The sequence below is a fragment of the Dunckerocampus dactyliophorus genome, chromosome 6 (genome assembly GCF_027744805.1).
Source record: "Dunckerocampus dactyliophorus isolate RoL2022-P2 chromosome 6, RoL_Ddac_1.1, whole genome shotgun sequence".
In the NCBI taxonomy this organism is placed as follows: Eukaryota; Metazoa; Chordata; class Actinopteri; order Syngnathiformes; family Syngnathidae; genus Dunckerocampus; species Dunckerocampus dactyliophorus.
Window position 1 is genome coordinate 19,664,009 of NC_072824.1, and position 227,583 is coordinate 19,891,591.

General features: G+C 41.0%; 4 protein-coding genes and 1 long non-coding RNA gene across 26 annotated transcripts; all 5 read left to right on the plus strand.

Annotated features, from left to right (window-relative positions):
- Positions 1-3,886: 3,886 nt before the first annotated feature.
- Positions 3,887-33,479, plus strand: septin3 (septin 3). Of its 12 annotated transcripts, none has more exons than XR_008570605.1 (14): positions 3,887-8,429; positions 9,136-10,163; positions 16,776-17,165; positions 17,541-17,669; positions 21,936-22,017; positions 22,178-22,315; positions 22,548-22,665; positions 24,032-24,127; positions 24,192-24,288; positions 24,398-24,449; positions 25,793-25,956; positions 26,069-26,148; positions 27,004-27,044; positions 31,086-33,477. XR_008570605.1 is itself a non-coding variant. In XM_054778095.1 (12 exons), exons 1-11 carry the CDS (start codon positions 8,161-8,163, stop codon positions 25,920-25,922), a joined length of 2,529 nt encoding a protein of 842 aa, XP_054634070.1. In that variant the 5' UTR covers positions 3,887-8,160; the 3' UTR covers positions 25,923-25,956; positions 26,069-33,474. The 12 variants fall into 12 exon arrangements, 5 of the variants coding, with proteins under 5 accessions (XP_054634070.1, XP_054634071.1, XP_054634069.1 ...); XR_008570606.1 differs by having other exon boundaries at positions 25,793-25,941; XR_008570602.1 differs by having other exon boundaries at positions 25,793-26,148; positions 31,086-33,476.
- Positions 33,480-39,550: 6,071 nt separating this feature from the next.
- Positions 39,551-77,343, plus strand: atf7ip (activating transcription factor 7 interacting protein). 2 transcript variants are annotated; one of them, XM_054778091.1, is made up of 13 exons: positions 39,551-40,487; positions 61,223-61,726; positions 63,166-63,544; positions 69,056-69,234; positions 69,721-69,858; positions 69,966-70,037; positions 70,147-70,250; positions 71,702-71,772; positions 72,458-73,108; positions 75,043-75,144; positions 75,266-75,340; positions 75,601-75,680; positions 76,431-77,343. In XM_054778091.1, exons 2-13 carry the CDS (start codon positions 61,229-61,231, stop codon positions 76,896-76,898), a joined length of 2,817 nt encoding a protein of 938 aa, XP_054634066.1. In that variant the 5' UTR covers positions 39,551-40,487; positions 61,223-61,228; the 3' UTR covers positions 76,899-77,343. The 2 variants fall into 2 exon arrangements, with proteins under 2 accessions (XP_054634066.1, XP_054634067.1); XM_054778092.1 differs by lacking the exon at positions 39,551-40,487 and adding an exon at positions 57,925-58,175.
- On the plus strand, positions 70,266-71,693 carry LOC129182249 (protein Pat-like). The gene is made up of 2 exons (XM_054778099.1): positions 70,266-70,679; positions 70,807-71,693. Exons 1-2 carry the CDS (start codon positions 70,672-70,674, stop codon positions 71,381-71,383), a joined length of 585 nt encoding a protein of 194 aa, XP_054634074.1. The 5' UTR covers positions 70,266-70,671; the 3' UTR covers positions 71,384-71,693.
- A 1,377-nt stretch (positions 77,344-78,720) lies between the features above and the next one.
- grin2bb (glutamate receptor, ionotropic, N-methyl D-aspartate 2B, genome duplicate b) lies at positions 78,721-218,055 on the plus strand. Of its 10 annotated transcripts, none has more exons than XM_054778232.1 (17): positions 78,721-79,065; positions 79,143-79,223; positions 87,763-88,382; positions 111,589-112,263; positions 158,901-159,044; positions 161,108-161,378; positions 163,516-163,708; positions 180,421-180,535; positions 180,619-180,824; positions 183,426-183,597; positions 184,485-184,638; positions 189,197-189,322; positions 193,016-193,245; positions 196,642-196,802; positions 206,514-206,701; positions 208,598-208,836; positions 211,186-218,055. In XM_054778232.1, exons 3-17 carry the CDS (start codon positions 88,374-88,376, stop codon positions 213,541-213,543), a joined length of 5,241 nt encoding a protein of 1,746 aa, XP_054634207.1. In that variant the 5' UTR covers positions 78,721-79,065; positions 79,143-79,223; positions 87,763-88,373; the 3' UTR covers positions 213,544-218,055. The 10 variants fall into 10 exon arrangements, with proteins under 10 accessions (XP_054634207.1, XP_054634206.1, XP_054634209.1 ...); XM_054778231.1 differs by having other exon boundaries at positions 78,721-79,057; XM_054778233.1 differs by lacking the exons at positions 78,721-79,065; positions 79,143-79,223 and adding exons at positions 81,527-81,816; positions 83,113-83,127.
- Positions 184,650-187,813, plus strand: LOC129182298 (uncharacterized). Its single transcript, XR_008570618.1, has 3 exons — positions 184,650-186,094; positions 186,183-186,229; positions 186,316-187,813. It is a non-coding gene; the product is annotated as an uncharacterized LOC129182298 (long non-coding RNA).
- Positions 218,056-227,583: the final 9,528 nt, after the last annotated feature.

The following is a 227,583-nucleotide window of genomic DNA, read 5'->3' on the forward strand; positions in this document are numbered from 1 at the left end:
ATAGCCATTACCACAGATTGTAGCAAGTATTTTTTTACTATCTGTTAATGATTTATGTAGTTCACAGAGTAAGTTGGTTTCGGATAAGGCCAGGGAGAAAAAGTCAGTGTTGCCAAGTTGGTGACTTTGTCGCTAAATCTGATGACATTCCAAACTATCTTGGCGACATTTTGCCAATTAATCTTGATAAACGAGGGATTACTGTACTCACTTTTGGGTGATAGTATGAAACGTTGCAAGTTCTTATACTAAGAAGTAGCTTCTTTGCCAGTGATGACACAAAACTGGAGCTGTTTTTTCTTTAAGTATACTACTGATCAACAATTTAAGACTAGTTGAAAAATTACAATAATTTATATTTTGTACTGTTGGATCTTAAGGAGGTTCTAAGTAGAGCTTCAAAATGCAAAAGGAGAAAAAACATTTGTGGCTCATTCCCCACAAATGTTTTTTGAGTAAGCAGTTTATTGCAAAAAGGTATTCAAGGTATTCACACTGTCATGATCTCTTAATGGCAAAGGCAAAAAAGCTTTCTGTTTTTGAACGCAGTCGAATTGTTGAGCTGCATAAGGCCTCTCACAGCGCGCCATTGCTGCTGAGGTTGGATGCAGTAAGACAGTCATTTTAAACTTCTTAAAAGATCCTGAGGGTTATGGAACAAAAAAGTCAAGCGGTAGACCCACAACAATGTCACAGGCCCTGAGGAGGAGGAACCGATGAACCTCGGCCCGAATGAAGGTTGTTAATGGCGCTGAGTGCAGTCTAATAACCATCAGATGGGAGAAGGAACAAAAAAACTTCAAAGGCCTCAAAATTGACCGTTTGGAATTTGCACAAGAGCACCAAATATGGCACATTGAAAGGTGGAGGAAAATTTTATTTTCTGATGAGAAAAAAATCTAACCTTGATGGTCCTAATGGCTTCCTACTGGCATGACAAGGAGATCCCACCTGAGATGTTTTCCACACGGCACAGTGGAGGGGGCGCCATCATGATCTGGGGTGTTTTTTCCTTCAATGGAACCGTGGAGCCTCAGCTTGTTCAGGGTATCAAATGGCAGCCGGCTATGTGGAGATGTTGCAGGGGCATCCCTCATGACTGAAGGCCCTCCTCTGTGGGGTAATGATTGGATTTTTCAATAGGACAAGGCTGCAGTTTACAATGCCCACCTGACAAACGACTTCTTCGACAGCAGATGCCCTCTGTGAAGCCATCTTCACCACCTGGAGCATGTGCTTCGGGTAGTGGCCGAAAGGACAAGATCACAGGCACAAGTGGGCAAAAAGTTTCCTCCATAGGGTGGCTGGGCTGTCCCTTCAGAGATGAGGAGAGAAGCGCTGTTATCCGAGAGAAACTCGGAGTAGAACCGCTGCTCTTCTGCATTGAGAGGAGCCAGATAAGTAAAGTTGGGCATCGAGTCGAGAGCATCGGTGGAAACCGGGACTAACATTGCAATTCTCTCGGGATCGTTACATTTTTTAAATTTTGATTCCTAGTTTAGATGCCCAGATCGCCAACCGGAAAAAATAGCCTCAAGCACCAACGAAGAAGAAGCCAACAAGCACCAATGAACAAGAAGTGGATGAAAAGTTTGGCTTAACTTCTTAAAAAAGAGCGGTCGGCTCAGTGCAACATTTGCAACACAATGATACAACCAACATGATTAAACACCTCCGAATTCATGCCCCGTATTTGATGCACTACACCGGACATCCTCTAAGCAGTCAGAGTTAGGGAAGTCAAACAATAAATGACGTCTGTCTCATGCCAATGTAACCGAGGGTTTCAGGATGCTCGCTGATGTCATGGAAGTTCAGTGTAAGTAATGGATGGGAGTTAGAGCTACGGCTAGGCAAGTTTATTCATGTGTACAGTCCGTCTCTATTAGCAACAGTCAAGACACCATATCAACACACATGACACACTTCCAGCCTTCAAAATAAGGGTAAAAGTAAACATCTTCTGTGTCAGAAATACACAGCTAAGTTGATAAAAAGTTCACATCATTAAAAAAAATCATGGAGAAGTTCAGACATTTCATTCAAAAAGAACTCGTTTAAACCATGCAAACTTTTAAACCCTGCCTCTGAAAAGCATTGGCATCGGAAGGTTAGGCATCGGTTAGGAAGCGGAATCGAAACAAAGAATCGGAACCGGAATCGTTCAAATTCAAACCATGCCTATAACCCTACAGACGAGGTGGCTCGGGCATTTGGTCAGGATGCCTCCCTGGGGAGGTGCTCAGGACACGTCCGAGTGGTAGAAGGCCTCGGAGAAGACCCAGGACATGTTGGAGAGACTATGTCTCGCAACTGGCCTGGAAATGCCCCAGGATCCGGGAGGAGCTGGATGAAGTAGCCTGGGAGAGGGAAGTCTGGGATTCTCTGCTTGGGCTGCTGTCTCTGCAACCCGACCTTGGACAAGCGGAAGATGGATGGTTTGTAATAAATTGTTTACTCAAATACATTTTTGTCTCACTCGCATGTCTTCTATTTGCATTTTGAATCTCTACTTAGAACTTAAGACCCAACAGTGCAAAATGTAAATTCTTGCAATTTTTCAACTGGTCTTAAAATTTTGATCAGGAGTGTATATGTGACTGCTTAGCAAATCTCGACCGTTAAGCAAGCAACAGATGAAAAATATCAAACTATGCATGTGGACCAGCCTAGGATGAAAAGGTTTGAACCCCTCTGGTGTAAACATACTCTATAAAGTACTGTATCCCATCATCATTTCCTGCTTGTTGACGAGAGCATGGCTGTCATCCAGCTGCTTTTCATGAATCTGTTACTTGAGCTAAAGATAGCCATCAAACTTCCTCCCCGCATCTTTTGTGCTGAGCTTTTGTTTCCTTAAGAGTGAGACAATAAAATGAATAATAACAATAATAATCCTGCAGACTTTACTCTGGAGAGAGACTCCATAAATCAACACTGATGGCGGCCTTCAGTCAGTGCATGATATGACAACCCCCCCCCCAAAAAAAAAAATACACACACATACACACACAGCCCGCCTCCTCCCTCCTTCTCCATGTCACATAAGCTGTGTGATGGCCCTCGGTGTTAAATGGAGTGGAATTGATTTTACGCAGCAAGCTGAAGAAGCTGAAGACATCTGAAGGGCTTGCACCCTTCTCTTCCCACACACACACACATACACACACACACACGAAGATTATAGTTATATAAGTTTCCCTCCCACTCCCTCCCTCCTCTCTGCCATGAGCAGGGGTGTTGTCATAGCAACCCTACCCCTCCTCTTGAACGTCAGAGCCATGAGCTCGGAGGATGAAGCTGCATGCAGCATCTGTCTCTCGTGCCTCTCAGAGAGCACCTGTCTTTTTTTTTGGCACATTTAATTTTTGCATTACGTACTTGAGAGCTTCAACACAACTCGGTTTGGATTGTTGTCGTGGATTAGACTGTCATTTGGTGAGCGTTGCACACCTTGACGCACAGGTAAGCTCTTGTGTTTGTTCAGTCTTGTTCTGCATGCTTTGTGTCTGTTTTTAAAGTACTTGCAGGTAATGTCATGCGGTATTTGATTGCTGAGTCTGCACACATGCACGCTGATTGTTTGTAAGAAGTACAACAGAGTAATTCTCCTCTTTCCCAACGTCCAGCCTAGTTCTTCTGGTCTACTCATCCTCCACTGCTTCCAAATTCCAGCGAGAGCAGCGATGTCGTGGTTGTTCTTGGACTGGTTCGTCCCTCTCTATCTGCTGGTGTCCATCCTGGTGCTGGTGGGATTCGGAGCATGCCTCTACTTTCTAGAGCCCGGGCAGCAGGACGCCCACATGTGGAGCAACAAAAGCGTCCGGCATCGCCCGCTGGTGGCCAGCGTGAACTGCAGAGACGACGATACGGATGCTCTGATATGATCCATGGGGGCGGGGGTGCTCAACAATTGAAAAAGGAAGGATGAAAGGGATAATCTGTTAAGCCGTATTCCATCACAACAACTTTTCTCTGATCCTGACCATATTGTAGTGTGTTTTCTTTTTTTCAGGAGAACTCAAACAAAAGTGAAGCAGATGGGTTCTTAATGAGACTGTGGAGGACACAATGGCCTTTGGGGAGGTTTGATGGAAAGCATTTTAATGCCATCTTTCACGTGTGCCAATTTTTACATGCATTTTGTATTTGGACAATTACTTTTCCTGTGTATGGTGTTGACTGGTGTAGTTCATTGTTGAAGTGAGAGGCTTACAGTATCACTTCATTGGGTACAACTGCACAATCTAGGTGCAGTGCTTTATCAGATTTGAATCACACTTTAATACTTTTTATTTCTATCACACTGAGAGCTGCTTCTAATATTTTGTCCATCTCATGTAGCTTTATAAGAAGGGAATCTAAATATTAGGAACACCAAACTACTACAGTATGATGCAATCTACCGTGACAGTAATGAACTAATAATAACATTGTTACTATGCTGCTGTGTAAAGCAAAAAACAAGCATAACTAGTTATCCACTGGTTATCCGAATATAAAACAAAGAGAGTGCCGAAAGGACTGGAAGAAGAAGGAAGAAGTTGTGTTCGGTTGTTAATTAAAAAAAAAAAAAAGGGAAACATAAAATATATTTGACATTTAATTGTTATTTTTACATCTAAAGTATCCTGGTAACCTCCTGGTAATCAACTCTAGATTTAAAATACCGGCTATGCCTGCATCACTGAATGTTTTGGACTTGAATCTTTTTTACAATGTAAAAAAGAAAAAGAAAATAACCACCTCAACCCTTGTCATTTTCTTGAGTAATTTTTAGCTACAATATACCAATTCAACAAATAAAAACATCGCTTTAATCATAATTTGGCCATCAGTCATTGAGGCTTATATGAATGTACAGTACCAACACCTGTAGGATGCACCATGACATACATTTTTGACAACCGTGCATTTCTAGTTGTACTTGGTTTTGTGTATCACAGCAGTACGGCATAGCAAAGCAATGGTGTAGAACCGCACTCCATCATACTGAGAGCTGCTTGTAATATTTTGGTTACCTTGTTCAGCGACATGAGAGGGGACAAAATATTAGACACACCTCTCAGTGTGATGTAGTGCAGTAAACTACAACCGCAGGAATAAACATTGTTAAATTGATGTCTATCTGACTGTGTCAGTCATAAATACGCATTATTTTGGAATCTATCTTGTAAGTGTACCTAATGTTGTGCCATGAATTGATGAAGAGTCAGGGGTGTTGGCACAGCAACAGATGCTGTGTGGATTGTCCTTGCCACTGTGCCCAAACATTGTAGTAGTGACGTTAGTAAACAATATATGAATGTTGGAGGAGTATGTATTCATTGCCCTATAGAGAGATGAGTCAAAATTGTATTTGGTCAATCTTTTTTTCCCCATTGTTTCTACTTAGTGACATTGTGTGAGTAACGGTGGGAGTGTCAAAATACTATCATGTGCTTCCTTTGTTCACGCAAAAAATAAAAGTGTAGTTCATTCTTGTGGATTTGTTTTAGGGAGAGAAAGTGGTGATGACTTGAGAATGAGCATGTATGCTGCTGTCAGGAGGCCCATTTAAAGGATGCACAGTGGGAGTGAAACAGTGCAGCCTCAGTGTGCAGGAATCAGGAGAATGGTATTCGTCTGCCCACAACTCCCACCATGCCTTTCCTCGCCTCATTTGTCTTGTTTACTCACTCGGTCTGACAGCAACAACAAGGGAGGAGACACGAGCAAAGCCTCCATGTGCAGGTTAGTCACGTATGTCTTCCGATTTTTTCCTGCAACATTTAGTATAGTAGTAACATTAGTACGAAGTAACGTTTTAGAGTAGTGACTGAAATAATGTCCTCTTGACTTCAGCAGCAGAGTGAAAGAAACACTTCCTAGTGCTGTTGCAATATGAAGCACATCTAAATCATGTGTATGTACAGTGTATACATTTTTGAAAATGTGTGTAGAACTTTTTTCGAAAGTAATTTGCCAACTTTTAGACTTTTATTGTGCATATATATGTTTGTGCTCTGGAGTGCCTGCGACAGTCCAGTGGGATAGATACATTGTGTCCATCTAACAATTTTTGTACAACTTATGTGTTTTTGTTTCGTTAGAAGATTATTATTAAACACTGAACATTTCAAGGTTTATTTTGAGCATTTTAAAATCATTTGCAAGCATAGTGAAAATCCAAAGACAAAAAAAGCAAAGGAAAATATCATTTATGAGGTGGATCAGAATGCACAAAGATGGAACGGATGTTCCTTCAACAAAGCAACAGATTGCCAGCTTCCTACAATCAAAGGAAGCGACTGTAGATATGAACACCATCGCTGTTTGCATCCCACTATATGGCAGAAACAACACCACACCCATCATCATTAAGTTCATCAACAGGGAATTTAAAACTGCACTTCTGAAATAGAAAGAAGATGATAGGTTCCAGCGTCTACAGGAATGAGCCTCTGACTAAACGCAATGTTGACATCGCCACGAAAGCACGAGACTTGAGGAAGCAGGGAAAGATACAAGGCACTTGGAGCACCAACGGCAAAATCTACATCAAGCAAAATGGAGGACCAGTATAAGCAAGAGTGCTTGTTGTCAAAAAATATCACTGATCTGAATACATACTAAAGAACACCGTGACAACAAGGGAAATGGAGGATACAAACCACAAGAAAGAGCCATGCAGCTAGAAGGATTACATACAAAAACCTTTGACTTTGATATCATCGTTGCAAGGGCCTGCTCAACAAGAAGTTCTAGAATTAGGAACCCATGGATCTACATTCAATGACACTCATAGTACAACACGAAAGATGGTAGGAAGTGGATTTGGACATTAACAAGGGAAAAGGAAGAACCTTTTTCTTAGTTTAGTTTGTTTTTTGTTAAAAAAAAATAGTAATGATAATAGTTATGTAATAAGGATGAGGGGGTAAGGTTAAATAAGCTGTGCTTCTTCTTACTCCTTTTCGGACATGTGGAATTGTGAATTGTAACATAAAGCATTCAATGTAAACTACAGGATATGCATGTCCGAAATAAATTAAACCACAACCATAACCACTATTCCTCTGCTTTTCATGCCCAGATTTGTGATCTAATGTGGACATGATCCCACCAGAGACGCCAGCAGCCCATTGAGCCCACCGATAAAAGATTTCACTCTCATTTACAGTATGTACTGTATTCCCAGCTCCAGAATATAGAGGGATGTTGTTTAGTATGGTGGTGGTATTAAGGGCTTGCGTGTTTGCATGTACATCAATGGGGCAGATTGGCACAGCATGTGCGTACAGATTATAGTGTGCTGGTCTGGAAGTCCAGAGCCATATTTGTGTCCCAGTCCACCCCTCATCCCAACAGATATCAACTTTGCACTAACATTTCTCATTCAACGTGTCCGAAAAGAAGTAGGAAGAAGCAGAGCTTGTCTGATCCTACCCCTGTCTCCTCAGTCACTGATACACACTCAACAAAAATATAAATGCAAAACAATTATTAATGCAACACCTTCCCTGAGCTGAACTCAAAGATCTAAAACGTTTCCTACGTACACAAAAGGCCTATTTCTCCCAAAAATTGGTCACAAATATGTGTTACTTACTCTGGATTGGCGTATGTGACAGCGTAGTCCAGTTCCTGCCAATATCCAACAACTTTGCACAGCCGTTGAAGAGAAACGGACCAACACTCCACAGGCCACAATCAACAACAAGATCAACTCAATGCAAAGGACCCCCTTGTGACCTCCCTAACCCAATACCATAAAACCGCAAATCTTGGAGTGGCCTTTTATTGTGGCCAGTCTAGACATGCCACACCTGTGAGGAGGATGGATTATCTCCACTGACATAGATTTAGAGAGATTTGACAGCGGTAGGTCGTTTGTGCACATACAAAAAGTTAAATAAAAGATGGGAGCAAAAAAACAAAAATGTCGTGTTCGTATTTTTGAGTGTGTATTATTCACTGACCGTGTTCAACATGAGTCAAGTTACCAATTTGCAATAATAAGAGAAGGACAAGGATGTGTAGTAGTAACTCAGATATGGTAACACCAGAGAATTTGCTTCCCCCTCCCCATTTTTATTGGTAATATTCCCTTTTTGTGTACATTTTTTTGTATACTGACACTTTTACAGGAGGATCTGAACACATAGAAAATGAACCATCATGCTTCTTTCTTTTCTTTCTTCATCAGGTTTCATTCCATCTCGTTTCTCCAACACAAGAAGAAAAATGAGTGTTTTTGACCGTCTGTCACCTCTAATCTCTCGGGTCTCATCAAACTCTAAACAGCCAAAAGATCCTCCTCATCTTCTGTCCTCTCGTTTGTCTTCCCGCATCGGCCTGTCGTCACCTGTCATGAAAAAGAAAGTGATTCACATCCCTTCATTCACGCTTGATGAGAGAAATCCTGAAAAACTGCCAACTTGTGACAGGTAAACAGCAGTGGCGCTTGAATTCTGGCTCCATTTAGCTCATACAAGATCCTTGGGACATTTGGTGGACATTTTGTTTTTTTTTAATTTATTTTCACAACATTTTGACTGTGTTAAATGAATATAGGTCAAATTTAACAAAGAATATTCTTTTTTTTTTAAATTGTTAGCTACACAAAAACTCAAGATAAATACTGTCCCACAGAAAAAGTCATTTTTTTCTTACCGGTACCTTAAACTATGCAATACTTTATGTTAAGATTTCAAGTTAGACTACTGGCATTCGATTTTTAATTGTCATATTTGGCGACCAGATGGTGTTACTCTTCCCATTCAATGCATGCAGCACCTTTTACTGCTTTCTGCAAGGGTGCCTTGTGTGTGTGTGTGTGTGTGTGTGTGTGTGTGTGTGTGTGTGTGTGTGTGCGTGTCACTCCTGCTGTGTGTGTTAACTTGTTTTTTTTTCTATTAAAGAAATTGCAGCTATTATGCGTGCCGGCCTTTAAAAGTGTAACATCTAAAAATATAATGAATATTGAAACATTTCAAGCTGAAGCAGTTTGAAAAGAGTGACTCATTTAAAGCATAAAAAATATTTCAATCATATTTTGACAGCAGTTTTTGGGGAAGCTGACTTTTTTTTTTTTTTTAAAGGACTTATAAATAAAATAACCTACACATTTTTAACTATCACTCTCCCTTTCAGCTACAGATCCTTTGGACCTGTTTGTTCCGTCCACGTCAAACAAAGTCAGCACCTTCAGAAGAATGAAGGAGAATGCACTGTAAAACATCCTGCAAAGTCCTCCATTATTTTTTCTACTGCTGAGACAAACACATCTCCCTCCGACCATTGTGACTTAAAGCCGAGCCATTCTCCTTTTGCATTTATGGTCAAGACTGCGGCCAAACCAGGCGTGATGTTCCCATCACCCAGACGGAATGCATCTCCAACTTCTCTGGAGGCGAGTTTGCGGCAGCCCGTTTCAGAAGACATTAAAGCCGATAGGCTTGAACAAGAAGCTTTATGTCTATTTAAGACTGCAGATAGTACTGTTATCACCAAAGTAAAGCCAAGTATGCAACAACGAGGGAGGATAGGTTCTTCTTCTGCATATGAGAAAATGCACTCTGAGAACACAACAGCTTGGCGAATGATTCACGAAAATTCTGCAGCGTATCGCTCGCTCCAGCAAACCAGGAGAAGGCGCTTCAGCGATGAAACGAGGGACGATCCCACAATCCTACAAATCAGGAGGCATTCGAGAGAACATGCTCGACGGACGATACCGGAGTTTTCATCAAAAAACCCTCAGTCGAACACAAGTACATCAGTGAATACTGAGCAAATATTCTGTTCAAAGGCTCGGATGGATGTCGAGGATAAAGTGAGCCAGTCTTGCCGTGTTTGGAAGGATCACAGTTGTCAATCAAGAGGCAATGATAGGATCGAGGAGGCCGCTGGGTGGACGTACAGAGGGAACCCATATAAGACCTGTCTGGTGCACCCGGTGCAACACACTGCTTTAAAATCTGCCATCTTGCCTTCAAATGTTATGAGCCTAGATGACCCAGGCCTTCTGGAAACTGCCCCAAAACTGCAAGAATATCCCTTCCGCTTTCCTAAGGAGGTGTTTGACCAGCCTGCTGGACCACCACGCACTACAAAGAGTCTTCCAGAGGAGGATCCCTATTATTACATAACCGCGGACTACCACGATTCAGATTATGAGGGTAAGTAGAGTAAGTGTCAAAAACACATTGGCGAGGCCCTAACAGAAAAGGGGGTGTGGGAAAGAGACGGTGACGCTTATCAGTGGAGGAACAGACACATTGGTGAGACGTGTCCAAGTGATAAGTCTCGAGAAACATACATAAACACTAGAAGCGGCTAGAAGAGAGCGGAGGAAGGAGCCAAGGAGAATGATTCAGAGATGAAGTATGCATACAAGGTGAAGTACACAATTACAGCACTTATGAAAATGATTGTGCATTGAGTGTTGCTAACCATTATTTTAGGCATTATTTTTCAACTTATGACCAAAAGTTGCATCCTAATTTTAAGCATTTGAAAACTCAGATTCAATCATGATTATCTACTGTCTTTTCAAAGTTATTAATGACCCTTTTGACCCAAATATACACATACCTACAGTATATACCCAAATATCATTACCCCTCAACTGGTAGACTGCTATAAAAAAAGGATATCTTTCACTTGTAAAGCGCTTTTCCACCTTCGAGGCCCCCCTCGCATTTCTTAGCCGCTCGACGGTTGTTTGATGAATCTGCTTCATTGATCACCATAATCTTAGAATTAGCATATGCCTCCTCTGTTGTTTGGCAACTTTCCCAAACTTTGAGGCACTTTTTTCCCGTGTGTCTCTGTGTCGCAGCTACAAAGTGAAAGTGTGTGTGTGAAAGGAGAGTGTGGGTGACAGGAAGAAAAGCTCTGACCCAATCTGTAAGAAGTCGTTTTGATATATAAATGTAGACCCTGCATATAAGACAGGGTTTTTTCCTTAGAAAAAGTCTGAAAAAAGTGGGTCATTTTTTTATTCAGAGTCTGGATTTATACGTGCAAACCAAAAGGTGGTGCCAAACAACTTCTCCCCAAGCGAGTCTGAGCTTTTCTTCCTGTCATTCACAAAGCAAGTGGCTCAACTGTATCTCTATTTAAGAAACAGAGAACATAAAAGTTGTAGTGCCTTATATTCAGGTTAATACAGCATCTGAATTGCAATGTTTTATTCAGTTTATTCACAAAATTAAAAATACCGATACATTTCATGTTCTCATGTAATGATAACACTTTTCAAAATGGTGCTCCTCAAAAGCTAGCCATAGCTTGTAGACAGGGGCTCAGAAGATTTATATAAACCAACAATCGTTCCCTAGTAAAACTACCTGCACCATTACTCCTGCGTTATTTTTGAGGTACAAAACAACTGCAGAATTCAAAAGTATGACGTTTAACTTTAAAGTAAAACTGAGCTTTTGGGGGATTTTTACCCATCATCCACAATCCTTATGTGAGACATGAACACAAGTGTCTTTCTCTTTTCTGTACATTGTAAAGATATAAAAACACCTAAAAAGATGCTGCTAAGAATGCACGTTATGGGAAACACTTATTCCGCCTATAAAACCTTCTGAAAAACAGTCCAAAAAGCGCCAACAACGCTCCATTTACATATAATGTGACATGCATATTAACCAAGCTACAGCTACATTGTTATTATTATTATTAACACTGTTAAGCCGATCAAACTAGTTAATGACGTATTGACACCTTGCCACACCACACCGGCTAGCTACTAGCCAGCTAGTGACTAGCTTCACCACGCACTCGCCCGCAATATGTCAGTGCCGCGCTCACAAGCCTCAGACCAAAAAGGTAAGGCTACAAGTTGGAGCTGCCGCCACTGCTGCTGTTTTTGTTTTTGAGTTTGGAAAGGTTAACGCTAGGTAAAATCAATGCGCCCACGAAGGCAGTTCCGATAATGCTTAAAAGGACCAAAATACAACAACATACTGTAAGTATTACATGTTATCATGGATGTACCCGTTACTAAATGGTATAGCATGTATATAAAACCATAAAACCGTGTTGGACGTTTTTGGAGGTGTTTTGAGAGTAGTCTTGGTGTGTCCCATTAGATGTCTCTTTTTATCTGTGTTTAAATCTTTAGAACGCACAGAAAAGATAAAGATGTGTGTTCATGTCTCACATAAAAATTGTGGATGATGGGCAGTTTTCATTTTAATGCATGAATTTAAAACCAGAAGAAAATCTAACAAATAGCACTGCTCTTATCTAATCTGTTATCTTAATATGCAAACTTTCCCTTGGACTTCTGGACTTTGTTCCGCACACAATCATAGTTTAATAGCTTTATTGCAGAGGATGTATTAAAAAAAAAAAAGCAGTATGAGTGCAGAAACAGCTTAGGTTAGTTAATAAGGTTCTTATCGTGTTATGGGATATGGTTCTGTATGTGTGTGTTCCAGTACAAAATATAGGGATTCTTTTAAAGTGTAAATATTTTTTGCGTCACCAATAAACACACAGCTGTGACAATATGGTCGCATGAAAGTACTTTTCAGGCATGGTGTTGATGCGCAGGCGCACTGCATCTTCCCACGCCCTCCTTCCTCTCTTGTTGCCTAGGTAACGGAGGAGAAGAAAGGGAGGAGGGCTCGCAGCTATAGAGAAGGAGAGGTACCCACAACAATCTGCTAATACCGCCACCGCCGTGTTGGATTTACATCTTTATTTTGTGCGACCGTAGCGGCCTAACAGACATCTACAGGTCAGTGGAAAGCGTCTGTTAGCATTAAGCTAGCGGCTTTTGGCGGCTGTTAGCCTGCTAGCCGTCTGTGAAACAATGGGGCCGACACAGATGGACTGCGATGTAGAGAACCTCATGTTCTGCATAGAATCAGATAAAACACAGGCTTATGCTTCCTAACTATTCTACCACAGAATATTGAGATGTTTTTTTTTATATATATATATTTATAAATGAGAAACAGGTCGCAGGGTTTGACTTAACATCATGTGGCGGTAACTTGCTTAAATTTGATTATACTCGTGGATGGCTAAATACTAGCATTGTGCCCACGGACGTGTTTAGAAAATGGGTGACCTCAGCATGTTGTAAATCAAAGTGACAACCAGAGCCAGGATGCCCTGCATCATGTGAACGGGGCTGCACTGAAACTATGGCAGCATGCAGCTCCATGTGGAAGCCTGCAGGCTGGACATTACTCGTCTTTTTTTCAATATTTACCATCTGTTAACACTCGTTGATTCAACATAGCCTCGTACACTTCTTTACACCTTTAGTGGCGTCCTCCTGCCTCTTTAATGGCATATAGCACTGATACTGCCACAGATAGTGACCATTTTAACACAGTGGAACCTCTAAAGCCAAACTCAGCTCGGTTAGTTCTCTCATTATATATATCATCACCATAATGATAGATTAACACTGGAATTGATTATTTGAACTATCATAAAAACTACACTGTTTTAAGTCACATTTAAATTTTTGCCCTACAAGTGTAAAAGTTACCACTGCTATGCTAAGTAAATCATCCAACCATCCATTTTCTATGCCGATTTGTCCACACTCGGGTCATGGGGGTATGCTGGAACCTATACCAGCTGACTTTGGGCGAGAGGGAGGGTACACCATGGAATGGCTAAGTAAAACATTACACTCAATTATTAAGGTCAAAACAAAAGGTGCTATAAGAAGGTGATTTGTGTCACAGATGCTCAGGTGCAGCTCACGCATCAGCAGTCTTGTCATACAAGTGTAGAAACAATTTAAACACTGTCAAATGTAAAAACAATAAGGCACTCAACCTTGCTAACACAAACAAAAGGCACTGAAAATCTATTAAAACACATCATGTGCACTCTTTGCTGACCTGAGGTTTAACCACATTAATAACCACCTCTCCGTCACCTCAGTAGCATTTGACTATAGAGCTTTGCTTGTACTTAAAAATGGAATTATTCCAAAATTCTGCTACCATCCCTTTAAATGTAATACAGTACCTCATTTGAGCATGTAAGATCTTAAAACAATGAAACCTGTATTGTACTGCATATTGTACTTCAGGACTGCTTTGGCTGCACAAACTGGGATGTGTTTAAAACTGCAGCGGGGAGGGAAGATTGTACTGTTGATTTGGATGAATATGCTTCTGCTGTTACTGGCTACATTAGCACATGCATAGAGACTGTTACCACCACCAAGTATTACAGAAAATACCCTAACCAAAAACAGTGGATGAACTGTGATGTAAGGGCTAAGCTACGTGCTCGTTCGACTGCATTTGTCATGGGCACCGCTGATGACTACAAAAAGGCCAGATATGACCTGAGGAGGTCCATACGGGAGGCCAAGAGGCAGTACAGACAGAAGCTGGAGGGCTACTATTCCACCTCAGACCCTCGGCGCATGTGGGCGGGGCTCCAGCACATCACAGACTATCGACAGCAGAGTAGCGTAGCCACGTCCAGCCAAACCACACTTCCTGATGAGTTGAATGAGTTCTATGCCCGCTTTGATACCCAAACTCCTGATGAGCAGAGAGGGTGGCTGAACCTGGGGAGCACACAGGACTCACCTCTCATGGTGACATCAGCTGATGTGCGCAGGGTTCTAAACAAAACAAACCCACGAAAAGCAGCAGGGCCAGACAACATCTCAGGACGTGCACTTCGGGTTTGCTCATCAGAGCTAGCTGATGTGCTTGCTGACATATTTAACCTGTCGCTTGCACAAGCATCTGTACCGACCTGCTTTAAGTCCACCACCATAGTGCCCGTACCCAAGAAGAGCAACGTGACCTGCTTGAATGACTATCGCCCTATAGCACTCACTCCTATTGTTATGAAGTGCTTTGAAAGATTAGTCATGACCCACATCAAAAAGAGCATCCCGGCGGCAACCGTGGACCCTCTACAGTTTGCATATCGCCAGAACCGGTCCACGGATGATGCAGTCAACACTGCCATCCACACAGCCCTTTCTCACCTACAGGGCCAGGACACATACGTCAGAATGCTATTTATAGACTATAGCTCTGCATTCAATACAGTCAGCCCCCACAAACTCACAGATAAGCTCCTCACACTTGGCCTGTCTCCCTCCCTCTGTAACTGGGTGTTTACCTTTCTCACAGGCAGGCCCCAGTCAGTCAGAGTCCACAACCGCACATCCAGCTCAAGAATTGTGAGCACTGGGACCCCACAGGGGTGTGTGCTGAGTCCACTCCTCTACACGCTCTTCACCTACGATTGCGTGGCCTCCCAGAACAACACCAGCATCATTAAATTTGCAGATGACACTACAGTCATCGGACTGATCACTGGTGGTGTTGAAACATCATACAGAAGAGAGGTGGCGGACCTCATAGCTTGGTGTCGTGATAACAATCTCCTTCTCAATACAGATAAGACTAAAGAGATGATCATCGACCCAAGAACAAGGGAAAAGGAGCCGCATAGACCCCTGTTTATTGATGAGACTGAGGTGGAGAGGGTGAAAACCTTCAAGTTCCTTGGCACACACATCAGCGAGGACCTCACCTGGTCTCACAACACCCAACAAATTCTGAAGAAGTCCCAAAGGAGACTGTACTTCCTGAGAAGACTGAGGAAATTTGGCATGTCCACCACAATCCTGAGTTGCTTCTACAGATGCACTATCGAAAGTGTCCTTACCGCCTCCATCACTGTTTGGTACGGTAACTGTACAACACGTGATAGGAAGGCACTCCAGCGGGTGATCAAGACCTCACAGAACATTGTTGGGGCAGCCCTCCCCACACTGCAAGACATTTATAAATCTAGAGTCCTACGAAGAACACACAACCTCATCAAGGACAGCACACATCCACAACACTCACTATTCACACTCCTACCGTCAGGCAGACGCTACAGGAGTTTGAAGTCCAGGACCACAAGGCTGGCAAACAGTTTTTACCCACAGGCCATCAGGCTCCTCAACGAAGCACTCGCACACGCCGCACGCAACACACGCACACACTCATAGCACTTTATTTATTTATTTATTTGTATTCTTTACTTGTATTAATGTCTCGTCTGTTGTTGTTGCTTAATTTATTGGTATATATGTTTATGTGTTTATGTTTCTTATGTTCTTATTCTTTCATTTGTTTTCTTTCTTTTCTTGGGAGAATGAACAGAATAAGATTTTCATTGCATGGTATAACTGCTGTTTTACCATGCACATGACAATAAAACTCTCTTGAATCTTGAATATTTAGATGAGATGCCACCCCTAGAAAACTATATTTGGGGGCTTTAGATAGCAAACTACTTTCCAATTTCCTCCATGATCGTTTTCAAACACCAACATCAAACGTCATTGGGATGAACTAGGATAGAAATGATGAGCCAGAAGGCCCTGTTGTAGGTCCAGTGACCTCTGACTTTAAAAAACAAGAACTCCCACAGACATACTTTGTATAGAGATTCTTCCCAGAAGAGAGGAAGCTGTTATAGCTGCAAATGGTGCAGGGGTAGAAATACTTTAGTTCATGTAGTAGACAGTATAAGGTCAACAGTCGTCTGCCTTTGCAGTAACATTGTGTCTTATTGCAAACAGTTCACTATTGTATCACTAGTTAAGATACTAAATGTGTCATAAATAATAGAATAGAGTAAAAGAACCCTTCAACTATCTTTCAGTAGCATCCTAAGGAAGTAGGTGGCTTCCTGTTTCTGCTCTACTGGCCTATTTCCTACATGTGACTGTATATTTTTGGCCTGAAACTTGATTTTTATCCCTCTGTCCTCTGCAGACATGTCAGATATTGTTCCTCCAGAAGTGAGACCCAAACCGGCTGTCCCTGCCAAGCCCCCCAATGTGGGCGCTCCTTCCCCCTCAAGCCCCTTCCCACCCCAGGTGCCGGGCGTTGGAGGAGGGGGTGTATCAGCTCCGCCTCCCAGTGCCATCCCCGTACCCATTGGGAGTCACGGACCGAGCCACGGAGGAACTCATGGTGTGGGTCACGCCATGGGTCAAGGAGGGGCTCACATAGGAGGACACAGTGGTGGTCAGAGTCACAACACCTCCAACAGCACCAGCGGGGGGTCCACACTGCTGGGGTACATCGGTATTGACACCATCATTGAGCAGATGAGGAAGAAGACCATGAAGACTGGCTTTGACTTCAACGTCATGGTTGTCGGTGAGTGTGTCAAATTGAAATACAGTCCGCCAAAATGTTGACATCATGGGAGCCCATTAAATCTTACAAGTCTTTAGCTCACAGAAAGCTACCAGCAATGGCAAAGAGGACAAATGTGATAACAATAGAAGCAGAAATCCAAGTTAGTGCAACAAAACAGTACAACTGCGCTTCCTCCCACAACTCCAAAACATGCATATTTAGCTAATTGGACACTGTTCAAAGGTGTGAATGTGAGTGTGAAAGGTTGTCTGTGTATGTGTCCTGGGATTGGTTGGCCCAACGTCTGCTGGGATAGTGTCCACCTCACCTGTGACAACTCTTGCAGTATCTCTTTCAAGCTTATTCATCTCTGCATCCCTTATCCACCGTCAGGTCACAGTGGCCTCGGGAAGTCGACTCTGGTGAACACCTTGTTCAAGTCCCAGGTGAGCAGGAGGAATGCAGGGTGGGGCCGCGATGAGAAGATCCCTAAGACGGTGGAGATCAAATCAGTGTCTCACGGTGAGTACACCCAACACCGCAGAGTTGTTTTGTGCACAGAATGCAGGGTACACTTTTATTTCGAACAGGATTTGAGATCTCAACATGGGTGAAACATCTTTTTCATCAATACTGATGAAGTTTATGATAGAATCATTTGGAGTGCAACCATACGTATATCGCGTGATAACTGCAGGATGTCTGGTGGGATACATTGTGGTCATCTACGAGCATTTATTTTGTGGTTTGTGAGCAATGTTGTGCCTCCTGCAGAAAAGTGATGAGGTTACCGTTAAGCATCAGCCTAGTAGGTTTTAGAGATGTGCGGCTTTTTTGTACGTTATCAGACATGTTTCTGATTCAAAGCCATATGTGTATTTACACCATTTCCAGCCAGGCATGATAATGTCCCATGACCAAATGCTTGCTTTTTGGCAAGGGAAGACAACAGCAATAGAGGCAGCAGATGGATAAACATAACACTCGTACAACACAGAGTTGCAAGCAGGCTGAGTCACAGAGGAAACCCCATTCTAAAAGGCAATGACATGGCTGTTGGATAGATTTAATGACTTTTAATTGTGTTCCACCAAGGTTGTTGTAAAATACTGCTCAGAGGTTAATTAGATATTGCAGAATGACATGAATAATGGCAGTAAAGGTCGGATATAGTGAAATGTTTTTCGCAGGACATGGAGGCTCTCAGGCTGCAACTACATCTGCGTTTATGACTAAAGCTTCAACATCACACGTTACTAAGTCTTTGGAGGGCTTTGATTATTCCAGTGTGGACTGGATCCCTTTCCTTGAACCCCCCAAGTAATGTTCTGATCTGGCAGTTTTGACATTTTCTTGAGCAACTGAGCAGCAGGCTACGTAGGTGTGCCACCCGTGGGGAAGCGGCAGAGGACTTCAGGGGAGGTGCATTAGAAAGAAAAAAACCCTACTGAGTTAACTTCATCTCCATGTAAAGGCAAAATCTAGCATTTTTTGTTCCTAAAGATGACAGAATTAGAAAAGTAAATTTGATTTAATACTGTATAATTTGTGTGCAGCCGCATGGTGGTCTAGTGGTTAGCATGTTGGCCACACAGTCACAGTCTGGAGATCGGGAAGACATGGGTTCGAATCTCCCTTCTGTGTGGAGTTTGTATGTTCTCCCCGTGCGTGCGTGCGTGTGTGTGTTTTCTCCGGGTACTCCAGTTTCCTCCCGCATTCCAAAAACATGCATGTTAGGTTAGGTCATGGCCACTTTCCGGCTTTAACGCTAAAAGGAATTCTGAAAAAAATTGTGGTAATCAGTAAGTTACTTTTTTAGACCAAGCAAAGGGAAAAAATGATGGACACAATTCTGAGAAAAAAATTCTGGAATCACCAGTAAATTTTCATTCATTTTCATTCAAAACTATCACCTGCATCAGATTATACGCCCAGCTAGCATTTGCTATCAAACATTACCGATATACAAGAAATGAAAATGATTATGCAAAAGACAATGCAGCCCAAGTCAAGGCAACATATTAAAAAGCTTTCAGCAACAGGCACATTTTCCAGTTCATCATGAAATAATGGTTTAAGAAAGGCAAGAGTAGAAAAACACCAATTTCTATAGTGGAGTTCATGACGAGAAGCAAAGCCATCAAACAATTGACTTTTTTTCTACATAACTAGCCGCTACAAGTGAACAAATAACTTTTGTTATAGCTACAGGCATCTTACCGCTGAGTTAGTTTATTCATAATAGAATTAATAAAGATGAAAGTTGTATCTGTATGTAGTTTGAGGCGTGATGTGATGTGACGTGACCATTGCCGCAAGGCAGCAAAAGTGAATCAAGAGGGGAGCAATTGACCGGTAGCTCGCGATCGACGTAATGGGCACCTTTGTCATAGAGCAAAAAAAAAAAAAGACACAAGGTCAATGTCATGGCCTGCAAATAGTCCGGATCTCGATTCGATTGAAAATCTGTGGTGTAAGTTGAAGGAAACGGTCCATGAGAAGACTCCAACCTGCTAAGCTGATCTGGCAACAGCAATCAAAAAAAAGTTGGAGCCAGATAGATGAATAGTAGTCTGTCACTCATTTAAGTCTGTGCCGCAGATACTGCAAGCTGTTATAGAAGACAAGGGTGGTGCAACAAAGTACTAGTGGTGTGTTCAAGTTTTTTTTTGGTTTTTCATGATTCCATCATTTTTTCTCTCTGCTTGGTCTAAAAATGTAACTTGCTAGCATTTTTTTTCTTAATTTCTTTTACAGTGTTTCTTAAAGCCAGAAAGGTGTCATTTGAAATGACTTTAGCTTTGTGCCATGTCTGTGAAATTAAACAACTGAATGAACATCCGCCGACACTGGTGATTTCATAATTTTTTACACGGGTTGTATATATTGTGCATCCCTTAACATTACATAAAGGTTATAAATTAAATTGTATTTGAGAGAAATAATGCCCAGCAAAACAGTCTTTACTGTCAAACATGGAAGTGGAAACATTCTGCTTTGGGGCTGTTTCTTTGACCAGAATCCCTCCTGAGATGTGTACAACCCTGGTGTCCAACTACAACAACCGTCTGACTTGTCAATAAGAGTTTCTCACTATTTCCCTGCCTCCAAACACATCAAGTTGAGTTGATCATCATATTCTCCCAAGTGTTTTCTGAGTCTTTCAGGCTTTCATTGGCAAACTTCAGACAGGCCTACATGTGCCTTCTTGAGCAGAGGGATTTGCAGGCACTGGAGGATCTCAAGTAATTACAGTCAACCATATGTACGTTAATGTGACAACCAGTGATCCACTGTGCTACTATGTACAGCTTGAAAATGTTTGAATCCCGAACCCAACAGTTTTGCGGAAACAACAGAATTTGTACAATTAAAAAAGGAGGGAGAAAGCGATAAAAGGGTTCCGTAGTAGGCCAAAATGCTTTATGTTGCTGATAGTTGCTATATGTTATGTTACCGATCCGATATTGGATAATCTCTGCTTCTGCCACGAGATCAGGCTGATCCGGTTGCTGTATAACATTCGTAACTCTGGGCCCCCCTCCAATATGGTAGGTGCAGTGATGCGCCTCAAAGCTGGTTGCCGCTCGCCACCTGCAAGAAGAAAAAGCAACACCGACATGCAGACATGTCCGCGGCGTACCATGGTGGAGTTAGTTTGCTTTCATTGTGCCCGGACTGCTGTGTCATTGTGCAGGGAGCTTGCACGCATGGGTGGATCTATGTGGTGGCCAAGGGTGGCCGTGGCCACCTTTGGTCAATCTCCGGCCACCTCACTGGCCATCTAGACATATCAGGTATCAACTTATTGCCACCCATATGTGAGTAATGGTCTCACCTTGGCCACCTCAATGAAAAATTTCTGGCTCCGCCACTGCTCGCACGGGAAGTGCTGCTCTAACAGCTTGTTGTTTATAGGGACCATCAATAAATTACTATTGCGCCGAAGAGTTTGTTTAAAAAAAAAAAAAAAGACCTATATTCTAAATCACACCACAAATTAATGTATAATGATGTCAAATGATTAGTCCTACCCTAAAAGTATTTTGCACGCCCATTCTTTCCAATTTTTATCTTTTTTACAGCTGATCTCGTGAATTTCATTTGGAGATATCTATTTTATTGGATGGACTTTTATTGGATTAGGGACCTGACTCAGAGGTTTGTTACAAAAGCCAAACAATATTGTTGGTCATGCTGTTTAACAAAAAGGTCAATTCAGCAATACTTTCATTGAATTATTTTTAATGCTTTGAAGAGCTATTTTCATAACCATATTCTATTCCACAAATTCATGTTTGTAAGAAAAAATAGGATTGGTACCGGCTCAGATTGTCAAGACTTAAAAAAAAAAAAAAAATCTGATCGAAAGTCAAACAATGTGGATCGCGACATCCCTAGTTGCTGATGTCCAGTACATAACACATCCTGCCTAAAATGGTCATGGTCCCAATCTGTCAAGGATGTAAAGTACGTCTATGTGACTGGTAAAGCTGCTGAATTGGCACTAGGTCATACTCTACAGTATATCCCCCATGATTTAGAGCAACAAGGAGTAAGAGTTGTTAATCAGTATAAGCTGCTGGGGTCACTTTTTTATGCCGCTCATCTGCACCACCAGATACTACATGTTCTATTGTTGTACAAATGTTGTGTATTTCATTTCATTTTTTCTACAAGATGATCAAACACGGCCGCCTTCCAAAATATTGTATTCCAGTGAATGTTTTTCCCAGCCAACAGCTATGATTGAAATATTTTGTTCTTGTTCTGTTTCTTTGTGTGTAGTTATCGAAGAGGGCGGCGTCAAAATGAAGCTGACTGTTGTTGACACTCCAGGCTTTGGAGACCAAATCAATAACGACAATTGGTGAGTGAATATCACATATCCAGCCTCACTTATGATACATCACTTTTCACAGCATTGTTTGTGGCGGAGTTCAGACTACGAGGAGGCTACTTTTTAGGACTGCATCTAAATTACCTCACGTTCCCCATATATGCTGATGCTTTTTTGTTTGTATCTGCAGCTGGGAGCCTATTTCCAAGTACATCAATGAGCAGTATGATAAGTTCCTTAAAGAGGAGGTCAACATCACCAGAAAGAAGCGCATCCCTGACACCAGAGTGCACTGCTGCCTGTACTTCATTTCCCCCACAGGACACTCGTAAGTGCGTCTTTGTCATGGCTAAAAGCCAGTGTATCACATCAAATTGAGAGAGAGTGGATTCAAACAGCATATTTTCCAGCCATACTTGGGCGAGCTAATGAGACATATGACACATGGCAACTTAATTAACTGCTCCTCCTCCTGCCGTCCTGATTATTACCGCATGTGCATTCATGGAGAGTGACAGTCCGCTTTCAACCCCCTTCGTTTTCATGACTGTATGCGACAGACTGCGGCAGCTAGATGTGGAGTTCATGAAGCGACTGAATCACTCTGTCAACATCATTCCTATCATTGCCAAGGCCGACACAATGACCCCTGAGGAGAGACAGGAGTTCAAACAGCGGGTGAGTGTTCACCAAAACATAAACATTCTGTAGTGTGCATATTGTTGCCCTTTGTCGGGCAAGAAATCATAGTTTGTTACCCAACAATGGATTCAATTAACCTGCGGCCATCGGCAGAACTGTGGACTTTTTGATTCAACACAAATTGCTCAGTTAAAAGGTTAGCGAGCTGAAATTCAGCCATGTTCGCTGCACCTATGTACGCTTAATACCATTTTACGCCAAACTGACTCCCATTACAACGCTTGTTTTTCAATATGCAATAATCCTGATATTTTTTCCTGCTATTTCTGTAAATACTGACTGGATCGCTTCACAACGGTCTCTGACAATTGCTCAAAATGGCCGGTCTAGATTTTCTAGTTTTTGCATGACTTTCAGTTCACCACTACATAGAGCTAGAGCTCCATTGGCGCTTTGGTGACCACTGACACGAACTGTCGACCCGGTGAAAGCAGCAGTAACAGCCCTCCTCCAAACACACACCTTTTGAAACATGACGCCCTTCCCCCAGCTCCCTCTCCAAACAGTTTACACACACCCCTGCCCCACACATGCAGGTTAATTTGCAAATCCACTGCACCAAATGTGGAGGACAGTCCTGTAGAAACTATATAAAAATGGTCTGTGACTTATTATGTTTTTTGAAAAAACTGTCATGGCTCCAAAAATAAAAGATGTGTTCTATACCCCTCAGTAATATTCAGGTAACAAAACACCTTTTATTTTTTAATATGATACTGTTGAGGTTCACTTTACCTTTTTTTTTTTTATTGAAATCGAGGGGTATCCTGACAAAAAAAGGCCCAAAGGCCTTAAAACCCAAAGTATTAAAACGGACATTTTCATGGATCAGGAAGCCTAACGATGTAACCAAGAGATGAGAAACAACTTGGATGGTAACTTCATGTTTTTAGTGTATTTTATAGCTGATTTAATACATGGGTCAGAACCGACCCGTTAACATAAGAGATGATGCCAGAAAGCTAATACATGACGAAGGTTAAGCCATGTTTAAGACTCTTGTCAAATCCCTGTTTAGTGAAAAATTCTCCTAAAATAATAGAGTTTGAGGGCGATGCACCAGAGAGGCATGCTAACTTTCCCAACTGAGAAACCACACTCCATTCTCTTTCCTTTTGTCTCTCATTTGGTGGTTGCAAACAAATACTTTTGTCCCTGCCTCTCGTCAGTCAGCTGGGATAGGCTCCAGCATATCCCTGTGACCCAAGGAAGGACAAGCAGCACAGAAAATGAATGAAACATCCCTTTCATGCGTTATCTTAAAACCCCAAATGAAATGCACCCTCTACTGGTGACTGCCAAGTATTGAAATGCTGTTTTTTTTCCCGGTTTTGCGACGCAGGTGAAGAAGGAGCTGGAGATGAACGGAGTTGAGTTTTACCCTCAGAAAGAGTTTGATGAAGACATGGAGGACAAGAGTGACAATGACAAAATTAGAGTAAGTGGGACTTTCCCCCTCACGACTTCTCAGCAGTCCATTAAACGTTTGGAAATGTCCACAGGAGGCCATGCCCTTTGCTGTGGTGGGAAGCGACAAAGAATATCAAGTGAATGGCAAGCGTGTTTTGGGGAGAAAGACAGCATGGGGAGTTGTAGAAGGTGAGTTGTATTTTCTTTCTGCTGACCATTTATAGCTGTTCCCACAGAGAAGCTATTGCTGGCTTTAGGTTTAGTGGAGGTGATTTGGCATTTGACTTTGTTTTTGCAGTTGAAAACATGAACCACTGCGAGTTTGCTCAATTGAGAGACTTCCTAATCAGGTAAAGCTGCTTTATTTTGATACCAGGACAACATTAAAATGCTTAAACTCACTCATTCAATACTTTTTACTGGATGAGACACATCTGCTATTCTACAGTGTACTGTATTTCCTCAAATAGTGGCCTACCCTCAAAAAGATGCCCTGCCTCAGTTAATTGCCAAACTGCGGTAGATGCCTGCCTTTTCACCATCAAAAAACAACCAATATCACCTCTAGGTGGCAGTAATCACTTTTACTTACATATAGTACAATGTGTCACAACATGCGCACCCACAGAGCAGACATGGCATCTATAAAGCTGGAGTTTATAGTGGCGTTTAAAGACAAAAAGCAGAATGCACGCCAACAACGACAAGAAAATAATTGGGGATTAAAAAGAGCTAAGATAATTAAAAAAAAACATGCTATTGTAACCCCTGCGCTGGAGACATAGGTCAAACCTAGACTCTGCACTGGAGAAATAGGTCAAACCTAGACTTTGCTTCTTTTTTTTTAATGAGGGACGAGAGACTTGACTTGTTTGGGGACACCATGAATTCCTAAAGAGGAACAGATTATGTACTAGGCAGTACAGTTTGGCTCATGCCAGCACACTTGGTTATAGAGTTTATGAACTGACCATATTAACAACAAACAATATTCAAATATAATAATGAACATTTACCTAAAGAGGAACAGTGTGTGTACTTGTCAGTACAGTTTGGCTCATATGGCACACTGTAAAGAACAGCCAGTCACATTAGCATTGTGGCGAATTAGCTAACCAGACAATTGCATAGAGCAACGCCTCCGTGATAGGGCTCATGAACTGGCACAGAGGTCAGCAATGCGCTTTAAAATGTTGGTTGCGTTACGGTGAAACTCATGTGTGTTGCAATTGCCACACTTTTAAAAATGTTTATAAATGAACTCATCAGGGATAAATGAACTCATCAGGGGTATTAATGCCGGCAGAGCAGTTTCTTTACTAGTGTTACAACATTGGTTCTTTTGCTGCTGTCTTGTGCAATACGTAAACATTAATAATTGGGCATGTGGTCAAAGATAGCCATGTTCTCCTTTTCATTTTCTCATGCACTTCATACCATTACTAAAGTGGAAAAAGTTGTTATATACAATGTTGTTTTTCTCAGATTTGTTTACGTAAATGATAGCCACCGATAAATGCCTTTCCCCAAAAGACATCTGGCATTCTCTGTAGCTGAGTAAAAGAAATGCTCCTTGGCCACTGTATGAAGAAATATTTGTACATTTGTCACTGTACAACTGTTAAAAAAAAACAAAACAAAAACATGGAGGAAAAACAAAAGCCAAAAGCGCTGACATTTTTTTTGTTAACAGGTCTCACTTACAGGACCTGAAGGAAGTGACTCATAACATTCACTATGAAACTTATCGTGCCAAGAGACTCCACGAGAATGGAGGCCTGCATCCCGTGTCCTCCAATGACACCCAGGAGAGCAACTTGTAATCGACGCTGATATGACACAGTACATCTATCTACAGTATAGTAACATTACTGGCATGGCCGCATGCTCAGAAATCACTTCAGTATGTACATATCTGTGTCATTTACTGTTATTTTTTTATGATCCCACACCCTGTTACTTTTCAAAGGAATAGAATATTTGGGTGTCCCACCCAGAGTCATGGTGCCATGATATTGGAGACTGCCAATGCCTTGTCAGTACTCATAGGTTCGTTAAGTTGTGCAACGTTATCATGATGAATCTCAGAGCTAATGTTAGTCAATGCTAGGGATGCTGCGATCGGTCGACCACCCGTCAGTATCGACCGATTTCATGTGATTGGCATATTCCGATAAAGGCCTTTTAATGCCTATCACAAAATCCAATCACCTCTAGCTCGTACCCTGTGTGCAGCCTAGTGTCTTGCATGTCTTGGGTAGTGTCCCCCCCCCACTTTGCTTTCCACTGCACAGGGGTGCCAAACCCAAAACAAACATGTCTGCCACATGGAACTTACCTGTGATTTGTGAGTTATACAACGCGTGGACACTGCAAAACATACCACGAAAAATATTGTTGAAGTTTCAAAGGTGCTGTATGCTCTCTTGAAAAAGTAATCAAAATATGTTTGTATCTAAAAGGGGATATTATGGGTCCCTTTTTCATATCATATAGCTAATAGCAGGGGTGCAGCCAGGAATTCTGGGACCTATGGGGGGAAAAAAAAAAAATCACGTTGGGTCCCTCTTTTTATTTTGTAATAATGACCTCTATTTTGGTCCTCCTCGCAATCAGGGGACCTTGGAATTATCCTAACTTTCCCCCTTATACAGCACCCCTGGGCAATAGCTCTCATCATAAAATGAAAAATGTATAGTTAATCCATGCGATCGATTTCACTCATGAATGATCGTTATCGGAATCTGCCCTGATCGGAGCATCCCTAGTTATTACTATTCTTTCTTGTGTGTTTTGTGTTTTGTGCAATGACAGATGGACACATTTTGATCAGAATTCATTCAAGGAAAACTCTTTTTTTAAATATTTCCCATGACATGTCTTTCTCCTTTTTGTTTGTTCTAGACAGCCGCCTCGTGCTGGCAGTTTTTCCACTGACAATGCAGGTAATGCAGGATTCACCTATATCACCTATAAAGCCCTAAAAGAAAAAAAAACCAAATCATCCAAAACCCTCCAACAATGCTCCATTTACATGCCGTGACCTGCATATTAACCAAGCTATAGCGTCATTGTAGTAGCTAACACAGAGGAATTACTTTCCTGGCGTGACGCAGCGCCTTGCTCACAGCACCTCAGGCCACTACTGAGAGGTAACGCTATCTACAGGACCTGCTGCTGCTTCTGTATCGCCTTTGAGTTTGGAAAAGTTAATGCTAGGTTATCATTTATGTCTCACACGTGTGGAGTAGCAGTTGTGGCAATAAGCTGAGAAGTCGGTCAACTTTGAATTCCACACACTGCCAACTCAAAATCCGACAACCTGGCTCTCAACTTAGGTTATGTTCACACTGCAGGTTATGATGACCAATTATACATTTAAAAAATCGGATTTGAACTAAAAAATCAAATTTTAAAAAATGTGGTCGTTCACATGACCGAGAAAATGTGACTTGTCAATGAGAACGCAAACCGTCCAGAAAGTGAAGTGCATGCGCAAAAACGCATCACACGCATTTCCGTGTGTTTACAGAAGTAAAGATTGCTGCAGTGTGTGTTCTCCTTAATGCGTTTGTGGGAATTTCAAGGATTTTGAGCAACGGGAGTCAGTATTTTCTTGACCGAATCATTCCGCATAGGAGATCAAGGAGAAGGAGACAATCTGACGTCTGTTCCGAGGCGCGTGGATGGCAGGAGTGGTGGGACGGTGATGCGAGCCGCTTCACTGGCACTTTTTAAATGTAATTTTCGGATGAAAAACTTTTGCCGACATCAGTGAGTACCTTTATCCAAGTCTTGCACAGTAAACCATGCCATTTAATGACGTATATGCGACCTGACCATTCAGATTGCAGTAGATCGTAACATAACGGAACAGACAATAACAGATTTATCTACATACGAAAAAAGCCTGAGTCGCATTTTTAAAAAATTGGAATTGTACTGTTCACACTGACATGAAAAAAATCAGTTACAGGTCACATATGAGAAAAAAAAATGCAGTGTGAACGTAGTGAATGTGACTCGCAAGATGCTCGTTTGCTCTCTGTAGTTTTTACCTGAAGACTTATGCTGAACTTACCAGTTCAATAGGGACGAGTCTTGTGCTGAACGATACGGCCATCCCATCAGTTGGCATCTTAGTGAGAGCGGACATTGTGGTAGTGAAAATGACAGTTTGTCTCACTGTTTTTATTACATCGTCAATGTAAATTTTATTATGTTCTTATTTTGTCAATTAAACATTTAGCATTTTACCATTTGTGGCAAGTGGCACATTCTAAAAAAAAAGGCAAAAATTGAAAAAAATCAGCAGTAATTTTACAAGGATAAATTCAAAATATTCTGATGAAAGAAATGTAATCTAACGAGAAAAAGTCATAATCAAAGGTTAAATATTAAAGAAAAAACTTGGTTTTTTTAAAAATAAAAATAAAAGTTCTCAGAAATAGGTTTGGGGCGTGGTCAGAACTCCAAAATGCAGACACCAATGCAGTTTGATACTCGAGTACATGAATAGAGGTAGGAATCTTCAGAGGGCATTGCAGGGATGGCTGGGCAGCGAACAAAGCAGCAGTTTCAGGCAGGGAAGAAAGGGAATCCCAGTGCAAAAAGTGCACGAAAAGCAGAAGGTCAAAAGGAATGGCAAGAAACAATCTAGCATTGAAGAGAGACAGTGTTTTGAGTTTACAATGCACATGGGCCTTTAAGGGACGCCATCAAAGATGATGCGGTGATAATGCCACATCAGGGCCTTCAAATGAGTTATACAACATGGCGCTGCAATAAAGGAGTGAAAGGTATGCAAGGGATCTTGACAGTAACCCCAACCCCTCTGGGTGGGACCGGGATGCGGCGTTTGTCTGCCAGCATCCTCTGATGTCCTGTTCATGGCTGCGCAGGCTTGTTTCCAGACCCACCTGGTTTGTTTAAGATGGGCCTGCACTGAGGGTACATGAAGTTCGAACTCCTCAAAGGGGGACATACCCGGTGCTGAGTTGGTCATAGAATTGTGTGTGTACTCAATCCAAACTAAGTGTTCAACCCCGGTGGTAGGACTGATTTGAGTGAAGGTTTGACTAATTCCTGGTTGGCTTTCTCACAGGCTTGGGCCGGTTACCGGTTCTAAGGTATAGACTGTCATACCGTCCTTTGTTATTAAAGTGGAGGTCCAGGCAGCCACTATGTGGAAATACTTTTGTCATATGCTGTGGTATTCCTCGCAGTTGGAACTGGGCCTAGATGTGCCAAAACCATGAGCTGTGTTGCCAAAAGTCGGAAATTGAACCGTCGCGACATACCTACCAGTGACATCAGATGCCTCATTAACATCAAGCGGCGCCGGTGTGACAAGATTTAGTGTGTATTTCACATGACTTTGCAGCTATCTAATTAATCTGTAAGCGCATAACCCTATTTAGGCACATTTTTGACAATGTAATGCGAATACAATAACCTAATAGGTCGCAAATGTCGTTTAATCGCTTATAGTGTAAACAAACACGTTTTGACACTCCACATTGCAGCTTAAAACGTATAGTCAATTATTAAATACACTAATATAGCATTAAGTGAAAACATTGTACTCATGTGAAAGATTCCTTCAAAGGGATGCGCATTTAGAAGATTTACTCCGTTTACAGCAGGTTTCCTTGTCATACGCATGTGCAGTAGCGCTAGGTCACAGAACTCGAAGGCACGTGTCGTCATTCCATCAGTATTGCCGCGCTGTTGTCGACATATTACTCACATTGAGGGTCACCAAATGTGGAGCTGGGATGCAGAACGAGACAGAAGCTGAGGATAAGTGGTTTAAACCTTTTACTCTCAGTTGAACAACAACTTAGCAACAGTTGCAAACGACAGTCACATGACCTGGACACGGGAGACCAAATTAATACAAATTCAACAAATATACAATCCAACAATTCCAACACTTGTGGATTCACCACGCTATGAAATAACGTTAACACTACAAGTTATTCCAAGTGGAATAAATTCATTTATTTTAAATACGTATGTTCCACTTTCACCATGTTTGGTTACATTGTTTAAAAATGGCTGGTCAACATTAAAGTTTTTTTCTTTTTTCAATAAAGATATAAAAAAAAACACATTTTAGAGCTGTAATTATAATAACGTGATGTTTTTGCTCAAGGTTATACCGTCAGAATCTCATACCGACCCATGCCTACTCTCTCATAGTCATTATGACTGTGGATACTATCCTGACATGAGACTGGAATTAGCTCTTAGTGTGAGCAAAAGACAAGCGTTTATGGACTACTTGAATAGGGGTGGGGGGGAATCCTCGGTGGGCAGTGCAGGGAGGGCTAGGCAGCAAACGAAGCAGCGGGGTCAGGCCGTAAAGAAGGGGAATCCATGGCAAAAAGTGCATGAAAGCAACGGGAGTGGCAAAAAACATGAAGCAATCTTACTTGAACATTGAAGAGAGCTGGGTTGCCACTAGAGCAGTGGCTGTCAACTGGTTTGGCTGCGGGACATACCATCACCTTTCAATGACAAGCGGCGACCCAAATTGCCAAAATTTTAAAACGTAAACTTCTCAAATATGTTATTTAATACATTATTTATGTAAATTGGAAATGCAAAAAGACTGTTACTACGGCTGTCGCGAGGGCGCTAAGGTTTGAACATGTTGCAAGCATTAAATCCCACACGCTTCCTGCTTTGAGCTGCACCCAAGCTAACAGCCAGTTGCAAACAGGCCCTTTGATGAGACATTAAGTGGGTCAGTTTAATAATAATAGGAGGACCATGTCTCATGTAGACCACCCTCTGCCTAGGCCAGTTGATCGAATTGGGCGTGAAACAGTACCGTCATACTGTCCCAGGTAGTCTTCATTGTGGGCAGAATTTTCCCATTTAACACAAAGTCAGCTTTTGCTTTATGCCGCTTTGTTCTCCAGTAGATATCTAGCTGTGTGTCGGACATAGCGTCCACATTTCATGTTCTTCCTCTCCAGCTCAAGCTTGACCAAGTCGCCCATAAACATGGCACGCACCTCTTCGTGGCGTAGCAAGTGAATAGCATGGACACAAGGTGCGTTCACCGACATCAAGTCATTACACTGTTGTTTGGCAAAGAACCCCCTGCGACCCACCAGTTGACAATTACTGCACTAGCGAGTTGATAGCAATCTGGTGATGTTTCCTCCCCTGGGGGGGCCTATAAGGGATGCCTTCAAAGATGATGCGCCGATGATTCCACATCAGGGCCTTCAAAGGAGTTATACAACAGGGCGCTGCAATAAAGGAATGAATGGTAGGCGAGCGGAGGCGGGGGAGAAGGGATGTGTGTGGGGGGGATCCTGACAAAGTAGTATGAGAATCAAAACAATGAATGAAGTTGTAATTTTTGGAAAATTAGGCCGCGGAAGAAGTTAAGTCATGAGAATGAAGTCAAAATATGGGAATAAAGTCATAATTATGAGAAGAAAATTTACAAGAAGTTTAAATAGTTGAAAAGAAAAGGAAGAAACAGCTGTAATTCTAAGAAAATAAAGGCAAAATATTAAGAGAAAAAAGTCAACTCTAACAGGGAAAAAAGTTGCAATTTTACCAGAATAAACTCGTAATGTGAGGAATGTCATTTCGGTAGCATAGAGTTGAAATATAGAAAAAAATACGTTTTTTAAAAGTTGTAAAAATTAAAAAAGTTGAAATCGAGTCTGACTTGAGTTAAGTCCACACCTCTGGCAAACAGAATCTATGCTGCTGTTGACGGAAGTAACGTTAGTAACGTTAGTTGCTATGTGCTCTGTGACGTCAGTGCACCCAGGAAAGAAGTTTTGGCAATGCTTAAAATGACCAAAACACTCTATTACATGTTATGATGAATGTGCCTATTCCAACATGGTTACAGCATGGATACAAACGGTTGTTGGTTTTTTGAGGGCTTTATCGGCGGAATAGGTGAAAAACTGCCAGCATCAGGCGGCTATCGAGAACGCACAGAAAAGGGAAAGACGTGCGTTCTTGTCTCACATCGGGATTGTGGATGATGCGCAACATTAAAAAAAAAGTGCCGTTTTCCTTTAAAGTGGCGATGATTTCTTCAGTTGTGCATTCTAAATTGTTTTTTGATTTCTGCCTGTAACTGATTCTTTTGAAGAAATGTGTTTGTCCTTTGGTATTTTAGCAGAAATTACCAGTATAGTGACACCCTGGTAATGCTTTTTAAAATGGACATACTCCTCTCCACCACTTGGTGGCGGCACTTTTCCAGATAATGTCTGCGTCCTCTTTCTACAAGATAAGAATCATTGATGCATTTTTATGTTTACTGTTATACAGTGGGCTGTAGTGAACAAATATGCCAAAAACTACATGCAATTTTACTGATCAGGTTATTTTTGTGTGTGTGAGAATTGTGCATTTGTGTGATTTAAATTTATGATGTGATGTCTGACGCCAAGTAGAAAAGTGGTACTTTGTGATTTTTAGTGGAAGTAGAAGAAACAGTGTTACAGCCATTCTTTTTCTGCTCTGTTTACATGTGCACGCTTGAATCCACAAAATTTCATTTGCAGCTTATCAACCTTTTTATTTGAAATCAGTGATATTTATTTCCACATATTTATTACAAAGTAAAACGCTGCTGTCTCAAGATAGACAGAAGACTCGGCCATTTCTTTTTGACTTATTTAGCCACTTTCTCAACGTTGCTGTGAAACATTGAGGTATAGTTTCTTACAGTATGAATTTCAAAAATGACCTGTCTTTATTGCCATGTATTCCTAATTTAATAAATGCACATTGCCATAGACATTTTCTTTTCTTTTATTTTTATTTGTCAGTAAGTGTGAATGTCTCACCAGACCACATTTATTTCCTTGTTGGAAACCCGACCTTAAATGTAACTAACTTGAAATGTCTGTTAGTGGCGGCTACGTGTCAAGGAGGATTGGAAGTGGATTGTAATTCTTCATGTTAATTAAGTCCATCTTTCTTGCAATATTGTGTTGGAGTGTCACAAGATTTTGTGTCAGGAGAGCGCACAAGATTAAAACACGACATTATTTCTTAGAGAAAAGCCGTCTGGTGAGAAGAGAGCAGCCATCTAACATCTATGGCATCACTACTGTGAATGATAATTCACGTGATATGGAAGTGGCAGTGCACGAGGCAGGATTGGAACCATACATTAAGTGCTTTACAAACACTATAAACCTTGCAATCCTACCTGCACTCGTGGTTCCCAGCGTCACTTGTTCGCGGACTTGTGGCTGTTTTTGTCATTCAACAGCTGCCGCCGTGTTGATGTCCAAGCAGAAGCTACGGTAATTCCAAATTTGATCAAATTTGGGACAGTTTGGATTTTTTGACATGAAGTTGTAAGACATCCCCATCAGCAGTGTAGTACATCAACAGTAATGTTGATCCCGCCAGTCCAGTTCTGGTCCGCTTTCCGGGACGAGGACTGTAGTTCCACTTGTGCTGGGGCCATTTAAGTAAAGAGTTTGGCTTCTCAAACCAATATGCATTCAAAAGACTAATACATTTGCATCATAAAAATGCCTCCTCGAAAAACTCAGACCTCACTAATCACTTGTGGTATAACGTATCCTTGCACACTATGCCTCTCCATTCTTGTGAGGTCAAATTTTTTTGAGGAGGCATTTTTGTGATGCAAATACCACCTGTATATTCCTCTTTTGAACGCATACTGTTTTGAGAAGCCAAACTTTTTACTTAAGTGGCCCCAGCAACTAAGTGGAACTATGTTACTCCGACTATGGAAATCCGACTAGAACTGGACTCACAGGACCAAGTGGGGAGGTAAAGTCACTATTGATGTACTACACTGCAGATGGTGTTGGCATAAACCTTCATATCAAAACATCCAAACTATTCCATTAAGATTTGTCAGATCAATATACAATCGCTGTATAAGCCTTCTGCTTGACCCTCCGATATTCAGAGACAGACGCAGCATGCAATTAAAAGTCCTTTTATTAAGCACGATCAGGTGCAGGTACTCATAGTAGTGCAAGATACAGGCAACAGAGGGGAAAGGCTCTGTGAAAAACACAACTGGAAGTCTTGGGCAAGAGCAACAGGTAAGGAAACCGTTGAAGTGACAACACAGTCACCGTCCATGTGATGACGCTGGGCTTATGAACCCGACTAATTGGAATTGCACACAATTCCACTGGGGTAAAGCGGCTGCATCCTACCCACAGCAGGAAGTGCAGCATTCCAAAATAAGAGCGCAGGACTGTCCTGCGGAACATGACGAAACCATGTGATAGTACAGTCTATTTCGGATTCAGTACTTCCTGGTACCATGTGCTAAGCATTATGGGAACTGTAGTTCTTTTAGTGGTTAACATAAAGATAAACTACTGCTATCTAATCTAAATATTTTCGTCCTAATCCAAGCTACTAAAAGTACATATAATCTAATCACAGTGAGAACAATGAGCCAACAATCAAATATCATCATACCAAGACACAAACGCATACATGACAGGATACCAAAAGCAGTACCAGTCAGTCTGTAGTGATCATGTCAAAATGCACCTGCGTTGTTTCGTGACTCAGTTAAATAAACTCAATTAGTTAAACCCAATATCGTGTATCGTCTCGTTGTGTGACTGATTATGGCACAATAGGAAATAAATCAAAACATGTCCCCATACATTTGCAGACAGATGACTAAACTGTGCTTGAATTCAGATTACACCACATTTGTGTTCATATCAATAAGTGAAAGTATAAAGTGGTCTGGACCATCTCTCCATGTGACCACTTCAAAATATTAATTGGCTTCCACTGGTTTGTAGAGTACAGAAAGCACCCCATTTACATTACATCTTCACAAGGGACAACGTTTTTGTTTTTGCTGCCTTTTTTAATGAGCTAAACTTACACAAAAGGCCTATTTCTCTCAAATATTGTTCACAAATCTGTCTAAATCTGTGTTAGTGAGCACTTATCCTTTGCTGTGATAATCCATCCAGCTCACAAGTGTAGCATAAAAAGATGCTGATTAGACAGAATGATCATAGCACAGGTGTGCCTTAGGTTGGCCACAATAAAAGGCCAGATTAGTTGTTTTTTTTACTCTCACCTCTACTGATCATGATTTGTTCAGCTGCTGGTAAGTTTTTGTGCCAAGACCATATTGCGTAAAACGTCATTTGTTGTGAAATGTGTTGTGTATATTTGTGGCCACTAGATGTCAGTCTTGCATTAGCGAGTGAGGGAAACCGAACTAGCTAGGCCCACCTAGGGTGCTTTTCAGTGGATCATCCCTATTACACCAAACGCTGAGACGAGACATTTACATAAAGATAAATCAATAGAGGTCAATTATTGTTGTGATTGAAGAGGCTTTGCTGGGAGCCGTGTTTTTTACATTTTTGTTCGTGTTTTTCCAGTCACAAAAAGCCAAATATTCGGTTAACTTACACCAGGGATGCCCAGGGGCCATCTTTGACCCGCAGCTCGTTTTTTATTATATTGTAAAAAAATAAAATTCATTTATTATTCCGGAGATATATTATCAGATATTACACTAGTTATCTTTGTTACAAAGCTAAGGTGTGGATGTTTGGTTTCGATAGCTTAGCATGCCAGATAATCACTTTCTCTCCTTGCAGCTCCCCAGGGCATTTACGGCTTCTGTTGTAAAGATCTAATGGTGTCCCTGCATGGCACCCATCCTCAGGTGAAAACACTACACTGTCATCTACAGTATGTCAGCTTTGTACACCTAAAGAATAAACTGAGCTTTGATGATATTAAGACTGTCTCCTATTTCAGCTCAAATGTCCTCTGTCTCCTGGCAACTGACAAGCAGTGAGCAGGTTAGTAAAATATATTTGACATGTTAGATCAAAGCAACAATCTTTGCAATTGCAAAACGGTTATTCATGCATTCATTTTCTACGCCTATCCCAGCTGACATTGGGCGAGAGGCGGAACCTGCACTGGTCGCCAGCCAATGGCAGGCCACATATAGACAAACAACACTCACATTCATACCTATGGACAATTTAGAGTCGCCAATTAACATAACATGCATGTTTCTCCGGAGTACCAGGGCAAAACCCACGGGGGGGGGGACATGCAAACTCCACACTGAGGTGCCCGACGGAGATTCGAACCCAGATCTTCCAGATTTCCTGACTGTGTGGCCAAAATGCTAACCACTTGACCACTGTGCGGCAAAGCAGTAAGTCATGTAAATGTATACAGCGCCAATTCACAACAGAAGTTATCTCTACATATTTACCAGGTCTAGACCCACACTCTTCATACCAACTGAGCCCCACATGAGCAAGCACTTTGGCGATGGAGGCAAGGGAAAACTCCCTCTAAGAGGAAACCTTGAATAGAACCCAGACTCGGGTTAGTTGCTACTGCTAAAAAAGTGCTAAAGCGTAGCTGCGTATGGTTCTATGGTTAAAGATAGACCCAGATCAACCAACATTTCTGTTAATTGTACCTAAAATGTCAACAATTTTAGCCCACTATACTTTTTTTTAATAGCAATTCTATAATAATCATATACAACCAGAATGTCACTCAATAGGGCGCAGACCTCCACCAAGGCAAACAAAAGAGAGAAAAAAATAGCTCGAGAGTTATGTTGGTTTTCCTTGGCCTGTAGGATACTTCGTGGTTCAGGGAGGGTAGATTGTTCCATTTATGGTAATGATAATGGTATATTTTATTTCCAACATGTTTAACAAAGTTACATTAAGGAACATCACGTTTGCACATAATTCCACATGTCTGAAAAGGAGTAGGAAGAAGCAGAACATAATTTATATACCATACAGTTACACTGCACATTTAGGAGTGGCCTTTTATTGTGGCCAACCTAAGACACACCTGTGCAATAATCATGCTTTTTAATCAGCATCTTCATATGCCACGTATGTGACACATTTAGACAGATTTGTGAGCAATGTTTGAAAGAGGTTGTTTACATTTTTGTTGAGTGTAGATGGCTTCTTCAGTAATGACAAACAATGTAGTAATACATAATAAAAGGAAATACAGAGTATATCATAAATAAATAAGTAAATGAATTCAAGATAAATGATATCAGACACTATAGTTGTCAGCTTTCTAGTTCCTCTATGTCCCTTGTAAAAACTTGCTTGCTTGCATTGTTTCTTAAACTGGCTCATATGAGTGAGCCTTTACTAAATTTGTTCCATAATTTTACTCCTCATACTCAGTATCAGTAACTGAAATGCTCACACTTTTTAGTGTTGTGCCGCTATGCCATCCATTCATTTTCTATGCCACTTAATCCTCATTTGGGTAGCGGGGCCCAGTTGACTTTTGGCGAGAGGCGGGGTACACACTGGCCTGGTCACCAGCCAATCGCAGAGCACATGTAGACAAACAACCATTCATACTCACATTCAATTTAGAATCTCCAATTAACCTAACATGCATACTTGTGGAAAACCCACACACACACAGGAAGAACGTGCAAACTCCACACAGAGGTACCCAAACGGAGATTTGAACCCACATCTTCCCGATCACCTGATTGTGTGGCCAACATGCTAAGCCACCGTGCCGCCCAGGCTGCCATACCACTGTTTTTAAATTGATTGCCTGAAGTTCTCCTCCCTTCGTTGTACAACATCGTTGTACATTAGGTGTAAATTCATGCCATAAATATACTTCCTATATTTTCACATTTATCCACATTCTCATTTCAATCTCAATCTTCGACTCGTGCTGTTTGGTGGAGTTTTGTCGGCTTAGTATTTTTGGTGTAATTTTGCTAACTGTATCAGCCCCACTTTCCACTAATGGTAGACTGAACTGTGTTTTGAACATCAAACGCTGATTTTCAGGCAGCAGGATTTTGGGTAGTAAGCTTAGATGATGATCTACAATTGTTGTGCCACAGAATAAAATGGAAAGTATCAAAGAACAAAATTTGGAATTTACCTCAACTGCCAGTAGAGGGCACTAAATTAGGGCTGTCTACTTCCTGGTTTATTTTAACAGAATCGCCTATTGACCTTGAACTCCATCCATCCATTCATTTTCTATGCTGCTTGTCCTCACTAGGGTCGCGGGTGTATGCTGGCAGCTGACTTCGGGTGAGAGGCAGGGTACACGCTGGACTGGTCGCCAATCGCAGGGCACATATACACAAACAACCATTCACACTCACATTCATACCTATGGACAATTTAGAGTCTCCAGTTAAACTAATATGCATGTTTTAGGAATGTGGGAGGAACCCGTAATACCCGGAGAAACCCCACGCACGCACAGGGAGAACATGCAGACTCCACAAAGAGATGCCCAAATGGAGATACGAACCAGATCTCCGACCGTGTGGCCAACATGCTATCCACTAGGCCACCGTGTGACCCCAAATATGAACTCAACAAACACATTATAGAGTGCGACCAACTCAAGTCAGCCGTGGTTGATTTTTCAGGCTTCTGATTGGACCAAATGTATATGACAACCCCGGAGTTGTGGAATGATGGTAATCAAAGAGAGAGGGTACGTGTTAATGCAGCTGGAACTAATCGATTTGTACCAACAGCAATTCCGAAATCGGAGGAGGAGGCGTTCACATAGGTTGGCTGACCGCCCTCTGCACGAGTCTTAAAAAGACAGAAAATAATGTACTAAAAGCCGACCAATCATAGCCGTATCAGTCGTCGTCGCAGCTCGAGGATTTCTTTTTAGTAGTGAACGTCATGCTACGAGACTGAACAAGGAAACTGAAACTGGTGAAAAATAACAAAATGCATACTTGAGAGCAGCAAAGAGTACAAAGGTATTTAAGGGTAAAAATCTATGACGTGTACAAAAAATGCGTACATATTGGCAAGGCCTGATATACGGGTTTTGTGGAGCAGCGATATGCTAACTGCAACTGGATTTTAGCTGTGGAAATTTCCACATTCGGGAAATTGAATTGCCCTGTGTCTCCCCACGAGTGTGTCGGTTCTCAATTATTTTCTGTCATACCCCCACTGGGGGACAGAAATGTTTTTGTCCTCCCCCATTTGAAGTACTATTGAGAAACGGATAATATCTATTCATTTATCTGTACCGTACAGACTGAACTTGAACCTAAAACCAGCGAAATGCAACAAAGTGGAGAGCAGTGACACGTACGAGCGTTTTCAAGAGTCAAATTGCATGCTGAGTTTGACAAATTCATACATGTTGACAAGTCTGCATTAATACTCAAAGTCCTCCCTGACTCTCTTCACCGGGCCCGCCCCACTATGTGAGAAGCACTGGGCTAATTGAAGACTCTAAATTGTCCATAGGTGTGAATGGTTGTTGATCTATTTGTGTCCTGTGAGTGACTGGTAATCAGTCTGTGCTGTACCCTGCTTTTCACCTAAAGTCAACTGGGATAGGCTCCACCTCACGCTACCCTAATGAATCTATCCTGTATACAAAATGGATGGCATGACTTACCCCCCTGGTGGCCTCCTGGGGAACTACATGTTTGAGGCAAGTCGACAAAATGGCTGACGGCTGCATGATGTCAGCAGAATGTGAAATAAAGGTGACATGTTTGTAGGGTGGAAGAGAAGAGAGGGAAGTAGGATTGTTTTGTTAGCGGATGCGACTGTTTTAGGTAACCTATTTTTTGGGGGGAACTCACCTGTCTGTGGGAGCCACAGTCAAGTATGGAAAGACACAGGATGACTGAGGACTACACTCCAATGATGAGTGAACAACAAAATGAGTGAAAAATTGTGTCTTAATTTTGTTGCCGTTCAAATAAATTGACTCCTCCCCCTTCGATTTAGTCCCTCCCCTCACGTCCTGGCTAAGTTAAACCCCGCCCATCCCATACTACCGTTCCCGAGCAAGTCTGCCTGTGTGTTCTCATCCATTTTCTTGTTACTGCAGTCAGGAGACCATCTAGCACAGGTTCTTCCTACAGTCCAACAGTAGCCGGTCTCAGCCTGGAGCACTCCATGCCTACCTTCACCTTCTGCTCGTTGTGATCCGTTAAAGAAACTGACGACGTCCAGTACGCGAATTTTTGTTGGTCTCCCCCCCCCCACCCACCCATCACCAACAACACGACCTCTCCAGCCTTCCCGCCTCCGCGCCACAGTGGGTTTTTGTGTTGCAAAAGAGGAGGAGCGATTGAAGGAGACAGGACGACTGACTGAAGAGTAGTCGGCTCGCCAGCGAGAAGCAAACCTCACTGCTGCCGTTGTAGCACCAACAGCTAGCCGGGTTGTTTTTCCTCACTTTCAAGCCAGTGGACTTTAAAAAGAAGTAGCGTTGGTGCAATCTCCACAGTGGGCGAGGAGAAGGCGCGGACAGGATTTTTTTCAATAAAAAAAAACGAAAGAAGAAAAATCGGGGAACAGTGTGTGACAACGCCTCTATAGGTGAGTCCTGGTACTGCAGTTAGCATAAACTACGAGATGTTGTTTTTTGTCATTTAGTTACAACAAATGGGCAATTCTTTCAATTGTTTTTCAATATTTACACATTTTTGTACTTGTTTTTACTTAGGAGTCTTAGAGGTTGTTCTTTTAGGTGACTAGCTGTTAACATTTGCTGTTTGGTGATTTTTTTTTTCTGAAATTACAACAATTCTTCCAATTTGGGCTCCTTTCACCTGTTTTTATATGTCTTACCTTAGATCTTACAGGTTGCACTTTTAGCGGCTAGCTGTTGGCATTTGCTTATGTTAATATATAATTGCTTTAACACTGTACACTTTGCCATTTTAAGCATTCCATCACAAAGGTTTTGTGTAAGTTTCCAAAGTCAAATTCCATGCACATCTCTTTAAAAACAAATAGCATGTGAGTGCTGAGAAATGTCAACGAAAAACTAATTGGGCACGCTGTTGCCCCCTAGAGGCTGGGAGTATGATAGGGCAATGAACTAACGTCTGTCTTTTGAGGGTGTACTCATTAATAATGGCCAACGTGTTTGGCTCGTGCGGGTGTTACTGATATAGGTGATATGGCCTAAAATCCATGTTGCGATACATTGCAGCCTGTTGCGATCATGATATATTCTTTGGCATATCATTCCAAACAGGTAACAGATTACGAAGACTCCTTTTTTGTAGGCGATAACGTCATTTCCGGTTTTCGGACGCATGCACACACAGCGTAGCCGCTCCGTGTAGCTGTGTACTGTTGTCAGTCTAGACTCTTGTTAATTTACTTGCTAATTTCCCGTTCAAAGCTGGTTACTCTCCGCTGTAACGCGGTTCCTGTTGGACTTCTGGTAATATGTGCTGCGTGGTTTTTGTGACTTTACATGCAAGCTAGCTTAGCTATTCCTTGTTCTCTACTTGCAAGAAATTTAATTAATTTACTGCCATATTGGCGAGGATTAGTAACTCAGTGGAGCAGCTCGGTGCATACGTTAGCATCGCTAATTACAGGGCTACGTTACATTGACGACTTGTTGCAGCTTGTCGCTGTTTTGCAGGACACGGCTAGGTTGGGTCATCAAAATGCATTATCGCAATTTGGCGAATTGAATTAAAATGTCTACCGTAAGTAGGGCTGCAGAGATTAGTAGTGATGTGCGGAAAGATACTGAAATATCGATATTTCCGATACCAGATTTTCACGCTCTAGGGATACTTTTAATACTTCAGTCATTTGAGGTAATGTTTGTCTGAAATGACGACCGATCATAAACTGATCCATGTCCGAATTGTGAATATATTTTTCATCCTTATTGTAGTTCTTAATAATTAATCATTTATTTTAATGGTTTTATGAAATCGCTTATTTTCTTTTTGGTTTTAAATTACCATTGTCACATATTTTATTTGTGTTTTTCCAGGTTTTTTCTGCTGTTGTATATTAGCTTGGCTATTCTATAAATCACCCAACTCAAAATACTGTATGGTTTTGAACAAATACATAGCTAAATAACCTAATTGTGAAATTATAAATTTATTTGAATGAATCATTTATTAAAATACATTTATTTAATACATGAGTTAAATGTTTTGTATTCTTCATGCCGTAATATGAAATACACCACAAAAATTTACCAAACGTAAATTTGCACCAAAGATCGGTATCAGATTGGTATTGCTAATACCAGCGTGATTTTTACACCTTATCGGATCGGAAGCGCAATCAGTGGTATCGCACATCACTAAAGATTAGTCCACATAATTGACAGTGTCGATTATAAAAATTTGTTGATTAGTTATTGTCGACGCGCTGCTGAATCAAATTTTAATTGACATACCTCATGAAAGCAAAGAAGCAGAAAGAAAAAATGGCAAGTCAGAAGCGAGAAGCTGAGATACGGGAAATGACAAATAGACCCAAACACAGAAAATAAGCATGCAACGTCGGTGACACGTAAACTTTGCAAAGCCAAACTCGTGTTTGGCGGCAAAACGATGCATGCGCAACTTAAGCGCAAACACCCCACTGACGTGTCGTCATCACCACCACCGCCATGGTAATCTTTGGCTAACACTAAACTAATAAAGCATTGATTGGTTGCTGCAGGTTTCTGTGTTTAGACCATGTTCATGAGCGTGTTTTTTCGCTTCTTAGTTCCAAGTTCCAAGTTCCCATGTGAAAGGGCCGCTAAAATGTGTTTGTGCCTATCAAACACAAGCGGTGTTTGCTTTTGGCAAAACTGCTCTCATAGTGTCAAAGGTTGATTATTTCTCATTATTTCACAAATTCTAACTCAAGTTGATAGAATTTCATCTGATTTATTTATTTTTTGCTATTTTACACTCAGTGTCCTAGGTGAAATAAGCTATACATATGCACACAAGCCAAATTAAACCACCACAAACTTGTTTGCACAATGTATGGTTTCCGTGTATTTCATGATACACATTGTATGTCTCAAGTTATGAATGCTTTCAATCCGTCTGTCGGACTGAATTGTTGGTGCTTGAACGACTCACCAGGCACAGCATACTGCAGAGGTGAGAGGTTGGGGGAGGGGCAAAAACGGGGACAAATTACTCAAGAAGTTGTTGGTCTTGGAGTATACGTAACAGCGTTATTATACAGAAATGATAGATGAACTTTGACCCTTTAAGTACCACCACTGAAAGTATGAATAAAATGTGTTAATAAAAGCACTTTTTTTTTTAAAAAGCACCGTTTTTTAATACTAGGTGTTTGGTTTGGAACGCTATCCTGAAGCCCCTCAGACAGCAAAATTTGTTCTATGTGAATTTTCAGTCAACCACCCCTCTGTATGTCAAGTGGTACAGTCCAGTAATTTTCCATGCGCCACACTGGGCTTGAATGTGGGTGTGGCTTAATTTCAGCGGCACAACAGACACAAGCAGTTTTGTGAGCATGCCCTTAAAATATCGACATTCTACTCTATGTAGATACAGGGATTTACACGTAAGTGACTAGTGGGGTGTCTTCTGTGTCCAAACCACTGGCCGTAAGTCAGCCATACTTACACAGTTCGATGAATTTGGCCCTGTTCAGGACTGTACCTGAATTCATAGTAACAGATTAAATTTTACAGATGTTCAGTGTATATAGCACTGGATAAATACAAGATTTTTCAAAAACAGTCAGTCCCTTTGTGAAATATTTATGTATCTATCATTACACAACCCATTTCAGAAGAGGCTCCTACTTACATACTGGAGAAATCGACTCAATCTTCACAGTTTATGGCTTCAAGAGCTTTTGATCTGATTAAGTAGAAAAAGACTTACAAGGTAACACAGATAGATTTTAAGTGCATATCATAGTAATGACAAGTTGTGGGGAGAATTAATTTAGCTTGTTTATGTTGGACCGACAGACTTGGTTAAGCTTCTGTGCCTGATGGTCATGGCTGCTGTAGCGATTTCATGTTGCACCCCTCAGATTGAGTGCGACAAAATGTCTGCCACATGGACAGCAAAGAATTCACTTGATTTAAAAATGGGCCAGTAATACCACAGCTGGTTTTTGATCGTCCAAAACTTCACTATCCAGCTGGTCATCAATCACAACAAGCGGGAAACAAACAACTTTCCAGGCTAGGAATAGAACATTCTATTATTATTGGGGCCGTGAAATGATTACATTTTGTAATGAGATTAATGACCATCCATGTTCTCCCGCTTATCCGAGGTTGGGTTGCGGTGGCAGCAGCCTAAGCAGGGAAGCCCAGACTCTCCCTAGCTACTTCGTCCAGCTCCTACCCGCAGCTCCCCAGGTGTTCCCAGGTCAACTGAGAGACATAGTCTCTCCCACGTGTCCTGGGTCTTCCCAGAGGCCTCCTACCTATCGGAATATGAAATATGCCCATTTTCACGATTTTAGTAGCATAAAGATACAGTAATTGACGGACAAGGTTATATATATATTATAATAATGCATGTTTATTAACAGCTCTAAATGAACAATAATTTAAATCAATCATACTATGCACCATAATATAATTCTCTCTTTGCAATGCCTGTCTGCAATCCTGCAAAGGAGTTCCGGCATTTAGAACAATAGTGTAATTTCTTTGTTTTTTAATAGAATCTAAGCCTATATTGGGCCATCTTAGACATTGAATGAACTTAAGTAATTGTTGTTCCTCGCTAGGCCTGATCGATTTTTATTGATATTGTGATATATATTGATATTTTTGTCCTAAGAAAGCATTCATCTTTCAGCTTCAAGTATCGATATATTAAGTCCCATTCAAATCCCTGCTAAACTAAGCCTGATCGCTTCCATTCACTCTCTGTAAGAGGTGAGTTTCAAAGTTTTTTCAGCAACTTTGGCCGGTGTTTCAGGTTGCCGTTTGAACATGTTCAGTTCGGGAGGGGGCGGGCTAGTGTTTGTGATGAGATTCTGCCACGTTTGAGCGGTCCCCCGGAGAAATACTTGCCCACACAAACGTTCCTTCTCCTCACGATGACAGCATTTGATTCACCATATGTCGGTTTCCGCAAGATTACGCATTTTTATTGGCCAACTTCGTGATATTGTTAACATGGAAATCATAGGGCCTTACACTTTGATACACTTATGCATGATTCATTGACTCAAATCGTTGATGAGACATTACCTTAACACTGCATGGAGTCACTAAGCCAGCCATGGCATGTCCGACATGTTGGAGTGAAAAGAAGTTCTTCTGCCATTCTGTGTTGAAATGGTAAGTTTTTTACTTTGTTCAAAAGCTTAAGAGCTGAAGCTGGAAATGCTGTTGAAATGTATGAACGTTGTAATGGTTAGAAAAAAAAGCTGAAATTGAACTGAAAGGCTGTGGAAATGTGCTATAATGTAAAATGAATGCATAAATGGTTGAAATTATTATTTTAAGAAAGTGAAAGTAGCAAGAATTGTGGGAATTTAAACAGAATGGTTGAAATGCTAACAGTGAACATGCTAACATCTGACATAACACCAAGTGTCTGTGTAAGGTTATACAACAAAAAATGGTTAAAATATTAACTGTTAGCATTATAACACCTAGCATGAAAACCCTAAGTGTCTATATAATTTGAAACCAAGAAAAATGATTAAAATGCTAACTTGGTAACGTTAGCATACTAGCATGGTTGGCATGTGATATAATATAGCTACAAATAAGGATAAAATGCTAATATTACCATGGTAACTTGCTAACAGCATGCTAACATACATGATAGGGCTTACTGTCGATGTAAGTGTATTGCTGAGAGACTTGCTAAAATGCTAACAAGCTGACAATAGTAGAATGCTAACAATTAACACGGTAACACCTAGCATGATAACAGTATATTGCTATGTATAAACATATGAAAACGATTAAAATGGTAACATCATAACGTTAGTACACTAAAAATGCTAACATGCAAACAAAATGTTAACATGCTAGCACCTAGCATGATAACGCTAAATGTCTATGTAAGTTTCAACCTGTTAAAATGCCAATGCTAATGTTAGAATGTTAGCAATGCCAACATGCTAATAGTTAGAATGCTAACACCAAGCTTGGTAGCACTACATTTCTATTTATGTATGAATTCCACATTTTTCCCATCGAAAATTAATGGGCCATTTTTCAAACTTCCTACATTTTTCGACCCATCCCACCATCAAATTCTAACTTTAACGTAACCCTAATTCCCTTTGGTCTTCAGAATTCTAACTACTTCCACATTATTCAGCCAATTAAAACAATTCAACATCAAATCGTTCATCACATTCCGGACATTGAGGCTGTTATTTTTCACATCAATTTAGAATTTTGCTAAATTTGGACTTTTCTGTAAAACTAACGACCTTCTAAAATTTCTACTACATTTTTCAACCGATTCACCTCATTCCAGCATCAACTCATTCAGCTATGTCAGGACATTTGCGCTATTATCCACATCACAAACCATTTCACTTTTCTTTACTACGTTCCCATTTGTCCTGAATGCTAAATGCCTTTGATCTACGGTAAATAGTTCTGACTCCCAAACCAATTCACACTGTTCCAACATTAAACCATTCAACTAATTCAGGACATTTGTGCTGTCATCCACTTCCCAAGTATTCCCACTTTTACAGAACACTTATTGCTTTTTACCTTAAGAATTCTTACTACTACCATATTTCTCAACCCATTCAAACAATATCAAAGCATTCAGCTAATTCAAGACATTCAGGCTACTTATTTTTCAACATTCCTACAATTCCCACTTTTCCCGACATTCCCACTTTACTGTTAAGCTAATTTTCTTTGATCTTAAGATTTCTCACTACGGTCATATTCAAACCATTCCAAAGTCACAATGCGACACATTCACATTCACATATCATGCTAGGTGTTAGCATGTTAACCATTTTCATATTTTTAAGTATTATGTATTATGTGGTGTATTCCACTGTAATTTGTATGCTTGTCCAGATAAAATTAAACCATTCCCATTACCAAGCATACAGCACATACCAATGTAGCGCTATCATGCTATCATCATTGGTGTTAGCATACTATCATCATAGGTGTTAGCATACTAACCAATAGCATGGTTAGCATGCTAATGCCAGCATGTTTGCAGTTTAGTCATTTTGGAGCTTTAAACTTATATAGACACTTTTCATCATATATAGCTTGCGTTTCAGCCATCTTGTTTACGTATGTGTTCGACAGCGGATGAAGTTGCGAGCGTCGCAGCCATATTCATCACATACACAATAATGGACAGGCGATAGCGCGCATTGATATGAATGGAGGGCAAGTAACATTTTTAATTGATTAATTGGCTACTAATCGACAAATTATTGTAAAGTAAAATAAACTACTATTTCATTGTTGCAGCTCTAACGATACACATTCTTTACTGAGTCTGAAAAAAATATGGAATTTTTATATGTCAAATCCATCGGACCCTGTGGTTGAAGATTCTGAATGTTTCTGAATATTATGTTGTAACATAAATAACAGTTGCAACAAAAAAGGGGAAGAGCTGTATAGAGTGCTTGAGACTTACCCACCGCCGACAGGGGCTGGCTATTTTCTGTTACAGCCTATGATGTTTTGCTGTCCCGTGGGGTTTTCTCACGCTTTGTAAACGTGTCAAACAGCGGTGGATGTTTCAGGAAGACGTGGTGAAATCCTTCGTCAAATGCCCAATGAGTTTGGTCGTATTAAACTTTCCCTGTTATGTGCTTCCACCGGAAACTTATGCATTACAGGTTTTCCACTCGGCTGCGACGTCTTTTTCAGACTTTAGCGAAAAACACCGCCACACGGGTGACATCACTGATGCAGAGTCTGGAATGGACTACTTGTATCAGAGTGCCAATATCGGACATTTTAAATGCAGGCCAATATAATCCAATACTGTTTTTTTTTGTTGGCTGATACCGGACCGATATTCAATATCAATATCCGTTTGGTACTTCCCTAATCTTTATTTTCTTCAACTTGTTTTAAGGAAGGAACTAGTCCGGCCTGAATTTACTTATACTTACCTATACTTATACAAAAATACTTTTGTTTTTTTTGCTAAGTGGGGAAATCCCTTCAGGTGTCTATTGCTTCAAGACCCAATGACTTTGCAGCTTTTTAATACAAACATGACGGATCAACATTTAATAGAAACATGATCGACCAAATTGTAAAGAATATAATTCTTAATCATAAAAACGAACAAATTGATTTTGTTTAATGCCCATCCCCCAATTATCACTGAACCATTAGCACTGAAGTAGTGGAAATGATTTAAATGATTCCTGTCACCACCATCACATCTCAACCCAGGTAAGAACAAAGTCTTTTTAAGCTTTGTGTCCACCTCAGTACAGTTTTTATGGTACGTTTTGGTTTTGTGCAGTAACATTAGTCCATCCATTCGTTTTTGATGCCGCTTATACTCATTATCGCCGCGGGGGTATACTGGAGCCTATCCCAGCTGACTTCAGGCGAGAGGCGGGGTACACATATAGACAAACACACGAGGAGAACATGCAACCTCCACACAGAGATGCCCAAGCGGAGATTCTAACCCAGGTCTTCCTGAATAATGTGTTTATGCGCGAGGGCCAAATTTATTTGTGGCGGTGCGTAGAAAGCCCAAACCAATCGGCCGATTACGGTGTATACAAGAGAGCTCTGATTTCCAGTCGCATGGTCCATGCGTTAATCAAATCCTTCAAAAATCAAACACAATCTAATAAACGTGTTAACATGCATTTTACAAAGCTTCTTTCAACTGAAGTAATTGAAGTAATTTTTTTGGGTGCATGTAAACGTAGTGAGTGATGAGATCGAAATCAAAGCAATATGATTGGATGCTCAAAAATGCTTTGATGCAAAGACATGCTCTCATTGGCACATAATTCCTTTTCTGTCCATGATCTTTCCCTCTAGCAGCAAAAGTATTCACAGACAATTAGTGTTTGGGATAAGAAATGTAAATGCTCACCCAACCTGAACTTTGAGCTGCTACCAAGAGCGATGAAAACAAGCAGATGACTACCCCTCCATCTGTTTATGCTTGACAATCAAATTGGCTTCTTAGTAAGTGCTCTGATCTTTTGGCGATGCTGTTTCATCATTGATGCCCCAACTTCTTCCATGAGCTTGCCTTGATAATTTCACCAAATATTTTTCATAACTGTTTTTGTAAAGTTGGATATTGTGAAACATCCAGGTATAAAATCCTCTTTGCTCCTCCTTTAGGCAGTTCAGAATTGCTCCAAAAGCCAAAAGTTGCGACAAGCTTTAAGCAAGGGAAGTCGCCAAAAGCTACATACCATTATCAAATGTAACCAAATCAGGAATAAAAAAGGGCACTGATTTTCTTTCCTTCCGAATGTCTTCAGTTAGTGACATTGGATGCTTGTCAATGTAGGGTTACAGTGCTGATCAACCGTGTTTAGATACCAACTGATATTTCACGTTCAATTTTTCAGGTACCCACCCTTTCTCAAAGATAGATTTGTTCAACAATCTGGCCTACTAGGTTAGCTTTTTAATGTTTTACCAATGTGGATCTTAACTACTGCCCATTGCCTACGGCTAAAGAGAAAGGCGAGAAATATGGTATGATGAAGAAGTAAGGTAGTTGATTAGTTAGCAGTATTCGGAAAAACTACAAACCGGTTACCAAAAAAACATAGAGGCGTGGTGGACCAGCCAATGAAGAACCCAGTAGCTTTCGTCAGGTTCTGGATAAAGATGCGGACTCAGGAATTCCACCGTTCTAGGAACCATCCACCCACCAGATTAAATAATGAGACTGCCCTGTGTTTGCAGCATCTGTCATCCTCCTAGAAAACCACTATCCCACTATCGAATGAAGAAATTCCAAGGAGTCTCTTTTTTTGGAGAGTTCGTACTTGGCAGCTCTATCGAGTGCTGTGTCCTATACACAGGGACCAATTATTGCTGACATATGTTCATGTACTAAATTCTCTTGCAGTTGTTCTCATGAAGATTGTTTCTACCATGGAGATGCTAATGTCAGACTTCTAAAGTTACATTAAACAGCCAGAAGCCAAAAAGACTGAACTATGGCATCGCTACTATGAATGATACTATATGTAATGTGGACGTAGCAGTGTGCAAGGAATTATTGGAACTGATCATTAAGTACTTTACGCACACTATAAACCTTGCAATCCAATCTACTTCGGCGCGGTGTTCCCAGCGTCAGCATCAGTGAGTGGTGTGTGGCTGTTTTTTCCATCGGAGTTAGGTGTTGATGTTTGATCAAACTTACTTAAGATTTGTCAGATCAAAACACGTAGATGGACTTGTCTGCACCATTAATCACTGACCAGTAACCACTTATGCTCGTCACGTTTGGCTGAGCACCAACTTTACAAGCAACGGCGATCACTGATGTAAGTTAGATACTAATGCTCCAACTTAGTAGCAGAAATGTAAGTCTGGCATATCGGTGCCGATGTAATGGAAGATTAAGTGGATGTCTTGGTTCATTAATAATGGTACTGTGGCGACAGTTTCATCTCCGCTTCATAACACACCTCATACATTGAAGAGATCGGAGTTGGCTATTTAATGACATGGTCTCTATATTTAGCGAGTAGAGAGAAAAAAAACAGATTTGTACATATATAAGCCGCACTGGACTATAAGCCGCACATGTCCACATCATGATGGCTTATTGTCGTGTGCACAAGTCCGTGAGGACTAGATAGCTCTTTATTTGACAGGAGCCAATCACGAGCTATGAAAAAAAAACTCACGACAAGCTCGTATTGGTACTTGTTTTATAGATTTCTTAGCTACCTTTTGAGTGTTAAGTTGCTGTGTGATGAGTTTAGCGTTCTTTGATAACACCGTAAGTCTGACTGTTATATTGAGTGATGACATCCTGCGATATCCAGTGGGTTGACAAGCTTGTTGATTGGCTCCTGCCAAAGAAAGAGCTACCGTTTCCTCATTGACACGCAAGCGGTATTTAAAGGATTAGTAGTAGTTCTGAAGTAAAGGATATGTCATGAGATTAGAACATTAGCCGCACCACTGTATAAGCCACAGGGTTCAAAGTTTAAGAAAAAAGTTGCGCCTTATACACCGGAAACTATGGTAATTATTTTTTGAGACCCCTGGCAGCTAGGGGACCTTGGAATTTTCCTGACTTTTCCCCCCTATACGGCACTCCTGACCAATAGCGCTCATCATAAGTAAATAGAAACATTTATAATTAATCCATGTGATCCGTATCGGCCGATTGCACTCATGGATGATCGGAATCTTCGGAGTCTTGTCATGTATTGTGACACTCCCAGTGCGAACAAATAAGCAATTTGCTGATGTCACATTATGAGACGGTGGAGGTATAAAATAAAAGACTAGCTGGCTGACTATACTTATTTGGGGGCGAGGGCACTTCAATTTGCATGTTTTTTTTAGCCATCTGAATAGTCAAGAGGTGGCATGGTATGCTGCTTCCTTATCTGTAGCTGTCGATAATATGCATCTGAACTGCTGATCATGCGGTAATTGTGCTTATTTTATCGTCTGTAACGACTGCCAATTTGGTTGTAGGACTCCAGGAGACAATCAGTTCATTGCCTAGATGCAATTGCTATTTAGGGAGTGTTTGTGTGAATTGTGTGTCAATTCTGCAATTAAATTTCAAAGGCTGCCAGATGGGTGAGCTTTCACAGAGCATCGTATCATTTCACAATTGAATAATTACCTGTGTAAGGACGTCAGTACTAGCGTCTGGTCTTCATGTATGAACTTATCGTACAGCAACAATTGCTTTCAACTCTCCAGGACAGGCAAAGTGAAAAGGCAAAATGAAAACGTAACACCATTGTAGAAAATACCCCTTCATACAGGCACTGCCCGCCTCTGTTACAACTGTGATACTACCAGCAAAGGTGGATTATTGGCAAGGTTGACTTAAGCTTGGTTTATGCTTTTGCGTAGCCACCACACTGTTGCTTCCGGTGCTAGTAGATTAATGTCAACGGGGACACAAAACCGAAAAATGTCCGATTTTTCACGACGACGACCCATTGCCTGACAAACAAAACTGAAACAAAATTGTTTATGAGGATGTTTTTGCTATAACGCCATACAGCAGCAGAAACTATTCTGGGCCATCATTCACACACAGTAAGCAATTCAAGGGAAAAGGGAGTGGGGGAAGGGTAAGTGTTGAGTGGGCTAACATGTCTCCTAGCAAGTGTACTATGTCCTTAAGATCGTGAGATGTTTGCCCATTGTTGCTTCTTTTTTCACAGAGATCACTCTCGCAGACCATGAACATATAAGGAAGGAAATCCTACCGTATAAAATGTTTACTTTCACGAGAGACAGATTGTATGTGAACAGTGCCTCCTCTCTAGGTCAGCAGACATGAGCACTAGCAATAATAGTCTGAATAGTACAGTCCTTTTACAAATTTGAAAGCAAAGAGACAAGGAAATAAATGTCTTTGAAGGTTTTGAACTAAAAATGCGGGGAGGAAGATCAACATAAACGAGATAGCCTTAGATTTGTCACGGCTTGAGCTTTTGTCTGTTGAAACCCCTTTGTTCTGCAATGGTTTGGTCCAGGCTGGACTGTAAAACCTCCAACTGGAGCAGACCGGCTTCTGCTGTGGGGGAGGGGTATTACCGCTCTGTGTCTTCTTCTTGATTTCAGACCCGTCTGTTTGGTGCTAGCTCTAGTCCAACCGTAAGACTTTCATAGTTAGGTACTTAAAAGCCACTTTGTACCTTTTGTGCATCATAAAGTATCAAAGAACTATACCAATCTACATGGACTGAATAGTTTTTTTACCTCATGGGGGGAGCTTTGATGACATTACTTGATTCTTCTGTTCATTTTGTAGCATTATGGGTCAATATGTTTTTGTTGCTTTGTACCCATAAGAAGAGCTTCCGGAGTATGATAGCGATAAAGAATACCCGACATGCACTGTGGAAAAACTAGCGCTGCTACCATCCCCCACCTTTTCTTCCCCTTTTTTCCTTCTAATCAGCCTGTGCTAGCCTGTGACGAAAGGAAAGCAAACCATGCGCACTCCCCTTTGGCAGGCTAGAAGGCTGTGCTAGTTGACTGAAAATTCTTTGGTTACTGAAACAGAAATGTTTAAGACTGTCACATGTCTATTTTTGCACATTTTCAGAGTCTTTTACTGTGGTTACGATATGAAACCATTGGGTTGCTACTTTGGGAATAATGTGTGAATTCTAAAGCAAAAAGACACAGAAACAAATGTCTTTTATTGTGAACTAAACCAAAATAGGCTACGATGTACATTTCACTGCTTTATTCCTAGTCTGTTGAGCCCCCCCTTTGTGCTCCAATGGTTTAGTCCAGGCTGGACTGTAAAACTTCCAACTGTAGCAGGCAGGTTGCTGCTGCTGTGGGGGAGGGGTGTTGCCGCTCTGCCTCTGCCGCTTGATTTCAGACCCGCTTGTTTGGCTGTAGCCGTAACCCAACAGTGACATTTTCACAGTCATTTTCAAAGCACTATGAAACATCAAAGAACAACACATGCACATTAATTGGATAACATTGTTTTTTAAAACCTCTTGGGAGAACTTTGTTTGCACTCCATTGCGACCTTGACACTTTTGTTTATTATGTAGCATTATGGGGCTTACATGCATTTTTGCTGTTTTTTACACTCATATGAAGCACTTCCGCAGTAGGCTGAACGCTAAAGACGCTAAAGAATACTCGACATGCGCTGAGTGAAACCTAGCGCTGCTACCATCCCCCACCTTTTCTTCCTTTTTTTCCTTCTAATCAGCCTGTGCTAGCCTGTGAAAGAAGGAGGCGGGGCTTTTAGATGGCAAATTCTTTGCTTCTTTATGCTATAAGTGAAAATGTATTTTAATTTTTAAGATTGTCATATGTGTATGGAGGCGGTGCTTTTAAAATTGCAAAATTTTGCTTGCTTGTGCTGTAACTAAAAAATTCATTTTTTTAAACATTTTTTAGATTGTCACACGCCCATTTTAGCACACTTTCACAAAGTCTTGCACGTCCTAGATTAAACAACAGGCTTGCTGCGTTGGGAATAATATCGGAATTTGGAAGCAAGGAGACACACAGACAACTGCCTGTTTATTTTATGAAATATAATACATGAAGGAGATAGACTAAGATGTACATTTCAGTGCTTTAAATGTTGTCTGTCAAAAACCCTTTTGTACTGAAATGGTTTAGTCCGGGCTGGACTGTAAAACTTCCAACTGGAGCAGGCAGGCTGCTGCTGTGGGGGAGGGGTGTTGCCGCTCTGTCTCTGTCGCTTGATTTCAGACCCGTCTGTTTGGTGCTATCTTTACTCCTACTGTAAAACTTTCACAGTGTGCTTTGTCAAAGCTGCTTCGTACATCATAAAACATCAAAGAACAACACCACACGTGTACTGTACATTAACAAACTGGATAGCATTATTTTTGAATCTCTTGGGAGAACTTGGTTGGCACTACTTTGCCATTTTGCCGATTCTGTTTATTCTGTAGCATTATGTGGTCAATGTACATTTTGGTTGTTTTTTTACACCTATAAAAAGCGCTTCTGCAGTAGGGCAGCGCTAAAGAAAACTTGACATGCGCTGAGTGAAAACTAGCGCTGCTACCATCCCCCACATTTTCTTCCCTTTTTTCCTTCTAATCAGCCTGTGCTAGCCTGTGGACTAAGGAAAGGAAATGATGCGCACTCCAGTTTGGCGGCTTAGGAGGCGGTGCTTTTGAATTGCAAATCCTTAGCTTGTTGTATGATAACTGAGAATTCAGTTTATATCTTTTAATAGACTTACATGAAAAACTGTTACAGGAAAGACCAACTATCAGCTCTGATCTGGTTAGTTTTGTATTTATAGACCAGCGTGTATAAAACAGGCTGATCCTGCAGAGAAAGCGAACACAATTATCGTAAGGATAATTAATAATAGATCGTGAAACATTTGCTTTTGTTCCATAAAAGTAGACACACTGATTTTGTGTGTATGATGTATGATTAGATTATTATATATCTAGGTCACAGGCATGCAAACAGTGCGATTGCTATTATTTTTGCTGTTGTAGCACAAGGCACAAGCAGACCTGGTGGCCATTTTGAGTTTCAGTGAATCCAGATGAGCACAGTGAGGACGGATCGGGGGGAGGGGAACCATATGCACCACGCGCATTATTGTTGGAATGCACACTCTGAGCTCTCACTGGATTGCGTTTTTATTTTACTGGACATATTACCTTTTCTATAGTAAATACACTATATTGTTTTTGAAAATTAAGCCAGTGTGTGACAGTCCAAGATACAATGCTATGTCAACCTGCAAAGTTGCAAGGTTCATGAACTTTTCCGTTTACCCATTTGACTTAAGCTCAATAAATTAGAGGAAAAATGATCATAATTGGAGTGAAAATGTTTGTCTTTGTTTTAGTCTTATATATAAATAGTTAAACAGTGAGCACAGAGCATGGCCTCTCAGCAACAACAAAAACAAGTCTAGAAACGTTGTGTCCGTTTTCTAACTACATTCATACATGACAATGCAGATTTCTGTCGATGCGGTTTCGTGTTTCTTTGATTTTTTTTCTTTTCTTCCTGGGTGGTAGGCGGAGTCGGTTCAAGGACTCAGCAGTCGATGTCTCATGCTGCTCACAGGAGAACTGGTGGCCATTTTGTGTTTCTGCACTCTCCCAAGGTGGGGGGATGGGCACAGAACGAACACGCAGCCTGTTTTATTTGACTTCCAACAGGGCTTCCTGATTTCTTAAAGTTAATTTTAATCACAGTTCACACGTCTTTCTTATACATTATACACCAAAAATAAACTAAATAAATAAATAAAGAAAGAAAGAAAGAAAGAAATAAGTGATCAACATAGCCATTTTGAAAAAAACAAAAAACAAACTTATTTTGAATATTTCCAGCAAGTTATACTCAAAGGTTCTCCTTTTTCCTCACCTCTTTTACTGAAGAAACCACCCCTGAGTTGAAATGGTTCAGTCCATTCAATAACAGCCCTGCCCTCTGTGGGAGAGTGCAGATGGAGGCTTTGTCGTGTTTCTGCATGCGCTCCGGTTCCATACCAGGCTCAAGGCTAACGTGCGATCGTTGGCTAACTGCCCCCTTTCCTGTTACTGTTAAGAATACTGGACAAAATGCACATTTTCTGTTGAGATTTGCCAACCACTTCCTATGCTAATGGTCTTTTACCATCAGTAATGTTTGCTGCTTCTTTTTGTACTTAAGTTATATACCCAAAATACACCCAGGATAAAAACCCATTCACCTCATTTAGATGCCATTAATGGTACTTTTTGAGTACTTGAATATTTTACCTTTTTTTTTTTCCTACTCCGCTTTGCCACTGGTACAATGGTTCAGCCTATATGTGAAAAGAAAGGGAGGGGTGTATGTGTTTGACAGGGGAGCGTGCATTATGAGTTGGAGCTGTTGTAGCATTGTCATTGTTCATTTTTATGGCACATTTTAGAGCTATTGTTTTCACCAATTTTCTGCATTCGGTATAAAGAGAGACTGGCTATAATAGCTATCAAAATTACTTAAAGAGGAAAAAAATGGCACCGTTGAAAGTAGGCTCCTCCCCTTATGCTTTTATCTTTTTCATTAGGCAGGTCTTTATGTACAGTATGTTGTGTGTTGTAATTATTTTTGTAAATGTTTGGCTCATTCATGATTTGTTATGAAAGAGGCATTTTGTATTCAGACTAAGTAAAGTTCCGATTACTTAAAAATGTTATTTTGTGCAAATGAACAGAGAGTAGAAATAACCCACCCCTCTAGAAACATAACGGACAAACTCCACTATAGCCATGCCCAGCGTCGTTACCCACGTCTCAGGTTACCACTGGGAACGAGAAAACAGCTTCTCTAGTGTTGTCAGTTTTTTAAACCCACAGAAACAACTCAACCTGTTATATTATCTTTGACCTTTATGTCCTTGGTCCATATTGGAAAAGGACATTTCTCTCTCTCTCCCCCCTGCCCTCTTTGAGAATGGTTTAGTCCATCTTGGTGGTAGATTTCCATATAGTGTACTAGTCCGTGCTAGAGTTGGGGGAGGGGTGTTGCTACGCAACTGCGGGTGCAATTTACTCCCCTTCTGTCTGTGCGCTGCTAGCTACAGTTGATCTTGATTATCACTGCGCTACACCGCAGCACGCTACAGACATCAGATTTTGTATCTATAACATCCATACAGGATTGACTGTGCATAAACCCAAAAATATATATTTTCATATCAAATGTAATTTCTTCTTTTGTGTTATAGAATGCAGATTGTTACATCTAGATTTATGAACATGAGTTTTTAGCCCATACTACAAGATAACCACACATTCTATCCCAGGATGCACCTCTACTTGGAACAAGATGGACTAGTCCTCAAAGCTCCTCCTCCTTTCTTTTATGTTTTCCAGCAGGCATTCACAGCCTCTCCCTTCCCCCACTATGATTAAACGTCAAAGGCCTCAATCTCGCAAATCTCCCTGCTAAACGTCAATGTTTCTTTGTTTTTGAAGCATAGTTAACACTTATTTCTATCTCCATATATGTACATACTTGTATTCTCCGGTTGCACTGCACTGTTGGAACACATATTTATCGACGTCATTTGCAATGCTGTGCTGTGCTATGCTATGTTAGACCAAGACGTTAGCACAATAGTGGCAATGGCAGTTCAAATTGAATTAAACTCATATATTATTGCTTCAGTGTAACACAATATAATGGTGGATCATGTCCTGCACCACTTGAACTAGAACAAGACACATGGTTTAGTAATGGAGGTTTCTATCCTTGTTCTGACAGCGTGTTATTGATAAAAGTATGCATTGCACTGTAACATGATACAAACATGACATTTGTATGCGCTTGTGGTATCCCTATAGAATTCGCTCTATGTATGTGATTAAAATGATTCTCTTGGATGTTGTCTTTTTTTGGATTTGTGTCACCTAAATTAATAAACTTTCCACATACTATAATGCACCATTTCCCACACACCCTATCACAAGATTCACCCCCACATCTAGGTAGACATGGACTAGTCCTGAAAGAGCTCCTCCCCCACCTTCCTCTTGTGTTCCCTGGCTGGGCCTGCCTAGCTTTTCTTTCACCACAATCTCAAAGCAACAAAAGCCTCAATCTCAAACATCCTGCTAAAGGTGGTCAATTTTTTGATTCTATAGCATGCTTACATCGATTGTAGATATTTATGTGCATATATATGAGTCGATACACTTTTTTGGATGTAATTTCACATTTGAGCCAAGGTCATTTTTTTATGCTAAGCTAGTCCATGAAGTTAGCATTGCAGCAACCGTGTATCTGCAAATGTATTGAATGCCTAGCTTTAGCATGTGAGCTAATCAAACTGCTTGATCACCATTGTTGACAATTGACATCCTGTGCTATTTGCTTTACCGGAAATACGCAATGCATTTTTTCTAGCAGTTTGAGATCACTTGAATGCAGATTTCGGCATGATTTGAATGTTTGAAAGCAGTTTTCTGCACAATACGACAAAACGAGCCAGACTTGTGTCACAAGTCTGACGTTAACTTTTGTGAGGGTCACTACAGTTGTCCCACGCTACATCGCGGTGCAAACATTGCTCAGGTTTTCTGTGTTCTAACTATGAAAATATTCCATTTATTAATAATGAATCCTACTTCGTGGAAATTCTTCTAAGACTTCGAAGCCAGCATCAACAGTTTCCGCGAGTTAAAAACCAGTTAACTAAACACCGCTTGTTTCTAAATAGTCTCAAAATAAATGCGACTTAATCGTCCAGATGTTTTTTTTCCTCTCTTCATTATGCATTTTTTTTTTTTTACTCAAGCGATTTATAGTCCGGAAAATGCGATAACACTTAAAGCACAGTACATTTAGCTGGTAAGCGCGCACTGAACCCTTCCCCTCCTCTGCACACGCACATGGCACACGTGCAACATCTGACAAAAACACATCGGACGGATTTTATAATTTAAATAAAATACAAAGGCTCAAAATTATCCAAAAGTCAAAACCCAAAGCATGCTCGCTCAACCGCGACTACATTCCTGTATGTAATGAAAACGTGTCATCTAATTAATGCGATTTTAATGCGAGCGGCAACCTTGCACAAAATCTAGAACCAGAATGACTTCAAATAAGAATGGAAATAACTACAAAGTCCTAGAAATTGCAGTAATACAGCAGAAGAGAACGTCATTTCATTATCGTGATTGGCCCTCTTGCAAGTAATTCAGAGGTATTCCAAATACGACTGGAAATGATAAAAAAAAAAAGAAATGTCCCTAACTGCAGTAACAGCAGAATAGAAGTTAAGGGACAAGCAAATGGGCCATGGCTTCAATGCATTGCATGAGCGCAGGCCAGCAGGGGCCATGAGAGTGAGTTGGAATTGCGCCCAGGTCCAGCACAGCATGAGTGGCCTAGTGTGAGTACGCCATAAAAATCGCGAAGTTTGGAGAATCCCTTTCCGATAAAACCAACTTGTGAAAAGTGAATGCTGTGTATACTGTGGTCAAGCATGTTTACTTAAGCACGCTACATCCTTACTGTGCATTGTTGCTGCAACCTGATCTCTCCGACCAGACAAGTCCTTTCAGCTAGCTCATGATAGTTCCACCTGGCAGCAAACAGCAGAGCCGACGGCCATTTTGAGTTACTGCACTGAATCCTGGTGCAGAAAATGAAGCCGGTGGGTGGGGGAGGGGTTGATGTGGAGCTCTGCGCAGTGTGCAACACTGGAATGTAAGGACTTGCGGTAATCATGCTCGCAGTTCACACCGCTCTTTACTTGTTTATGCTGTGCTTTTTTATGCCGTTGGTTGTTTTCTAGCAACTGTGCAAAGTACATATGCTCTGATATTGTAGATTACAGTCATTGCTGGAAGAAGATTTTCATATGAAAAAAGCACAGCAATAGCTTTCAGTGTTGTGCGAAGTACATGCTCCATGAAATTCACAGTACCAAAGAGTGCCGCTTCACCTTTTCATGTGAATTAAACAGGTATATTATTATGTGCCAGGGGTTTAGCTTTCTGTATTCATTCAAGTTAATTCTCTTGAATTTGTCCACATTTTTTTGTAATTTAAGAGCTGTATGAACAGAGAGACTGGCTGATCTCACGTTGCATGTTGCTGTACATTACAGCTCCTTTTAAAATCATGTGTTGGTAAAGTGATTTTGAATCTTTGCTGTGTTTTCTTGTCTTAATTTCGCTCCTATTTCCTTCACATCCTTCCTTTTTAGATTTTCTGTTTCAAATAATTGGCATTTCTCCTAGCATTGAGCGTATGATTTGTGTTTCAATGGACTTCCTGTGTGTAATGTTTTAATATGCTGCAGTATTTCCTATTCATCTAAGAATGTCGAGTATGATGATGAGGAACGTTTGGATTGAGTGGGACTTATTTGCATATACTTTAGAAATAGGTTTCACATATAACCATTATAATTGAATCAATTTGCCACATACTTGCTTGTTTTTGATGCTTGATGTTGCTGCTAAGTACATCTAACTAAGCTAAGTACAATCTCCCGCAGGTTTACATGCATTCCTACTCTCCTTCAGCTTGGTTTCAAGTCAAGGTGTAGCTATTGTGTGCAAATGAAAGGCCACTCTTTCATATTAATATCTCAGAAGTAGTTTGTAAGTTAAAATTGTGTGAAATGCTTATAACCATACGGGAAAATCTTCCATGTTTTTGCATAACCTCTGCACTGCCACCCAAACCGGCCTCAATGTATCCAGTCTGATTGGCTGAGGGTTGAACCAATAGGAAGGTGGGGGGATGGGAGGAAGGTTGGGTTGCTGCTGCTGCTTGTTGTTAGCTTGTTCGCCACATTGTAACTAAAGGTAAACTTCAGTTGGAATTCATAGGGTGAACAAAAAACACATGTGAAGCAGGAGTAAATTGTGGGAGCAGGTAAAGCTTTCCTCCATAACTATGGAAAAAAAGGTAACCTCCACTTTAACCGTTGCCTCGTGAGCCACCAGAGTTGTGGCCTTGATGGAATTGAAAAAACAACCTATTGGAGATAGTTAGGTCTATTCCACATCTACACATACCATTCTGGAAAAGGACAGTCATGAAATCCATAGAGCTCCACAGTGACCTCTAGTGTTTCCTCTCAAAAGCTACATGTATATGTGCTATTAATCTTTTTGATGGCTTCTAATATTTCCTTATCCATCTACAGGCAGCTATGGAAGTTGTTGTGACGGAAGAGAAGAAGAAGATTTTCCGTGCCAGGAAAACCATGAAGATCAGTGATCGGCAGCAACTGGAAGTTCTTCATGGCACTTTGTTTACGGCGGCGACTAGTTCATCTGAACCGTCTCTACCTCTAATGAACGGCTCACACAAAGAGGATGGACAAAAGGGCGGGGATGCCGAACAGAACAGCCACCGGGACTCAAACTCTCCGATCGCCACATCACCTGCCTCTCAGACCTCGCTGAGCTCTCCCGCTCCATTCCTGTCGCTCAGTCTGTCCCCCTCGCCTGTACCCTCGCAAAGTCCAAAGGAAAAGGAAGACTCTGCCCCTTCTTCGCCATTCCACTGTATAAACTTTGAACTGAAAAAGTTGGAGGACGAAAAGACTGATTTGTCATCGCCCCTGTCAAAGGAGACTCTTGAAGCAGCAGCAAAGGAATCCAAAGAGCAGCAGGATGAAGACAGCAAGGTGTTGGAAGAGACAGAGGTACGGTGTTTCTGTATAAATCTGCATAATGAGCTTCTTAAGTTTACGGTTTGAGTTTTAAGTTAAGTCAGGTTTTAGCCTCTCTGATGGGGGTACAGCGAGGTGTCAAGGGGGCGTGACAGGAACGATACTTTTAAAATATCCTCAAGGTTGGCAGGTCTGTTAGTGTATTTATTCATGCTTGAATGATGCTGGTGCCACCAACAGATACAGTTGTATGCACAGATAAGTAAATATTGAACGTTCTCAAGTAGACCTCGTAAGATTGAAACGTGATAAGATTTCTTCTCAGAAAAACAATGTCTCGTGGGCACTAGGCCTGGTACAATAATAAATTAATTGATTAATCACCCAATAAATGAAAATGATCTTTTGTCATTTTGCCGGCTTCAGTACGTTGGCATGTGGATGCGTGTCTTGTTTTCCTCGTCTCTCGCCTCCAAACAGGCAGGAAGAGTGCATTGGTTTCAGCACAGTGGCACGTTTGTTCCATAGAACCACGGCATGAACGGAGTGAGCTGTCATATTTTTCCAATATTTTTTTATTTTACCTTTCTTAAACGCAATGTTGAAATCTTGTCTCGTCTCATTCCCGTAGACCCAATCTCCTGTATCGTCTCATGACGCGAGTATCTCGTGACACCCCTACTCAGTAGCACCTCAAAATGGGCGGGTGGGGTGAAAAAAAATGTCTTTCCCCTGGGGGGGCATGTCAGAAAATACAGTAATTGAGCACCACTGCTTTCGAAGTCGATACTTATTTTCACACTGTCTGTAAAAGTCAGTTTTTAGTCGCCTTTTTGCCCGTTTTGCTGTTCTATATAAACAGCAGCAATCTGGGCAGAGGACAAAGATGAGTCGGAAATTTTGGGGCTTCTGAGGTATTATCATAAACGGGATGGCAATTATTTGTTAGGGTATGCTACAATAACAGGAAAGGGGTATAAAGTATGACACCTGATACTCCCTTCTCCTACCTTCTTGTGTTGAAATTTAGATTTAGATGTCACATTTATGTCATTGCACACAATATAGAATGGAAGTTGATAAAACAGTTATGCCTAAAATGTTGACAAGTTATTTATTATTTAGCTCACACATGCACAAACACACACATACAGTATATATTTACGGTATATGTACTGTATGTACATATACAGTCATGGGTAACAATTATTAGACCACACTTGTTTCTTGAGTTTATTGATCCATTTTAATGTCTGGTACAACTAAAGACCTTATGTATGTACATAGAGTATGTGTGTGTGTGTGTGTGTGTGTGTGTGTGGAAATAATAAAAAATAAAAATAAACTTTTCAACAACCAACAACACACACACACAATGGGTCCACATTTGTATGACAATGAATTTATAATAAGTATAAATAGCTCTATTTATAATTGTATTTTATACTTAGAACTTATATTTTCTTCTTTAGGAGGACCAAACCACCCCAGAGGGCAAAGCTAACGATTCCAACAAAGACTTTGCTAAAGAATTAGCTTCTTCTTTGCCACCTCCAGAATCTGACTGTATAAACCTAATGGAAACCGACACTACTCCCAAGGCCAAGCACACAGCTCCAACTCAGTCTTCTGTATCTTTGACTTCCATTTCCTCCACTCCTACTTCTTCTGTGGATATAAACCGAGATGTAAAAGAGGCAGTGAGTGGCAATGAAGAGACCAAGAAAGGCTTGATAAAAGAAGACAAGATTGAGATGGACTTGATAAAAGTGGATGCCAAAAAGGAAAAAGTGGAAGTTGGGCAGATGCCGAAGTCATCTCGCCCAGCATCCACTCCACCATCTAATACAGGTAAGAGATATTGCTGCGTGCTTTTAATGAGTGAATTATTTGTTTGTTTCCCGCACTGTTTTGTTAAGCGTCTGCAGGAAGGCAGCAGACCTTCATTAGTTTTGCAGCTCATATTCTCTGAAGTGCTAGTCAGAATCTGCTTGAAGAACATTCAGAGCAGGATTTGCACTCAACTCTACAAGTTGGGTTCATGTGACTCGCTGAGTGAGGCTTTGAAAACAGCACTGCAGAGGCAATAAGGATGCTGCAAGCCCCACTTACAAATCCATCCATCCATCCATCCATCCATCCATCCATCCATTTTCTATACCACTTCATCCTCATTAGGGTCGCGGGGGCATGCTGGAGCCTATCCCAGCTGACTCCGGGCGACAGGCGGGGTACACTCTGGACTGGTCGCCAGCCAATCGCAGGGCACATATAGACAAACAATCATTCACACTCACAGTCATACCTATGGACAAGTTAGAGTCACCAATTAACCTCACCTGCATGTTTTTTGGGAATGTGGGAGGAAGCCGGAGTGCCCGGAGAAAACCCACGCGCACACGGGGAGAACATGCAAACTCCACACAGAAATGCCCAGGGGAGAATACTTACAAATCCATCCTGTACAAGTACGATATACTTATTTTATTGTGGCAAATGAAATTTGGATCATACTGGTTCCTCTACCGATCACTGCAGCATGAACCCCACCTCTTGCCCAAAGTTATCTGTGATTGACACCAGCCTTGTCGTGACCCTGAGACCCTGAGCAGGCTACATGCAGGTCTGCCAACGTGTATGTATGTTGCATAGCAAGTAGGGCTACACAAAAAGTGAATCAGAAGGAAACGCTGCCATTTTCCTGAAGGACCTGTTGACATGACAGCTGACACTTATTCCTTGCTCCTCTTGTCTGTCATCATCAAGAGTCCCCGGCCAGTGCAAGTTGGCTGCACTGCTCTGGTTGTACCTGCTGATGGCTGACACCTTGGCGAGACTCATTGCCTATCATTCATCAGCTTGCAGGAGGAGTGATTGCATTCATTAATTGAGTTTTCTTTGGACTTGTCTTCTATTATGGGCATGAATGTAATGTGGAACATTGCTTGAATGTGAGTCAATTAGCCAGGCGCCGTTGTCATCTCAGCTGCGTGGAGTCTCTGCACCCTCAACAAGTATGGAGAGCAAGAGGGTCTTCTGCACACCTACCATTATTAGCCATGAAAGATCAGATATAATAGGGCAGGTACTGTGTGCCATTGTACATTTTCAATTGGGCATGCTATTATTTTTATAAGTATATTAGTCATATTATGTGTCATTGCTTTTATTTTTGGTCAACATTGCATCTGTTTTTTTTGGGGGGGGGCTCTCCAAAGTTTCACTTTACTAAATTTTATTTTTAATATTTAAAAGGCGCTCCTCGGTTTAGTTTCCAATCCACAATTCTATTAAAAGCTATGTGCATTTAAAATTTAATTAAAAACGAGCAGCAATATTGCATAACTTGTCATGTAGTGTGCAATTTAACTTCTTCCTTGAAGGGAACGGAATATTTTTTTTGTACAGTTTGAACATGGTGTTTTTTTAATGGCTATATTAAGCAGAGTACCATCCATCCATCTTCTACCGCTTATCCGAGGTCGGGTTGTGGGGGCAGAAGCCTAAGTTGAGAAGCGAAGACTTCCCTCTCCCCAGCCCCTTCGTCCAGCTCCTCCCGGCGGATCCCGAGGTATTCCCAGGCCAGTTGAGAGACATAGTTTCTCCAACGTGTCCTGGGTCTTCCCTGAAGCCTCCTACCGGTCGCCCGTGCCCTGAACACCTACCCGGGGAGGCGTCCGGGAGGCATCCTGATCAGACACCTCATCTGACTCCTCTCAATGCGGTTCCACTCCGAGTCTCTCCGGGATGCCAGTGCTTCTCACCTTATCTCTAAAGGAGAGCCCAGCCACCCTACAGAGAAAACTCATTTGGCCCACTTGTACCGCGATCTTGTCCTTTCGGTCACTACTCAAAGCTCATGACCATAGGTAAGGGTAGGAACGTAGATCCACCAGTAAATTGAGAGCTTTGCCTTTTGGCTCAGCTCCCCCCCTTCATCACAATGGACCGATGCAGAGACTGAATCACTGCAGACGCCGTACCAATTTGCCTGTCAATCTCTCATTCCATATTTCCCTCCCTCGTGAACAAGACCCCGATGTACTTAAACTCCTCCCCTTGGGGCAGAATCTCATCCCTGATGCAGAAATGGCACTCCACTCTTTTCCGGGCGAGAACCATGGACTCAAACTTGGAGGTGCTCATTCTCATCGCGGCCGCTTCCCACTCGGCTGCGACCTGATCCAGTGAGAGTTGAAGGTCACGGCTCGATGAGACCAGCAGGACCACATCATCTGCAAAAAGCAGAGCACCTGGCTGCGCCTTGAAATTCTGTCCATAAAAGTAATGAACACAATTTGTGACAAAGGGCAACCCTGGCGGAGTCCAACCATCGCTGAAAACAGGTTTAACTTTTTGCTGGTAATGCAAACCAAACTCTTGACACCAGTCATACAGGGAATGCACAGTCTGAATTAGGTCGTCCGTTACCCTATATTACCGGAGTACTCCCCACAGAATTCCTCCAGGAATACAGATAAATGCCTTTTCCAAGTCCACAAAACACATGGTTGACTGGTTGAGCAAACTCACATGCACCCTCAAGGACCCTGCAGAGAGTGTAGAGTTGGTCCACAGTTCCACGACCAGAACGAAAACCACACTGCTCCTCCTGAATTTGAGATTCAACTATCCGACAGATCCTCCTCTCCAGAACCCCTGAACAGACGTTACCAGGTTGGCTGAGGAGTGTGATCCCACGATAGTTGGAACACACCCTCCCTGCCGGTGCCCATTCTTAAAAGTGGGGACTATCACCCTGGTCTGCCAATCCAGAGGCACTGCCCCCAAATTCCAGGCGATGCTGCAGAGTCGTGTCAACCAAGACATGCCCACAGCATCCAGGGCCTTAAGGAACTCCGGGTGGATCTCATCCACCTCCGGGGCCCTGCCACCGAGGAGCTTTTTGACAACCTTGGCTACCTCATCTCCAGAGATAGGAGAGACCACCATGGAGTTCCCAGGCACTTCAGGTGTCGGTGGGTTTGAGGCGCTCCTCGAAGTACAGTATCCCATCCACCGGTCCACAACATCTCAAGTCAAGGTCAGCAGCACACCATCCCCACGGTGTTGATTGTGTGCTTCTTCCCATGTCCGAGTTTTTGCCTCAGCGATTGCCAGAGCCGCAGACCGCTTGGCTGCCGGTTTCTGTCAGCTGCTTTCGGAAGGCCAAAAAGGCCTGATAGGACTCCTTCAGCTTGACAGCATCCCTCACCATTGTTGTCCACCAACAGGTTCTGGGATTACCGCCACGACAGGCAACCTACCACTTTACGGCCACACCTCCGATCAGCCGCCTTGACAATGGAGGCACGGAATGTGGACATTTGGACTCAGTGTCCGCCACCTCCCTCGGAACATGGTCGAAGCTCTCTGGGAGGTGGGAGTTGAAACTCATTTTGACAGAGGACTCTGCCAGACGTTCCTAGCAGACGCTCGCAATACATTCGCTAGGTCTGACCGGCATCACCCCCACTATTATCGGAGCAAACTCACCACCAGGCGTTGACACCTCCGCCCCTCTCTTCACCCGAGTGTCCAAAACATATGGCCGCGTGTCCGATGACACGACCACAATGTCAATCAAGGAACTGCGACCCAGGATGTCCTGGTGCCAAGTGTGCATGTGGACACCCTCATGCCTCAACATGGTGTTTGTTATGGACAATCTGTGAGGGGAACAGAAGTTCAATAACAAAAATCACCGTTCAGGTTTAAATCAGGGTAGCTGTTCCTCCCAAACACGCCTCTCCAAGTCTCACTGTCACTCCAACGTGAGCATTGAAGTCCCCCAGCAGAACCCAGGAATCCCTTGAGGGAACACTCTCCAGTACTCTTACTAGGGACTTCAAAAAGGGCGGGTATTCTGCAGTTTGGCGCATAAGTGCAAAGAGTCAGAACCGTTGCCCCACCCGAAGGCAGAGGGAAACCACCCTCTCGTTCACCGGATTAAACTCCAACATACAGGCCACGAGGCAAGGCATACAAGAATTGTCACCCCTGCCCCTCGCCACTCACTGCCGGCAACACCAGAGTGGAATGAAGTTCAGCTCCTCTCGAGAGGACTGGTGCCAGAGACCTTGCTGTGCATTGAGGTGAGTCCGACTAGATCTAGCTGGAACTTCTCCACTTTGTGCACCAGCTCAGGCTCCTTCCCCACCAGAGAGGTGACATTTCACATACCAAGACATACCTAGCTTCTGAAGCCGAGGATCGGACCGCCAAGATCCCCGCTTTTGGCTGCCACACAACTCACTCTGCACCCGACCCCTTTGGCCCCTCCCATGAGGGGTGACCCATGTTGTCTACATGCATACAAATATATTACTATAACAAGAGAGGAGAAAATAGGATTGGTATTGGATTGGCCGACAATAGGTACGATGACTGCTAACCACATTTTTCAATGCAGTCTGTGTTTTGTATAGTCATTTCTCGCAATGTTGTGATTTGATTATCGCTCCCTCGCTATATCGCATGTTTTCAGAAATTAATTAAGTGATTGTTGTTTCGTGGTAGACTATGGTCTATTAGTGAAAACAAATTGAAAGTGATATGTAGTATTGTGGTCACTAGGCAGCAGTAATAACACAAAACATTGAGACATTACTTTACATTACATTACCCTAACACTGCATGAAGTCAGGCATAGCATGTCTGACATGATAGTGTGAAGTAAGGTTCTTCTCCAACTCTGTGTGGAAGTGGTGAGTTGTTGGCGTCTTAAGTTTAGAAGAAATAAATTTGAGGCTAACTGGTTAGCTTGTTGTCTTGCTAGCTAGTGGCCGTCTCGAGTCCCTGCAGCATAAGACTTGCAATGTTGTGTAAACAAAGAATAATAGGAGTGTAAAGGTGATTATGGGGTCTACAGGGCTCTAATAATTTAGAAATTAAAACATAAAAGAGTATTTAGAAAGTGATCAAGAGCTTTTCTATGCTTTAACTATGAAAATATTTCATTTATTGAATCCTACATCACGGAAATTCATTTATCACGGTCGTGTCTGGAACCAATTAACCGCTATAAACTAGCAACGACTGTAGTGTGATTTGACCCAATTCAAATGCCCTTTTCCAGGCGTATTTTTCTTTTTTTTGTTTTGACCTTTCATAGTCAAGTTATTACCTTCCGTTTGTTTGTTTTTTTTCCCTGATGTTTGGTTCATCACAATCGTATGAAAAATGTATTTATTAACATTTGCCCAAATTTGTTTTACTGAGCAAAATGTTTCCATTTTGAGCAAATGATATGATGTTATGGATGATGCAATGAGCCGTAGAAGACAGCTGTGTGAAGTGACGTCGTGCAGTAAATGCCACATACAAGGTGATAGAATGTCTTTGTCTTTGTGTCTCAAACAGCATCAGATGAAAGACATTTTGCTTCTGGACTTAAGCGCACTTTATCAGAGGGCTTTGACAGCGATGGGCAAGTTGTGAAAAGAGAGGGGAAGAGACCGAAGATGGAACAAGGAGAGTTGGAGGCTGAACTGGAACTCAAAATAACGGCAAAAGCTGGTAGTCATCACAAGCTTGAGAAGGTTTGCATCACTTACACAAATACTACTCTTTAAAATCCCCACATGCCTCATTTAGGAATGTGTTTTTTAAATGTTGTGTGTCTTTCCACCCTACATTCTGAGCAACTCAAAATTTCTAGGATTAAAAAAAAAAAAAATTTTTTTTGAAGTGTTTTGTTGCTCTTTTTTCACAAGGGATTGCTAGTATTTGATTTTTAATCGATTGTTTATACTATTGATTGTGTGTAATTGATTGGTGATTAATCTTTAACAACTGAGGCAAACTAGTTTGCTGTCCAAAGAACAACTTGATGTTGGATACAGCACAACTCCTCTGTGCGGCATTATAATTAAACATTGTTTATGCTTATGCTACATTGTGACCCACATTTTTGGAAATGATTTTGTAATGTATTGTTTTTTTGTACCCTAACATGTCAGATACTTTTTTTACAGTGCATTATCCAATATAAATGCATCAATACATGAAATAATTCTCCTTTTCAGATCGTGCAGCAATTAGTCGAGGAACGACTGAGGGTCATAGAGATGTCCATTTTTGAGAAGAATTTCCAGGAGATGAAGGGCAGAGTTGACAAGATTGACTGTGCCAGTAAGCACCAGACAGCCATCAACTCTCTCCAAGTACGTTGCAGACAGCATTCATATAACCCGCATCCATACACTATTACAGTATTAACATGATCTAGTTATTTGTCCCAAAATGTTAAGATTTTCTACTTACTTCTTAGGCCAAGATAGCCCGGCTGTCAAAAAAGTTTGGTGAGGCTAATCTGGCATCAGAGAACAAAAGGAAACAGGAGGTGAGCGTTTTGCATTCTTGTCATACTTGCAATAATATTTGCATCTGTTTATCAAGTGATGACGTGTGGAAGAATTCTTTCTGACAATTTACTGTCTCCATTTCTGTAGGCCGTTGCTGCTTCTGCTGCCGCTGCTTCTGCTTCTGCCGCTACTGCTGCGGCTGCCGCTGCTGCTGCCAAGACATCTGTTGCAAACACCCCTCAAGTTCAACGGTAAGTGTGTCAATACTTTCTTTTATCTTGAGCCCTATTCGCTGCTTTGTTTATTTTGAGATGGGTTTGGGGTGGAAGACCCTTTTCATCACTTGTGCATCAAATGACAAATTATGGTGGCTCACTTCATAGATTTATTAACCTATTATTAACAGTACAACAGACTGCAGCCTTTGCTTATGTGAATGTAATTTGGCCCTTGTACGAACGTGACAATACCGGACTGAAGCCAGTACCTCATGTTCACAGTGTGATTGTCCCCGGTTGCTATCTGTAAACTGCACAATTTTTTAAATGTATGACCAAACTAAAACAATCCTTACATCCTCCAAATCCATACCATTCTATGTTCCACGTCTTCGATTGATCAGGATCATCGTCATCTTAAAAACTGGATTTCTACAGACTGGTTTGGGCACACATGTCCAGGTCTGTATTGCATGCCTGCAAAGTAAACCTCCTGGTCCTGAGTCTTGTGACGTTCTACAATATCAAGCCTGAGCCTTTCTTCGGACAGTGCAGAGTGTAGTTACAGCTGCACCTCTCCTTCCAACAGCGTGCTCCCTCGGCAGACAGTAGAGCTGCAGCCCAAGTCCGCCAAACAGGAAGTGGCGCTCTCAGATGGGAAGATTGCTGCGTGCTTTAACAAGAAGGAGAAGAAAAAAGAACACACGGAGAAGGAAAAGGAGAAAGAAATGACGCGTAACAAGACCATGGCAAAGAATCTGGCCGAATACAATGAAGGAAAATGCAAACCCGACATTACACTCCGCCCAATTAGTACCACATTGGAGCAAGTGCTCTACCACAATTCCAAGACAAACTCTGATGGTCACCGGCCCCACCGTTATGCCTCTTACATATTTCGATACTTAGTCCCTTATGAAATTTATTGCAACTGGGTTAAAAGGGTGAACTATACTGGCGCAATGGGGAAGGAGGCACTGCCAAAGAACTTAAGGAAGGCCATGAGGATGTACATCGAGCGTAGATTTCCCGGCCTTCCATGTGACTGCTGGAGAGAGATTCGAGATGTTATCAATGAACTACTGCGAGTGAGGAGAAAACCATCCTGTTTCCACAAATTTTACCGAAAAATAGCTGTTCATTTTGACAGGCCTGTGTTAAAGTGATAGAAGCATACTGGGACAATTGCCATTGTGGTGTATATAGCTGTAACACTAGATTGTCATCAGTGTACTGAGGCAACAATTTAATATTGAAAAGTCTGTAAATGCTTGATGAGTTCTACACAATTGTTGAAAATGTTGAACTGTACTCAGCTCACATACTAACTGACCATGAGAAGAGGGACACTTGCTTTTAGAATGGATGTCATAAGTTCAGAGGAGGTTGAATAAGGAAAAATAAAATTGACTTCATCAAACTGGTGGTTCCTGTCTGGTCTCCGTGAGGCGAAACAAATCTAAGCCTCAAATCTTTCTAAACAGGCCAGTCGTCCGGACGTCCATGGAGGTGAAGCAGCATTCAGCGGCAACTGTTACGATACCCTACACCAATGGTGAGTTGCAACTTTTCTTTTCTGTCGCTGCAGTGCCACCAAGGGTTGCCATTTGTATTTTTTTGCATGTCTGAGTGCTCTTCTGTGAATTTAGCCTTGCATGCAACGGAATTAAATACACAGCATACAGAATGCACCCTAAAGTTGTACAAGGTAACTTGTCCTTACAACACAAGTGCTTCAAAGTCAGCTTCCTCTCAGAGAACATAATTTAGTTAGGGCCTCTCTTGCTCCCTGAAAGATTTTTTTTTAAGAACATATTTTCCAACATTTTCTGCTCACCACACTCTAAACATAACTGAAGTTAGCTCAGCAGGTTTGAAAATGCCTCAACTTACAGAGATACATCTGGTTGTAGCTGTCTTGTTCCCCTCAAAGAGTGCCCTTTCTCCCCCTTGGCTGGATGCCTCTGTTTTAGATGCTACAGGTAGCAATGGGCTTGAAACTAAAGTTGTAGTGTGCAGTCACTTGTTGTACATCTGTTCCCGCAAAACCAAACCAGTTCCAAACCAATGATGATACAATTCCTATCTTGGGAACAAACTTCTCACTGTTGTTAGTGGTAGCGATAGCAGTATCAGTAATTTTTAAATCGTCCTCAACAAAAAACTGGAACTAATTGATAAAATCAATATATTGGCCAGTTCTAGGAGAAAATGGTTTGATTGTTTTCTTGTATTCCCAGCAAAATCCGTCCCACCTGCTCCCGCTCCAGCGCCAGCACCTACCTCTACAGCCATGGTTTCACAGGCCCCCATCATTAAACTGATCACCTCCACCCCTAATGCCGTCTCCACCTTGGCCACTGGCATCACCACTCAGAGTTCTCCAGGCACATTGGTGCTGAAGACAGCCCCTGGGAGCAGTGTGATGACCACTGGCCAGCCACTCCTCATACAGCTACCGCTATCCATGGCTAACGGCCAGACAGGAACACTGGTCAACATTCCGGTGTCCTCTCTGTCTGCAGCCAGCTCGCTCAATAAGCCCAAAACCACTGCTTCCACTGCCACTTTCATCATCAAGTCCGCTCCTGCCACGACCACTGCTACAGCCTCGATTCCAGGTGCTGTCACTGTGCCAGCGCTCCAGGCTCCTACTGGACAGATGCCCTCTGGTCAGATCTCGCTTGCCCGAGCCGTATACCAAGGTGGTGCTGGGGGCATAAGTACGCCAAGTGCTGGAGTGTCCGTGACCACAGCCAGGACCGTGGCTCAGCCTGTGTCTGTAGCTGGAGCCATGTCTACGGTCTCCTCATCTGCAACTTCTGGTCCAGCAGCGACGGGTTCAGCAGCTCCAGGCCCCCCACAAGGGACATCTTTGACATCCAAAACAGGTGTGGTGGTTTTGATCTTTGTAAAGTTGTCTCTACTATCAGTCTGACTACTGTATGTACTGTAGTCATGTCAACAAATTAGGACACTCCATGGCTGTAAATGATGTTTGTGGCGCACCCTATAGGTTATGCTCAAAATGGTTTGGAAGACTTGCTAGCATACATGTAATATGGATACCCTCAACGTTTTATGATTATTAGACAAATGGTCAATGACTTACGGACAATTCTTTGCTAAGTCCCACTAGTGCCCCTGCATATATTTTTGCTTGATGGCAGCCATGTTTTTCAACCAATCTTGCTCACACATGTCAGTCCTGTAAAGCAGTGATTCCCAACCACATAGTCAGGTGTGCCTTGGGAAGCTGCAATGATGTCAGCCTCCTTCTGTGCTCCTCTGGCTTCCTCTGGTGGACACAGGCAGCATTGAAGTGCCTCGGCAGGAATAACCAATAAAATGCTTTGCTGGGACTAAATGCATTAAGGGAAAAAGTTAATAGTTTTTTGTTGTTGTTTTTTTTTTACTCATATTGGTACTTGTATATTTCTTAGGTACCTTTTGAGTGTTAAGTTTCTGTGTGATGATTTTAGTGTTCTTTGTAAGATAATGCCGTAAGTTAGACTGTTATATTGAGTAATGACCTCCTGCGATTTCCAATGGGTTGACCAGCTTGTGACTTTTTACATAGCTCATGATTGGCTCCTGTCAAATAAAGGTCTACCTGGTCCTCATGGACTCGTGCGTGCCACAATATGCCATTTTATGATGTGGATGTGTGTGGCTTATAGTCTGGTGCGACTTATATGCGTACATATCTGTTTTTCTCTCCAATGTAGTGGGCACAGCACCGTGGGTGACAGGCAGAACAATCGAATATTCTTCCTCTAGATTAAAGACATACAATACAGTTTTAAAAATAATAAATACAAGAATGAAACGAAACTGTAATATAAAGAGAACAACTTACTTTTATCCCTGTGGTTTACTGGGAGGAGCTCCAGAAGCTGCAAGGCTGTAAAGGATCACATGCAGGCTCTTATACCCTCTTAGAATATTGTCCCAGGCTAGTCTGGAAGGATAAACTCCTTCTCCAGAGCACAAGCAACCTTTCCATCTCACTAATAACACCACTATGTTGCTTAGTTATGACTGTCTCTTTCATAGGAGCAGATCCTTTTACATGGTCATGGATACAAATCATACAATATTTATCCTTAATGACAGATGTCACATTTGAACAGCAAAGATCGAAAGTGTGGCCCATATTGGTAGGTGTTTCTCCTCTCTCTGATGATGTCCAGTTTAATTTCCATTGTGACGGCTTTTCTTTTTCTCAGCGCACTTCCGCCAGAAGAGCCTGCCTAACGTTTAAACATAATGAAGTGGAAAGAATTAATAAGCGATGTCCTCCACTCCATGTACTGTAGCTATGAATGAGGCACACACAGAAGTCCTTACAGCGTGCCGTGCGTATTCATCCGCTGTGCGTACTACAACTACTTCTTGAGGGAAGTCCAGTGTTTACGGACCAAAATTAAGTACAGAATTAATTTATGGGCGTGGATATGTAAGCACGAAACGGCAAAGCAGGGCACTCGGTAACCCGAGAACAGCTTGTTGCCATTCATACAACATTTTTTTTTTTATATAAAATATGTGACTTGGCTCAGTAAAGGTTGTGGAACACTGCCCTAAAGGTATGTACCAAAAATGTTATGATATGAATTGAATGATATGAAAAAAATGAATTCTAAAAATGAAGTTAAATGGAGCACATTGAGCTGTGTGAGAAATCCTACTAGGGTAGGATAGACTATACTAGGGTCAAACTTTAGCTTATACAAACATCCCATGAGGTGTCCTAATATTTTCACATGGATGTAATGGTATTATACAATGTATGTATCAAATATTTTGTTTCCTTTCTTTAAAGACAACCAAGCCACAGGATTCACCCCATCTAAAGTAGCTGCTCCTGTAGCACGTCCCAAAGGCTCAGTCATTGACCTCACTGAGGATGACGATGATGTGATGGGTAAGGTTATTATGATACGCGTGTCTGTTCCCATTCACTGCAGTTTTTTTTTGCTGTACAAACTAAAAAAAAAAAAAAAAAAAAGCGAAAACTAACTGAAGAATTACGTCCTGCTTTCCAGTAACTGGAGTGAAGGCGGCCACAGTCCCAGCTCCCTCGCCGACCCAGCGTTCGCATACAGTCAGCATTCCAAGCAGTAAGTCCGTGTGATGACGTGAGATATCCATCTAAAAATATCCTTGAATGATGCCTTTGTTTATGTTTTGCATGATATTTTCCAATACTTATTAGGCCATGTCCATGTGACAGTTCCGCCAAAGGTGTTAGAGTTTTGGTTGCATTTGTTTGTTTGTATTTTACCAGCGTAGCGCAATGCTACTTAACCAATTTCATTTATTAAACTTCATGGATGGATGTGGCATAAGACATGGTGTCTCATTTGTGCTCTCTCTTTAGGCTCAGGGGCCAGGTCTTCCCCACAAAGCATCCAGAACACCTCCAGCAGTACTCCATCAGCGCACAACCGCCCCCAGCTGGTGAGAATTTGGAACTGCATTCTTTCATGATTTTGTAACATTACATTTTCAATATCCAAATTCAATAAGTCTCAATTTGTGTATCGATTCTGTATAATGAGAAGCACGTATCTCCAAATGTCAGGCTTCTTTACTTTTTGTCTGAGAGTACACTGCCTATGCTTTTATTACTGTCCATTTCATAGGAACAGATCTCTTTCACATGTTCAAGAATACAATCTTTTTCCTTCATGATGATCGCCGCCTTTCAGCAGCTAGGACCGGACATGCAGCCAATGTTGATTTCACCACTGAGCGTCTACCGATTTATCTAATTTTATCTATCTAATTTTACTTTCACGTTTACGCTGTGCCACTAGACAAGTTTGCCTCAGTGCCTTGGGATATAATATTAATGGAGATTAAACTGAAATAGGTAACTGAAAAGACATTGTACTTCCTCTCAGTGTGGCGACACATGTCACTCTGCTAGTCCGCCAATGTATTCATCGCATTTTCAGAGCGCACGTAAAGAGGACCACCTGTAGTTTAAAATATGAGTCTTACTTTCCCCGGACTTGCAGGTCAGTTTTTTGGCCAGCAATTGACACAACAAAATGGTAATATATGATGTAATTCATTAAGTTTGGGTCCTGGTAAGGGCCTTAAGCTGAACAAGTTTGTATAATTTTTTGGTTTCATAAAAGAAGGAATGTTATAATTGTATTTTCCAACTTGGGGAAATTATCTGAAACGTTTTCTTTATTGTAGGAGTCTTCAATGAAATCCCGTACTTCAACAACCACTACGCCAAGCCGTGGCTCCAGCACGACACTACCACCGCTCCCGGCCGCACCTACACCCGTGAGCCTGCCACCTGAGGCTCAGCGGACCTCGCCTCCCCAGCAGCCTCAGCTCAAGCTGGTGCCAAGTCAAACCGGTATAGTGCTATCCTGGTGTGTGTCCGAAACCGATCTAACGTGCGCGGCTGTCGAAAGCTACCACCTGTACGCTTACCACCAAGACTCTAACACCAACTCCAGCAGCAACGCAGCTCAGCAGCACTGGAAGAAGATCGGGGAGGTGAAGGCCTTGCCGCTGCCAATGGCCTGCACCCTGACTCAATTCCAGTCCGGCTCCACATATCATTTTGCAGTTCGAGCCAAAGACATCTACGGGCGCTTTGGCTCCTTCTGTGAACCCCAATGCACAAATGTTATCAATTCCAGCTCAAACTGAACAGCTACAAAAATAAGAATTCGCATTTGACTGTTCTTCAGTTTTTATTAAACTTTTGTCTTAGGTGCTCTACTATTGTGCTTTGTAGACATAATGCATCTGTAAATACTTCCCTGCGGGCTTGACTTCTGAATTATGTCTAGGAAAGTTACAAAGGTTGCAGTTGAATGGTTTGTGTATGTCATGTGTTTTTCAGGGTTGATACGGTTTGTATATAATTGAACTACTTTTCCCTCCTTGCTCTCCATGTCAAATAATTTATGTTATTGGCTCATGTTAGTCTCATCCAGATTTCATTTGCTTTACTGGAGACATGATGCCGTGAGGATTGTCATGTAAACAGAATTACACAAAAACGTATGTGTGATAGGAAGTAAATGATAACTTTTGTAAATTTTGTCTGGTAACCAGACTTGTGACAAACACAATAAAAGGTTTTATTAAAGCCTGGTCTTAACTTCATTTGTGGAGGATTTACACTATTTTCCCGACTATAAGTTGCACTTTTTTTCATGGTTTGGCTAGTCCTGTGAATTATACTCCGGAGCGACGGATATATATATATTTTTATTCACACTGACAGCTGGGAGAGGGTGCACTAGGCTTGTGTACCAGTATGTGCTACTACTATCACTCCTGCACCACTGAAAATTTAAAATGTAAACCTCAACTTATAAAGACAACTGAGAAAGACGCAACACAAATGCCCTCAAAAAGAAAATCATTCTACAGATTACAAACTGCAAGTAAAGTAATTATGCTGTTGAGACAAATTATCTGAATAAATTATGTTAACATGTCACCTATTCATGCTACGTTAACAGACTCCTATTTAGCCTGTTGTTCTCAGTTTTATTATTACTATCCCTTGGCTTTGAAGATGAAATGTCTGTTCTTGATCTCTGATTTTATCAAATAAGTTTCCCCCCAAAAATGCGACTTATAGTCCAGTGCGACTTACACTATATGTTTTTTTTTGTTATTCATTGTGCATTTTTGGCTGGTGCGACCTGTACTATAGAGCGACTGATAGTCGGGAAAATATGGTAAATTAATTTATTTGCTTGCATTTAGGAGTGGAGGTAGGTGGCTGACCAGAAAATGGTATCTTATTTTTAAATGTTCAAATCCCAATGTCCCCCTTTAAGTGTTCAACCACAACTCTTGCTATTTCTTTTAGCTTGTTGGCTTCCTTCATCGCGCACGGATAATGGCAATTAAAGAAAAACGGTGCTCTTAGACCTGGAACTCCTCAATGTCGTTACAGCAGCCACTTTTATTGCAAATGTTAATCTGAAGTCGTTCACGGAGGTGGCCTGTATGCCCTCTAAAGCAGCGGTTCTCAACTGGTTTGCCTGCGGAACCCACCAGCACCCCTTCTGGACAAGCGGCGATACTAATTGCAGGCATTTTTCAAGTCAAATTTCTCAAAAGAGAGTGCATTTTGAATTTTATGTAGTTAAGAATAGCATTGTGGACAAACACCAAAAAAGTTTGTTTGTCTCTTTTTCTATTGTCTGGCACCAGAAACGAGGATGAAGGAACGGGTGGAAAGGAAAAAAAGACAATATAAGTACATGATGGCCACGCAGAGCCTGACAGGTTTTTTAGTACATGGTATATCTACTGTATGGTAACTGTGATTCAACTCTTTCAAGTGCAATTCAAAAAAATGTAACGATACAAATTTAAATTTTTTTCTGATTAACGCAGGAGGTCACCACAAAACAAGTTTGATAATATCTTAGTAACAGCCTTTGTGCCAAGGGAAAAATCTGCTGCTGGCTCAAAAATAGATGAGTGACAAGACAAGTTCTATGAGAATAGTGAGAGATACGGTTTAATAAAACTTGCATGCAAAGTGACAAATCAGCCGACCAACAAGAGACAGGTCGGTGACGGAAAGGCGGGCAAGAAGCCGATTGGCTGCTGACACGGAAAAGGTGGGGCCACAAAAAGGAGAGGCGAGACAGGAAGTAATCAGTAGCCCGCCGAAAGCTTTGAAAACTTCGTATCAGAAGGGCTAAGAGTACACAGTTTAGTAAAAATGAACGTAATTGTTATCAAATTAGAGGTTTGGAAAACCACCCGGCTTCTTTATCAATTTTGGATCGAAGGGACGACCAGCCACGGCAGGAATAAGAGACCTTTTGAAAGTGGTGAGGAGGTAACAGGTTTACAGTTTAAGCTAAAAAGCAGCTGAAATGTACAAAACAATGTATGTGAATGTCTTTACTCTTGTAGAGCTATTAAAAGTCTTCTTTATGGTTCGTTTGCTACATACTGTCATTGGGAGTCAAACAGGTGGCCAAGAACACGTTTCAGGTGAGCTGTAATGACAGATTTTCACAAATAGGTGGTACTGACTGGGCATATCGTACATGTATTTACCTTTTGGATAGTCACTATACAGTCCAGTGCTTTACAAATTTATGATAATAAAAAGTTTATGCCACAGTTTAATTTGCCACACACAAATTAATAGCATTGGTAGTTACTGAAATCATTTAGTATATACCTGTATTCTATAATCGATCCATCCGTTTTCTATGCCGCTTATCCTCACAAGGGTTGCGGGGGTATGCTGGAGCCTATCCCAGCTGACTTCGGGCGAAAGGCAGGGTACACCCTGGTCTAGTCGCAAGTCAATCGCCGGGCATAATACACCCGTATGTACATGTACAAGCTTTTTAACCACTCTTTAATGTAAAAGTATTAGTATTGTTATTCATGAATGTATTGTTTACAAAAAATACTAAGATGTAAAATTCTACTTTTTATTTTTTTACTTGCATTCCTGAACACAAAAAATATATAGATTTTTTTTAAGTATTGTTGATAATTTTTTATTTCTGGCTTCTCGGAGAACCTCGATTAGCTGGCTCAAATTTGTTTTTAAAACTTAAAATTCCTACCCTTTTTAGTTTTAAACACGTTTTTTAAAAAAAAATCTAAAATATTTGTTTCATTGTTTTCACAACAGGTGGTCTAATACATTTGTATGTATGTTGTATCAAACTATATGAATATAGTAGTAGTAGTAGTAGTAGTAGTAGTACTTTATTAACTATAACTATATAAGATTGGCACAACATTGGATAAATGCACATACTGATGTTATTTTAGCTCTTGTGCAGTTCATTATGTTGTGTTGCAATCTTGGAAATAGAAATCTGTTTCAGAGTCAAAAGCTGGCCAGTTTAAAGGAAAACTGCACTTTTTTGGGGGGAGTTTTGTTCTTCACAATCCTTATGTGAGACATGAACATGTCTTTTTTTTTTAATGTTTAAAAACAGATAAAAAGAGCCAGCTCATTACTGCGCGTCTGGGACACGGGGCATACTTATTCCATCTATAAAGTCGTCTGAAAAAGTCTCCAAAAAGCACCAACAACCTTGCATTTACATACAGTATAATGTGATGTGCATATTAACCAAGCTACAGCGACATTGTTATGATGATTATTATTAATATTGTTAGGCCGCTCGAACTACATTACAGGCATATTGACACTTAGCCAGAACACACCGGCTAGCTACTGGCAGGCTAGCGAGTAGCTTCACCTCAGGCTCGCCCGTAGCGCATTAGCGTCGCCTCAGACACTATCAAAAGGTCAGGCTACATATTTGAGATGCTGCCACTGCTGCTGTGTTTTTATTTTTGAGTTTGGAAAAGTTAACGCTTAAAAAGTTAACATGTAGGCGCCGAGCAAGGAAGTTCCGGTAATGCGTACAATGGCCGAAATACGCAAAATATTGTAAGTATTACATGTTATCATGAATGTACCTGTTACTACACCTTGTTGGAAGTTTTTGGAGTTGTTTTAATAGCGGTCTTTGTAGGAGGCATAAGTTTATCCATAGCGTACAGTACAGGGCTGTCTCTTTTTAGCTGTTTTTATATCTTTAAAATGCAGAGAAAAGAGAAAGATGTGTTCATGTCTCACATAAGGATTGTGGAGGATGGGCAAAATTTGCCTTAAAACCTTCATTAACTGTACAGGCAATGTAACATTTTAACATTCTTCACTGTCACACAAGTATAAAAAAAAAAGTTCGTCATTGTTAAAAAATAAAACAAATGGATGATTTTGGCTGTGTCTTCCCGTGATAGCATCACGCTAAAAAAGCCAAAGAAAAATCAAAAGAGGCATGTGTACCTGGTGAGATTTCAGCTTCCAAATCTTAATTATAAAAACACCCCCATCTGTTTGTCCTCCTGCCTGAGCCGGGAAGTGCTAACTAACCTAAAAACAAAAAAACCTTCCAAACCTTTTGTCAAAAATTCACACTTGGTAGGGGTAACGAGGTGTGCCTTCTGCTAAGTGACATTCTAGTTCCTGTATGTGGTCATGAAAGTAAAGGTAGTTGATAAAACATCTAATTGCGGCATAATACTTTTGCACAGACTTGTTTTAGGTATGGGAGCTTTGTAATCCTTGAAAAGTGAAATAGCTACAACGTACCAACAGAGGGAGCCATTGCTCCCAGTATACAAAGACCATTTCCTTGACAATTGTTGCACCCTCTCCACTTCTGTAGCATCTCATTCAGCATCCTATGGAGGGACTCCACCTCCACAATTCTCTCTCTCTTATTCGCTCTCCCTTTGGAGGAGAGCAAGCGAGCACAGTTTGAGTTGTGTGCTGTGCCTCACACCAAACCAGTGGTGCTACTGGCCTCCACACTTTGCAGCCTGTCTGTGCAGGCAAAGGTTTAGCGCTCATTCAAAGGAAGCATCTTTCTTTGAGGAGGAAAGCAGAAAGAGAGAGAGGGAGAGAGCGACAGGGGGTGGGGGGGATAAAACTGAAACCCACCCCTCTTTGCCTCACTAAACACAGCAAAAACGGAAGGCTTTGGAGTATTCAATTTTTTCTTTCGCTTTATATTTTTCCTCTTCCTCATCGCGGTGCTGGGAGGTGCTTCATCTTTTCACATAGTCTCTCTGTCCGTTATTTGCCTCCTCATCTATTTCACCATCTACCTTGTGTACAATTTTCTCTATTTATGACTGAGAAAAGTGGACTTTTCTTGTCATTGCCATCGTTTCTTCTTGTCCTCTTGTGACACTCCTCTCTCACACCATCACACCCTTCCATCGCCATTTGACCGTTTCCACACCTCTGTCTCCAAACTCTCATCTTTTACCAACTTGGATCAATTTTCTGACTAAAAAAAAAAAAAAGCTCCATGAATGACTTTTTTCCCCCTTTTTCTTCTCTTTTGGTCCCACCCACACCCGTTTACTTTGCACCACATTCTTGCGGGATTCTTAAATGTTACTCTAGGTAGGTTAACTATCGTTTAGTGTCTGTCTATCTATCTGTCTGTCTGTGTGAATTTGTGTGTACTTGACATAAAACACACATCAGTATCACATACATGTACTGAATCAGGGTTTCTCAAACTTCAGGGCCAGCTTTTACTGGGAAGGCCGGGAAAATATTAGTATTTCACATCAAGCAGGCACACGGGACTTTTGGATTGATGTTTGGTGTAAATGTATGGCTTTTTTGTTCTTTATCATTACTTTATCTACTGTTAATGTCCACGCTGTGGCAATACATGACATATTTTCTATTCAGTTCAAGCTTGGGGATCCCTGACTAAATTATACAATAACAATTTCATCTGTACTTCAGTTTTTAGTCAGTACACATATAATATACACTCAAAGTATTTTCTTGTTAAAAGAAGAACATTTGTAACCTTTTTAAACTGTTGACTGGAAATGATACTCTGATCCTAATACGTATTTATTTCATTCATTTATATTTGAACATTGTATTATTTGATTTAGTTTTTAAAATTTTTATTGTAATTATTATTATTTTTAATGCACCTTCTCCAAAACAGAAATTTTCAAACATTATAAGATTTCATTGGCTTGAATGACTGTATAGAAAATGTAAACTCTAATCATTTTGTTTTTATTTGAATGACATCTTCACCGAAAAGAGATTGAGACAGACTGATAGACGGATAGACAGATTATATAACAGACGTGGCTAAGTGAGCTCATCCCTCTGTCACATTTCCCTCATTTTTGTTTATGTTGTGCTTTACCGTCACATCCCTTTTTAACCTTAAGGTGAAACACTGCCATCTTTCTTATGAAAGGAAAAAATGGACGGCTCCTTTTTTGCTCTGTCTCTGTATTTACCTGCGCTCCCTGTAAAACATCTGCATTGTGCTCTGTAAATTATGTTTTGCAGAAGAGAGTTAATTAGGTGAGTAGTGCATATAGCGCCCTTTTCAAGTGAGCATGAAGAGTATACTGTAGATGTGTTCACTGGATGCACACACTGGTTTGCATGATAGCCATGGAAATGTATTGTGCATGAACTTTCTTCAGCAGCAGTAGCTTCTGTCTTTCTACTTAAACCCTCTTTCACCCTGCTGTGACTAATTGGTCGTTTCCCAGGCCCAGCTTTTGATCTTTACACATCTCTATCTATACGTGTGCTACTGTGTCGATGTGAATTTCATGTTGTAGCACATTGCTGGATGAGGACTTCAGGAAAAAGCAAAGGCTTGCCTATTGACTATTTCGAGTATGTGACAGAAAGCAGCTCAAACTCTAACTTGCTCCATCTGCTTACATAAATTCACTTAGTCATTTAAGTGTGGTGCATTGTGCAGGTGCATGTAATCACCATAATGCAATTATGTATGGTTGTGTTTGCTCTTTATGGTGCATTTTCCTGGAAAATATGCAATACATCGATGCTATACACTGACAGGCCACATTAAGTATGCCTGCATTATTTCATATATCCACTATAAGAGCTTGATCTAAAAAAAAAAAAAAAAAAAGTCTACCTTCACACATGCAGGTTTTTATATTATACAATTTTTCAACAATTTTAAACAAGTCTACAGGATCCCACAATAGTGTATTGGAAATGTGTTGTCCAAAATCTGGAATTTAGACAGTGTAAAAGTGCTTTTTGTACGCCCTGCTCGGAGCACACCGTTTTGTGTGGCTGTAGCTTTAATGCTAATGAGCTATGTTGGTCTGCGTCTGTCAGAGTGTGACTATAAGAAGTGCTGTTGTGGACTTAATCCCCTTTTTAAATATACGTTGCAACTGCACTTGTCCAATGTAACACATGCCATTTATCACATACGACAACGTAATGCAATACAAGAGCACAAACGTTAGCATAGCTAGCATAGCTCCAGTATATGAGCTACAGAGCTACATTATAGTCGCATTTTAACAGCAACTTCATGCTCGGTTAGCCTATTTGTTGAAGAAAAAGAAAATGATGAAACTTACAGCTCCCAAGTCTGTAGCTGACTGACGGATTGTAGGCAGAGCTCCAAGCTTTATTTCAAGATGTGTAGTGAAGCCTGATTTCATCTGTTAAGTGGTGGACGTATACACAGGGTGGGACTATCTAGCTACGGGCAGGTCAGAGGTGGTATCACATCCATAAGGAAGAACATTTTTCCTTCATGACGTCATGAAAACACGGAACTTCAATAGCAACCTCTTCTTCAAAAGTAGGGGTGTCACAAGATCTCGCAAGATTAAAACGTGACAAGATTTCTCTGTCAGAAAAAAAATGTCTCGTGGCCACTGGGCCTGGGACAATGATAAATAAATAAGTTAGTCACACAATAAATGAAAATGAACTCGATAATTTTGACGGCCAGGTGCATGCGGGTCTGTTTTCCTCTTCTCTCACCTATATCAAATTAGTAGATATACCATATATTGTCCTATATTTTCGATATTTTTTCATTGTACTTTTCTTAAAAATTATGTTAAAATGTCTCTCTCTCGCAGACCCAATCTCGTGTATTGTCTCATCTTGTGAACCGAGTGTCTCGTGACACCCTTATTTAAAAGTGGAGCGAACAAGTGAGGGAGATGATTTTTCTCACGTTTTGGTGCTCATAAACAGGCTCAAGGGACACATATTACTGTCATACCATCATTAAAAAGTCAGTTTTCCGTAATAGGGGACATACTGTCCGAAACAAAATAATCAAAACATCAGCCGGGAGGGTTATGGTGCTAAACGGTACTTTTTTTTTTTTTGGCACACCTTAAAATGCCACAGTAATAATTGTAAAAATTACATTATTTTCAAGCATTGAAAAGTGTGTGATGCAGTTTTTGAACCGTATTAAAATGTCTAAAGCATGTTTATGTCACGGGGGTACGCTGGAGCTTATCCCAGCTGACTTCGGGCGAGAGGCGGGCTACACCCTGGACTGGTCGCCAGCCAATCACAGGGCACATATAGACAAACGCCACTAGATACATTTCACAAATTAACACTGTGCAAAATAAGACAAAATCTGCAAAATGCAAAACAAGTTGTACAAAAAGTACCATATTTTTAACATTTTGGTCATAGCAATGGTTTAATTTATTTTGAACATGCGTACAAGCTACATTGGAATACATCACATAGTACAATTCACAGTTCTACATGTCCAAAAAGGAGTAGGAAAAAGCAACACATTTAATCCTACCCGCATTCCGGTTCACATCAATTATAATACATTTGTTCACTTCCTGTATTCCCTGCGATTGGCTGGCGACCAGTCCAGGGTGTACCCCGCCTGTCGCCCGAAGTCAGCTGGGATAGGCTCCAGCATGCCCCCGCGACCCTAATGAGGATGAAGCGGTATAGAAAATGGATGGATGGATGGACTTCCTGTATTCCAAATATACTCCTTGCCAATTTTTAATACATAGGAAGATGAAGAGGCGGTATAACAATGTGGTACAATAGGAGTCAAGTTTTATAATCACTGTAAAGAAATTATATAATATAATAAATAATAATAACTGATGAAAGGGTTAATAGTCGACAGAAACATAGTTGGATGATGAGTGAGTACAGACAAAGTACTCACAAAGAAATGGAAGAGTTCGTAGTAAGTGTAGTAGTAGTAGTAGTAGTGTCTCAACAAGTCATTAAAATATCATGACCAATTAAGAACGACACCTTACCTTCCCCTTGCATAACCAGCGCTTTCACTGTGAATTGAAGCTGTTTTTCTCAGACCCGTATTTTGTTAGATGCCGTTTGTCAATCACGCAGTGTTTTTATTGTGAAGGCCAGATGTGCCGTTTTGTCTTTGGGTTCTGGATGGCTGTCTGGGCTGATGGTTATACGAAGTTACCGCTGTGATAAAAGTGCCACCCGAGCTTCATGGCTGAAATAATTCCACATGGCAGACATGCTAACTGTGGTAGCAAGTTTGTTGTGATGTGTGGTGCAAAGCCGATACCGATATGAACCGATTTCATTTTTACGGCAATATTGTCCGATAATATTATTGGTCATCCCTACTAGCAGTAATTAGCTTTTGCAGCCAGTCCATGAAGCACCTGTGCGCTAGAGTACGGCAGCCTTTGAGGGTCAAAAAGTTGTAGAAATTAGGAAGTAATGACTGTGTGATATCTGTATCTCTCCAGGTGACTGGTGTGTATGAGTGACAGGAAGAAAAGCCTTTTTGGTTCCACTTGTTGGTTTGCGTGTATAAATTTGCTGGAATGCTTTCGTATCTATAATTTGAGATAAAGACCGCAATCTGTGCTCGTTTGGTTTCCTTTTTAGATATTTCCTATTGACACACTGAATGCTCTTAAAAGCTTCAAGCGGATTTAAACGCAGCGCGTCTGTGCCCAAACAGTTTGAATGATTAAGGGCTGACCGGTGCCAAGTTGCCACGCTGTGAGCGCGCGACTCTTCAAATAACAGGGCACGACCCCATCTTGGGTTTGAGTCTAATGAAGGATTTATTTATATAAAGAAGAGCGATTAAGAGTGTCCCCAATTACTGTACATAAAACAACAAAGCAACAGTATGCAGGGTTTAGAAGTTATTTCATCCAATAAGAGTTAGGAGAGACGACACTACCCTGATTGAATCAGCGGTAAAAGGTGTTTTATAAATATTACAAGAACAAAACAAAACAAACATGTAGTATGAGTATAGATTGGAACCTCTGAGGTCAAAGAGTTGATTTATTCACTGACCAATTTGTTTGGATTTAGAATCGGTTGTCTCATAGGAATACTGGAAATAGAAAGCATCTGTTGCAGTGTGTCGAGCTGTTTTGCTCTGCAGTCATACAAAGTGAGTTAAATCCGACAAATAAAGTATGCACCATTCTACGAAGGAGTATTAGCCTCACACGGTCAAAGACATTTCAGAGAGTTTTACTCATGTGCACACACTGCTGGTGCAGCTGCAAACAGTTTTAGAATTCTTACCAAGTATCAGTTTTAAGCAGTGTGTAAGGTTTATTTTGGAATGTTAATGCTTTTATATCCCTTCTAAGAGGAAATTCTGATCTTGCCATGAAATAACCATAAAGTTGGTAATATGGCAAAAAAATGAAACAAACATCAAAAAAAGTCTGCAAAGGTTTTGACTGTTTTCACTTTTGCTTTTTCCCTGTCGGGGGTCGCTGCAGCAAGTCAATCACACAAATAGTTTTGGCTCCGTTTTCAACTTCTGGTGTGTATTCTTGCACGCAAAATTATTCAGTTCTCATTGCAAAATGTATTTGCAAAGTTGATAAACTTTCAATACTTAAAAAAAGAGTAACAGAGCAAAAACTCTTTGAATAGCTCAAACCGTCTAATATTACAAACACTCATTGTTTCTTTCTATTGAAAGAAAAATACATGTAATTTACAACATTTACAATTTTCGAGCGCAACTGTATTTAGGTCAAACTGACGTACGACTTTGGGGATGTTCGACTTCAGAAGCCCAGACTGCATAAAGATGGAGCATGGAAACGTTGACTAGTTTTGTTTGAAGTGTGTGGTTTAACCTGTTGTTCTACAAACAGCCTTCATTTGCTGATGCTTTTATCTCTCCTTCAGATTGAAGAAGAGAAGAGCCAACATCGAGTCGGGAAACCGCTAAACATGGCTGGCTAGCAACTGAATTCAACAGGCGAAGAGAGAGGAAGAGAGGAGAGAAGAAGAGAATATAAATACATACGGTACACTGGTTCTCATCTTCTCATCTCCACGGCAACTGCACAGACTTCTGGGAGGAGACCTGGCTGAGTTGTAGATAGTCAGTGTTGGAGCAGAGCTTATGGAAAAAATGCCAATGAGCCAACATTCCTCCATGATGTTCCATCATTCAACATCTTTTATTTTCTTGTGGTTCACCTTTTAGGCCTGGTGGTCAACAAGTTCAAATTTCAGCCTTATATCACTCATTTTGTATTGTATCTACACAACCACAGCCCTTTGCATCCTCACACTGATACACCCCCGCCCCTGCACTGCCCTGCTCCAACCAGCGGTTCTCAGCCAGAGACCACTCTGTTGCAACACCTTGCAACGCTCCCCCGCCCTCAAACTTCCGTGAGTGACTTCCTGTGCCCACTGACCCTTCATCCGAGGCTATGAGAGGAGGAGTCGAATCCCAGCTCACTCCATCATGCCAGTTGTGAAGAGCAGAGAGGAGATCCGGGCTGGCAATGTTCAAGGTAGGCCAGCGATTTGAGTAGTTGGATGTCTTGTCACCACTCCCAAATCTGTTAATTGATGTAAAGGAAAAATTGTTATATAGTAAGCATGAGCAAGAACATGGCAAAGCTTCATATTTGAAAATGATCAAACATTTTTGTTTGTTCATGCATTCGAACCCATAAGGCTGGCACATCTATGTAATATGACTTGGTTTACATTTACTGAAAACCTAAAACAATTTACATGTACTTAAGTCCAAAATGCAGATACATTTTTCTATTTAATGGTCTATAGGCAACAGTGACTCAGGTGGAGAAGTCACAGTGTGCATCCCACACTGGTGCATAAATGTGAATGATTGTTTGGAGGTGGTCAGCGAGGCCACTGGTGCAAATTAGCAGCCACATTTCTGTGAGTATTACAGCTGTGCCTACAGATGTAGATTTCCACCATCTCTGTGTGTGACTGTGGAGTGAATGAATCATAGGGTTCAGTGTAAAGTGCTTTAGGTGTCCTTAAAGGTGCTATTTAAAACCAATTTATTATTAGAATATTATTTTTTTTTTTTTCTTCATCAGGCTACACCCCTGCTATATATATATATATATATATATATATATATATATATATATGTGTGTATATGTATGTGTATATGTATGTGTATATGTATATATATGTGTGTATGTATATATATATATATATGTGTGTATGTATGTATGTATGTGTATATATATATATATATATATATACAGTATATATATATATGTATATGTATATATGTGTGTGTGTATATGTATGTATATATATATATATATATGTATATGTATATATATGTGTGTATATATAAGTATATATATATGTATGTATGTATATGTATGTATGTATGTATATATATAAGTATATATATATATGTATGTATATATATGTATATACAGCATGTATATATGTATATGTGTGTATATATATATATATATATATATATATATATATGTATTGTATGTATATATGTATGTATATATATATATGTACTGTATGTATATATGTATGTATATATATATATGTATGTATATATGTTGGTTTACCTTGGGTGTTTTTTGTTTTTTTTATTGCAAGTGCGTTGCCTGGGCAAACGTGTGTACGTATGTATTTGTAATTGCATGTTGCAGGCACACATTGGCAGGGCGTATCCATTATATCTGTTTACACTACAGTTGCATTGGCAGATATCTGACCTGTGCCACTCGGGAGTAAATAACATTTGAATTGTGTCACTTGTAGTGAAAATCTCGCCTAAATGCCCTAAGAGCTGTTAAACTTACATACTTTCTCCTTGGCCGTTTTTTATTGGACAGTGTGTATGCGTTGTCCTCTAACAGACGCCATGCCTCAATTGTTGATAGAGTGGTGGTGTCCAAAGTGCCATTTGCGGCTCGCGGCTACTTTTTGATTGGCCTGTGGTATGCCTAGCATAGCATGCATATGTTGACCGACAGTGCTTAAACAAATTTATTAGACTTCCACACATTATGTTTTACAAAAAAACCCTAGTAAAGCACTTTGTTTCTTGATTGAGATGTCAAATTATTGTTATTTTTGTATTCCTGAAAAAGAAATAAATGAAAATATTTTGTTTTTTGGTTATTATTTGTGAAAAAGGACTATTTTGTTGTTTCTGTATTTCATTTACCAAATAAATAACTATAACATTTTTAATTTTAGATATGTTTTTTTTTTAATTCTTTGTGTTCTTGTTTTCATGACTGGAGGTGTAATAGATTTGCTGCGCACTGTACATTAGTTTCTTAAATTTTACTGTGTGGCCCTTGGCGGAAAATGTTTGAGCACCCCTTGCTTAAAGAAATACATGCCACTCACCAAATAGAGGCCTCCTTTTAAAAAACAACTTATACTATAGCCATATTTAAAAATGAAAAAGAAAAAACATTATTGGCTAGTCGGTTCAGTACACGTCAATGTGACTTGGTTAGCATTTCCACCGCTGTGTGTAGCTGATGCAGGGTTTCCCCTAGGATTTTTCTGAAGCTGTGATGAAGGGCTGTATGGGAGTGCGGACTGTTGTGCTGCTGCTGCGTCTGCAAATTTTTTATTTTTAATGACAAATACCAATTTTTTATGACTTATTTATTTACTTTTTTCATCAAGCAGAACATGAACTGAGAACATTGCAAAACTGTTAATTGAATGGAAAAGTTGCTGAGAGCACTGCCAACATTTAAATATGTGCCTACGTGTGGGAAAATATCTCAGGTGGGATGTCCTTGTCAGAAGCCATCAGGGCCGTCAAGGTTGATTTTTTTGTGGCGCTGAAGGAGACAAGGCCTTTGAAGACATTTTTTGTTCTTAAAACCCTTTTCTCGCAGATGCCATCTGATGGTTCTTGGACTGCACTCGGAACCAGTAACACCCATCATTTGGGCCCAGTGTTGTCACGTGTCTTGACAGACAGCCAATCGGACCCTCTGACTCAGGGCCGGGGACATTTTTTTGGGGTCTACCACTTGGCTTTCTTGTTCCATAACCCTCAGGATCTTTGAAGAAGCTTCTGCTACTGCATCCAACCTCAGCAGCAATGGCGTGCTGCGAGAGGCCTTGCTTATCCATCTCAACAACCCGACTGCGTTCAAAGAGATCATGATAGTGTGAATACCTGACAGAAACTGACTGTAGGACTGATACAAACATTGTAACAATTGCTTATTTAATTGATATTTATTTATCAATTGATTATTTATTTGTTTATTTTGACAATATTACAACTTCTTTCTTGTATAATTAAAATGTAACATGACTGTTTTTTGGGAGTAGAGTATTGCTTTTGTTGCTATACACTATTACATCGCAATAAGTTCAATTTCTGGTTCTGTGATGATTGTCACACTTTTTCTCATCACCATCATTGGCACCCTTCTGTGTTGACATCACAAAAACAACAACAAAAAAGCCAATAAAAAAGCAAAATAGACTTGTGGGATGAAGTAGTTTCAACATTTCTGTGCAACGTTGAGGCATATTTGTAATCCCACACCCCAAAAACTTGCATGTTAGGCTAATTTGAGACCCTAAATTGTCCTAGGTGTGAATGCAAGTGTGAATGGTTGTTTGTCTGTATGTGCCCTGTGTTGGCTGGTGGCCGGTCGAGGAACTACCCCGCAGAAAATGGATGGATAGATGGATACGTATTGCCTTCGGCTGCACAAGCTCTATGCACATGCTCCATCTCCTGCAACAATTGATAGATTGGCAGCCCCACTATATCTTTATTTTACAAGCAGTTAAAAACTGTACTAATTCCGAAGCATTGCTTTTCATGCAAAGTCACACTTGATTCCCCTAAGAAAAAGTTCATGAGTAAATATGTACTAGGAGAGCCTGGAGCCAAACTGTTGAACCTTCTCAGCTACTTTCCCTTGTGTGTGAAATGGAGAACATGTGAAATCCGGTCAATGTGCGGGCCACTGCCAGTAGAGGAGCTCTGGGATTTCTCTTTGGCTTTCTGCCTTTTGTGGATTAGCTTTTTGCCCATCTTTTTTGTTTTCTGCCCCCTCAGCTTTGAATGAAACTTGAGTAGCACATTTAATCTGAGCTTTCCCCATGTGCGCTTTCACTACGCTGTGAGGAAATCGTCCTATATAGTACAGTATGATCATGTTGAAGCATGACCAACTTTCTCTTGTGTTCTGCTTAGCTCAAAGCTTCAAGGCTCCTGCACAGGCAATGTTTTACAAGACATATTAGTTTACAACATATTTGTTCATATTAGGAAGTAAAAACAACAAAACTCAGTGTTAACTTTAATGAATTTTATTTGTGCAGTGTTCTGTCATTTATCGCGGGGGGCAGGTTCCCAAAATAGCCCGCAATAAGTGGAATCCGCGAAGTAGCCAACTTTTTTTTTTTTTTACAATTTTTATACATGTTTTAAGGCAGTAAAACCCCTCACCATACACTTTATACACTTTTAACAGGCATTAACATTTTATCACATTTCTCTCTTCTTTGAACACTCTCAAAATTCAAATTTTGTTTAAATTTTAATGATCAGTCTACTAGGTTGGACACAAGAAATTATTAAGTGACTCACCCATATTTCACTCCTCTGACCATGCCCCGTTGTCCTGGCGTTGATCGGCTGTAGTGTTTTTGTATCCTTGTTTTTTTTTTTTTAACTTAATTTTAACAACTTTTTTCAAAAACAGTCATACACACATTCAGCCAATAGCCAGATCTCAGGCCAGGTTTACCTTGGTTCATAGTGCATAATCGGGGGGCATAAATGGGTTACCTTTACTATTGTCCCAATGAGTCTTGATTTCCGAGTCCATAGTAGTCTGTTCTGTGCCCATGGCATGTATCCATGCCCGTGTACATACATTCATCCCAGTACATAAGAACAACATTGTCATTTCAGCTCAAAGTAGGATAGCCAATTTTTCAGTATTTTTTTCCCTTATCTGTGGTGTATCTCAGCAAAAATGTCATTTTTTCCATAATGTAAATGTCTTGAATTATTTTTTTCCCATTCACCGAGTGTTGGAGGTTCTTTTGACAACCATTTTTTAGTTACTGCTTTCTTACTACCAGCCAATAATATTGGAAAATAAATACTGTATCTATCCCCTCCCCTTCATCTGGTATGATTCTCCAGTATATGACCTCAAAAGTAGGGTTTATCTCTATTCGGATTATTTTTTGGATTGCAGAAATAACTGTCAAAATATCTGTCCAATGCATAATAAGTCTTGGACAGCTCAAAAAAATATAACAATGACCTGCTGAATTTTCCCCCCAGTCTCCTGGTTTGTCAGTGTGTAGTTGCTCGTATCCTTGTTAAAACATATTGCTCCTGTCGTCGTATTTTATTCCTCCTCCTCATCCTCCATGAACTGAAGATTCATTTACAGTATTCTGTAATGGCACCCTACAGGCGCGTAACTTCTGCCTTCCTTCAGCATGTCCAGAAGTCCAACTTTTTGTCTGATGACCGGCTTCGTTGTTTCGAACGTTTCGTCGACATTGTCGGTTTTATCAGGGAGAAAACTTGCAACCATACAGCGTTCAGAGTCACACGCGGTTAGCTTCTTCTGTTTCTTCTATTGTTTGCAGTATTGGCGGTTATCGAGCAGCACACGGTTAGCTAGTTTGATATTCATGACCACAACCAGAGACGGCACAAAGGAGATTGATTGACAATGGTCTACAGCCAATCAGGACGCAGAAGACAATGGGCGGTGCAGACAGAAGTGAGAGGATAGAGAGAAACACTGCCGCCTCCTGCTAAAGCACAGAACTACAACACTCACCTTCCCACAATGCATTTCTTCTTAAAGGGCCAAGCTCGGCCTATAACAGCATTCATATGCTGTAGAAAACTAAAAAGCACTAAAATTGCACCAAAAAAAATCTGCAAAATAGGGACTCTGTGAAAGGTGAACTGCGATGTAGCGAGGAACACTGTATTGCATTTTACATTTTAGCAATCTCAAAGTGCTACTGTGTAAAAAAAAATTTTATAAACAAAGCAGGAGTATAGTTATGAAATCAAAATTAAAACTAAACCTATACACTATATTAAAAAAATGCTTTTTTAAAAAGATGGGTTTTTAGGTCTCATTTAAAAACCTCTACAGTCTGTGGTTCTGGGGACTTAGAGGGTTTTTTTTGGTTGTAGACCGGAGGGTGCATAAGGAAGCCTGGGTGGTGAGGAGTTCCTTAAGGTATTGGGGGCATGTCTGTGAATGCACTGATGGGTGAGGAGGGAGACCTTGTATTTTATTCTCAGTGGAACGTGAAGCCAATGAAGAGATTTCATAACGAGGCTGATGTGATCATATTTGCGGATCCTCATCAGGATCCTGGCAGCGCTGTTCTGGATGTCACAGGTCATGTCTAGGTCATGTCACAGAGCTGCCTGATGTTTCTCATTTTTTAGCATTGCTGTATATCACCGCTGCCTAGAGGGTGGGAACTTTCAAACGTACTGCAAGCATTATATCCCACCCTTTTTCTGCCACACCCTATGTAACACACGCATGCGCATGTTGCTGTCAGCTAAAAATAGTGATTTGACAAAGTTTAGCTACTAATATTAGCTATCATTGAATGTGCAGCTTAGCGTAACAACAGCATGGCAAAAAATTGTTGATCGCTCCTCCTTTTGTGTACAGTATGTGTGCGTGTATATATGAATAGCAGACGTCGTGAGTGACCTGTCATATTATTCAGGTCGAATGACAATTTGGGCCAATTTTTATGCAGTTTAATTCATAATTGTGAAAAATATAGACATTTATTTTCTTTCAATCTATTCTTTTAAGCCACTATTGGTGACATTATAGCTAGTAGTGGTGGTGTTGGTGGTGGTGGTGGTATATTTTTTGGTTGAAAAAAATGTAATCTTGACTGTAAGAAATGCAAATATTATAAGTTGTTAATAAAAATGTACAGTAAAAACAAGAAATGCTGTTAACGTAGATAACAAGTAATGACTTACACGGTGATGCTGAAATTGGACTGCTTTGATTGTGAGTCCGCTTACTTCACAAAATGCCCTGTGTTGGTTCTTCTTTGGAATACTTGTATTAAACAACGACACAAGATTTGCGTGATGGCAGTTCAAAACTGTGGTGGAATTTTTTTCCCTGAAGACTCTCGAGGTGCCACTCTAGAACCATGTGTAAATATTGTTTTTCAATACAACATAAATGTAACAATAATAAAACAAACAGAAAATAGTACAATAATATAAAAAACATCAATATTAACAGATTTAAGCAGCGCACACAGTAAATTTAAATAATTGAATGCAAAAGAAAATGTACTCTTAATGTTGTATTAATTACCAACTATCACTTATTGTACAGATGAAGATAGATAGCAAGATGGATGTCAAAGTAACATGACACATGGCGTGATGTCTCAAAGCATTGTTTTGATGTTTTATGTGGAAATTGTGGTCATTCGTTGTATAATAGCAAACTTACCTGCATGATTTTGGAGCGTCGACTGATGCGACTGTCTTTGCATGCCACGACAGGTGACCTGCATGTGAGTAGAGAGCAGCCCATTTGGGGGCAGGATCGAGACGGCTTTGCTACAGGCGTCCCTCAGAGTGTGAGCGTCAAGGAAGGGGTGTGACGTTGCAGCGTGGCGATGCTGTACGTTCTTAGCTTGTGTATTGAAGGGATTATGGGAGCTGAGCGCTGCCTCTCTTGTGAGGCTTGAATGTGACGATTGCTCACACAGTGGCAGTAGTGTGGTGGAGCCCGCACACGCACACAGCGGCATCAAGATGTTGGCTGCACAGGCCGAATGAGTCACTTTTGTAAACGAGCTGCCGCGCTTGAGCAGCTTTACAAATGTTGATTGAGTTGTTGAAGGAGCGGTCTGGTGTTTGTTGTTCACTGAGAGCCGATGAGGAGAGAAAAGAGGGGAGGTTTTTTGGGGGGAAGGCTGCAGTGCCAATTCAATGATAGTACTAGAACTGTATTTCCTCACATGGCGGCCAGGAACGTTTACTTACTCAATTGCAGCCCATCTCCCACCCCATCGCAATGGTTCTTTCTCTCCCCTCCAGCGGGCACGTTCTCTTCTTGTCAGCAGACATTAGGATGTTTGTTTCTTTCCAATCTCTAATTCTTTTCGGGTCAGTTTTGAAATGTTTCGCAGAGCTCCCTCCAGAATGCTCAGCCCTGCATCCAGTAGTAATTTCTCTTTAAACTCCACCATAAACTTAAGCTTTACAGATGCCATGTTTGCAGTGCAAGCGGGACAATTTACGCTGGGCAGTGTCTTTTATTTTGAAGGTCAAACGGGTTGACAGGCTCCCAATCGTCTTGACAAATGTGGCAGCTGCTGGCCTATCGTTAAAACCGACTTGTTGGTATTACTGTGCGTATGATTTAAAGTCAAGAACAAATGTCATGTAACACAAGTCACCATTGAGCATTGGAGAAATACACACAGCAAACATTCCTGCTTTCCAAAATAAACCAGTCACCTACACTCACCTATCACTAATACGCATGTTTAAAGGAGACGTGATGTGGGTCCTTTCAAGGCAGTGGTTCTCACACTGGTTTCTAGGAACGCACAGGGGTCTGCGAGCCATAGTTTGGGGGTCCTTTTTTTTTTTTTTAAAGAAAAGTTATCGTTAAAAATGCAGAACTAGGAATAACAACAGGCCAATAAAACAAACATTTTGAGCCAATAACTCTCACTTAGATTTGGGTTAGGGAATTCAAAACTCGGGCCGCACGGTGGCCTAGTGGTTAGCATGTTGTCCACACAGTCAGGATATCAGGAATATCTGGGTTTGAATCTTCGTTTGGGCATCTATGTGTGGAGTTTGCATGTTCTCCTCGTGCGTGGGTTTACTCTGGTTTCCTCCCACACTGGCGACTCTAAATTGTCCATAGGTATGAATGTGAGTGTGAATGGTTGTTTGTCTATATGTGCCCTGCGATTGGCTCGCCCAATGTCAGCTGGGATAGGCTCCAGCATACCCCCGTGACCCTAATGAGGATTAAGCGGCATAGAAAATGAATGGATGGAATTTAAAACTCAGGTTAATCGCTCACTTATAATAAAAAATAAATAAATGGACACAAAACACTGACACAAATATGATTTCATTGAGTGGGCTCTGATATCAACTGAAATTGCATCCTGATGATGTGCTGTGGAAGTCATGATTGATAAGCTGTTTGCATAACACGCACACAATTTCTGCTACCGAGATGATATTGGCAAAGTACATCCAGTAAAAATAAAAAAATTCAGTAAAAATAATTTCCGCCAACGTCACGTGTGTTAATTAGCGTGGGAAGCGTCTTCAGCCCTTTCTGTTTTTCTTCTAACCCACACCAGTTGCAAAGCAAGAAGCTAGGTTATAGTTATGCGGCCAAATTACTCCACGTAAATAAAACATAATTAAGTTAATAATGTGTTGTATTATGTTAATTATGTATTGATATCTATGTGTTGTCCAAATCATCGCGATTGTTATCACTGATATTTTATATATACAGGTATATTTTTTTATGATGTGGTGGTGATTGAATCAAAATAAGCAAGTTTTGAGTGCACCTAATCATAAAACCTCTCCCCATCTACCTAACTACAGGGTTTGAATAAAATTGGATTAGAAACAGAAGCAATATTAATCAATTTCAACGTACACTGAAATAGTGAACATAAAAAGAAAGCATACAACCCAGTGTGAATCTCATCCCATGGTTTTTATTCTTTTTCGCCCTCTCTACACCTCGTCATGTGTGACTATGATAGGAGGAGGAAAAGCTAATAATAGAGAGGAGGGGGCCCGATGCTTGTGATGCCGCCTCTACCCACGCTCATCCGCTCCTTGGTGTGCTGCTCAAACGGCGCCCGCTCCGATATGCAGCTTGCGCTAACTGATCATCAATGTGTGCAACACGTGATTTTTGTTGGTTCTCTTTTCGACAAAGACACCTCATGCTTTGGCACCCTTTTTGTGACAACTAACAATATGATCACGATGTCTGCGCTGGCACATGGAGAAATTTTATCAAGAACTGTCACACAAAGGAAGTCTTTTGAAGGAGGTCTTCCTTCTGAAGATTTTCCACATAGATGGAACGTGCTGACAGAACAACAGAGGGAAAGGTTGAGGTGTGCAGATGAAAGGAAGCAATGAAGGGGGTTGTTGATAGCGGAACAAAGCTGAGTAATATTTGATGGCACTGTCTTCAAAAAGTGAACAGAAAACAAATATGAGGACTCATTAGAATATGTGTCACTCCAGACGAGGGAATAGAAAGATGCTTCTAATATATTCAAAGATGGAGGAACATGATGAGACTAGACTAGAAGCTACTAAAAGTAGTTGGGTGCTTTGCAATCAATCAGGTATGAATAGGTGTCTTTCATTTAAAAATATCAACAATGGTTTGACCTGTTGAAAGCTCTGCCATTGATGCTATTGGACAGTTATATCAGGGCTTCCACCTGTGCCCATGAATGCATCTTCATTAGACACACAGTGAGGGGTGGCTTGGTAGAGGCAGTCTGCAGCTTGACACGTAATTAGAGTTTTGGAAGGCAGACAGCTGCAGAGGTGAGAATGACATGGCTCAACACCTACAGGCTCCAAGCAGGAATGACACGTGTGCCGGGAAGGAAAGGCAATTGCTAGCGATTTTCTTTTTGCTCCCCAAAGATTCAGGGATAAAGGTGAGCACTGTCTTCCTCAATGGGGTAAATTGCAAGGGTGGAAGGTGGAGTTTGTCATTAGATGCTATTTTAGCAGGGTTGTCAAAGGGTTGTCAAACTGACACTGTACAAGTAAAACACCTGTGACAGAAAGTCAGAGCTAAAGATTCCACTTCTCAACCTGTACATGTTGCTGGATGGTGTTCCACTTAAGTCCTTAGCATCCATTTGAAATAGTTGCAAACTGTCAAAACCAATCAAGAATCAGGTTGCAGTCAGGTCAGGCCAGGGAGTATGCACAAGTTTAGGGTTTTTCAACATGCCTTCATCTGTGCGGAAAATGAAATTAAAATACATTAAAAAAACCCTCCCTGATGTGTATATAATGGTCATTCACTGTACTATCTTAGTGGCAGTAAAGGCTTCAGAGTTTGGAGAATGGCAATTGAGCAAATTATCGTTGGAGGATTTGCCATAGCGAGGATAGTAAAGAGTTGAACTTCGGATAGATGACATAAAGTTGTGCATCTTTACACATTTAACAGCGCCTCTGCTGCTCTTGCATCCAGGTGTGCACTCCATGTTGCCATGTTTAATGGCGCAACCGAGGCAAATGGTGAATGAATCAGTCATCAATCCACTGGCAAGCAGCTAAGAAATATATCCATTTTTATTCTACCAATTTTAGAAAAAACATAATTATAAAAAGAGGAATCCGATTATAGTCAGGATTGTATTTGGGTCAATCAATCAAGGGTCAATCAGTCGTTTATTATTTATATCCCTAGTTTATATATGCACGACAGGGATCATTAGGGTTAAGTATTGTTTACATATTATCTAATAGGCTACCGATAGGTTAAACGGTGCTGGTGCTTTTAAAAAAGAAAAAAATACTAATATTAATTGTCCAAAAACAATGCGTTTTTATTCTTACAGAATTTTGTGACATGCAAGTTGAACAGAATAGTAAATTTAAATACTTCATTAATATAAATTAAATGATAACTAAGTAATATATTCACCAATGTGAAATAAAGTCCACAACACATTGTCAGCAAAACCAGCAGCAATACAGAACACAGATAATGTGCAAAAAAAGGACATGATTGTGTTGATGTTCAGAATTCCGCTGTTTGTGAATGCATCTCGCTTGCCGCGACCGTGATTGCTGGATAATGAGAAAGAGTTGTATACGACGGAAAAATGCGTGTGCGGTGTTGGAACCGTTGGCGTGTTAAGGTCAATTAAGTCTAAAAAGAGCGTAAGACTCTGTGATGCTACGTTATTTACATGACATTACTTGTACATCACCTTCAGGCACTTATTACAAGTGGCTGAATCTGCATTTATTTAGCACCAGAATGACACCGGTTACCAGGTGCCATTACGATACCGAGTTTCGGTACACAATCCTAGCGATGTGTGATGCCAACCTTCAGTGTCCCGAATGTAAAAGTCAAACTTAACTTGTAAACAATGGCAAATCTTCCAGAAGATGTGAGATAATCCTCAACTTTGACAACGTTCAAATCCAGGCTGAAAGCGCTTCTATTCAGCTGTGCAGTTGGCAACTGAAGGTATTTTATTTATTTTGACTTTTATGTTTCATGTAATGATTTTATGAAATTTTACGCAATGATTTTAGGATGATTTTATGTTCTATCGAATGATTTTATAAAGTGATTTTAACCTTCTTTCTTACATTTCTTATTAAAAGAAGAGTAAAGCATAGCATCTTGTTAAAAATGTTTTCAGTCTTTTTGGGTTACTCGTCTTGTTGATCTATTTGGCCCATCATGGACGTGACAGACACAACAATGCAAGTGTCTGCCCAAAACAGTTTTTTGCTCACTATGTTTGTTGGGGAGATTTGATGGAAATGATGATAACAATAATAGTCTTATGTAATACTTGTTGGGTGACAAATATAAAAAAAAAGAACAGGATGTGTCTAAAAGCACATGTACTGTCTCCATGAATAAAAAGCTTTCCTTCTTCTTAACCAAACATTAGTCATACAGTACAGTCAGTTATTCAATAAACTAGAGGCGAGCATTTGCTCAAATTAGCTTGACCGACCATTAGGGAATATTAATGATCAATTAATGGTTTAGTTACCATATGTAAAATGCAGGACAACTCGTCTAAAGAACTCGTTCTACCCCACTGCCATCAGACTGTTAAACAGCTGATCAGAACATTGCATTACAGACACTTTAATACCAGCCTGAATACTTGAAAACTCTCCTTTTGTACAGCACACAGCTCTTTCATTTGTATATACCATATTTATACCTTAATATTTATCTTGTTTATTTTACTTTTGCCTTATCTATTTTTACACTATTTTTTACTTCCAACCATCCATTTTCTATACTGCTTCTCTTGTTCTTATACTTATACTACTGATACTATTTTTTTATGCTGGTATTCTGAGTGGACAGGAAAGTAAGAATTTAATTGTACAGGGAAAGGTGTGGGGCCGCACGGTGACCGAGTGGTTAGCATGTTGACCACACAGTCAGGAGATCTGGAAAATCTGGGTTCGAATCTCCGTTGGGCATCTCTGTGTGGAGTTTGCATGTTCTCGTGTGTGCTTGGGTTTTCTCCAGGTACTCCGGTTTCCTCCCACATTCCAAAATCATGCATGTTAGGTTAATTGATGACTCTAAATTGTGCATAGCTATGAATGTGAGTGTGACTGTCATGGTTCACTCATAACATGTGACTGTTTGTTTGTCTATATGTGCCCTGCAATTGGCTGGCAACCAGTCCAGGGTGTACCCCACCTGTTGCCCGAAGCTGGGATACGCTCCAGCATACCCATGACCCTGGTGAGAATAAGCGGCATAGAAAAAGGATGGAGGGAAACTGTGCACATGACAATAAACACTTTGTCATGCCCAAGGAATGCTTACATAATTTGTATGTCTGCTCAGACACTTGAAAAATTAGGGGTAAACATCGTCCCTGACAGTCCAACATGGACTCTTCTGACATGCTGAACATTTTGCAGCAATGTGGTGTTCTGTAGGCATGTTTTTTAAAGCTCTGAAACAATGACACTCTGGAGGCTCTAAAGGCCCCCATGTTGGCACAGAGGGACACGTCACTCTTCTGCTAAATTAATTTGAGGGCAGGAGATATACTGTAAGCTTGGTGGAATAAATGGCTTCAATGAGGTAATGAAGGCCCAGGGGAGAAATGGGTCCTCAACCCTGCCTTCCCCCGCCTTTTTTGTTATCACACTGCTAGTGTCATACTGTATGTGTGTGTGTGTGTGTGTGTGTGTGTGTGTGTGTGTGTGCAGTCATATTGTCTCAGCTAGTTTATTTGCCTCGGCTGAAGAGAGCATATAGTGTTATTTAAAGAGCCGAGGCCGCCTCGGTGCGTCAGTGGAGATCTGTAGTGTGTCTCATTAGCGAAGAGGGGATTCTTGACCACACTAAAGTGCACTTAATCAAACACAAAGATCTTTATCAGTAAAATAACATTTTTCGCCTACTGATGTGGCTTGTCTACAAGACACTGAATGTGGTGACGATAACTAGTTTTTGCTTGTTGAACACAATCTCTTCTAGGATGTTAGTCAACCTCCCATTTGGTCGTATTAAATATTTGAATACTTAGGAATAGGAAATAACAAAAATCTAAACAAAAGTAATCCAGGGCCAAACGGTAGCCATCATTTAACCTTTATTAAGTACAGTATGCAGTCAACATACCAGGCAACATGATAACATTCTTAACAGGTGTAAAAATGACTTACTGCATAGACCCGAATATAAGACGTGGCTGATTGAACGAAATAAGAGATAAACAGCACAATGACAGGAAGTACTGAACAAAACACATTAAGGAAGTGAAGAATGATACTGCGTCACTTTGTAAACAAATGTATGGGCTGGAAACGAAAATGGATATTTTAAAGAAGCAAAATGAACAGAAGCTTATTTCATCGCAGATGATTTGGAACAGTTCATGCAAATGAACAATGCGATTGTAACAGGGCTGCACATCACACGCAAGTCTTACGCCAGGGCAGCTGATAACAGAGGAGGAAAACGAGATGCTTCAATAGAGCAACGGGTGGCCGACTTTCCACTGGGGGTGGATGTGGATGTCAACAACATGGATACATGCATTTCAATGTACGGGAGGAATAACAACACCACACCTGTCGTCGTCATCATAAAGTTCACCAACAAGAAAATCGAGGTGGCATTGCTGGGGCAAAGAAACAAGTTGAAAGGAGCAAAAGTCTACATAAATGAGCATCAGACAAAATGCAATGGCGACATCGGCAAGAAAGTACACTACTTAAGGAAGAAGGGAAAGTTCAAGGCCCTTGGAGTGCCAACTACAAAATCTAAATCAAGTTAAATGGAGGACCGGAGGAAGCAAGGAGTTCGGGGTAGATTACGCAAGTTTCATCAAAATCATGCAATGCATTTCATTCATTGAACTTGATCAGTAAGTTATTACTTAACATATATACAGAAATTACTGTAATTACTCACATTTTTACACCAGTATTTGTGTATTTATTCTCAATGTCTTGCTTTACTAATCCTTATTCAATGTTCCCACATAATCCAATTGATCAGTTTTCAACTTATTTATTTTTATTTATTTTTTAAACATTTATTGAACATGAAAACAAAATGTATTCCTATTGTATATAATTATTATATATAATTTTCTTTATTTTATTTATCTAACATTCCTTTTTCTTTCTTTCCATTAACATTGCATAAACACCTTCCTTCTTTTCACACAGGAAGTGAACAAAATTCAAATAATGTAAGCACATGAAATGTGTCAACATGTAAAAAATGAATGAATGAATCATCACTAATAGATATGAAGAAGGGGTAGGATTAAATAAACTCTGCTTTTTCCTGCTCCCTTTCAGACATGTCGAATTGTGCAGATGTAACCATGTGATGTTCCTTAATGTAACTTGTTAAGCAAATCTGAAACAACTACCAAACAATACCATACCATATACAGCAGGGGCGTCAAACTCGATTTCATTGAGGGCCACATCGCAGTTATGGCTGCCTTCATAGGGCCACTTGTGACTGTTATTATATATGAATATGAATATAACCTCATGATAATATTACACAATTGCCCGTGCATTTGATTATTATATTTTTTTTACTAACAAAGTGATGCATAACTTGCTTTGAATTGAGAAGTGAAGTGCAAATGTCAGGATGATTAGCAGACATTCAGGGATTTATTTTTGATAACAAAAAATGCTTGGAATATCTGATCAGATAATATTAAAGTTTAGAAAAGCTCATCAAAATGAAAGAATAAATACATTTAAAAGGAAAAAGATGAAGTGCATTATTGACACACATTATTCCCAGGCTTTTGCGGGCCACTTAAAATGATGTGGCGGGCCACATCTGGCTCCCGGGCCTTGAGTTTGACACCTGTGATATGCAGTATTTCTTAGCTGCTTGGCAGTTTTTTTGACTCCGCTTCATTGATCGCCATTATCCTAAAATTAGCACCATGACCTTTGGGACACTTTTCCCAGTAGGTCTCTGTGTCACAGCTTCATCTATCCAGGTCACGAGTGTGTGTGAGTGACAGGAAAAAAAGCTCAGATTTCCCTGGGGAAGTCGTTCGGCACTACCTGTGGGTTTGCTTGTATAAATCTCAAGACCTCAAAATAAGGCAACTCCTTTTTTCAGTCACTTTTATCAGGAAAGTTGCTGGCTGGGTGGGGATTGCGTCACTTCACCCTGGTAGAGTAACTAAAGCCTCATTGTTGCTTCAGTCATATTGTACTGAGCAACTTTCCATGTGGCAGTTAATTTTGATTCTGTTGTTTTTGGTTAAATGGCCATAGGGTTGTTTGGCTTTTAAAGGTTTATTGTAGTCCCTTGATTCTTTATTTTCTGACACTGACTTTTTATAATGTGGACCGACAGACTGATTATACCCTATTTATCTGTAATTTTGACATCCTTTCTTTCTACACTGTTTTACTGTTGTCATAGATCTGCACATCCATGTCCATCTTTGGATAATTTCCTCTGCTGTTACAAGAGGGAGTTGTATGGTATCATGGTTATCATGGACTATATCAATAGAACTTTTCAAGGAAAGTCTAAATATGTTTTTGTGAATGGATTCATTACACAGGATACAAATAGAAAATGTGTTGGCACCGCTCACTCTGTAGCGAGTCATTATAGCTGCATTACATCTGATTACCTGACTGAGCGCAGCGGTGTTGCACGGCTTTGATAGACAGTTGCCAACGGATGTCATTCACACAGCACGGCACCCGATTATTTGGTATGATTGAAATCTTGTTTTCATTTTTTGTGTCCCTTAAGTAGCATGCACACAGAATACAGAAGACTGTAACGTAGTAGAAATTAAATGAGTAGATTTCAATATAATGTCGTATTTTTCTTTTTTTTTTTCATTGTACTTTTCTGAAAAGAAAAGTTAAAATCTTGTCTTCTTCTCGTAGACCCAATCTTGTGTATTGTCTCGTGAACTGAATATCTTGTGACACCCCTATCTGCTTCATTTGTAAAGCGCCCTGAGATAACTTGTGTTATGAATTGGCTCTATATACTGGATATTGTATATTATGTATAATGGATAATACAGTAACTGCAGCATATTCTCTTGCAATCTCTTCCACTTCTTTAGCCAGTAATCTAGATGAAACTTAATCATCACACTGCAAAAATAGCCATACTTGAAAGAAGCCCAAATTATATTCAAATGAGACAACTTTTCTTATTTCAAGGAAAAAAAATCTGCCAAGTCCTAAAATAAGCAAGTTGTTCTTAATCACATAGCTAGATTTAAGTAAAATGTTCTTATCACAAGGTAAGAAGTAAAGCGAATGCTCTTCTTACATTGAGATGAAATTTGCTTTTATGAGGCTAGATTTAAGCAAAAGTGTTTTTATATATTCCAAATGTCGAATTATTATATTTCCTTACAATTTCTAGAGTGTGTGAGTTCCACACAGATGTGATTCTAACAGGGGTTTCAACCTGGGTTGCCTGATTGTGGGTGTCACGTTCTGTGCCTGTCTTGGTGCTGCTGCCTCTTTACCTTGTCTTGCAGTGAGCCACCTCGCCGGCTGGGCGGAGCTACCGGCGCACACCTGCATGTCATCATCATCATGTATTTAAGCTCTACCCTTGAAATCTGTAGTTGTCAGATTGTACCTCGCTGCTCTTTAGCACACCTCGTGCCGTCCACGTCGTAGCGTATCCCAACTGGTCCACCTTGCTAGTTCTCGGTTGTGAGTATTCACCCTGCTCGGCTGTTCCAGCAGCGGTCACCCAACCCGTGCTTCCACGGTGCATGCTGAGATTAATACTGAGCAGTATTTTCTGTCTCCCACGCCTTTTCTCCTGCTAACCTTTGTTGCAGTGTTTTTCGTTATCCTTAGTGTGGCTTTGCCCGTGCCCTTCGTTGGACTGTATTCTGTCTCTTTTTGCTCCACCCACTATTGTGGGCTCATTGGCATTAAAAGACTTCTGTTTTTCGCCACTAAGCGTCGCCATCTGCTTTGGGGACCAAACCCTGGCCTAGCCGTGCATAACAGAGGGGCTAATATACTAGCCACTCCGCCACCATACAGCTAACATTGCCTGCATGTTAGTCATGTTGTTTACTCTTTTTGAACAAGCAGAAAGCAAATTATATGGATGAAAGTTTTTTATTTAAAAAGAAAAAAGTGTGATTGCATCACTTAATCACTTAATTTAGAAAAACATATTGTCATAAACACAATTAGAATTATTTTTTGGCATGATTTGCATGTAAATTCACTAGTTTTTATATCTATAAACTAGATAAAACCAGTAATATCTTCTTGAATCAAGTTGAATAATTTTACACATTCATACAGATTTTATGACTAGATTTAATTTAATAAATCTCGGTAAGCTCTATGAAACTTGCTGTGCAGCCTTCACATTGGTCCGAAATCAGCAAATCTGCACATTGATTTTCTGTGTGTGAGTCCATTCTTAAATTTACAAAGTTTAGAAACCAGTTTTATTCTAATTTTAAGACAAATATTCTTAATCTGTTGTTGAAGAATAATCAAAATACGGTTTTTAGCTTCTTATTGGAAAAAAGAACTAATTTCTGGCAAAGATGTTTTCATAAGAATTGGCTAGCTATACTTTCTTAAAATGAGCTTCTTTTTCTCAAATAAAAATTGTAGTGTTGTTCTGAAATCATCAAATCTTTAGATATCTTTTCTGTGTGAGAGTCCATTCTTAAATTTAGAAAGTTTAGAAACGAGTTTTATTCTATTTTAAGACAAATATTCTTAATCTGTTGTTGAAGAATAATCAAAATTAAGTTTAGAAAAAATAACAAATTTCTGGCAAAAAATATCTTCATATCTTCATAAGAATTGGTTGGCTATACTTTCTTAATATAAGATTATTTTTCTCAAGTGAAAATTGCTAGACAAGATATTTTTGCTTTTTAAGAAAAAACATAAGAAATGGTTGCTTAAAATGGGACTTTTTTACTTTCTTGAAATTTTGTTTTTACAGTGCAGCCTCCTCTGTAGTAGTGCCTTGCTCAGGGACACCTCAATCATCATCAGCCTCCAGATTAGCCTGAAAATGGCACATGCTGTCACCTGCTGTTGCCAGTCTCCTGTGAGACAACGAGCTTTTCATTGAAATATTGATAATCGCATTAAGCATGTATCGGAGAGGTGGCATTAGTTCAAGTGCTTTGTGTGATCCATGAAATTATTTATTATTTACGAATCACGCGGCATGTTCTCAGTGGAGATGACACACGAGCCACTTGTACCTGCAACTGACCACCCACTTAATGTAAATGGGGCCCATTTAATAGATATGCTTGTCAACTCCTGTTAGCCATAATGCCCTTCATAAGGCGTACTGTACAGCGCAGCTCAGCACATCAAATCCCAAGAATGGCATAGAGGCCGATTACGAGTGCCTACGTGTGTTTGAAATTATGTGATGCGTTTTTTGTCTTAATGTCGCTCAACCCGATGGAGCTTGTGTACTTTATTTACTCTAATCTGCTGCAATATTAGGAGACATGTATAGTAGAACCCTTAACATTGAACACAAGGCAGGACATAGAAAACAATGGAAATATTCAATTTCAGAGGGAAATAAAAACATGTTCTCAATTACGGTGATTTGAAATACTGTTGAGAACCTGTGGTATTTATTTTTTATTAGTATTTATATTTAGTAGTATTTATTTCTTTGTATTCATCTGTACCAACCACTGTATGAGTTGCTGGCACCAGCATCGTTCAAGAATGAATAAAGACACTGACAGACCTGCCGATCAAATACATTTGATGATTATAGTCCCCTCTGCCTGCCACACCCCTAGCATCTTAAAAAGCTTTAATATGGCATTTGAAGAACAAACAATTGACGGAGTTTTGGTGAGTTTTTGACTGATGTGATCATCATGTGCACGTTTTTTCAAAAATATATAAATTAATAAATCATGCTGTTTTGTGGTTGAATACAGCCTAAAAACTATGCACATTTAAGGAAATGTTAAGTATTTTCTGCCTAGATGAAGCACTTTCAAGCATAAAAAAGGCATTAAGAAGATGCATTCAAACTGTGATACAACACTGGTCACTCGGTATCGATAATGTTCGGTGAAACACACAATCACCAGACTCGATTGCCGGAACAACAGGCTTTTAAAAAATTCTTTTACAATAAGCACAATAATTTCTAATGAAAATCCCTAATGAAAACACCGGCTACTGGTTCGACCGTTACCCACGCAAAGCTGAAACTGAACTCTGAACGTCACTTCTTATCCGCTCCTCTCCGTTGAGGGGAACACATTTATAATTACAAGCATGAGTGTAATTTGTGTCTTAAATGGTTTATTTTCTCTCATTATATCTACTATATTGGGTAATACGAGTGCAAAGTTGACTATAGGGGTGTTACTTCATATCTAGAGGGCTCTAATAATGTTAAAAAATGTATTTAGAAGGTTGTAAACAGGTTCTCTATGCTTTATGAGACTATTTGATTTATAAATAAGGAATCCTACTTCACTTCACCTATCACGGTCGGGTCTGGAACCAATTGACCACGATAAGCGAGGCATTACTGTATATTCTGCTTCTTTAGTTGGTCTTTTTTTTTTTTTAATTAATGTCATGAAGAAGCCAAAGAAAAAGTAAAGCACACACAGAGTTAGTCCCTTGAGCCTGTCTAAACGGGGGTCTTTTTCTGTGACTTCACCGGTTTACTTTTCACAACATTTTTAGTGGAATTCCAAATTTCCGGCAGCTTTTGAGGTTGTACTGCATTCATGAATGTGTAGCATTCGATTAAAGAGCACAGTTCATAGCTTCATTGATCATGCAGAATTGGTATTGGCAGGTTGGGTGTCCGCCTGTGCGAGAGTGAGAGAGGGAAAGCTGCGGCTCAAGTCGCTCTCCTCATTTTGTCTGTGGTTTGTGCCATTTGACAGGCTTCCTGATCAATGCTCTTTGTAAATGTTAGGAACCAAATGACTGATGGATTCTGGCGCCTTCTGCATGCGCATGACCCTGGCAGCACGTGTGCAAAAGGGCACATACAGTCCATCTCTGTACAGTATATTGTGTAAACAGAGGCTGCGCATGTACTGAGAGGGCTCTAAACTCAAGGACCCAAAAAAGTGCTTGACCTCCTGTATGAACTACTGTGCTCATCATGCTTTTGTGTTTTCATAGCAGATGCTTTTGTGCAGCCGCTCATCACCAGTTATTTTTAACGCCGCTGCATATGTGAGTGTAATTGCTGCATAAATGCTGTCAGTGTACATCAAGTGAGAGCCCTTGCTGCAGGGTTGGATATCTGTGAGTTAAATGATCCGCTTGTGACACCCACTATTTAGATGGTATTAATTAAGAAGCCCTTTACGACAGTGGAGAGGTTGTATGGTGCTGATTAGTCCAAATGACCCGGCAGCTCGTACTCTCTTGTCAGTCTACATCGTGCCTGTAGCGCTTTTTGGAGATACATTTTTAATGTGAGGTACACTAAAAGGCGGCGCAACCGGCTCATCTCTATCTGCAGTGTAGTGCATTACTCTACCTTGTGCATTTGTGTTATCCTTAGTTGCCAGCTTGTCAAATAAAAAGTCAATTGTCGCGTTACTGTGCGTGATGCTGCAGCTGCGCAAGTTGTGTGTATCTTCTTGTCCATCACCGTGTTATGTGGAGACACATTTGAATTGTTGTTACTATGGCAACGGAGCACCGGCTGTTACGCATAAACGCATATTCCAATGGGCAACTGTCGCTATGTCACACTTATATCGTGGACTTTTTTCCTGCTTGATTCTTTTGCCCTCGCTCCGCGTAGTCAGTTGCTCTTTTTTTATATTTAACATCCTTTTTCCATATGCTGATACGTCAAACTTTTATTATTTAAATAATCGAAGCCTGCTGCTTTAACCTTCTGTTCTCCTTCTTCGTCAGCTTGCTATTCATGTCTGCTTTTCTTCCATATTTCTGGTGCTTCGTGGCCCCTCAGCCTCTCCCTCCTTATACATCTTCTGGGTTTCTTCTTGCCATTTCTTTCCTCCACCTCCGTCTCTTTTGTGGATGTCTCTATTTATTCTCTCCTTTGCTCTCTACTGCTTTCCTCCCACTCTCTTCCTCCTCCTCCTCTTCTTCCTTGCCTTTCTCTCTCTTGGCTCTTTGTCCTCATGGAGAATTTAACTAGTTTACAATTAACGTGTGCACCTGCAATTAAGGCTGACAAACCTCGGGTAATTAGACCTCTTAGATGTTCTTTTCATGTGGAGCTCCTTGCCTTTCCTCCTCTTCATTTTGCCTTCCCTTTAGCTTGCCTTATTTCACACATTGCTTCAAGTTTTTTCCTCTCTCAGATTTCAACTGTACTCACAATGCCGGTGCTTTTTTTTTTTTTAAGTTGAGGATTTGATAAATAAAAGATGAACAAAGGTGTTGTGTGCGCAAAGAGGACGAACAAGTCCTACATTCATGCCTCGTCTAAAAGGTTTGCATAATTTGGAGCATTATAACAATGGCACTCAGTTGAGCGCAGAACACACAATCTTAATTGAATCAGGATCTTCACACATACCTATCTCTTGCAGAAATATTCAGTGATAAATCAAGGAAAATGTTTAAGTATGTGCCACAACCTTGAAAAAAGCCAAAATAAAAACCCTGCATTGGATCAACTTGAAAGTTGTGTGGAAATCGAGTAAATAGTTTTTGCGCAATGCTTGTAAATAAGTCATGAACACATAACCTCATTTTCCTGTCTAGAAAATATGCCCACATTTAAAATGATTGGCATAACAATCAATCGGTTGCTGAGAATTCTGTCGATTGTGAAGAATTGATAGTTCATGCAATTGAGCCACAATAGAATGCACTACTCTGTTCTCTGCTATGGCACAACTTCTCCAGGCAGCATTATTTTGCTTATTATAGGGCATCTAGTCAAATGCCCATCTCTGATATGTAATACAGTATCTGTGCATATTCACACACACGTTCAGCCACCCAAATGACCATTTTCTCATCAAGCGTTGACTAATTGTGTTTCTCCACATCTGTCACCTTCCTCCATCTCCTTTGTGCTCCACTCTGCTGCTCTTTGTGTGGCTGCGAATAAAGGAGCTGTAAATAATAGCAACAATAGAAAATAATAGGTCTGCGCTTGACTTTAGACAGCAGTGAAGTGTTGTAGGAGGAAATGTTTTGTTGCTTGAGGAGAAGAAGAAATAAAAGTTGGAATGTTTGGAGGCCCCTGTTTGTGTCACCCGATTCCTTTACAGCCAGTCGGTTCCATGCATTTCCTTTAGTGTCTTGTTATATTGTCCTATTTGTGCTTGTAATCCCCAAAACAAGTCCCTACTGACCCTTGTTTCCGCTGTGTTGGATCACCTTTGGTAGTACCACAGTTCTAACAATTAATATCCTGTTTTTTGTCTCTCTTCCTGTAGGGACGGAATTTACACTACTCCGCAATGCTTGTCAGCCTCCTTCCGTCTCCATCCTGCCTTCAGGACAAACGCCTTCTCTCCTCCTCCTCTTGCCCCCTTCATTCCTCTATTCGGCCCCAAAAACAGTTAGCGCATCACCCGAATCACTGGCCGCGGCTGCTCCTGCCCTTCCTCATCATCTCACTGCTCCTGCAACCTGTTTGCGGGGCACGCAGGGCTGGAGGTCCAGGCACAGGTTCAGGAGGAGCCCCAGTAGGTCAGGGTGGCCCGAGGGGAGGCAGCACGCAGCGAGGCGTTGTCATCCCCCCGCAGTACTCTCCTGGACCACAAGCTCTTCCGCCAATCAACCCCAAACTCATCAGCTCTCTCAGTATTGCTGTCATCTTGGTAGGGAACTCTAGTGAATTGGCCCTGGGAGCGGGACTTGAAAAAGAGGACTTCCTGCATATCCCCTACCCACCAAAAGTGGAGGTGGTCACCATGAACGAGACCGATCCAAAGAGTATCATCCGTCAAATCTGTGCACAAATGACAAGGAACTCGCTGCAAGGCGTTGTTTTTGGTGATGACACGGACCAGGAGGCCATCGCTCAGATACTGGACTTCATCTCAGCTCAGACTCACATCCCCATTCTGGGCATCAGAGGAGGATCCTCCATGGTCATGGCAGCCAAGGTAGGAAGACTTCTCTGTATATTAAAAAGATGGAATCAGCTTCAAAAAGACAAAACTTGTAGCTTTACACAGTATAAGTGATACAGTGGTGCCTTGGTTAACGTCTTTAATCCATTCCAGAAGGTTCGACTCAAACCAAAATGAACTCTAACCAAAGCAAATTTTCCCTTTAGAAAATAATGTAAATCCAATTAATCCATTCCAGATACCCAAAAATAGTTTTATATGCACAGAATGATGCAAAAATAATTATAAATGACAAATGCATGAACAACTGAACATTTAACAAAAAAACCCACAAACCATCAACTAACAAAATAACACAAAATAAACCCATTAATCTGCTCCAACCACAATTTCCAAAAATGTTAAAATATATATAACTATATAACTAAATATCAACGTTCTAGAACCAATAAAAATGTACCTTGCTGTTTACTGTATTAAAGAAAAAAACACATTAGCACTCAATAAGTCATCAAAACTTACCCTTATCCATTCCCACATAGTATCAGCATTTGAGACCAAATATGAGGTGAAAGAAAAATGGTAAAAATACAGGATAGTAGACTATCTGTGCAGCATGGGAGAAAGTTAGCACACACACGTTAGCATCAAGGATCGTCGAACAACGTGGGACAGGTTGCTCACAACAAATGGCATATACATGCAAAAACCATTGTGATTTGTAACTGTCTTTCAAGAAAATAATGGCTCATATTTCCCAAATTGATATGCATTTACATAAAATGTTATGTAGTTATTTCCAATTTTTTTTTTTTTTTTTTTTTAATCACTGCACCTGAAAGCTTCCCACGGCCGGGTGGTTAGGGACCCCTTCATTATGCGATCACGTGAAGTATCGTGAGATTTCGTCTTCAGCGCATGATCCAAGATGGCGGCGTAAACAAACTGGATGGTAAACAAGCAGGTGAATGCAAGCTAAGGCAAGATTTTAGCAAACATTTTGGATGTTAATTGAAAAATGTGCTAACTGCGGTGGACATTAACCGAGGTACCTCTGTTTTTGTCATAAGGGTGCCCCGTTTATGATTAAAAATCATTTCCTAATAATGTTAATTCACTGTCGCTAATGCAAGCAATGAATTGTTACTTTTTTGTATTTCCCAAAGTGCAGTTGAGTTGCTTTGTAAATCTGCATACTGACACCAGAGGATTTCTTCAGATGACACTAGTATCATATGTGTGTCAACTAATGGAATATTTCCCATCTTTTATTACTAACGCTTTAATCAGCCTGATTGTTATAATTATTTGAATATTCTAACGATATTTGATGAATTGCAGCAATTATGTTTGGAGCATTTAGACAGAATGTTACAGTGCTGGAAATATTAGGTATTATGTGTGTTAGAGAGAAGAGGGAATTCCACCTGCAGTGAAATGCTTACTGTGAGGAATACAATATTTTCCCTTTGTTGTAAATAAGTGCTGAGATATGTCTGACGGCTTCACACACACGCTTCCCTATGATTACAATTGACTTGCTTTCCTTTGTTCAACCTTTTTTCAGTTCTTTCCCATGCACACAAACACACCTTTCACGTAGAATGCCGGATGAGTGCAGTGGACACAGTTGGCATGGCAACCACTTTCTTATACATTTCTCTTGACTTACAGTATTAAAGCAATTACAGGGACTAAAAGAAAGGAAGTGCTAGGTCTTTGTCTGACAAAAGCAGTGCCTGCAGTAAAAACATCAAAAAGGGAAAAAAAAAATGCAGTTGTGTCTTCAGGGGGATGGAGGGATAAGACTTTGATCAGATGAACGAATATGAATGAATACGTCAAAATGTAAAAACAGACGTGGGCAATATGATCGAAAATAGATTGCTTCAAAGGAGAACGGTCCATGTTTCTCCAGATACTGTATTGTTCCTGTTTGTGTACCACAATGTGTTTCTTGATCAAACCCACACAATTCTCAAGGTTATCGCAAATTTAGGAACGGATGAGGTTATTCTAAACTTGTTAGGTTTAGGATTACATTTTTTTTGTCGTTACACATACTCAAGTACAGGCTAACGAAAAGTTTAGCATCCAATCTAGAGGTGCATTGTATACAGTATTTATATATTGTTTGTGTGTACAAAGTCAACCAAAGTTATGCTATTTAACAGTTGAAAATACAAATGGGAATAGGAATTGTGAATAAATATGAATACATATTCGGGCTGTCAAAAATAATGCGTATAACGGAGGTAACTAAATTATTTAATTAATTATGAAGACATGTTTAACGTAGGTAATGCATGCACATCATGGCAAGTCACACCTCGGTTTTGACAGCAGAAGGAGGCACAGGGTCACACAGGGTCTGACATTGTTTTATAACTTTATTCTGACCTGAAAACATCAACAGGAGTGCAATTCAAAACTGTTTCCGATCGAGGGGTTGATCACTGTCCTGCAGATGACTCTGTTCAACCTCAGAGGTTCCACTCCAGTCCAAAAAAAATGACTTCTACATTCTTCTTCAGACCTATTAGATTTCAATTTGAAAACATTGACTGCACATGTGTGCTTTTGCAGTATTTAAATAGCATTTTCAAAAATAGTGGTACGCATTCTCTGTAGAAATGGCGCGGCCACAAACAACAACATGGCCAGTTTTATTTACCTCTTCAACAGCGATTTATAATGAGCGAGTGCATCAGTGACAGATGCAGGTAGGCCCAATCTGCACGAAACAATTTGCACATTTCCATTTAGCCATTAATTCCCACTCTACCTTGCATCGCTATTGGCAGAACACGGTGACAGCGTAGTGCCGGGCCTTTGCTCAGCTCCAGCTATGGAGACTAATGAGGTCTTCTAGATCTATTGTTGGGACGTAAGCTGTGTGCTAGTCTCTGTTGTGTGTGTGTGTGTTCAATGCTGGTGTTGAATGATAATCGCTTTTTGCCTGTGTTTGGGGAGATTACAGCAGTTGTTTTCAGAGTACAGAAGGTATAGCCAAAGATGCACAACATTTTCTCATAAAAACATCGCTTTCCTTAAAGTTTCTTTTGCAGAACATTCATTATGTTTGCATTGTTTCATTTCCCCATCCAACAATGGCTGCCGTTACTTTTAATTATGCAGGAGGTCTTACAGGAGCCGCATGTTAAATCCTAATCTCTCACAGGGTGAAAAAGTGTCTGTCGATAGGAAAAGCTGGGTGAATCAGCCACAGAACTGTGGCTCCCATGTGGTGAAATGTCCCCTGCTGAATGAAAGGGAGGGACAAGGTGTCATTAAATTCCCTTTTGCCAAACACATATATTCCTAAATGTCAGGACAAAGTCATTCACACCTACTTTTAAGGATGTGACACCAGCCACTCAGGTAGGGTACATTGCATCTCTCGTGTTATACATGGCACAGACAACAAAAATCATTTGTGACTGTTTATAACACTTCACAATCAAAATAACATTTTGGCTACCTGGCAGACGCAGCAATGTACGTCAACAGAATTGCTTGGATTATGTTTTGTTTGTCACGTTCAGGGATGGGAGCATTAACAGTCAATTAACTGATTGATTTGTTAGTTTTAAAATATCACTTTTAATTAGAGAGGCTTTGATCGATCGGTCACTGATCAATATCGGACGATATAAAGCATGTGATCGGCAAATGCTGATAAATGCCTTTCAACGCCAATCACAAAAGCTGATCACCTGTAGCTCCTACTATTGCAGCATGCAGCGATCCCTGCGTGCAGTGTAGTGTCTTGCCCTAAAGTCTTGGGTAGCGTACTACTCCCACTTTCCTTCACACTGCGCAGGCTGCCAAAACACAACAAACATGTCTGCAGTGTGGAACTGCCAACACATGCCACGAAAACTATCTTGCGTGGGTTAGCATGTTGAAAAGCTTTTAATTAAAAGCTAATTATTTTAATTAAATTAAAAGCCGGCGAGCTACTGCTAGCTTACAAGCTACCTGTTGGAGACCCTTGGGATAGTGTCATTATCTTAAAGCTGGACACACAACGTGTTTATGTTGAACAAATTAGACACAAAACTAGTGTTTTGAAGACAAGCCATAACTACTGTATTATAATGATAACAAGAGAGCAAGATTGTTAAGTGACACTTATTAAGCAAGTAAGTTAGCATGTACCCCATGAATGTGATGTACTTGTACTGTAGCTTGCCCGTGGGACAAAAACGAGCTAGCTTGCCGCCGCCAGAGAGGCAGTGAGAGCCAGGCAAAATGTGTAAACAAAGATGCCATAAAATCGAATGAGATTGAAATGTGAGTGATCACACACGCTGGCATAGATAGGCTTAGCCTGTGACAAGCTGTCGTCAATTGACTACACATTTTACGGACTATTTTTTTATTCTCACGATAATAAGGAACAAAGTGAACGTCAACACAAGATGGGTCGCATACTTTTATCTGGTCGCACATAAGTGCCAACAGGACAGACAGAAGATTCTGGTGCATTTTTATCAAAATAAAGCCCAGTGAAACATTGTGATGATACTTTAAATTGTTTTCAAACTAATTGTGGTCAATATGTGCATAAATAAGCTACCTGTATATACATGTATGTATCTATATAGCATATATATTCATTCATACAATATATTACTGAACATTGTTTTCAAGTTTAAAAAAACCCTCCTTTTTAAGGTGTGGTGGCTTTTATTTTGTCGTGATGGTGCGCCACGATCAGTTACATGTAGCGGAAACCCTGTGCCATTATTGGTGTTCCTGGTGATTAATGGTAACGGTGATTAAGGGTGCAGAAAAGTCTGAACATCTACGTGCTTTGATCTGGTAAATCTAGTAAATTTGATCAAATGTAGAATTACTACGGCTTCTGTTTGGATATTAACACGCGCCGCAGCTGTTGAACTTTGATGGATAAACAGCCACATGCTACTTAAAATGTGTGTAAAGCACTTAATGTGCCCTTCCAATATTGCCTACCCCACTGCAACTTCCATATTACGTTTATTATCATTCATAGTAACGATGCTATAGTTCAGTCTGATTAGCTTCTGGTTGCCCTGTTCTCACGAGACAGCTTCTCCAAACGAGAAATCTCGTCACATTTTAACCCATATTATCTACTATTCATGAACTCCACAAATTGTACGAATTTGGGGGTGTTCGAAATTGGAGGTTCCACTTTTCTTTGGTGTGGGAATGTATAGTATGTTCACTTTTAGCTGTTTGAACCACTGTGGCATGAACAGAAACGGTGGTAGAGATGGTGATGTGAATTTCTCTTGGCGATAAATAAAGTATCTATCAATGTTCATCCACACTTGCGTAATCCACCATTATCAGAGAGTTGCCTGCCAGTTTAAACAGACAAACAGCTCCAGACTAAAGTAACATTAGAAGTGACAGCAGTGCTAAAGTAACACCAGCAGTGTCCCGTCTGGTCCATTAACAAGAGTAATGCTGAAGTGGCTAATAGAAGATCAGTTTGTCTCCTTTCACATTCAGCCAAGAAAATGAATCATAATTGTCAGCACAGCACATCAGTAACACAGGAGATGTTTGTCGTCCATCTCAGACGTCACCCAGACGGGTTTGTCTGCTCCATTTGTGCACGGTCAATGTGACGAAGATGTTCCATGAATCTAAATAAGACGATTGATGCTGCAAACGACAACACTGTTGGCTGTGAGAGTAATACATCTGCCCATATTGATCCAAACTTTGTATTAATCATTTTAATGAGACATGAACGATCATTTTGTATTGTCTGTATAGTTTTATACGTTGTCAGTGTGAAACAGGGGTCTCCAACAGGTAGCTTGCCACCTGATCTTGAGTAGTTCACCAAAGTGGCAAAGAATATTTGCTTCAACCCTTAGTATCTTTATATATGTTCAATTCAGACATTATGGCTCTATAAGGACAAATCACCACAAAATAGCATAAATACGATGACCACACTGTTTTAGTGGAGATTTGCTTTGTAAATAAAGTACAATTTAAATGTTGCAAGTCATATACATAAAACACAAATAGCTCACCTCTCCTTTCTTTTGGTTAAGGTAGCTCTAATAGCAGTGAGTTTGGTGATGTTCATGGCTGGTGAGGCACTGACTCTTTTGGAGTTTGTTTTTTTCCTGCTAACACAGGTTAATAGGATAACAAGAAAAGTAATTCACTTTTGTTTAAAAAATGTCTACAAATTGTGTTCAGATACTACTTAGTCCCATTTATTCATTTTTTTAATTAACTGGAAAACATTTGTGTTCTTACCTTTTTATCTGTATATGAAGTAGATGCAGCCTTTTCTTCTCCAGGAAAAGTTCTGATACTTTGGTGCAAAAGGTCTGATTGCCTCCTGGTGAGTTTGGGTATAAAATCCTCCATCTTGGCAATCAAATTAATTTATCAATTCAGCAGATCATAAAATTATCTTGACTGCATTTGACTTTCTGCTAGCTACAGCTGCTGCACGTGCCTCCCATATGACATTTCTATGTGTTTTACTGTGGGATTAGCAAGAATAATGATGTAACACTTACTTAAAGACATTACGTGGGCTGTAGAAAGTCATGATGTATAATAAATGTTTCTGCAACATTATATTATTGGCGACAGGGTGACAAACACAAACTGACAAACACAAACTGACAGCCGCCATGATCCAACTCGGTGTGCAGTGTGACGGAAGACACAATCAGGAACTGTGCAAATTCACCGCTTTTACTAAAGGAAATATTGGAAACTATTGGACTCAAAATATTTCAGCAATTCAAATACAATTCAATGGACAAATATTAATATTTTATGTTGTCATTAGGGCTGTCAAATGATAAAAGAATGTAATCAGATTGATCACTGTGTTTAAACCATTTGTTTGTATTAACAACTTCAAATGAACTGAAAATTTAAATCAAGCTAAAAGATACCACACGTCTAAAAATCAATTACCTAACACTGGTGTCTTTAATTGTAGCAGAACATTTGAATCACACTTTAAGTGCGTTATTACGAGCAATGAGTGTTGCGTTCAAACATGTCACCTAATTTTAAGTAAATGTACACGTTTTCAGTGTATTTTCTGGGATTTCTCAGCAAACTTAAATGCAGCAAGTTGTACATCCACATTAAAAGTTGCAAAGTGAATGATAACAATATTCACTTCATGTTTTTCTTTGTCTTTCTGTTTATTTAGACCACACATACACACATAATAAAGCTGTTTCCGTTATGTTTGGAGTGTCCCTGAATGCATCTCATGTTCTTGTAATGAAACTGCGTCGTTCCGAGGAGTTGAGACATGTTTGTGAGTGCGATATGCATATATTGTGTTGGAAGTGCACTGCTGGTGATGTGTTCAGGTAAGAGAAAGAGCATCACGCTGTGTGTGTGTCTCTGTGGGGAATCTACACTGCCTCCTTCTGCAGTCATAAGAGAGGTGTGCTTGCCCTGGTGCACATGCGTTAATTACGCAAAAAAAATGTATGTAATTCCTTAAATAAATTAGTTAATGCGTTATTTTTTACCACCTTAGTTTTTTGTTGTTTTTTTTTAACAGCCTTAGCTAGCATATATATATATATATATATATATATATACACACACACACACACACACACACATATATGTATATATATATATATATATATATATATATATATATATATATACACACACACACACACACACATATATGTATATATATATATATATGTATATATGTGTGTGTGTGTGTGTGTGTGTGTGTGTGTGTGTATATATATTTTTTTTGTTTGTTTTGTTTTGTTTTGTTTTGTTTTGTTTTGTTTTTGTTTTTTGTTTTTTTTCATCATGACTGGTGAGGCTCTGCCAAGCGTCCCAGTCTAAAACATCCGAAAGTAAGTTGCTTCTTAATAATAGTAAGGGCCTGCAACATGTTTTTGTCAAAGCTGAGAGTAACTTGTGACATCTTTCACATTGACTGGGAACTGGGAACATTTACTGAGAAAAATTGTCAGAATGTTTTGCACAACAACATTCTAATTAAACTTTACAGTACAGTTTTAAATGAAGTAAATCTCTTTGCTTTTATCACATACAGTCTAAACAGAATTGGTAAGCAAATCTTATATTGCTAATGTGTCTTCTTGCAAGAAAAGATTAAGTACGGTGTATTTGACTTTTTGCAATATTAATTTTGAGTGATTACAAATACTAAGTAACTCTTATGCTCATCTATTCTTACCAGATTGATATACGCTATATTTGTTTCATTTATTTAACTATAAAACTCATAACCATCTAACTTCAAGCCAGCAATTGATTCCCAATTATAGTACACTATTGTGCCAGTCCACAGTGTAGGCCAAACCTTGCCCAAAGACAGTTGGAACAGTTGGAAAATGGATGTACTTTTCCATTGTTCATTCAGCACATAACAGTCAGAACAGGAAGGGGGTTAACTGCACAGAACACTAACCATAGTGATGGTGTCATATGAATAGAAGAGGAGAGATAACACAGAAGTAAATACACACAGGACAACTACCAATAGTACATGGAATGACAAGAAACAAATTATATAACATTAAACACGTAATATTAACAACTATTTACAGAGCAGTGCAGCAAAGCATGATGGGAAAGAGCATGTGCAGATTCAAACTTGATCTTTTGAATAAAATGTAGTCACATTTTTAGAATGGAAATAAACAGATTCATAGTAGAATTGAATTAATTAAATTGTGTATTAATATAGAATATGAAATAACACAATTTTGTCAGAACTAAATCCTAATTTTACAATTTTTCAGTGCATTAACAGAGCCCTGAGGTGCTCCTCTGTCATTACACTAAGGATAAAATACATGCCAAGTGTACATCAACATCAGGCTATCTTTTTTTTTTGTACTTGTTACTTGACTAAATCATCCATCCAGCCAAAATAATCAGTTCCAGCATCAAACTGTAGCCATCTTAAATTTACTAACTATACAGGCGATGTTTTAAGTAACACTGCACCATTCGTAACTGTCATAAAAGTGTAAAAATAAGTTAACTAATGTTAATAGTCAAATGTAAAAAGAACCCTTAACGCCCCTTATTGGGTATGTGTTGCAAAAAAGCCACAAAAAGGGAAAGAAAAAGCAAAATGCTCTGTCCTAATCATGTTATGCTTACAGAACTGTACTGTATATATCTGCATCTTTCCAAATGTATTTAAAGTATTAAAAAGACAGTTTTGCACCTCTCCAAACAGTGGCGACTTTTCCGTATATACTCACAAATTCGTTTTGTTTTGGGATTTTTTTTTCACATCGTATCCCAACAGAAGTGCAAACAGTAGTATAATTTGCAGCTTTGTGTATCTAAATATTTCATGTTAGTGCTGTTTCTTGAGAGCAAAACAGGAGGGAGTTCGTCTGAGTGCTCCCAGGACGCCTCACAACACGCACGCACACACACACACACACACACACACACACACGCACACATCCAGTACATGCACGGACACACACACACACAAACGGCAAAGACATAGAACATTGTATGAGGTTTATATCCTTTATCCATCTTTGTCCTTATTCCCTTTCTGCAGTGTTCTCTCTTCATGGATGTTATCTCACCATCAGCATTCTATGTCCACACTCTTTTCACATTCTTACCTGGTGCATTTCTCAACTTGAACCGCTCAAATAGACTCAAACCAGCCCTCTCTTCTTTCTCCTCCCATTACCAGTCCACTTCATCAGCAGTGCTGCGCGTGGACCGCTTGACTAATTTGGGAGATCACAGGAACTGTGGCAGCATTGCACTAGGTTACAGCACGTTGTCAGAAAGCTTCGGCAGGCTTTTTTTTTTTTTTTTGGTTTTCTCCTGCCATCCCCTGGCCTTTTAACAGTCCAGCACATGAATCCTAATTAGCTAGCTAATCTTACTAACTGGGCTGCATGTAGAAATGATGTGAAGCTTTTTGGACACCAAAATGGCAGTGGTCAGTTTGATCACTCTTGATTGCCAATTAGTCAGAGACGAATGGGCGTATCGATTACTGACCCTTCTCGCACACAATAAATATGGTTTATAGTCAAGACTAAGGACCGCTAGTGGCCGAGTGAATTATGAGACTTGTCAGTCAAGCTCATGGCTCCTTCCCTTCCTGTCTGAGCTCTCCTCCAAAGAACTCTGCAAAGGTCATGAGGTAAATGAATACAAAACTAAGCGAATCTGACTTCAGGCCTTTACCTGAATGAACTAGGCCATAATATTGTATTGAACATTCAATCTTCAATCACCACTAGCTTTCTTGTATTAATGACCCATTTTCACAGCACTCATTTTGTTATCGTAAAGCTGTAAATATCATGGGGGCCATAAGGTTCTACTCCAATCCTCAGGGTGGTACAGCTCCCCCTGCCGGATCTCGTTGGAAACAATTCAAGTGGACTTGGATGATGAAAAGTGAAAATACAGAAATGTATCTGTACCGTTTATTTTGATCCTCACCAGAATGTAATGGATTCCTACATGAGCCAACTGATCCACAAAGTTTCATGGGCATGGTTGTGGAGTGAACAAATAAACTGTGATCTTGCACGTTTTTGCCTTTTTTTGCGTTATTTGTCCGAATTTTTAAATACCATATTGACCCAAATGTAATGCAACACTAAATATAAGCCAACCTTATTATTTAGGATAAAATCTATCTTTGCTTTAAAATCATGTTTTCATTATCACTGAAATAATGACTGGTAGTTTGCAATATTTCTTAGCTGTTTGACAATTGTTTGATGACTACTTCATTAATCACTATTATCTAATTTACATCATAACTCGTCTGTTGTTTGCTAACTTACTAACAACCTTTGAGACACTTTTTTTCCAGTGGGTTGCAGGTGTATGTATCACTCCAAGTGACTAACTCCAAGTGATTAACTCCAAGGGTTAACTTTTCCACTATCTCTTGAAGCAAGTAATTTCTGTAGCCTCTTGCATCTTCCTTGTGAATTTCTGTTAATAACTGACCATAATGCCCAAAGCGATGTCTTCTAGTCAGCAATTCCCTCTCCCACACTGTCCGTGCCTTCTTTTTTGTAGTTTATGCTTTCTAAATGCTCTTTCTGCATTTTCTTTCTGCCGCTGTGAGATAATATAGGCTTGCCTTTTTTTTTCTGCAATGAGAGCTTTTTCTCTGGAGTTCAACATCTTGTCGGTCCCTTGCATTGAATTAATGAAGCTAGGGGTGATGCCTGCTGTTGCGTTCCATCACACGGGACAAAGCGGGACCAAATAATGCCACGACTGCTTCACGGATGCGGGAAATGAGGGTGACAATGCATACCCATGCGGAAACAATGCGCGTCCTGTGTACTATGTTGTACAAAAGACCGGAAACACATTAAAAGAATAATAAAAATAAATAATCTCTCCTCCCTGAGCTACCACCTTATCGTGGTGGAAGAGTTAGCGTGTCACATTATCCTAAGTTGTCGGGGGGTAAAATGCGTTTTATGCTCCTGGTAGGGTCACCCACGACAAACAAGTACTAGGTGAGGGCCCAGACAAAGAGCGTCTCAATAGACAAAATAGAAATGATGAAACAAACCATTGGACCACGTTTTCCCTTGCCCGGACACGGGTCACCGGGGCCCCCCTCTGGAGCCAGGCCTGGAGGAGGCCTGGAGTTTCTAGAGAGAGTACTGGAGAGTGCTCCCTCAGGGGATTCCCTTGTTCTGCTGGGGGACTTCAATGCTCACGTTTGCAGCGACAGTGAGACCTGGAGAGGCGTGATTGGGAGGAACGGCCCCCCTGATCTGAACCCGAGCGGTGCTTTGTTATTGGACTTCTGTGCTGAGGGCAGAGGTTGCTGAGGTTGTCAAAAAGCTCCTCGGTGGCAGGGCCCCGGGGGTGGATGAGATCCACTTGGAGTTCCTTAAGGCCCTGGATGCTGTATGCATGTCTTGGTTGACACGACTCTGCAGCATCTCGTGGACATCTGGGGCATTACCTCTGGATTGGCAGACCGGGATGGCGGTCCCCCTTTTTAAGAAGGGGGACCGGGGGGGGGGGTGTGTTCCACAAACAGCCTGAAGAGTCGAGTTGTGATCATTTAAAAACCTCGAGAATACAATGACCTGGATGAATGAAAATATTCACAAGCAGCCTGTCAATAGATCTTGGCAGCTTCAACTCTCACCTTTGACCTGGTTGTCCAGCACTTCATTACTTATACTTATATCAATCGATACCAATATAGGCAGCAGCTCTTCCCCTAATGTCGTGAAATGAAGACAAAGCGGCGTCTCCATATGGCAGAGTGCAACTTCAAGTATTCCATGTCATCAAGGCTTGAAAGTTAACACTCACTATGTTGACAATTTATTCGGAAACTACTAGCCATGAGCATCATTTCATGTTTTTTTTTTTACATTTTTGGAATAGAGAGATGATTTAAAAAAACAGTGTCAGATAAAAGATATAAAGATAAGAGATGCTTGCAGGGTGCGGGGGTGGTTGGGCTGTCATAATGTGGTGGTTTTCATGGTTTTGCGTCAGACTGAGGGCCGTAAATGTACAGAAATCCGGCTTTGGGTATTTAATCCCAAATGGGCAGAAAGGTTGAGTTACTCTAATTGCATGGAAGAGGGGTGTTGGTGGATATGGCCACTTGTTTTTGTTTATTACTCAGTCGTCAAATTGTTGAGGCTCGTGCAGAAGGAGGGAGTGCAGAGAAATTGATGGAGCACCACAAACAAGCATTTTGCTGCATGCCAGAAATTATTACAGTATTGACAATTCCACCACTTTTTGTCTCATCTACGTACTGTATTTATCAGAATTTGAATGTTGACACAGTTTCTGCTGCATCTTTTTCTGGGATCCCAAGCATCATCGTGTATGTAATAGAATGAGGCACCATTATTCCCTTTTACGGTGGAAACAAATTCATGAGATTTAATTGTGTGTGTGGGTGGTGATGGTGATTAAAATCCTTTTCTGGTCATTGATGCTTTTTTCCTAAAGCCTTATATTTTTCTTTAAGACTAAATTACAATCCAGTGTTCTTTTTAAAGCTTCTTAGACATCATCACAAGGTGGTGTACAGTATTTTTACCTTTTATGTATGTTGAACCTACCATTGGATCCACAGTAATCCCTTGTTTATTGCGGCTAATTGGTTCCACCCACCGCGATAAGTGAATTTCTGCAAAGTAGGATTATTTATAAATCAAATATTTTAGAAAATCTGTTTATGACCTTCTGTAGTATGTATGGTTCTTACCATTATTAGAGCCCTCGAGAAATAACACCCTTACAGTCACCTTTACACTCATATTACCCGATATAAAATAAGCCATTTAAGACATAAATAAGACTCATACTTTTGTGTGTTTCAATAAATGTTTTCCGGATGTGTGGACAGGAAGTGATGTTGGGGATTCACAGTTGAATTTTAGCTGGACTACGGCCACAGCAGTAGGTGATTATTATTACTATGTTATTTTTGTGCCTGTTGTACCTGCAATAAAAGCCTGTTGTTCCAGCGACCAAGTCTGGTGCGTGTTACAAGTGACACCTAGTGGCTAGTGTAGACTACAGTTCATCAACGTCTTTTAATGCTTTAAAATGTATTTGTATTTTAGTTCATTTAGCCATTTTAATGCTTGAAAGTGTTAAATTTAGGCCAAGAATATGTACAATTTTCTTAAATATGCATATCTTTTTTTACTAATAATACGCAGTAGTCAGCCACGAAACAGCGATCATTTCTCAATAAGTTTTTGAAAAAATGCGATAGTGTGAGGGTGCGATGTTGGAACCGCGAAGTGGCGAGGGATGACTGTACATTCATTTGTGTGCTTCTGCCAGTCTTGGAGGTGCACGTTAACGATGGAGTGCAGCAAGTGGAATGTGTTTGTGACAGCTGCTGAGTCTGACTGACACATGGAGCTGGCTGGTCATTATCTATGCTGAGACTGACACCCACTGAGTGGCACCTTCACTAGCACTCTTCACTCACGCTTTTCTCCTGTAAGCTGTGACCTGATTCACACTCTACTGCAATGACATAGAATGGACACTGGGAATGTGAATCTCTATCACTGAGACCGGTGTTACACTGATACACATCTTGGCTGAATAGGATACATTTAACATGCATATAAAACCGCTCCCACTACATGTTTCACGACAGATGGCATATAATGAAATGTAACATAATAATGCATTTGATTTATAAGTGGTTTTCAAGGATATAATATATAATGAAGACTTTGCTTAATGCAACATTTGTCTCAGTGATGTTGTCTTGTTGCTACATCTTGTATCATAAATTCAGGCCCAACTATTAGACGGCCTTAACAGCCGCACAGATTGAAACTAGGGCTGTCAATCGATTAAAATATTTAATTGCGATTAATTGCACATTGTCCATTGTTAACTCAAAATTAATCACAATCACATCTCAAAAGGCATTTTTATGTACAATAAGTGTACCTTTGAAAGATCAAGTTTTTAATTCAAAATGAGACTTTATCATGTTTGCTTTATGCAAATGTTTGTTCAAACATTCTGTTTTTTCTCAGCACAAAATTGACCTCAGTGTCTAAAATACAAACACAATGTACAACAAGTAGACATTGCTAAGGTAAAACTGTCCATCACTCAAATATCATCCAATAATCTCAGAAAATATAATTGTGACAAACATTACAAAGAAAGGTTTGCAAAAACACCCACCAACTGAGTGAAATGAAACTGAAAGTCTACAGGAGTGCACAATTTTGTTCTAAGAACATTTTAAATGAAAAATAAGTTTGTAACTATTTGCAATAACTTACAACAGTTGAGATTGAATGGAGCGACTTTCCCAGAGTTGGCAAAGTTACATGTCGGGTGAGAGGCGACACATCTTTTAAGACAACCAAGAGTCCATATACAGTACAATGGACTGGATGAATGAGCACATTAACGGGCATGTCAGTAGATCTCGGCAGCTTCAACTCTCACCTTTCACATGGTTGTGTTCTCTTGTTGATAATTTCAGAATAAGCATGCTAAAGTTTGTTTTGTTACAGGTGGATTGTGCATTTGAAGATGAAAACGGTGGTTTGGAGCCTCAGTCTTGTCTGTTCAGCCATTTTGTTTAAGTAACCCAATTAATAATCATCGTAATTATTATGGAAAAACACACTTTCTTTAATATAAAGATTTAATGTAAACATTAAGAAGTAATCACACATTTTTTGGTAATTTTCCCAGTCAGTGAGCGAGTAAACGTATTATAATGCCAAGTCATTACTCGTACATCACAGCCGTCAAGCTGACACTCTGGCTAGTGCAGATGGACTTTACTGTATGTAATAGTAAGTTCTCATCCAACTCAATATGTATTTTCGTTGCTTTTGTATTATTATGTGATACGTGTTCTGATAATAGCTGCGGCGAGCCGAGATGTGATGTGACACTGCAGCTGTTCACTCCTGCAGAGTGTTATCACACCCAGTCACGTTGAGTCAACACTCACTGCTGACGATACCAAACCGCTTTGCCTGTATCTCTTTTTCCTGCATGCTTTCCTTAATTTCCCCTTCTGTTTCTGCGGCTTCCTCATCGTCTCTCCCGGTTTCTTTCATTCTCTCCTTCTCTATCTTTACACCACATCTTTGTATTTGCGCTCACTCTTCTCTCTAATCTCCCTCCCTTTTTCAGCCTCCTGTTCGGCATCAAATTAAGCCCTGCTCCTCGACAGGCGCCAGCTCAGTTTATATTCTTCACCATCCAATAGAAAAAATATAATAGAACAGGAAATGTGTAGGATTTTTATTGACACAAGAAAATACATCGGTGACACAGAGTGCACAAAACCTGAAATCTATCTCAAGTGTCAAAGAGCCACCTTAGAATTTCTGACAGATATAAATGTTAAAAGCTAAATTTAAAGTTTTATAGTACTGTATTAACCCAAATATAAGACGACCCTGAATATAAGATCATTCTTTTTTTAAACCTGATTTAGGGAAAAAAAATTTCATCCGAATATTTTTTTTAAATCATGTTTTCAGAGTCATTGAACTAACTGCATGTGAGTGACAGGAAGAAAAGCTCTGACTTGCTAGAGCAAAAGTCGTTTGGTGGCACCTGCTGGTATCAATCTGTAGATTCCGAATAAAAGAGGCTTTCACACTTTTTCAGAGGGGAAAAAAAAAAACGTACCATTAAATTTTGTTATTTAAATTGGTTTTCTGAAACTAAACGTGTAAGGAAATACAGTTGTCGAACCAACACCACCATGGACTTTCCCCTGACACAACAGTAGGTACATCTGGACAGTCTATAGCAAGGGTGCTCATTACATCGATTGCGAGCGACCGGTAGGCCGGCAAGGTAATTTGGCTCGATCACATAAACGTCACTTTGTAGATGTCATATGACATTAGTCAGCTGACATTAAGCGTCCATCGTGATTCACTCTTTCTTTCCCGCGGCGTTTCAAGCTACACATGGAGATGCAACTTTCATCTTTATTATTCTGATTAGGGATAAACTAACTCAGCAGTAAGATGCCTATATCTATAAAAGTTATCCGTTCACTTGTAGCGGCTAGTTATGTAGAAAAAAAAAAGTGAATTTTTTGATGGCTTGCTTTGCGTCATGAACTCCACTACAGACATTTGTGTTTCGATACTTCCATTTCTTAAACTATTATTTGATGATGAATTGGAAAATGTGCGCATTGTTGAAACCTTTTTAATATGTTGCCTTGACTTCAGCTGCATTTCCATTTGCATAAGCATTTTAACTTCTTGTACATCTGTAATGTTTGATAGCAAACTGGATGTAACATGAGCTGTGTGACCTAATGAACGCTGCTACGTAGGTATTTTGACATTTTACCAGTACTTGCATTGCTCGGTGTTTCCCATTTCTCACAGGGCTTTAACATATCTGTGGCGGGGTTGTGTGTGCGGGCCATGATGCATGTGTGTGATTTTAATGGACACTGTGTGAGAGACAGAAGTGAGCATGAAACAAAGATACATATAAAACAAGAAATACAAATGAACTTCAATTTGATTGTAAACTTAAAAACACACAACAGCATGTGTGTGTGGTTGAAGGGGGGTTTGTGACGGTCCAAATTTATTCATGGCGGGCTGCCACAAATACATGAATGTATGAGAAAAACTGTAACTAATGTGTAACGGCAGTGAGGTGTGCCTGGCTGCTATCATTATTGCATTGCTGTGGCAGCTGCTGTGACGTTCAGGGATGTTTTGTTACGATGACGAATCGACGTTAAAGTTTATGCGGCGCTGAGACCTCATTAATCCATCTACAGCCATTTACTCCTGCATCTGCATGACCTCACTGCCCCAGTAAACAGAGTAAGGACTTTATATACAGTCCACTTCTGTCAGCCTGGGTTAGCTCTTAGTAGTTATATATAGCAAAAGAGTGATCATTCAAGTGTGTGTGTTGATGTTGGTGGTCCCGGGCTGAAGGATGTCAGAGTCGATGAGAAAATATATGGAGAATTCGGCCCCCCTGCAGCCTAATTTGATAACTGAAGTCACAAGCAAAGTTGGCATCACAAGTGCAGCTTGTATCATTAGCAGCGCAATCGTCGCTTGTTTTCCCAAATGGCACCAACCTATAATTGAGCGAGCGCATAAGCAGCCTGTAATTGACCCATCATAGTCGACCTCAGGTGTGTTATTGACTGTAATTGTGCACGGATGTGCTCACGTGTCAGCTCGTGCGCAAATGCCAACGCAGTCTTTTTGTCCGCGGGAGCCAGCCAACTGTATTTCTGTGCATATAGTGCAACGGAGTGTAAGTATGTTTTTTTTTTCACACTAATGGCATCTTTAGCACGGCCGTTTCCATGGAAACCGAGTTGCCACGGAAACACTGCACATCTCTTTGAATTAGAAACGTCTCCTCCAATCTCCTCACACCGTCCTGCCTGTCCCTTCTTCACTTTTGCCATCTTGACTTGTACCGCTTTGACAGGCCAGCTGCTGTCAGTCACAACAACTTGTGGAAAAAGAGCGCCAGACAAAGAGGAAATGCGGTAAAAAAGTGCTCTAAGGGTTTGGAGCGTGGTTTGCATCCGTGCTTTCCATGAACATACAAAAGTGTAAGCATGAGAGGCCTTGGGATTTTTTCATCATAAACAACATACTGGAACAGGATGGAGATTCTGAATGACACTCAAAAGATAACGATGACGAGGAGGATGCTGCAGACTGAAGAGCGGGAAGATTGAAGAAGGGTTGAAGCGGAGGGGGGTGCTACACACAGGGAGAAGGGATAGAGACGGTTACTGAAAGTGAGCATGGAGAGGTGATTGATTTTTCTGCTCTGGTATCTGTAACCATGCTGCCACGCTTATCTGGCCTATCGGAGTTTTTTTTAATTTATATTTATTTGTTGCTGTGTATGCAGCACAGAAGAGGAAATGCAAACGTGCAAAGAATATGAGAAAAGGGGAAAAAAGTGCAGGAGCCACCAGAGAATAGAGGTATTCAGGGTGAGCGTAGAAATGAGAGCTGGGAAAAAGATTACGTTCATCCCCCAGGTGGTGATGAATTCCTGGAAGCACAGGAGGGATGTGCCGCGAGGGAAAGAAGAAGAAGAAGAGGAGGAGGAGCAGCTGGATGAGGAATTGGAGGTGACGAGACACAGGCAGAGGAAACAGAGTCCATCGTGCAGGGGGGAATAAAAGGGTGTCATGATGAGGTTTTGAACCATGTGTCTCAAATGGCACACTACACTTGACTCGAGCCTGCACCTCTAACCTCAGGTGTTTGTAAGAGATAAATGGGAGCGGGAGGAAAAGTCTTGGCTTTGACACGTATAAAGACAAATTTAGACCATGTCCTTCTGGGATTTCATTAAATCGACAATAGTGATCAGTCAATTTATTCATTGTTCTTCCAGTGATTGGATGGGGATCAAACAATGGATATGACCACATACTGTACACACTCAATATCTTAGTACAGTGTTCCGCCGATTTAAGTGAATAATGGTGCACATACAGTAGTCGAAATGAGCTGCATGAATGTAGCTCAACTTCCCATAGCTGATGATGATTTTTTTTAATTTTTAGAATCATAAAAGTAATAATTCGGGCTGTCAAAAATAACGCTTTAATGACAGTAACTAAATTACTTAATTAATTACGTTAAAAATATGAATTTAATAAACGCATGCGCATCATGGCAAGTCACATCTCTCTGCTATGACGGCAGACAGAGGCACGGTGTAGTGTCACTACAGAGTCTGATGCTTTTATAACTTTAGTCTGACCTGAACACATGAACACCAATGCTCATTTCTAACACCATTTATTTATCTACAACACAGGTGCATTCATGGACATGCTGAACATCACATCATCATCGTTATGTGCGTATGTGTGGTCTAAATGAACAGAAAGACAAAGAAAAACATTAAGTGACTATTCCTAGTGAGTAACTCACTCCTGATGTAATAATCATTAAACTCACTTATTGGTTCATATAATGCAAACAAACAATGAACCCTTCCTTAACTGTCTCCTTTCTTTGTGTCGGAGCTGGACATAACTAGCACTGTGCTCTGTGTGCTGTCTAGGCGTTGTTCACATGATGATGGGTTCAAGCGCACTGTGTAACTCTTAATGTGGAAGTACAATTTGCAAAAAATTTCACCCAAAACATGTGACTTCAATTTAAATTATGTGGTGTCTTTGAATGCAACCTATTTTCATACATATCATGTAGCTTCACTTACATATTGAGTTCACTTGGAGCTAATAATTACAAATATATATAATCGTGTCTTGTCATTTATCTTTCTGTTAATAAAATACAGAAAATATGTAATATTTCAGACATAGTTGCGAATGTTGATTAATTGTGATATACAGTATTAGTTAATCACGAGCAGCTTCAGATAAACATAGTTAAAATGGTCAAATTTAAAATCTAATTAAAATACACAATAACACAGTTAAAATTATTGTATTTAAAATAGTTCAGAGTCTTCCCAATCGGCCATTTTGAAGAGGAGTGTATTTAGCTGGCGACCAGTCCAGGGTGTACCCCGCCTGTTGCCCGAAGCCAGCTGGGATGGGCTCAAGCATGCCCCCGCGACCGTAGTGAGGAGAAGCGGCATAGAAAATGGATGGATGGATGTATCTAGCTGCCTTTTAAAAGCCTCTACAGACTGTGGCATTCTCAGGTCTTTGGGAGGGTGTTCCAGGGTTGTGAGGCAGGTACATGAAAGGCCGGGTCTCCCATGGTAAGGAGCTTGATCCTGGGAGGTTGGAGAAGGTGGCTGCTGTTAGAGCGGAGACGTTTTGGGGCAGTGTGTGGTGTGATGTAAATACCAACGCACTTGTGGACATAGCCTATGTCTCCTCTACCTGTACTCTGACAAGGTAAGGCTGCTACAGGACTTGCAGTACAAAGATGAGAGGCGACACATGTCGAACTCCTTGGTTTTTGCATATTTTTGTAGAATCAAAGTGCCTCAAGCATCAGTCTGAAACAGGCGGAGAAATATGGAGATCACACAATCCTCCTAATTTAAGCTGATTTCATGGTTGGGAACTACAATCTTTTTATGATAATGTTGATGCTTAGAAAATTAGAAAATATTAACAGCTGCAACGGACTTACATAAAGCCTTCATTTATGGTAAAACCTTTTCACACTACACCAGAGTAAGTGGCTTCACAGTTGGCCCTTATAGTGCCACCTGTTTCTTTGGCATCCCTTTGGAAGCCTGCAAATGCATTTTCAATGGACAGATCATTTTTAAAGCCGGTGGACATTAGCGCAATGTCCCCTCCAGTCAAACTACCGTTAGTGTTTTGTGAGTGTGCTGGGCCTGGTTTCACGTGTGACTAACTGTTATCCAAACTGTTGACAGGGGTGGTTTAGATGTGTTTGAATAGAGGCGGGCCATTTACTGTAGAGATTTGCCAACATCTCAGACTGTGTGACAACCTCACCTTCAATGGTGAGAGCAAAGCAGAGAATTTCATACGTGAGTTTTTTTTTTCTCCCCTCACTGCAGATATTTTGTCTCCATAGCACAGTAGGATGAGTCATTTGCATCTTTATGAGAAGAGCAGCATGCTACCAGTTGTGTGCAGGTAACATTTTGTATAGCCATGGTGTGATGAGTTATGGAACCCAATTAAAGTACTTAAAGTTCACTTGACTCCATTTTTACCCTGAGGCAATTATCTCAGTTTGAGCTCACCTCTTTTACAAGCTGAGGTAAGACGCAGACATTTAACAATTTAACATTTTCTCTTTGTTATAATTGTTTTTTGTTAGCACACGCCAGTTGCTTAACCGGGATCACAAGGGTCAGAGCTAATTGGTTGTGTGCTCATTTCGATTGCCGCTATCTGGTCCAATCAGTTTCCAAAGCTCCCATGTGTCAGTGATTAATTACCTGCATTCTCACCAGTGCAACAAGCGCAATCAACTCCTCATGCAGTCTCAAAAATAACACATTGCCTCAAGGGAAAAAATTTACGCAATGATTTGCATCAATATTTTTTAAGACAACATCTTCTAAAATTATGTTCAACGGACAAACTGAATTGATTTGGAAGAATGATCTTTTTCTGTTCCGTCAAGAGGAATTTAAACTTGCACGGACTCAATATTTGAACATTTCAATCACTTTTTTAAAAAGTATAAAAAAGTATAATATTGAAAATGATTTTTGAAGTAACATGTACTTAAATGCCACAGCTATTGCCATTTATTTTGAAATGGACGTGAGTTAATCAAATGTTAATTAAAATGCATTCACGACAAAGTCGTCAATTAACTTTTCTGAACCGTTTTTTTTTTTTTTTATTCCAACACAGCTGGCACAAGCCTATCCGTTTGTATGCTAAAACAAGTGTCAAATGTAATGAACCTCTGCGTCTGTCTGTAAATTATACAAATACAATTTAAGCTTCAAAATTGTACATGGAAAAATAGCTGTCATATGTAACGTTACACCTAACAGTTTTGAGTAACATTTTAAACCGGGGTTCGAGAACCTCTTTGGCTAGGAGAAGTGTGAGCACCCCTGGTGTAAATGTAGTGTTTCTCAAAATAAGTGGATCACCGCGACATTGTATACAAGTGCCATTTCTTCAGTGTTGTCCCATGAAAAGATATAATACAATATTTGCAGAAATGTGATGGGTGCACTCACTTTTGTGGCATACAGGATAGGATAGGACATACAAGAGCAGTATCAAACATTCACAATGAGTACATACTTTGGATGTACTCATTGTGGATTGTTACTCATCGCTACTTACATTGAACTCCATAAAAATGTTCTCTTTCTTCTCCCCAAGGGAGACAATAAGGCAGCAGCAAGCTACTTCTCGGCAGACTTCAACTGTATTGAGAAAAAACATATAACTAAAGTTGCATGAAAGAGGAATGCAACACGTAAGGCTCAGTACCATAAACTTAACATAACTGTTTGTTATGATACCTGTAGAAACCCCCTTTATCTGTCTGATTGTGACTGCCATAGTTCCTCTCCTTGATGATGCTACATACGTCAGTTTGGTAGTACAACGATCACCACAGCATAAATGAAAGCCCTTTAGCTCAACTGTCAAAAGAAATGTTATTTTTTATTTGTACTATGCTAAACTAGATCAACGTATTTAACGCGAAAGCCTAAAGATAAGCATTAGCTTTTTTCATCTAGTAGAGAATGTACTCAGTCTCATAAAACTACTTACCTCTAGTTTATTTGAATGTGTAACACAAAATCATCATAAGATGCTAACTCCATGTACATTGCAGAATGTATTTCTAAATTTAAAAATTCTCACTTGAAAATAGCAGTTTGCTTTCAGCTTCAAACTTCTACAGGAATGTTTGGTGGGTGGGGGGAGGAGACCTCAGAAATTCAGTCAAGGTGGAAAATGAAGTTATCAAAGTAATTTTATCAAGGTTCTTCAACATGATTTTTTTTGTTAACTAATAAATGCAGAAAAATGTATTGAAATTCATTTAAAATATTAACTTCATGCAATTACCAGCATTATTAAGTTACTATAACTCATAATAATACAGTAACAAAAGTTTTTAATTTAAATGTTTTCAACATAGCAGTTTAATTTAAGTCAGTATATTACAATTTTTATTTTGTAAGGGTGTATTTAATTAAAGTGATGATAATAGATATGCTGCCTTAGTTTTTGCAGTGTGAAGGAGCTTTCCATTAACTGGCAGAACCAAGGGTAATGCCAAATTGACTCCTTCATGTGGCTTAGCACTTTTTCCACCAAATGTTCAAAAAAGTTCCTGGTAACTATAGTTCTTAGAAGTAATGGAAACTGGAAAAAAAATGTGTGTTAAGTGGTGGGACATGTTACATCTCTGCCTCAGACAAACACAGTAAGCTGGTCTAAAATGTGATTTTTTTTAAATTCAACCCGCATTCTCAATTCTGTGTTCTCTGCTTGGGTCCTCCAGAAAGAGTGGCATTTGTTCATGCTGCTGCCCAGGTTGGTTTCTCCATATGTGGTGAGGTATAGAAGTGTCTCCTTCTTCCTCATTCCCCTGAAATGCTGCACAGGAACACAAGGCAACAAATACGCCAGTGCAGTGTTAAATTATATCTCTTATTCCTGACTGACTATGCTGTTGTTTGGTGGCTTACGTAATTATTTACCTAGATTTCTGTTTGTATCCTTCTAAAAGGAGGGCTGATTGTTGTTGTTGTTTGAGACACTAAAAGCAAGCTCTACTACAAGCTCAGCATGCCACTTCTTAAAAGCGGTGCTGGGTTGCTTTATAAATGGCTTCACACTTAGCTAGAGCAGCAAAAGCGCAGTAGTAGTCATCCGATCAAATATGTTCAACGCTGCAAACACTGCCTAGAGTTTTGTGGAACTTAAAAAATACAAGCCCTGCAGATGGGCCGAATCTGGTTCCCCCAGAATGGTTAGGAACATAATTTTGGTTCAGGTGTAAAGTTCCTGCGGTGGAGAAGGGGCTTTAGCATGCTTGAATGGTTTGTTGGTTTAATTCCCTTAAGGGAGGGACATCTATCCATTCATGTTTTATTGCTTACTGCATCTAGTTGTGGCATTCTATAGCACATCATGGTGTGTTTGGGCTTGTTGTCATATTGGAGAACTGCCATGCAGCCCAGTTTCCCAAGGGAGGAGATCATCCTTTGTTTCACAGTGTCACAGTACATGATGAAATTCAGTCCCCTAAATGAACCGCAGCTTCCCAATGCTGGCAGCACTCATGCATCCACAGACCATGATGCTACCACCAAGGCTTGACACAAATAACTTGTGTTGCCAGCTGTTTAAACAATGATGGCTGTATGTTGAGTCATTTTCAGTGGATAGTAAATCTATACTGCTATACAAGCTGTACACTGATTACTCAAAAGTAATATATAAGTTTCATTTATACAGTATTTTACCTTCAAAAGATATACTGTAATGAAAATGGTTGCTGAAATGTGTGGGTAGACTCACTTCTGTGTAAAAGGTGCCCATGGTTACATGAGCATGTTACATGCATGTTCGTTCCTCTGTAAGGTAATGCTTCCCCTGCAGTAGGGCCTGTTCCATTTCCCTGAGGAGCTCCTTAGAGATGTTTAACTCCTTGAGCTACTTAGCCCCTTGGCACTACAGTGTAGGAAGAAAGTGGAATCATGAGATGGATGGCCTCTGTCTTCTAATTTAAAAATATCAGTTTTCACTGTGGTCTCCCGTGTCTTTAAAACTGGGTTAGATTTGCAAATCCCTTCATGTGAGTGAGGGATAACATTTTGATAGTAAATTATTGATATACATATTTTTTAACCAAAAATACTGCTGCTTTAGCCTTTTCAAAATATTGCTTGTGTCGGATATTTTACAGTTTGTGCCCATGATTTGGCCAAATATGATCGCTGAACTATGACCAAAGGGTTAATTGATGAAATATCAGACAAGCAAAATCATTATTATTTGCAGGGATGGGAAATTGATTCCTTGGTTGACTATAAAGAAAACAAAGCAGATCAGTAATATCAGATCAGTATTATTACTATTATTTGTTATTTTTATTGTTTTTATTTTGTTTTTAAAACTATTCCTTTATCTGTTTTTTTCCTCTGAAAATGGGCCGATTTTTTGGTAGAAAATACATCTCTTTCACCCGAAGTCAACAGAACAATTGACAACCCAATCGACCCGAACAATTTAGAAATATGTGATAATACTGGTAAAATGTACAGCATACATGTAGCACGGTTAAAAAAGCCCACAATGTTTACATGTCTTTATGTTTCACTTATAATGTTTATCCATGAAGTGCTGAGGAAGGAGGAAATGAAACTTACTGTATGTATAACAGAACTTGCAGCAATGTGAACATAAGTTAATATATGATCGTAAGTGGTTACTGGCAGTGTGGATTAGGTTGACGTGGCTTGGAGAAAAACCTTCCCAACCTAGTGTCCGGCGGAGCAGTGCTACCACTAGCCGCTTCAGAGGGAGGTGGAGGGGGCCCCACAACAGACGTGAGCATGGATGTCGTCCTAGCCTGTGCTTTCGATTAATCTCTTCTAACGATCATCATTATCATTGATTAGTGGTGAGTACATATACGTTTTATTATTTAAAATGTGTATGATGAGGGTGTGAGGCATATTTGGGGCTTAAACCGGGATTGTTAGCTTCACTAGTGAACAATGGCAATTGAAGAGAGAAGGTTCTGAAGCTGAATTTAATCTAATAATTCCAGCAGTCAGTTTTATTGCAAATGTTAAGATGAAATTGTAGGAGGTATGTCAACGTCAAGATAGCAAGCGGTTTCGGAGGGGGAATAAACGAGGCGAAATACATGTAGATATTATCGAATAGAAATGACTAAAATAGTCATTCGCTGGTAGGCGTAGAAAGGAACTCCTGCCAGAGCGGGGCTCTGTTGTCATTCGACTTTTTTTTTTCCTTTCCAGACGCCAAAATAGCTCAGAGTGAACTGAAGTTTCAACAGCGCCTCTCCTGGTTACAAAAAATGCTATTAATAAAAATCTATTCCTCTGCCCATCCCAACATTCAATATGCACATGTGTTGTTCATTAAAGATTCTATGAATGAGTGCTTAATAACTTCTAAATGCTACCGCATGTCCTGTGGATGACTCATGTAAACAATGGTGTTCAATGCATTAGCTGGACAAAAAATAGTTGCTGTGTTTTAAAAAAAAAAAAAAAAAAAAAAAAGAGAAAGTTATTCAGGTTGCACTAATGAAGGACCAAACAAAGCTTCAGGAGTGCTGAAGCATGAAAAATCTTTACCTAAAAGACATGAAATAATGATGTTCACTCACACAAACAAACAATAAACATCTTGCTGTCCTGTTTATTTTTCATGTCATGTTAAAATCCAGCCACACATCCAGAAGCCAGTACTCCTTTGCTTCTCAAACTATTTCCTCGACAAAAATTCTTCTGAGTCCTTCAATCAGGAACATTATGGGATGTTTAAATGGGCTAAATGAAGCTGTGAGAGCGTCTTTTGAAACAGGGTCATTGATAATGAAACAGCTGAATATGAGCTTAATTAACACGGTGTGCGTGCGTGTTTGATTAGAAACACGGCACCGAGTTCACGCTGGGGAAGATTGACAGCGGCTGCAGCGCTCTGACTGCGAGGAGGGTAGATAGAGGGAAGAAGATGAAAGGAGGAAAAAGACGAGTGCGATGAAGTGGAAAAGCTGATTGTTGACGCGCATGATGTTTCGTGTGCGTGTGTGCGAGTTCTTAGCTTTTCCTGTTCTCTCTCTCAAGCAAGACTTCTCTCTGTCTTCTTCTCTCTTGCCAATCCCCCTCCACCAGAGTTTCCTGAGCATGGGGCTGATACTTTGCTCTACCCCTGCAAATCTAATTGGAGACAGCCTTTTATTGGCATGACATAGAGATGAGTTGCCAAATTCTTTCAGGCCCCCATCACTGTACACTGACACAGCTGCCTGCCTGTGCAGGACGATCCATGACAGTCTACACTGTCTCTATGGCTCCTCTGTGCTGCATTAAGGAGAACTGGGGAGTAGAACTTATGAGGTCTGACCTTACATTGTTCCAGTGGGAAGTCAATAAACAGAAAAACATGGCTGACTATGGTGGTACACTTGATTGCTTTGATTGTGAGACAGCAAGACTTGTGATCAAAATTAAGGCAGAACTTTTTCTAATAGTAGTGATTCACTTCTTTTTACACTTTTGTGACAGTTAAGAACGTTAAAGCAACATCCATGTCATGTGTTGTTATCTGCATTGAGACTCGCATTCGCATAATGTCTTTGTTGTTTTATTGTCTCAATTGTAACAGTGGTTAATTTATTTGTACAGTTACAGTAGGGCCCTATGAAATCTGTTTTATTTTTTCCCAAATTGCGTTTTTTCCGTGGTAATTTTTTAGAATTCCATTTTTTACCTTTTACAGTTATTTTACCAGCATAAAGTGTGTCCTTTTTGGATTAGTGAATAAAATGTCCATTAATTAAAATGCAAAAATCCTTGCATTTATTGATGCAATATATCGCTGGACAATTTTGCCCAGTAATCGAGAAACGGATGTAGCCTGGCTAACTTTTCTAATGGGATGTCAGCCTCTGCACACATCGCTACAAAATCTTCAACAAACTGTAATGCCCGTGCTTGTGAGTAAAGGGATAGTTCGGGACGTCCCTAATAAAAATGTTTCACTGCGCCTTATTTTGATAAACATGAACCGGAATTGCCCGTCTGCCCTGTTGGCACTTGCGGATGTGTGACCAGATAAAAGCACGTAACCCGTCTTGTGTTGACGTTCACTTTGTTCCTGATTATCGTGAGAATGAAAAACAGTCCGTAAAATATGGAGACCACAGCTTTTCACAGGCTAAGCTTACTGTATATATGCCAGCATGTGTGATCGCTCACGTTTCCATCTCATTCGATTTTCAAGCATCTTTGTTTACACATCTGCATTTAGTTGTTTACACATCTCATCGCCTCTCTGGCGGAAACTAGCTGTCTCATTTGTAGCCATCCATGGCCGAGCTACAAGTGGTTATCACGTTCATGGGGTACATGCCAACTTACTTTTTTCAAGTGTCACATAACAATCTTGCTCTCTCGTTATCATTCTAATACTTATGGATTGTATTTGCTCCCAATGCAAGCGCTTTCTCTTGTTGGAAAGCACAGAGGTCAGATGTTTATTGTAGGTGGTCTGCACCAGGGTTGCATACGTCTCAGGAGAGATTTTGGTGATGGTGTTGTGGGGGTTATACAGTATTCAGCATTTGAACACATCAAGTTAAGTTGATGCCTTCAAGCTCAATTTTCTGACCACATCATATTCTCCGAAGCCTTTTATGAGTCATTCAGGTTTTCGTTGGCAGACTTTAGATCAGAGGTGTCAAACTCGTGCCATGGAGGGCCGAGACACTGCAGGTTTTCTCTTCAACCAGTTTCTCCAGCAGATGATTTAATTGATGAGCTCCTTCCCTCAAATTGAAGGAGGTGTTGATCATTAAAATCACCTGTTTTAGTGACCGGCTGGAAAGAAACCCCTGCTTTAGATGGTCCTGGACATTTGCCTTCTTTAGCTGGGGGACCTGCTTAAATAGAAGTGTGTTACTAATGATTTTTTGGGTGACTGTGGTCCCAACTCCCATGAGATCATTGACTAGCTCCTCCTGTGTAATTCTGGCCTGGTCCCTCACTTCTGTCATAATCATCCTTACCCAATGAGATGAACACTTTGATGGAGCTCCAGAGCGAGGCTGATTGACTGTGATTTCCATTTCCAAATTATTGCGGCAATTGTAGAGATTTGAAAGGAAGTGATTGTTTCTGTGGCCGGAGTCTTTTACTTCTTGGGTACATAACTGGGGTCAGAATGCTTGCTGGCTGGGAGGGCATCCCATACTTATTTCCTTCAGTCAATTAGAGGTGAATTTAGAATTTATAACTTTAATCTTTTTTCTTTTTTTTTAACATTCTGTCTCTCTCGGTCACAAGAAACCTATCATAGAAATTCTGGAATGTTCATATCTTTGTATGGGGGGGGGGGGGGGGGGGGTATTCTTATCAGCAGCAAATCAGCATGGGATCAAATATGTATTTTCCCCACTGGAAGTGACAGTGGTTGGATGACTTTACAAATAGAAAACCTGTTTCCTGGAACCCGGACTAGATCATACTAGATCATACAGCATCCCTGACGCTTCGCTTGTTGTCTTTACATATAACACACAGAGAACTGTGGTGGCATAGGCACATTCTGCCCAGTGAAAGGAAACTTTGTCTAGTATTTTAACCAAATGCGCACAACCCAATGTTTGTGTGGGTTCCTGATTGTGTGTGAAGTCACTCTGTTGAACACAAAGGTTTCTGTCTCTAACCTAATCGTGGCGCCACGCAGCATCTGCACAAGGTTTCACCAGTGCCTCCCAAGTGGTTGGTGTGCTTCATAACGGCTGCATATTCAGCCCGTCAAACTATTCTGGGTGTAGCTGAAACTTAAAAGCCACGTTTGATGTCACTTGTTGAGACTCGGGAATGAAACGGTGGTGAGATGCAAGAGAATTTTTATCAGGAAGAAAGACCTGAAGTGACAGAACTTTAATTGGTCACAATCTGCTTCATGGAAACGTAGACTTGAAAGTACATCAGTGGCACCACCCTCACATTGACTTGTAATCTTTTTTTTTTTTATTAAATCACAATACCAAGGCCACTCTGACTAAATAAATAGAAGACACCTTTATTTCCTGTTTTCAAAAGAATGTTTTTATGTAATACAGACTGTGCTTAACCCCTTACACAAAATAAATAAAACAAATTATTAAGACAGAAAAAAAAATCCAGTCCCTGTGTGAAAAAGTGATTACCCCTAAAACTAATAACTGGTTAGGACACCCTTAGCAACAACTACAATCAAGTGTTGTGATCACTTGCAATGAGTCTCTTACAGCGCTGTGGAGGAATTTTGGCCCACTCATCTTTGCAGAATTGTTGTAATTCAGCCACATTGGAGGGTTTTCCAGCATGAACCACCTTTTTAAGGTCATGCCACAGCATCTCAATAGGATTCAGGTTACGACCTTGACTAGGCCACTCCAAAGTCTTTATTTTGTTTTTCTTCAGCCATTCAGAGGTGGACTTGCTTGTGTGTTTTGGATCATTGACCTGCTGCAGAACCCAAGTTGGTTTCAGCTTGAGGTCACGAACAAATGTCCAAACATTCTCCTTGAGGATTTTTTGCTAGACAGCAGAATTCATGGTTCCATTTATCACAGCAAGTCTTCCAGGTCCTGAAGCAGCAAAACAGCCTCAGACTATCACACTACCTCCACCATATTTTACTGTTGGTATGATGTTCTTTTTCTGAAATGTGGCATTACTTTTACACCAGATGTAATGGGACACACACCTTCCAAAAAGTTCAACTTTTGTCTCGTCAGACCACAGAGTATTTTCCCAAAGGTCTTGGGGACCATCAAGAGGTTATCTGGCAAAATTGAGACAAGCCTTCTTTCTTCTTTTTGTTTAGCAGTGGTTTTCGTCTGGGAACTCTGCCTTGCAGGTCATTTTTGCCCAGTGTCTTACTTATGTGGACCATGACTGAGGCAAGTGAGGCCTGCAGTTCTTTGGATGTTGTTGTGGGGTCGTCTGTGACCTCTTGGATGAGTCATTGGATGATTCGTCATTATGCTCATGGGATAATTTTGGTTAGCCGGCGACTCCTGGGAAGGTTCACCAGTGTTATGGCTTCATAACCTTTTCCAGACTAATAGATCTCAATTAATCTCAGTTATGGGGGGGCAGCAATCACTTTTTCACACAGGGCCATGAAGGTTTGGATTTTTTTTCTCCCTTAATAATAAAAGGTTTAATTTAAAAACTGCATATTTAAATTTGTTTGATGATCTGAAACATTTAAGCCTGACAAACATGCAAAAAAATAAATCAGGAAGGGAGCAAAGACACCACTCTAAGTTATAAAGTTATATGGTTCCTTGCCACAACAATGTCTAAAATGAGGTTGTGATTTTATTTTAAATCACTAATATCAGATATGTTATTTACTTTTTAACTTTGATTTGGTAAAATAAATAAATTACTATATTTACCTTCTCATAAAGAGTGCCAATACTTAAGCCCTTACCCCTTTCATTTTGAATGACCAGGCACCATGACCAAGCTAGCTGAAATCAAGTCAACTACTACTACTTGTACTTACTACTTACTACTTACTACTTACTGCATTCTTGTGTCAAAGCCATATTTGTCCTGATTTTAAAAACTGTGATTCATGGTGCTGGAAGTAACTGATATGGTGGTACTTTGTTTTATGTACAGGGTCAAGCAGTAATTTGTATTCTTTTTACAGGTCCAGTTTCTTTTTCTTTCTTTTAAATTTTTTTTTTTTTTACAATAACTATAATAATTGTCAGACACGAATCTGTTACACTGAACTAGTGAGAGATTTTAGAGCACAGCAGGTTCAAAAGCACAACATTACAATAATCCTGTCTGGATGAGACAACGAAGGAGACCATTAAAAGGCGTGGATGGAACAGATCGCTATCACTGTCCTGGTCTTTGATGTGCTGATGAAAAGAAAAAGCAAGATCAAGTGAACTAGCTGCACACTGCACTTTCTTTCTGTTTTCGGTGACAATGCTGACATAGTGTCTCCTTCTTACCCTGTCATACATCCATTTAACACCACACTGCTTGTAAACATAAATCAACAATATGTAGAAATAGGACCGTTAAAATAACAGCCTGGACCAAACTGGCTTGTAATAAAGAGAATGGCAAGTCTGTGTTTAAATCACTTACATTTGAGGCCTGTAATGTTGATGGACCAGTCAGGACACCGCTCATGTTGTGATAGCACTAGCTTTACCGCTAACATTATTACTCTAGAGTTGTGTGCAGTGACTGTACATACGGTACTTTGGTACAAGATAAGATTCAAGATAGCATATATGTGCATTTTCTCACCTTCTTTGCCATGACATTAAGTGTATTTACACTTTACAGTTGTAGCGGGAACCTGGGTGCAAACAAAAAACAAACAATGTACTTGCAGATTTGTATAGCTAGCAGTCATATAGTAGGTCAGTACTAAGGAGGCTATCTTTTTGGTGGTGTGTGCTTATAAGATTGTTTTACTGTGCGTGTTGGCAAAATTATGTAAAATTGCATGAACCAATTTTTGTAACGGCGATGTCATCTAGGAAACAAGAGATTACACAGGGCTCCAGACTAACTATTTTTACTAGGAACACAGTGGCCCCTAACTTAAAATGTTAGGTGCTTTTGACAAGAGCATAGGATAAAGATGAGGATAAGGCATGGATATTGTGCATGTAAAAAAAACACTCGACAGCAAGGAGGAAGTGGAAGAGGAAGGTAACACATTGTAGGAACATTTTAACGCATACACACGTGTGTTTAGTTCCAAATGTGAAAACTGCAAATAGTTCATTGTGTTATATTTGTAAATAAATTGTTGTTTTGATGTAAAACAATCCTTTTTTGTACTGTTTATGTTGTGGTGTAGCCGTTTAGATATTTGAGCTGTCACAAAAGGAAATATATTGTGTTGAAGTGAAATGAAATGCTTGAAATGTATCTTTTCACAAAAAGCTATTTTTCTCCCTTTTGTTGTTGGGAACTGATATTCTCCTGAAACTTGCTTATGTTCTGCTGCTGATTAATAAAGAACGGGAAAAGGTAAACAAACTTTTTTTTTTCTGATGAAAGGTGAGAGTGTAATCTTTCTTTTGGTAGGTTCCATGTTTATATAGCCATAGAACACAATATTCTGTGTGCCTTGAAAAATCAGTCAGAATCGTCTAAAATTGATACTGATACTGAAGGGGTTGTCTTTTGAAAATTGGCTGGGATTGAATGAGTTAAATCTGGATACACTACATAAGTATTATATAAGTATTATAATGGTAACAAGGGCGCAAGGTTATTAAATGACACTTTAAAAAAGTATGTTAGCACGTACCCCATCAACACTTGTTGCTTCCTCGTAGGACAAAAAAGAGTTCCGAACGAACCGCATTCTTTGTTTGTTTTAAAGACAAATTCTCACCATGGTTTAAAAAAAAAAATCACATTTGGAGTCCGTGGACCAGAGGCTAGGTGGATAACTCTAGCTAGCTGCTGCCAGAGAGATGTAAGACAGTGAGAGCCAGGCAAAATGTGCAAACAAAGATGGCAGAAAGGTCAAACTGCTGTGCTACTGAAACGTGAGCGATCACACACTTTGGCGTCGATAGGCTTAGACTGTGACAAGCTGTCCACATTTTACATTCTATTTTTCATTTTCACTGTAATTTTGGACAAAGTGCGTCTTAAGTCAACCCGATATGGGATGAGTACTTTTATCTGTTCGCACATGCCTGAGTAGATGAAAAATGTACACGCAATGTCTCATATTTTAGTCGCAAAATGCGAGCGTTAGTCGCAGTCTGGAGCAGTGTTACTTTTTGGGCATGATCCGGAATGTGTGTATGTTATCTTACTATGGCTAATTAGGGGAATTATAGCTATCAGATTAATCACAGTTTTCAAATTAATTAATCATGATTAATCACCATTTGCATCTATGTCTGGAATAAGTCAATTTTTACTGTATTTTATAAACAGAAAGCTAAATGACAGGAAATGATTATGTATATATTTGTATGTATTAACAGCTCCAAATGAACTGAAAAATTAAGACAAGATCAAAGACACCACACATGATTGAAAATCATGTGATATAATGGTGGCGTTGTAATGCTTGGAGTTTAGAGTGTCCGTGAATGCACCTCACTGTACAGTAGGGTGGTGAAATTGCGAAAGTGTCATTCCGATGGTGAACAGGCAGATGTGTCTGCGAGTTGGAGTTACATATATGCTGTTAGAATTACACTGCTGTTGATGTGTGCAGTTGAGAATAAAGTTAGAAAAGAGCGTCAGACTGCTGCACGGTGGTCTAGTGGTGAGCATGTTGGCCACACAGTCACAGTCAGGAGATCGGGAAGATTGTGGGTTCGAATCTCCGTTGAGCATTTCTGTGTGGAGTTTGCATGTTTGCATGTTCTCCCTGTGTGTGCGTGGGTTTTCTCCGGGTACTCCGGTTTCCTGCCACATTCCAAAAACATGCAGTCAGCTGGTCAGCTCCAGCATACCCCCACGACCCTAATGAGGAAAAGCAACATAGAAAATGGATGGAAGAGCTTCAGACTCTTTGTGACTGTGGGGACGCTACAATGTGCCTCCGTCTGCTGCCATAACTAGGGTTGGGTCATCGAGTCTCGAACATCGATGAATGAGATTCTCCCAGGATCTTTCAAATATTTGAATTTAAATTCCTAGTTTCGATACCCAGCAGCAGAAACGACCACTAACACCAACGATGGCTAACTTCCTAAAAAAAAAAGAGCGGTCGGCTCAGTGTAACATTTGCAACACAATGATATCATGCAAAGGAGGGTGCACAACCAACATGATTAAACAACTCCGGATTTCTATTGTAGAAATAACATAGGGTCCTTTCTTTGAAGCGCTACGTTGGACTCCCTCTCAGCAGTCGGAATCAGGCAAGTCAAACAGTAAATGCCGTCTCTCTCATGCCAATGTAACCGAGGGTTTCAGGATACCCACTGATGTTGTGGTTTGGTGTAAATAAAGGACGGGAGCCACGGCTGCGGGATGCAAGTTTATTCATGTACACACAGCACGTCTCATTTAACAAGTCAAGAGACCTTCTCAACCCACACAACGTGCTTTTGCCTTCAAAATAGGAGCGCTGTGCACTACATCTTGCTTACTTGTAACTAAATAAGGGTGTCATAAAAAGTAGCTTGCACCAACATTGAGACAGCAAACAAAGTGCTAATACGGTAGCTCTACTCAAATAGCCAACAAAACATTAGCCCATGTATTTTTCATTCATTTTTTTTGGACAATGCTCATTGTGGTTGTGATACAAATTATTAGGCCATGGGGGAAGTCTGCTCCACCGAATGCCATTTTGCTGTTTATTAACAAAAATCTCGGGCTAAAAGTACAAATAAATTGAGGAAGGCCTCATAGTCACATTACTCTGTGCATGTATGTGTGTGAGAAAGATACAGACAAAGAGCAGGTAGGCGACGGCTTCGCTCATAAGACTCAAACTGTGCAAATGAGGTGAAGCCAGGGCCGAGCCAGAACAATAGATGCTAACGAGCCAGTATCAGAGTCGTTCATACCCAATTCAGGGAGCGACAGTTCCCTTTTATCAGAGGTGTTAATAGCAGGATAGAATTATACCACTACTCCGCCCAGGCTTAGTGTAAGGAACCAATAGTAGGAGGGTGTTGGCACACCAATTCCGCCCACTCTTACTGTATTTAAGGCCTAAGCTACCAGCACTTATTAGTTCGCTGACGAAGCTCTTTGGATGAGGAGCGAAACGTCCGACACCTTCTTCACAGAAGTACAGATGACGTCTCAAGAAGCCTTTTCCTCGATGGACAACTCCTGTACGACTGAGAGCCTACACAGACGCAAAAACATTTTTTGTTAACATAGGACCTAATCTGGCAGAGAAAGTGTCAGATCTAGGGACAGTTGGAAATAACAGTGATGCATTGGGCAGAAATCTCAACTCAGTGTTTCTCAGCGCAGTTGAAGAGAAAGAAATATTGGACTTGTTAAAAATGGTTAAACCAAAAAACTACTGACTATAATAACCTTGACATGACAACAGTGAAAGAGGTCATTGAAGCGATTTCAAAATGTTCAGAATACATTTGCAACTTATTTCAAAATACCGTAGTTAATTTCCTAATAAAATGAAAGCCATTCCACTTAAAGTTCCACTAAAAAGTGTTCACTAATAGATTGGATACATTTATAGCAAAGCACAACCAACTCTCCAACAGCAAATATGGTTTTAGAGCAGGCAGATCAATGGCGCTGGCAATAATATAAGCCAGACGTGGGAGAAAGTCTCAAATAAGTCTGAAGTCTTTAATTCCAAGTCTTGAGTCAATGTCTCAAGTGAAGACAAGACAGTTCAAGTCAAGTCATAGGTTTGATATTTACGGGTCCTTACAAATTATAAACACTGTTTAGTGTCAAAAATTTCAAAAAAGTTCAAAAATATATTAAATAATTCATGCTGTTTGGTGGTTGAATGTGGCCTATTTGTCATGAATGACCTCAGCCGATGTGCTGGATCCGAAAATTCAGAGGCGAGACAAGTCCGTGTCACAAAAGTTTATTGACAAAAGGCGATTCACTATGGACAAATAAAAAAGGTAAAAGTACAACAAAAACCACCGGGCCTAGCCACGGGGGAAAAAATACTACAAAGAACTAAGGGTGCTGCCAAATACGGAATAGCAGGGAAAAAATACGGGAAAAACATGCACAGCTGAACTAACAGGCTGGCGAAAACAAGAACAAAAAATTATAGCTGAACAACGCACGGTACAAGGAACAATGTGAAAGAAAAAGTCACTGCAGAAAACTAGCTGGAGGACAGAACAGAAAATGCCGCTGCTGGAAGAGCCAAGCAGGGAACAATACCCACAAACACTGGGAGACCAGAAGGTTAGCTCAAGCAGGGACACACGCGAGGCAAGCAAGAACAGAGATCAGGCGGGTAGCACGGAACAATCTGGCAATGAGTTGACATGACAGTGCTGCTTATGTAGTGGCTGCGAAATTGTCTGCAGGTGTGCTCAGGTGGCTCCGCCCAGGCAGCCGGCAGTGCGCTGCAACAAGATAGAGACAGGCGGCAGCAGAGCAGCACTACAGATCACTCCACTATTATTAGTCAAAACATATGCATATTTCAACAGATGTTGCATATTTTTTTAAATTAACCCTCCTGTTATGTTCATTTGCCAGGAACAGCGATGATGAATGTTTAATTATCCAAAAGATGTCAGAAACATTGTAGGCCGATACATCGATCATGTTATAAAAGATGAGCAATGGCCAGCGCGCAGTCATTCACTTGGTGCTGGAGGACACTGTTACTTTGTCCAAGTTGGCTACACCCCCCACCCCCCCCCCCTTTTTTTGGTGGCATTGTAATCCAGGCTCAAGCTTGATTTCTGGTCCTTTCTTGTGCTGATTTCAGCATTTTTGTGCAGAGTGCTCATGAGCACAACGTTTTGTCTCTTTTTGGGGCAATCAGACACTAGGGCTGTGGTGTCTGTGAAAACATGGAAGATTGAGGGGCTCTTGAGTACTAGAAGCTCAGCAGGGAGTTCAGCTCTGTTCTTTCGGACATTTCCGACCATTGTGAGCATTCTCTTTAGAAGCTCCTCACCCAAGTTGTAGTTTGTAAAAAAAAAATTGTCACAGGTTATGTTGTGCCCCCTGACACCCTGTGCCATCTCGAGTACGACTCTTGTGCCCTGATTCTTCTCTGGGGCTCCTCCGACCGGCTTTCCAGTGTAAACCTGCATGTTCAATGCATAACTGGTGTTTCCATTACATGCCACCCAGATTTTTATCCCATATTTAGCTGGTTTGGAAGGCATCTATTGCCTAAATGGGCAACGACCTCTGAATGCCAGCAGCCTTTCATCCACTGTGATATTGGGGCCTGGGTTATAGAGTAGTGGAAGTTGCTCTACCCACTTGTCCCACACTGTCATAATAGCTGCCAGCTTGTCTCTTTCCCATCTACCAGCCCTTGGCTCTTGATTATCAAATCGGATTAGTCTGGAAAAATGTGAAAAGTCTCCAGAGACATTGTAGCTCGAAATATATCCCTGACTGTCTCTGCAACCCACAGACTGGCTGTCGATTCATCCTTCGACTTATAGACCTCAGCCCAGGATGAGGAGTCCCAAATACGCATCCAAATATGTTTTGACCACCTCCTTTCACTTCTCCTCAAAAACACGCCTCCCTTCTAGATTAGTCATTTCCAGAATGATGGCATAGCCAGCGCAAAAGCTGACTTGGTGTCTGTCACACGAGTCACTGCCATCCTAGTGGGCCATGGCACTGTCTTTATAATACAGTATTTTCTGCAGACAATTTTGCCTGATGCATATTCGGGAATGAAGACCACTGTATTCCACCATTTTTTGACACGAATGTCTTGCTTGCTGGAATAGAAATATCAATTCCGTCATCTGGTTCAAAATCAGAATCATTAGAATCAGAATTTAGCTCAAGATAGTCTTCATCTTCAGACACATCCTCCTCTATTTCACTGTCCCGATCAAAGATGACTTCCAGGGCCTCCTGGACTGTCATCTTTTTGCTTCTGCTACTCATTTTGTAAAGAGTGTAATGTTTGTAGGACTCCTATGCACACAACCAAGTTTTGCCTTTCCTCTGTTGTGTGTCCACTGAATGTGGGTGGAGTTTTCTCTCGAGAACATAAATGGTTCCTGTCCAAGGTCATAACACCTACACCCGTGTGCGTGTGTGTGTGTTGGTGTGTGTGTACGTGTGTGATTGGGGTAAAATATGTCTCACAGTTGCAAAAAAGAAATAGTCTGACATTTCTGACACACCTCCAGTTTGACTGCTGGGTCAAATTGACCCAACAGTATCCATGTGATCTAAGCAGGCAGAGGGTGGCTGCAAATATGTGAAATGAACCATTTTCATTTTATATGTTGATTACACTAATTTAGGCAAGCAGAAGAAGTGTCATACTGAAAAAATACTTTTAACTATTTTTCCTAGATCTTAAATCTTTAAAACGGGTCAATTTCACCCGTAACATAAAAGGAGGGTTAAGCATTTTCAATCATAAAAATGAGTAAATGAACTAAAATACAAATAAGGCATAAGGCATATAAAGACGCATTCAACGGCGTTGATGAAATGTAGTACTGTCGTCCCTCATTTATTGAAGTCAGTTGGTTCCAGACACAACTGCAATTAGTGAATTTCCGCGAAGTAGGATTCAATATTAATAAATTTAATATTTACCTCTTTCTTACTTTATAAATATGATTTTTATTTTATCAAATTTATTTATTCTAGACTTAAGAAAGGGTTTCAAACGAAGTGTGAAAGAAGGACAAAATAAGAAGCCATAACTAACCACGTCCACACGGATTGAGAGGAGAACTTCTTTTCAGTATTTCACGTTGGATACTGTTTCATGGTGTTAGAGATGATGGGGTAAGGAAAAAGGGACGCATGTTTTGATGGTTACAACACTCAAAACAGCTGTCTGTGCACACACATGCGCAGGTGACACAAATGGATGAGGGCGCACGTCTTGTCATTACACCTGTTGCAGTTTTGAATGATCTCATAACAGGCACAATATTCCCAAGTAAATAATAATAATAAAAATAAATGGCCGTTACCCCCTCAACTCAACACTGAACCCCCGACATCACTTCCTGTCCATGTCTCATAGGGAAAACATTTATAGTAACACACACGAGCGCAGATATTATTTATGTCTTAAATGGCCTATTTATTCTTATCTTGTCTACTATATTGGGTATTATGAGTGCAAAGGTGACTATAGGGGTGTTATTTCATGTGCAGAGTGCTCTAATAATGTTAAAACTTGAATTTATTTAGAAGGTTGTTCACTGGTTTTCTGTGTTCTAACTATGAAAATATTCAATTTATAAATTACGAATCCTACTTTGCGGAAATTAACTTATCATGGTTGGGTCTGGAAACAATTAACCGCAATAAATGAGGGCTTATTTACATTAGTAATGTTCAGAAACCCAAATAAATACACCTGAAACACACTGACATGATGTTATTCACCATCCATCGATCCATCTTCCCAAAGCATTGAGTCCATCTTACCATTCATTGTGCAACTTGAGGTGACGAACAAAGTTCTAAGTTATTGCTTCTCCATCTGTTATTCTCATACTGCAGGTTTTGTACACAGCAATTAGTTTTTTGTTTATGACCTCGTAATTTGCCAATACAAATGACATTGCATGTTGACACATCCCGGTGCTAATCCCTGCCACTCTCCAGCAGTCTGAGGCTCACAGAAATATAATCCACACCCCCGTTGTTTGTTCTTAAATCTGATTGGATGTTAATAGATGCATTCAATGAGGCAGATTCTCTGGGAATATTTGTTGTCTTGCTGGAAATGACACAATGACACTAGTTGAATACTTTGAATGGGGACACATTTTACTCAGTATGCTCACTACAAATCTCAAGTATTTTCAAGTCATCAGAAGTCAGAGTCAATTTCCGAGTCAGTAATGTCTAAATTCAAGTCGAGTTGCAAGTCTTTGATGATACTGTCGAGTTTTGTCCACAACTTTGATAGAAGCACTTGAGGACATCACAAATGCTATCGATCAAAAACGCACAACTGGAATATTTATTGATCTTAAGAAAGCTTTTTACACAATAAACCATGACATTTTTGTAAAAAATAAAGGTGGCACCAGAGGTATTGTGGTAGACTGGATTAGAAGCAAATTACAGAAGAAACAGCAGTTTATTAAATTAGGTGATGTTTGTTCTTCATGTTTGGACATTGTTTTTGGGCCCCCCCACACCCCAAACTGTATATTTTGTACATCAATGGCATTTGTAAGCTATCAGAGATATTGAAGCAGGTGTTGTTTGTGGATGATACTAATCCAGCAATCCCTCGTTTATCGCTGTTAATTGGTTTCAGACCTGACCGTGATAAGTGAATTTCTGCGAAATAGGATTCCTCCTTTATAAATTGAGTATTTTCATAGTCATGTAATAGAAAACCTGTTGACAACCTTCTGAATATGTTTTTTTTTTTTCAACATTATTATAGCCCATTATTAGACATGAAATAACACCCATATAGTCACCGGATAGCAATGACGCAAGTAAGCAGTTGAGAGGAACTGAAAAACAGCGGTATATAATGAAGGTGTGCGCGACATCACTCTGGCTCAACATGTCACAGAGTGAAAATACTTAAAGGTCAACTGTGACAAGACTATTGATCCCCGTGGGACAATTACAAAGCTAAATCATAGTGAGGAATAGACTCATGAAGAAACTGCTGTTGTGCACACGCAAGTCAGTCAACATGCAGTGACAGCCATGAAATCATGCACCCAGTTGGTTCACAATGACTTGATATGGCAATCCTGGGACCCCTATTGTTCAATCTGTACATGCTTCCTTTAGGCCAGCTAATATGCAGCTGCAATGTGTCCGACCACAACTATGCAGACGACACTCAGACCTACGTGCCACTGACAGCAGGTGAACATGGTCCTGCAGATTCACTTTGTTGCTGCGTCAAACAGATCAGTGTGTGGATGCAAAACAGCTTTCTCCAGCTAAACTCAGACAAAACTGAAATCATTGTCTGTGGCCCACAGAAACAAAGAGAAAGTGTTATTAGTCACCTTGAGATGAACTTTACCTTGAACTTTAACAGAGACATTAATTCAATAACATCAACAGCTTTTTATCACATAAAAAACATTGCCAAAATCAAGGGGATCCATGCCTTTGTCTCCAGCAGGAGACTACTGTAACAGCCTTCTCACCAGGCTCTCTAAACGAGCTGTAAAACAGCTGCAGTACATCCAGAACGCTGCTGCTGGAGTCCTGACTAGAACCAAGAAATATGACCATATTAGTCCAGTACTCAGGTCTCTGCACTGGCTTCCTTCTACTCAGAGAATAGACTTTAAAACACTCTGCCTGTGTACAAGTCTTTTCATGGTCTTGCGCCAAAGTACATCTCTGACATGTTAGAGCCACATGAACCATTTCAGGCTCTGAGAAGGTCAGGAAATGGTCTCTTGCAGGCGCCCGGAGTCAGGACTAAACGCGGTGAAGCTGCGTTTCAGTTTTATGCTGCCAAAATGTGGAATCTTAGAGTCTTACAGAAAATGTGTGACAATCCTCAACTTGGGCAATATTCAAATACAGGCTGAAAACACTTATATTCAACTGTGCATATGACAATTGAAAGTATTTTAATTGTACTCTTCAGCCAGGCTTGTTTATTCATTTGCACAGTCCGTCTCTGTTAGCAACAGTCAATGGGCCTTCTCAACCCACACAACACACTCCTGGCCTTCAAAATAAGAGCGCTTTAGGCTACATCCTGTTTACTTGTGTTAACAAAATAAGGGTGTAGCTTACACCAACATTGAGGCAGCATACAAAGTTCAGACATTTAATTAAAAAAAAAAACTCTGGTTAACTCTGGTTGTCGGAATCAAGAATCGTTAGGAACCGGAATCTAAACGAGGAATTGGAATTCAAACAACGCCCAACTCTATTTGCAAACACTGGTATAACCTCCAAATCTAAAAGCCATATTTCTCAGTCGATTGCACCCTCCGGGTTGAGAAAGAGTAGGTGGAAAACAATAATCTAGAATCATGTGGAATATTGTTCAAGAGTTAGGGAAGGATTGACCACACAATTAATTAGATGGATCATCCAGTGCTAGTTGAGGTTGCCTCTAAGAAGCTTTCTTGCTGAGATGTTCCAGTTGGTAGGTGGCTTCTGAACAGAGCCATGATGCCTTAGTGGGACTCCACCTTAGTGGCCTCCTGGTGGAACTGGAAGAGGTGGCCTCCCTTCTTGGACTGAACCGAGACAAGCAGGAAAAAATAGGTGTCCTGATGACGACAGTACATTTCTTGTGATTGTAGAGAGAGTAATGATCTTCTCCCTGACAAGTATGCTGTTTGCCCTGTGGCTAACGGTTGAACATTGGGTATGCCCAACAACCACCAAAGTCTTAGCTCTGGTGAAGGTCTTGTTTCTTGGCCCGCGGTACACACCTCCAACCAAAGCGTAATTCCAACCACCAAGTAGTTTTTGAGTGAGCGCATTGAGCTGCCCCGTTAAAGGCATCATTAACAAAACTCAAACACTGATGAGGAAAAGTGAGCGTACAGTAGATGTAAATCATGCATTAACTTTGCCTCAATCATTTCATACAGCCCCCTACTACCTTTATTTCCACACTGCCAATCCCTTCACCCTTACTTGACACTGCAATGTTGGTGCCTCATTACCGTGAAAAGTAGGTAGCAGCATATCTGTCCCTGTGGGTGAAAAGAAAACGGGGGTGGAGGGGGTGGGGAGTCTGATATGATGTATTGTGCCTGATGAGCACTCACTCTTCTGCATGATTCACAAGTATGACCGATTGTCCACGTGGATGGATACTTGTTATTCACACACGTGCATGCATGATTATGAACATGATTTTTGACCATGATGATTTTATTGCACATTTATGCAGTGGTGCATGTAACTTCAGGTTAATGCTTACAGTTACTATTAAATGACGATTTGACGAAATTAGGATTTGTGGCTCCCGCTCTGGGTCGTGCTCAAAATGCTTTAAAAACCTGCTGCCATACATGTAATCCTGATACAGTGGAAGCTTGGTGAGCATCATTAATCCGTTCGAGACGGTCTCAACTCAACTGAATTTTTCCCATAAGAACTAATGTAAATCCAGTCATTTCATTCCAGACTACCAAAAATGGTTTTGGTAAGTTTTTATAATTTTACAATTATAGTTTTACGCTTAGAAAACAATTCAAATTACATATAAATGATGAATGACAGCGATGTGGCAGCGATATCAACACGACAGTGGGCACCGGGCCCTTCTCGCAGATTTCCTCAGCTATGGTGCCTGCTGGGCCTCCTGGCCTCGTCCATGAGGTGCGATGCGCAAAGATAAGTGGATAAGACAAAAGCAGCTTGCCGGGAATGTTCAGTAGAGCATGAGAACCGGGCTACAACCTGGAGCTATTAATGCTGCACAGCAATAAGGAACTTTCATTTACCGTACTAAAAATAAAATAATTCACACAGTTCAAACTCTTACTATTGTACTTGCATTTTCCTAAAAAGAAACGACGTAAATCTGGGGTGTCCAAAGTGTGGCCAAGGAGCCATTTTCGACCAGCAGCTTGGTTTGTAATACAGTATGACCTACATTGGATTGGTTGTAATTGGATTGGTTTTAGCAAAAAAAATAAAAAATTAAACACAAAAGTTAGTGTATGCGATCAAGAAGAGGGCGAAATAAAGTACATTAGAACACTAGCGCCCCACTGCAGTACCTGACCATGAAAGCGATCAGCATTCTGCCCTCCGACTAGAATAAAGCAGTAGATTGTTGAATGGCCCTATTGTGAAGACAAACACAAGTTAACAGTTGTATGACAGTGTATAGGCAGGGGTGTTGCGCAAAAGCATGACACTGATCATCAAAAGTTGATTTGAACTGATTAATAAGGGATACTTTCCCCAGTCGGAGTGCTGCGGGAAGGCAGCAGTTGTTGAATTGTTCCATTAATCATATCATTTGTGCTCTACTCTTCTTTGTGCGAGTCCAGCACAGGCATGTGTGTGTGCATCATATCTAGACACTCTCCTACTGTGAATATGCACAGTATATCCTCACATGCACACTCCAGAATGAAGCAGCTTGAACCTTGGTGTGCACAACAGCAAAAACAGCAGTCAGCGTTGTAGCTCCAGTCATCACCCTCTGTCACACAGAGGACCCCTGACATGATGCCGCTCTCATTACCGCCCCTGTGCCATGTCGCCTCCAGTCACTTACACCTCATGAATAATCCATCTCGACTGCCGGGCCCTGATGAGCCGCTTGGCGCTTATGACATGGCTGGCTGACCCTGCCTTGATTCAAAGCACCAGACGGTTCCACCTTCTTTTTCTCTCACTCTTTTCTGGGCAAAACCCCTCAGAGATGACCCTTGTCGTACTTGTAGACACCGTGCTGACAATATGCAGTAATATGACCTTCAAATAACAGCTTCAGAATAATACAGATGGTCAGGCTTCCAGTATGGACAATAATTGCCTCTGTCATTGACCTCAGGATCTCCTACTTTAGTGGTCTGTTATATTGGTGGGTCAGCAAATCTGACCATGCCTTTATGTTTTTCTTAAAGTACCAGTGTGGCTTAAAATTATATTCCTGATCTACTGTATAGGAGAACACAAGGCGCTTTTGCTTTCAACACCATTTGGTATAAATGTAAGACCTGAAGACCCGAATGATGTTTTACTCTGGGCTAAATTATAATCAAAAGAACCTACTTTCACAAGCTACTGAAGCCACTACTTGCTGATTTCCTGCATTTATGTCTGTTTAGGCAAGCCACACTTTAAAACACCTTTGGGGAGAGACAGAATGAGGAAACTTGTTTTTTGTTAAAACATATAGTTCTTTAAGTGTTTAAAACTTGTAGGAACAGTGTTTGTTAAGAGGTGCTTGTGTTCTTTATAGACTAGACATTATACACTGGTCTTGTAACGGCAATCTGAAAAACAACCAAATAAATCCTGATTTCTAAAAATGATCACATAGCGACGCTGATCATGTGACGCAAGCATAGCACACTTATCTATCTATCTATCTATCTATCTATCTATCTATCTATCTATCTATCTATCTATCTATCTGTGCTGCTATTTGTTTTTATATTTTTGCGCTTGCTATTTAGGTCACAATCAATCAAAAGCCTATCACTACTTGGGGTGAGCTTAAACTGACTGAAATAAGAAAATTGGAAATGCTCAACATTGGCTTTTTTGATTTACCAATATTGTCCAGCACTTCATTTCCAATACCGATATCAACCGATACCGATATTGGCAGCAGCTCTTCCCTCAAACAAATTTCAGGTCACATCACTGGATGTATTTTACCACTGTTTATGCAAAATAAGACAAGTACTGCAAATAAAAATGCCATATTTATTTTAAACATTTTGTCACAATAAAATAGTCATTAAAAAAATCATGACCAATAGTCAAAAAAATAACATGTTGTATCAACAAGTAAGACAGGTTAGACTTAATAAATTCACAAAGAAGAATCAAATTAAATAATTCTGGCAACCTACCATTTAGAATGCTATAAGAACAAGGTCAAGTTCCAAGTATGAATCTTATACAATCAGTGAAACAATCGCCTCCCGTTGCTTGTTATTTTGCTGCAGGTATGCAGTACGCGTCGGAGAGATTCTTCCTGAGGTGTGATATTACATGAGTATTAAAGGCATACACCTTACTCACACAATCTGAAGACGAAATTAATAAACTAAATATTCACAAATAATTCCAGATCGTGGACATACTGAGCTTGTTGCTGTGTGGAGCACCTCATCATCACTCACACGCCGATATCATTATTGGCAGAAAATCTAATGAACCGATATCTCAATGTTATGCCAATATCGGCGATTAATATTGTTCAGTATTGTCGGACTTCCCTATTGAAAATCGATAACTATTCTGCCAATTAATAGCATCTTCAAACAACTGAGGCACAAGGGCGTGCACTACTCTATTGCAACCAACAGAGGCGTTGTGGATTCCGTCTCAAGTATTATGTAATCTAAAGAAGAACAGCATGCAGTATGGCAAGTTGGGCTACATCCACACTAAAGCAACTCCTCTAGGCAACATTCTTTTACCCAGTACAACAGTGACATTAAAAGAGGAGTTAGGAGTTAGACATCTTCTGATTGTCAGCGGTAGAAATTGGAACATGTGTTCCTGAGGTGTACTGTACACTTGCTATGCTTGTGTCATAATTATCTGTCTTCTCCCTCTCGCACTGTTTGACTTTGTTGGCTAATTGGCTCCCTATCTCTTGTTTCCAGGACGACAACTCCATGTTTTTCCAGTTTGGTCCGTCCATCGAGCAGCAGGCCTCCGTCATGTTGAACATCATGGAGGAATACGACTGGTACATCTTCTCAATTGTCACCACATACTACCCGGGCTACCAGGACTTCGTCAACAAGGTAAATAAACAGTAGCATGCATTGTTGAGGTAAAGGATGCTGGTGCATGTGTCACATGTATGCTGTGTTACGAGACACAAACACAGTCGTGGATGTGCCACCTGTCTGCTTTATTATCACCGCAGTGAATATGCTGCCTTTGTAAATCAAATCACTTCAGGAAGAAGGTGAGGTCAGTGAGGAATGTTATCTAATAGACAGAATGTTCTCTTAGAAACACTTTGAACTAAGAGATTCACTTTTACACACCCGGTGTTATTATCTGTCACTTTGGAACACATTACAGGAGGGTTTTCACTTAATGCGTTTCTGTTCATCATTTCAGTTCATCTGCTGTGCGCGTAATTCTTTTTATGAATTTTTTTTTCCACTTTATAATATTTCTCACTTCATGTGTAAATGATGAATTGGTCCCTACAAAGCCAGCCAGAGTGGAGGACCTGCTTGTCTAGGTTCAAACTGTAATTTCAAGCTTTTAAAAAAAGATAAGCTTGGCAGACTCGGATGTGAATGGGACGCCTGCTCCATTTTCTGATTGCCTTAATAGAAAAAGCAGCCCGGCTGAACATTTTTTTTTCAATGCAGCCACTCACCGAGGCTGCATGCACCTTATCTCCCAGGCTGGGCAAAGTCTCTTTAAACGGGGATGCTATGAGATTCTGAGTAATGCGCAACACCATTCATGCACTTGATACTTGATACACTTGCAATTGGGTTCAAAGAATGGAAAAATCATTCTTTGAGTTGAGTAATTAAAGACTATACTTTGTACACATGTCCTCTTTTTCTGTCATTCAACACAAACACTTCAAACAATGTGCTGTATTAAGAGATACCGAGTAAAGGATCCTATATAGTCATTCAACATTAGTATGAAATGGATGCTATTAACAACCATAGTGAACAGATTTTGGTAAAGAAATTATGTAACCTCGTCTATCTATGTATAGCTCTCAATCTTACTGGTCTTACAGTCAGAACTCGCTTTTTTTATGCCCCAGTTTTTGTGTGATTCGGTTTCCGTCAAATATTTCACTAAACTGTTGTACACTATCAGTTTTTGTACATTTCACTCAACAAACTAGCCGGGTTTGCCTGCACTGTACTCTTCCATGTAATTCAGTGCCCAAACAAAGCACCTACGCGTTGCTGACTTCATGTCACTGTCATGCATTTTTACTGAGTGCAACTGCTCAATAACCCGCCATGGGGCCAAAGAAAGTTGCGAGTGCCAGTAATTTGATAAAGAAGGTGACAAACACTGTTAAATTCGATCTCGCCAGGATGTATTAGAAGTCCGCATCAACAATAAGGTCCATCCATTCATAATTTAGAATTATTTAGCATTCTTTTTTGCATGTAAAACTATAATTATGCTTTATAAATTGTATTTTTTGTTCATATTTTTGGGTGTCTGCAACAGATTAACTGGATTTACATTTTTTCCGATAGGAAAAATTGTCTCTGTTTTCACACGTTATGATTTTTACTGGACATTTTGGAACGGATTAATGACAAAAAAATTTTACTGTTTAATTATTATTATTGTTCACTGGTGTCATCCATCAAATTTCAGTGCACGTGCAGTGGTCAAAATGGTGCTTTATGTTCTTTAGTTGTTGCTGGTCATGTAGCTGCAAACAGAAACACAACTAAATACAGTACATTTGGATTTTTTTAACTATATCATCATGAAAGCTCATAGCAATGCTAATCACATAATGAATTATTTTGTGAATTGTTTTTTCTTCTTCAGTGAGGTATACCAGCAAGCAGCATGTCATGCACCGACTTCAATAAAGACGTTTATTGGTGAATCTATTGTTGATGGTTTATTGGTGTTCTCCATCAAGTTTACCTCCCAACTTTCATTACCCAGCTAAACAAAACAGTATTTAAACTTGACTGGAATGCAAGCATAAAATCTTTCAAATCCATCCTTGCTAATCCTTTATGTTTATAGATGGAGGACCAATCAGCATCCACTGAGGAGATGGTCGATAGTCTTAGTATAGTTTACAGTTTATGCACTTCCGAAACAAGCATCTGTTTTCCTTTTCAAGGTCCGTAGTACCATCGAGAACAGCTTTGTGGGCTGGGAACTGGAGGAAGTCCTCTTACTGGACATGTCAGTGGATGACGGTGACTCCAAGATCCAGAATCAGTTAAAGAAACTGCAGAGTCCGGTCATCCTGCTCTACTGCACAAAGGAGGAGGCCACCACAATCTTTGAGGTGGCTCATTCAGTGGGTCTAACGGGTTACGGCTTCACCTGGATCATTCCCTCGCTGGTGGCTGGAGACGCGGACCACGTGCCCGCTGTTTTCCCTACAGGTACGCGCACACACCCCATCAACTATCATCTTTATTCATGGCTGAGTTCCATTACATTACAGCCTGACTCATTAAAACAGACATCATATGATCATTACAGTTTACGATAGCGCTCATAAAACCATCTCCAAATTGGGTGAATGAAATGTAATAAAGGCCATTTTGAAAGAAATTACATTTCAAGTGAAATCAGCTATGGCAGCTATCAACAATGAAGACACAACATCCAGCGACTGTGAAGTGTTTGTATTAGGAAGTACAAGCAAAAACACAACATATACGGTGACTGTGAAGTGTAGAAGAGGGTATAAAAGGAGAAGGAGGAAAGAGTATACACAAATTAAATATCACAAGTAAAACAACAGTCAATGCTACATTAGCTTTGATTCCTTGTTGGTGATAAAAGTGGCAATAAGAAGACATCTTTTCACACTCAGTAGAGTTAATGCCCCATTTCCACTGACAGTACCTACAAGGCTCACCGTGTCTCTACTTTTCCATTAGAAAAAGCAGGTACTACCAGGTGCTGTTTCTAGCAATTGGACAGCTACGGTTATGAGTGACATAAACCAATGCTTGTCGCTTATTGGTCAAGCAATTTTATTGTTGTCAACAACAAATACAAATGCGGATGTTATCCTGTTGCTATGCTTTAGTGCTGGACGCAGCAGTGCCGAACTCCGCCGTGTCCACTTTGCTGCCGCGTTCCCTTTTCTTACTGCCCTCGTTCTTCTCTTGGACAAAATGTCTCTCCTTACTATGGTAGAAGTAAATATAGGAGTACCTTTTTCTCCTCATTGTTAACATATTTTTTAATACTGATGTTCTCACTACTGTATATTTATGCAGTTTATTTAAACCTGGATTTTGAGGAGCCAGTGTACGCAGCTTCCTCGTCCTCTTCCAAACCCTCTTGCGTAGCTTGACGTGCACCTTCAGAAAATCTAACCTTGCGTTATGGCGACACGGACCACAAAGGCTGTGATTGGTCAACTTGTAGTACATTATTTTGTACATTTATTTTGTGTGTATACGACTTGGTCACAGGGTGCCACGGCCCACCTTCGCGAACGCCTTCTCCTCTGATTTTGGATCAATATTTGCACAAAACCTGATTGTAACATATCACTACGCTTTAGTTCCAGCTCCAGTAACACTCCCCAAGGGTCACTAGGTGACTAGAGATCACAAGCTCAACCCTGACAAAAATGAAAGGATAAAGACAGCAAGGAAGGTGTAGTGACTCTGCAGAAGTATAATCCATGCTTAATTTGAAGTGGAAAACCAAGGCAAATAGAGTCAAGCCTGTACGATGCAGTGGGAAGTGGCATTGATATACTGTTGAAGAGCTCATCCCACTTAAGAAACCCTAGTTGAATGAATGAATGAAATAATTAAAAACATTTTTTATCTGAAAAAGTCTGCAGAAAGAAACAAATACATAATAATAATAATAATAATAATCCGTTGTATTAATAATATGTTAATTTAGAAGGAAGCAAAATACTACACCCATGTTTTCTTGGCTTTGGTTTCGGCGGCAAAGAGACAACCTGTACTTATGAGTCAGAGTCAGTCTTGGAGTTAGATGGAACGGCCATATAGGAAAATTTCACAGCAGTGCATTATTTCATATATTCCTAGATAAGAAACTTTGACGGCTGTGAAATAAGCACTGACGCTGCACTTAATGCGCCTCTCTTTCCGCTAGATTTCAAATGTGAACAGAAAATGCAAACCAGCCAAGTACCATGAAGCCAAAAAGGCACTTGTCTATGGGTGAGAGACAGTGATTCGCACATCACTGCTTCCTCATGCTCGAATAGTCAAGCAAAGCAAAATGAGTTGTGGGATGAACCACAGTCACAGCCAGGACTCATGTTCAGCATTTTTTTTTCTCTGCAGTCTTTTCTAGAAGAAAGCTTTAAACCACTGTTGATGAAAAGCCATGTTTACACTAAAAATACTCTTTGGTTCTGTTCTATACAGTTGTTTTTTTTTTTTAAGTTTTGAAGGGTACTGAAATAACATCCTAGTATTTTTTTGGCACCCTCCTGCTGGGATACCAACAACAATAAGTTTATTGAGTGGTCACTAAACCTATTCCTCTCCTTACACGGCATCCCTTGATACACAGGGCTGATCTCTGTGTCGTACGATGAGTGGGATTACAACATCGAGGCCAGGGTGCGTGATGCAGTCGCTGTCATCGCCACTGCCACATCCACCATGATTCTGGACCGGGGACCTCACACCTTGTTGAAGTCCAGCTGCCTTGGCACCCTCGACAAGAAGAGCACAAGCACCGGCCACTCGAAGGAAATACTCAGGTAATGGTTTAATTTATTTTGAACATAGGAATACATCATAGTACAAGTCACAGTTCCACATGTCCAAAAAGGAGAGGAAGGAAGCAAAGCTTCAGGTAAAACAATCTTGTGCTGGGATTACATTACATTTGAAAGTCCGCATTTATCTGAATCTTAAAGTTATGAGGATTGATTAGAATCTGTGTACAGTGAAACCTCTAAAGTCGAATGCCCCTGAGGTTGTACAATTCATTTTCAGCCAAAAAATATGTATTATTAACATGGTTAACTTATTTTCACTCTTGACCCCCATAATGATCCCCCACTCTGGTGCACAGGGGTCTTATTATGACCTCTGCCAAGTGCAAAAGCACAAGTGAGAGTGGTGGTATTGGTGGTTTGTTGTAGTGAGAATTATGCAAAAACTACACGACCAATTTCTACAAAGAAAGGAGGCACAATTAACAAATATTATTAACTGTGGTTAATGTATTTTTACATGTGTATGAAATTGTATGAATTTTTTTCAAAGTTTAAAAAGTCAGCGGTGGCCCCAGTTTGACCATGAAATTTTAAATTTTTACAATTTTTTTGGTGGGGTGAAATCAATCTAATAAAAAAAAAATCAGTGGTCAACCAGGTTCTGGGAGCAGATTGTTAGATGTTCCACTGTTTGCCCTTAGAGTTGTATGTTCAAAATATGCTGTAATTTGCTTGAGATGATCAATAGCAGAACAAATTAAGTCCAGCAGAAGTAAATCATTGTCAGACTTTCATTGCTAGAAGTAAAATGTACGACACAGGTCAACAAGGCCTTTACATTACACACAGAGATGAGCAGAAATGAACACATAGATGCCACACCCAAAGACAGTGTGTTAAATAGGACAGTAAAAGATACAGAAATGCCGTACTGTAAGACTCAAGGCATTCTTTGTTCTTTCCTCTTTTGTTTTGCCTTTTGGCACATTACAGAAAAGCAGCAGCACTGCTGTTCAATAATTCACCCCAGTTTAAATTCATAAGCAATGTTTTTTTCTTTTCACGTTGAACTGCAGAATGAGCGAACTAAGTCATCCAAACACCTTTTAGCTTTTTGGATCATAATCTTTTGACATTGATTATCATTGATGCCCTTCTTTATCCTACGGCAGGGGTCCCCAACCACTGAGCCACGGCCCAGTACTGGTCCATGTGTGGAGCTGAAAAGCTTTTAGGTGCAATGATAAATTTAAAAAATACACTTGTAAATAAAGAAATCAAATTTTATGTAAATGGATATAAATTTCGGAAATAAGGGCCATTATTTTATTTAAAAAGTAATATCAAATCCCATAGTTTTGGCATTTACCTATATATGTTGTTTGTTGCAAGCAGCGACCCGTCACTTTGTTCGACGGTCCCTGAACGCACCATCGTTCACCAACTTTCTCTCATGCCGCACAGATAGACTACTACTGTTTTTTTTTACCGTTTTTCTTTCACCTCATATTTGGTCTCAAATGCTGGTACTATGTGGGAATGCATACAGGCAAGTTTTGATGACCTTATTGAGTGCTAATGTGCATATTTGTATCAAGTTAATTCATGCTAGCACACTGCCTTTTACCACACACGTCAAACAGCGATGTGATAATCTCTCTGAAAAACAAACTCCAGGCTTGTACTGGTGGATGGAGGGTCTGCATTCATTTTGCGCTTTTAATTTGATGTTGTTCATGTCTTAGTTTTACACAATATATAATAAATAAGCAACGTAGCATCCAGCAGCTCCACCAGTGATGTCATCCTCATGGAGTCATAGAGTCATCGAGTGAAAGAGGATTCCTGTGCGGCTTTGGTGAATTCCATGCCCAAGATGATCAAGGCCATGCTAGCTTACAATAGTCCTCACACTTAGGTGTGTCCCGATACAACATTTCACTTCTGATATGATATTGCATACTTGAGTATTGGTCGGCACCGATATCGATCATATACAATGACAAACACATAATGTGCACTTCACATCAAGTATGCTCTTGCCTTTTACCTCAATGATGATGAAGTAGCGCCTGTACTTACATCTTGAAAACCCCAGTTTCACCGACAGACCATTCCGGACTCGCCATTGTTGCATCAAGTTCTCATGTGGCTGTTTGCAACAACAATACCCACCTACCTGAACTCTGGCACTGTTTGGCTGACCATGAAATTGTACTCTACCTTTAGCAAATCATTATGACTTATGTGACTGTCACCCCTCACCCTCAGCAAAGAAGGACAAAAAAGCACCATTTATTTGCAGCTCCTATTCTGTGCCTGTCTGAGCGAGCCAGGTTGGATAGCAGCTGTTAGATATCGGTGCCTAACTGTAAATTTGGTGCTTGGCCAAATGTAACAGGCGTCAGACAACTCCCAGACAAATTCCAAACTACATCCCGTACCCCTTCAGAAATTGAATGAACCCCCAACTCTTGCACACTTAAAAAACAAACCACAATAAGCCCTGTAAAGCATCTTAGTTTGATATACAGTAATTAATGAATTATTGGATAATTATGTAATTTTTTTATGAAAAAGGAAGTCTTTACAGAAGAGCATGTCCTCCATAATAGTCCCTTCATGAATGTACGCACATACACCAGGACATGTGCCAGGCCGATGCACTGTGTAGTGCATATAATTCACTGGCTCGTATGCGTAGCTGTTTTAAAACATCCTGCGCCAAGTCATTAGTGTGCCGAGAAACACTGTTTGATGAAGTCATGGTTTGTATAGTTTTTCTGGCCTTAATCGTTGCTCAAAACATTTGCGTAGCTTATTTTTCAACTGCACATATACTAGTCAGTGAATTCGGCTCATACAGCTCAGAAAATTAGTCACAGACCAGCTCTCATTTTGCACACAATATACGGTAATTGAAATTTTCAGGATTAAACACTAGGGATGTCACAAGACACTCATGAGACGATAAACAAGATTGGGTCTATGAGGACGAGGCAAGACGAGATTTTTATTACTTTTAAGAAAAGTGCAATTCAAAAATATCAAAAATATATGACAGTGTATTGCCATCCATCTATTTTCGATGCCGCTTATCCTAATTAGAACAATATATTGCAATCTACTAATTTAATTTCTACTACATTACACTCTTTTGCACTCTGTGTGTATGCTTAGCGGCCCCGCCTCCACCCATCGAGACAAAGAGACTCTATGACTGACAGAAGGGCTCACTCCGTTTATGCTGCTGTTCTATGGAACAAACACGCAAAAGTGCTGAACCCAATGCACAGGGTGAGCTCTCTTCTTGCCTGTTTGGAGGTGAGGAGGAGGAGACAAGAAAAACAGACACACACATGGCAATATATTGAGGCCAGCAAAATTATCAAGGTTATTTTCATTTATTGTGTGATTCATAAATTAATTTATCGTCCCAGGCCTAGTGTCCTCGAGAAATCTTTTTCTTGAACAAGAATTCACATTTTAATCTCACTGAGATCTTGTGACACGAGACAATATCAACATAACATAACCATCAAGTTTGCTTATTTGTTTATATAATGCACACACAATGAACAACTTTGTGCTCTGTCTTCTTTCTTCTTCTCTGTACTCCCTGCACTGCGCAGGCACTGTTCACATGAGGCGTTCAAACGCACTGAGTGTGAGACGCTAGTGTAGTCACGCTGTTTTTAATTTTTTATTTGTACTCCACTTTGAGAACCTAGTCTCTACACGACAGCATGATAACAGCATAAAAACTCACCAACGCCGTTACTCACAATGCTACAAGTTGTACATTGACTACTCTAAGTCATATCCATCTATCCATCTAAGTTTAATTTCAATACTGCTGCCCCTTCAGAAGAAATACAATCTTGTAACAAAAAGCATGTTGAAATATGAGGGCTGTATTCACTTTCGTAAGATATTGTATATCTTTTATAAATTTGATACTTTTCCTCATTTTGTTTTGCTTCTGTCACATGGAATTTGGCAAATGTATGAAAGGCAAAATATTACGCAACATCCTTTCCCCCCAGAGCAATCTTCTCCATGTTGAGTTTGATGTATTACTGTAAATGTTACTGATGTTTTTGGTGTTGTTTTTTTTTAATAATCAGAGTTCCAATACACACTGTCATTGCATCCTACCCCCGAAAGGACTGATATAACAATAACACCACAACCATGAATATTTCAGTCCCCATAAGGCACTGTGCGACTCTGTGTTAGCGCTCAATCATCCTTCAGGCCCACTGCAGTGCACATTGTGTGTGTGTGTGTGTGTGAGTGACTTCAACGAGTGATGTGTGTTTTTTCAAGCAGCCATTCAATTTTTCTCCATTTGGCTGAGTGGAGATATAGAATTTGGAGCCTGGCAGTGACCCTAGGGGGCCATGCCATGGCCTCGTACACACACACACACACACACACGCACAAACACGCATCTCATACAGGGTGAGAGGAGCTCAATGTAGCATTTTTCTTGTTTGAACCAGCCGAACCAGAAATGTCCACACAATTAAAGTGGATTTTCAAGGACACATACAGTCGTGTGACAAAGTGTTTGCCCCTTCACGATTTCTTATTTTTTAATTTTTGTGTATTTTGTTTGTCATGCTTAAATGTTTGAGATCATCAAACAAATTTTAATAATAAGTAATGCCACATTTCAGAAAAAGAACATCATACCAACAGTAAAATATGGTGGTGGTAGTGTGATGGTCTGGGACTTGCCATGATAAATGGAACCATGAATTCTGCTGTCTACCAAAAAATCCTGAAGGAGAATGATGAATGGCTGAAGAAAAACAAAATGCAGACTTTGGAGTGACCAAGTCAAAGTTGTAACCTGAATTCTATTGAGATGCTGTGGCATCACCTTAAAAAGGCGGTTCATGCTGGAAAACCCTCCAATGTGGCTGAATTACAACAATACTGCAAATATGAGTGGGCCAAAATTCCTCCACAGCGCTTGATTGCAGTTGTTGCTGCTAAGGGTGGCCCAACCAGTTACTGTATTAGGTTTAGGGGGCAATCACTTTTTCACACATGTAGATTTTGATTTTTTTTCTCTCTTACCACTAAAACGTTTCATTTAAAAACTACATTTTGTGGTCAGCTGTGTTGTCATTGACAAATATTTAAATTTGTTTGATGATCTGAAGCATTTATGTGTGACAAACATGCAAAAAAATTAATCAGGAAGGAGGCAAACACTTTCTGGACGCATACACACCAAGAAACAGAAACAATAATAAGGCCATATGCCTGTGCGCGGCCCAAGATAGCTACAGGCCACAGTGGGCTGCATGCATAGCTGATTAACATGCCATCCTGTCAGTGGTGATGGACGGAGATGGGAGGCCCCTGTGAGTCACGCTCTCAGGGGCTGCTTGACCTTATGGGGGCACTCATCACATTAGATACACACGCAGAAAGCCAGGGACACGCTAAAAACACATTCACGCTAAAATCATAAAATAATAAAATAGCATTGTCTCCCACCTGACAAAAGATGAATGACAACATGTACTTCAAGTGGCTTTGAATGAGGCACTCAGGGCTTTATTTGAGAGGACGGTTCAGGAAAAGAGGTGTGTTTTTTGTTATTAAGTGAGCACTACTATACAAGTATTTTAGATGTGATATGTAAGTGAGAATTAACATTGTGTCATAATTTTGTCAACAATTATTGCGGCTATATGCATTTACAATGACTTATAGCTTGATTTGCATGACTTTATTTGACAACTCTTTATTTAGTAATGCATTAGGAAGTCATAAACACAATAAATAAGTTCATAGATTTTCCTCCCACAGAAACCTTAAGAAGTCACATTAATTTCATGGCCAGAAAATCTGGGAGTGAAATTAAAATAACTCTGCTGCCTCAGTATTTTTTATTGTTATTTTTTGCATTTTTTACGGGTCTGGTAAATACTGACAAAACAAACAATTTTCACGAAAGTAACAAAAAAAAAATCACGAAAGTAACAAATAAAGCAGCAAAGAGGCTCCACTTAGACATATCAGCTGTATTATATGTTCAGTTGGAGATATTCTAACAATGAATTCTGATTTATTAAGTAAGGTTTTGCTGGTTTGTTAGTCAGCAGAACTTCGCAAAAACTGCGCGACCAATTTGCATGAGTTTGTGGACAGGTAATAAGCAAGAACCCTTTAAATTTTGGTAAAAATCTGGATAAAAATTCAAAGGGAAGAATGTTGCCTTTTTTTTTGTTGGAACCCGCGCGTCAAATTGTAAATGTTGCATCATTCTCCGTGCATAGCCAAACAAAATATAGCGGTATGCAATATTCCTACAACATCTACTGCATCCTTCTTGGAAGAGTGCATTGTTGACAATTGCAGAAACTTGACTGGACAAAATAAAACCTTAATTCCCCTCAAAAGATTAATGAACTACTGCCTGCCAAACATTTGCACCATATGTTGAAATGCTGCCTTTTCAACTGTTTTAAGGAGCAGCATTTCTTTGGCGATTAATTTTTGTAAACGCCCACAATTTTGCACTGTTCCCTTTGTATTTACCTTGCTGACCAGTGAGTGTTGACTGTCGGGGCAAAGGCTCTGAATCTCGATGTGTGTTTTTTCCCAGATGGGAAAATTGGGGCGGGTGAATATGTCTGATGTGGGCAAGTTCGTTTTGCTGCCTTTTATGTTGCCACCACTTTTGAATAAATTCGGCATACTGGCTTGTTTGTGTTGCTGGGCTCACCTTGCTCATTACTAATATTCCCACACGGGGGCTCTGGCATTTGGCTTTGCAAGCATCTTTTTCCCTCCTAACTACGACTATGTTACATTGCATTGCTCCTCACAAGGCTCCACTCTTTTGCTGTGTGTGTGTGTGTGTGTGTGTGTGTGTGTATGTGTGTGTGTGTGTGTGTGTGTGTGTGTACGCTAGCGGGCCCGTCTTCCCCCACAGAGACAAAGCGACTGTATGACTGACAAGAGGTGTCACTCTGTTCGCCGTTGTTCTAAGAATCATCTAGGTGCCTAACCAATGTACAATCCTGTCTGTTTAGAGGCTAGAGTGCCTGGCAAAATTATCGAGTTCACTTTCATTTATCGTGTGATTAATTTATGTATTTATTATTGCTGGACAGTTTTTGTTTTAGTGAGAAATCTAGTCACGTTTTAATCTCGTGACACACCTACTATCTATATATGATGCACAATGTTTGTTTTTCTCACTTTTGTTCACAGTTCAACCTTGGTAGAGGTCAATGCTCTATTGTGTGCTCTATTCCAAGATCTCATTTATCTACACGAGAAAGCAAAATATCAGAAACAGCTTTCAGTATGACGCATGGCAGGGCACACCACAGCAAACTCCACCCACGATGATAAACATATGAAATCAGTTTTTGATACAACTCTTTTATTGCCTCTCATTAGATTGTGCGGGTGTACGTAATGAATTGTCCGGTGACGTTAACTCACCCATTGATTTGTAGTCTGTAGAGAAGTAGACGCTCTGGCTGCTTTGTGCACCACCATGTCTGACTGTGAGTTTAAAGCTTAAAAGACAATCTTCTCTGCAGGCCATGCGAGGCGTGCACTGCTTCTCTCTCTCGTGTTAGTCTCGTCTTATGTCACCTCTTAAAGCAGTTCCTCCTGCGGCAGCGGCTGCAGCATGGCAGCATCGTAGCATTCCTCAATGGGCGCAACATTAAAAGTGGTTGTCTGATAAATCCTGCCTCTGTCTGTTAGTGAGTGAGCTAACCATTGCATTGTGCTTTTGGGCATGTGGAGCCCTAGTGATGCATTTGTAGCTTTTTTTTTTTTTAACATCGAAGTGGGTCAGAGTATCAGTTTAGATGTCGCCCACATGCTGTGTCAATCTCGCGATTTCACTTCTTTTGTTTGCCAGTTGTGTTTTTCCCCTTTTGTGGCTCTGTGAATCTCTTTAAAAAGCTCTTTTTAATGAAGCTGAGTCAGTTCAGCATCTTGCGTCTCTTCAGCCATCCCTCTTCTTCTATAAATACATACACATATACTTCGTGAAGAGGAGGGATTAGTGTGGATTCACTGGAGCTGATTTAGCGCAGGACCAAATCTCATGAGGTGCCTTAAATGCCACAAAAGTATCCAATCATTTTTTTATTTGCCCCTGATATCAATATCCTCTTATTGGGTGAGCGAGCAAGTCGTGTGTTTTATTCTACACTTTCACACTTTTCATTGATTTGTCCTACAATGTACTACACTATGGTGGTGATTACTTTTGGTTTACATGTAGTATTTTATTTGGAGTAACAGCCACGCTCTCTTAAAAAAGTATCTTATATTTATTTGCAAAAGAACACAGCACATTCAATATACACTCAACAAAAATATAAACACTTTTGCTTTTGTTCCCATCTTTCATGAGCTGAACTCAAAGATCTAAAACTTTTTCTATGTACAAAAAGGCCTATTTCACTCAAACAGTGTTCACAAATCTGTCTAAATCTGTGTTAATAAGTAGTTCTCCTTTTATGACATCATCCATGCATTTAACATGTGTGGCATATTAAGATGCTGATTAGTACAACATGACTATTGCATAGGTGTGCCTAAGGCCCTGTCCACACGAATATGGATATTTAAAAACATATTTTTGTATGCGTTTTGGCCTCTCATCCACACGCGTACGGAGGTTTTTGTCCTTAAAAACGCAGCTTTCGGAAAACTCTGGCCAGGGTGAAGACTTTTCAAAACTCCGGCTCAGAACTGAGCTTTTGGCTTGTTGCTGACAGATGACGTAACAATTATGTGCCGTTATTTCCACATTAGACAAGTATAATTTAATGTGTGCAAAGGCAAACATAACATTGCTGCTTTCAAGCATGCTGAAATGACTTTTTGTGTGTGTAAATGTGAACATACGCCTGCTTTCGCTTTACATTGACGAACAAAGGCGCCATTGTGGGCTTCGGAAGATGCTATACTGCTGCTGTTTTGCTCGCTAAACGGCTACGAAACCCCTGCCAACGATGGCAATATGGCAAGACCCTTTCACAAGCATGCCGCTATTTTGGAAGAATGACTTGGGAATGTTAGCATGGCAAGAAGCTTGTGATTGTGTTTGACCGAGCTGCCTCCCCGCAGAGTGAAAGCTTCCCTGTTATATATGCTGCCTTGTTCTGCATAACAATTGTCGTGGAGGCACTTAAACAAGGACACAAAATTATTTCAGCAATGATAGCGTCACAGCCGATGGAGATCTTTGTTGATCGATAACATTAACTACACTTCACAGCATTGTAGTGGTAATGAACATCTGCTACTTTTTAATACGGAACATGTTTCATCTATTTTCAGTTTTACATTTAATAAATTTCTCTGACAAATGTGAAATAACATACTGAAAAGTAACGCTATTCGCTAGCTTCTATTGTACATTGCCACGTTTGTTATAATACGTCTATGGAAATGACATCATCGGCGCCTCTGATTGGTTAAAATTACCTTAACAGACCTTGACAGCCTGCGTATGCGTATTTGTGTGTATATTAATAGTTTTAAAACGTCACCGTGTGGATAGAGATTTTTTTTTTACATCGAAGAGGAGCAGATGTGCATTTTTGAAAATATCCTTATTCATGTGGACATGGCCTAAGGCTGGCCACAAAGACTACTCCAAAATGTGTGGTTTTGTTATATTTTGAAGTGTCCTTCTATTGTTGCTTTTATTTGAGCCAAAACAAAAGTGTTGCGTTTATATATTTGTTCAGTATAGATATGCAAATTGTCATTGTCCCATTCTTGTTTATATCAGAAGTCTGTTTTACAGACTGCTTTACTGTTTTTATATCAGGAAACCGTTTTACAGCGACGCATGTCATAAAACACACACCATAAATAACTGTTACTTTGCTGTATGTTGTACATTTAAAAGTTTTGATATTTTGAAGTGGACTCTATAACCTCCACATCTGCACCATAATGTCTCGCTGTAACAAGCTGATACTGAGATACTGATACTGAGCCATTGACCTTCCTCTCAGCTTGTGTAGAAAGTTAGAGAGACGTGTCATAGTTAAATGGCTAATTTGACCACACAGTCTGGGCCTGCATACATCAGTCATCCTCAAAAATATACCTTTATTGTTAATTATCTGATTAAAACATTATGTTCATAATCCAAGGTTTTCGGCACTTGGTTCATTCAGACAAAGTAACATCATCATCAAGTACATAAGTTTAAAGGAGAGCTGAGGGAGAGAGTTAAAACATGGTATGAAAACATGTATTCATTGGTTGTTTAGCCACACACTCTTAACCGTACATGCAAGAGAACTGAGTTGAGTATGCAACGATATGCTTAATGTTACCAATTATCCACATTATTTCTCTTGAAAGTCATCGGCTTTTGCAGTAATTTTTAGAAAATGTATTGACAATTTTTTTCCTTCAGGTGGTTAAATAAAAATACGAGCTAAAGCTAAACTGACTAATAAAATCAACAATGACAATTAGGGTTTGTGGTGGTGATTGGAGGTACTGCCATCTCTAGTAACAGTAGAGTACACATACAAGGGCTATTGGTGGCCTGCAGCTTACTTTTTAGTGGGCTGGGACAGAAAAAGTTGCATTAATGCTGTAAACTATTTGTTTTGTAGATGGAGGCCTTTTTTTCTTGACCTATATTGATATGGTTTGGTATGTTTATTTAAAACATACATGTAGCACTAGGTGGAAAAATGTTGGATACCCCAAAAATTAGAAAATGCACTATTTTACAACTAGTGAAAGTAACAGTCTGAATATTTTTGTTCTTGGCTCCCCCCCCCGTGTAAAAGCTTAATTGAAGGCAGTGTGGTAGATTGAAATGAATTCATATTAAACATGCATTCATGAAGCCATGGCGATAGAAGGCTGAATAGAACATCGTGTCCTTAAATAAGGATTGCCATGGCAGTGACAGAGAGGCCAGTGTACTATCAACATGATTTTCCTCATATCCTCATTAGGGTCACGAGGGTATGCTGGAGCCTATCCCAGCTGACTTTGGGCGAGAGGCGGGGTACACCCAGCCAATTGCAGGGCAAACAACCATTCACGCTTACATTCATACCTATGGACAATTTAGAGTCGCCAATTAATCCAACATGCATGTTTTTGGAATGTGGGAGGAAACCGGAGTACCCGGAGAAAACCCACGCACGCACGGGGAGAACACGCAAACTCCACACAGAGATGGCCAAGCGGAGATTCGAACCCAGGTCTTCCCGATCTTCTGACTGTGTGGCCAGCATGCTAACCACTCAGGCACTGTGCGGCCCCTCATCATGATTTTGAACCTGTTATTTTCAGGTCAAATAATTTCTTTTTTTTTTTTTTTTTTTGCTTTAAAGATGCACAGATGTGCTTTGCTGCTGAACTAAGCTACGGAGCTAACAAAAAAATGTAATCAATATGATATGACCTGTATTGTATTGTCTGTATTGTAAGACTATTTTACCTATGAGCAGATTCAGAAGGTGAAATGGAACTACTTTTTATAGTTTTGCATAATTGTCATTGTTTCAAATGATGTTTACTAACATTTCCCTTTGCGTAAATCATCTGTAGGAGGAAAAGAGACTACATAGAAGAATATGTAATTGGGGTCAAAACATTTAATTTACCGCAAATATCCTTGAGCTGTTTAGGAAATGAAGTAGTTAGGCTCCACCAATATAGCCCGCAGCAGTGAGTGTGCTGAAAGATGCAGCCAAGGCGTTCCCATGTCATCTTGTATTTATCACTTCAAACTGCTCTTAGTCATCTTCCCACTGTTCCATTTTTACACATTTATCACATATTGTATATGCACCGCTTTTGCTGTTTAGTGGAAATGTAAGTCTTTTAAAATTCCTGCGGTGTAGAAATCTGCACTCCAAGTTGTCGGCACTAGTGTCAATTAGTGGAGCCTTTTTAGGAGGCTTTTTGCCTTCCCTTTGTTTAAAAAAAAAGAAACACATAATAATTGTAATTTTGTGGGTTGACTGAAAATAGAAGAAATTAATATTTGATGCTAGCATGCAGTGGAAGGTGCGCGCCGGATGGCATGTTAAAGCCTGGCTTACATTTAGAATGCAAGAAGAAGACCGTCTGTGTTTCAGTGCCCACCTTGTTCACACACCACAGGTTTGCTGTTTGATGGTCGTTGCTCACCTGGCCCCTCCGGGGCACAGAAAGATAATGTTGCACCAGTGGACTCTTTTTAAAGGCTCACATACAGAAGAAGCTGAGCCTTCCGTCTCGAAGGTTAGACTGTGGATTTATGCAGCACAATATTTAATATTTATTTCACGCTATCAAATTTGAATAGAATACTCAAAGTGTTTTTTCTCAATTTGCACTTATTCTTGAGTGCCGGTTTAGTATTAGTATTATTATTAATAGGGTTGGGCATCATTAGAATTGGAGCAATTCTGGTTCCTATTCCGATTCCTCGTTTTGATTCTGGTTCCTAACAATTCTCGATTACGATGTTTTTCAGAGGTACTGGTCATAAAAGTTTGCATGAGTCCGCTAACCAAAGTTCTTGGATGAAATGTCTGAATGTCACCATGATTTTTAAAAAATTATATGAACTTTTTAGGAATTACTTTATTATGAATTTCTCACAGGGCTATTTTCAACCAGGGCTATTTTAATATACAAATATTAAACCATTGAACTTGAACATAATTGTTTTAAAGTCTCTTTACATACGAGTATACGTTCACTAAAGAGTTTTATTTATGAAAACCTCGTGAAAAAACAATTACACATATCTTGTTGATGTGTAATTATGTTGGAGAGTGTGTTGTGATGCAGAATAGATAAAGTGTAACTTAACCATGTTACTGAGTTCCTACTAACCTGTGTGCAGAAAATCAAATAAGAACGGTGAATGGAGTAACATTTAACGCGGGGTCTGGTCAACATCCTTGCTAAAACTAGCGTTAACATCAGGTTGTTTGTCTATGAAAAAATACACAGCCTTACGTTAGCTGGATATTTGAGTTGGCCACCGCATTGCCAGTATGTATTTCAGCCAAACTTTCAAGCGGCATTGCACACTGTCCATGGCTGAAACGGATGAACGCAAACGCTTCCTGACGCTTCTTCTTTGTTCATGTTTGCTGGCGTCTTCTTTGTTGGTGTTATGTGGCCATTTTCCCGATCAGCGGGCTGGTTGATCACCGAAAGTAGGAATCAAACTTTGTAAAAAATGAAAGATTCAGGGAGAATCGGAACGTTAGTCCCGGTTCCCATGCCTCGATGCCCAACTAATTATTAATATATAAAAATAAGCATATTTTGAGTGCACTTCACCTTTAAATTTTGACTCCCTTGTCAAGTTTTTAGTCAGTAGGTTCGCACAACGTGTGATATATAATGTGTTTTCACATTTTAGAAACAACAGCCTCTCTTCAATGATGGCCTACTTGTGATTAATGCCCTGTCGTCTTTGCGGTTTAAGTAAATGTAAAAGCATTTATGGTATTGTTACATGAACATGAATGAATGATTGTGATGTTATAAAGACAGAATTGTGTATGCATCTTTTATATTGGATCCAGGTGTACCAAAGGATGTGAACGGTCTGTGTTTAATACCTGAACACTCTTGATGTGATAGTGTAACAGTTTACTCACAGGCCCTTTGTGACGACCTGTTGGCCCCCTCTAACCTCTGATTTAATTAGTTTTGCCGCTTGTGGCCGGGCTGCAATATTCTTCACTATTCTCAAACTCCCAAACGTGATTCAGTATGTTGTGTGTGTTATTTCTTGACACATATACACACACAGTGTTTGTCTTTTACATCCCTGCACTGCAGTGACAGACTTCGCGTCCCTTTTTTTTTTTTTTTTTTTTTAGAAACTCTCAGCAATAAAAGATGGAAATCAACATGAGTCACTGAAGATATGCAAGCTTTAAGGCGGTGTTTGTGTGGTCCACATTCCCCTCACAGCCACGCAGTGAACAGTTGGTGGGTGAAGCGCACACAAATGTAGCGCGTGACTTGCGATTGAGCTGCGTGAGATTCTTTTAGTAGCTCATCCCAGTTGCCTTTCCCCCCTTCTATTTCTATTTCCAGTCAAGTCAGATGGGAACGCCGACACTAGAAGGGATCAAACAGCTCATGAAAGCCTTATCAATAGTATGGGCTTCAAAACATGATAAACACTGTGGCCGACTCATGCTGCTCTCCAGTTCCAGCATGCATCAGTCCGACTTTGTAAAGGTTAAAGAATTGGACTTGTATTCTATTGATGAGTAATTTGTGGCGCCTCTCGGAGGTGAGTTGGAGGCATTGACAGCAGGGGGAGCAGGTAAACTTTCGGGTTTATACAGGGAAAGAAAAACAAGATATGCCTCCCCTCTGCTGAGATTACTGTTCCCATGGCAACACAGCTGATTGCATGAAAACGGCTACGGTTGTGGCTACCATGGCAACACGTTACATGACATTATGCAGAGGTGTACAAGCCACCACTCCCCTCCCTTGCGCTGCGGTTGTGCTTACACATGTCACATCACAGTCTTATAGCAACAAGTTGATCATTATATTACATATGCATTGGAGCACAGTTACGCTGCTTCTAAATTGTAGCATCTATGGCACAACAAAGCGTGCGTGTGTGAGGTGTGATATTAGACGTCTTACTCCGTGTTCCAGTGGGAGGTACTTGTGATTCAATCTTTGGCCCTTTGCTCATCTTTTTTTCCCTCTCTTCTTAATAGATTTACTGTCTTTTTTGGTTTTCTTTTCACACTTGGAGAAGTGTGTCTTTTCACACACATTTACTCCATGTATGCAGACAAGATATTTATTCCTCCGGTGGATTGTGTTCAGAGGCAGAGTGTCTCCATGGTGACAGCAGCCCACAGAGGGAAGAGTGAGGGAAGGAGGCGTCAGAAAGAGAAAGAGAAGGATGTGCACTTGTTGAGTCACATGTTTGCAGATAGGAGTCCTTATAGGAAGTTCATACGCTTGCCCTCTTTTTCATGTTTCACCTTTGCTCTGTTGGCTTCCTCACCCTTTCTCACCATCAGAACAATCAAAAGCTGGGTCAGTGGGTTTGTTATCTTTCCATTAAATCATAGATCATGTGCTTGAGCTTTTTTTTGTCCATCTTTTATGGTCAGTCTCATGACCACCATGCTGCCTTATGTTCGTCCTGCAGAGGGAACTTCCTGATTGTAATTACTGGCAAGTGTCAAGGTCAACAAAGCAGAAGGACAAAACTGTGTATAAATATGTTAGTGTTGGTGCAAGTTTAGGAATTTCGTATTTTTTCTAATGGAAATACAGTAGATACCCACTTTTTGTGGGGGTTCCGTTCCAGACTTACTAGGAAATGTAACTGAGACGCACAGAAAAATTTCCATTTTTTAAGGGTGTCAAAAATAGCGCATTAACGACAGTGACTCATTTATTTCATTAATTACATTTCATCTTATAACATTTTTGTTACACACGTGTAAGCAAGTTTATCTGTAAAACATAAAAACAATAATGCACTTTAGCCTCCCAGACTTTTGAAAGCCAGCATTTATCCGCCTTTTTTCCAAATTACTGTTGTTTCTATAAACAGCACTGACAGTGAATGCAGGGGATCAAGTCATCCTGCAAGTGGTCCACAGAGGTGAAACTGAGTCTATGTTTAAAAAAAAAAAAAAACAATACCAAAACAGAAGTGTTAAGTTTTTCACACTCCCCATTCACTTGTTGTGTTGACAGCAATTGTCGGTATTCGTAAAGTGTTTTATATGCCACACTGGCACTCATATCATCTTGCATGTAATTATGTGTCGCTGTATGAAAGCGCAACATCCTCTTTTCTCGACAGTAGGCTCTGTGTAAAAGGCAAAGGTGGATAAATGCTGCATCTTCTGTTACGGCTCTGTTGCAGCTATTTTGTGGGATGTTTGTGCACTGTATATGCTTATTGTTCTCTTCTCACATCCTTCTTCTCTTAACACCTCTTGACGCTGCTCCTAAAAAAAGCAACGCTTGTCCTTTGATACTGTCTCACCTGACGTCCTGCGTAACCTTCTGTTACTCGTTTGACTTAGATTAGATTTTTCATAACTGCCTTTTGTTTGTTTTGTGACAAATATAGGATTCAAATATTGTAGAGGATTATGTCATTTTATTGGCATGAAAAAGAGAGCAAAAGTAAGCTTTGCTGATTTCACAGCACTAGTAAAATAAACGAAATAAGGATAAACCGATGTGCTGATCTGTACAGATATATAGAAAGAATGCAATCATCTCCATAATCAGTAATGACAGAAGCATATTTTTGATACCCAACACAAACACATTTGATATGATTCATATGATAGTAGTGACAAATCCTCTGACTACAAGGTTTTAGTGTCTTTTATGTCATTGTTTTGGTTTTAAGATCTTAAATGCTACTGTTTTCGTCCATGAACCTTATCTTTTTTACCAGGCAGATTTCTTTTGACAGCCTCAAACAGACCGACACAACCGAGCAGGTGAACATGGTGTAGAATTTCAATGGTGCCATTTCTCAGAACAGAGAGATGTTCATGTTGGACTCAGCAGCTTGAGAGAAGGCTGCTGATGTTGATGTTGGTGTGCAAGCTGGACAGTGAAGCGTCTGTTGATTACAGCTTGTTCATCGTGTCGAAATCTGTGCAAATAAATGGCAGGCTTTGTAATCATTCCCACACAGGCCCACACAGACATGCTGACATTTCTCATTGCAATCTAATTCACAGGTACATCATGAATGTGACATTTGAAGGGCGTAACCTGTCATTCAGCGACGAGGGCCACCAGATTTTCCCCAAACTGGTCATCATCCTTCTCGACAAGGACAGACAATGGGACAGGGTAAATATCGTCTTCATTCTGCTTCTCTTCATTCCGAAAATCCTGCCAATCACACAGCCTCTCCCTCCCGCTCCCTGCTGCAGGTGGGCAAGTGGGAGAGAGGCTCTCTGGCCATGAAGTACCACGTGTGGCCTCGCTTTGAGCTGTTCACCACGGCAGAGGACCACGAGGACCACCTGTCCATCGTCACGCTGGAGGAGGCGCCCTTTGTCATAGTCGAGGATGTGGATCCACTGAGTGGTACCTGCATGAGGAACACCGTGCCTTGTCGGAAACAGCTCAAACTCAGGTGGGAGGCCATTTTTTTCACCCTTTAGGTGTTGAAAAATAAGATTTTAGCGTGCTGTAAAATAAATCTCTCCCCTTTGGTTTCTGTCACTTACTTCTTGACCCTCCTCTTCACTTTGTTTACACTACTAATTTTTGCTCTCCTTCAGTCTTAATTTTAATTTCATTAGTCATCATCATCCACAACATCAAACACATGGTGCATAATATTCATACATAAACTCAATCGAAATATAAACGTAACGCTGTTTTTCATGAACTCAAAACTCACAGAGCTAAACGTTTTTCAATGTACACAAAAGGTCCATCCATCTCTCTCAAATATCGTTCACAAATCTGTCTAAATCTATGTTAGTGAGCATTCATCATTCATAATTCATTCACCTCACACTCTCATCAAGATGCTGATTAGAGAGCATAATAGTTTGGCCACAATAAAAAGCCACTCCAAAATGTGCACTGTTTTGGAGGGGACCAAAAATCTGCAAATTGGCATGGCCATGAATGCTGAATCCCGAATCCACTGTATACATAGTGGTGTGAAAAAGTGTTAGCCCCCTTCCTGATTTCTTATTTTTGGCACGTTTGTCACACTTAAATGTTTCAGATCATCAAACAAATGTAAATATTAGTCAATGACAACACAACTGAACACAAAATTATATATCCAAACCTACATGGCTGTGTGAAAAAGTGATGGCCACCCTTAGCAGCAACAACTGCAATCAAGTGTTTGCAATAAGTTGCAATGAGTCTCTTACAGCGCTGGTGAGGAATTTTGGGATGAATTCTAGTGTGTTTTTGATTATTGTCCTGCTGCAGAACCCACGTTTGTTTCAGCTTTATGTCACAAACAGATGGCCGGACATTCTCCCTAAGGATTTTTTGGTAGACAGCAGAATTTATGGTTCCATTTATCACAGTAAGTCTTCCAGATCCTGAAGTAGCAAAACAGCTCCAGACCATCACACTACCACCACCATATTTTACTGTTGGTATGATGTTCTTTTTCTGAAATATGGTGTTACTTTTACACCAGATGTAATGGGACACACACCTTCCAAAAAGTTAAACTTTTGTCTTGTCAAACCACAGAGTATTTCCCAAAGGTCTTGGGGATCACCAAGATGTTTTCTAGCTAAATTGAGATGAGCCTTAATGGTTTTTTTTTTGTTCAGCAGTGGTTTTTGTCTTGGAACTCTGCCATGTAGGCTGTTTTTGCCCAGTGTCTGTCTTATGGTGGAGTCATGAACACTGGCCTTAACTGGGGCAAGTGAGGTCTGCACTTCTTTTGGATGTTGTAGTGGGGTCTTTTGTGACTTCTTGGATGAGTCGTCGCTGTGCTCTTGGGGTCATTCAGGTTGGCCGGCCACTCCTGGGAAGGTTCACCACTGTTCCATGTTTTCGCCATTTGTAGATAATGGCTCTCACTGTGGTTCACTGGAGTCCCAAAGCTTTGCAAATGTCTTTATAACCTTTTCCAGACTCATAATCTCAGTTGAGTTATGTTTTAACAACGGCGGCGATCAGCTTTTTACACAGGGCCGTGTAGGTTTTTTTTTCTTTTTCTCCCTTAATAATAAAAAGTTAAATTTAAAAACTGCATTTTGTGTTCAGATGTGTTGTCACTGAGTAATATTTAAATGTATTTGATGATCTGAAACATGTGGCAAACATGCAAAAAAAAAAAAAAGAAATCAGGAAGGGGCCAAACACTTTTTTCATATCACTGTATAATATATTCTAGAATATATTTATTCTAAGATATTCTATACCTTATTATTGGCTCGCATGCATGATGTGAATTCATCATCCTGTGGAGGTCAGCACACACTTGTGAGAATTAAAAAGAATATATTATATTGACTCGAATATAAGGCGACCCCGCTTTTGAAAGCCCTCTTCTAGAAAAATATTTCTCAAAACAAAAATTCAAGACATTCTTTTGTATCTTCATAACTTATGTTTTGTTAGTAATATTTCTTAGCTGCTTGACATTTGTTTAATAACTGCTTCATTGGTCACCCATATCAAAAAATTTGCATTAAACTCTGTTTGGGAAATTACACATAATCTTTGAGATACTTTGTCAGCGAATCTGTGTGTGTGTGTGAGTAATGGGAAGAAAAGCTCTTGCTTGGGAGTCACCTGTTGGTATGAATGCATAAATCTCTAGACCCTGACTATAACACAGCTAGGGAAAAGGCATACTTGTATAAATCTTTAGACCCCTAATAAAAGACGACCTGTCTTTTTCAGACAGTTTCATAAGGGGGCAAATACCATCCTAACGTCGGGTTAATGATGTGTTTGTCCGAATCACGCTAACAACATTACCATTATTAAGCATTACATGACAAAAGGGCAGTTTGGTATGGCCGCGAATGGACAACAAATCACCACCTGACATTTTCCTCATTTTTTTTATTTTTTTATTCTCATCTCAAGAAGTGAAACACCAGCATGTGCACATACTCTACACTACAAATGTGTGCAATTGATGTCAATCCTGCCTTTATTTTTAGAACAGCCATTTTTCCCGTACTATAACTGCTAATCTTGCAGTTAGTAATTTCCCCTCCTTCTTCATTTCATCTTTCAGCAACCAAACGACCAATTCGGGCATCTACATCAAGCGCTGCTGCAAAGGCTTTTGCATCGACATCCTGAAGAAGATCGCCAAGACAGTCAAGTTCACATATGACCTCTACCTGGTCACTAATGGTAAACACGGCAAGAAGGTTAACGGGACATGGAATGGCATGGTTGGAGAGGTGAGCATTGAAAGTGATGGACTGTAGTATCCTCCTCCTTCTCCCCCACATTGTCTTGCATTTATCACACTCTGTACAGTATTTATTTAATCAGACTCCAGTAAGTATGTTTGTTGTTGATACTACAACCAGAAAGAGTTTGTTATAGCGCCCACAGAAATTTACAATTGTGACAGGCCTAATTATATTATCTCAAAGTCTTCCTCCCTTCCTTGCTCTTCTGCCTATTTCGCATCATCAAGCACATGTTCCCCTCAACCTGGCCTGAGGGGAAGCAAGCGATCAGCTCCACACGACCTCGGGTGTAGCACACTGAGGCACCTAATGGGAGATGGAGAGGCTTAGAGATAGAGTAGATGTGAGAATGTGTGTGTGTGGGTGTGTGTGTGTTGTGTGTGTTGTGTGCACGTCAGGCCATTAAGAATCAATGTGTTGTGCAACTTCATTGATTGTGGCATGGAATAGGTGACATTAATATAATCTTAGCAGAAATGGGTTACGATGTGCAGCTTCATTTAAAATTTATAAGTCCCTGCCTACTATACATGGTTGGTTGTAGGATTCCTAAAAGATACATCTACATGGAGGCTATGCTAATGTGAAGTGCACCAATGCATTACTACATCACTCCAGGCCTCAGCAGCTAATGAGTTAATTCGACTAAAGGAGCACATAAGCTCTCTATGATAATGTGTAAGGATTCCTGCACACTCTGGCATCTAGTTTTCATTTTTATTCAAAGCTCGATGCAATAGAACCTCAGGCTAAATATACCGGAACACACTCTTAGGGAGGTCATGCACAGTAATGATCCTTTTTTTCCCCTCCTTTACTGTCTTCCACAGTGCGTCCAATGACCGCCTTTCCCCCCTCTGTGTCTGTGTCAGGTGGTGCTGAAGAACGCTCATATGGCAGTAGGCTCGCTCACCATCAACGAGGAGAGGTCGGAGGTCATCGACTTCTCCGTGCCGTTCATTGAGACGGGAATCAGCGTCATGGTCTCTCGTAGCAATGGGACTGTGTCGCCCTCTGCCTTCTTAGGTAAGAAGAAACTCATCTTGAGGAATTTGTGTTCATAGAAACTGGACGGGACACAGCAGTAGGTACACCTACTAGTACACAGTCTGAGTTGCAAGAAGCATGAGGAAAATAAAGTCTTAGTAATTAAGTTGAACCAGTCTGGAACACTAATCAGTAAAAAAAAGCTCCTCAATCAACAACTTTACTCAGATCTGCACCAACATTTCATAGTTTCCTATGGACCCCTCTACAAAATTTCTACTAAATATCGTAAAACTGGAATATAACAGAGCATTTCTTCCTTGAAAAATATGTCTGAAAAAGATGAGTCAAATTATATTTGAGGTTTCGAGATTTATACATGCAAACCCACAAGTGGGGTCGAAGGACTTCTCCCCAAGTGAATCTGAGCTTTTCTTCCTGTCACTCACACATCAGTGACTGGTTTGAAAAAGAGGGGTCGTCTTGTATTCAGGTCAATACAATACTTGATATGTAATCCTACTAACTAAATATTAGGGATGCACAATATGTTTTTTTTTTTCAAGCCGGTACCAATACCAATAGAATCCTGCTTTTCCAGACCGATATCGGTACGAATAACTTTTTATACAGTATCTTTTTTTGTTGTTGTTGTTCAATTTTACTGTAGTTTGTGCACACCTGGAGGCTCAGATAAAATTGGATTTGACAAACTGTCCCAGATAGCAAGCATAGCAGCATTGAAACAATGTTGATTGTTGTTGATTTTTCCATCAGAATCGTCAGAATGGTTAACACTGAAATTTCCATACAAAACAGATGTTGAATCAACGCCGGTAATGAAATTTGACATGTTTATAGCAGTGACATTGAAACAAAGTTGATACATAGTTGAGAGGAAAGATGATTGATAAATCATGGATTTAGAGTTGATCTTTAGACCATCTCGTGGTTGACCAGCGCACCTGCACCCCATAATTAAATTGGGAAATTTAGCAGCTGCAGTTCCTGTTCCTGTTACACACTTGCGGTGGCGGTAATGCAAAGAAGAAGAAGAAGAAGAAGAAGAAGGGAAGATGGTCGAATGGATGTGTTTGACTTTGTACATCTCCGCCAATATAGAACAGAATCAGGTATGTATTTGTTTTTAAGTGATGTGTACCACTGGACTTAACAAAATGGGTCTGTTAAAATCAGTTGTAATAACGTAACAGCTCAAACCATGATGCCATATCTCTATTTGAACAAGCGACAATTGCTAATGTTACAAAATAGTTGTGTTTAAACATTGATTTGGGGGGTAAACAAAATATAGTCTTAGGTAGGTTCATCTTTTGCAAATACCGCCATGAATGAACTGTTCAATATTTATATCTACTTTCAGATGAATCAACACCACTCAGCCACGCCAACAGTCACCCTGATACGTGTCGTCAAACCCCGGTTTGCCACCCAGGATCGGAAAGGTCTTACACATCTCCGGACCCGGTCCAAGGTACGGTGACGTTCAATTTTCAGTGTACGGTAATACAATTTCATGACCAGGAAGTTGAAAATGAACTTTTTTCTCCCAAAAACGTCAGCATTGACTCATAGGAAGGTGTCTCATCTGTGGCCAAGATTGAGAGAAGTACTTTACATACAGTACACGTACGTTGTTCACATAGGAAAGTATGTTATGTTTTACTTTATGTGTGTTTTGTGATTTTGTTTCAGATGCCCTCAGCCAACAGCTTGGCACTGCGATGAATGATGATACGTTTGCTCAAGCAGTGAAAAAGTGGCTCCGTTATAAGTCAGACCGGACAGGAAGGTTTAGCCATGGCAGTGAATGAAATGAAATAAAACCTGTTTGATTTGCATTATAAAAGTGTGTGTGTGTTTGTGTATGAGATAAAACTATCTATCTTTTAAGCCTAAGACAGCATGACTGTAGATAAAGCAGGATTTTAATGAAATGTTGGCATTGAACAGCAATAAATGAGCCCTTTTCTTCTGCTGTTATCGTCATTGAAATATTGAAACCACATTGATTTTTAGTTACGTTAAAATTCAACATTGCTAAATCAACATTGAAGTCCAACACTGAATCAATAATCTAAAGTTAAAAATTCAACGTAGACTCTAAATTGTTTCAATTTCCCCTTGCTATCTGGGGTACTTGCATATTTTTCCTTACCAAATATCATGGCATCACTGCGAAATAATATAACAAAACATCAAAGAAATAGCGGCAGCTCAGAAGTACAAACCACAGCTTCAAGGGGTTTACTAGCCAGTTTACTGGCCGTTACTTAGATGGTAACGAGCTAATCTAGCGCCATTGTTTCCATGATGAAATCACAGATCTCTTTAGCCCTCAGGTTGTCTCTTTTTTGCATTTTTCAAACTCTGCGGATAGGAACAAGCCCTGGGCATCGTAATTAGCAATGCTAGTGTTTCAGGTGGATGAATAGGTTTGATGTGTTACAGCTTGATGTTTTTTTCCCTCATCATTTGCAGAGCACTTGGTGCAACTACCACATGAAATGTCTTCCTCAACACTGCAAAAACAGTCATCCTTAAAAGAAGCCCAAATTATATTAAAATAAGACAACAAAAAAATTCTGCCAATGGGGTAAGCAAAATTGGCTTGGCTAGAACTCTTATAACTACAATATTTTTCTTGTGACTTTTAAGAGTTGTTCTTAATCACATACTGTAGCTAGAGTCAAATGTTCTTATTACGAGGTAAGAAATAAGCCAAATGCTCTTATAAAATTCGTCAATTCGGATAAAATTTGCTTTAAGAGGCTAGATTTAGGCAAGATATTCTATATGTAGGAGTATTATTCTATTTTCTTACAATTTCTAGACTCTCCAATTCATCTATCATGCATATGGAAGGAAGCCGGTACACAAGGGGGAGCGTGTGAGTTCCACACAGATGTGTTCCAATGGGGATTTGAATGCGGGTTGCCCAATTGTAGGGCTAACATACAAACCATGCAGTTAACACCTTTCCTTGTCGGCATGATAGTTATGTTGGTTACTTCTTTTCAACAAGCAGGAAGCAAATTATTTGGATGGAACTTTTTTTTATTTAAAAAGAGTGTGATTGTACCTAAGATTCACTTAATTTGGGAAAACCTATTGTCATAAAAACTTTCAGAATTCTTTTTTGGCATCATTTACATGTAAAGTCACTAGTCTTTACATTTATAAACTACATAAAAAAGAGTCATATTTTCTTGAATCAAGTTTAAGAATTTTACACATTTACACAGATTTTATGACTAGATTTAATTTAATAAATCTTGGTGCGCTCTATGAAATTTGCTGTTACATTTATTTTCTGTGTGAGTCCATTCTTAAATTTACATAGTTTAGAAACCAGTTTTATTCTTAATTTATACCCTTAATCTGTTGTTGAAAAATAGTCCACGTTTTAGTGTGTTATTAGAAAAAAGAACTAATTTCTGGCAAAAAATATTTTCATAAGAATTGGCTAGCTATACTCTCTAAATATAAGATTACTTTTCTCAAGTAAAAATTTCAGTGTTGTTGCGAAATCAGCAAATCTTTAGATATATTTTGCGTGTGTGAGTCCATTCTTAAATTTACATAGTTTAGAAACCAGTTTTATTCTTAATTTATACCCTTAATCTGTTGTTGAAAAATAGTCCACGTTTTAGTGTGTTATTAGAAAAAAGAACTAATTTCTGGCAAAAAATATTTTCATAAGAATTGGCTAGCTATACTCTCTAAATATAAGATTACTTTTCTCAAGTAAAAATTTCAGTGTTGTTGCGAAATCAGCAAATCTTTAGATATATTTTGCGTGTGTGAGTCCATTCTTAAATTTAGAAAGTTAGGTAAGCAGTTTTTGCTCTTAAGGCAAGTATATAGAAGAATAATCAAAATTCAGTTTTTAGCTTGTTATTAGAAACAAAAACTAATTTCTGGCAAAAATCTATTCGTAAGATTATTTTTCTCAAATGAAAATTGGCTGGCGAGCAGTCCAGGGTGTACCCCGCCTGTCGCCCGAAGTCAGCTGGCATAGGCTCCAGCGTACCCCCGCGACCCTAATGAGGATAAGCGGCCTAGAAAATGATATGGATGGATAGATGGATCTTGCTAGACAAGATATTTTTTTCTTTTCAGGAAAAAAATAAGAAATGGTTCCTTAAAATGGGACTTTTTTACTTTCGTGAAATGTTGTTTTTGCAGTGTAAATAGTGAATGTTTCCTTACAAGTGAGCTCAGGGGAACTTAAGCACTTGATTTGCTCACCAGCACGGTCATTGGAGTGTTTTTTTTAAATTACTGTTGTTTTTTAATGTTATTGTGCACCCCTACTAAATATGTTTATTATGGGCTTAATTTACTATTGCACTGCATCAGAATATTTCAGTAGTGCAGTACAGTAACCGAAATATTAGAAACAGCTCTCAGTATGATGCAGTGCAGTTTTACACCACTACAACCACAATGATAAACATTTTTAAATGAATATGCGTTTATGTCATTACCCTATACCTAATGTGTTGCTTTTGTGTTTTATAAATATTATGATGTGAACATCTAACCTACTGCCCTCTCCTTTTGATTGTTGCAGAGCCCTTCAGTGCCGACGTGTGGGTGATGATGTTTGTGATGCTGCTGATTGTGTCAGCCGTGGCCGTGTTTGTGTTTGAGTACTTCAGCCCGGTGGGTTACAATCGCTGCCTGGCAGATGGGAGAGGTAAGAGGCACACACGATGAAAAACACACGCACAAGGACAGACCCAGGCATTCAACGCGTCAATGAATTACCTTGAAAACGTTGCTATTATCACCTTCGATGTGCTTAAGCAGAGCGCGGGTCTCCTAGCGTCATCGTCAGTCACTTGAGCTCCTTCGCTAATAAAAAGGGTTATTGAACACAATCAGAAAAGTTATCTTAGCTTGAGCAATAGTCCCCCCATTACTGCACCCCTCTCAAGTATTACACCAGTGTTACACCACCTCCTCCTCTTCCCGGCTCGTAAAAAGGGCTGAATGTGCTTGAGTGGATCTATTACTGTTCACTGAAAATATTTGTCAACTTGTACAATGCGTGGCAGACTGGAGTGCCGCTGCCTGCTAGGAGTCAAACACCATCCCAGGTAGCTGCCAGTTTCAATCAACTTTGCTATCAAAGTCAGCACTTTAGGTTTTTCTGCAGACTCTCAGGATTGAATTGACCTGGCACAACAACACCTACTCAAGATCAAATCTGTAAAATATTTTTACAGCCTTTTATGTCAGCAAACTCCAGAGGGAATATGTGTTTGATTTGTAGTAACATTTCCTCATGTAGTGTTCTCGAAATGTCTCCCATCAGAGCAGCAGTATGAGAAGAACCTCCCTACTGTCTGTGCATCCAATGTTGAGTGTACGCACTAGGTTACGTAAGGCTGTCGTCCTGGGCACACTCCTGCTCCAGATGTGGAATAATTGTAGCCTGCTGTGCCCGTCTACTGCTCCCCCCACCTTCTTTACGCCCTCTTGAATGCCACATAGCGACAGTGTAGAGCTTGTCATGCCTCCACACACAAACACACGTGGGTGGAATGGTCTCTAACAATGAGGCCGTCACTGTGATGGCTCACCATACAGCCACAACATTAGGCACACATGAACAATCTGAAGCGCCTCAACCAAAATGGTGCCTTTGTAAAGATAACGATAATGATTAAATGATAATTGACACTGTCAAAGACGTATTAATTAAGCAACATTTAACAGTTTGTTTTTAAGTGTAGAACTACACTTCATCGTACTGAAAAGTAGGTAACAAAACATTTTAATCACTTCTGGGATTTTCAATGGTAATGTAGCAGATATGTTCCCAGATCCCCCATGAATGGTGAAAAACCACAAATAATGGATGCACCCATAAAAAGCCCTAAAAATGCCTTTGATGCTAAAAGCCATGGGTCCTCAATTACATTTTTCCAAGGGCCAGAATTTTCTTAGCAGGCACTGGGAGGGTCAAATTGTTTTGTTAAAAGGAATAATCATTTTAAAAAAGGATTTCTACGGAGATATATAGTATATCAGAGTTATTATGTTTAATCTGAAAGTGCCTCCAGAGGTTGTATTCCTTCACAACAGCATTTTTCCATTACAAAGTAAAAACATCGGCTTCCCCACCGCAAATTTTCAGTGTCTACTTTTCTTTTTTAGACTTAATGGCGGCATTTCTGTTTAAACGCGAGCCATCCAGTTTTGCCAGATCTTGTGAAAGACGCATGCAACCAGCTTTATTATGAAAAGGAGCCCAAGAAAGCCCAACAGGCAACCCACCACACTGTTTAAAACAGAGGTCGCTTGTTAACAGTGTAAATAAATCCATTTAATATTGCATTATGCAGAAGCAACAGCACAATTATACTAAACACAGCTAATACAAAAACTAAATTAAAACAACAGACGTGCATTTCGCGTACGATGCAGCAAATTGACGGTAAATACAGTCTATAAAAACTTTGTAAAAAACTATTTAAAAGAGAAAACACATGAGCCTCAAACCTGGTGTAAAAAAAATACCTGCTGAGAATACTGGGCATCTGCAATATCGCTCATGAGGCCTTTGAACATGCATGGGGCAATCACGTGATGAATTAATGCAGTGAATTTAGTACACTGTATTTTGACGTCATGGTTAGTCGAGGCACCTGTAAAATTCATGTGTGACAAGTTATGCAAGTGGCTATTTTTAGCTCATTAATTTGTCTTGTCTGGTGTTTTGGGGCTGTGAAACACATGTCTGTCATCGAAGAGAAAGGTGCTGCAGAATTGGCAGAACACCTTCAGACACCTGAGAGCAGATCCAATCCCGAGTGAATCAAGTTTCTTTGCATGTGCTTTGAGTGAATCCAGTAACCGATTCACTTCAGTGAGTGACTCATAAGAACTTCAGTCAGTAAAAATAATCGAGTTTCCCATCACTCCTCTGGTCTCTGACGTAATTGTCCATGCGCTACGTGCGTGAGTGTGTTCGGGGGTGTGCCAAGTCGGCTAAGCCATCTTCTTTCACTGATGCTTAATTGTGATGCGCACGCCGTGTTGCCCCCTGCAGAATGAAAGAAGTACTGCATGAACAAGCTTTTCTTCCTGTCACTCAAACACACCAGTGACCTCGAGAGAAGCAGCCGTGACACAGAGACCCCCTGGAAACAAGTGTCTCAAAGGTTGTTAACAAGTTAGCAATCAAGAGAGGAGGACTTGTATGATGTGGTGATCAGTGAAGCAGAGTCATGAACCAACTGTCAAGCAGCTAAGAAATATGATTATTTTTACTGTGATACTGTAGTTTTAATTTTACTTACATTGAAAATGTTTTCATTCATTCATTTTGTCATTTTTCCTTCTTTAATTACGTCTTAATTTTTAAAAAATGAGGGGGTTGTCTTATACAAGTATTACATTCATTTTGAATTAGTTGAAGTTCAAAGCAACAATGGCAAACAAAAAGCGAAATGATACCAGTCCTGGAAATCCGGGTCCAAAACCAGAAACAGGTCCATTATGGCTGACGGATAAGGAGGATTTGGTATTAGATGGCGCCTTGAAGAATCTTTATTCAGCATCATGTTTACTTGTAGATAACAAACATTGGAAGTAATTTCGCGCCCTGAGGGATGAGATGATAGCACTACAGGAGGAATCCAGTAGTACAAGCAAAGCTAGATTGACGAGACCTGCTAACACAGATTGGAAATGTACTATCGCAGAACAACAGCCTCAAGAAGAGCTTCTCGGAGATCCATGATGAAGTTGTAAATCTTAAGGAGGAAAATAGAGCACTGCGCAACGATACCAAGGCACTACCAGATGGTGTCAATGTACTACAAGATGATAAAACTGCATTGCGCGCTGCTTTTAAGGAGGTTAAAACCCTACGGAGGAAAACAGCAGTACACAATTATATCAAGGTACTACAAGATGATATAAAAGTACTACTGGATGATAATGCTGCCTTGCGTGCCACTCTTGAGCAAATGAAAAATACAATTGATGAGATGGATCTGAATGCACAAATGAACGATGTAATCCTCACGGGGCTCTGAAATACACCCAGATCAAAGGACAGGGGAGTCCAGAACAGAGGAGAACTTGATGAAATGGATGTTGCTTCAAAAAAAAAAAAATTAGCTAACAAATGGAAAAAAAAACCATCCTTGGTAATTAATATGTCTATATGCAATACAGTATCAAACTGATCAAAACTTAGCAAATCTATACTTAACAAATCTATTACTATTTATCACTATTATTTTTGTAAAGACATCATTTTTGTACCAAATGAAGTGGTCACGAACAAACTAAGGAAGTGAATCCAGTTGTCCATCAAGCATTCTTCCCTTCTTTCTGTCATCCTCCATCATGCCTCTCCTCTTTTGTTTGCTAGAGCCCGGCGGTCCCTCCTTCACCATCGGAAAGGCCATCTGGCTGCTTTGGGGTCTGGTTTTCAACAACTCTGTTCCAGTGCAGAATCCCAAAGGTACCACCAGTAAGATCATGGTGTCAGTGTGGGCCTTTTTCGCTGTCATCTTCTTGGCTTCCTACACTGCCAACCTGGCAGCCTTCATGATCCAGGAGGAGTACGTCGACCAGGTGTCGGGCCTGTCAGACAAAAAGGTGGGAATACGCCTCAGAGGAAGAGTTTCTAGGGTGTGAGAGCAGAATCTAAATGTGCTGCAAGTTCAGATTACTACCGACCTTTGAAGAGGTTTAAGTTGTTCACCCCGTATTGTGCTGGCAGTATTTCTGTTTACCATGGAAGGTTGCACACGTTTGGATTGGATTTTGAAACAATGTTTCCCATAGGAAACAATAGAAATATAAATAATCAGTGTCAAAAAACTGTTCATAAAACCTTTACTAACTGTACAGGCAATATTTTGGTGAAATTTTAACTTAACCACCAAGAGCGCCAAAACAAACAACACAGTTCTGGCCATCTTTTTAGGAAGGTGCAAGTGTGTTATGACCCCAGGGAACATAACTTATTTTAGGAGGGCACAGCAGGCGGGAAAAAGAAGTCACCAAAGTTTATTGACACAGGGCCGTCGACCTGTCACCTCACCGCTACCCCTAAACAAGAAAAAAGACAACTAAATCCCTAAACAAAAACAAAACCGAAAACAGGACAGCCGGTCACACCGGGACAAGGAAGAACTGAAAACTAATAGAAAACACAAGACCTTCGCAGCGTTATGCCAGCAACCAGCACGAAGCAGCTGTGTGGCCATGGAGCATGCCACAGACGAAGGCAGAGCACAGAGAGTGGAAGGTGGGGAGCGGACACAATGGGCAGAGCACACCCGCACTCATTTATAGGCTCCAAAAAGGGTGGGGCCCGATCAGCTGCTTCTTGCATAAACCAAACAAAAAGAACAAGCAAAAAAAAACAGTGCTCAAACATAACAAAGTGCAACAGTAAGAGTTTGAACACAGGGTGTTGATCATTTTATTTTTAGTAAAGTTGTTTACTTGAAGCGCAGCGTTAATAGTTGCAGTGTGCAGACCGTTCTCATGCCTACTGAACAATGCCAGCACACTGCTTTCATTTTATGCACCCATCTTTGTCTGTTTACGGAGGTGAAGTGTTCAATAACAGGTGCACCGGACCTTGACGTTGGGGTCAGGTGGGCCGGCAGGCACGTAGCTGAGTAGATCAGCCGGGTCTGAGTCGCCTCTCGCATCGCCGACACAGCCAACATAGCCAACACGGCCATGCATCTGTTGTCCCTTATACTGTCTGATATACAGTATACTCTGTGCTATACTCAGTCGCTGAATGCCTCGTCTTTTTGTCCGATTTTAAGCAGGCTGTCACTCACTTAAGATGTACAGTGTGGGAAATGAGACATTACGCTTTCGCCAGTCTGGACAGGCAAAATGTATTGAAAAGCCGCGGTCCATAAAGGAGCATTATCCCGTGCAGGGCCGACCGCACCATGTAGCGTGTCCCGCTCCATCCCTAGTTTATAAAAATACAGAAATAAATTTCAGACATAGTTGCAAATGGTTATTAATCATGATTAATTTGTGAACTATGATTAACTGAACTGAATGTAATTGTTATAATGTCTTATTTAGATCTGTTGATATGATTTATCCTGTGTGATGATAGCAAACTGTTTTGTCAAACATCACAAGGAAACAGGCCAAAATTGTTTAGATCAGGGGTGTTGATATGTATTTTTTTACTTTGTAAAAAGGCTTTAAAAATATAGACAGGGTGTATCAAAAAACGTAGACTCTCCAAAAAGCATCCACTAAAGTTACAATTGAATATTTCTTTATTTGCATATGTGCATATTGGTATGGACATCATCTTTCGGTCCTTACCAAAATTGCATAATTGCATGCATGGCTGAACACAGGTCAGTTTTCCGGGGTTCCAAAAAAAATTGTCCACCAAAAAATTAAAGGCTTAAAATTTAAGAAAATGTGATAAACTGTGATGCTCTGCGATACCCAGATTATTCCCAAAAGATTGGTCTTGTCGGAAATGGTTTAATTGTTGGACCGTACTTTTTACGCAACAACATCAACGGCACCGATTATCTCCGAAGATTTGAATGAGCATGTCGTTCGTACTCTCAGAGGAATGCCGCGTTATCGTCTTAAAGGAAATGGTCGGTTGGCACGTGCTTGGTGGGCCCAAGATGGTGCTCACACACCGGAGGAGAACTGTAACTGATCGGCTGACAGAGCTTTTTGGTGACCATGTTATTGCTTTGAAGCGCCCTGTGAAATGGCCCCCGAGGTCGCCTGATTTGACACCGCTGGACTTTTTTCTGTGGGGCCATCTCAAATCAAATGTGTATGTGACACCACCACATGACCTCGACGACACTGAACAGCGAATCAGAGCTGAAGTTAACATCCTCCGGAGGGACAGGGAATGTTTAGGCAAACAGTGCGGGACATGCGGAGGAGAGCACAACTGTGCATCCAAAGAAATGAAGGTCATCTTGAGTTGTTGACAAAGAATTACATCCATTACCCCAGTGCAAATAGCGTGAAAGAAAGGGTTAATCTGGGTATCGCAGTGTAGAAGAACAAAAATTCTCATTTTGCATCACAGTTCAACCCTTTAATTTTTTGGAGGAAATGTTTTTTTGCCCACCGGAAAAACGGCCTGTGTTCAGTCATGCATGCGGTTGTGCAATAAAGTTTGGTATGGTTACGAAGTGGTTAGCATGTTGGCCACAGGAGATTCGGAAGACTTGGATTCGAATCTCCCCTTGGGCATCTGTGGAGTTTGCATGTTCTCCCCGTGCGTGCGTGGGTTTTCTCGGGTTACTCCGATTTCCTCCCACATTGCAAAAACATGCATGTCCATCCAAATGGATGGTTTTTGGTATGGACCGAAGGATGATGGCAATACCAACATATGCAAATAAAGAAATTTCATGAAAATATTCAGTTTTAACTTTAGTGGCTACTTTTTGGAGAGTCTTTTTTTATATACACCCTGTATATTTAGAGACAAAGCTTTGTGTTATTAGTTATTAGTGTCACCATATTGGCTTCTTCTCTTTACAGTTTGCCTTTTTGCTGTATTTTTGCTGTTTTGTTTTGGTTTAATTTCATTTCGGCAGTGTGCTGCGGGCCAATTAAAAACAGCTGCCTCTAGCAAATGGCCCCCAGGCCGCACTTTGGGCACCCCCGATTTAGATCAATTCTTCATCACTTTTTGGAGAGTTTTTATCTGCATCATTAATGGGTATGCTCGGTTTAATGAGTTGCAGACCAGTGTGATATTTTCAGAGCTGAGTACAGAGCACAGAGTGCTTGTCCTTGAGATGTACGTCAGCCCCTGATCACGACTCCAAACATTTTGCAAATTTAGACCCTCCAAAGCATAGTTCTGTCTTCCCTGCTCAACAGTGCATTAAAGACTATTTGATGCGTCTCAGTGCCTTTTCAACGCTAACGAGCACTCCTCTGTCATTTTCTTTTTGTGGTCTCTTTCCGGAAACCGCCACCCACACCCACCATTCCCCCTTCATACAACAACAGTTCCAGAAGCCTAACGAATTCTCACCGCCATTCCGCTTTGGCACCGTGCCCAATGGGAGCACAGAGCGCAACATCCGGAACAACTACCGGGACATGCATGCCTACATGACCAGCTTCCACCAGAAGAATGTGGACGAGGCCCTGTACAGTCTCAAGACTGGGTGAGGAGGGGCTTCAACTCACATGGGGATGAAATGGGGGAAGAAAAAAAGTGGTGTTTTAATGATGCAATTGTAAGAAAAGATGATGAACACAGTGGAGGGAGATGAAGGAAGAGACAGCATTCTGGTTCATGGGGGTGGGCACTGGCACCTACAGTAACAATCTGTGTACCTAATAACCCATCCATTGTCTCCATTTAAAGCTAAAAGACAATGGAACATCCCATTAGAGACCAAGCTGAATGACCACAGAGCCCAAAGGCATCATTGACAGCAGTTTGCTACGAGTTTGGAGACTGTCTCATCAGTTATCTGTCAAATCACTCAGAGATGATTAGATTAGTGTCGAAAGGCTATTTGATCCATCACAGAAATTGAAAAAAGATCAGAAAATGTATTTTTTTTTTGTGTCTTATTTGGACCAAAATGTAGATATACATGTGGGGAAAATAATACCACTGCATTTTATTTATTGGCGCCTTCCTGGCAACTCAAGTAGGGTGTACAAAGTGTAAAAAACACAAAAGCAACACTAAAACAAATACTGTACATACTCTATAAGGCAGTGGAAGCATTGTGAAAAATATAAATTCTACTACTGAGGAAGTTATAAGTCAATATAATGAAAGAGGAGCATATTATTGTGAGGGTTTGTATGACAGTTGTCTGGATCCCAGTATGCAGAGGCGTACACGAGAAATGAATGAAAGGGTCTTTAATACTGGTGTAAACAGATCAGGAACAAAAGGCTACGATGCCACGGAAAAGAGACGGGCATCGCGGAAAAATGGAATAATATATATACTGTAACTGGAAAATATACCAAAGCTGGTCAGGCGGAGCTACCACTAAGCCGTGAGGAAAAAACCAGGCGGGACTGGATGGCCGACGGCAGCAGCACGGATCTTGGCTTGGAGGTTCTGCCACGAGGAATCACCGAGTGCCATCCAGTCGCCACAGGTGAGCTTAAAAAAGGAGTGACACACAATGAGGCACAGCTGTGCCTGTTCTGTAGCTCCGCCCAACTAGAGATCACCTGGGTCTGTGTGATGACACAAAAGCAGAAAATAAGCCACAAATAATAATCTGAACCCAAAATGTAAAACTAGTGTCTACGCCAGGCGTGACAGTATTCCCCCCCTCATTCAATGGACGCCCCCTGGTGGACCACCTGGTTTGTCTGGGAACCTACGGTAAAAATCAGAAATTAGGTTATTGTCGAGAATAAGCGGCCGGGATATCCATGAACGGTCTTCGGGACCATAACCCTCCCAGTCCACCAGAAACTGCACACCCCTGCCTCGTCTCCTGACGTCCAGGATCTGCTTGACGGTGTAGGCAAGATGACCATCCACAAACCGGGGAGGTGGGGGGGTCGCCAATGGGGGGCTCAGAGTACTGGAGACCACTGGCTTCAGACGGGAAACGTGGTGGACCGGATGAATCTTGAGAGAAGGGGGAAGTTTTAGGCGAGCAGTCACCGGATTGATCATCCGCTCTACCTCATAGGGACCAATAAATCTGGGCGCTAGCTTCTTAGTCTCTCCTGCCAGGGAAACATCCCGAGATGACAGCCATACCTTCTGGCCGGGCTTGTAGGCGGGGGCTGGTTTGCGGTGGCGGTTGGCGAGCCTCTGATTACGCTTGGCCGTACGGGATAGGGCGGCCCTGGTACTGCGCCAGACGCGATGGGCACGGCGAAGGAAGGCGGCCAGCGAGGGTACAGTGCAATCGGCCTCTTGGGAGGGAAAAATGGGGGGCTGAAAGCCGTGCACCACATGAAAGGGGGAAAGGCCTGTCGCAGAACAAATGAGGGTGTTGTGGGCGTACTCTACCCATGGGAGATACGTGGACCAGGAAGAAGGACGCTGCTGGCACACACACCTCAGGGCTGCCCCCAAGTCCTGGTTGGCGCGCTCCGATTGTCCGTTGGATTGGGGATGGTAGCCCGATGATAAACTTGCAGCTGCACCCAGAGACTTGCAAAAGGCTTTCCATGTGGCCGAGGAAAATTGAGGGCCCCTGTCCGACACCACGTCCTGAGGAATGCCGTGAAGGCGCACCACATGTTGAATGAGTAACTTGGCTGTCTCTATGGAGGAAGGGAGCTTGCGGAGGGGTATGAAGTGTGTGAACTTGGAAAATCTATCCACTATTGTGAGTATAACAGTGAATCCTTTTGAGGAGGGCAGACCGGTGACGAAATCCAAAGAGATGTGAGACCAAGGGCGAGACGGGATAGGGAGGGGGTGAAGCAGTCCTGCTGGCGCCTGATGGGACGACTTGCCTCGTGCACAGTTGTAGCAAGCCGCCACAAAGCTCTTGGTGTCCGCATGAAGGGTTGGCCACCAAAAACGTTGAGCGACAAGAAACGCCGTACGTCGGGCCCCTGGGTGACAAGCGATCTTGGAGCAATGAGCCCAGACCAGGACCTCAGAGCGAAGGGGTCTTGGGACAAAGAGGCGGCCAGGCGGACAACCACTTTGAAGAGGAGAATCCTTGGAGGCTTCTGCCACCCGTCTCTCGATCTCCCACCGCAGAGCCCCCAGAATCCGAGACTGGGGGAGGATAGTCTCAGACTTCGGCTCCTCCACTGCCGGGGAATACATCCTGGATAATGCATCAGGTTTACCATTGAGAGAACCAGGGCGGAACGTGATGCAAAAATCAAACCTCGTGAGGAAGAGGGCCCACCGCGCTTGGCGAGGATTAAGGCGCTGAGCAGAACGGATGTAGGAGAGGTTACGATGGTCCGTGTAAATCACAAAGGGGTGAGCCGCCCCCTCCAGCCAATGTCTCCACTCTTGGAGAGCGAGTATGACTGCCAGAAGTTCTCGGTTGCCAATGTCATAATTCCTCTCCGCTGGTGAGAGGCGTCGAGAGAAAAAGGCACAGGGGTGCAGTTTCTGATCCGCTGTGGACCGCTGGGAGAGCACGGCCCCGACTCCGGTGTCAGATCAAGATTCAAGAGATTCAAGAGAGTTTTATTGTCATGTGCATGGTAAAACAGCAGTTATACCATGCAATGAAAATCTTATTCTGTTCATTCTCCCAAGAAAAGAAAGAAAACAAATGAAAGAATAAGAACATAAGAAACATAAACACATAAACATATATACCAATAAATTAAGCAACAACAACAGACGAGACATTAATACAAGTAAATAATACAAATAAATAAATAAATAAAGTGCTATGAGTGTGTGCGTGTGTTGCGTGCGGCGTGTGCGAGTGCTTCGTTGAGGAGCCTGATGGCCTGTGGGTAAAAACTGTTTGCCAGCCTTGTGGTCCTGGACTTCAAACTCCTGTAGCGTCTGCCTGACGGTAGGAGTGTGAATAGTGAGTGTTGTGGATGTGTGCTGTCCTTGATGAGGTTGTGTGTTCTTCGTAGGACTCTAGATTTATAAATGTCTTGCAGTGTGGGGAGGGCTGCCCCAACAATGTTCTGTGAGGTCTTGATCACCCGCTGGAGTGCCTTCCTATCACGTGTTGTACAGTTACCGTACCAAACAGTGATGGAGGCGGTAAGGACACTTTCGATAGTGCATCTGTAGAAGCAACTCAGGATTGTGGTGGACATGCCAAATTTCCTCAGTCTTCTCAGGAAGTACAGTCTCCTTTGGGACTTCTTCAGAATTTGTTGGGTGTTGTGAGACCAGGTGAGGTCCTCGCTGATGTGTGTGCCAAGGAACTTGAAGGTTTTCACCCTCTCCACCTCAGTCTCATCAATAAACAGGGGTCTATGCGGCTCCTTTTCCCTTGTTCTTGGGTCGATGATCATCTCTTTAGTCTTATCTGTATTGAGAAGGAGATTGTTATCACGACACCAAGCTATGAGGTCCGCCACCTCTCTTCTGTATGATGTTTCAACACCACCAGTGATCAGTCCGATGACTGTAGTGTCATCTGCAAATTTAATGATGCTGGTGTTGTTCTGGGAGGCCACGCAATCGTAGGTGAAGAGCGTGTAGAGGAGTGGACTCAGCACACACCCCTGTGGGGTCCCAGTGCTCACAATTCTTGAGCTGGATGTGCGGTTGTGGACTCTGACTGACTGGGGCCTGCCTGTGAGAAAGTTAAACACCCAGTTACAGAGGGAGGGAGACAGGCCAAGTGTGAGGAGCTTATCTGTGAGTTTGTGGGGGCTGACTGTATTGAATGCAGAGCTATAGTCTATAAATAGCATTCTGACGTATGTGTCCTGGCCCTGTAGGTGAGAAAGGGCTGTGTGGATGGCAGTGTTGACTGCATCATCCGTGGACCGGTTCTGGCGATATGCAAACTGTAGAGGGTCCACGGTTGCCGCCGGGATGCTCTTTTTGATGTGGGTCATGACTAATCTTTCAAAGCACTTCATAACAATAGGAGTGAGTGCTATAGGGCGATAGTCATTCAAGCAGGTCACGTTGCTCTTCTTGGGTACGGGCACTATGGTGGTGGACTTAAAGCAGGTCGGTACAGATGCTTGTGCAAGCGACAGGTTAAATATGTCAGCAAGCACATCAGCTAGCTCTGATGAGCAAACCCGAAGTGCACGTCCTGAGATGTTGTCTGGGCCTGCTGCTTTTCGTGGGTTTGTTTTGTTTAGAACCCTGCGCACATCAGCTGATGTCACCATGAGAGGTGAGTCCTGTGTGCTCCCCAGGTTCAGCCACCCTCTCTGCTCATCAGGAGTTTGGGTATCAAAGCGGGCATAGAACTCATTCAACTCATCAGGAAGTGTGGTTTGGCTGGACGTGGCTACGCTACTCTGCTGTCGATAGTCTGTGATGTGCTGGAGCCCCGCCCACATGCGCCGAGGGTCTGAGGTGGAATAGTAGCCCTCCAGCTTCTGTCTGTACTGCCTCTTGGCCTCCCGTATGGACCTCCTCAGGTCATATCTGGCCTTTTTGTAGTCATCAGCGGTGCCCATGACAAATGCAGTCGAACGAGCACGTAGCTTAGCCCTTACATCACAGTTCATCCACTGTTTTTGGTTAGGGTATTTTCTGTAATACTTGGTGGTGGTAACAGTCTCTATGCATGTGCTAATGTAGCCAGTAACAGCAGAAGCATATTCATCCAAATCAACAGTACAATCTTCCCTCCCCGCTGCAGTTTTAAACACATCCCAGTTTGTGCAGCCAAAGCAGTCCTGAAGTACTTGATCAGTTTCTTCATTCCATACTTTAACTGCTGTACGTACAGGGGGAGCTTTTTTAAGAAGTTGTCTGTATGTTGGATAAAGGAATATAGAGATGTGGTCAGCCTTTCCAAAGTGGGGTCTTGGAACAGCCTTCAAAGCACCTTTCATGTTGCAGTAGACTTGGTCCAGGATGTTATTTTCCCTTGTGGGAAAGCTCACATGCTGGTAATATTTGGGGAGGACAGTCCTGAGGTTACAGTGGTTGAAATCGCCAGATATAATAAATACAGCGTCTGGGTGTTTGGTCTCGTGTTTATCAATGATGTCATGCAGGAGGCCTAGTGCATTAGCAGTGTTAGCTCGTGGTGGGATGTAAACAGCAGTTAAATACACAGCGCTAAACTCACGAGGCAAATAAAAAGGTCTGCATTTCACCATCAGCAGCTCAATGTCCTGCGAGCAGTGCTTTTCCATCGTCTGTACGTCTGTGCACCACCGTTTGTTTACGTAAACACAGACGCCGCCACCTCTGTGTTTACCAGACGCTAAAGTCCGATCTCCCCGGTAAGCAGCAAATGATTCCAACTGGATCGCCGAGTCCGGTATATCCTCCGTCAGCCAGGTTTCTGTGAAGGTGAGGACACAGCATTCCCTGATCTCACGTTGAGCTGTAATCCTTGCTCGTAGTTCGTCCATCTTGTTTTCAAGAGAGCGGACGTTGGCTAGCAGCAGGCTTGGTAGCGGTGGCCTCGTCGCTCTAGCTTTTAGCCTAGCATGCAGGCCGGCTCGCTTGCCTCGTTTACGCCTCGGATGCTTTGCTCGCCGGGTATTCAGCTCACCAGGTCCGCAGGCTGCTGCGTTCTCCCGGCGCAGAAGAAAGGCAAAGTCTGAGAGGCTAAATGAAGGTTCATGGTGAACCCTGCCGATGTTCAAAAGTGTCTCTCTGTTGTAATGTACTGCGTGAGTGTGTTGAATGTCCAAAATGAACAATAAAATAGCAAAAAATAGAAAAACACGGGAGAGTGTCACAGAGACGTCTGCCACGGAGGGCGCCATCTTTGATGTGTAATCTACCTCATCTGCATCTACCTGCATCTACCTCAACAAAAAAGGGGAGAGAAGGGTTAGGATGGACAAGCACCGGAGCGGAAATAAAAAAATGTTTAAGGCGCCGAAAGGCTCGGTCTGCCTCCAGCGACCAACAAAAGGGAACTTTAGATGATGTGAGCTTATTCAGAGGTTCCGCCACCTTACTGAAATCCCGTATAAAACGCCGGTAAAAATTGGCAAACCCCAGGAACCTCTGTAACAGCCTCCTTGATGTAGGAATGGGCCAGAGGGCCACAGCCTGGATCTTGGCTGGGTCAGGTCTGATTTGCCCTTTTTCCACAATGAAACCCAAAAACGACACCGACGACATGTGAAAAGTACACTTCTGGGGTTTAACGTACAACTTATTCTCTAGCAGTCTTTGAAGGACTATACTGACGTGCTGCCTGTGTTGTTGTGTGGAACGAGAAAAAATAAGGATGTCGTCTAAATAAACGAACACGAACCGGCCGATCATATCACGAAGAACGTCATTGATCAGACACTGAAAAACCGCAGGAGCATTAGTGAGGCCGAAGGGCATGACGCAATACTCAAAATGCCCTAACGGTGTGTTGAAGGCAGTCTTCCATTCATCCCCTCTCCGTACCCGCACCAGATGATAGGCGTTGCGTAGGTCGAGCTTAGTAAATATGACCGCGTCATGAAGCGGCGTAAAAGCGGAATCGATGAGGGGCAGAGGATATTTATTATGGACCGTAATTTTATTAAGGGCGCGGAAATCTATACACGGACGTAGAGTACCGTCTTTCTTTTTAACAAAGAAGAACCCAGCTGCAAGCGGGGAGGAAGAAGGACGGATATGACCCGCAGCCAGGGAGGATGAGATATATTCCTCCAGTGCATGTTGTTCAGGTTGTGAAATATTGTACAGACGGGAGGAGGGGAGAGGAGATCCCGGCAACAAATCGATGGCGCAGTCGTATGGACGATGGGGGGGAAGAGAACATGCTTTGATCTTGCAAAAAACTTCGCTAATATGATGGTATTCTCTGGGTACCGATGACATATCGGGAGGAGTACCGGTGGGAGGTTTAACAGCACTAACAGGGGAAGAGGCAGCCCGGAGACAATGACTATGACAAAAGGTGGACCAATTATAAATCTTAAGAATAGACCAGTCTATAGTAGGATTATGCCGCTGCAGCCAGGGCAGCCCAAGCACCAACGGGGCTGAACGAGACGGAATAACAAAAAACTTAATTACCTCATGGTGGTTACCCGCAAGCAGCAACGAAACCGCGTGTGTCTGGTGGGAAATACTCGCCAGGTGGCGCCCATCAAGAGAGCGGACATTCTTAACCTTATCCATCTTAGAAACTGGAATATTCATAGAATTAATCAGTCCATAATCAATAAAATTTTCATCAGCCCCCGAGTCAATAAGTGCCCGTACAGGACACGTTCCCCCCGGCCAAGAAAGAGTACCTTCTATTTGGAGACGTCCCACAATGGATGACGAAGCCGCGGCCTGAGTGAGAGGGAGGGGTCCTGCTCCCCGAGGCGTATCCCCAGTGGACGACGAACGACGTCTTGTGGGCCGGGCTGGGCAGGTTGCGATGTTGTGGCCCGCCTCCCCGCAGTAGAGGCATAGGTGCAACCTTCGGCGACGGCTCCTCTCCGCCGCCGACAGACGACTACCTCCGAGTTGCATGGGCACCACCCCCTCGGCGTCTTCCAGTGGCGTTCCGGCGCTGGAGGGCGGAAGCAGCGGGTTCGAACGAAGACCAAGCTGTGGCGCCGAATCAAGCCTGGGTGGTGGAAGAGGCTCCGCCTTTCGCTGTGCGCTGCGCTCCCGCAGGCGGTTGTCGAGGCGGATGGAGAGTGAGATGAGATCCTCCAAGGAGCGGGTCTCATCCCGAGCGGCCAATTCATCCTGGAGGCGAGCGTTGAGACTGGCCAAGTAGGCACACCGCAGAGCCTTCTCATTCCAGCCGCTCTCCGCTGCCAAGATCCGGAAGGAGATTGAGTGATCCGCCACGGACGTGGCGCCTTGACGTATGGTGAGGAGGCGGCCGCCAGCCTCGCGTTCCTTTACGGGGTGATCAAACACACTCCGGAACTCTGCCGTGAAGAGAGGTAAGCTGGAGCACAGTTCCGGTTTGCTTTCGCAAATCGCCATGGCCCAACTGGCGGCACGACCGGAGAGCAAGCTGAGCATATATGCCACTTTAGAGGAGTCCGTGGCGTACGTATGGGGCTGTTGGGCGAAGATCAAGGAGCACTGGTGTAGGAAGAGCTGACACTGGCCAAAGTCGCCGCCATACCTTGCTGGGTGTGGAATGCTGGGCTCACGGAGAGCGAAATGGGAGGATACAGCAAGTGCATCGCTTGCTGCTGCGGACTGCGTTGGTTCAGCAGCCGCTGTCTGCGGGGCTCCCGTGATACTTGCGTGCAGCTCGCGCACCAGCGTGGTCAAGTCACTTAACGTCTGTTCGTGGGCACTAATGCGCTGGCCATGAGCCCGAAGAGCCATCTGGACCTGACTCTCCTCTGCGGGATCCATACTCACTGACTCGGTGATTCTGTGAGGGTTTGTATGACAGTTGTCTGGATCCCAGTATGCAGAGGCGTACACGAGAAATGAATGAAAGGGTCTTTAATACTGGTGTAAACAGATCAGGAACAAAAGGCTACGATGCCACGGAAAAGAGACGGGCATCGCGGAAAAATGGAATAATATATATACTGTAACTGGAAAATATACCAAAGCTGGTCAGGCGGAGCTACCACTAAGCCGTGAGGAAAAAACCAGGCGGGACTGGATGGCCGACGGCAGCAGCACGGATCTTGGCTTGGAGGTTCTGCCACGAGGAATCACCGAGTGCCATCCAGTCGCCACAGGTGAGCTTAAAAAAGGAGTGACACACAATGAGGCACAGCTGTGCCTGTTCTGTAGCTCCGCCCAACTAGAGATCACCTGGGTCTGTGTGATGACACAAAAGCAGAAAATAAGCCACAAATAATAATCTGAACCCAAAATGTAAAACTAGTGTCTACGCCAGGCGTGACAATTATAAGAGTTTTTCATAACCGTAAATCACAATTTGAACAATTTTAAGTAACACAGTAAAAAAACAAATCTACATTTTGCATGTATTTCAATTAGTGCTCTTAGTTTAGAGGCCCAAATGTTCAGTTACTAGTTTCAAGTGGGACCGCATCTCTCCAGATCACTGGTGTATGTGAGTGACAGGAAGATAACCTCTGACTCAGTTGAGGAGAAGTTGTTTAGTGCCACCTTTTGGTTTGAATGCATCAATCTCAAGACCCCGAATATACAGCAGGCCTATTTTCTGGGGGGGAAAAATAGTTTAATATTTGGTTCTACGGTAATTCCCTCCAAATATCTGTTGTTTGATTAAGTGCAGTAAAAAGTGAGGAAGGGACTGATTTCATTGTTATTAGTGATTCATAAGATTTAATGCTGTATTTAAAAGTGACTTATTCCACTTCCACTTCCATTGTGTTCCCAGCAAACTGGACGCCTTCATCTACGACGCTGCAGTACTCAACTACATGGCGGGCAGAGATGAAGGCTGCAAGCTAGTCACTATTGGCAGTGGCAAGGTGTTTGCCTCCACTGGCTACGGCATCGCCATCCAGAAGGACTCAGGCTGGAAACGTGCTGTTGATCTGGCCATCCTCATGTTGTTTGGAGACGGTAAATGACAATGTTTTCACTAGATATTGAATGCATGTTGCATCTGTAAATATGTAAGGCTATATTCACACTGCAGGTCAATTCAGACTGTTTTTGCTCATATGTGACCTGTGTCGGAATGTTTCATGTCAGTGTGAACAGTACAATTTGCATTTTTTTCAAATGCAACTCAGGCCTCATTCGTATGTAGAGATAAATCCGATATGTATCCGATTTGCTACAGTCTGAACAGTCAGGTTGCATATATCTGACCTATAAGTCATCGAAAGGCATGGTTTTCCGTGCAAGACTTGGATAAAGATACTCATCGATGTAGGCAAACGTTCTTATGGTTAGTCAAAAATGATAGTATTTTTAAGTGTCAGTGAAGCGGCTCCTGCCACCCACACACTCCTCACAACAGATGTCGCAGCAAGTTCTACACGAACTGCAATCTTAATCTCCTACGTGGAATCTTTTGGTTAAGAAAATATTGACTCCCATTGCACAAAATCCTTGAAATTGCCACAAGCACATGACTGAGAGCATAGACTGCAGTAATCAGTACTTCCATAAACACACGGAAATGTGTGTATTTACTCAAATAATGGCTTCCACTCTAACAGGTGGTGCCACTGTTTGGCTGCAATTACCTTATTATGACAGTAGACGTCTTTACCACAACACACATTGGCTGCACAGCAGAAGTGGCACCTGTGAAGCTGAAGTTTACAGTGGAATTTAAATAGAAAGAGTTGCCAGAGAGGTGCACGACACCTCTGAGCAAAAAGCATGAACATTTTAAAATTGACCCAAAAAAGAGTTAGTGGCACAAAAGGGAGGAGGCGGGGGGGACTCCACAATTTATTCCCCAACACAACCGGGGTTGTGTCCTGAAAAATGATAAACATTGAGAAACTGTACCCTACAGTGAGTGATGGTGCTGAAATGGTTGCCATGTAGACTGGCGAATGTTTGCATGAATAATAGGTGACATGACGTATTGATCACTATTCCTGCCGATAATGACTGACATGTTGGCTGATCAATGTTTGCATAAAGAATAAGTCACATGACCTCCCAAACAGTGGGGGCTACCTGTAATGATTGACATCTAGACTGGCCGACCAATGCTCACATGAATAAGTTACGTGACCAACCAATCACTGTCATGTAGACCAGCAGATGCTGAATAATGAAAGAATTAATTCAGAAAATCTTGAGTCCCAAAAAATGACATGTCCAGGTAAAAGACGTCGTCTGGTCATGTTATTGAATTTATTCTAGAGGATGTAATCAATGAATGAACTGCCATCTATTTATCTAAAAAGTATGTCAGACCCCACTTATATGAAGAGACCTCAGTAAAAGCAACTTAACACCTCTCTAGGATAAACTCATTCATGCTCCTTTGCACAAACCATATTACCATGTTATGTAAGCATTGGAGAACTTTATACCCCACTTGATCTCTCTCTCTTACACACACACAACCATCGGGGCAAATCCAGCAAATCTCTCTGGACGTGTCCTCCCCCCTTGGCAGCCCCCAGGGATACGGAACTAAGATGGAGCCATTTTAGGGTGGAAATACTTGTCACATGACCATGTACACTTCCTCCCTGAGGATTGTCAAGTCCCAGCAGGCAGTTGTTTTTTTTCCCACAACAAAGAATGATCACCCTTGCATAAGCACTCCTTAATGAGGATGATCGTCTGTCGGGGCGTTGAGTTCAAATAATGCAACGTGACATTTGTTCCCCATACATGAGACCTGAGCTGTTTTTGGCCTCAACTAGCCACCCAAAAAAATGTGTCCTCTTGCCCCAGCTCACGCTTGCACGTGGAAACACCCGAGGTTCCATGCGGCTCACACATATCACTAACCTCCCAATAATGTGTCTCTGCTCCCTCCAGGTGAGATGGAGGAGTTGGAGGCCTTATGGCTTACAGGTATCTGCCACAATGAGAAGAACGAGGTGATGAGCAGTCAGCTGGATGTAGACAACATGGCAGGGGTCTTCTACATGCTTGGGGCTGCCATGGTTCTGTCATTTATCACCTTCATCTGTGAACATTTGTTCTACTGGCAGCTGCGCTTCTGCTTCATGGGCGTGTGTTCCGGAAAGCCCGGGGTCACCTTCTCCATTAGCAGGGTGAGTGTGCATGTGTTTTATTTTGGCTTTGACCTTTGTCGTCCTGACAGTGACATCAACACAGTGGTCAGTACCAGTCACAGTGGAAAGATTTCTGACTTTTTTTGAGGTATAATGAGATATGATGACTCACATCTCTTTTGCAGCTCAGATTTTCACTTTGCAACAAAAACAGTGGCCGATAATGTTAAGTTGCTATCTAAGCCTCAGTTTCTACAAAGCAGTACGGTCTGGTTTAGTTCGGTACGATACACATTTTTGGGCTTTTCCACTATCAATGGTCCCAAAAAAATCAGATCCGTACCGACACACTTTTCAACAGTATGGTACAGGAGCTAAACACCCTACTATCCGTTGATTAGTCGAGAGAATTGCCACTTCTGAGTACAGTACAGTGTCTGACAGTAGAACAACAACAAAACACCGCTTACTAAATTGGAGAGAGGAATTTACGCCATTTATGTCACTTATTTATGCATAATGTCAGCATATAGCATGGCTTCATGTCATGTTTACCTTGTTTGTTTACTTGATTTGCAACAAACACGCTGTCTCGCTGTCTCGCATTGAGATGCTCATTACTTTTCACTTTAAGGACTGGGGTGGAACATCAATGAATAAAACACATTTTGAACTTTTATCGACTCTATTTTTTTTTTTATTATTATTTATAGCACAAGTTTACAGCCCACTTAGCCCATTTCCATGTTTCCTCTTCACTAACTCATATACATATACAGCGAAACCGTGTACATTTTGAAAGTTGGTCTGATCTATTTACTTTGTGCAAAAACTGCACACATCTCTATTCATTATGAATAGATATTGTTTATCATCTATTCTGAAGCACTACGTGGCACATTTGGAGCTTGTGATCCAATAGTCTTAATACCGGAAGAGTTTACAGTACTTTACCGCGTTTCTCTGACGGACCATTTAACAAGGTGTCTTAGTGTTATCGCAGGCTGTTTTGTTCCCCAGAAATAGCCATTCCAGGAGTAATTCATTTGCATAATGTTACCTTTTCTGCAGGGAGGTTGGTGCGCCTAAATAGTCTCAGTTAACATTTGTCAAACAAAAAGACACAAGTGTTTATTTGTTTGGGTGCAAGCTGAAGCAGTTTCCAATTATCATTTGGTTGAACACCCACTCACACTGACCGGACAGAAGTTAGAAGCCAAAACTGGCATTGAATACTCAAGCATTTTTTTTCTGGTGTCCATGTGCAGTGTGAAGCCACAACTCTGTCTTTATTGCTCCTTAAAGTGTGATATTTGTCATGTTTTATGGCTTTTTACTTGGGGGCTTTGAGATTTAAGGCACACTCACACTTGGCAATGCGTGCCGTGCTTGAGCACACTTGAGATCTAATGTCATGGTACACTTCACGAATGGAGGAGGCGGGCCAAGTTCAAGTCTATTTGAAATACATTATTTGTATTCAGGGGATCATGTCGTCTTTCTCCATGCCTAGTTTAACACTGAAAATGCGAAATGATGATTGGTAACAGGACAAAGAGTAGGAAGGAAAAGTCACATCGGTGTACCAGTAATCTTTGTTCTGTTACCTTTTTGAGATGTGAAAAGATTGTCAGTTATTCCCTCTGGAGGAACTGCCATTCACTCGAACATCCGGAAACAGATCAAACAGACAAAAGGAGTACAATAGAGAACTGGGCTGACGTCAGATATCCCACTGACTACTGATTTATCAGGAACAAGTAACTGTTCTGCCTTTCAGAAAAGATAGATTGTCCATGTGCAGATTTGACCCCTCAACAGTGAGTAGTTGACATGACAACAATGTTGTCTGCATTCATTTTCTACCACTTCTACCAAGCTGGAGTCCAGCTGACTTTGGGGAAAAGACATACCCTGGGCTGGATTCAAGTCAATCACAGGGAAAATACAGTATAGCCTATCAATCATTCACACTGACATTTACATCTACAGTCAAACCAGCAAATGCTCTCTGCACAAATGTCAGGTATGTGTACAACTCGACTACTTGTGACCCTTGACAACCTTCTTTTTTCTTTGAAACAACGAACAACAACAAAAGAGCGTTATATTTGTGAGTTAAAAATGGTGTTGTGGAAATGGCCTGGAGGAAACCGCAAATTTCCTCACACACTTTTGACTTCATGCTCAAGTGCTCACAGGGAATTAAGATTTAACCAACCCGTCATGACAGACACTTTCACTAATCCTTCTCTAAATTATGAAGTTTTTGGTTCTTGGCTCATACCTTCTTATTCTCACTCTTGCTCCTTTTTCTCTCACATCATCTTCCGTGCCCTTCCTTTCTCCCTTGACCTCCCTACTCATCTCCTAATTCCCATATTCCAGGGTATCTACAGCTGCATTCATGGCGTCCAAATTGAAGAAAACAAGTCGACCATTGACTCACCTTCATCGAGCATAAAGAAGAATATGAACAACACCCACTCGAACATCTTGCGATTGCTCCGCACTGCCAAAGACATGACTGCAGTGCCCGGCATTAATGGTTCTCCGCACGCGGCCCTGGAATACAATCACAGTGGTCGCGAGTCTGCCATCTATGACATCCAGGAGCACCGACGCAGTTTAGTGGGGCACCCTGCAGATTGTAAGTCAGCGCCGCCCTACTTACAAGAGGACAACATGTTCACGGACTACATCAGCGAGGTGGAGAGGACTTTTGGGAACTTGCCCCTGAAGGACAACAACTTGTACCAGGACCCTTACCGGCACCACCACCCTGTCTCGGCTTTGGGTATGTCCGGCCCCCCACCTAATAGGCCGCGTAGCTTAGGCAGTGCTAGCTCGTTGGAAGGGGGCATGTTTGATTGTGAAAGTTTGGGGGGAGGAGTAGCACCCATCTTTACCACACAGCCCCGCCCCTCCATGACTCACAGGAATACCAATAAGTTTGACCTGATTGCAGGTCACCCCCCTGCGGATTCCAACCAGGTTGGGTTCAAGGGAAGCAATGTGTACGGGAGGTTTTCATTCAAAGGAGGTGCATCCAGCACAGGGCTCATTGGGGGTCACGAGAGGTACTGTGGTGGAGGTGGGGGCGGGGGAGGCTCAGGGGGTGACGATGGAAACATTCGCTCTGACGTGTCGGATATCTCCACTCACACCGTCACCTACGGCAATCTGGAGGGCAACGCCAAACGTCATAAACAGTACAGGGACAGCCTGAAAAAGAGGCCAGCCTCAGCCAAGTGCAGACGGGAGCAGGACGAGATAGAGCTGAGCGGCTTCAGGAGGAGACCCCACCACCACACCGTCCACCACCACTTCCCTCACGGGCCCCTGGCACACCGCACCATCTCACCTCCACTGGAGCGGAAGCGAGGAGGGGGTAACTCTTCACCTTATTTATTCCGCAAAGACAAAGAGAACTTGAGGGAATTTTATGCTGACCAATTCCGCTCTAAGGAGGGCAAGTGGGAGCAAGAGGGTGGAAGTGGAGGAAGTGGTGTGGGCGTCGGTAGCGGTGGTGGTATCTGTAGAAGTTTAGTTCCTGTGGAGGACTTTCTCAAAGGTAAAGGCAAGAAGCAGGACTCTAAAGGTGGGCTTGGGTCTGTGTCGGCAGGTCAGCAGGCCCACACCTGCTGGGAGAAGGCAGTTTCTGGACTGGGAGGAGGAGGCATAGCCGGAGGTGACTGGGAGTGTCGGAACTGCCACAGTGTATGTCACCACGGTGGAGGTTTAGGAGGTTCGTGTCCAGCTAGTGGGGTTGGGGGAACCAGCAGTCGCCCAAGCTCTGCTAGCTGCAAACGCTGTGACTCCTGTAAGATTCAGCCGAGCAACCTTTACAACATCAGCGAGGATAACAACATGGTGTTCTCTGGAGGGAAGAACAACATAGGAGGGGGTCAAACACAAACTCAGGCACAGCGCAGGAAGCTTGGGCCAGGTGGGAGGGTCTTAAGGAGACAGCATTCTTATGATACGTTTGTGGACCTGCAGAGGGAGGGGTCAGGACGCATGGGAGGAGTCGGCGGGGGTGGCGGGGGCCAGTTTGGCCAGCCCCGAAGCGTGAGCCTGAAAGACAAAGACCGCTACATGGAGGGCCCCAGCCCTTACGCTCATATGTTTGAGAGGTATGCAGGGGAAAGAGAGTCTCCCGTGTTCGGAGGAATAGGCGGAGACAGGGCAAAAGGAGGCTCCTCCTTTAGTTTGTTTCGTGGAGGCGAAGGTGGGTTGCATCGGAGGTCAGTGGGGGAGAGAGACCTAAGAGACAGGGACAGGGCTATGATGGGAGGGAGCGGTGGTGGTGATAGCAGAGGCACCGGGACTTACTCCTTGTCTAAATCTCTCTACCCAGATAAGGTGAACCAGAACCCCTTCATCCCAACCTTCGGCGATGACCAGTGTCTTTTACACGGTGCCAAACCGTACTACATCAAAAAGCCACAGACGCAGCAACAACAGCAGCAGCAGCTACTCAACAACAGCCGAGGAGGAGGGGACTTCCGGGGCTCCATGGGGGCCGCTTCTTATTTGCCCGCATCGGCCACGGCCGGGGTCATGTCCAATGTAGCCCCCAGGTTCCCTAAAGATCTGTGTGTAGGCGGGATGGGCAACCACCTGGGGGCCAACAAGCTCATGCCTGGGGGCCGGGACACGTTAGGTTTGGGGCAGAGACCCTTCAACGGTGCCAGCAATGGACACGTCTATGAAAAGCTCTCTAGCATAGAGTCAGACGTCTGAGGGAAGAAGTGACCAGAAGAAACAGGTGAAGACAAGAAATGAGAAAAACATACAGTCAAGAAAAACAGCACAGTGCAGTGTCCTCTTTGTGTGAAGATAAGGTGACGACATGAGTGGGTTTTGTTCTCATGCCACTAAACGGAACAGTTTGGACAATGAGGCTGCTTGAAGCCAACCTGTGGTCCAGCCCGGCGGACGGCACGTTTTTTAACAAGAAGGGAGGATTGTGGTGCTGGGAAGGAGGTAGGGATAGACAGATGGAGGAGGGTGGGAGGGCAAGGTTCTCTTTACAAGCTCATTGTTCCAAAACACAATTTTTGTTACACAACGATAATACAATCAACACTGCTGAAGTAACAGGGTAAATTAACAACAATTGTACCAATAGTGTTAATATTATTGCTGAGTATTACTCAAGTGTTTCAAGATGATTGGTTTGGGGTGTTTTCCAATTTGATTTATTCAAGTAGTGTTTCTAGTTGTTTCTTAGCTTACGAATTTGACAGGAGACTTGTGGACCATCTCTGATATTTTAGACACTCCTGTCATTTTTGATTCTTCTTTGCAATTAATTCTATCTTTATGCTTGAGTTTGTTTGTTTTGTTTTTTTTTACTTTTCTAAATTTTGGAGTATTGTGATGTGTATGTGACAAAAAGGCATGACTTGCTAAGTACAATGTACTTAATGGCTTACTTTTTCAAAGCTCTTTTTCAACTGCACAAGCAACATCATCACACTGATTTGCCCTTCCTTATTTGCTTTTTTTTCTCACCAAAAGGGTCTCACATTTGGAGCTGGATGTGCCTTAAAGGATTAATGTTTCACCTGCAGTCAGTTTGTTCCAATGTCAGGGTAAAATCTGCTGGAATTTTCTTCAAAGGAGTCGTGCATGAAAAGGCAGTTAGTTTGACAATGACAAACATTCAGGCAACTGTTATTTAACTCAAATGAAAATAGAAAATAGAGAGCAGGCTCACATTTTTCAAATCTGATCCCTCAGAAGAAATATTGTAATTGTTAAGCCATTGTGCCACAATTATAATTTTCATCTTTATCAACTGAGACTCCATAAAAACCTTAAATTCATTTGAACGTAAATGATCACCTGCTTGTTGCTTTAATTGCATTTTTACTGACTCAGTTGGCCATAACGCACTTTCTGTGTTCAAGACAGAATGAGACCTCTGTTGCTGGGTTGAGCAGCTGTGCATGTTAATTCTGTCATAATTAAGGCTATAATATGCCTGTGTTGGATGGCAACAGATAATGTCAGATCAGGGTTGTCACGACTGAGCCATAATGAGTATTACCACTGTATTTTTAATGAAGGAAAGGCACTGTTTACAACACAGCTCTAGACTCGTCTTACCTGATATTTAAAGGAGTCACTTGACGTTTTGAGAAAGAAGCTTTTTATTTTAATGACTTACAGGAAAGACCCTGAAAAATTAAGCTCCAGTCAGCTGCAAGTGAGCTTGGTGTGAAAAGTGGTAACTCACACAAGCACAGTGCATAGTCTGAATATACTGTAGGCGCCTAAAATCTAAACCAATGTCAAATTTTTGTTTTTGAGAGTAAAGATTGTGTGTGTATTTAAGAAGCTTTGTTCGCAGATTTAAGAATTTTTGCACTTCTTTTTCTGAACTGCTGCTCAAACTCAAACTCAGTGGAACCTCCAAAGTCGACCACAATCCATTCGCTTCCATTTCCACTTTTTTACGTGGAGATCAATTAATTCATTGTTGTGATGGCATAAAAATTAACACAAAGACTTCAAATAATCCACAAAGTCAGGAAGGTTTGCGGTAATAGTGTTGAATTATGAAGTCATGGCAAGTAGGGTGACCAAGGAAATGCCCTGTTTCCACGTCCTGTCCTGGCTATCCTGAGGTTTTTTTTTTATGAAAATGTCTTCATTTAAAGATTTTGTGTTTGTTGTTCTTTGAGCCATTAAATGAACCAGCATTAGGGCGCTGCTGCCGTGTGGGTGGCTTTTTAAATCAGTGTTGCCAAAAATCTGCAAAAAGCCAAAGAAAAAGCAAAACCTATGCACGTAGTTAATCCTTCGACGCTTGCCAAATTGAAGTCTGCTCAAATACTCAAGTCTTTGTGATTTTAGAGGGCACATTTTTCCCAAAAATACTGGTTACATTCCAAAACTTAACAAGCATTTGACCTCAGGTTCCTGTGTCGTTCTGTTTTTGGAATTTGTGTCTTTGGTTATAGATAGCATTTTTTAGGGGTGTGACGGTTCACATAGATGTATTGAACCGTTTCGGTTCTGCATGTTCGGTTCAGTCCACTTGCGTACCGTTTCGTTATATTTTATGCTATTTTTCTCATTAAATGTATTTATTACTAGAGTGATGTAAGCGCTTTACACGGAACTAAAGTCCTGGACGAGTTTCCGCACGGACACCTCTGAGTGTCGGACACTACTGACTGAAAGGGAGGAACGCTATTAGAGCGTAGGCATGACAAATGGCATCATGGCAAATGCGAGCGAGAAGCCTGAGCTGGAAGACCCTCCATTCTCACTACGGTCTCCTGTTTGGGAACTTTGGCTTCCCTGTTAAAATTACGGATAGACGAAGGCAAGTGGATAAATCAAAAGTTGTGTGTCGACATTGTTCCACTGATATCGGGTGCTGCAGGAAACACGTCTAACATGTTAGCGCACTTAAAACGGCATCACCCGGCAGTGAATGTTAGTGCAAACACCAATAACGTCAGCATATAAACAACCTCTAGCAAACAATTCGGGCCAAACAGTAACACATGGTATTGGAGTTTTGATAGCCACAAGATTACGTCCATATTCAGTTGTTGAGAGCGCTGGCTTTAAGTACAGTCATGGAACAAATCATTAGACCACCCTTATTTCTTCGGTTTCTTGTTTATTTTAATGCCTGATACAACTAAAGTTACCTTTGTTTGGACAAATATAACAATGACAACAACAATAGCTCATAAGACTTAAATTGTTGGCAGTACAATGCTATAGCTACAGTAAGTGATTTTGATTATTATCGAGAAAACCATGGAAGTTGCTAGATATCAGCTCTTAAATTAAACTCTTATGAGCTATATTTGTTATCATCATTATATTTGTCCAAACAAATGTACCTTTAGTTGTACCAGACATTAGAATGGATCAATAAACTGAAGAAACAATGGTGGTCTAATCATTTTTTCCATGACTGTATATGATTAAAGTTCTTGAACCTCTCTACGAAATACCATCACGTCCTCACTTTAGCCAGAAAGTTATAGCAGCACTTTATGAAAAAGCTAAAAGTGATGTCGTCAACGAGCTATCACATGAGTCTGCTATTTCACTTATGACAGATGTTTGGACTTCACGCGCAACAGAGAGCTATTTAACTGTAATTGTGCCACAATGTTTAAACAATTCTTTCAATACAACAGTTTATTTTATTGTTATTTTTCTATTTAAAAAAAACTTGGAGTCTAATTTATTTGAAATATCACCCAAATGGGTCACTTATTTAAAAAAAAGTTATGTTTGGCTTTTTTTTTTTATGAAAGCATTTTAAGTATTTTTTTTTTTTGCCTTTTTTGTACGAAAAAATTAACCGACCCGAGCACGTCAAGAAACTGAACCACACCAAAATTACATTTTTGTGTACCGTTACACCCGTAGTATTTCGTAATGTAACAGCTTTCTATCCATACACAGGAGGCATACTGTCAATCACTGTCGGCTGCTGGTCTTTGGAACAGGGGAAGCACAAATTTAAAGGGGAAGTTCAGCTTCCCTTGCAGTCAATGAGCAATCGCCACTGGCTGCAGAGGCATGTTGCTGTGTCGGGTGCCGCTCGGCCACTTAGCCTGTCATGGCATTTTGGTCAATTTTTACTTTTATACACAAAAAAACTCCAACTTCCAAGCCACTGCTCGCAATGGTGCGTGCATTCATTAATAAATAGACAATGCCAGTGGCGATTGCTCATTGGCTACAAGGGAAGCTGAACTTCTTCTTTAAGTTTGAGCTTCCCCTGTTTCAAAGACCAGCGGAAGCACCGTGACATCCAGTATCAGCCACCGTGAGCCACCGTGGGGTTTCAAACCAGAGTCCCCCTTGTAGAGCAACAATAGACTCACTAGCAATGCGCCATACAAGCGTTTAAAGAGAGGGCAACTCCAACAAATTAAGTAGGATAGCTGCGATCACCATGGATACAATATTTTACAATATTTTAACCATTATCTCCTTATGTTCGGATACACAGTCACTAATATGCCTCACTTACAATACTGCTAGTAGCTTCGAGTTAGTGACTCATTTCCATCGTCGATCGGCAACACACCGGTACTTGTAAAGTCAGCCAAATGTGGCAAGCATAAATAGAACATCATCTGAGGCAGTTCACCATCAATATCTATCTAATAACATGACAAAACTATAAAATCCTTGAATTAAAATACATCTCCTGACCAGTCAGCCATTGAGGGCATGACTTAGCTTGTTGAACAGTTTTGCTTTTGATCAACCAATCAGGACTGCGGGCCTGTAAGCTGGCCCTGAGAGTCGAATCAGAAGTCTGATTGGTTGAAAAAAAATAGCCCCATTGCTAATAGTGTGTAAGTGACAGGTACCAGCATTTCTGATTGTGAAGGCCCTGGGCAGATTACAGTCATACCGACATACAGAAGCTGAAATTTGATTGGACAAAAGAAATCTTAACGTACATGACCTGAAGCACTGCAGCCAAGAAACACGCTATGAAAAGAAGATAATAGACTGTTGGGAATTAATTAATGTAATTTAATGGAACAAATTCAACAATTTAAGTTTGAAATGTAGGTCAGTGCTGCTGGTATAGGTTAGGCCAGCAGATAAGGCCTTGCAGGCCCTGACTGCACACCACTAATAGAAGTGATCCAGTGTGAGTGCGCCCTAAATCATGTTGTGCTGAGCAGACAGGAAAGACAGGATGTTTTTGCACAACTTAACAGATGAATTTCTTGAACATGTTCATTGACTTTGGAGGTTCCGCTCTTTTTATCGTATTCTTTTTTCCTTGGATTAAGTTAGAGTGGCAGCATAAAGCACAAAAATGTATGATTATTATTATAATTGGACTAAATCAAAAAATATCATGTTTTGTTTGAGTATATTTCAGCCCTAAAAACATTTCAATCTAACATTGTTTTTAATCCAGATTGAAATGTAAAGCACACCATGTAGTGACTGACTCTAATGTTAGCTGCTTGTACATCTTTGTCACACATTTAGAGCACCTTTATTTATTTCTCTTGGTTGACAAGTCAGTATGTAAGATACACAGCATGTATACACATTTCTTTCTTTATGTTTTTACAATCTTAACTCTGAGCCCAAATACTCTGTATTTTTTGATAGCTACTTTTTATTTGTATTTTTTTGAAATGTCATTGCTACTGATCAGTGTTGTAGGTGTGTTTGCGTGCTCGTCCTTGCAAAAGAAACACCAATTTAGCGTACACAAAATACAAAATAAACACGGCCAAATTGCTACAAATGTCACCAAGACATGGTTATTGATGGTTTGTGTAGGCTCAGTGTTTTTGAACAAGGTGGAGGCTTTGCTCGCTGTCACTGAAGAAGCCTTTTTCATACTTTTCCTCTTTTATCCTTTTTTAAATATCTCAGTACATGATTTCTGTTGTCGTATGTGCCTGAATTTGTACGCTTGATTACCTCTGTGTGTGTGTGTGTGTGTGTGTGCGTACGCGTGCGTCTGAGTGTGTGTGCCAAACACAGCGTGTGAGAAATACCCAATTATTTTATATGTACTATACAACACCATGTAAATAGTGGCACTCATGGACTTTTGATAAAAACCTGTACAAATGGCAAGGAAAAGGTCTATTTCAGATCAATCTTAGATTCGTAGGTGTCCCTTGCAAAATTGTTTTGTAACGACTTCAGGACGCATTCTGTGCTATTGTTTATTATTACACAAAAAGTGCATATTTACTGGGTCGGTTTTAGCCCGACAAAGACGTTTCTTAAAAAAGAAAATGCATGACTTGGTCCACGGGAAGCACAATGTGTTCCATTTTTGCTTAGTTGTCTTGTTCCTATTTTGTTTTGGGCCTCGGACGATCGAACATCATCCCAGAGCTGTACAGATTGTGAAAAATTGTACATATTCACCCTCACTTTTTTGTATGGAGATCAATTACGTGTGTGAAGAGATTTGATTGAATATTTAGTTATATTGAACAATGAGATTAAAAACACACAGTCCATGTGCAAATAAGTGCTGAGAAATATTATTCTTCTGTCTCTTTGGAATAAAAGTGTTGAGTATTAATAAAAAACATGAAATCTCTCTCATGCGCGTCTATTTATTTCAACAGGTTCATTGGTTTTCCCCACTGAATGAATAAAGTATATACTTTTAACCACCAAATTACTGGTCTTATATTGAGTTAAAGTCACTTTTTATTTGTTCAATACATTTAGCTGCAAAGGACACAAGGAAGTGCACTCTTTTTCACTCTTCTTCATCATGCGGGATTGCCATTTCATCAGGTGGGTGAGTTTTTAAGTTATCCATGGTTTAGTTTTTATGCCGTTCCTAAATGTTGTGAATGGTCGTGTACAAGAACTTTATGAGATCTTTTGAATTTCTCATAAAAAATACTTTTTTGTTGAAAAGAATTACAGTTTTACATGCCGAAAACAATATGAAATAATTATAAATGATGAATGAATGGAACTTATTGTTGATGGTGAGATCGAATTTGGTCGTGTTTTTCACCTTTTTTATCAAGTTGCTGGCACTCGCGACTTTCTTTGGCCTCATCGCGGGTTATTTAGCTGTTTAGTTTATTTAGTTGTTATTTAGCAGTGAACAAAAAAAATGTACGGACCATGAATGAGCAACACGGGTGTTTTGTTTGGGCACTTCATTTCGCTGAATGATATAGTACAGGCCAAACGAACTAGTTTGTTACGTGCAATTTTTACTAAAACAGAGACAGTGTATGAAAAATGAGGTAAAATTTGAAACGAAAACTGAAGATATGATTGGACGAACAAAGATTTTTATTTAATCGAGTCACAAAACAATGCAGGTACATTTTTTAATTGTTTATTTTCCCACAAATTGAGGCTAAATTATATTATTGTCAGCGTTTATTGACAACAAATAAACCACTAATAGTATGATAATATATAATGTTTTAATAATGCAATAGTTCCTTTAATATGTCATCTTTCACTCTGTAAAGTTGTGGAATTGCCATTTGTGGCATGTAGTTTCCAGTGACGTGCAGTAAAGAGAGGCAGGTGAGCCAGACAAAAGTACATGTAAAATAGAAAAAGACAGGAATACCCATCCATCTTCTACCGCTTATCCGAGATCGGGTCAAAGGGGCAGCAGCCTAAGCAGGAAGGCCCAGACTTCGCTCTCCCCGGCCACTTCGTCCAGCTCCTCCCGGCGGAGCCCGAGGCGTTCCCAGGCCAGTTGGGAGACATAGTCTCTCCAACGTCTCCTGGGTCTTCCCCGAGACCTTCTACCGGTCGGACTTGCCCCGAACACCTCGCCAGGCAGGTGTCCAGGAGGCATCCTGACCAGATGCCCAAGCCACCTCATCTGACTCCTCTCAATGCAGAGGAGCAGCCGTTCTACTCCGAGTCTCTCCCGGATGACAGTGTTTCTCACCTTATCTCTAAGGGAGAGTCACACTACGGAGAAAACTCATTTTGACCGCTTGTCCTTTCGGTCACTATCTTGTCCTTTCGGTCACTACCCAAAGCTCATGACCAGATGTGAGGGTAGGAACGTAGATCAACAGGTAAATTGAGAGCTTTGCTTTTCGGCTCTGCTCCCTCTTCACCACAACGGACCGATGTAGAGTCCGCATCACTGCAGACGCCGCACCAATTCGCCTGTTGATATCGCGTTCCATCCTTCCCTCACTCGTGAACAAGAACCCAAGCTACCTAAACTCCTCCACTTGTGGCAGGATCTCATCCCCGATCCGGAGATGGCACTCCACCCTTTTCCGGGCGATAACCATGAACTCGGACTTGGAGGTGCTCATTCTCATCCCAGCCGCTTCACACTCGGCTGTGAACCAATCCAGTGAGAGTTGAGGTTCATGGCTTGATAAAGCCAGCAGGACCACATCATCTGCAAAAAGCAGAGACTCAATCCTGCAGCCAACAAACCGGAACTCCTCAACACCCTGGCTGCACCTTGAAATTCTGTCCATAAAAATAATGAACAGAATTGGTGACAAAAAGCATCCCTGGCGGAGTCCAACCCTCACTGGAAACGGGTTCGGCTTATTGCCAGCAATGTGAACCAAACTCTGACAGTGGTCATACAGGGAACGAACAGCCTGAATTAGCTGGTCCGATACCCCATACTCCCGGAGTACTCCCCACAGAATTCCTTGAGGAACAATGTCAAATGCCTTCTCCAAGTCCATAAAACACATGTAGACGGGCTGGGCAAACTCCCACGTACCCTCAAGGACCCTGCTGCGAGTGTAGAGTTGGTCCACAGTTCCACGACCAGGACGAAAACCACACTGCTCCTCGTGAATCTGAGATTCAACTATCCTGCGGATCCTCCTCTGCAGAACCCCTGAATCAACCTTACCAGGGAGGCTGAGGGGTGTGATTCCATGATAGTTGGAACACACCCTGCAGTGCCCCTTCTTAAAAAAGGGGACAGCTCCGCAGCTCCGATCAGCTGTTTCGACAATAGACGCACGGAACATGGCCCATTCAGACTCAACGTCCTCTACCTCCCTCGGAACATGGTCGAAGCTCTCCCGGAGGTGGGAGTTGAAACTCCTTCTGACAGGGGACTCTGCCAGTCGTTCCCAGCAGACCCTCACAATACGTTTGGGCCTGCCAGGTCTGACCGGCATCCGCACCCACCATCAGAGCCAACTTACCACTAGGTGGTGATCGGTTCACAGCTCCGCCCCTTTCTTCACCCAAGTGTCCAAAACATATGGCCGTAAGTCCGATGATACGACCGCAAAGTCAATCATCGAAGTGCAGCCTGGGGTGTCCTGGTGCCAAGTGCACATGTGGACACCCTTATGCTTGAACATAGTGTTTGTTATTGACAATCTGTGTCAAGCACAGAAGTCCAATAACAGCACCGCTCGTGTTCAGATCAGGGGGGCCGTTCCTCCCAATCACGCCTCTCCAGGTCTCACTGTTGCTGCCAACGTGAGCGTTGAAGTCCCCCAGCGGAACATAATAACATAAAATAAATGTTAATATTTGTCCATTGAACTGTATTATAAATGTTATTTCTGTATGACTCCAATCCTTTTTAACATTTTCATCAGTAAAAATTGCTGAATTTTCAGATTTTGTGATCAAATACAGGAAAGAAACCTAAGATGAGGCCACCGAGAGCGTGGCTAATAAGCAACCAGTATTAATATAAAAAAAAGTCAGTGCCTCACCTGCCATGAACTTCACTGCACGTCACTGGTATTTTCTCACAGGCAATCGTACTGTCCGTCAAACATTTGCAGCATTTCTGCAAATGTTGACTTTTCAACTGTACTAAAGAGCAGCATTTCTTTAGCGATGTAGCAATTTACACTTTGAAAGCACACCATTTTGCACTGATCCATTTGTATTTAATTTGCCAATCAAACTTCTCAGTGAGTGTTGACTGGCGGTATGAAGGCTGCATCTTGATGTGTCTTTTTTTCCCAGATGGGAAAACTCAGTCGGGCGGATATATTTGAGGTGGGCAAGTTCATTGTGTTGCCGTTTATGCTGCTTCCACTTTTGAATAATTTTGGCACACTGGCTTGTTTGTGTTGATGGGCTCACCTTGCTCATTATTAGCATACGTACAGGTGCTGTAGCATTGTTTTTCCCTCCTAATTTCTACTACATTACATTACCTTGCATTGCTCCTCACAAAGCTCCCTTGCTGCACGGTGTGTGTTTGCTGGCCTGCCTCCCCCCATAGAGACAAAGCAACTGTATGAATGACAAGAGGTCTCACTCTGTTGTTCCATGGAACGCTGTTGTTCTATGAACCCCAGCACATTACCCATGACCCCCCCCCCCCAAATATTTTCAATTTTTCAATTGCATTTAGGTCTGTGCTCTGGCATTCCAATGTCAGGTAAGCGTTATACAACATGTACTTAGATATAATAATAATCATCAAATGTGCATGCAAACCACCATGTTAATGTTTTGATATTACGCCCATAGATCATGATTACATCAGAGCAAGCATCCAGCTCTTCATCTTCATGAACTCTCAGGTGAGATGCAAGCAGCTCACATCAAAGTGTTCCAAAAAAACTCCCCTTTGCTCCTCCTTTTTTCAGAAAGCCTCGTCCAGCAACAGCAGATATTTAAAGACAGCAGCAGGTTTGTTCATGTATCAATGGCTGCCTTTTTGGGCCAATCTTTAGAACGCACCCGCTGGACTAATCCGTCATCAGTTCACAAGGAACAGTCTGTCCATCATCTTCTCCTTACTGCTTCTCTCCCTACATACAGTACAAGCTCCAACACATGTAACTACTTCTTGACAATTAACTGTTACCTAGCAACTGGCTCTTTTTCCACAGAGATGACAGGGGGAGAGAAGGGGAGCGAATGAGAGATTTATACAGAATTCCCACAGCATCTTTACTGGATGGGATGCAACAATGCATAGACAAAAGCAAAACCAAAATGGAAAGTACAGCCTGATCTTAACGCCCACATGTAGCAGCGAGCGGAGGAGAGGAACGGAGGAAGAAGAAAGGAAGGGTGGTGGTGCATGCACGTTACCATACAGCTAACCTTATAAGGGGTGAATAACAGAGGAAATGCAGCAAGTGTGCAGAATTTGAAATAAATAGACCAAGAAGGGACAAGCTACAAGTGGAGATGTAGGAGGAGAGAAAACGGTTGCCGTAGAAACACTTCGCGAAGTTTTATGAAGACTAAGAGTGTTTGTGTGTGTGCGCCTCCATCATCCACACACGTCCAGCCACAATCCTTGAACACTATAATTATATGAACAAGGAAATAAACACCTTCTGCTGGGCCTTTGACAACAGTTCCTGACTTTTACGTGAGCAGAAAATCAGATGATTATCATAACACACGTCAGTCAGCAGCAGTGCAAAGCTGGTTCAAAAAAACGAGTGTTTTACTCCCCATCAAATTGTGTCTTGCAAGTGACCACTGACGCCTTGTGACTGAAAAGTGGAATAGCAATAGCTCACAGGTTCTATTTGTCTTTTGAATACTGAATATGTTCCGTTTCTTATATTCAGACAAGTTTTATAGCAATTTCAGATGTTTGATTTTGTTTTCAGAAGGCCTTCTGAAAAAGCCTGCAGATGTCAGTCGAAAGGTAAAAAAAAATATCCTACACCTAATATATATATATATATATATATATATATATATATATATATATATATATATATATATATACCTGGAACAGCATTGACAAATCAGTTAAATATGACTTATTTTATTTTGGCACAGCAGGTTAAAGAAGCAGAAACAAACAATTCTTTTTTTTATATTGTGCAAAAGCAAACAATAGCTAATTCGGGTGTTCCTGCTTACCAGAGTTCCAAATTAGGCTAATCAAATGGTTCACAGCTGCTCAGAAAGAGAGTATTATGGGTGGCAGAAAGATGGGGAAAAATTACACTTAAAGTATTTAAATGAAACACAAAAGCTGAGAGAGCATGCACGGCTGGAAACCCATGTGAAGAACTACACCCTACCAGAACCAGGTCTGACTGCACTGTTCTCCTAAAGTTGAAGGACCGAGTCCTGCCAGTTCATAAATCACAAGTGCTCAAGTAAGCCTCGTGATTTACCTACAACACAATGAGTCATCCAGCCACACGTGGCATTCTCCTGAGTTTGGGTTTTTTAGCAAGTTGATTATTGGCACAAGTTTGCTTGCCCATGTACTAAGAGCACACTTGAGCAGTGCGGTAGATGTACAGTACTGTATGTGCTATACGTGGCCTAGTCTGAAAGCATCAAGAAGACTCATGACAGACCGTGTTCCAGAACCGCTTGGCCAAGAATGAGGTGATCAGCACTGATGAAATAACCCATATTACCCCAACGATAATTACATTTTATTTTATTCATATTTTGCAGAGTAGCACAGCTAATTATTATGGAGAGTTAGTTATATGCCAAAATATTTATAGAATTTGACACAAAAAAAAACCCCTCCATAAATCCAACTTTTTTTGCTGATGGACGTTGTTTATGTTGTCGACCAGTTAGTTAAATATGATTAATTATAATAATTTTCAGATTTTTTTTATTGTATTCTTATTATTTTAAGCTGGCTTCATGGAGGGCAAAGGTACAAAAGATCAAATCTTCAAGATCCGGATGTTAATCAAGAGTGTAGCATTCCCGCGTACATGCTTTATCGATTGGACTGTGTCAGCCAAAGCAACCTGTGGAGGATCATGAAGAACATGGGGCACGGAATGTTTCAACATTGAACACGGAGTGAGACAAGGCTGCATAATTTAATTGAACCGTTTTAACATTTATTCGGGCACATCGTGAGAGCTGTTACTGAGGAATTTGACGGCGGGGTGGAGACTGGAGACAAGCAGCCGAACAGCTTACGCTTCGCCAATGATACAACTCTCATTTGCAGCTGAAGAGACGAACTGCAAAGCGTGGCGCGGAGAGCTAAGATGCAAAGGGGCTCCTGTTAAGGGTCGACAAGACTAAGATTATGGTGGTGGATAAGAACAGGGGGGGGTCGTAGGCTGTTTCAGCTAGGTGGCCAAGTAGTTGAAGATGACAGTTTTGTGTATTTGAGGTCATGCGTCAGCAACAAGGGCACCAGCACATCAGAGATCAGGAGGAGGTTAGTGATGGCAAGGGATGCAGTGCAGATATTGGCCACTATCTGGAAAGTTGCGGGTTTAGTATCAAGGTACGTCTGCTACGCGCTAATTTTTCCCATCGCCACTTACGGGAGGGAGTCATGGACAATGCTAATGCTAATATCTGGCAAAGTGAATGGAAGAAGAGGACAAGGCAGGCCTCCTACGTCGTGGCATAAAGACATTAAAAAGTGGACCAGCATGGGCTTGACAGAGGCTATCACAATGGCGGAGGACAGAGAGGGATGGAGGCGTATAGTGATGGCCACAGTATTGCTTTAGGTGACCAACTGAGAATTGTATTAATTAATTCAGTCTATTTAAGTGGCTTGCTAGGTGGCCTAGTGGTTAGCATGTTTGCCCACGCAGTCAGGAGACTGGGAAGATCTGGGTCTCCCGTTTGGGCATCTCTGTGTGGAAGTTTGCATGTTCTCCTCGTGCGTGCGTGGGTTTTCTCTGGGTACTCCTCCCAGATTCCTAAAATATGCCTGTTAGGTTAATTGGAAACTCTAAATTGGTATGAACGTGAGTGTGAATGGTTGCCTATATGTGCTCAGCGATTGGCTGGTGGCCAGTCCCGGGTGTACCCTGACTCTCACCCAAAGTCAGCTCCTCCAGCATACCCCCGTGACCCTAGTGAGGACAAGCGGCATAAAAACTGGATGGATGGACAATTGCCTACGATTTTGGGCACAAAAACCTCCATACATCCCAAGGTGATTACCAGTGCCACCTTGTGGAAGAAAAGCATCATTGCAAAGGTTGGAACCTTGCCCCGTCAGTTAAATATAACATTTCCTTTTTGTTTTTGTTTTTTTATTATTAAAGGTTATTCTTATTTGGAAAATTAACTTACTTAAGTAACTCCTATTAAGAATTATATTATGTGCCAAGATTATGGGCTTTTATTTATTTTATTTAATTGGCTTTAATTTTTGGCTTAAAAAAAGCTACAGATGACAAACCGATTGTTTGTTTGTGGCAAAAACATGGCATCGCAAAGGCTGTGGAACCTTAATGAGTCAATATATTAAGTGAATATATTATTTTTATTTTGTTATGTATTATCTTTGTCATGCTCTGTGTTGGCGCTCTGCTGCCGCCTATCGGCCGTGTTTTGCAGTGCATGCTGTTCCCCGCAGAGGCG

Bases quoted from the DNA above. Each gene is read 5' to 3' on its own strand.
- septin3 (XM_054778094.1), top strand. From the start codon at position 8,161: ATGCTTCTTTCTTTTCTTTCTTCATCAGGTTTCATTCCATCTCGTTTC. The intron at 10,164-16,775 runs GTAAGTAGAGTA...TGTCCTCTGCAG, and splicing joins CCACGATTCAGATTATGAGG to ACATGTCAGATATTGTTCCT. The intron at 22,316-22,547 runs GTAAGTGCGTCT...TGTATGCGACAG, and splicing joins ATTTCCCCCACAGGACACTC to ACTGCGGCAGCTAGATGTGG.
- atf7ip (XM_054778091.1), top strand. From the start codon at position 61,229: ATGGAAGTTGTTGTGACGGAAGAGAAGAAGAAGATTTTCCGTGCCAGG. The intron at 70,251-71,701 runs GTAAGTGTGTCA...CTTTCTAAACAG, and splicing joins AACACCCCTCAAGTTCAACG to GCCAGTCGTCCGGACGTCCA. The intron at 75,681-76,430 runs GTGAGAATTTGG...TCTTTATTGTAG, and splicing joins CGCACAACCGCCCCCAGCTG to GAGTCTTCAATGAAATCCCG.
- grin2bb (XM_054778232.1), top strand. The intron at 180,825-183,425 runs GTGGGAGGCCAT...TTCATCTTTCAG, and splicing joins CGGAAACAGCTCAAACTCAG to CAACCAAACGACCAATTCGG. The intron at 184,639-189,196 runs GTAAGAAGAAAC...TGATTGTTGCAG, and splicing joins GTCGCCCTCTGCCTTCTTAG to AGCCCTTCAGTGCCGACGTG.